Source organism: Crinia signifera, chromosome 5 (genome assembly GCF_055691185.1).
Source record: "Crinia signifera chromosome 5, ASM5569118v1, whole genome shotgun sequence".
NCBI lineage: Eukaryota > Metazoa > Chordata > Amphibia > Anura > Myobatrachidae > Crinia > Crinia signifera.
The window spans coordinates 285,481,661-285,753,275 of NC_139221.1; the positions used below are offsets into that span (position 1 = coordinate 285,481,661).

Consider the following 271,615-nt stretch of genomic DNA (forward strand, 5'->3'; position numbering starts at 1 on the left):
TGGGCGCAGTCCCTTACGACGGCGTGAATCACCTAGTATATATAGTATATGTGTATACTGTGATTACTTTTCTCTGAATATTATCAACTCAGGATAATATTCAGAGATACATATTTGCAAGCTGGAGCCACCAAGGGGAGGGGGCGCCATTTATGTTACCTCCAGGCATCTGGTTATGAACTTACACCCCTGAATTGACAGTTAGGAGCTGATTGTCCGGTAATAAAGTACCGGCCACTGTATCACCAAGCTTAAGTATCAGCCCCAATGTTTTCAATACAGCTGCAATGTACTGTACTCCAACTTTCATGTAACAAAATGTCACTTCTTGCATTTAATTGACCTTTGAAAGTTTAGAAAAATAACATACACCAGACACCTAACAGTCATTTGTTATTACTCAATGTAAAATAAATTACCCACTACTGTGAATTTAACAGTTCAATGACTTTTACTTCGTTATTACGGTGACTTAGTTTTACCAAAACAATTACATAAAATATTTATTTAAATGGCTAATTATAGTTCCAGGTACTTTTTAAACATTTTGGGATATTACCCACTTAATATAATGTATGCATCTATTTAGGTAAAAATAGGAGGTACTTGTGTATTATCACGGTGCCCAGTTTTGCTACCTACGGCACCGTAGGGGAATCGCATCGCATGAGCCATTTAAGGGTCATGTGATGTGATGCGATGTTTTACTGTAATTTATTCACTGCTCTCTCAGCCCGGGCATCGCATTGCATCGCATGTGTTTCACAAAATCTTTTTAGATTAGGCCCCACCCCCTATCAACGCCACGTGGCGAGTGCGGAACACGTCCTCTGACCTTTTAATTCCCCCACTATCCAGGTCGGCGTGGAGTTGATTTTATATAGTGTTGCAAGCGCAGCGTGGCGTGGCGAGCGGATGCAGATTACTTTACATGTATTCCGCGTCCCCTCGCGGGGTTCGCTGCGCTCGCCACGCTTCGGGCTCGGTGGTTTGCTATGCCTGCCACACTATATAATATCAACTCTACGCCGACGTGGATAGTGGGATAATGAAAATGTCGGCGGACGCGTTTTGCCGTCGCCCGCCACGCTTCGGTGTGCCGTTGATAGTGGGGGGGGGCCTAAAACATGTCATACAATCATTTTATGGTATAGGTAATGTCATGGCATCGCACACCCTATAAAATCGCATGCGATCACACCCGGGGGGGGGGGGGGTGTGAGCAGCCACTTCCTAGCTATAATTGGCCGGCCCATCGGAAAATACCCCGTTTTCCTGCCTGCAGCCTGGGAGGACTGGGGACTTCCCAAATAGTCCCACGGGGTTAAGGAATATGTTCGTGTATGTGTGTTTCTCTTCGCTGGATATCACATATATATCACATATATTTTTAAAAGTTAGACCAACAATGTATATTTTGTGGACTCTATTTGTAGCCAGAATATGAGGGTATCCAATTACCCTACAAAAAATTCCGGTTGAAAAAACATTGTAATGCAGCCGGATGACTGGATGGTCATTTGCAGACTAACCAATGTTTTTGCAAAAAAAGGGTCACTAGAGAGGCCTACACACGTAGAGATTTGTGCCAGCGAGTTAACATGGGAGATTAAGCCTGAGAGATTTCCCTTGAGCTTCCCGGAAACTAGTTCGCTCAGAAAGTTCCAGCGATGTGCACCAGCAATTATGCATAGCGATTAAGCATGGGAGATTTAAGTTAAAAATTCCAAATTCTTTCTGAAACTAACCCCCTACACACCATATATGTTGTTAGTCATTGTATGTTATTTTTAACCGCTTCATTTCGCCGTGTCTAAACGCACCATGACCCGGAGTTTCATGTAATAAAAGAAAAACGGAAGGATCATTTTTAAGAAAAATATCTATAAAAACCAAGTGATACTATACATTATAGTGTGCATCGACCCCAGCAACCTCTTTATTTCTTCTTCTTTTCCTGAGATTTAAGTTAAGCAAGTTAATGAATATCGCTGATCGTTATCGCTTGCTACAAAATACACAGGTGATGTGCAGTCTCCTGCTAAGCCATTTGACTAGATTTATGGTACATGCTCATTCTACATCTCCTGTCGATAACGCCACGTGGGGTCGCGCATCGCCATCGCTATGGGCCCTACACATGCATCGATGTGTGCTTAATTTATGAGCAATCCATTCAAATTAAGACAGATCTCTTTGAAAATGACTTCAAATTGCTACGTGTGTAGGCCTCATTGGGGCTGATTATCAAGGACTTTGTTTGCATGCCCGATTTAGTTTTATCCATCCCCAATAACTACCAGCATCCTAGCTAGTGAATGCTATGGCTAATTGGATACCGTCCACAGTTGGGTTCTAATGTTTTTTTTGTTTTTTTTCATATGATAATCAGTTATTGATGTTTACAAAAGATCAAGCAATGGGTTAATGAAATAAATGCATTTTATTGAATGAAATGATAAAGGCACATTTGTCTGCTGTGTTCATTCCTTCGCTTCCAGAAGCTAATATTATATGAGGACATATAGCAGATTGTATTTAAGGTATTAAGTCCCACTAGCAGCGTATTGTATAAATAAATAATGAGGAATTTAAAGCAAGTCTATTAAAAACCAGGTGTTGAATAGGCCCCTACGTTTGCTACATTTCCTTTTCGGCTCAGTTCTACTGACAGAAATATAATCCACGAGGTTACCTTGAACTGGAGGGTGTATGAAGATGAGCCCTGATTATTTATCTTGTATATGTAAATTACTACTGACTCATTATGAATGGGATATAAAATGTGCATTGAAAACATTAACTTAATAGTCGGACCTATCTAGCCAACTGTAATTGTAGACAAGAAGCACTTCAGAAGAAGCCATTCGTCAATATGAAAGCCTTTTAGTACCAAACACTACTGGAAATTTAAAGATCACAGTAATATCATGATTACAATAAACAAATTAATATTGCATGGGATTTAATGAGGATCTCAATTTCCTGAATAATAAACAAAGTGCTAAGCTAAGATGTGCATACGAAGAGTTTATAGGAATCAATCTATGGTAAATACAAGAAAAACAAGTCCATTTAAGAACTGTATCTGCAATGTAATTATAGTGGAACATAAGTTCTAGTAAAAGAAAACAAAACGGCTTTGTGAATGGAGCAATGACCTAATAATTATAGTTCATGACCAATACTTCCATTATTCAAATCCTGTGGCAGTATTTTGAAATGAATACACATTTCTCACGTTATATATAATGTATTAGTACATAAGAAATGTGCTAAAGTAACTGATAGTAGTGATCACTAATTTGATCTTTTGTCTCACGCACTAAAACAAGTCTTTTCAGCGTAACCACAACTGTATTACTGTTGGGAATTGCCTATCCAAGTCACTTCTGTGTGCACATTAACAATCTTTCATTTATCTAAGGTAATGTTTAATCATTTACTGTAGTCATTGCACAACCAGGTTAATATGGGTTTATGTCACAGAGTTGGTTACTGGGAGACACCGACACAAATACATCTAAAAGAATTTAAATCAACACTAGGGATGGCCATCGTTGCCATTGCCATTGATGGCAATTCTGCAACTGGCCATCGATAGTGCTAAACTATGTAATGGCTGACCATCGATATTTTTACATATCGATGGTCATCCATTGTGTTTGATTGATTGGCCTGTGGGCCAATCAAAGCACGGGGCGGGGCTTCACGGGTGTCGGGGCGGAACTATGCTCCGTGTCCCGGCACTTTAAAAAAAAAAAAGCAAAATATCGTTTTGCTGTACCATCGATGGAGGGAAACCATCTGGTTCTCCCCCATCGATGGCAAAAGTATTCAACATCAGCCATAAACCATCGATGATTCGAAATCATCGATGGTCGATGGCCACCCCTAATCAACACTAAAGGCCCCCATACATTAGTCTGACTTGTCCTAAGGACAAGTCGGAACTGATTGTCCCAGCAGCTCCCCGGGAGGGGTCACACGTGACTAGGCACTTCATGTGTTGCACAGGACCGTGCATCAGGTCGGACAGGATTTGTGATTTGGGACGATTTCATGGCCCGATTCTTCCGAATTGGGTGAAATTGCGCCCAAATAGCATAGTGTACGGAGGCCATAATGTGTTAATTAAACTTTTAAGAGTTCCAACCACTGCTGTTGCAATACAGGTTGTAGTGATAACAACTACAGCAATCCACATGGTCTCTGCTGTTACCATTGTGGGTTCCATGTACTATGCAGGCTAAGGGGAATATTCAATGCAGGGTCACAACTGTCGGGCTGGCATTTCTGACAGCATTGAAGGCACTTTCCGCCAAAAGAGATCCGACTTTAAAACAAGTCAGATCTGTTTAGTTGGAAACGGCCACGGATTGTTGAATTCACTGCCGTGTTTCGTCAATCCTCTGACTTTCTGACACTGGACAGTCGGAATGTTGAATTTCGACTGTCAAGTTGCAGTCGAGAGAAAGAAAAATCAAACTGGGATTCTGACTGTCGGGACGATTCGACTGTGGTAAGCGATCTGGAAGCAATGCTAGACCACTCAGCAAAATAGCTCAGCAAACAGCAATTTACAGCATTGTGTGCTGAGCGATCTGTCAGGGCCATCTGGCGATCTGACTAGTTTTATCCTGCATGCAGGATCTTAATCACCTGGTAATATCAATGCGCTTGGCTGTGCACCGCTATCGCTATGTCCCCTACACCGGAGCAATGTAGGGTCATTTTCTAAGCGATCTAGTCAGATCGCTTAGAAAACAGGCTAAAAAACACCCCATGTGTAGGCCCCAATAGATGCACATCTCCAATTGGTTGTGCAATTTTATCTTTATTTTTAATAATCAGATAAAACATTGCCATCATGAAGAAAGCTTGCCTCAGTATTTATCCGTCTTGGAAATGTTCTCATGCGTCACTAAAATATTTGCGAGGGATTCCTCAGTGGTTGCCTGGCAATGCAACATACTGTAGGTTTAGCAAATATAAACCACTGTGCCCCTAACTAAGCTTTCAAGGAATTCACTTAAATCTTACTTATTTTACCATTAGGTATAAATTCACAATCATATTTCTTATGTAGGCCTTAAGAACGTCTCTCTGTATATTTCTCTTCAGAAAAGAAAGACTAGTACAGCCTCACAAAAATATTCATTTGCTTCTAAGCTGTGGAGGAGCTTGTAGGTTGTGGGCTTAGGTGAAAAGATATCATTTGGGCCCCCCTCCTGCACCACAACCTAATTTCACAATATGCAACACGGCAATGGGTAACAGGGAGAGGCTGAGGGTGACAGAGAGAAACAGTGGGTAACAGAAAGAGGGTGACAGTGGCAGCAGTGGGCATTTGAGGCCTTCTTAAGTTAAATCTTAAAAAGGACACAAACTATTTTGCTCTGGGACCCCATTAGATAATAAAATGTATTACAGGACCCCAGCAAATGACTGCAGAAGGCCATCACATCACATGTGTAGTCAGCAGACAGCACATACATGGCAGCATTGTGGAGGCACAAAATAATGTGAATCTAAAATAACAGACAATTCAACAGATTTTTCAGACTCCTTGAATCACTGACTGAGATTGGAAAAATCATGATCCTGATGGTCAGCAACATGGAGTCGTGACCTCATGCTGAGAAGGTCAGGACCCACTTTGGGGTCAGGACCCACAGTTTAGGGACCGCTGCTGTAGGAGAAAGTACTACACAACAGGTGTATTATTTGATGTCACCTTAAGGGAGGATTAAGCATCAGTACACTTATAGATGCACGCATTGTGGCCTATAAATAGTTCATTTTTCTTATAGTCTCCTTTTATCTTGATTTTATTCAGTTTTCTGCACAAATTTGAACATTTTGGGTGAGGGTGGTAGACTCAGAAAGTGAGAGATTTGGTAAGAAATCACCAAGCAGCAATCATTTACACTGCAAAATCAAACTGCTTTTTCAGTGTAAATGATTGCCGCTTTTAAAAAAAATGGAGATCGGTACTTATGTAATATCTGGGCTCCCGTTTTTCTTATGAGACCGCGTCCCCTCGCGGGGCCGGCTACGCTCGCCACGCTTCAGTCACGGTGGCTCGCTGCGCTCGCCACACTATATAAAATCAACTCCATGCGTAGTTGGATAGTAGGGGTATGGAAAAAATGGGGTGCATTTAACATGGGAGCCCAGATAATACATAAGTACCTGGAGATCTCTTACCAAATCTCTCACTTTCTGATTCTCTCACCCTATTACATTTCACCCTTTGTGTCCCAAAAATAAACTTTTGAAGAAATGTTGCCTCTGATGCGGTCTGTTGTAGATGAAACGCATTTGGTTATCTCTGCTATGCACTCTTGGTTAAAGACATTTCTGCTGTATGATCTATGCCAGCCTCTGGAAGAATCTTTTTCAATAAAATAAGTTTTAGTCAGCACCTCTGCTTCACTGGATTTAGGACTTCAGTTAAGTTTACTCTGGTATTTATTGGTGCCACACCATTATTGTGTGTATATTCCGTTTTCTTTTTCCAGCCTTCAGGAAATCTCAGTGGTTAGGCATATATACATTTAGTGCATTCAGGAATGTTGCGGTTATATATATATATATATATATATATATATATATATATATATATATATATATATATATATAAAAGCAGGTATAAAGTGCGGCACTCAGGACAACTTGTAAGGAAAATTGTATTATAACAATTTTCGTCAGGATAACCTGTTATCCTGACGAAAATTGTTATAATACAATTGAAACGTTGATGAAAATGGAGCATCGTGTCCTGTAATTTTCTTGCTGCAATCGTATATCACCCAACTCCACAAGCACAGTAACAGCAGTGTTTGGGGAGGGGGGCAGCAAGGGGGAAGCTTGCGCCCGTAACATGCTGAGTGGAAGAGGGCAGCAGCGGGAACCCAAGCATCTCCTGTCCTTGCAGTGCCTGCTTTGCCTCTCCTTCCTCTGGCTCACACAAGGGGCTGGGAAACATACAGAGAAGGGAGTGGGCAGAGTGGGGGACATACAGTGAAGGAGGGTCAGGCTGGGGGACATACAGTGAATGGAGGCAGTGATGGCCATTCAGAGAAGGGGGAGCAGGGGCAGGCTGGGGGACATACAGTGAATGGGAGTCATACAGTGAAGGAGGGTCAGGCTTGGGGATATACAATGAATGGAGGCACTGATGGACATTAAGAGAAGGGGGCAGGCTGGGGTGGGTAGAGTGAATGGGTGCAGAGTGGGGAACATACAGTGAATGGGGGCAGGCTGGGGGAAATACAGTGAAGGGTCAGGCTGGGGGACATAGAGTGAATGGGGGCAGAGTGGGGGACCATTCTGATGTGACTAATGATTCAAAGAATGTCAGGCTGAATGGTCGGCCCCCACACATTTACACTTCACCAAATCTGGCCGTCGTCGCAAAAAGTTTGAACACCCCTGTATTAAGGGCTATATGAGGATGGCTCTATCTGTAAGTGTGACCTGCGGCAAGAATTTAAAGGATCTCCTACTAAGACTGAACAATGAATACTTGCCTAAAACCACCTGGCTGTCACAGCAGAAGGACTGTTTTAAGTCCATGTCGGGCTATGGTCACAGGACGGTCGTTTTGCCATCCGCATAATGGGACCAAGATAAACATTCGACACCCATTGAAGTGCACAACAGACCACGTTATTTATTACCTGATCTGCCCGTGTGGGCTCATGTATATTGGGAAGACCATTTGGACTTTCCGAGAATGTATGTCACAGCATCTGTCTTTAATCCAGTTAGCCTATAGCACAGGAGCCACTGACAACCCTGTGCAGGGCCACCGACAGGGGGGTGCCATGGGTACAGCTGCCCACAGTGGTACGGTCCCACCCCCACACCCACACAACACCTCCCCCACCTGGCGGCCACCCAACCAGGCACGCACAATACACAGTGCAGCCTGCAGAGCACCGAACCTAGGATACAGAAGGGCCCAACCCTCTTCCTATCCGCGAGTCACAGCACTGCAGTGCCCTGCTGCTGCTGGCCAGGTAGTGTTGGAGTGTGCAGGCTGGGGCAATATGTGCCCATCTCCAGACAGTGGAGATGGGAAAAATAAAGGACCAAGATTGGGAATGGGGGGTGAGAGAGAGTGAAGGGGTAGGGAAGGGGAGGGAGAGCAGGAGTTTGAAAGGGTGACAGGCATCACTTTTTACCACTCCTAATTCCCTCATTATAATGCTGGTTGCCTGCTCTCCCCCTTCCTCCAGGTAAACTGCTCCCCCCCCCCCCCCCGGCGCTGGTCTCCTCCCCACAAGCCTCTAGCCCCCTCGCTCCTACCCCCACTTCTATAATGTACCTGTTTGCGCCGTTCTCCTGCTCACAGCTGTGCCAGTGTCCTGCGTCCCCCGGCGCTGGTCCCCTCCTCCCACCAGCGCCGCCTTCCTGCTCCTGGCCGCGCCAATCTCCCACTCCTGACCTCCAGGCGCTGGTGCCCTTCTCCTGCCTGCACTGGTCCTCATGCTTTCCTTCTACAGCTGGTGGTCACTATTTAACTATAGAGGGTGCAGGGGATTGCCTTGGGGCCCATAGTAGGGTGCAGGGAATTGCCTAGGGCCCCATAGTAGCTGCATCCCCTGCACCCTCTATAGTTATGCCACTGGCCTGTGGGTGTGCTGAGGGTACAAATATTGGTGTCTGTGTTATTGTAAGATTGATATCGTGTAAAGCTGCCTATGTCATGATAAATGCTCTGGCATGAGCCGAAACGTTGACTGAGCATTAGATAAAATCTTTACGTATATACGTACACCATTCTCGCGGTAGACACTCAGTTTTTTGGATATTCTCCAGCATCCCAGAAGATTGGACACCCCTCCTGCATTCTGCCCACTGCTCCCAACTGCCCACTGGTCCCAGCGCCAAACAGTGTTTTTTAGACTATATACATAATTGGTCATTCACAATAACACATGTATTTAAAAACATTTTAAATTTTGCAAATATCAACTGGTTGAACAAAAGGACAGTACATTACAGGGTATTACTTGACATGCCCCAAGAGAGGGACTGATGCAGGAACCACTGGTGAGGGAGAGCTAAAGGAACATATCTGGAATTGGAAATCAACGAAATTTCAGAATTTAATTCACATGGAAACATCAGGGCCATCCAGATTAAATATGGGTACGGGGGAGACATGGATAAATCCGGTAGACTAGTGATTAGGTCTCCTTTCCCCAAAAATTGTAACAAAATAGTATATGCGGCAGAGGTAGGAAGTAAGGACACGAGTACTGGGGTTACCTGGTGGTACCAGGGAAACGTTCCTTCCTGGTGTGCATGGCAGGCAGGAGGGAGAGTGCTGCAGCTGGCACCAGGTAACCCCAGTTTTAGGTACATTTCAAAGTTGTCCATCAGCACCTGATCAGAGTGATCCATGCAGGACCTCAGGGTCCGTTTTTGCTTTTTTGTGTATCTCTTACACTTTTGGTGTAAAGTTTTTTTGGTGTCACTAGAGCTGTACCCCACAGGTGGTGCAATAAGGGAGTTTATAATTTCTTGTATACTCTAGTGATGCTGCCAATGTACAGCATGTTGAAACTGCTGGTTACAGCACCGCAAAGGGGGAGGAAGAACGTGTCCCTCAGCAACGACCCCTCCAACCTGGGCCTGGGTAAAGAGAACCCCCCACCAGTAGCGGTGACAATGGGGGGAGTGGCTGCTCTTTACCCACGCTTGGGCCTGTTGGGCATTTTATGCTTGCAACTAGATGCAAATGGCATTCAACTCAGCATAAATCCTGTTGTTTCTTTTGCATGGTGTCTAACAAAACAAAAGCAACTTTATTTAATTTAAACATTCCTGCATTTTTATTCCTGCAAACTTACCTAACCAGTTAAATACTGTACATAAAACACATAAGAAATTATCAAACAAGAGGTTCTCATAATATAGTATTCTCCATTTGTCTACAGTTCAATTAATGTTTGGAACAATTGCATTATGTGTGTGGTGTATACAGTATTGCTTACTGCAGCTAAACAGGTAAGTAAGTACTAAGTGGACACAGCGTCTTGATGACTGACCTTAAAACAAGACATAAGATACCTATTCCATGAGATTGCATTTCTCCATGCTGTTAATATGTGAAAGAAGGTTGCCACTTTCCATTGTGTTATTCAACACAGTTGTTCCAGTAACTCTACAGTGACGGTCCACAAGGTATTTGCACAGAGACATGAATTTCCAAGGGATTGTTACACCACTGAAAAGGAGTCAATTAAGGATACATGTGAGAACAAAGCATAACCATACATCACAGGTGAGTAATTCGTTGTACATGGAATGTTTTAGACTTATTTTCTTGTACTTTTTAATGTGGACTTGGACTGCTTGTCCAGATGCTAAGCTCAGTAACCAGAAAGAACAAGCATATGGTAGTATGGCCAGGGCCGGATTAAGGGGAGGCTCAGGGGTCAGTACCCCTGAGCCCCCTCTATCTAGGGGCCCCCTGTGGTTGGCATGTATTTAAAAAAAGTGTGTATATACTGTATATATATATATATTATTTTTTTTGTAGCAAAAGGATTTCTGCATGGGAGTGGGGTAGTGCTGCAGCTTCACCTATCTGCCAATGTAACAATGGTTGATGGTGCGGAGCATCGTGAGCCAAGGCGCACTGACTGCACAAGTGTGCAGTGCATTACTGGGAGTTGACTAAGTCCCAAGAGACTACACAACAAGTCAGAGGCTGAGAGGCTTGTGTTGAGCTCTGCTTGGTGGAGCTCATCATATGCTTCTCAGGCCCATGGAGCACAGCAGCAGCGGCCTCGTCATGGGAGGGTTTTTAATCAGAGGCAATGCTGAGCCTTTCAGGGTTTCTACAGATTAAGGTACAGAAGGACAAACACAGGCTTTTCATGTGGTATTGCTTGCCCTGATCTCTCTTTTACTATTAATTGTGATAAAATATCCATCATTTCCATATGGATTTATCAATTATATAACATGTATGTAATACACTCAAATACAGTGCTTTTAACCACAAAGAGTAATCCCTTCTACATAAATCTTACCCAGGGCCAGCGCCACCACTAGGCAAGGTTAGGTATTTGCCTAGGGCGCCGGCCACTGGAGGGCGGTAGTGAGCTGGCCTGGCCAGCAGCAGCAGGAGGAAGCTGCTACGCACGTCGACGCTACCGCAGAGGAGAAAGGAGGAACAAGAAGGCAGCGGCTGGACTCCACACAGGCTCAGCAACAACTGCACAGCTTGTAAGTATAATTTGGACGACCCCTGTCCCCTGCGTCCCCCCCGTCCCCCCCGCCCATGTACATGGCTGCCGCCGGCCTGCCGCCAGCGCTGACAGTCAGACAGTATTCAGTCAGACAGTCGCCCGGACGGTCATCAGGCCGTGGCGCCAGCAGCCAGCGGGAAACTTCGGCGGCGGGCGGCGGCAGCTCCTGCCCCTGCCCCCGCTGGCAACTTAGACAGCCGCAGCGTGACGGTGAATCCACTGCCCCCCCCACCCGGTGCCGTGCCCGTGCTGCGCTTAGACTGTGACACCGTGACCGACACAGGCTCAGCAGGCCTGCAAATCTCCGGCGGGTGGAGGAGCCGCCGCCCGCCCCCTCCTACCCACCCAGCTACTCAGTCAGTTTCACACAGTCTGATCTGCCACCCACTGCCAGTCATCTGGATGGTGGCGGGGTGGCAGTCATTATTTTACAAGGTGCGCAGCGCTTCCTATCTCTATGGGGGGAGGGAGGGGGGTCATCTCCTATAGGATGGTGCGTGGCAGTAATTTTTTTTTTTTAACAAGGTGTCGATTCCTCCCTCTATAGGGGGGGGGGGGGGGTGGTATCCTGTAGTTTTGCCTAGGGCGCCTAGATGCCTTGCACCGGCCCTGATCTTACCACTGCCAATATCATCCTGATTTCTTCAGTCTCCTCAAATCTCTTTCTCTTTGCTATAATCATTGACTCTTCCATCTGCTGTATTCCTCACATGTATTTAGGGGGTTATTCTGGTTGATTCGCAAGGCTGCTAATTTGCAGCCTTGTGAGTCCACCAAACCCGCCTTGCAAATGGTTGGCAGGGCCCATTCACAGGCCAGGGGGAACCTCCAACATGTTTAGATGGTCGCCAACCATCGATAGATGTGGAAGGTGTACGCATTTGTAAGGTTGCTCTGAGCAACCTTACATATGCGTATACCTTCAGGGAGAAGTGGGCTTGGCAGCTGACATCCAGATGATGTCAGCTGCCTGCCCCCCACCTGTCCGTCATGCCTGCATTAGCATGAGAACACCCACCATTCTCATGGGAATACCCATGAAGCGATGGGCGTTCACATATGCTAATGAGGCTGTCTGGTGCCCCAAGCCCCTCTCTGGCCCCCCCCCCCACCCGCTGTGTTGGGTGCGTGCACCCGGTAAACAGAATGTTCACGTGGTTGCACACACCCTGCGTATGTACGTGCGCAGGAATGTCCATGCACACTAACAAAACATGGGTCCCCATGCAAGCGCAGGCAAACTGCGAACGGACCTTAATCTCAGTGTTCTATTGAATCCCCCTTCAAAACATTATTTCAAAATACCATTTTCTTACCCTTGGTGCAAACAATGAGCGTATCTGTTCTTATCCTCTCTCACCTCAACTACTCATATCTGTGATAACTATCCCTTAAAGGGTGTACACACGGTCAGGCTGCTGAGTGCACTTTTGGCTTAGTGTTCTAAGCGATTTTAACTATGTGTGATTTGCCCATAGGCCAAATACACACAGACGCAAGACTTGCCTGCGCTGTCTATATCACCTGGCTAACCTATCAATTCAAAATCTCCTGGCCTAATTGCACCGTGTGTACATGGCTTAACTCTCATGCTGCTTTCATAAATATTTAACACCTGCAGACTAGTAACATAGAAACATAGAATTTGACTGCAGTTAAGAACCACCTCAAACCATATTTGATCCTTATTTCTTTGTAAGGATATCAATATGCCTATCCCAAGCATGTTTAAATTGTACTGCTGTATTTGCCTCTACCACCTCTGATGGGAGGCTATTCCACTTATCCACTACTCTTTCTGTGAAATAATTCTTCCTCAAATTTCCCCTGAATCTTCCTCCCTCTAGTTTCAGTGCATATCCTCGTGTTCTGCTGCTCCTCTTCCTGTGAAGAATATCTCCCACCTGTACCTGGTTAAAACCCTTGATATATTTGAAAGTTTATATCATATCCCCCCCTTTCCCTTCTCTGCTCTAAACTATACATATTAAGATCTTTTAGTGCAGAGAAGGGAAAGGGGGACATGATAGAAACTTTCAAACATATCAAGGGTTTTAACAAGGTACAGGTAGTACTTGGTAAAACCTCCACCTGCCATTATACAGCATGTCTGTTGGGCTAAATATCTACCAAGTTTGCATACTGTTTGGGAGTACTTGTTTCTGCCACTGCAGATTTGCATGAGTAATGCCGGTACTTATGTATTATCTGGGCTCCCATGCACCCCATTTTTCATACCCCTACTATCCAACTACGCATGGAGTTGATTTTATATAGTGTGGCGAGCACAGCGAGCCACCGTGCCTGAAGCGTGGCGAGCAGACGCGGTCTCATAAGAAAAACGGGAGCCCAGATATTACATAAGTACCGTAATGCCTAATGTTGGCCATACACTAGAGCAACATTCATCCAACTAGTTCAGTGGTACCCAGCCTGGGGGTACACTGCAGACCCATTGGGGAGTACTTGGTAATGGAAGAAGTCTCCTGTTGGTGGAAGAAGTCTCCCATTGCCATGGAGAAGAACCACGTTGCTACACTTACGGTTCTATCTGTCATCAGCATCTCCTCATGCTTTTGCCCGACCAGTCATCTACTGGGAGCTACCCATGCTGCCCTCAGACATCAGAGATCATCTGGCCCTCACTGACATGGGTGGAGGAAACAGTATCATTAATCCTACAAGCTTTAGCGGGAACCCTGGAGATAGTACACAGCCAGTAACCAGATACAGAGAGAACCGATTCCTGACCGCACTACTAAACCTAAGCAGGAGGACACGCATAAGGATACACATACCGCTCACTTCTACTCCACTCATAAGTACTGTGGATATTTCAAAATGAGAGGAGGGGGTACTCATACAGCTTTGCTTAATGATGATGAATCCGTCATGTTTTTTTTTTACATCATGCTTTTTTTTTAAAACACTCAATAACTTTCACATACAGTATCAGGGAAAAGAAACTGTTTTAGCAATTTAAAATATATCTGTGGCTTGAAATCGGTACCATAATGCATTTGTAGGGAGAGGTGTTTCTCTCGTACACTAAAAGCGTTTGTGTTAAATATAGTATTTTCGGCAATGTTCTGCTGTTCCTTTTATTTGAGCAAAGTATGAATCAATCTCAATTACTACGAAAATTTGAAAGTGCTTTTCTTTTTGTCTCCAAGGCAACTATGGATGCAGATATCTTTCTTAAAATCTGAGCTTCAATGCTAAAATATAGTAATTTGAGAATTTTATAGACCCTTTCGTATCTGACATATTAGAAATTGTTTTCAAGTGATTATCAAATAGGATTATTGAATTGACTCTAAAGTTTAAAAATATGCTGTCAATTGTAAAACTTTGGAACCGAGAGTCTGAAAAAATGAGCCAGTATTAGCTTAAATGGCCACATTGTAGATTTTTTTTTATTAATGTTCACATTGAACTTGAATTTCTTAATATTCATTGTTTGAAATAACGGAATATTGTATAGATAACCAAATATGGTACTCACTTCTGTTAGAATGAACCATTGACTTGCAAATTTCACCTACCATGTTTAATATAAGACACCCTCTCTGGTTCTCCCCTCTCTCTTACTCCTTTCTCCCACCTTCGCCAACATCCTTCTCTCTCTCTCTCTCTCTCTCTCTCTCTCTCTCTCTCTCTCTCTCTCTCTCTCTCTCTCTCTCTCACACATACACACACACACACACACACACACCACTCTCTCTCTCTCCTAAGGGGCATAGTAATGACAGAGGTGGTGGGCATTACAGAGTCATTGCCCAATGCCTTTGTTTCCCCAGGGTCCCACTAGCTTTAAATCATCCATGGAGAAGAGGATAATGATTTGTGGGATTACAGATAAGAAAAATCATATAAATGATAAAAAAGGTAGTTAAGTTACTATTTTAAGAAAACAAAAACCTTCTATGTGGGATTACTGCTTTCAAATATTAAAGCATGTTACTTTATGTTGGAACATGTAAAAATGTAATCATAATGGACAGTAATTCCCTGTCCACCTAAATCCCAGGTGTTTGAATATGGTCCCAACCCAGACCAGACCCTGTTCACACCACACCTTTCAAATGGGCAGTTTCATAGACACAAAGAACTGGACGGCAGATAAGAACCACTTGGCCCATCTAGTCTGCTTCTTTCTAAACATGTTACCTCAAAACATATTGTATCCTTATTTTTTTGTAAGGATATCAATATGCCTATCCCAAGTTTTTTAAAATACTGTATTTGACTCTACCACCTCTGATATGAGGCTATTCCACTTATCCACTACTCTTTCTGTGAAGTAATTCTTCCTCACATTTCCCCTGAATCTTCCTCCCTCTAGTTTTAGTGCATGTCCTCGTGTTCTGTTGCTCCACTTCCTGTGAAGAATGTCTCCCACCTGTACCTTGTTAAAGCCCTTGATATATTTGAAAGTTTCTATTATGCCCCCCCCCCCCTGCCCCCCCTTTCCCTTCTCTGCTCTAAACTATACATATTAAGATCTATTAGTCTTTCCTGGTACGTTTTGTGATGTAGGCCATGCACCATTTTAGTTGCCCTTCTTTGTACAGTCTCTAATGTATTTATATCCTTCTGGAGATATGGGGGGAGATTCTTTAACACAGAAATGCGGTAAAAACCCCGTTATCAGGGTTTTTACCGCATTTCTGCACGCTCTGTGCCCCCTTCGCAGTGTCACCGCAGACGCCATTCCCTGCAGAAGCCTATGGGCTTCTTATCGCAGAGATGTGTTGAGGGATCCGTCATAGCGCCGGCGCCGTGCTCTGCATTGTGTTAATGACCGCATATGTTAGAGCATATGCGGTCATTAAGAATGCTGTGGCCGGCGATTGGTGGTATTATAGGGTTAGGCTGTTGCAAAGGAGGGTTTGGGGAAAAAGATAGGGTACGTACGGAGCCCCTGTCAGGATTTTCCTATTTGGGATAGGTCAGTCTTTTGACTACTGCAATGATCCAGCATTCCAGCAAACACTGAACAGGTTGCCACAATCTCTCCTATATACACAGCTCATCCTCACTGTCTGGCAGTCTGGAACAACTAAATAAACCACCAGGATTCTGGTCTGAGCTTTCAATGTTCCAGGGGCCTTATTCAATACCCCTTTCATCAGGACAACATATAGTATATCTACATATATACATATATAATTCTATATATATTTATATATTTAACAAAACTTATCAAACACATGCAGGCAGAGTTGTGCAGCAGCTGTGTGTAAGCAGCACTAGTGTGGGCATTATGTGTGTAAAGAGCACTAGTGGGGGCATTATAATTGTAAGCGGGACTAGTGTGGGCATTATGTGTAAAAGCAGCACTAGTGGGGGCATTATGCCACTAGCAGCACTAGTAGGGGTATTATGTGTGTAAGTGGCATTACTTGTGAGCAGCACTACAGGGGCATTATCTGTGTGGCACTAGTCAAAGCATTATGTGTGTAAGGGGCATTATTGCGGGCATTATGTGTATAAGCAGCACTAGTGGTGGCATTATGTGTGTAAGCAGCTATACAGGGGGCATTACATATGCAAGCAGCAATAGTGGGGCATTATTTGTGTAAGTGGAACTAGTTGGGGCATTACGTGTGTTAGAGGCACTAGTAGCAACATTATATGTGTAAGCGGTACTAGTGGGGCATTTTGTGTGTAAGCGGCACTAGTGGGGGCATTATCTGTGTACACGGCCTTACAGGGGACATTATCTGTGGAAGCGACACTAATGTGGGCATTATGTGTGTAAGTGGCTTTAGTGGGGGCATTATGTGCGTAAGTGTCACTACACAGGGTATTATGCTATGTGGGTGATGCAAAATTTATAATTACACCATTGCGTGTATAGGTTTTCCGCAGTGGCGTAGCTACATATGTTGTAGACCCTGCGGCGGCTTGGGGGAGCTGCGCCAGTGAGGTCTGTGGTGGGCGCCGCTGGCTAAGCTGACAGGCAACCCAAGCAGCAGTGAGCGCTAAGCTGGTCCCGCCCTGTACATATCTAATGAGCGGTGACCCAGTGCAGTGCATATTGAATGAGCGGGTCCCCGCCCCTTGCATATGCAATGAGCAGGTCCCGCTCATTACATATGCATGGGGTGGGGACCCGCTCATTAAATATGCACTGCGCTGGGTCCCCGTTTATTAGATATGTACAGGGCGGGACCAGCTCAGCTGCTGCTTGGGTTGCCTGTCAGCTTAGCCAGCAGCGCCCGTAGTCCATCACCCCGCCGCTTCTTGGGGGGGGGGGGGGATTTTTTTTGGCAGGGGGGAGAAAAATTTCCAGCTACGCCACTTGTTTACCGGAAGTGCCAGGAATGCTGGCGCTACCAGGGGAAGATGCAGACAGCTGCAGAAACCCCTGGCAATGAGTAATTAGTAGCCTTACTGTGATCATTTGTAAGGTGTATTTTCGTGTGTGGGACATAAAAAAGTGTCAGCGACATAACTGTATGTGGCATAATATGTAATAGGCATTATGGTGTGTGGTATAATATGTAATATGTATTATAATGTGTGGTTTAATATGTAATCAGCATTACGGTGTGTAGCATATGTTATAGACATTACGGTGTGGTATAATATGTAATAGGCGTTACGATGTGTGGCATAAAGTTCAATAAGCATTACAGTGTGTTGCATAATATGTAATGGGCATTATGGTATATGGTATGATGTGTATGGGCATTAAAGTTTGTGTGGCATAATGTTTAAAGAGCAATATGGTGGGTGGCATGATGTGTAATGGGCATTACATTGTGGCATAATGTGTAATGTGCATTACAGTTTGTGTGGCATAATGTTTAAGGGGTATAACTATAACAAGGAAAAATTACTGTGGGAGCTAAACATACCCTTCTCTGGGCATCATATCAACTAGATACACCTCTGGTTGCAATGCAGGTGGGGCAAATGTAACATTTGCAGAGAGAGTTAGATTTGGGCGAGTTATTTATTTATTTATTTTTGTTTCTGTACAGGGTAAATACTGGCTGCTTGAATTTTTACACTGCAATTTAGATAAGACATCTCAACCAAATCTAACTCTCTCTGCACATGTTACATTTACCCCACCAGCAGTGCAACATCTGCTTGTCCATTAGAGAAAAAATGGGTACTTGTTTCCTAGCACGGTGCCCGTCGGGGTTGATTGCATACCTTAAGTTAAGGTACTTAAGGTATGCGATCGACGGGATGGATGAGATTTTCTGTCAATTACCAGGCTTAATTGCCGGCAATGAGAAAATCGCGTTGATCGCGTCCATCGCATGCCATTATAATGGCATGCAGTGACGAGCGACGCGATCAACGCGATTTTCCCATAGAGATCAATATTAAATTAGCTTTTAAAGTAAAAATCGCGTTGATCGCGTCGATCGCATGCCATTATAATGGCATGCGATGCGATCAACGCGATTTTACATGGAGAACTATGTAAAAAGGGCCAATGTGCCCTTTTTTTGATTGTATATGGCCCCTCATGGGTATTAAGTATGGTTAATGGGCCCCTATTGTTAACGCCACCCCACTATTGACGCCAACCCGAAGCGCGGCGAGCCCGCGAGGGGCGGCGGTACGCGTCCTCCGACCGTTTCATACCCCCACTATCCACGTCCTCGCCAACTCAAAATCAACTCTATGCCAACGCGTAGAGAGCGCGTATACCTGTGAAGTTATGCACGTCCCCTCGCTTCCGGCTCGGTGGCTCGCTGCGCTCGCCACACTTTGTAAAATCAACTCCAAGCCGACATGGATAGTGGGGGAATGAAAAGGTCGGAGGACGCGTACCGCCGGCCCTCGCGGGCTCGCTACGCTCGCCACGCTTCTGGTTGGCGTCAATAGTGGGGTGGCGTTAACAATGGGGAGGGGGGGGAATTTCAACCATGAGGGGGGTTTGCAATTAAAATTGGGGTTTTGGGGGCTTTTTACATTGTAATCAATGTAAAATGGGTCTCAGGGTCCATTTTACATTGATTCCAATGTAAAAATCGCTTTGACGCATGCAATATTTTTGTCCGCCATCAATGCAATCAAAATCACGGGCGCCATGCTAGGAAACAAGTACCAAAAAATGTGCTTTGTGATCCAGTCTGAATTAGGCCCCAGAACCTGTTGCTGGCCTGGGTTTCAGGAACAAGGACGAAATAGTTATGAGAGTGATGTCATGTACACCTGGATGTTAATATGTTTCATTGTATTACAAGAACACCAACATGTAATGTTACCACTCTACATGCCCATTAATCAGATTTACACATTTGGATTTATTGCTCCTTCATTTCATAAAATGTAAAATACTGTAGCTTTGCCTAGATGCAGAAAAAGACAAACTTGCTTTCTAGTGACCTTGAGAATCATCTGAATCCTCCTGAGATTCTTAGCTTCATAATCCGAGACACTGCGCACATACTGTAATACCCACGGTCATTAAATATATTGTGGAACAATTGCTAATAATTAGCTGGGCTTTTACATTACAATATATAATGTAACTATTAATACATTCAAAGTATAACCTTGAAAATAGAGACAGACAAAACTAAAATAACAATTAACCAAGTACTTTGCAAATTGCATTGAATTCTGATTAAGTTGCAGATTTTCCTGCAACGCATTAATTGCATGACATCAGAAATTGCAATGATATGTGATCTACAGTTCTTTTTTCACTTGCCAAACAAAACATAAAAGTCATAGTGAAACTGCAAAATTTGCTAAAAACAAAACAATGGACGAAATGTAATATTGTGCAATTTTTAAGTAACATAAAAAATTGCACAATATTGCACATATCACGTGCAATTTTTGGCCAAAATATATATGGAATAGGGTGTGTTTTTTTTTCCGAACAAACCAGAAGTCACTTCTGTTTTCTGGTGATTTTATAGTAACGGAAATGTGCAATTTTTTGGGGGGCAAAGGTATGATTTTTCATTAACGGGAGTGTGGTTATGCTCGGGGGAGGTGGTTATGCTCGAAGCACGTGTAATTTTCTCATGATTTTTGGTCATGTTTAGGTTGCGATTTGAAAAATCTCATCTTACTGTATATAATTTCAATGAGAGAACATCTAGATGCGATTTTTAAAGTGCAATTTTTTTGGACATGACAAAACAGTGCAATTTTAACTGCAAATTGACCGCTATTACATGTGCGACTTGAAGTACATAAATGTAAAAATGTGCAATTTTGGCTGTGCGTGACCAAAAAAATCACAGTCTAAAAAACGTACCCTGTTACATTTCACGCAATGGCCCTTTTTCTGATTAAGTCGGACGGTTGCGTATTTTGGACGGGCATGAGTGTTCTTAACCACGCCTATCGTATGGATCGCTCACGCCATCCGAATGAGGTAGGATGCCAAGCGAATGGACTGCAAGTGGATGTTTCATGTGAACACCCACTCGCTGGCCTGTGGGAACCTCCCCCATCCTCCGATGGTCACCGACCATCGAATGATGGACCGAGCGGTCAGGCAGCAACCAGAGCACTTTGACAGTTATCAGTATGAAAGCAGGGATATGGGCGGGCAGCTGACATCCACCTTTGTCAGCTGTCTGCCCCCCACATGTGCGTCACGGCTGGATTTCCATACACACGCCCAGTGTTTTCATGGGAACGCCCATAAAACACGGGGCATACGCATATGGTAATGAGCCCAAACAGCCCTTCACGCCCCTCTCGACCCCCTGCTCGGATGGTTCCGTACGATCGTTTTCCACACGGAATTCACGCCGTGTTTGGACGTGCGAGGCGTTCGCATATGCGCAGAAGCGCCTCTGCACATGCACAAACACAAAACATCGGCTGTCCGTCCGCACACGCAACCCTCCGACTCAATCAGAATAACCCCCAATGTGAGGATGGAAAACAAGCAGCGTTAATTTATTGGGTAATAGACTGGAAGAAAATCCTATTGGTGTGAGGGCTTGCACCCACAAGCATGGAAATGCACACAGAAAAACCATAGATATCAGTGGTGTATCGATAATGAGGGCAGACTGTGTGATTCTCATTGGTCCCTGGGGCGAGGAGACCCCACACACCCAGCAACCAGGCCCGTCAATAGGAGGTTGCTGTGGTAACAGCTGTCCCATGCCCGGCCTCTCTGAGAGAGAGGGAAGGGCCCGGGTAACTCATTTTGCCCACCGCACCCCCTGCCACTGCCTCCGCTGTGCTCTCAGTATATTGAACGAAGCCCTGCAGAGTCCCTGAGCCTTTTTCACCTTAAGGCGCCGGCAGGCAATCAGAGCTCATGTACCGCTGGCAGGCGTTCTGATTGGCTAACAGTACGCAAGCTCGGATTGGCTCACCAGCAGTGCCACATTTTAATTGGCTGTCGGCGTCCGGAGGCAAAGAAGCCGCGTATTACTTTACACGTATTCCGCGTCCCCTCGCGGGGCTCGCTGCACTATCCATGCTTCGGGCTCGGTGGTTCGCTGCGCTCACCACACTATATAAAATCAACTCGACGCCGACGTGGATAGTGGGGTGTGGAAAGGTCGGAGGACGCGTACCGCCACCCCTCGCGGGCTCGCTGCACTCGCCACGCTTCGGGTTCACATTCATAGTGGGGGTGGCAAGGGGGTGCATTTAACATTGTAAACCCCCATTAGGGTGCTTATACAATTTAAAATCACATCGCATCGCATTGTATGGCCATATACAATGCTATAAATTTTAACATTGTATGACATCGGGGGAAATCTCGTCGCATCGCATCGTATACCATCGCAGGCCTTATGGTCTGCGATGCGATGGGCGCCGTGATAGTACCATTTTCATCATGTCAAACATACAACACCGCTAATATAATGGAAGTCATCTCTTTAAAGTTGGACATAATTAGAGCTGTTTTGTTTGGGTGTCTTGTACTTGGCAATGTTTTGGCAATGTTTCCCTGTTAAATGCATCACTATGCTAATTGGATGCTAATTAAAATCATATGCAGCATGCCTATATTCTGTATGTAATAGCGACTATGGCCCTTATTTGAATTGAATGGATGCGTATTTCGGACGGGCACTGAGTGTTCTTAGCCACGCCTACCGTACGGATCGCTCACACCGTCCGAATGCGGTAAGACGCTGAGCGAATGGACCGCGAGTGGATGTTTCATGCGAACACCTCCCCCATCTGTGGGAACCTCCCCCATTCTCCGATGGTCCCCGACCATCGAATGATGGACCGAGTGGTCAGGCAGCACTGAGTGCTCCTGACCACTCGGAATTTTTCCGTGTGAAAGCAGGGATAGGGGCGGGCAGCTGGCATCCGGCTATAGCAGCTGTCCGCCCCCCACACGTGCGTCATGGCCGAGTTACCATACGTACGCCCAGAGGTTTCATGGGAAAGCCCATGAAACGCGGGGCGTACGCATATGGTAATGAGCCCAAACATCCCATCACGCCCCTCTCCACCCCCTGCTCGGATGGTTCCGACCAATCTTTTTCTGCACAGTACTCACGCCGTGTTCGGATGTGCGAGGCGTTCGCACATGCGCAAAAACGCCTCTGCACATGCGCAAACACCAAACATTGGCCGTCCGACCGCACACGCAGCCGTCAGACTTAATCAGAATAAGGGTCTATGGCCCTTACTCAGATCTGTTCGCAGTACAAATTTGTTCTCAAAATGGACAAAACCATGTACACTGCAGGTGGGGCCGATGCAATATGTGCAGAGTGAGTTAAATTTGGGCGGGGTGTGTTGAAACTGAAATCTAAATTTCAGTGTAAAAATAATGCAGCCAGTATTTACCCTGCACAGAAACCAAATAACTCTCACAAATCTAACTCACTCTACACATGTTACATCTGCCCCACCTGCAGTGCACATGGTTTTGCCCATTTTGAGAACAAATTTGTGCTGCGATCAGATCTGAAAAAGGGCCTATATCTGTATAAAAAAAGAGGAATTTGGTACTTACCGAAAATTCTCATTCTCCGAGTCAGCAGGGGACACTGCAGTCTGGTAGACTATTGGGGATAGAGCTGGTGTACTGAGGAGTCGGCACTTCTAAAGTTTTACAGTGGCTGGCTCCTCCCCCCTCTACCCCCCCCCCCCCCCCCCAGACCCCAATCTTAGAAAAACTGTGTCCGAGAGGAGAGAGACAGGCAGTAGTAGAGGGAGAGGGATAACACTTGGTTAGACACATGCATAACCTCAACATAAAACATCACACATAACTTGAACTTTTATGAACAACATGCAGGAGACCAGACGCTGGGCGGGCGTGCAGTGTCCCCTGCTGACTCGGAGAAAGAGAATTATCAAGTACCAAATTCCTCTTTTCCCCTTCGTCCAGCAAGGGACACTGCAGTCTGGTAGACTATTGGGGACTATACCAAAGCATTTACTCCCGGGGGGAGAGCGGAGGGACTCTTGCAAAACTGCCCTGCCAAACGAAGCGGCAGAGCTGGCAAACGTATCAAACTTATAAAACCTTTAAAAAGGTATTAGAGCCAGACCAAGTGGCCGCTCTACAAACTTGAGACATGGAAACACCTCTAGACATTGCCCAAGAGGTACTGACAGATCTGGTGGAATGAGCTGAAATTCCTGAAGGGGGACACTTCTGAGCATGAAAATATGCCTCATGAATAGTGAAACAGAGCCAACGCGCCAACGACTGTTTCGATGCTGGTTTTTTCGGCTCCATACAGGACAAACAAGCAGCCAGATTTCCGAATGGACTCCGTCCTGGAAACATAAATACGTAGTGCTCTAACCACATCCAAAGAGCTGTACCCTTCTGTGAAGGCCGGTACCACAATCGGTTGGTTGACATTCGTTTTGGTAACCACCTTGGGGAGAAAGTCTTTATTTGTCCTTAGCTCCGCCCTATCCACATGGAATATGAGAAAAGGGGCCCGACAGGACAGAGCAGCCAGTTCTGATACCCTGCGCGCAGAAGCCAGGGCCAAAAGCATTGAAGTCTTCCAGGTTAGAAACTTGAAATCCACGGACTGGAGAGGTTCGAACACGTCTGATTGAAGAAAACAGAGCACCAAAAGCAGGTCCCAAGGCTCCGCAGGAGGAACAATTAGAGGCTGCAGGCGCAAAACTCCTTTTAGGAACGTCTGGACCTCGGGGATTAATGCAAGCCTTCTGTGGAAGAAGACGGAAAGTGCAGACACTTGCACTTTAAGGGATCCCAATCGGAGACCAGCTGCAAGGCCAGCTTGCAAAAAACTCCAACAAACGGGAAAGATTGAAAACCGCCTTTGGACAATTCCTTGATTCGCACCACTTGACATATGCCCGCCAGAAGTGGTGATAATGTTTAGATGTAACCATCTTCCGAGCGCTCATCATCGTGGGAATCACTGCTGGTGGGATCCCCCGGCGCTTGAGGAGGTCGGCCTCAACAGCCAGGCCGTCAAACGCAACCGAGGCAAGTTTGGGTAAGCGAACGGACCATGTAGAAGGAGATCTGGACGGAGTGGAAGCCGGAATGGAGGAGCTGCCAGGAGAATGCGGAGATCCGAGAACCAGGCTCTCCTTGGCCAATCCGGGGCACTCAGGATCACTGAACCTGACCCTCTTTTTACTTGTTTGAGGACCTTCGGGATGAGAGGGAATGGTGGGAATAGGTAGGCCAGAGAAAAATCCCACCGAATGGGTAGGGCGTCCACTGTCACCGCTGCTGGATCTCTGGACCTGGAGCAATACAGAGGTACCTGGTTGTTCAGCCTGGATGCCATCAAGTCTATTTGGGGTTTCCCCCATCTGCGGACCAGCAATTGGAAAACCTCTGGGTGGAGAGCCCATTCCCCGGGGTGGAAGTCCTGTCGACTTAGAAAATCGGCCTCCCAATTGTTCACCCCTGGAATAAAGATGGCTGAAAAATCTTCCGAATGAGCCTCCGCCCACTCCAGAATAGGCCAGACTTCCCTCATCGCCGATCGGCTCCTGGTGCCCCCTTGGCGATTGATGTAGGAGATGGCCGTGGCATTGTCCGATTGGACACGCACAGCCTTTCCTGCTAAAAAGACTTGGGCCTGCAGTAGAGCAAGCCGAACCGCTCTCAACTCCAGTATATTTATGGGGAGATGATATTCCTGTGGGGACCACACTCCTTGAAAGACCTGACCTTCCGTCACTGCTCCCCAGCCTCGGAGGCTGGCGTCTGTCATCAATATCGTCCAAGTGTGCGTCTTGAAGCTCCTTCCCTGCGTGCACAGCCACCACTGATGGGAATGGCGAGCCCCTCTGGATAAGAAAATTTTCCTGTGTATGGTGTGGTGTGACCCAGGAGCGTGTATGGAAACGCCCGAAACGAATAGCCTCAAAAGCAGCTACCATGAGGCCTAGAAGCCGGGTGCAGAGGTGGGCAGAGACCCTGGACGGGGCTGCAGAACTTGCCGCACCACTCCCTGCAAGGTCACCACCTTGTCCAGAGGCAAGAAAATCCTTTCCTGCGTCGTGTCTATAACCAGCACGAGGAAGACCAGTCTTTGGGATGGGAGAAGCTGGGATTTTGGGTACTTGAGAATCCACCCCATCCGCAGCAGAAACTGGCAAGTCAAGAGGGCATCCCGCTGTAACTTTTCCCTGGATGTCGCCTTTAAGAGTAAGTCATCTAAATAGGGTACTATGATGACCCCTTGGAGGCGGAGAGCAGACACCATACAGGCCATGATTTTGGTAAAGATCCTCGGTGCTGAGGACAGGCCAAAGGGAAGGGCCCTGAATTGGAAGTGTTGTTGTCTTGTTGTCTTGCAAACCGGAGAAATCTCTGGTGGGACTCCCAAATCGGGACATGCAGGTAGGCGTCTTTTATATCTAAAGACAGGAGGAACTTGTTTGTCTCCAAGCCTGCGATCACTGTCCGAATGGATTCCATTTTGAATTTGTTGTAAACCATGTACTTGTTTAGGTACTTCAAATTCAAAATCCGCCTGACTGTTCCATCTGGTTTTGGAACGACAAAGAGGCTGGAGTAATTCCCCTGGCCTCTCTGTTCCACCGGAACTGGTAGAATGATCCCCGCCTCCAGGAGTTTTTGAATGGCCGCGCACAGAGCTGCCCTGGACTCTTGTTTTGGCAGAAGTCCTGTGGTAAAAATCTTTCTGGAGGAGAATGAGAAAACTCCAGTTGGTAACCCCTTCTGATGATTTGTAAGACCCATGAATCCTTGCACTCGCGGGCCCACTCTTCCGAGAACTTCAAAAGACGAGCGCCCACTTTGGGGTCCCCCAAGTGAGCCGGAAGACCGTCATGCCACCACCTTGTCAGTGGGCTTGGCGTCCTGCTTTCTGGTAATGGGTTGAGCAGAGGCGGCGGCTCTACCACCTCTGCCTCTGCGACCATGGAAGGAGGAGAAAGCTCCTTTTGATCTACCCCTATAAGTAAAGGCCCCTCGGAAGCAACGAAAGGAGGGGTCTGTGAACTGTCTTTTAGGGACTGGGGCGGACGAAGGCAAAAAGGTGGACTTGCCTCCTGTTGCTTGGGATATAAGCTTATGTAATTCTGCGCCAAACAGTATAGGGAAGGCCCTCCACAGCCTTCTTTATCTCGGCTTTGGCTTGCCACGAGCGCAACCACACCGTGCGCCTGGCCAAGACGGCGTAACGGAGGCTCTTGCCCCCAGTGGCGTAACTATATATTTTGCTCCCCCCCGCCAAACTTTTTCGGCGCCCCCCTCCCCCTCTCTCTCTCCCTCCCCTCGGCGCCCCTCCCCATGCCCATACCTGACAGAGCCGCATCTGCGGTCACTGTCCCATCCAGTCTCCCGGCGCCTGCTCCTGCTGATAATGAAAAGTGACTCTTAGAAAATGGCTGCCAAAACTGTCTGCAATACGGGGGCAGCCATTTTCTAAGTGTCAGTTTTTATTTATCAGCAGGAGCCAGCGCCGGGAGTGAGTGACGGGACAGTGGCCGCAGATGCGGCCGGGCAGCAGCGCAGCGGGTAACTATAGCACCGCAGCCCCCCCCCGGCACCCATAGTTACTCTGCGCCTCCCCGCCACGGCGGGGGCTGCGGAGGCATAGTTACGCCACTGCTTGCCCCCAGTTCAGAGATGTCAGCTGCTGCCTCACCCATATAGGATGCCGCTTCCTTAAGGGATTCCGCTAATGGAACCAATTCATCTCTAGGTGTGTTCTGCTGGAGGCCTATGGACAAGTCTTCCGCCCACTTTTCCATGGCCCTAGCTACCCATGAGGAAGCTAAAGCCGGCCTTAAAAGAACCCCCACTGTGCTGTAAATGCACTTAAGGGTGGACTCCAATCTCCTGTCTGGAGCTTCCTTAAGGGAGACAGCCCCCGGTACTGGAAGGGTGGTACATTTGGATAGGCGGGACACTGAAACATCTGGTGGAGGTGAGTTTTCCCATTTACTCCTGGACTCAGTTGCAAAGGCATGAAGTGTCTTCAGCCTATTTGACAATTGAAACTTTCTATCTGGAGTTTTCCATGCCGCCAATAACAGCCTATCCAACTCTTCAGAGTCAGGAAACACCAGAGGTTGTTTTTCAACTCTCCCAAAGATGGAGACCCGCTCCGGGACAATATCCTCTGCTATGTTCAATGTGGATTTGACCGCTCTTATCAAGCCATCAACCCCCTGAGACAGTGGCGTAACTAGAAATTTTGCTACCCCAGCCAAAAAAAATCTGGCACCCCCCTCCCATTTTTTGGAACCTATAGCATTCCATGAAGGGTGTGTGGCAATGCTTATTAGACAATATGCCACACACTGTAATGTCTATTACATATTATACTACACACCATAATGACCCTTACACATTATTCCCCTTACCATAAAGCCCATTACACATTATGCCACATATTGTAATGTTCAGAACACATTATGCCACACAAAGTTATGCCACATTATGCCACAACGTAATGCCCATTGCACATTATACCACACACCTTAAAGTCAATTACACATTATGCCACACACCGTAATGCCCATCTCTTATATATTTAGCCAGATCTGTCACTCAACCCCTGTGGAGAACGTTCCTGTGTAGAACAGTTTCACTTTCATGTGTCTGACGTTCCACCCCCTTGACATCACCTCCCCCCGCCCAGCCAGGGCTACAGTACACGCCCACCATCCACCATTACTCCACAGCCACCATCCACCATTACTCCTGCACATCCCTACCCTCTGCCAGGACCCCCGCGACCCCCCCTCCCACGATTCGCGGGACCCCCCGCGACCCCCCCCGCGATTTGCGGGACCCCCCCGCGACCCCCCCTCCCGCGATTCGCGGGACCCCCCGCGACCCCCCCTCCCGCGAATCGCGGGACCCCGCCCCCCCCGCGACCCCCCCTCCCGCGATTTGCGGAACCCCCGTGACCCCCCCTCCCACCATTCGCGGGAACCCCGCACCCCCCCTCCCGCGATTCGCGGGACCCCCGCTTTCCACCCTCCCGCGAGTCTCGGGACCCCCGCGACCCCCCCTCCCGTGATTCGCGGGACCCCCGTGAACCCCCCCTCCCGCGATTCGCGGGACCCCCGCGACCCCCCTCCCGCGATTCGCGGGACCCCCGCGACCACCCCGGTATCCGGACTATTGTTAGACAGCACTTACATGGACAGCCATTACATCGACACCATTAGTTCGACAGCTCAATAGGTCGACATGGTTTTAGGTCGACATACCATTAGGTCGACATGTCATTATGTCGACAGCTCATTAGGTCGACAGCTCATTAGGTCGACAGCTCATTAGGTCGACATGTTTTTAGGTCGACACTGCCATTAGGTCGACAGTGTCTATGTCGACAGTCAAAAGGTCGACATGGGTTTTTTCACTGTTTATTGAGCCGACATGTGCCGACAGGCGGTATTTCATGCCCTACTATCCACTAGGGCGTGGTGGGAGAATAAAATAGTGTGCCGAGCGCAGCGAGGCACCGTGCCCGAAGCATAGCGAGCGGCTGCGGTACACTTCAAACTGTGTCCATGTCGACTGTGTCGACATTTCGGCCAAAAAAACTAAAAACCCATGTCGACCTTTTGACTGTCGACATAGACTCTGTCGACCTAATGGCAGTGTCGACCTAAAAACATGTCGACCTAATGAGCTGTCGACCTAATGAGCTGTCGACCTAATGAGCTGTCGACCTAATGACATGTCGACCTAATGGTATGTCGACCTAAAACCATGTCGACCTATTGAGCTGTCGAACTAATGGTGTCGATGTAATGGCTGTCGATGTAAGTGCTGTCTAATATCCGTCCCAGACCCGACCACCCCCTCCCGCGGTTCGCTGGACCTCCGCGACCACCCCCTCCCGCGAAACGCGGGACCCCCGCGACCCTCCCGAAAATCGCGGGACCCCAGCGACCCCTCCCTCCCACGAGCCCCCTCCCGCGATTCGCAGGACCCCTGCATCCTCCCCTCCCGCGATTTGCGGGACCCCTGCGACCCCCCCTCCCGGCATTAAAAGGGCCCCCCACGACCCCCCCTCCCGCGATTCACGGCACCCCCCCCCCTACTGTGATTTGCGACCCCCCTCCCGCAATTCGCGCCACCCCCTCCCGCGATTCACGGAACCCCCCGTAGCGCCCCCCTCCCGCGATTTGCGGGCCCCCTCGGCACTTCTCGCGATTTGCGACCGCCCCCTAATTCACACATTCGGGGACCCCACCTCCCGCGATTCATGCCCCCCTCACGCAATTCACGGCACCCCCCACACCCCCCTTCCTGCGATTCGCAACCCCCCACGACCCCCCCTCCCGCGATTCACGAAACCCCCCGTAGCGCCCCCCCTCCCGCGATTTGCGGGCCCCCTCGGCACCTCTCGCGATTTGCGACCGCCCCGTAATTCACACATTCGGGGACCCCCCCTCCCGCGATTCATGCCCCCCTCACGCACCCCCCATACCCCCTTCCTGCGATTCGGAACCCCCCCACGACCCCCCCTCCCGCGATTCATGCCCCCTCCCGCGATTCACGGACCCCCGCACCACCCCCCTGCGCCCACCCTCCCTTGATTCACGCCCCCCTCATGCAATTCACGGCAACCCCCCACACCCCCCCTCCTGCGATTCGCAGCCCCCCCACGACCCCCCCCTCCTGCGATTCATGACCCTCCCGTGATTCACGGACCCCCACGCGCCCCTCCCGCAATTCACGGACCTCCGCAACCCCCCCTCCCGCAATTCACTAACCCCGACAACCCCCCTCCCGCAATTTGCGGACCCCCCTTCCCACGATTCAAGCCCCCCCGCGCCCCCGCCCACGATTTGCGGACCCCCCCCTCCCGCTAACCGCGGATCCCCACACACCACCCCCCCTCCCGCAATTTGCAGACCCCCCAGACCCCCTTCCGGCAATTCCACCCCCCAGCGGACCACCGTGGCCCCCGCTCCCGCATTTCACGTACCCCCGTGACAATGGGGGATCCTGTACCACCACAAGCAGGTACCGCCCCTAGGTGGGAAATCCGGCCCTGGCTGCCGCACTGCAGGTTTCCCCACTGCCCTCTGCACCAGCGCCACAACTTTTATCAATGTCTTGCCCACATACCACTATTATACAGCCTCCTGCTCTCATGCACGCTCACTCCCTCCCAGTGGGAGGAGACGCTCACCCACTGCCGGGAGCTGCATACTGTCCCCCACCCTCCTCCAGTTCTAGGGATGCCCATCGACCATCAATGATTTTCAAATAATCGATGGTTTATGGGCGATGTTGAATACTTTTGCCATCAATGTGGGAGGACACTGCCCTGCCTCCTGTTCTCCTGCCCCGTAACTTCCGCCAGTGGAGACCCGCTCACCCTGTGTTGCCCACATTCCCCTATCATGCTTTACCGCCCAGCCTCCTGCTCTCATGCACCCTAACTCCCACCCAGTCGGAGGAGACACTGACTCCTGTATTTCTGTGCTGCCACGCTGGACCCTCACCCACTGGCAGAAGCTGCACAGTGTCCACCACCCTCTTTAGTCCCCCGTATGCCCACACACCCCTATCACTACCCAGCTTCCTGCTCTCCTGAACCGTAACTTCCACCACTGGGTAATCGCTGACGCTGTGTTGCCCACATACCCCTATCATGCCTCATATCCCAGCCTCCTGCTCTCATGCACCCTAACTCCCACCCAGTAGGAGGAGACACTGACTCAGGGCCACCGTCCGGTACTCCTGTGCTGCCACGCTGGACCCTCACCCACTGCCAGAAGCTGCAATACAGGGCATCTTTCATACAATTCTAACCATATTTCTCACAATACAAATGTTCACAAATTAAGGGGCGTAGCCCCTTACGCCGGTGTGAAGAGCGCCCGTAGGGCGCGATAAATCACCTAGTTACAGAATATAACACATTATGCACACATGGTGAAACCCGATATATATTGAATGAGGTCAGCTTCCAGGCAATCAGGTTGCTGGTGTTCAGTATATCGACACTGGCATCCCAACTGCCATTAGAACACTGAAACTGGAACATTTAAGCGCATCAGGATGCCAACAACGGAATGTCAACAGCCAACAATTAGCCGTAAGTATGCTGTAACGGGTTAGGGAGAGGCCAAGGTGGATTAGGGATAGGCAGTACTGGGGGTAGGGAGGGGTATGGTTAAATATCAGCTGGAGCAGGGGCAAGAAGGAGGATAGGGGCAGGCAGTGCAGAAACTAGGGAAGGGGTATAGCAGCTACTAGGTTTAGAAGTGTACATACATTGCACTTTAAGCTGCCATATTGAAAGTTATTTCCAGTGCTGCTGCAGGCACCATTGACACCACCTCTATACCCCATGCACGGCCAGCAGCAGGAACCGGGGCAGCCTCTGGGAAGAGAGCACCATCCTGACACACAAACATATGAGGGTGCCCTAAATGAGCGCCAGTTACCCCATTTTCTGACCCGAAACCAAGCAAAACACATCTTACCAGATGCTAGAACTGAAGCCAGGAGAGGACACTGAAGCGCGGGGATGGCAGTGGGTCACAACCATTATCTTGAAGGTCACGACGGGTGCTTTTTGATGGCCGCTCCTCCTGGGCTTTGCGCGTGTGATAGCTTGGTTGGTCTCTAGGACAGGAAGGGTGGAGTCTGCACTGCAGCAGCAAGTTCTGCTGCCCAGGAGACACGCTGCTGCTGTGGGAGATGAAAAAGGATGATCATAGGTCAGGGTGCTTTGGTGCTGCTGCCAGCAACTCAGGGCAAACAATTGGGGTGCAGGAGCATAACTAGAACCTTGTGGGTCCCATTGCAAAATATATAAAGGGTCTGATTCTCTCTCTCTCTCTCTCTCTCTCTCTCTCTCTCTCTCTCTCTCTCTCTCTCTCTGACACTTTCTTTTTCTTTCCATCACTGTCTCTCTATTTCTCTCTCCTTCACACCCCCACTCTCTCCATAGCGTTTCGCTGTCTCGCTCCGCTCTTTCCTTCATACTCACCAATCAGGATTTTAGCTGTCAGTATTACGGCATTGGCATCCTAACTCATTTCAAGTTCAACGGCCGCTCTTCTAAAGGCATTAGGGATGCTAGTGACGCTATACTGAATGCTGGCATTCAGGGACCAGGGGCTAATAGATACCAGACACACAGGGCATACATACCATACACACATACCATATATACACATACCATACACGCACATACCATACATATATATACACAAACAGGACATACATGCACACATACCATATATACAGACACAAATCACAAACACACACATATACTATACAGACACACATCATATACACGCACATACCATACATATATACAAACAGAACATACATGCACACTACAGTAATCACACGCATGCCATACATACACACAGGACATGCCATACAGACACGCACACACACACGCACATACCATTCACACACAGGACATTAAAGCACACATACCATAGACACAAAGGACATACACGGACACACACATGGCATACTGGTACAGATACCATACATGCACACACACAGCATATTTACATATACACACACACACACATACAGCATACACACATGGCATACAACCACAGATACCATACAACATGCACACATACAGCATATTTATAAACATACACACGCTATAGACACACAGAGCATACACAAAAAGTATACAGACATACACACATACAGCATACTTACAAACACCAATACTAAAGCAAATAACCCCCACAAGCAATGGAGGGCACCCAGTTTCCATATACCCAGTCCTCCCCCTTCCCACTGCAGCTACCAAGACATAGTACTCACTGGGCCACCAGCTTACATTAATGGTGCCCACACTTTTCTTCCCCTGTCCATGCCCCTGCAACTGGCACCCACAACAAGGGACACAAACCTGTAAAATCAGCATGTCACCTATTTATAGCTCCGTGTATCAGGCAGCCCCATGGTAGTGTCTAGATCCCATGCAGTTTTGGTAATTTTCCCATCATGCCCTGGGTCCACGTATACCTGGAGGGGGAATATAAATCTGTGGCGAGCGAAGCGAGCCACCGTGCCCGAAGCGTGCGAGCGTAGCGAGCCCGCGAGGGTACAATGGTGCAAAAATAAAACAAAATAACCGACACCTACATGAATTACACATAAATTAAGAAACGTTGTGAGGGCATCTAACAACTTCCGCCCTCACTGAACGTCACATCCTGTAAGCTATACTGCATGGGAACTAGTCTCTACCGCAGCCCCATGTCCTGAGACAGAGAGAGGAGCTTCTTCCTGGCAGCCGAGGAGCTCAGCTGTGCGCTGCAGCGCCACCTACAGGCGGCTCAACAGTATATACCCAGCTTCCTCCCAGCAGCAGAGCGCTGAGCAGAGCTCGGCTTTGAGAGTGCCGTGACCCTGCTGCGCCCCAGTGGCACTGTTTCCCCCCCGCGACGGCTGGGGCTGCCTTACCATAGCTACGCCCCTGCCCTGAGAAATCTTTTCAGCAGTATCGTCTTCTTGCATAGCCTGTTGCAATGAAAGTACAAATTCCCCCTCCTCTAGGTGGGGGTCATCTAAGTCAGGGTCTGCAAGCAGCACTGAGGCAATGGGTCTCTTCATAGCAGATGGCTGTGAAGAGTTAGAAGGCCCTTTGACAGATTGAGCTAAGTCATTAACAGACTGTATGAGAGAAAGAGCCCATGGTGGCTCTGCTGCCAAACTAGAAACCTGCACCTGAAGTGCTTCCCTGTCTCTGCGAGATGCTGCCAGCTCCACTGCCATGCCCTCCAGGACAGCCTGCAAGGGGTCCCCCGCCCCAGTTGGTGTTTGGGGAGCAGGTGAATGTGTTTGAGTGTCCACAGGGAGAACATCCATTGGGGCTGGGTATATTGATTCTTGCACACGCAAACACACAATAGGGACAGCACACCAACTCCACACAGAGCCTACAGTATAGCGGGGCCCAGGCGGGAACAGAAGGGGGAGAAGCCACAGCCAAAATCCCCCAATTGGTTTAAGTGCAGCCCAAAAAAACCCTGCAACAACTCACAGTACACTGTAGTGTCGGAGGGTGCAGTGTAGAAGAAGAGCAGGAAGCTGGAGAATCCCAGGCCTGAACTTTGGATGGAGGGAGCTTCTGCAGATGTGTGTGTCAAGATGGCGCCTCAGCAGAGAAAGAGAGAGAGAGACTGACTCCGCCCCCCCCCAGTCGTCACCCCGCGCCACGCCTCAGCGCGAAGGACTTGAGTGAGGAAGGCCACACCCCTCTCCTCCGCCGCACTCAATGGCGGCGTTTGTGAACAGGCAGGCAGGCCGCAGGGACAGGCAGCAGCCAGCCCTGCCAGTGCTCCCTCCTTTGCTCCGGCTTGTTGTTGGCGTTGGCTCTGGAGTGCGGGATGACGCGCCGGTGGACCTGTTACGCTAGCCGCAAGCAGCTGCGGCGGGTCCCCGGAGTAACAATCCGGTGTCAAAGGTACTGGAGGTGCACCGCAAGCGGTGACGACCAGCCCTCTCCAGGCATCCTCGGCACAGGCAGACCTCTCTCACAGGACTTCCTGGTCACTATAAGTAATTCAATTAAAAGTGAAAGTAAAATAAAAAAAATAAAAACCTAAGCTATTGCCCAGGAGACCGACTCCTCGGGCACCTTTTCTAAGACTGGGGTCTGGGGGGGGGGGAGGAGCCAGCCACTGTAAAACTTTAGAAGTGCCGACTCCTCAGTACACCAGCTCTATCCCCAATAGTCTACCAGACTGCAGTGTCCCCTGCTGGACGAAGGGGAAAAGTTTTGCTACAGTATTTCTCAGTCAAACAGTGTAACATTATTTGATATGCACAAACTGTATGTGCATAGTAAATAATGTTACACTGGCCTGGAACTTTTATACTATACAACGCACTTCCTGCTCTAAAAATACTATCAGAAGTAGGGCCCAATTTACATTCATGTGTTAAAAACACACACGATTACATTGTCCAAGTTCCTGAAAAAGTTGGACATTCTAACTCCGACTTCGAGTGACTCTCTTCCGGCCGCTTTGAACTGGCTTTCGTTATATCCCAGCCATCATTCCTAGACCAGACTTGCCTACCCTCCCGCATTCAGCGGGAGGCTCCCGGTTTTTGCAGGAGCCTCCCGCTGCCCCGCAAACCTGCCCCCACCTCCCGGTTTTTGCGGGGCCTTCAGTACATTCCGGACTGCGCATGTGCGCGCACCACTTCCGAGGGACCTGCAATCCAGTACATGACAGCCGGCACCGCAGGGTTGAGGGAAGCCGATGCTGTGTATATTGGGCGGAAGTCCGTACAGCAGAAGGAACAGGAGAGTCCGTCAGTCAGGGCTTCCTTCAGATGCTGGCTCCGCCCACCCACTCACACAGAGTGAGCCCCGTGCAACGCTCTTCCTGGCCTGCTCCTGTCACCGGCTGCCATGTGCTGCATCCACCACACTGCCAGCTCCCTGCACCTCCCAGGAAGGGACAACACAGCCAGGCAAGGGCTGTGTACTGGGGGAGTGATGGGCTGTGTGTAATCTGGCACTTGTAGGATTTACTTTGGGGCTATGTGTACTAGTCTGGGGGAGAGGGGGCTGTCATATGCCTGTGGGTACTCTGTGTAATGTGTGTGTGGGGGGCTGTGTATAATGTCATATGGGGGGGCTGTGTATAATGTCATATGGGGGGGACTGTGTATAATGTCATATGGGGGGACTGTGTATAATGTCATATGGGGGGACTGTGTATAATGTCATATGGGGGGACTGTGTATAATGTCATATGGGGGACTGTGTATAATGTCATATGGGGGGGCTGTGTATAATGTAATAATGGGGGGCTGTGTATAATGTAATATGGGTGGGCTGTGTATAATGTAATATAGGTGGGCTGTGTATAATGTAATATGGTGCTGTGTGTTATATATGGGGGGCTGTGTATAATGTAATATGGTGCTTTGTGTACATAGTCTAATATGGGGTGGGTGGGTGTAATGTAGCTTGGTGCTGGGTGTACTGGGTGTAGTACTTGGAAGGGGTATGCTGTATTACCAATACAGACTTGACAATTTGCTTCATGAGCAATATTGTTAAGTTCACTATCAGGAGCGCTTGTCGTTCGTTGTGTACAGACAGGGCAATATTATGATACCGTTCATTATATTGCCATGTGTGTGCTCACCATAAAATGTAATACACCAGGTGCTGTGTGTGGATGAGGTACAATACTTCTATTCTTTTTTTTTTCTATATTTGCTGCTTTTAGTACTATAGCATACCTCACAATTGTCCCAATTACAGCAGGACAGTCCCGCTATTTGGAGACTGACCCGCTGTCCTTTCCACGTGGGTAATTGGGGGGAGCCGAAGTTCACCGCTGCTTTGCTCTGCAGAGCAGCTGGTGATCGCTGGAGTGATACCGTAAGCCTGCACATGGCATCTCTTCAGCGCAGGGATGGAGGGAGAGTAGGCAGGGAGCTGCCCAGCTGCTAGGAATGATGAAAATGGGGGTTGCGGTGCTTGCCCATGCCCTCTCCCCAAGGCCACACCCACCTGGTGTGTAGCTCTGCCCATTCTTGGGCCGGCCACGCCTTCGGCGCGACAGGTCGCAGTTTGAAGCGGCACAGCGCATTTTACTAGCACCTGGAATCTCCCTGAAACTAGTTTTCAAAAGTAGGCAAGTATGTCCTAGACTAGTAGCCCTGCATAATTACCTGCTCTTAATGGATGCAGAGGCTCCAGGTCCAGGTTGCTAATCCTTTGACTACATCCCAGATTTTTAACTACTGTACCCTTACGTCTTCCCTTTTTAATTTAACTTAGTTATGTTTACATTTAAAAAGTTATTGCTGTAATATATTTGGTTGTCATTAAGTTTCAAGAAAAACATAAAAAAAATTGTAATGCTTCATTAACTTAAGCCTTTGGTACTCGATTGTTTTCTATGCACTGTAAATAAAAAGCAGCATGAAGTAAATGTGAACATAAACCTTATTAAGGGAGAGGAAGTGGTTTTCATGCCTGTACTGTGTGTGACACAATGTTAGTTACTTGTCTACTTTAGTTATATGGATTAAACTGCCACCTAGTGTTCAATGTATAATTATATTGCCCAACTTTCTGCTTTTCAACATGTAATATGTAGTTTAAATGTCAACAATTGCATAATAAAGGCCCTTATTCTGGTTGGTGCGGATATGTCCGCGTGCGTTCGTTCCGCCGATGTTTTGTGTTTGCGCATGTGCAGAGGCATATCTGCGCATGTGCGAAAGGGACATCCAAATTCCGCATGAATTGTTTACACTACGAACAGGGGGAGGAGAGGGGCGTGAAGGGCTGTTTGGCCTCATTAACATATGTATACGCCCCGCGTTTCATGGGCGTTCCCATGAAAACGCTGGGCGTACGTATGGTAATGCGGCCGTGACGCACGTGTAGGGGGCGGACATATGACTAAGCCGGATGTCAGCTGCCCGCCCAGATCCCTGCTTTTGCACGGAGAAATGCCCGAGTGGTCTGAGCTCGCGGGAGCTGCCTGACCACTCGGTCCTGCATTCGATGGTCGCGGCCGAAAACGAGGGCGCGGCCTAATTTGCATATTCACAATTCGCCGAGTGAGTGTCCCTATTCCAAGCTTCAGAATGTTGGGAGGTATGATAGCCCTGACAAGAGAAGGTTGATAAATCACATGACCGTGGCTGCAGCTAGTCAATCGATATTTGGCCACTGTGCGAGTTCACACAAAAGCTTTCAGGTCTGAATAACCCCCTTAGGGCATATGTACAAGGTGCTAAGGGTGACTATACATGTATGTCTCCTTATACTCACAGATGTCTCCAACTATACCCTACTAACCTTTGTCTGTCCACAGATATCTCTCACTATAAAAATCTCTATACAAATAGATGACCATACCCTACTAACTTCCTTCTACCCAGAGATGCCTCCCACTATACCCTACTAACCTCCTTCTACCCACAGATGTATCAAACTATACTAACCTTTGTCTGTCCACAAATATCTCTCACTATAACCCTCTATATATGCAAATAGATGTCTTATACCATACTCTACTAACTTCCTTCTACCCAGAGATGCCTCCAACTACACCCTACTAACTTCCTTCTACCCAGAGATGCCTCCCACTATACTAACCTTTGTCTGTCCCAGATATCTCTCACTATAACCCTCTCTATAATCAATATATGTCTTCTATCACACTCTACTAACTTCCTTCGGTACTTATTTCCTAGCACGATGCCCGTCGCAGGTGATCGCATACCTTAACTTAAGGTATGCGATGTACGCGACCGACGCGATTTCAGGGCTATTTTTAGCCTTTTCCCCGACAATTAAAAAATCGCGTCCATCGCATGCCTTAAGTTAAAGCATGCGATGCGACCGATGCGACGGACGCAATTTTACATAGGGAACAATGTTAAATGGGCCAATGGACCCGATTTTTCATTGTATAGCCACCCTTATGGGTATTTGACATGACAAATGCCCTCCCCCATTGTTAACGCCACCCCACGATGAACGCCAACCCGAACCGTGGCGAGCACAGCGAGCCCGCGAGGAACGGCGGTACGCGTCCTCCGACCTTTTCATACCCCCACTATCCACGTCGGCGTGGAGTTGATTTTATATAGTGTGGCGAGCGCAGCGAGGCGAGCGGACGCTCAATACCTGTGAAGTAATGCGCGTGCGCTCGCCACGATTCGGGCTCGGTGGCTCGCTACGCTCGCCACACTATATAAGATCAACTCCACACCGACGTGGATAGTGGGGGTATGAAAAGGTCGGAGGACGAATACCGCCGCCCCTCGCGGGCTCACTGCGTTCCCCACGCTTCGGGTTGGCGTTGATCGTGGGGTCGCGTTAACAATGGGGAGGCATTTGAGCCATCAGGGTTGGGAAACTATAAGAATTGGGGTCGGCGGGCCATTTAACATTGGGGCCAATGTAAAATCGGGTCTAAGGGACCATTTCACATTGATTCCAATGTAAAAATCGCGTCGATCGCATGCGATTTGGTTGCATGCGATGCGATCGACGCAATTTTTTGGACCCGATGGATACAATCTTGATCGCAGGCGCCGTGCTAGGAAATAAGTACCCTTCCTTCTACTCAGAGATGCCTCCCACAATACCCTACTAACCTCCTACTACCCACAGATGTATCCAACTATACTAACTTTTGTCTGTCCATAGATACAGTATCTCTCACTATAACCCTCTCTATATGCAAATAGATGTCTTCTACCATACTCTACTAACTTCCTTCTACCCAGAGATGCCTCCCACTATACCCTACTAGCATAGGCGAATCTAGAATTATGGTAATGGGTGGTCCCAGATCTAGACATAATAGCAGGGGGACCTTTGTGCGGCAAAGCCGCGCTGCAAAAAGGGGCGTGGCCTCATGGGAAGGAGGCATGGCATCACAAAAAGGGGTGTGGTATTACACTTTAGACCATACACAGTAATGCCCATTACACATTTTAGCAAACTCCTTAATACCCATTACACATAAAGCCACACGTCGTAATGCCAATTACACATAAGGCCACATACCATAATGCCCATTACACATTGTCCCACACATCATGATGCCCATTACATACTATATAACAAACCGTAATGCCCATTACACATTTGCCACATAAGTGCTGCTTACCTACGTGCTCATTGCTAGGGGGTTCTTGCTTGATGGCACCATAGTACCCATTACACATGATGTCGCACACCATAGTACCCATTACACATGATGCCGCACACCATAGTACCCATTACACATGATGCCGCACACCATAGTACCCATTACACATGATGCCGCACACCATAGTACCCATTACACATGATGCCGCACACCCATAGTACCCATTACACATGATGCCGCACACCATAGTACCCATTACACATGATGCCGCGCACCATAGTACCCATTACACATGATGCCGCACACCATAGTACCCATTACACATGATGCCGCGCACCATAGTACCCATTACACATGATGCTGCACACATAATGTCCCTTACACATGCTGCTGCACACATAATGCCGCTTACACATGATGCTGCACACCATAATGCCCCTTACACATTAAGCCACACAGTATGCGTAATGCCCCCAAATACCGCCACTTGTAGCTTCCCTTAAGCAATGCCCCCAAAAGTGCCACTTACTGTTAAATTTTATATGAGCCTTCGCTGCTGCTGCAGGGAGAGATGGAGAGAGGTGCAGCTGCTTCTATGGGGAGAGGAGCAGAGCGCAGCGCAGAGCACGCTCCCACTCCCCTCTAGCCGAGTGGACATTTGAAATATTGTGCGCGCTGTTGTTGTGCGTGACGTCGGGGGAGCATGCCGGGCGCCGGCACCACATGATTAAAGAGGGGGCGGACTGAGGTGAAAGCGGGGAGAAGAATTGGATGAGAAGCTGCAGGGGTGACAGTCATTGACAGCTGGGCAGAGAGCAGGGGGCTGCCCGGCTGTATTCAGAGCACTGCAGGTCACAGCTGTTTGAAATAATACCCCTTTTACAACAGAAAATGCAGGGATTTACCCGGGAATATGGTCCCAGGATCATGCAGGGACATTCCCAGTCTGACCCCTTATACACCAGCCTAGTCTGCATTTTCTGGTGTGAGGGGGAGAGACAACCACTCCCCTCTCCCTACCCCCTTTAACCAACCAGCTACTGTATATCTTTGGAACCAACTGACCCATTTACATGAGACCAGTATCATATTGAAGAACTTTTGAGTTGGCTTCGAATGATTTTGGTCCCGTGAAACTGGGCTGTTTGGTTCCAGAGAAATCTGCCCTCAAAGAACATAAACAGTCATGAAATTACATTTAAGAAATGAAAAAAAAAAAGGTTTAACCTCAATATCCCTGGAACCAATTAACCCGTATGAATCCAGCCTGGTATCAGATTGAAGGCCCAGCGATTTGGGTTCGACTGAGATCAACCTCGAGCTTCAGTGATGCCGAAGGGGGAACTGGCAGCCGTTGAACTGGGTGGGGGTCGGAATAAGCGGGTCCCATGTTATCCTATAGGGAAAACGTTCCAGCTCTGCCTGACCGTATCTTCGATTCCCAGGGGGCTAGAGATACGGGACTGGGCTTGATGGAAAGCCCCATCCCTCAGCTACAAAATGGGTGGTCCTGTGCACCCCCGGACCACCCCCTAGATTCGCCTATGCCTACTAACCTCCTTTTACTGCCCACGTCGGCGTGGAGTTGATCCTATATAGTGTGGCGAGCGCAGCGAGCCACCGAGCCCGAAGCGTGGCGAGTGCAGCGAGCCCCGCGAGGGGACGCATAATTCCTGTGAAGTAATGCGCGTCCCCTCGCGGGGCTCGGTGGCTTGCTGCACTCGCCACATTATATAAAATCAACTCCACGCCGACGCTGCGCTCGCCACGCTTCGGGTTCACGTTTATAGTGGGGGGGTGGCGTGGGGGTGCATTTAACATTGTAAGCACCCATTAGGGTGCTTAACATTGTATAAGCACCCATTAGGGTGCTTATACAATGTTTAATCGCATCGCATCGTATGGCATTGTATGCCATGTACAATGGCATACAATTTGAAAATTGTATGCCATCGCACACTATGGCACGAAATCGCGTCGCATCGCATACCATCGCATGCTTTATGGTATGCGATGCGATGGGCGCCGCCAAAATACACAAGTACCTATCACTCTCCATGTTATCACTTTTGAAGCTTAGAGAATCTGGCCCTTTTTCAGACAGTGTCAGCTCTACTGAAGAGAGATGTATGTATTGGAAAAGCAAAATCTAGTGGGCAAAACCATGTGCACTGCAGGTCGAGTAATTGTAACATGTGCAGAGAGAGTTAGATTTGGGTATGTGACAAAAATAATTAAAGCAATTTTCGTTTGAACTAGAGATGTGCAGGTTCGGTTTTATGCAGATTTTTTGGGATGTCAAAGTGGAATCTTATTGGCTATTGCCTGTCATATGATTTGAGATCAGAGTAAATCCTGATAAATCCAAACCTACATACTTTGGAGCAATGGTTCTATTTTCAAATGATATTGTACACCCCCCCCCCCCCCCCCCCCTTCCCCCTATACAGTATATAGTTTTGCTCTGGTGCACATCCTCAAAGAGCCTCCACTCCCCAGTATAATGGCTGCACTCCCTGGATCAGATAGCATTAAAACATTCCCTTCTGAGGCCAATGTTTTTTTTACACCATTTGTCAAGGTTACATTAAAAACAGAGGGGTCTATTTACTAAGCCTTGGATGGAGATTAAAAGTACAGTTGATAAAGTACCAGCCAATGAGTTGCCATTTTTCAAACGCAGCCTGCAACATGGCATTTAAGAGCTGATTGGTTGATTCTTTATCTCCATCAACTTTTTGTCCATCCAAGGCTTAGTAGATAGACCACACAGCTAACTATATATGTAAAGTTAGCATATTATTGTTGAACATATTTTCCTATTTTCGTGGGACAGTCCTGTTTTTTCAGACTGCCTGAATCCCACCCGTGGGCAGTAGTGTCCTGGGGTGTGGCAGTTGGCAGACCCCCCTGTCACTGGTTGCTAACAGTGACTAGACGCTATGCACATGCACACAGCATCTAATTATGGAGACAGAGGGTTCTGGGGCAGGGCCAGCAACTCTCAGAGTGCTGGTGGCCATGTTCCCATTGTGAAAAAAAAATGGGAGTGGAAGCCACACCCCTTTCCCCAGAGGCCATGCCTCTTTTCAGGAGTCCTGCATCGTGTCTTCAAACTGTTGGGAGGTATGCATTAATTAATAATTGAATTACAGTAGTTGGCAGGGCATATTTGGATAGGAAAGAGAGCTTGGGTACTTACCCACAAGGACATAATATACTTTAGGACAGAGGAGGTTTCCAAACACTTTGAATAACGGTGACCTAGAGTATCAAAAAATTTTCGTGGCACCCCTAGACCAATACTTTCTTTTTGAGAAATTTTTAAATAAATTTTGAAAGAAGAAAATTGTATTTATATGTCATTGTTAGGGTCAGTTATCTGGTCAGGGACAGGATTCTCCATATATTTTATGATTGGAAGCCACAAGCACTGGTTTTGTCTAGAAAAACCGATGGCCGAATAAGCCAGAGGTCACATACTCCACCGAAGGGGTCCGGTGCTGCATTCTTGGTTAACAGTTGTGTAGGGGCTATGAAAGTGTAGTGATGATGACAGCCAATGGGCTGCAGGGGGAGGAGTAGACAAGCTAGGAGGGGTTAGAGAACTGGGTAGTCTGCCTTTTAGAGGACATTTCCCTGCCCTCCCATCCCTATTTCTGTCTCTATTTTTTCTTGGGAGCTGGTAAAGAATGGTCATTGTGCAGATTGAATAGCGTGTAGATAGTGGGTGCGCTCTCCCAACATGGATTGTCATGAGCCATACTTCTTGCACGGAAGATGGCTGCCACCACCAACCCGGGTGGTTGTGCATTGAGAGTTGATCACCAGCGGTGTGTGATTGCTATGGTGATCCTACCCCCCTTTTCTTTCCTCTTTGGTGCCGCCACCATTTTATAGTTTTAAATAAATTTGACAATCATTATTTGAAACGCCAGCACTTGTGTCCGTGTCGTTATTTTTGGTTAAGTTAGGTTAAGATTAAATGTTTAAAGCATAAGGATCCCTGATGGTGAGTTTAATTACACTGACTACAAATAATTTGAACAATCTAAGGCACCCCTGCAGGTGTCCTAAGGCACCCTTGGGTGTCAGAACACACATTTTGGGAACCACTGCTTTAGGATAAGAACCCCTGAAGATAGATTATGATCTTAAAAATAATAATGTAAAAACATTCCCCACCAGGGGGAGCTCAAACCATCATAGAAACACACACTTTTAGTGAATGAGCTCACAACTCTGTATCAGTGCAACTATTTTTTATTTTTATCCCCAGTATTGGAGGTCCCGATATGGGTTGTACAGGTCATTAGCAATCACCAGAGGTGTCGTGTGGAACCATGGCACCCAGAACAAGCTCATGTTACCCCCCAAACACACACTTTACGCGCACCCCCCCCCCCCCCCCTTGGCATCTTAGTGCCGCTTACACATAATTCCCCCAATAGTGCCATTTGCACACATTATGTCCCCAGTAGTGCCATTTACTCACATAATGCCCTCAGTAGTGCCGCTTACACGCATAATTGCCCTAGAAGTGCCACTGGCTCATAATGCCCCCAGAAGTGCCTCTCACTAATAATTACATCAGTGGTGCCGCTCGCTCATTATGCACCCAGTACAGTAGTGCAGGCATGTCCAAACTATGGCCCTCCAGCTGTTGTGAAACTACAAGTCCCATCATGCTTTGCCACAGTCTTGCTATAAGAGAATGCTAAAACTATGGCAAGGCATGCTGGGATATGTATTTTCACAACAGTTGGAGGGCCACAGTTTGGACATGCCTGCAGTAGTGCCTCACACATTATGCCCCAAGTAATACAAACCGCCCACTGGCCTGCCCGCTCTCGTCTCCACCTCTGCAGACCCCAACGCCATCAACAGTACTTGCACTACTTTTTTACATAATGCCCAACATAGTAGCACCCCTTATACATAATACTCATAGAAGTAATGGCAATTACACACATAGGGCCTTATTCTAGTTCACTCTTTGAGGCAAATTCCTTCTTAGCTGGACAAAACCATGTGCACTGCAGTAGGCAGATGTAACATGTGCAGAGAGATTGAGCTTTGGGTGAGTTATTTTGTTTCTGTGCAGGGAAAATACTGACTGCTTTATTTTTACACTGCAATATAGATCTCACTTTGATGAAAACCCACCCAAATCTAATTCTCTCTGCACATGTTACATCTGCCCCACCTGCAGTGCACATGGTTTTGTCCAGCTAAGAAGGAATTTGCCTGTAACAGTGAACTAGAATAAGGCCCATAATGCCCACTATAGTAGAGCAGCTTACACATAGTGTCCAGTTGCCAACAGTAGAAGCGCTGCTTATACAGAATGCCATCAGATGCTAACAGTACTAACACTGCTTATGCAAAACACCAACAGTTGCCAACAATAGCCCTGCTCCCCTGTAGCTCCTCGTCCCACCCTCCTTTCAGTCCTTGCTGCCGCTGATGTTTTCTCAGGGGGTTTGGAGCCAGGAGGAAGCTTCATGCTGCCGGATTCGCTGCATATCTTGCAGTGTGACAGGTGCAGTGGAAGCCGGAAGCCACAGAGGATAGGAAGCAGTAGGAATGCAGCAGCACCTGCTGCTGAGCTGCTAGCACCAGCACTGCATGGCGCCCTCTACAGAATTTGGCTTCTGGAGTTTGCGCTCCAGTGAAGACGCCCTCTCTTCTTCCCTGGAAATCACTTCAGTGTATTTGTTACCATATTTAAGCATTACACACCTAAATCAGCATGGAACGCAAAGCTACATCTTTCTACAATGGGCAAAACCATGTGCACTGCAGGTGAGACAAATGTAACATGTATAGAGAGAGTTAGATTTGAGTGGGGTATGTTCAAACTGAAATCTAAATTTGAAGCAGACAGTATTTACCCTGCACAGAAATAAAATAACTCACCCAAATCTAAATCACTGCACTGGAGCCTGCGAGTACCACCCGCTGCAGAAACGATTTGTTGACTTGCTCGGAGCCGGGCAGGCTTGGCTGGGATCGCATGCGATATATCAAATATCTCTCCTTGGAGAAGTCGCATGTAATCCCCCATGAGCCGCTCAGGACTTTCCCGGGTGGTTCATGGGGGGGATTGTGCATGATTTCTCCCAGAGGAGAAGTCACACATGTGTATGGAGGTCTTAAGACACAGCCTACTATTTCGCTTATGAGACAGGGTGACTTGTAATTGCAATGCATCAAAATGACTCTTGCCATTTATTGATTCCCAGTATCCAGCGCCACCATCATGAGGGGACTGCTGGTAATGGAGCGTTTTGTTTTAGTAATTTTTGGACCTGGCGCATGTGTGATGTCATGATGACGCAAAGTGAATCTGAAGGAGAAATTAGGGGCCGTGGTACACGAGGAGCAGCCTGAAGAAGCAGGTTAGTGTCATGCGGGGACTGGCAGAGGTTGGAGAGACAAAGCAGGGTCCTTGGCTGGAGAGACAAAAGGGTGTTGGCTGGGGCTAGAGAGACACACCACAGGGCTGGAGAGACATATTTCTATGTACATCTCCCTGCTGCAAATGCATGACATTACTAGCCAGAGCTCATTGGTAGACAGAGAATCTGGAGACACTGCAGGACTTTGGGTAGGCAGGACTACTGTACATCCTTAGATGGAGTTATGTTTTTTTCTGATAAACTGAAGAAATTTGCACAAGTGGCAGTCGCGGAATATTTTGTTACATTTTAAAAAGTTAAACCCCTCAAAGAGTTAAACATCACCAATTAGTACTTAAGTGATGTGCCAATGTTCAGGTACCACTACGTGCTTACATCCATCACCTTTTCTGAAGCCCACATAGAGATTATTCGGTACTTATGTAGTTTCTGGGCTGCCGATTTTCTGATTGTATGCCTTACCTTAAGGCATACAATCAGATGCGATTTGACGCGATTTTCGGCAAAATCGCATCGTATGGAAACAAGAGGTATAGAGAGCGCTTAATAGAACTTCCACCATTTACAGTCATGTACAGTACAATAACCCAATACAATGTGTAATCTTAAAACCAGAATGCTTTATTTCAAGAATCACATCTGGACATTGTATCCTTTTCGGAAATGCGATATCAATAACCCGACGCGTTTCGTCTTAACAAAGACTTCATCAAGAGTTTTACACTGTTGGTGGTAAAAACAATAATGGTACATTACATACTGATATTTAATAAAAATACAATTATATAAAAGTGGATAAAAATAAAGGAACCTATATTTTTACAAAATAGTTTTTGTTCTAAAAAACAGTATTTTATAAGCATTCGGACATATTTGTCCATAAAAAGTCAAAGAGGATGAGCACAAATGAAGATAATGAGTATGGATGATGTCATATCATACAGACAAAACATTGTTTAATGAATAATCGGACAAATTTGTCCACAAAAGAGCAAAAAAGAGCAAAAAAGATCAAAAAAGAGATGGGCACAAAAAAAATGTATATGGATGATGTAATAACAGAACAGAAATAATACAGAAGGGCTTCATTGAAACAATTGTACATAGGTAGAAGGGCATTTAGCACATACCTAGATTTGATTTCAAACGCTTAAAACATGCGTGTTAGGCCTTCAAAGTTTGCAGGCTGTAATAACCTTCCCCTCAGTAGAGCAGATTCCCAATATCTGAAGAGGAACCATGTGATAAATATAATCCTTACGCAGTAAATTTTGAAAGAAAAATATTTTTTAGGTCAATGGATTTTTTTATATATATAATAAATTTGTCACATACCCGAAGTTCCCCAAATGGGGTAAAAAGGTATACAGGGTGTCCACAACCTTCTTTGTGCACCTTTTAAGGGTGCAAGAGCTTGATGTTATAATTTAACGGGACCATCCCATCTATAGAGGACTGCCGGCAAGATCTGAGCAGTATAGTTGGCCTGATCCACAGTATCTAAAAGTGGACCACAGGTAGGCTGAGTCAAATATAATGGATACATCCCCCCCAAAAGTAAATATCCCTGATTTTAGCACTACAAAGATTACATAACCGATATTCAGTTGTAGAGTGGATATACCATACATGGGTATCAGCTAAAAACACCTCAATTTCTACAAATAATGTATATTATTAGTACATTGATATATTTTGATTTTTTTCAACATCACCTAAGTCTCCATAATGGGACCGATTTGGAATTTTAATGATGTTTGTTCCAGGTGAGGGTTAATTAGGGTCTAAACCGATCCCCTATGTTGTATTAATAGTGGGATTCGGCTGAAGAACACAATCATTTAGACAAAATTCATCAGTATACTGGCAGTAATCATCTGTACTGTTAACCTACATATGGGTTCAATGTTAACAAAATCTAGTGTCCCTGGTTAAACACCACACCACATCCTCTTACCTGATCCAAGTAAAAAATGCTGGACAACGCTGTCTGCAGATAATTAATGCTATTGCACTGGCTGCTTTATGTACCAGTGGGCAATGAGGTCACTTCCGGGTGTTCACAATACTGATTAGGCTGTTAACTCTCTTAAAGTACAGTGGACAACCTCCCTATTGGGGAGTTAACATGACCTTGCCACTGTCTATTCGGCGTCTTAGTGTGTGACCCACAACTAACAGATATAACCCATGTTTTTACCTAATAAGCCCGCGTGCGTTCCATTTGCGGGTCAGCCTTACTTCCTGGTCAGGACTTCACCAATCACTGACGTCTGTCAGCCTTCCGGCTAATCGGATCTCAGTGTGGGCTGGCCGGTTTCTATGGGGACGTGTGCACCGCTATCACCATCCCCAGAGTGCTCAGTGTGGAGGTCATGTGATCGACTCATGACCAGTGTTTAGTGGCTGGGCGGGTAGCTATCAAGGGGGGCGTGCCCCGACAACTATGGCTATAAAGTGACGGGACTGACGGTCATATGACCTCCCTCGTCACTGTATACGTCTCCAGGTAACCATGGAGACACTAACTTCCTATACGTATGAGTGGTGCGGTCACATGACTACCTATCCATGCGTTTCAAATGTAAACTGGACGTGGAACGCATGCTCCTAATCTCGCGACCACGTGGGATGACCCGTGATTCATATCAGCCTATTGGGATCCGCTATACCTATATATAGATGTATGTACACACAGACAGTATTAGTTAGAAATATATAGAGCACAAGCTCTCGTACCCCAGTACCTTTGGAAGACTGTATAGTGTATGGGGGCCTTAAGACTTTTTCCATATTGACGCTACATAACATCTACAGCAACTTATTTACTTCTGTGCATTAAGGACTTACAGTATACTACATTGGTATTACTGATTCTGTGTGCTACGATTGGGGCTACTCGACTGCTGAACTTTTAAGTCTGATACCAACTGCCGCTGTGCTAAACAATACCTGCATGCTTAATAAAAAGACTCACCTTTTACAAAACTCTATTCATTCTGGGCATGGCTTCGGGCGCATGCTCTATGGTTATCCTCCCAATTTCCCAATTTCTTGACAACTTCGCCGCCTGGCTTCCACACTTCCTCTCCTCTGACCTGCCATCTGTTATTCTTGGTGACTTTAACATCCCCTTGGATAACCCCGCTGATCCTGGCACCTCCAAACTCCTCTCTCTCTGCTCCTCTCTTGGCCTATCTCAGTGGACTACCTCTCCCACCCACATCCAAGGACACTCCCTCGATCTCGTCTTCTCTCGCTCTTGTTCCCTAACTGACTACACTATCTCGGCTTTTCCTCTTTCTGACCATCACCTCATCTCCTTCTCCCTCACTGCTTTCCCCTCTCCCACCCCCCCTCCCAAGCGCATTGTCTCACGGCATAACGTCAACACACTTGATCTTGCTGCCTTCTCAAACACGCTGTGTCCTCTTCTCGCCCCAATCACCCTCATGTCCTGCCCGAACCTCGCCGCCTCCCTCTATAATGACACCCTATCTTCGGCATTGGACTCTGCCTGCCCTCCCTCCTCTATCCCCCTTCGATGCTCCAACCCCCAACCGTGGCACTCGCCTATCACCCGATTCCTGAAAAAGTGCTCTCGCACTGCTGAGCGCTTCTGGAAGAAATCACGCTCCCTTGCGGATTATCTCCATTTCAAATTCATTCTTTCCTGCTTCAGCTCTGCCCTTGCTCTGGCCAAGGAATCCTACTTTAAGTCCCTCATCCAATCCCCGCAGGCTCTTCGCCACCTTCAACTCCTTGCTCTCTCCCCCTCCTCCAGCTCTTCCGTCCTCCATCGTAGCCGCTGATTTTGCTACCTACTTTTCAACCAAAATCTCCTCTCTCAGGACTGTCATCACTGCTGCCATGACCTCACCCTCTCCCTCCTCCCCTCCTACATCTCCACTCCCCTCCTTCCAACCCCTGTCCACATTTTACCCCACCACTGCTGCTGAAGTCCACTCTATCCTTCAATCCGCTTCTCCCTCCACCTGCCCGCTCGATCCTATCCCCTCCAATATTATCCGTCGTCTCAGTCCGTCAGTCTGCTCTCACCTGGCTCACCTCTTTAATCTTTCCCTATCCTCTGGGATCTTCCCTTCCTCCTTCAAACACGCTCTTGTCTCCCCAATTCTCAAAAAAACAAATCTGGACCCCAATTCTCCATCCAACTACAGGCCCATCTCCCTCCTCCCTTTTGCCTCCAAGCTCCTAGAACGTCTGACCTATAATCGTCTCCTAAGCCACCTTACTGCTAACTCCATTCTAGACCCCCTCCAGTCCGGGTTCCGCCCTTTACATTCCACTGAAACTGCCCTGACCAAAGTCACTAACGATCTACTATCGGCTAAATCCAAAGGCCTCTTCTCTATCCTCATCCAGCTTGATCTGTCGGCTGCCTTTGACACTGTTGACCACTGGCACGGTCTTCTCCTGGTTCACCTCATACCTCTCCGACCTCTCTTTCTCCGTCTCCACTCTGAGCTCCTCCTCTCCTACTACCGCGCAGCCAGTCGGTGTTCCCCAAGGATCAGTCCTTGGCCCTCTCCTCTTCTCCCTCTACACCACCTCTCTGGGCACCATCATCAGCTCCTATGGTTTTCATTACCACCTTTATGCTGATGATACCCTAATCTATCTTTCCTCCCCCAAATTATCCCCATCACTCCTGTCCAAGATCTCCGAATGCCTCACGGCCATCTCAGCCTGGATGACCCAATGGTTCCTGAAACGAAACATGGCTAAAACTGAACTTCTAATCTTCCATCCCCCGAACATCCCCTCTTCTCCCACTATCTCCATCAGCATTGGTGAAACCGAGATCACGTCCACCGACCAAACGCGCTGCCTCGGTGTCATCATTGACTCCTCCCTCTCTTTCACCTCCCACATTCGTGCTCTCTCACAGCCTTGCCGCTTTCACCTACGCAACATCTCACGCATCAGACCATTCCTCTCCACTGACGCGACCAAAATTCTCATTCACTCTCTTGTCATCTCCCGCCTTGACTACTGCAACATCCTTCTCTCTGGGCTACCTCTCACCCGCCTCGCACCTCTCCAATCCATTCTTAACACTGCTGCTAGGCTCATCTTCCTCTCCCGCCGCTCTACCTCCGCCTCCCCCCTCTGTCTATCTCTTCACTGGCTCCCCATTCCTTTCCGAGTTCTCTTTAAACTCCTCACCACCACCTACAAGGCTCTCTCCTCCTCCACCGCTCCTTACCTCTCTTCACTGATCTCTATCCACACTCCCTCCCGTCCTCTTCGCTCCATCGCTGACCGCCGACTGTCCTCTCACCTAATCACCTCCTCGCACTCCCGTGTCCAAGACTTCTCTCGCGCTGCCCCCCTGCACTGGAACAACCTCCCGCCACCCATCAGGCTTTCTGATTCCCTTACCTCCTTCAAGCGCTCCCTCAAAACCCACTTTTTTCGACTAGCCTATCCCTCCTCCTAACCTCTTTTGATCCTCCTATCCTGCCTCCGTTCCCCTCCGTTCCTACTTATCCTATTGTTTTTCGTTCGTCCACCCACCTATTTTTAGTATGTTAACTCTTATGAGTAGGGCCCTCCTTCCTCACGTACTCACCCTACCTCTTTACCTCACCAGTGCTCCTGCCCTGTTCTTCCCTTCCTCTACTTCATCTCCAGTCTCCTCGACAATTTTGACACCTACTTCAGAACTGATGCTGATTTTAGTTCTACCAGCTATACCCCTATTTATGCTGTATTTTATCAACACACCCTGTACGTGACCTTGTAATTTGTTTTTTGTTTGCTATGTACAGCGCTGCGGACACTTTGCGGTGCCTTATAAATAAATGTACTACTACTACTATCCTGCATGTCCAGTGACCCTATCCAGCCACCAAGGATTTTACTACACATCTGCCCCTACTCGTGAGGCTTCCGCAGGTCTACTAGTGTAATGGTAAATTTCTTTACCACTACACCCCGCCTTTCAGTTCAACATTCCTCAGAAACTCCGGCACCTATTTTACTCTGCGATTGTGGAGTCTGTTCTGTGCTCCTCGAGAATTGTCGGGTATGGCACCACCAGCGTTAGAGATAAACGGAGGCTCCAAAAAGTGATCAGCACCGCAGAGATCATCGGAGCAGAACTCCCCCCTGTCCATGAACTGTACCTGTCTAGATCTAAAAAGTGGGCAACTAAGATATTCAAGGACCAGCTACATCCTGGCCATGGCAGATGAAACAGAGCTGTTCCCACCAGGTCCAACAAAGGCCTCAAGAGCTTCTTTCCTCAAGTGGTCCACCTGCTGAACTCCTAAACACTTCATCATTTGGTCAATTGACTAGTCGTTCAAATCCTCCGCACGTACTGTAATTTACACTGTTTCAAATACGATATACCTATTTGAAATCTGTTAGTGCCCCCCCCCCCCCCACTTCTTTACTTATTACCTTCTTGGCTACTGCACTGTAGGGATGGCCATCGTCCACTGATGATTCTATATCATCGATGGTTTATGGCCACCAATGTCAAATACTTTTGCCGTTGATGGGGGAGAACCAGATGGTTTCCCTCCATCGATGGCACAGCAAAACTGATGTTTTGCTGTTGTTGTTTTTTTTTTTTTTCAAAGTGCCGGGACATGGAGCATAGCCTGACACCCGCAAAGCCCTGCCCCAGTGTTTTGATTGGCCAACAGGCCAATCAGTCAAACAAAATGGATGACCATCAATAGTTAAAAATATCAATGGTCATTCATTGCATATTTTAACACTATCGATGGCCAGAGGCATTATTGCCATCTATGGCAACTATCAATGGCAACGATGACCATCCCTACTGCACTGTAAACCCTTAATATGTAAATTCCTTAATACATGCAAGTTTACCTGGCCAAAAAAGCTGATTCTGAATTTCCACATCCAGAGGTTCCAGGAGAGTTTGACATCTTTCCAGATTTTTTAGTGTCTGGCTTATATCCAGCCATTTATCTAATTTGAAGGACTGCGGGCAGTTGTCGAGGTATCACATGCAAGGCTGCATGCGATACCACAGCATAGTGTATTAGGGCTTTGACAGGCAGGGCCTTTGTTCTTGTTTCTCCTCTTATCATTATCCATGTCACTAGTGACCCGCCCACTTGTCTTCTCTACTCCATCAGCCACTCATAACTCCCAACATTGATACTAGGTGGCTCGTGTGGTGGGGGGGGGGGGGGTGTGGGTGTTTGAGTGGCCTCAGCAGAAGGCATCGTAGGAATGCAGCGACTACGAGCCACTCCCCCATTTTCATCACTATGGAGGTATGATCCACATACCAGCTACCTCTGTGAGCTGCTGGCCTTGCCCCTAGTCCCTCTGTCTCCTGTGGATAGATGCTGTGCGCATGTTAGAACGCTATGGTAGGTGTGCTTGCTATGGGGCCCTAAGGTGTGGGGGCAAAATGAAGATTGACTGCATGCCTATGTGGTGTCGCCATGCAGGGCTGTCGCTTGTGGGGCCCTCTGTCATATCTTACTATAGGGCAGGGGTTCCCAAACTGTGCACCGCGGCTCCCTGGGGTGCTGCAGCGCTGTGACAGGGTGTGTGACAGTTGGTGCTGCAGCCAGTGGGGTGCCGTAGCGCTGTGACAGGGGGTGCCGTGGCCAGTGTGCCCAAAGGCAGAGGGTAGTGAGCGGTGTGCCGGGACAGAGACGAGGGGAGCGGAGTCAGCTGGCAGCAAGGGGAGAGGAAGAGGTATGAGGACAAGGGAGTCAGCCGCTGGCGAGTGTGGGAGTGCGCACAACATAAGACACAGAAAGTAATAGTGTCCTGGATTGGTGACGAGCGGGGAGTGAGTGTCGGGAGGGTGCGGAGAGGTAGCAAGCGGGGTGAGACCAGAGGCAGAGGAGGAGGGTTGAGAAGGGGGCTTAGGGGGTGATTCTGATAAGATCGGTAAACTGCGAAGCTTGCAGCTTACCAAGCGCCTGTAACGCCACCCTGCTGAATCCCCCGTGTTGTTTCTTTGCAAGCGCCGGGATGAAGACGCGGCAGGCAGGCGACGTCTTGTGATGTCCCCAGCAGACATTAAGCTGCCCGCATGGATTTCCCATGAATGATTCCCCCACTGAAGCCATTCACAAAGGATGCCTGCTCGTACGCATAATAGACCATGCGCAGACGCAGTCCTATAAACATCAGGACGGGGCCAAGCTCGCAGTACTGTGAGTCAATCAGAATCACCCTCTTAGTCAGCTGGTGGCTGTGGCAAACGCAGGATTTTCAGAAGGGGGTTTCCAGAGGGGCAGAGCAAAGCACGGAGATGGACACTTAGGTGACCCAGTATATGCTTTGATGTCCCGCGGGTGGTAGGGGGTATTATATCAACCGCTCAGCATGTAGGGCCTGGATCAGTAATTTCCACTAATTACCCCTTTACTGCACAGATGGTGGGAGATGAGGTGGGAGAAGGGGGCATTGGGCTGAATCAAGGGGCCCTGATACATATCTTCCGGGGTGGTAGAAGATGTTTAATACGCAGAGGAAGGGTGTATAGTGGAGTGGGCTTATTAATCATAATTTTCTGGTGGGAGGACAACTTGCTTGACTGCAGATATCTCCAGTTCCCGGAAATAGATTTCTTAGATTTTAATGTAATTAAAAACTAGACAATCCCACCTACCAAACTGGGGGACTAGGGGATCAGAGTTCAGGAGGCAGAGCAATCTGCCAACGAGTATATAAAACTACATACCAGGTGTGTGGAGCTGGAGCAGTAACCAGCTGCTGGAAGGCTGATATCTCTGATTCTGGGAACAGTAGAGACAAGCTTCTAGTGTACTTTAAAGGGGGAGAGTCCCAGCTTTTGGAATATACCCTCAGAAAAACTCTAAGTCAGACAGAACCTGAAATATCTGACTGGGAAGAGCAATTAAAAATGCTTGGATGGGGACCACTTCTTTGAAGTCAGATATCTCCGGTTCCCAAGGTCCGATTTTAAAAATTCTTGTACTCATGGAAAGAGGGGATCCTCAGCTTTCAGCTTAGGGCCCTTAGACTCCTGGGGGGGTTTCTGGGTACTCGGAAACCCCCCCTGCGTGCGCTACTGGGTGGCGAGTGCGCTAGAGTGCGCACCACTACACAGCAGACACTCAGTAAGCAAGTGTCCTGACGTTGATGAATGAGGTTGGTAGATCAGCGCTGACTGGCAGGCAATCTATGTGAGTATAAATGAGGTGCTGCATAGTAGGGATCTACAGGGGGGTGTGTGTGTGTGTGTGTGGGGGGGGGGGGTGCATGATATAAGTGATTTATACATAGAAAGGATCAAGCTGGCAAGGGGGGAGTGTCTTGGTGCTACATAGTAGGGAATTATAGGGCTGGGCTATAATAAGTGATTTATATGAGGAAAGGGTCAGGCTGGTAACTGGGGGTAGGTCTTGAGGCCCATTTCAGACCTGTTCTTTGTGCTGCGAATTCATATGAGCGATTATCGGACGACTGCGCATGTGCATGGTACTCTGTGCACATGCGCGAGCTGTACGTCCGAAGACCGACACACTGGCTTCTTGCAGGTTGATTGATACCTGCCTGCGTCCATAACTATGCATTCTCTGGAATTTCCCCAGAAACTGCAGGCGTTCCCCAGCCTTGGGAGGGAGGGCTGCTGACATCAGGTCAGTGGCCTCCTCCTGATGGCATACGGTCATTTGGTCTACAGCAAGTTGGTCGACAATCGTTAGGTCGACACCATTAGGTCGACAAGGTTCTAGGTCAACATGGTTCTAGGTCGACATGGCTTTAGGTCGACAGGTCATTAGGTTGACACAAGCATTATGTCGACATGGTCTAGATCGACAGTCAATAGGTCGCCATGAGGTTTTTGACTGTTTTTTTACCCATGTGCCAACAGGCAGTATTTCATGCCCTACCATCCACTAGGGTGTGGTGGGAGAATAAAATAGTGCCCGAAGCACGGCGAGCGCAGCGAGCCATGCGAGGGGATGCGGTGCACTTTAACCAGTGTCGACATTTGGGTCAAAAACCATGTCGACCTTTTGACTATCGACCTAGACTATGTCAACCTAATGCTTGTGTCGACCTAAAGTCATGTTAACCTAATGATTGGTTGCTATGGGCAATATCGTCTCCATTCATGTAATTTTACCCTATTGGACAATGACACTCAGATGACATTCTGTATGAGCTGCTGTATGAGTGAGTACATGATGTAGCCGGCATACAGTGAGTGCGAGATAAGAAGCGATGATGTGCCTGGAAGGAAGTCTGGGACGCAAAGACTCGGAGAGTGAGTGAGTGAGTTTGCACTCGTTCTCGGAGCAACCAGCCACGCCTACAACTGCATTCTCCTCCTCCTCCTCGGTGACTCCTGACTACACTACTGACTGACTGGATTGTAAATGAGAGAATAGCAGGGTGTGGCTTGATGATGTGTACCGTGGGAGGAAACTGGCCGCGCTAGCCACGCCCAGTCCGCAACTTTGCTCGTCCCTAATGTTAATGCTCCCATTGCCCACACATAATATGGCGGCTCTTCCGGAGGCGGCCGGAGGGTAGGGGTGGGTCAGACTGCAAAGCTACCGGAGGCCGCGGATATACGGGGCCAGGCGGGGTCCGGATCTGTAACAGGCGAGGGCCAGTGATTGCTCTTACCGGTATAATGCTGTGCGGATAAACGGGCAGCCCGGCTGGAGGTAACCATGATCCCCAAGGTAAGGTCCAACTTGGGAGCATGGAAGGCAGCTGGATGAGTGCAGTGCCGGGGTCCCGGGAAGACTGGAGGGTTGTGCTCTCCAGTGAAGCCTTGTAGCAGTAAGTGTGGAAAGAGACAACAGGGTGACAGGTGACAGCACTATGTGGCTGCAGGGTGACAGCACTATGTGGCTACAGAATGATATGTGACAGCAGTATGTGGCTACAGGTGACAGCAGTATGTGACTGCAGGGTGACGGGTGACAGCAGTATGTGGCTGCAGGGTGACAGCATTGGGTGGATGAAGGGTGACAGCAGTATGTGACTGCAGGGTGAGAGGTGACAGCAGTATGTGACTGCAGGGTGATAGGTGACAGCAGTATGTGGGCACAGAGTGACAGGTGACAGCAGCAGTATGTGACTGCTGGGTGACAGCAGTATGTGGCTACAGTACAGGGTGATGTGTGACAGCAGTATGTGGCTACAGGTGACAGCAGTATGTAGGCACAGAGTGACAGGAGTATGTGGCTGCAGGGTGACAGCATTGGGTGGATGAAGGGTGACAGCAGTATGTGACTGCAGGGTAATAGGGGACAGCAGTATGTGGGCACAGAGTGACAGGTGACAGCAGTATGTGGCTGCAGGGTGACAGCAATATGTGGGTGCAGAGTGACAAGTGACAGCTGTTTGTGGAGCAGACAGCCATTCAATGGACAGGAGACAAGTGACAGCTCTATGTGGACCAGACAGCCATTCAATGGACAGGAGACAAGTGACAGCTCTATGTGGACCAGACAGCCATTCAATGGACAGGAGACAAGTAAGTGACAGCTGTATGTGGACCAAACAGCCGTAGACTGGAGAGGAGACAAGTAAGTGACAGCTGTATGTGGACCAGACAACTGTAGACTGGACAGGAGACAAGTGACAGCTGTCTATGCGACAGACAGCCATAGACTGGACAGGAGACAAGTAACCGCTGTATGTGGATCAGACAGCCGTGGACTGGACAGGAGACAGGTGACAGCTGTATGTGGACCAGACAGCCATTCAATGGACAGGAGACAAGTGACAGCTCTATGTGGACCAGACAGCCATTCAATGGACAGGAGACAAGTGACAGCTGTATGTGGGACAGGCAGCCGTGGACTGGACAGGAGACAAGTGACAGCTGTATGTGGACCAGACAGCCGTGGACTGGACAGGAGACAAGTGACAGCTGTATGTGGACCAGACAGCCGTGGACTGAACAGGAGACAAGTAACCGCTGTATGTGGATCAGACAGACGTGGACTGAACAGGAGACAAGTGACAGCTGTATGTGGGACAGGCATCCGTGGACTGGACAGGAGACAAGTGACAGCTGTATGTGGGACAGGCAGCCGTCGAATGAACGGGAGGCAAGTGACCGCTGTATATGGGATAGGCAGCTGTCGAATGGACAGGAGGCAAGTGACCACTGCATATGGGACAGACTGCTGCAGGCTGATAGTTATAATAGGAAGCAGACAGCATTAAGCTGGACAGGTAACATGCATGGGGGTGGCAGTAGCAGTGTGAAAGCTTGTAATAAAGTTGGGAGACAGCAGTATATATGACAGGCAGTGATAAGTTGTGGGAAACTTAGGTAACAGGTGACTCACCGGAACACTACTTATCAGCACCTACAGTACCTACCAGGACAGGTGACAGCAAGGTGTGCATATGGGGAAGGCAGGGGAGGGTTTCTGTCATATGTATCTTGCATGTTTTTGGATTGCTTGTTATGCAGAGCTGTACCAATTTCAAGTGCATGTCCACTTGCGACTGGGGGGCCTTCTTGCATAATGCTTCATTAATCATGTGCCAATGGAACTATGAGCTATGTATAGTTGTACAGAAGCATGAATACTCAGCTTCCAGATACATCTTTTGAACCAAGTGTAGACTGTTACAAAGTGTATCCTAATGACAAGTAGTGAACCAGTCCTACAGATAAGGGTAGACCATCTGCCAAGATACATACATGTCTGCATATGAGCTAAGATCTGCATTTATGTCCATGCATTCAATATGGTGGCGTGTCCTCTTCATTCTAGCACCCGCTATCTTTGAAAAACCATGCAGTTCCTCTTCCCTGCCTGGGTTGTCGCTGTCTGCTGTAGTGCTTCTAGCACAGTGTGGTCTGTATATCAGCACTGATATGCAAACCAGACCTGTGCTAGAAACACCACAGCAGACAGCGACACCCCAGGCAGGGAAGAGGAACTGCATGAGTTTTCAAAGATAGCGGGTGCTAGAATGAACACTAGCGTGTATGACCAATCTGCATTCAACTGTACATTAGGCCTTTAGTCCCCACCGATGTGGGGTAAAAGTATGATAATACTAATCAACACTCATTTTATTGCCAATTAGATTAGAACAATTATGGGTTACCTTTGCTGATTGCTGATATGACATCGGTTGAATGAGAAATAAGACAGTAGTTGTAACACTATATCACGGCTAAAACGTTGTCCACCAAAATGTAAATGTGCCCCCTCACTACTCTGCACCCTGCACCTAAAGTGAGCACTAGAAGTCATCTGGGCTGTGCAGGTGATGGCCAGAAGTCAGCATACACTGGTGACACTGGGCTGGGTGTCTGACAACAAAGTGGCCAGAATTGTGTTCTGTATTTAAGACCGAGGGCAAAATATAACCGTCTGTGGGTTGAAGAGTGTGCCAGTGCTTTGGCCGCAAGGCATAAAACGTGCAATTTGTTTATTTAAATGCTGCTATGATTTTAATGATATGTCAGCACTTTTACCAAGCTGCAGGCTGTTCTGTCCGGCCTAGTGTGGATCAATCTGCTGAACTTGTGAATGGGAAGTGATGTCATTGAGCTGTGCAGAGGTTCTCCATTCTATTTGGTTATACTTGGGTTTGACATTTTCATCCAAATACTGTGTGTAGCATTTTGGGTTAGAGTATTTTATGACCTATAAAACTAGTAGTAAAAAGCTTCAGTGTATACAAGTTACTTTTTCCTATTTTATGTTCTCCCAAATTTTCTGCATTATATATTGAAGCAACAATTATTTCATGCACTCTATGGAAAAATTCAAATCTTCATTGGACTCACCATGGGATTTTAGCTTCTGGATTAAAAGCCCAGAGCTAGTCAGTTACTGCCCACGGTAAAGCCGTGTACACACGGCAGCGATATGGAGTCATATGGAGAGTATGGCTGTCAAAACAGCGAGGCTCGCGGCTATATGCCCCAGGCTCACTGCATTAGCGGCAAACCTTTCTATGGGATGCAGTTAATTTACAGACAGACGGTCATTATACCGACACGATCAATATACCAACATTTATTATTTCGAAATGTTAATTTGACTGACACGGTCAAAACACCGACACGATCAATATACCGACATTTATTATTACGACATGTTCAACTGACTGACGCGGTCAAAATCCCGACATTTAACATGCCATCAGGTCGACTGAGTTTTCAAGCAATTTTTGCTCTTAAACAGACTTTACCACCACAGCGAGGCACCGTGCCCAAAGCGTGGCAAGCACAGCGGTACACTTAGATGACGTAGGTCAACATAGACAAAAAAAAACCCCATAGAAACACGTTGACTTGTTAAATCTCGGTATTTTAATCGTGTCAGTCAGTTGACCATGTCTATATAATGAATGTTGTTATATTGACCGTGTCAGTATTTTGACTGTCTGTCAATGGGTGTCGGTATAATGATCGTCAGTGAATCATACTGAACCCCTTTCTATATCCATGGTGGAATTCAATGTTCTATTATTAGAAAGCTTTACTGCAGCTGTCCTTTGTGACATGAACTTGCGTTATAAAATGCCATTCGTATGAATGTAAATGATTTATAAACCAGCTCTCCCTTCTTTTGCATTTGTTCTATATAATATATATATATATAATATTTTTCCCTTGTTTATCACCTTTTAATAGAAAATTTAGAGCTGGGGTTTATTAGTCACCTGCTGTTGCTGTGGTCACTGATTTGCAGAATGATTTCGCTACCTGTCCCAGGTCTGATTGAACAGCGTTGTGTTGTAAAATAAGCTCAGTGGGTCCCGTGAGACATCTGTGTTTCTATTAGTTATGTCTGTGATCGATACAGCCAGACAGCGGCACATAGCCACTAAGCCTGACTGAAGGGCATGCACAGTTCTACTGTTGTCTTCTGCAGACTGATAAACCTAATGATCAGTGCAGTTCTGCTTGTGCTCAACCAGGAATAACTGTCCCTTTCCACAGACGGTCCAGTGGACGCCATCACGTTGACCATGTAGGTAGACTGCTTCCTAAGCTGGGAATAAACTATGATATGACATAGAGCCTGTTCCATAATACATTTATTTATAGAACTATTTATAGCAATAAATAAAACACAGACAGGTGTAAAATGACAACTCTGCCCATTTGTTATGTTGAGCTTTAGGAAATGTTACATACATTCTGATGATGCTTAGTACTGTATTTGGAAATAGCCATATTTGGGGATGTCAGAAACTGTACTTTGTTTTTTTTTTTAAACCAAGTGCTCCCTTATTTTTGTCAGTATTCATTGTCAAGAAACAATAATGGGTACTTGTGTATTATCACGGCGCCCATCGCATCGCATACCATAAGGCTTGATATGGTATGCAATGAGATGAGATGTGCTGCGATGGGACCCGATCTTTTACAATTTAAAATTGTATACCATTGTATATGGCATACAATGAGATGAGATGAGATAAGATTTTAAATTGTATAAGCACCCTAATGGGTGCTTACAATGGTAAATGCAGCCCAACGCCACCCCCACTATCAACGCCAACCCGAAGCGTGGCGAGCGCAGCGGTACGCGTCCTCCGACCTTTTTCATACTCCCACTATCCATATGGGCGTGGAGTTGATTTTATATAGTGTGGCGAGCGCAGCGAGGCGAGCGGACGCGCAATACATGTAAAGTAAAACGCGGCCGCTCGCCACGCTTCGGGTTGGCGTTGATAGTGGGGGTGCATTTAACATTGTAAGCACCCATTAGGGTGCTTATACAATTAAAAATCTTATAGGGGGGCCAATTAACATTAAAAGCACCCATTAGTGTGCTTATACAATCTAAAATCTCATCTCATCTCATTGTATGCCATATACAATGGTATACAATTTTAAATTGTATATGATGCCATAAGATGGAAATCGTGGGCACTGTGCTAATACACAAGTACCCAACAATGAATAGATTATGGCTAAGCAAACATCTCTAATTTATACCCCTTTCACACAGAAAATGAAATACGCGGGTGAAGCAGTTCCACCCGGGAATTTCATTGAATACACGGGTCCTTTTTCTGTGTGAAAGGGCACACCCGTGTCGTAAATCCCGTGTCTCCGACCCGGGAATTGACCAGGGTCGAGGACACGGGATTTATGACCCGTGTTGACCCTTTCACACAGAAGAATTACCCGTGTTATTCAGCAAATTACCAGGTAGAAATTTTCAACCCGGTAATTTTGTTCTTCTGTGTGAAGGGGGGTCAGGCTGCTCCCGGCAAATTGACACGGCATTTGAAATGCCGTGTATTTGCCGGGATTTTCAGACTTTTCTGTCTGAAAGGGGTATTACTCTCAGAATGATGCTTAGAATTAGAGATTTATCGTAATTTTTATCATAAGATTTCTTATGATAAAACATTTAAAAAAAAGTTAAACTTAGGCACGGGCTGCACGGAGTGTGGTTTGTTTTGTCGACATCCATAATGTCTGTTTGGTCGTAATGTCGATATGTTTAGCATGCCAACATTGACTGTGTTGACATTCATCATATCAACACTGATAAAATGTCATCATGATTAAAATGCAGACAATATTTAAATGGTGTACTAATAGTGATGGTGGTGGTCCCTGGTGGTCTTGTCTGGCAGCTCCAGCGCTGTGTCTTCCAGGTCCGACAGCCGATGACTTCTGGTGGTGTATATATATATATATATATATATATATATATATATATCGCTTATCCTGGTCCTAGACCTAACCTCCCCTCCCCTCCTGTTGCCTTTTATAAGGAACCTGCTCGCTAATAAACAGCACTGTAGTCTCTAGCTCAGGCTTTCCCAACCACGGTCCTCAAGGCACACCAACAGTGCAGGTTTTGTAGACATCCAGGCTTGAGCACAGGTGACTTAATTAGTACCGGAGTGATTCTGATTAAACCATCTGTGCTGAAGCCTGGATATCCCTAAAACCTGCACTGTTGGTGTGCCTTGAGGAACATGGTTGGGAAAGCCTGCTCTAGCTGGAAGCTACCCGTCCATGGTGCTGTCTTACACACCCTTTCATAGCACCCACTGATACCCCTTTCAGACAGAAAAGTCTGAAAATCCCAGCAAATACACGGCATTTCAAAAGCCGTGTCATTTTGCCGGGTGCAGCCTGACCCCCTTCACACAGAAGAACAAATTACCGGGTTGAAAATTTCTACCCGGTAATTTGCTGATTAACACAGGTATTTCTTCTGTGTGAAAGGGTCAACACGGGTCATAAATCCCGTGTCTTTGACCCTGGTCAATTTCAGGGTCGGAGACACAGGATTTACGACACGGGTGTGCCCTTTTCACACAGAAAAAGGAACCGTGTATTTAATGAAATTCCCGGGTGGAACTGCTTGTGTGAAAGGGGTATGACATTGGGTCCTGCACATAGTAAATGCTGTTTGAGTAGAACTCAGAACTGAGCACTGTCAGATACTGTGATTGTATGTTTCTGACAGGAAGTTTGGTACTTTTAGGTATAAAAAGTATCAAAACGCCCCCCTCATGCAATATTAAGTTGTAACAATAGTTAAACCTATTTATAGGTCACTGTTATTATCTCACACCACCGAAATACAGATGAAGGCATGTGACCCAGCATGCAGGGACGGATCCTGTGCTTCCTGATTCTCTACCTTGGTAAAAATGCAAATGAACTATTGGTGATCGAACATGCTGCCCTATGGAACTAGACATTTCAGCATGCCCTGCCCCAGTTTTGCTATTAGGGCATACTGAATCTGTGGTAGGGCATGCTGGGATATGTAGTTCAACAGCAGCTGTAGACTGAAAGTGTGTGTCCCCTTCTGAAATCACTACAAACTCATTTAGACTGTGCTAGTCGGAGCAATCTCATGTCATCACCCATTATCCTGTGTAAACTTGTAGTTTACACTATAAGAACACTCCATTACGCATACTAGGCATATGTAGAGCTCACTGACGTGTCAGCAGGCTGTAGGGCTGTTAATGCCTATCCTTGTGCATTTCATATTACAGGATAGGTCCATGTTCTCCGGTGATAGTTTTTGTAAGTATCAATTTAAAATATTAAAACTTTTTGTTATTAGTGAAAAAAGTTCATACAGTAATGAGTTGTTCCTGAGGGACTTAACACTATTACAGAAAGGTTTTATATTTCTTAATACCTGCGTGAATCCTACAGTATACCCCTTTCACACCTGCCACCTGGCAATTACCTGGCATTTTTAAGTTCCAGGTAATTTTGCCGGGTGTAGCTGGACCCCATTTACACCACCCGCAAATTACCGGGTTAAAGCTTTTTAACCCGGTAATTTGCTGGAAAACCCGGGTTTTTCAGTGGTGTGAATGGGTTAAGACCAATGTTGACCCTTTCAAACCACTCAAAAACCCAGGTTTTCCAGCGGTGTGAATGGGTTAAGACCCATGTTGACCCTTTCAAACCACTGAAAAACCCAGGTTTTCCAGCAAATTACCAGGTTGAAAAGCTTTAACCTGGTAATTTGCTTTGTGGTGTGATTGGGGTCCTTTGTCTAATCTATCTATCTATCTATCTATCTATCTATCTATCTATCTATCTGTGTATGTATATATGTGTGTGTGTATGTATGTGTGTATATATATGTGTATATATATATATATACTGTATCTTTCAGTAGGCACAATGTGCTGCTTTATGGTGGAGTGTTACCAAGCAGCTGACGATATTTCCGCTACGCCTCAATAAAGTGAGGTGCTCCTAACTGTTGGTTAGGGCCAGTAGTATTAGAGATTCAAATGATAGGAAACAGGTTGGTTTTAGCATTTCTTTTATTTATTTTTATTTTATGTATTTTTTTTAATTTAACAAAAGAACCCTTTTACCAGTAGATAATAACTAGACCACACAGATTTGGGCGAGGACATGATGCCAATATTTTTGCAGCCAGGCCTTCCTTTATTGTACTATGCATGCATGAGTCAGGATGGATTTAAGACCATGGTCATAGTGTGGGCTTGGATGCCGAATGATTGACAGTTATTGAGTGGGAGGTAACAAAGGGCAGTGGAGAGTTAAATGCTGGCATGTCAGTCCATTTATGAGGCACATTGAAACCAGTGACTGTATCATTCTACGCAGTGATACTGAACCGGAATTTTAGTTTTGATGAACATTCTAAAATTTGGTGGTGTGTCTTTGTATGTAAGCGGCGATTTAGAGAGGCTCATTATTAGTATCTCAGTCAGTGTGATTTAAAGTAAACTATATTGCTGATGTTTTATTGTATTTTGCTAATATCTACTAAAATCTTATTTGTGGTATAATAGGTAGATGGTGGAATACTGTTGAATAATCAAACTTTTGATCAGGGTGATTTGGGTAGTTTGGGTAGTTTCTGTTGTTGTTCTGATTTAAAAAGAGTAAACACAGTTGTTTGACAATAAATGGCTTCACCCAACCACTAACCATAAGTGAAAGAAAAGTTTGTGAGTTATCATTCATATTCTCTGACAGTGTCGGACTGGGGCACCAGGGGGCGTGGTCTTTTTGAAGGGGTGTGGTCACCTGACCAGAGAGGGGTGGCTTTACACTATGCAATTTTGGGCCAATTTCATCCGATTTCGGCACTTTGGGCTGATAATCGGGCAAAATCGGTGGCAAAATCGCAGGTGTGTGACATCCGATCCGTAAATCCCCCACCCTGATAATAAAGCACATAGGTCCCACATAGCCCCCCCAGATATTACAGCACATAGGTCCTCCACAAACAAATAATAGTACAGGACACAGGCCCCCCCATATAGTACATTACATAGATCCCCCACTCAGATAATAGTACAGCACATAGGCCCCCCCATATAGTACATTACATAGATCCCCCACTCAGATAATAGTACAGCACATAGGCCCCCCATAGGCGAATCTAGAATTACGGTAATGGGTGGTCCCAAATCCAAAGTTACAGGTAGGCGGTACCTTTGCGCGGCGAAAAGGGGCGTGGCCTCATGGGGCAGGGGCGTGGCATAACAAAATGGGGCATGGTATTTCACTTTAGACCACACTCCGTAATACCCATTACACATAAATCAACATGCCGTAATGCCAATTACACATGAGGCCACACACCATAATGCCCATTACATACCCTATAACAAAACGTTATGCCCATTACATATTTGACACATACAGTAAGTGCAGCTTACCTACGTGCTCATTGCTAGGGGGTTCATGCTCAATGCCAAGGGGGCTTCATGCTCGATGCCATATGGGAATACATGCTTGTTGCCAAGGGGGGGATGTCTCATGCCGCTGGACTCACTTACATAGGCGAATCTAGAATTATGGTAATGGGTGGTCCCAGATCTAGACATAACAGCAGGGGGACCTTTGCACGGCGCAGCCGTGCTGCAAAAAGGGGGCGTGGCCTCATGGGAATGGGGCGTGGCATCACAAAAAGGGCTGTGGTATTACACTTTAGATCATACACAGTAATACCCATTACACATAAAGCCACACGCCGTAATGCCAATTACACATTGTGCCACACACCATAATGCCCATTACACATTGTGCCACACATCATGATGCCCATTACATACTATATAACAAACTGTAATGCCCATTACATATTTGCCACATAAGTGCTGCTTACCTACGTGCTCATTGCTAGGGGGTTCTTGCTTGATGGCACCATAGTACCCATTACACATGATACCACACACCATAGTACCCATTACACATGATGCCGCACACCATAGTACCCATTACACATGATGCCGCGCACCATAGTACCCATTACTCATGATGCTGCACACATAATGTCCCTTACACATGATGCTGCTCACCGTAATGCCCCTTACACATTAAGCCACACATTATGCGTAATGCCCCCACATACCACCACTTGTAGTGTCCCTCAAGCAATGCCCCCAAAAGTGTCACTTACTGTAAATTTTTATATGAGCCTTCGCTGCTGCTGCAGGGAGAGATGGAGAGCGGTGCAGCTGCTTCTATGGGGAGAGGAGCAGAGCACAGCGCAGAGCACGCTCCCACTCCCCTCCTGGTGTCCCCTCTAGCCGAGTGGACATTTGAAATATTGTGCACGCTGTTGTTGTGTGTGATGTCGGGGGAGCACGCCGGGCGCTGGCACCACATGATTAAAGGGGGGGGGGGGGCGGGCTGAGGTGAAAGCGGGGAGAAGAATTGGAGCGGAAGCTGCAGGGGTGACAGTCATTGACAGCTGGGCAGAGAGCAGGGGGCTGCCCGGCTGTATTCAGAGCACTGCAGGTCATGGCTGTTTGAAATCATACCCCTTTCACAACAGAAAATGCAGGGATTTACCCGGGAATATGGTCCCAGGATCATGCAGGGACATTCCCAGGCTGAACCGTTATACACCAGCCTAGTCCCTGCATGTTCTGATGTGAGGGGGAGAGACAACCACTCCCCTCTCCCTACCCCCCTTTAACCAACCAGCTATATCTTCGGAACCAACTGACCCATTTACATGAGACCAGTATCATATTGAAGAACTTTTGAGTGGGCTTCGAATGATTTTGGTCCCGTGAAACTGGGCTGTTTGGTTCCAGAGAAAACGGTTTAACCTCAATATCCCTGGAACCAATTAACCCATATGGATCCAGCCTGGTATCAGATTGAAGGCCCAGCGATTTGGTTTCGACTGAGATCAACCTCGAGCTTTAGTGATGCCGAAGGGGGAACTGGCAGCTGTTGAACTGGGTGGGGGTCGGAATTAGCGGGTCCCATTTTATCCTATAGGGAAACCGTTCCTGCTTTGCCTGGCAGTATCTCCGGTTCCCAGGGGGCTAGAGAAACAGGGCTGGGCTCGTTGGAAAGCCCCATCCATCAGCTACAAGATGGGCTAATGGGTGGTCCTGTGCACCCCCGGACCACCCCCTAGATTCGCCTATGCTCACTTAATTGTAAGAAATGACAGCCAGGCAGAGAGCGCTGTGCTCGGCTGTTTAGTCTTAGGAATTGCTTATTGCCAAGGGGGATGTTACACGCTGCTGGACTCACCTAATTGAAATACATGACAGCTGGGAAGAGAGCGATGTGCGCTGCCCGGCTGTAGTCTCTGCAGGAGCATCAATATTTTCAGTTCTCGCGCTGGGGTCTGGCAGCCAATCAGGAGCAGCTACCAATACCACTCCCGATTGGCTGCCAGCAGTCCAAAGGGAAAATTGAAAATATCGATGCCACTGCTTAGACTACAGCTGGGCAGCGCACATCGCTCTCTGCCCGGCTGTCATTTCTTTCAATTAGGTGCGTCCAGCGGCGTGAGACATCCCCCTTGGCAACAAGCAATTCATTAGACTAAGCAGCCGGGCAGCACACAGCTCTTTCTGCCCGGCTAATGCTAATACATTACATAGGTCCCCCCACTCAAATAGTACAGCACATAGGCACCCCATATAGTACATTACATACATATAGGTCCCCCCACTCAGATAATAGTACAGCACAGCACATAGGCCCCCAATAAAATACATTACATAGGTTCCCCCACTCAAATAGTACAACACTTAGCCCCCCCATATAGCACATTACATACGTCCCCCACTCAAATACTGTAGTACAGCACATAGGCCCTCAATAAAATACATTACATAGGTCCCCCACTCAGATAAAAGTACAGCACATAGGCACCCCCATATAATACATTACATAGGTCCCCCCACTCATATAATACTACAGCACAGCATGTAGGCCCCCAATAAAATACACTACATAGGTCCCCCACTCAAATAGTACAACACATAGCCCCCCCCATATAGTACATTACATAGGTCCCCCACTCAAATAGTACAGCACATAGGCCCCCATATAGTACAGCACATAGGTCCCCCACTCAAATAGTACAGCACATAGGCCCCTCATATAGTACAGCACATAGGCCCCCCATATAGTACAGCACATAGGCCCCCCATATAGTACAGCACATAGGCCCCCCATATAGTACAGCACATAGGCCCCCCATATAGTACAGCACATAGGTCCTCCCTACCCAGATAATATAGCACATAGGTCACACACACACACCTAAAAAAAAAAAAGGGACTATAAAAAAGTTAATACAGCACCAACACATGGTTAGGTTAGTTGTGGTTTGTTGGGGGTACTCGGTCCTGCGCGCCTCCTTCGGCTGCCTAATGATTACCACTAAGGTCACCCTCAGACCTTGGGTTTTGGAATACTAGTGGAGTGGGTGTGGTAATCGTACTGGGCGCCAAAGTTAAAATATAACAGGGTTTATTGGTACAAAATGTAAAAACATATAAAATATAATGCAGTGTATGAACACATAAAACACAAGAGTAAAATTCTTCTTACCCCTAAGGGTATTTGGAGCCAGCAAGGATGGAAAGAAGGGGCAGGATGCAGTCCGGAATGTGCACCCTGCTCTGGGCTCCAAATACCTTAGCACTGGGTTGGTCCTGATGGATAATTGTGGATACCACTCACTGCCGACGCGTTTCGAGCATCAGGGTGCTCTTCACTGCGCCCAGGAAGAAGAGCACCCTGATGCTCGAAACGCGTCGGAAGTGACTGGTATCCACAATTATCCATCAGGACCAACCCAGTGCTAAGGTATTTGGAGCCCAGAGCAGGGTGCACATTCCGGACTGCATCCTGCCCCTTCTTTCCATCCTTGCTGGCTCCAAATACCCTTAGGGGTAAGAAGAATTTCACTCTTGTGTTTTATGTGTTCATACACTGCATTATATTTTATATGTTTTTACATTTTGTACCAATAAACCCTGTTATATTTTAACTTTGGCGCCCAGTACGATTACCACACCCACTCCACATGGTTAGGTTAGTTACCTACCATTTTGCAGAAGGGGTCCAAAAGCAGCAAGCAGCTCCCTTTTCACCAGCCGGGAGGTCTCGGGACATCTACCCCCGCAGTTCTTATCCTGCAGCTGGGGGAGGTGGTTACCATGCGGGCGGGGATCTTTGTTTGGGGCCATGATGGCAGTTGCTCCCGTCCCGTGCAGAGTCCTGTGCCGCGCCGGCGGGAGAACTGTGGCGTGTGGCTGCGGCGTCTGATGTCATGACGCACGACGCAGCGCAGCAGTCAGTGTGACAGGGTCCCAGGCAAGGCTGCTCCAAAGCTGCTGGGATATTGCTACTGTACTGTGGCGGCGGGGGGGAGGAATAAAGAGCAATAGCCCTGCCCCTAAACAAGTGGGCGGGGCTAGAAATCACCGGGGCCCACCGGGGCCCACCGGGGGATTCCCCGGTTCCCCGCCAGTCCGAGCCTGTTCTCTGACAAATGGCCAGAAAATCACAAATTATGCTAGGGTATGTAAACATCTAAAAATGAGTGGATTTACTTCACAATAAATGTAATAAAATCAAACACTGAACCAGATGCAGATCATAAATACACATTCAAGTAATGTAGGTGAACCCCTTAAAACATTGTGGTGAGAACTGTCCGTTCCTATCATGCCTCTATATGTCCCAAAAGGCAGTCCCTGGAAGCCTGTGAAGGTTAGAAAATGCAATTGTTACCGCCCTCCTTCCATGGGAGTGGGACTTGCTTACTCTGTTCCTCCAGCATGGAGGTATTAATCGCTGGCAATAGGGATGATATCCAGTGTGCCACTTGCGGATCACGGATGAACAGACTTTGCCTTTACTCCACCTGCAGTACGGTGTGTGGTATGCAGCTTTAAATGGCTTGTAATCCAGAGTTCTTAATTGAAGGATTTCCCAGGGCCAGTTCGGGCAGTCATCCACCTGAGGGGTCTCCGTACGGTGCAGTGAAAGCTCTCCTTGACGTATTTCACTGAATCAAGCAGCTTTATCAAAATCTCCATTCTCTTTTTATCATTCAGGACTAACTATCCTGTTTTGTGCAGCAGCTTTGTAAAGCAGCGAGTGTCAAAGCATCCCCACCGGCGGCCAATTTCCAAGGGCCACATTATTTTCTCATTACTATAGTTAATATTTCACTTTGGTGTTTTCAGCAGGAATAAAATAAATGTTTAATTCATAATAAACGGTCTGTGTATTTATCCTATTGTGCAACACAACTCAAGTAGGTAGTAGGTAGCCACTTTTCAGAAGTAGCGGCTTCATTATTTGGAGTTAGAAATTCATATTGATAAAATCTATATCATCGTAAAACATGAGACTGGGGTGGCATATATCATTTCCATGTAACAGCTGCTGAATCATGGACTGCACTCTGACTCTCATACTGCTTTCACATCGCAGAAATGGGTACTGACACGGTATTCTTAAATGGGACTTTAAAACGGGTCTGAGCCTTGAGACCTTTCACATTGCAGGTGAAAACCGTTTAAAAAATCATTTAATACTATTCAAACATTCAACCCGTTTAACCCCCAAGGGACACGTTTCAAGCCATTGAAATAGAGCCATTCAAACTGCCAAAAAAAACGGCTTTAAAACATGTAGGACTCTGCTTTTTAACCGTGTTGAAATACCGGTTAACTTTAACCGGTAAATCAACTTTGGCACTTTGACATTGCAGCCTTAAACGTTTTAAAATGGGGAAAAAAACGGCAATATACAGTTTTAAAAGTGCGATGTGAAAGGGGTATCACTGTACTCGAATCAACCTTAAAAAGTGTATTATACCTTTTATTTAAAATCGTCTATATCATTATAAGTGATAGTAATATCTGTCTATTGTAGCCTCATGCTTCATATTAGATGTTAAATTTACCTAAGGACCAATTTAATGTTTTAAATCTATTCTAAATTGCTGTTGTGTTTCATAGCACATTTACAAACAACAATGAAAATTATATGTAGAAAATGATCTGTTTTGTAGGTATACTGGCGTTAGGTCGACAGTATTAAGGTCTACATGCATTGGGTCGACCACTGAAGGTAGAAAGGCCTTAGATCGACAGGGTCATAAGGTCGACACACACATAGGGCGTGGGGGGAGAATATAATAGTGTGCTGACATAGCGGGGCACCGAGTCTGAAGCATGGTGAGCGGACACTGTTTCGTTGTCCATGTCGACTGTGTCAACATTCGGGACAAAAAAGTGAAACGCTTATGTTGACCTCAACCTTCCCTATGTCGACCTAATGTTTGTGTCAACCTTTTGAACTTGTTGAACGTAGCCATGTTTACCTTTTTTATGTGTTGACCTAAGGCTTGTCTACCTTCAGTGGTCGACCCAAAGCATGTCGACCGTACTTTGGTGGACCCAGTGACCCATACCCTGTTTTGTAAATGTGCATTTCGGTCTATGAAACCCAACGTGAGCTGTCTCGTGTCTGGTTCTCGCATAGGGCGTCTGATAGAATGACTCACCTCAAGCGGGAACCACTTTCTATACCTTGTGGAGAGTTTGGTTCCTCCGTGTGGTGTCTCGTAGAAAGTGGTTCCTGCGTGAGGTACCTCATGGAAAGTCTGGTTCTCGCATGGAAAGTAAAAGGGGACGACAATTGCGTGTTTGTAAATTTGAATGCTTCTAATTATGTCTATTCTATATATTCTAAATATTCATTGTGCATTTGGAGCTTTAACATAAATATTCTTGTAACAGCCTAACTATTATATTTTTCCTAATACGATAAGTCATATGGTATAATATTCCGGTGCACAACCCGTGTAAGCATGGATTTTTGTCAAATTAAAGCCTCGTGAGACCTTGGGAAATATCCTGTTTTGAACTTTCAGTTACAGCAACTTTTTTTTTCCCCTCTGTTTCAGCAGCTACTGACAGCATGTCCGCATGTGCTATCTGTGGATAGTTCCACTGAATTGTGCGGTTGATGAGTGTATCTGTTTAATGATACATTATATCCTTAATTAAGTTAGGCCATTATATCCTTGATTAATTTAGGCCATTATATCCTTGATTAATTTAGGCTACTACTCACAAGTGTGGGCGCTCCTGTTAAATACATAATGAGAGTCTTGTACTATGTTTTGTAGGATGTTCCTAAGGTCTTCCTGCCACATTGTGCGACATCACCGTAACCAGTGCATTGTTTTCATGTACAAAGAGCCAAGCAGGCGGAAAGTGTACATACATTTCAGTTTGCTTACATTAGTTTTTGGACTGTGCATTTAATAGGATAATGAATGTTTGTTTGAATAAAACACCTCAGTGTACAGGCCATTAAGTGAGATTGAGGGCCACATTTACAGACGTGCGCTAATACCCCTTTCACACAGCAAATGCCGGCTCGCACCCGGATATTTGGACATGGGTACTTCCCAAGAGTGAACTGGGTCCCTAACTTATTGCCGGGTCCCTAACATAAGACGGGGGCAGGGCAGAGTGGCAGCGCATCATGGGGGGGGGCAGCAGCGCTTGGAGTTGACTCTGGTCTCAACGTGCTGCCTCCTCTATAGTGTGAATAGGACCCGGGTCACAGCTATGTTCAACCCTGGTTGTGACTAATACCCCTTTTCCATCTGCAAGCCGGGTCGCACCCAGGATTTTGTACCCGGCCACAGCCTGGGTGCGACCCGGCCTGCAAACCCATTCACACTAGAGTCCCCACCCGGACTAATGGTGGACGGGTGACCTCATCGGGAGGTGGGGTCGGGAAGGCGTTGGGAGATGAAAGCATCTACCAGCGCCGGCTTTTGCACTGTAGTGAACGGTACCCGGGTCGCATTGACCCCGGTTAGCCCTTTACACTACACAGTGACCCAAGTTGAACCCATGCTCAACCCTGGTTGCTACCTGGGTAGAAATGCGGGTGTCACAACCTGGGTTATTTCTTTAGGGAGCGTTTCCACCAGCCTAAAATCCCAGGTTAACACAGCAATAACCAGGGTTGTTTTTGCAGTCTGAAAGGGGTATAAGTAGACCCCTTAATACCCAAAACCCACCAAAGGGGATAAAAACATCCATAAATGCATTGGCTATCATTTATAAAAGGCACATTTTTGGTATACTGTAGTTTTACCGGGTACCAGGTCTTTTCTGAAAGAGGAACCAGAGCTTTATAATGTCTGAACAAAAAAAAAATATCCAGTGAATTTATAGGCCAGAAATATAGATTTTGTTTGTCCTGGCCCCAGTCCTGCCTTCAGCACAGTAACCTGCGTGCATCGGGGTAGCAGAGCCGGAGGACCGTCTCTGTTCCTGCACAGAATATTTGTCAGATTTTTTCTTTCTTTCTGTATCTCATTAAATGAATTGAAGGCATTGTGCTAGTATATTCTGCTTTAGGACGCACCAATGAATGTTTGTGTAGATGTGTGTGAGTGGATGGGATGGGGCATAGTAAGTCGAACGCTTCTTTGATGTGTACATATAAGGTTGCTTTGTAGGAAAAACACATGGACCTTTCCAAACATGGTGCTGTCAAGCCTGTTCTACCTGTTTTCATGTGCAATGGCAAACAGTAATTACATTCGCAGTCTTTTTTTTTTTTTGCCTTTAAGCACCAGCCTGTGGCCCTCTAGCCATTGTGAAACTACAACTCCCAGCATTCCCTCCCAATGATCAGCTGGGAAGCATGCTGGGACTTGTAGTTTCACAACAGCTAGACAGCCACATGTTTGCCAGGCCTAAAATAGTTAATCTCGGTGATGTCACTGACTAGCGATATTGGTCATTGTATATGCCCTATGCGATTCTCCCGCAGCACATTTATTATAGTTATCAATATCGCCCATGACGTGGATCGCCCAATGTGTACTCAGCTTAAGACATATGCACCTCCATAATCTCCCAACTCGCCTAATTATAAAATGGGACAGAATAGCCCATGCCCCTGGTCTATGCAACTGTACCCCATTAAGATTGGCCTTGCCCCCAGTTTTAGAAGCCTTCCCTGATATGCTTATTTTTTTGCCCATGATTATATCCTGGACATATAAGAGATCTCTATGGATCTGCTGCCAAGTCGACTGATAATCGTTAAGGTGGGTACACACGGAACGATGTCGGAAGCGTTCTGACATCGTTAACGAGTGTATCAAATAGTTCATCGTGCGTACACACGGAACGATTGGATACACTTGACAAAAGATTTGTCTATGATCTTCCTGCATGCAGGAAAGATCATAGACCATCGTTAACGATTCACGGGTGCGCGCATCGTTAACGATGCACGGAACGATAGGTCATTCCCATCGATCGGGAACGCCCACATCGGGCTTCAAATCTATCCGTGTGTACCCAGCTTTAGAGATGAAGCCATTCTTTCAGCACTACTGGCATACAGTACTGTAATGCTTGCTGCGTTGTCCAGATGTCTGTCTAATGTATTATTAATCTTGTTTTATAACCTCTGCATATTGTTGATTCAGCATTTACAGCGTCTATTTTAATAACTCGGAGGAAACCACAACAGATTTTAGTTAGTAAACTGTTTTACTCTATTTTATCGTATGTATATTCTTAAGAAATCAAAAACACTGTACCCACGTGCACCTATACTCATATAGCGCCAAGGATCCTTATTAATTGCTTCACAGACTTGGCTGTACTAAGATACTTTGCCTGGTCGTCTAGTACACAATAAATGAACGTAAACGCAAACTTGCTGGAAAAGTACACAAAGTAGGTTAAATAGGAACATTTCCAAAACAAGTGACGGCCACTTTGCATTATTACAGTTAGTCTGGGACTCAGCAGTTCCTTTGCTACACAAAAGAAAGAAAAAATTTATGTATCCATCACATTATGGGGGTTATTCTAGTTGATTCGCAGCCTGTGGGTGAACACCCACGTCATTCGATGACCGCCGACCATCCAATGATGTGGAACGTGCACGCATATCTAAGTGACTCTCAGGTCACTTAGATCTGCGTGCACCCTCAGGAGGAAGTGGGCGGGCAGCTGACTTCCGGTGATGTCAGCTGCCCGCGCCACGCCCCCCGGCCGGAGCCTTGGGTGCTTCGCTGTTCCTGCACGCACCCGGCGTATGCACCTGCGCAGAATTGATCATGCACATACACCCGCCATTGGTGCCCGTGCGAATTGTCTGGTCCGTCCGAATGGACCGCAATAACCCCCTATATTTGAACTAAGATTTAACATCGAGGATAGCGTATGCAGCGGCGGAATTGCACCAGGCATCTTGTGCAAGAATTCTCAAAAAGTATAGTTGTAGAAGGGCAAACATCTGCAAATGATATTTTCTCATTAAAAGTGTACATTTTATCGCCTTCAAACCCCAAAATGATGAAAACGTGTACTTGTTTATACATGTTCCAAAGCATTGCGGCAGTGCAGTGAGGTGAAAGCGGCTGCTAACCTGCTACAGACAATGGGGCTATTCTAGAGTTTGGAGCAAAATAAAAAAGCAACTAAATATACACCTGGACAATTTACATGTAGGAAAGTCCGTATTTACCCTGCATGCAAAATAAAACACTCCATGTGTTTCAATATGGTTTATCCAGGGGCAAAATTAATCATTGCCCTTTCTGTGCTATTGTTGGGCAATCTGGGTTCTGGCTTATTGTGAAAGGGTCCACCCGGTTCCAAAACCTGGTCGCTAGCTGGGTTATTCCAAGGACTTACCCAGGTAGCCTGCGGTGTGAAAGGCATGACCCGGGCAAAGATGACTGGGGTCATCATGTTTAAAAGCAGTTGATTGCTGGGCACAATAGAGCTTGGAGGTGACATGATCTCCAAGTGTCCACTGTTAGCTGAGAAACCCAGCGTGACTGGAAGACCCAGGTCCAATGTTACCGTGAATAATATGGATCCATCTGCCATTATGAAAGTGCTGAATATACTAAAACCAGTTTTAAGGTTAAGCTGGGTTTTTAGTGTGAAAGTATTTATTACTTTTGTTTGCTTAGCTTAATTTTTGTTGCATAAATAATGACCGTAATATCCTGTTATTTTTACATGAGATTAGATTTTTAGAGATCCATTAACCCCTTCCTGCCGCAGCCTGTTTTTGCCTTCCTGACAGAGCCCTTTTTTTCAAATCTGACATGTATCACTTTATGTGGGGATAACTTTTTTTTGCTTTTACTTATCCCAGTGATTTTGAGATTGTTTTCTCGTGACACATTGTACTTCAAGTTAGTGGTAAATTTGGGTCGATACAGTCTGTGTTTTTTTGTGAAAAATACCAAAATGGCGTAAAAAAATGGAAAATTTAGCAATTTTCAAAATGTTAAATTTTCTGCTTGTGAGACAAATAATCATACCACTCAAAATAGTTAATAACTAACATAGACCATATGTCTACTTTATGTTTCCATCATTATTTCAACATCCTTTTAATTTTTTTGGACACTAGGAGGCTTAAAATATGAATAGCAAATTCTCAAATTTTCAAGAAAATCAGGGACAGCAGACATGTTTAAACTGTCACCGCGTCTATAGACGCGGGGACAGTTTAAAGTCATGACGTATATATACGTCAAATGTCGGGAAGGGGTTAAGGACCAGACGATTGTTAATCATACCCTCATATATAAATAATAATGGACATACTAATTAGGCACGGTGCAAGGGTTGTGGGAGCAATGTCTTTGTCGAGCCAAAGTGGTGGGGCCCCTCTACGTCACTGCTGGGGCTTGACCCTTTCGTCCTCCTCACTAAAGGGGGTGTACCCAGCTTGTGCGTTCGTGCTGAACTCCCCCCCCTTTAACCCCTTCGAACATCCCCGAGCCTGCCGACTGCTGCTGGACAGTGTGCTGCTATGATTGGCAGCAGCAGGGGTGCTACGCTAAAGACCGCTGGAGTGGAGGGGCTGGGGGGGGGGGGGGGTTCACAGGAGGGGAGGGGAGCGCTGGGACTCATTTACCCCATCAGTGGACAGTTTTTCTGGGACAGGAAAAACCTGTCCTATTTAGGTACTCCTGCCCCAGAAAAACCCACCACTGAAGGGGTTAATGTGAAAAGATGTGCGTGTGAAATCTATTGATGCGTAGTGTTCATTCTAGGACCCGCTATCTTTGAAAACCTATGCAGTTCCTCTTCCCTGCCTGGGGTGTCGCTGTCTGCTGTAATGATTCTAGCACAGTGTGGTCTGTATATCAGCACTAATATGCAAACCAGACCTGTGGTAGAAACAACACAGCAGACAGCAACACCCCAGACAGGGAACAGGAACTGCATAGGTTTTCAAAGATAGCGGGTGCTAGAATGAACACAAGATGCTGCACCAGCAAGGGAGGGGTATTACAGGGCTGCCGCTAAAGGGGCAAGAAGCAATTTGCCCTTTCATAGCAGACAGGGCATGTCGTCCTGCTAAAACAGCCTAGCATTAGCACTACTACTGGATCCGTGATGTTTTGGAATGCTAAAACAATGCTTACTTGCCTTTTAATCTACATTTTGACACCTCTGTGATGTTTGACCAGTAAGCACTTTGTAAGTGAAGAAAGATATTTTTGGAAGTCACTTGATTTCTCAAGTCACACAGTATACGTTTAGAAAGTGTGGCTCATCTAAGTGCTCCCACTGACACAGATAAAGAAAGTGCAAGCACTTGTTTTGTTTGGTGTTAATGTTCAGTTCCCTGTTTTTTTGTTTTTTTTTTGTGTTCGGAAAAGAATATAATGGGGCCTAAACACAGGGTGATTTCAGGACATTTTCTAAGTGATCTGAATTATCCAGACTAGATTGCTTCGAAATTGCCCCTACATCGCACTATGTGTAGGAGCAATAGCGATACGTGGCCCCACGCGTTGCTAGCCCTAGGCAATTGAGATCTAGCATCAGTGGCGTAACAATAGCCCCGCAGACCCCGCCTCTAACCGGGATGCAGATCTTTTCCTCTGCGGTGACTGGTCCCGGTGCTTCTACTTGCTCAGCTCCTTCTTTTATGAAAAATCTCTCTTCCAAAATGTCCGCCCCCTTATAGCAGACCATTTTTTGGGATGCTAGAGGAGGCCGCAACCGCCTCCGCTAGCATCCAAAAAAAGGTCTGCTGTAAGGCGGCGGACATTTTGGAAGGGAGATTTTTCATAAAAGAAGGAGCTGAGCAAGTAGAAGCGCCGGGACCGGTCTCCACTGCGTGTCCTGGTTTCTGAGGTAGCGGCGGTGGGGGGTAAGGAGGGGGGTGTTAACTTTTCTGGAGGGGGGCACCGAACATTCCCAGCTGGGGGGCGCTATATTTGTAGTTATGCCCCTGTCCAGCATGCTGGGTTAATCTAGTTCCATCACCCGGTCAGGGCCAGTGTTCTCAATGGAGAACACTGGCCTTGGCAGACTGCTCAGCACACATCAATGGCACATCACTGTGCAGTGCTGTCTGCTGAGCTACCTACATTGCTCAGATCACTCAGCAAAATCTGTAAATGTGTAGGCCCCATAAAAATACATTTTGCATACATGTTGTGTTGTGCAGTTCCATCTCCCCATCCTCAGAGTGCAAACCCAGGATTTTTAACCTGGCCTCAACCTGGGTTGGAACTTTTCACACTGTACCCAGGTTTAACCCATTATAAACTCTGCAATTACTGTATAACCCTTCTTTTAATATTAAAATGCCGCGTTATTCAGATGGGTGCTTTCACACTGCACCTAGACCTTGGTTAATCCAGGTTTTAGATGCGATCTAAAAAGGTTATTAAGGTTCTACCTTTACTCCTGACCCACAACTCTACCACACGGGCCAGTCTTCTAGTATTTCTTTATACCCACCTATGTATGTTATATGATCTATGTTTGTTTTCTGACACCTCTGCATTATGCAGTGAATCACAAACTTCTCAACTTTTTTTTTTCACTGCACCCCTGGCCTAGAGTACCTTAATGATATATCAAAAAACAAACAAGCTTTCCATATAGATTGTAAGCTTGCGAGCAGGGCCCTCCTACCATTTATACTGTCTGTAACCACCCAGTTTTATCCCTATTTCTAATTGTAAAGTGCAACGGAACCTTCTGCGCTGTATAAGAAACTGTGGTACTTGTTTCCTAGCACGGCGCCCACGATTTTAATCTTGTTACATCTTTTTGATCGCATCGCATGCGACCAGATCGCATGCGATGCGATCAAAACGATGATTTCATTGTACAATCACCCTGATGGGTGATTATTATGTTATATGCACCCCCATTGTTAACGCCACCGCCGCAAGCGGTACGCGTCCTCCGACCTTTTCATACCCTCACTATCCACGTCGGCGTGGAGTTGATTTTATATAGTGTGGCAAGCGCAGCGAGCCACCGACCCCGAAGTGTGGCGAGCAGACGTGGATAACTTCACATGTATTCCACGTCCCCTCGCTGCGCTCGCCACACTATAAAGTCAACTCCACATCGACGTGGATAGTGAGGTTAAGAAAAGGAGAGAGGACCCATGGTTCGGGTTGGCGTTAATAGTGGCGGTGGCGTTAACGATGGGGGTGCATATAACATACTAATCACCCATCAGGGTGCATGTAAAATTAAATCATCGTTTTGATCGCATCAATCGCATCGCATTTTAATGGCATGCGATGTGATGCGATTTTTAAAATTGTACAGTGCGGCTCTTAGGACCCAAAAATCGGGTCCCATCGCATACCACTAATTAAGGCATGGGTACTTGTTTCCTATCACGGCCACAATCGCGGGCATCGTGTACCTTAAAGTTAAGGTACACGATGCCCGCGATGGACCCGATTTCCTTTGAAATTAGGTCCATTTTGCCGGCAAAGGAAAAATCGCGGGCATCGCGTTGGTCGCGCCCATTAATATTGCCCCCGACGTGATGCCCGCGATTTTGCCATAGGCTTCAATGTTAAAATAATTTTTAACATTGAAATCGGGAGCATCGCGTCGGTCTTGTGCCATTATAATGGCACAAGATGAGATGGACTTGATTAAGTCCATCTCACATAGGAAACAATGTGAAATGGGCCAATATGACCCATTTCACATTGTATATGGCCCCGTCGTTACCCCACGATTGACGCAAACCCGAAGCGTGGCGCCCGCGAGGGGTGGCGGTGCGCGTCCTCCGACCTTTTCATTCCCCTACTATCCACGTCGGCGTGGAGTTGAGAATATAAAGTGTGGCGAGCCCCGCGAGGGGACGCGTATACCTGTGAAGTAATACGCGTCCCCTTTCGGGGCTCGCCACGCTTCGGGCTCGGAGGCTCACTGCGCTCGCCACACTTTATATTCTCAACTCCACGCCGACGTGGATAATAGGGGAATGAAAAGGTCGGAGGACGCGCACCGCCACCCCTCGCGGGCTCGCTGTGCTCGCCACGCTTTGGGTTCACGTAAATCGTGGAGTGGCGTTCAGGGTGTCAAATTGGGGGTGTAGGGAATATTTTACATTGAATCAAATGTAAAATCGGGTCCCAGGGACCCTATTCACATTTGATTCAATTAAAAAATCGGGTCGGTCGCATGCGATGCGACCGACGCGATTTTTCCGACATGACCACCCCAATAGAAAACGGTGTGGCCGTGCTAGGAAACAAGTACCAAGGCATGTGATGGTATGCGATAGGCGCCGTGCTAGGAAACAAGTACCGAAACTGTTAATAAATAAAATAAATAATAAATGAAATTAAATAACTAAATTAACTAAATTGTGCCTACCTGTTAACCCTAGGTGCTGTTAAGTGGTGGTAATTTAGCCTATAACAACCGGTCCTGGGCGACCAGCTGAAACCCCCCCCCCCCCCCCCAAGTGCCCTGCTACACCCAGTTTAGGGACCACTGGCCTAATGCAATTGATTTTTCCATTTGATGTCGGTTAGGTTGAGTTGTTAGGCAAAACTCAGTGAAAAACACCCCAGTTGTATATTGGTATGCTAATGGTTTCTAGGAGGGTAGTGTTTCCACTAAGTTGTTACACCTGACTTTATATTGAGACTGCAATGTATTGGGTGTGACTATTTTAGAAATAGCCACCCATTGTCATGCAGGTTCATACTATGATCGCTATTACTATTGTTTACTTGTATAATGTTGTGTGTCTCTGAGCTCATCCTAGTATTTAATAACTATGGTAACTCTGGAAACAGAATGTAAATCTAATGCATATAATAATGGGTCAGCGTAGAACGAATGTTATTTTGCAGTAAGTAACTTGAATTGTGCTATATTTTATTTATTTTTTATTTATTAACAGTTTCTTATATAGCGCAGCATATTCCGTTGCGCTTTACATAGGGGACAGTGATACAACAAAACAGGGTATTTACAGACAGTCAAAATGTAGGAGGGCCCTGCTCGCAAGCTTACAATCTATATGTTTCAGTACGAATGTTTGGGAAGGTCGTCTTTTGAATTCTGTTTGGATCACAACTTAGTACTATGAGACCGCAGCGCTAACGCATGTGGGAGTGGTTTATATTCCGCAAACAGATATTCAAAGTGGCTTTTTTCTCTCTTTACGCATTCTCTATGTAAGAATAATCACGTTGAGTTTTCCAGACCTTTTGACATGTTTGTATTCATGCAAGCTATTTTTAAGTCTTTATTATACATTTAAAAACCAAGCACATTATTATTATTTTTTTTTTTTTTTCACTGTCAGATGTCTGTAAAATCTGTGTAATATTTATGGAGGACTTTGGAACCTTTTAACTGTTTGATAAGTTTACCTACAGTGTGTTTGTGTGTGTGTGTGTGTGTGTGTGTGTGTTTCCAGTTGGTTTTTATTTCTTTGGTCATAGTAAGCTCCAAACTGGTATTTACAGTGGGCTGTAGGCTTTGTTTTTCTCCAGCTTCTTACTGCGTGTTTTACTACTTAGGGTGTAGAACTGTAATGATCTATGTTTAGGAATATGGAGCTGTAATTAGTATTACTGTAATTAGTGCATGAGTACATGAATTGTTTGTTTAGTTGGAACCTTTGTACCTTGGTTGGCCCTGTGTCACCTCTTCAGTCTATTCGCACATCCTGGCTTTACTTTCTTTTTGCACATATTAGTCACACATACACCATATGAAAAAAATAGGGGGGTATACACTGCGCTGTCACTGACTGGAATAAATTTGTAATGATATCTAATAGATGGGTTTTAATCACGTTGTGCACAATGATGGAGGACACGCTGTAAGTAGCAAAAATATTTTATATATATGAAGACACAAATAATAATAACAGGTAGGTAGGTAATAAACAGAGATTGGATGGTAAAAATACACAAAACATTAATATTATACTGATATCAGTGTTAAAAATATATATCACAGTGGATAAAAAGCAGACTTGTGGAGATTCCTTAATTGCTGGCGTCCCAGCTAAAAGTGGATAATGCAATGATGTTAATTCAGAGATGGCCGCTTAGCACACATATTGGATTAGTATCAATATGAAAACCCTGGAACATGTACCCCCCCCCCCCAGCAATAAATGTAAGGAGCTCACAGCAAAAAGCATTCATACAACACATGGGACACCCCCCCCCCCCCTCACACACATACATGCCTGTTGGCCCCATAGCATCTGCACTCTTGCACCTTTGGTAGTTTTGCATTTTTAACCACCAGCTGCCACTTTGACCTCTTACACCACAAGCCATTTGACCAAGACAATTGACTGATATACCTAGGTCGTGTGTTGGTGTGAAATGGTTAACCCAGGCTATGTGTGCCAGGCTCTTGACCTTGGTCATTCCCAGGACTGAACTGAATAACCTGAGTTACTCTACCCAGGGTTTTAATACCCCTTTCACACTGAGGTGTGAACCCAGGAAAAACCCTGGTCATGATCAGCGCCTACCTTTTGTAGAACCAATTCACAGGTCTCATGACCTGGATTTTTTACCCCCAGATCCCTGCCTCAGTGTGAAGGTGTGTCAACACTGGTTGGAACCATGTTCAGTATCTTGAGTCAACTCAAGATTTTGGTGTGAACGTGGTTATTCTTTTCTTACTCGACCTCTAATGCTTTGACAGTAGAAATATGAGCGATTTAGCCATGGCCATTCTCCTCGTAGTCTTGAAACCCATCATCTTCCTCCTTCTCTTCATATGATAATGTGTGGATTCTGCTAATAAATGTTGAGCTAGAGCTCCACTTATCGACTCCCATGCTGACTCATACTGATAATGCACCGAAATTGAAAGAAAAATGGCACTGAAAATGTAACTGCAATTTAAATGTGTTTTGCCAAGTACTACTCGGTAAGGGGGGTATGCAATCCGCCACCGCTTTTTCCGACAGGGGGAAATAGCGGCAGCTTCCTATTCAATGCTGTCTTTAGCGACAGCATTGATGCGGGATCACGACAGAACGGGCCCGATTTTAGAAGCTGTCGGGCCCGTTCTACAGATAACGGCCATGGATTGTCGCAATCCTGGCCGCAGATTGCTAATCCACGGCCGTTTTCGTGGCCACGCCCCATTTGCATAACTCGGCATGCGGGATACTGTTCACGCTACGCTGTATTAGCAGGGCGTCGCGCCCTGCCCAATTTTTCTTAAAGGGCAAAATGCGCCCTGCTAGAACAGCCTGCCAATGTGCTTGGGGGAAGCCCAACACCACTGTAGATGCTGGACGCGCCCCCAACAGTGACATCACCAACACTGATGTTGATGGGCCCAGTCCGCCCCCTTGGACTGCCCTCGTACCGCAGCGCCCTGCCCTGATTCTAGAAGGATCACTATAAAGTAACGAATGTTTCATTATTTACTGTAACTATGCTGACTAGGTGGGTGTGGATTAATTCAGACAATATCTAGGTAGAGAGTCAATCGGTTAACATGCCCTAGGTTTATGTTGAGAAAAGGTTGACATGCTCTAGGTCGACAGTGTCAAAAAGTTGACACAAGCAAAAGGTTGACTCATAAATCACATGCTCATGGTTTTTAAAGCCAGATAGTAAAGTTTCCAACACTACTCAGTTAAGTAGACCTTTTAATACTGACCTTGCATTTTACTCTGTATTTTTTGTATGGATTTTAACTAGCTGTAATATATAATAAGAGTTTAGATTCTTTTCTGTAAGATATTTTACAAGTTGTCTTTTACTGGCAGGTACATGGGTATTAAAGCCACTTATCCTCTTATACTTGCCATAAATCAAAGGCTGGAATCTGCTGTAAACATGGTGACTTTATGCTGAAATGACAGGTTCCACAATGTTGTAGCTGCGAGAACCATTACCAAAGGCTTTGTTGTATTTGACAATTAAAGAATAGTCTTCAAGCAAGGTTTGGAGACTGCATTATCCAGTTGGCCCATTGTATTGGTAGATTTAAGCTCCCATACACCAGGACAAGATTGGACCCAACCGTCCAATTTCAGCTGGTTTTGCGATGGATTGTGTGCACACGATCGCACGAGATTACTCCCGTGGGTCGAGTGGTTGGTCATCTGATCAGGCGTGCTGCTTGTCTGATCCGTCAGATAATATTACGGACGAACAAGCGGTTGTATGTGCTTTTATGCACATATGATCGCTCAGTCCACCGATCCATGACCGGAGCAATATCGGACAGAAAATAAAGATAATCTGATTTATTATAGAGAGATTGGCAGGGGCTTTGTGTGAACCAGCATTTAGGAGACGCTAGTAATTCAACTCACTGGGAACCGCTAGTGCTACCTTACCCCTTTCACACAGAAAACAAAATTTACTTGGTGACAAGTTCTGCCCGGTAATTTCATGACTAACACGGGTCCTTTTTCTGTGTGAAAAGGTCAACCCTGGTCTTAAATCCTGGTCTCTGACCCTGGAATTTACCAGGGTCGAGGACCCGGGATTTAAGACCCGGGTTGACCCTTTCACACAGTAGAAATACCCGTGTTATTCAGCAAATTACAGGGTAGAAATTTTCAACCCTGTAATTTGATCTGTTTGATGGAGGGTCAGGCTGCTCCCGGCACAATGACTCTGCATTTCAATTGGCGGGTCATTGCTGGGATTTTCAGACCTTTCTGTCTGAAAGTGGTATTAATAATTATTATGCTATAAGAATATTGGTTATGAAGTGACCTGGAATGTTTACTGTCTATTCCTATGCTGACCATGTTTCTCCAACACTGGCTATCTGACCTTAAGGTAGTGTGGCCAATGTCTCTAAGCACTGCTGCTTCAGCTCATTGTTACTGCAGGGCTGTCCTGCATGATCTGGGCAGTTTGGGTCACACGATTTTAGTTGGGTTAAAGGGTATTTCCACCATTTTCATGATCGGAATAGATGTCTGACCTCCCGTCCTCTCTGATTACTAGCTTGATAACACTGGGTACAGTATGCGGAGTTCGAGAGTAGTGTTCATTCTAGCACACTACACCTTTTCAAAACCCATGCAGTTCCTCTTTCTTGCCAGGGGTGTTGCTGTCTGCTGTGCTACTAGTACTGTCTGGTCTGTTTTGAAATACAAACCAGACTATACTAGAAGCATCACGGCAGAAAGCGACACACCCAGGCAGGAAAGAGGAACTGCACAGGTTTTGTAAGGTGCAGGGTGCTAGAATGAACACTAGAGAGGCTTCACCCACATTCTTTGGACTTTCTGCTACAGAATTATGTTCCAGAATTTGTTTTCTTTATTGTAAAGAACCACTTGGGGTACTTTTTTGTGTGGAAGTGCTGATCACAGTAATCGGACTGGTCTGGCAGCTCTGTGGAATTTCTTCAGCAATTATGACACTGTCCTGAAGGGGAACAATGACTTCAGAATTATGCAAACTGTCTAATACACCATTCTATGGGAATTCAGCCAGACGAGTTTTGTGCATGGTGAAGATCAGGATAGTCCCCACAAAAATGTTTTTGATTCTTTATTAAAAAATATAAATTAGAAAAAAATATGTAATTATTTATACATCTCGAGTAATGTTGTGTGCCTACATTACACATTTTAATGTGCTCATTTATTGGGGTGCGAGGTGAAACGGGCATTTTGTGACGTTAGAATTGCTCTCAAAGCCGCTTTGGAAATTGTCAACCATATTATCTCCTTTTAACCCTCTTTCCGAAGACCAATGTAGTGTGTTATAGGGAATATAAGGCTAATGTGAATCTGTATGTATTCTCTTTTAAAGTGCTCTGGAATATGTGCGCGCTTATTAAATTACTGGTAATAATAATAAATAATAATTTATTGCTGAAACAGTACATGAACCATGAGTCCGATCTACTGGGAGCTGCTGAATCACCTTAAAAAAAAAACAAGTGGCCAACATCTAGTACACATGTCATTGCAAAGTCCAAGGCAGTATGCTAGGGCTATGTAAGTAAAAATGTTAATAAATAATAATTTATTATTTATTTATTAACAGTTTCTTATATAGCGCACACAGATTCCGCTGCGCTTATGATGATCTAAGATGTAACACAAGTCAATGTACTGTACTGCATTAGTATCGTGTTCAGTCAAGGACCCTGCATCTTTCATAATCTGTGCCATTCCTCTTCCCTGCCTGGGGTGTCGTTCTCTGCTGTGGTGCTTCGGGTGGGGCACACCAACAGTCAGGATTCCGACAGTCATTATTCAAACATTGGAATTCTGATTGCCAGGTCTCAGACAGTGGGACGAGCTATGGGGGTCATAGACCCCACAAGAAAGAATAGCCGCTGTTGGTTGGGATTCCGATGTCTGTGTAATGACTGTCAGAATCCCCACTGTCGGGAGCTCACCCGGCACCCAGGGCTTCTAGCACATGTCAGTGCTGAAATACAGGCCACAATGTGCTATGAGTTTTGGAAGGTGCAGAGTGCTAGAATGAACACTATTAGTAAGCAGTGAGAACAAGAGGAAACTCAGAATTGTATTCCTAACTGTACCTGTGTGTTTGGTGTATTATGAAGCAAAACAATATTATAATATGGTTTTAGGAAACGCTCCGTTTCCATCACTAATATGGCGGTATTTAATGCCGTCATAGAGGGTGTTTATGCGGTGAAAGTGGCTTATTTTTGCCCTATTCTATGTTCTTGGGGAATCCTTGCCGTCCGAGGACGGTGAGGATTCCTGCTAATGCAGCGAGCCTTCTGCATATATAGCGGCAGCCCTTGCTGTTTTGACGACCGCACTCACTGAAGAGACCCAGCAAGGTGGAACCGGCAAGTGCAGGGGGGGGGGGTGGGCAGTTGAATACTGATCCGCGAGCTATGACTGAGAGCTATCGACACTGCTCACCATCATTGAATATACCCCATGTGTAGACACACCACGGGAGGAATTGTGGACATAGGTACATGATGTCATCCCCATATCCTGACTGCAGTTGCCCTTGTCCATCTCCTAGGACAGTGGTTCCCAACCCTGGTCCTCAAGTACCCCCAACAGTGCACGTTTTCCAGGTCACACGGCAGGTGCACTCATTATTCAGGCACATTTGAAAAGATCCACAGGTGGAGCTAATTATAGCACTTGTGATTCTGTGTGGAGACCTGCAAAACCTGCACTGTTTGGGGTACTTGAGGACCAGGGTTGGGAAACACTGTCCTAGGATGAGGATAAAGGCAGTTTGGTTCCAGGTCCCATGATGTATACAAACCTCTGTATTGCCACGGGAGATCCCAGTGACGCCATTATATCATGTCACTTGGCGTCCTGGTGCCAGGCATCTCTGAATCAGCCGCCCAGTGCAGGACATTGCTATGGGATCTATGCTGACATGGATCTAATAATAACTGCTCCTAGTGAATTACTTTAGAGAAGTAACACCAGTGATCTTAAAGGGGATAATCCGCCTTAAACTATAAATGGCTTTAGACAAATGTATGGCAAGATCTCTGAGCATTTGCTGATTGCTGCCCAGTGCGTATCATATGGTGGCAGACTGATCTGCTAGTTTGCTTTCCAAGAGGTATCGCCACAGAAAAGACGCCTTCTAGTTGAAACGAAATCCGTGTCCAGAGTTTCCTGAATGAAACCTGATTTGTAATAACTGAACGCCACTCGTTCTTATTCACGGTCTACTAATGACTGTAAGTGTGGCTCTTTAGCACTATTTTAGACATCACAAAACATGATCTAGCAGATACTGTATTTCTGCACAAAAAAAATAAATAACCCAAAATGAGTAACTTTTCCAGCGGCACAGATTACTGTGTACTTTACATGCACATGGCTTTTTTCTGCACAGTATTCAGTCGGGATACGGTCGTATTGTCGACCCGACTTAGGTCGACAGGGTTCTAGGGCAACATGGATAAAGGTCGACAAATGGGTTAGGTCGACAGTTCGCAAGGTCGACATTGGCTTTTCACTGTTTTTTGAGCCGACATGTGCCGTCAGGCGGTATTTCATGCCCTACCATCCACTAGGGTGTGGTGGTAGAATAAAATAGTGTGCCGAGTGCAGCGAGGCACCGCGCCCGAAGCATAGCGAGCGGCTGCGGTTGACTTCCAACTGTGTCCATGTCGACTGTGTCCAAATTCGGGTAAAAAAACTGTGAAAAAACCCATGACGACCTTGCGACCTGTCGACCTAACCCATATCGACCTAACGCTTTTGTCGACCTTGTCCCATGTTGACCTAGACACCTGTTGACCTTCACCCATGTCGACCTAGTTGTCTATCGACCCAACAGTGTCGACCTAAGTCGGGTCGACAATACGATCCACACCCATTCAGTCCCGGTAGCCAGATATAATGTGTGTAGCTGTTCTGTTCCGTGTCCCTTCTCTGTATACCTTGCTCTTTGTATGACATCCCTTGATTTAAGAAAAGAGTAGGGAGTAAGAAGAATCATATTATTGGTTCTCTCATCAATTTCCGCTTGATTCCAACCAGAAACCTGGTGGCGCTAACTCACCTAAAATCGGTGAGGGACATTCACATAAAGGTTTCTTTATTAGTTATACTCCTGTACAAATGGACACTGAACTTGGCTTCTATAGAAAGACACTTGCCAAGATTTTCAGTCACGCATTCCTCAAAATGTTTCTTTGTATGTGTACTCTCCGCTCATGGTCTCCAAATATCACAAACAATTCTTCAATAAAGCAGCTTTATTCCATAAAACATAATACTACAGGGTACATATCTGCAACATTAGCTTTTCTTTTATTTAACTCGTAAATGGGCATCACCTTCATAGTAAAGTTTAAAACTGTTGCAAGTATTTTTTTTTTTTTTTTTATATATTGGCATGTCATGATGTACCTGGTGTATCTGCAGGGACTAAGAAGCCCACATTAAGCACCTTCAGACCCCAAAATCCTGCTTTGGTGCCTCATTAGTCACAAACATCTGTTGCCTAATTGCTAAAGTTGCCTAATTCAATTGTCTGACATGAAATATCGCTGCCATTTATAAAAACACCATTAGGTAATTGTCCAAAGGGTTAAATGTGTACACTTTTTTAAAATTTATTTTAAAACCAATACAATTGCAAGCACTATAGATGCCCAGACATGGTGCAATTTGAATTTTTCAGTTCAAATTGCATTGCACCGTGTTTATGTTGCCTTGCAATGCAATGCTCGCTCCTGTGTACTACATTTTGCCTTGCAATATGGATGTGCAGGCAGGCATTTATGAACTAGACCGCATGTACCCTGTAATTGACTATTGTAGTGTATTCAAAAATCAGGTGTAGCTCACATCTTCTATGGAGAATGAGATTCCCCATCTGTTATCATGGCTCCTGTGTATTACTATTTCATGATATAGAAGACATCCAATCATGTGAAAGAATATGATCTGGTAAGATGATGTAAACTTGTATATGATGTATTTGCAGCACATCCTAAGGGGGTATTCAATTAAGTCAGATAAAAAAATATTTTTTTTTTACCGTTTTTAGGTTGAATTTATATTTAACCCATTCAAAGTATCGATTTTTCGACTAGTTGTAAAAACGGCACGGTCCCAAAAAAAATCAGGGAAATATTCACTGCTCCACATTTTTTCATTGAAATTCTGTGTGTTTTTGTGTGTATTTTTAATCCTTTTTCGCTGATGCTAATTCGATATAAAAAAAAAAAAGAATTGGCATTGGTGAAAAAAGATTAAAAACCCGGCGAAAGCCCCCGCAATTGAATACTAAAGTCTTTTTTTTTTTTTTTTTTTTTTGGCTACAGGAAAACAACAGACTTAATTGAATACCCCCCTTAGGCAAAGTTGACTGCAATGACTCTCCAAAGTCACAGCTGTAAATGGTGTTCTGTTTTAAATAAAATAAACAATTTAATTAAAGCTGCATTGGCAAAGTTGCAACAGTTAAGAGACCTGTTTGCCCAGGTACTGCCAGGCACACATCACAAACACTTATGTCCATGCTTGAAACATTTTAGTATCTTGTTTATTAACCCTTTTGAGTGCCATGTGAATTTGTCAAAATTGTTGTGAACATTGCCAAACAAACATTTGTGTTCATCATATTGACCTGTAATGTTTACCTTTTTATATAGAAAATAGAACCTTTTTTTTTTTACACAACATTTTTTATTTGAATTTATATAACAAATGTGAGTGACTCATTTTTAGCTGATATTTTGCAAATCTCTCAGATGTTGGCACTCAAAGGGTTAAACATTCAATTGCTATTATCCCTCAATACAGTAGGACTTGAAAACCTTTCTAATGCAACAGGTAAAAGCCTACTTTCCGTGTATATACCTTTTTTTCTTAAACAAATATATGTGCATTTTCAACCCAGGTACTTCACCACAATTCTCAATTTCTCTTGGATCTTGCAGTCCAATTAGAGTGAGATTATACACAGTTTTCGACCATTAGAAAGTAATTAAGATGACAATAAGTTGTACTGCCAGACAGTGTGCCATTTGTTACGCATTTATTAGATATGTGCTTATGATAACCAATATGGTTAATTGAAGACGTGCTTAGTCTGAAATAATCCTTTACAGGAATACGCTGATATTACAGCCATATTGAACAGAGGCATTTAGCCCATTTTCAGACCCAGATATCATATTTTCACGATCTTTTCTCAATTTTTTTCTATTCATGTTATCTGTATGTCCTCGTCTCATGTTCGTCTCTTGATCCATTAACAGGATCAATTTTAGTATTAATAAAGTTGATATTTTAGACTGATACGTTTATATTATAGAAGGCAGTGCCCCACCCGGGAGTTTCTTTCCTGATATTCTCCCTTGAATATCAACCCGTTTCCAATTGTACTTACCATACTCCCCGGGAGCACCTCCACAACGAGATTATAACATAATTTACTCACTCACATGTTGACTGGAGTTTAACCTTCTTACCTGCTAGCAAATTAGTCCTGTGCACCTGGCCCCCATCCCCTCCCCCTTTCCCCATTTTTACAAATATATGTGCGCAAGCAACAAAAAAAAACAATGTATCATTGTTAATATGTTGTGTAAACTAGGAGCTGGAATGTGATTAAGCATTTCTCGGTAAAGTATGCTGCAATACAGTGTTTTTAAAAATAAATGATGATTGTCTTGTGCAGAAAAGCTATTCTCAATGCACGAATAAATATCTTGTGTACGTCCTAAAGTTCGTGAATGCTTTACTTTCAGATATCCTTAGGCTGGTTTCACACACTCTGGCTCCTGCCGGACGGCGAAATCCCGCACGGCTTAAAAGCCGTGCCGTCCCTGCAGTGTGTAATGGACTGCTATGTGTCCATTCACACAGGACGGTCAGGGCACGGGTGCCGGGTAGCAGCCGGATCTTACCACTGCAGTGTCTGGCTGCCGTGCCGTGGCCATCCCGTACTCACAGGTCAGTGTGTGCTGAGGGCGATGGGGGCCTTTCACACACACCGGTCATTTGGTGTCCGGTTTTAGCTCTCCACCGCCACCAAACTGACGTCACTTCAGTTTCTACCCTCAAATTTACACAGCACTGGCTCACGGAGCCGGTGCATGCGAAAGAGACAACTGTCAGGCAAAAAGCCGGACAAAGTGTGTCCGGCTTTTTGCCGTCCGGTCAAAACCGGAGTGTGTGAAACTAGCCTTAAGGTCCATGGACACTGGGCGACTGATAGCGTTCATCACTGTGGGGAAAGCCGCTCAGTGCATACACACTGAGCGACTTTCCACCTGCCCGGCGCCGATGGAGGGGGGGGGGGGCAGCATTGCACAGCGAAGCGCTATGCAAAGCCATCTTGAAAGCCACTCATCTGCTGGTATGACCAGCAGATGAATGGCTTTCCCGGCGATGTTGCAGGAGCGTACAGCAGCGCTCATCGCCGGGGCATACACACTGGGCGGCTTTGAGCTGAAAGCCGCTCAAACCTGCTGTTTTGAGCGACTTTTAGCTCAGTCGCCCAGTGTGTATGGGCCTTTAGTCGTAACAAAATGCGATTTCGAAAAAAAACCATTAGGCAGCCCTAATGTTCTTCTAAATTAGCATTCTTGAATTCTAATGAATACGTTTAATGAGTTTGGTTTAGCTGCAAAGGCTGTAACATTTATAATTGGTGTGATCTTTGTGTAGGCCTAATTGATAGCAAATGTAAAACATTGATTTGAGGGTGTAACTTCTGAAGTGCAATTAGTTACATTTCGTTGCATCAAATGTCTCCTGAAATTCTGTAATCAGAAGAATCAAGCCGTATTTAGGAGATATAAGATATAATTGCCCAAGCTCTAGGACAGAGGCATGTTGGGATACTTATAGGGTCACTGAACACACATAGCTTGGCCTTTGTATATTTTTTACGATTGAAGTATACTTTTACTTATCCACAGGAGATATTAGAGACCATGGACAGAATGATTAGATAAGCATTATTTATTCTTTTACTGTATGTACATAACAAATAAATGTAAAATATAAATAAATGAATGTGTTTTTGTGTACCAATCATACTCCTTTCACATTGCACTTAATTACCCGGTTCATGCCGGTTTCTTGCCGGTTTGACCTGGTATTTGGTGCGATGTGAAAAGGGTTACTGTGTCTCGCAAACCTTTAGACAAACCGCAATATTAACCGGTAAAAAGAAGTTTTTTTACCGGTTTGTTGCCATGTTGCTTTGCGGTGTGAACGGTTTCATCTGGTCGAGTGACCTGTTACCTGTTCACACCAATGGAAAAGGCAACGCTTGGAGCAGCGCCAGCTCTAAGCGCTGCCTCCTCCCCCACCCCCGATGACACTCCGCCGCTCTGCCACGCCCCCGGATGTCGTCACCAAACCGACAGTATTGACAGTTCGCTGAGAAGGTCTGAACAGACCAAAATGCAGGGAACACACCGGGACTACACCGGTTCAAAGTCCCGGTGCAACCCTGCATTTACGGTCTGAAAGCGGTATCAGTCATACCATTAAAACCCCATTGTGCCTCCAAGCCCGTTCTGAGCCTTTGAAGCATGGACTCCACAAGACCTAGGAATGTGTACTGTGCTATCCGGCACCTAGATTTTGGCAACAAATCCTTTAAGTCCTTTAAGATTAGTGGTGGGACTTCTATGGGTTTTCTGACTCATCCCACAGATGATCAATTGAATTGAGATCTGGGGGAAGAGAGCAAATCTTGAGCTCATTGTTATGTTCTTACCATTCCTGAACAAAGGGTGCAGTGTGGCTATACGCATTACCGACTGAAAGAGGTCACTGTCGTCAGGGATTACTGTTACTATGAAGGTATCCGGACTGACTCATGATAGACAGTCATATGGTCGACCACTAATGGTCAACAGTCAAAAGGTCAACAGGGTTTAAAGGTGGACACACAATAGGTCGACAGGGTCTAAAGGTCGACCTCGAAAAGGTGGACATGCATTTATTTTACTAAATTTTCAGCCGACATGTGCCGACAGGTGGTATTTCATGCCCTACCATCCACTAGGGTGTGGCGGGAGAATAAAATAGTGTGCTGAGCGCAGCGGTACACTTACAGTGTCCATGTCAACCTATGTCGACATAGACACCCTAAAAACTTTAAAAACTCATGTCGACCTTTAGACCCTGTCGACCTTGTGACTGTCTACCATGTCTATAGTTTTATACCATTACCGCTATGAAGGGGTGTACTTTGACTGCAACAGGCTTAGGTAGGTAGTGTATGACAGGATCCATCAACTGCATCCAATACTGGGCCTTCTTCCCATAATGTGTCCTGGTGCGTCTTCTGCAGATAAATGAGGCACATGCACCCAGCCTTCCATGTGATAGAAAAGAACATTTGATTCATAATTCAAGGCTGCATTCTTCCATTTCTCATCTATCCAGTTTGAGCTTTCGGCACTGGACAGGGGTTTGCATGGGCAGTCTCAATCATACACCTAAAGCTGCGAAGCACTATTTGTGTTCTGACACCTTTCCAGCATAGCCAGCATTAGCTTCATCAGCAATATGTGCTACAGTAGCTATTCTATGGATAGAACCAGACGGTCTAGCCTCTGATCCGCACGCACATCAGTGAGCCTTGGTGACTCTGTCATCGGTTAGACGATTGTCTTCATTGGATCATGTTTGCTAGGTACTACCTACTGCACCGCACAAGACCTGCCATTTTGGAAATGCCTTGACCCAGTTATCTACCCATCACATTCTGACCCTTGACAAAGTTGCTCAGATCTTGACAGTGCCCATTTTTTCTGATTTTAACACAGTATCTTCAAGAACTGAGTGTTCGCTCGCTGCCTAATGTATCCCACCTGTTCACAGGTGCCATGGTAACAAGATAATCAATGTTATCCGCATCACATGTCAGTACTTTTAATGTTATGGCTGTGTGTGTATTTGTTGACTGAGGGGTAGATTTATTAAGCCTGGTGAAGTGATAAATCGTCTGTTTTTTTTATCACCGGCCAATCAGCTCCTACCTGGGAAGTTACAGGCTTGGTTTGAAACATGACAGGTAGGAGCTGATTGGCCGGTGATAAAAACCAGACACTTTATCACTTCACCGAGCTTAATAAATCTGCCCCTTAATGATTAGCTTTTTTACTCCATGAAAATGTATTTAGAAAGCAATATGAGGTTTGCTGGGGCTGATCGTTTTGTTGAATACAACGTTCTATCTCAATGCTGTAATATGTCTGGTGATCTGTAGTACAAGTTTGTCCCCAACCCCTCGAAGACAGAGGTTATTTGCCATTCCCGTGTTGTCTCTTACTGTGCTGGTGTACACAATATTCTGTGGCGTCTGCTCAGCAGAACACATTCACTAAACATACCAGATTGTTTATTTGTTGCATACAATTGTGTTAAGGCTAATTCTCTATATCCTTTCTCTCCAGGCCAGCCTTTCCATATGGGGATGGGGAAGTCTTGGTGGCGTTCTCTTCCTGATCACGTTTGGACCTTTCGCTATAATTTATTTAGCCTTTTACATCCTCTGCTTTGTGGGTGGGTAAGTACTGTAATGTGCACGTGCAAGCAGATAAAGATGAACATGAATGCCTGTCTGTGGAAGCCTGTACACACGGTGACTCTTGCTGGTTACATGTATTGTACCATGGTTATGTGTGAGCTGTACATATGCATCATTTTATTTACTCAACAGTTTGCTAAAAATTCACAGTTTAAAGGACTGGCCAACACAAAGTATATTTGTCACATTGATTTCTTTATTTAGAGAGGGGATTTGCATGTTCTCTGTATTGTCTGGTAATTGTAGCTACAAGGAGCACCGTACAACTGAAGTCTCATACACACTACTCAAACTTTTTAAAAAGTGATTGCCCCCAAGGGCCTTTGTGAGTGTTATATTTAAAAAAAAAAAAAAAAAAGGTACTTGTTTCCTAGCACGGCGCCCAAGATTTTCATCTTATGGCATCTTATGCCATCGCATCGCATGCCATATAGCCGCATGCGATGCGATACTATTTTAAATGTATAAGCACCCTAATGGGTGCTTACAATGTTAAATGCACCCCCACGCCACCCCCACTATCAACGCCAACCCGAAGCGTGGCGAGCGCAGCGAGCCCTCGAGGGGCGGCGGTACGCGTCCTCCGGCCTTTTCATACCCCCACTATCCACGTCGGTGTGGAGTTGATCTTAGATAGTATGGCGGACGCGTATTACTTTACATATATTCCGCGTCCCCTCGTGGGGCTCGCTGCGCTCACCACACTATCTAGAATGAACTACACGCCAACGTGGATAGTGGGGGTATGAAAAGGTCAGAGGACGCGTAACGCCGCCGCCCAGCGCGGGCTCGCTGCGCTCGCCACGCTTTGGGTTGGCGTTGACAATGGGGGGGGCATTTAACATTGTAAGGACCCATCAGGGTGATTGTACAATAAAAGATCATATACCATCGCATTGTATGACATATGATGCGATACGATATTTTATTGTACAATATTGCGTCGCATCACATCACATTGTATACCATATTTAGTCTTATGGTATACGATGCAATGGGCGCCGTGCTAGGAAACAAGTACCAAAAAAAAAAAAACGGGTAGCGTATATGCCCCTGGCTGAACATGCAGGTCAATTTTGTCCATGAAGCCAATGACCCGCAAGTTCGGCAAGGTCCCAGTGACGTCAATGAGTTAACGATATCGTCCAACCGAGGAACCGCCGATATCATCAGCATAATCAGCCATCCCACGGGTCATCTATGTATGGGGCTTAACTCCCACCAAAGTGTTCTTCTCCTGTGCTTTTATCTAATACACTACTGGGTCTATTCAATAGCAGGGAATAGCTATTCTAATTGGCACCCTGCTATCTCCGACTAGTGAATTTCCTACAAAACTGAGGTGGCGGCGCGGTTGTGTGCCCTAGCACGGAGCAAACAGCATCACGGGAGGCACTTAAGTTGGAAAATTTCGGTACACGGTGCGTTTTTTAGCTGCGAATTGGTGCCACTTCAATGCACAGCACATCACACAGCACAGCAAGTCTGTGCAGCTCATGCCTTTAGTACTAGATTGCATCGTATCTAGTACAAAACAACGGTGCTGTAGCACATTGTATGCTTTTTGTACTAGATACAATGCAATCTAGTAGTAAAAGCACGGAGTTCATCGCACTGTGTATGGCCACCTTAAACATTCTCTCACTTAGCAGCGCGTTGATTAGAATAGCTTTGGCGGTCTCCCAGCGATAATCACAGTGCACAAAATTGAATCGACCCCTACATACAGCAAATCCACTATTATAATAAACACTGTTAGGGATATTTTTTCTTTTACCCTAATTGCTTACCAGGTGGAATACACTGGATTATGCTCTCACTTTAACACACACACACACACACACACACACACACACACACACACACACACACACACACACACACACACTGTGTGATTTAGTTGCTTCGCCAGCGGTGCAAATTAATGGATGCCCAATGGAGAAACTCTGTTTTTGTTGCCGTCAATTCTGCATGCAGCCTCCTGTGATGGTGAGATCCCGGCTGTTGGTTTTTCGGCATCAGGATCCTGATATATTCAGAGTTCTGTCGCCGGTATTGTGGGGGGCAGCCCGGATATTGGCGTCTGTATACTGAACATCGGCATTATGACCGCCGGGATGTTACCTGCATCCCTTCCTGACAATAACTCGCAGACCCTTTTTCATTTGGGTATAGCAGAGATGGAAATGACAGCTATTTTCTTTAAAGTGAAAGAGTTAGATCACTACTGGGCTCATTTGGAAACAGGGTTTTTGCACACTCCTCCTTTCCCTGTTTCATGGAATTTTTTTTTTTTTCAGATTGGTAATGTATTACTGAAAAGAGACAAAATGTACAAAGGAATTGTTTCAAACCTATTACTTGCTGCTTAGTGCTTTAGCGAGGCTAATTACGTAAATAGGAAAAGGGCTGTGAGCAGTCTTACCCATAGCCATTTCTGTTACGCTGTTTACTCTAATTAAGAGGCATAGCTGTATCTCCAGCCTACATAATTGTAGACCATAAAGCTTCATTTATACAGCACTGAAGTCTCATGATTATCTTTGACTAATCTCATGTGGCTTTTTGATTACTTTTTTTTTACTACTTAGCCTTTTGCCATTTGAGTGGTCATCATGTAATGTTCTGTTATCTTAACCGTTTGCTGTTCTGCTTCCTGTCTCTTGTAAAATATAGTTGCCCATTTTTTGGGCAACCATAAGAGTACCTCCGTGTAGCCTGCAGGCATCGCTCTCTATATAATTGCCCATATACAGCAGTGGTCATTTGTACAACGGCGGCGCAGCTATGTTATCAAGTGGTTCTCCCCAACCACATTGAACGACGTCAAGTCAACATATGCTCCCGAATTAAGATACAACCAGTATCGTCCTTTGAAAGTACACAATAGTGTAGTAAATTTCCAAATCCAGTTTGATTGTTTCCAATTTCCCTAAAAAAAATTAGCAAAAGAAAACGTGTATAAGGTGACGGCAAATTAAGATGATGCCAAAGTGTCTGTCTGAAATATGCCTCGGTTATAACTGTGGTCAGTCTAGGGGTGGGGGGGGGATTATTTAGCATAAAAAATGTAACAGCTTTAAAAAACAGCCTAGCCAAGCTTTTTAGCAGTTTTTGCTGTAGGCTATTCAGTCACTGTTAGTTTTTTGCACCCTTAAACTGCTCACGTCGTGAAAACAGGGTACTTATTCAGGATTTATTTTCAGTGCCTGCTGAGCCGATTTGGTTCCCTGATAAGACCAAGTGGTTGGCTACATTTGGGGCTTATTAGATAGCCCTGGGGTGTCAATTAGCCTGTGGGAAAATTTCCCCAGCTTATTGAATTCCCCAAGTGAGACCAGTTTGACCTTGAGAGCCCCCGGCGGTTTCCCGGGAGGCTCAAATGCGATCTGGCACTTGATGTGCCATTTTTACATGCAATAAAACGCACGCGATTTATTGCTTGTAATTCTCCCTGGGTGCTGCTGCGGGGGATGGGCAGCAAGGTCCGGCCAGCTAATGATGGTGGCGGGGGGCTGGCAGCTTGTAGTGGCAGGCAGTGGGGTCTGTCAGAGCAGCAGTGGCTGGGAGCTTGTAGCCGCATTTTGGGGGAGGAGGGGTGGGATGTGGCTGCTGCATATTTTGAAATTACTGGCCAGACGTTGATTGACTAAGAGATTTCTCTCAGCCCATCAGATGGGAGGCCGCTGATTGCCTGAGAGAATTCTCTCAGCCAATCAACCGGACATTGATTGGCTGAGAGAATTCTCTCAGCGGATCAGGTCTGATGCGCATGAGGCCTGAGGGGACCTCAAACTGAGCCGATTTGGGCCAATTACATGGCCTGGTTTGTCTGAATCGTCCCAAATCACCCCCAATCGGCTCAGTGTATGGGCGTCTTAAGTCTTGATCTATACTTTCCCTTCAGCACTAGTTAAAAATTAGTATTTATTGGAAAAAACTTTGATATTAGTACACATTGGGGAGTATTCTGGTTGGTTTGAAGAAGCAAACTCCTTGTTTAATAGACAGTCATGTGCACTGCAGGTGGGGCAGATGTAATATGTGCAGAGAGAGTTAGATTTGGGTGAGGTGTGTTCAAACTGAAATCTAAATTCCAATGTAAGAATAAAGCAACCAGTATTTACTCTGCACGGAAACAAAATAACTCACCCAAATGTAACTCTCTCTGCACATGTTACATCTGCCCCACCTGCAGTGCACATGGTTTTGTCCATTAAAAATGGAGTTTTGTTTTTCCAACCAACCAGAGTCACCCCCATTGGTCCTAGAAAATTGCTGTCATTTTTCACAGTTCTTCTTTCTGCTTTGTATCTGTCGTTTTTTAATGTTGTCAGTAATTCTGGTTATCTTGCTTTGTGGGTTTTCTCTGTTTCCGTTACCCATAGTCACTATCTCTGCTACAGTAGCTTGTGTTCTCCAGATTGCCAACAACTAGGTCAGGGGTGGCCAAACCAATCCTCGAGATCTACCAACTGTCCATGTATTTCAGATCACCTAGCTGGTGCACAGGTGTAGTCATTACTAACTGTCACATTTTCAAACATGTGCTGCATTCATTCCTACTATAGATCCACAGGTTGCCTGAACACATGAATTGTTGGTAGAGCTTGAGGACCGGTTTGTGACTGCCTATCCTACAGTAGCCTGTATTCACCATGATAACGGTTTTGTAGTCCGTTCTATCCCCATTTGGTGGGTTTGACATTTGCCAACAAGTATTACATCTCACAAAATCTAATGAAACTGCTTCAGAATTGTTACTTCTATTGTTTTTTTTTTATTTTCTTAACAATGAGGTTAAAATTAGATTATTTATATTAGAATAATATGTTGGTAGGACAATGTGATATGTATTTCGCTATATAGAAGGAAACCAATTACAGTATATGAATTGAGTAGTTCTTAACTAATTCTGTAAGAGGATAACATATGTAGTTACCTTGAGTAGTATTGGCTGGTGCTATGAATGGCACATTAAACCACCATTAATTTAGCTCTTTAACAATCGCGAGGTACTGTATAATCATCATACGTAAATTTGTCTCTGTAGAATATCAAATATGTTTCTACCAGACTTGTTCATTTATTATACTATGTCCCTCATAATAAACTGAGAAACGTATTACTTTTAATAGTGATGATGACTATGCTATTTAAGATCACTGTTTGTTTAAATAATATGGTTTCTAATTTGTATTAACTTTAGGATAGGGGTGGCCCACGCATCATCCTCGAACAATCAACCAGTCAATCAACCAATTACGTGAACATTCAGCAGCAGTCAGCAGTAACCAATAAGAGTCAGAATGATTTTTATTGGCTGCTGCTAGCGGAACAGTGCATCCTCACTAGCCAATAAGAACTTGGATCATCCTTATTGGCTAACTGCTTCAATCACTGCTAGTTAAAGCCGCAGCTGGCTGGAATTGCTACTGTTGTGTATATACGTCAGCTATTATTTGCATCAGTGCCAGCCCTTGCTCTCATGGGATTGAGCTTGAGATAGCATGGGCGCAAGTGCTAGAGATTATTGTACGTAGTCCTGAAGGGGCAGTTCTGTGTATAGACGGCTACACTTTCCTAAAAAGTATGCCTCCCAATACCCCTACACAGAGCGATGTGGGGGCATTTTCTAAGCGATCTAGTGAGATCACAAAGAAAATGCCCCTAAATCGCTACGTGTGTAGGCCCCATTAGACTGTCCAGGAAATTGACGTTGTTGAAACCAGTTTCTACTGAGATGATTCAAGTATGTTCATCCTTGTTTTCTGCAATGCTGCCTGTTGATGCCCCCCAAACCCCAGCAGCAACTGAGTCATGCTGTGGCTTTGTCATCACTGTGAGTGACATTTCAGTCTCGGATCTTCACAAGAGTAGTTGTGTCTTCTGTGCATGCAAGATTAATGGGGTCTACAACCTCGCTCCTTGTGTAGGGGCGGACTGACTATTCTGTACAAGACAATGGGGCAGATGTATTAAGCTTTAACAAGAGATAAATGCAAGGGTGATAAAGAGAGCTAAACATCCAGCCAATCAGCTCCTTACTGACTTTTTTCAAACACAGCCTGTAACATGGCAGTTAGCAGGTGATTGGACATTTATCTCTCTTTGGCCCTTATTTTGGTTCATTCTTTCTGACAAAATCCTTCTTAGATGGACAAAACCATGTGCACTGCAGGGGGGGGGGGGCAGATGTAACATGTGCAGAGAGAATTAGATTTGGGTGAGTAATTTTGTTTCTGTGCAGGGAAAATACTGACTGCTTTATTTTTACACTGCAATATAGATCTCACTTTGAAGTAAAACCCCACCCAAATCTAATTCTCTCTGCACATGTTACATCTGCCCCACCTGCAGTGCACATGGTTTTGCCCATCTAAGAAGGATTTTGTCAGAAAGAATGAACCAAAATAAGGCCCTTTATCACCCGTGCATTTATCTCTTGATAAAGCTTAATATATCTGCCCCAATGAGTTAGTTTTCATCAAGCAGAAGATGAAGCACCCAGTGTTGACAGGTTTATACTTTCCACTTATTAAGTTATCAATGAGTTGAATGTAACATTCAACATATTGCAGTATATTAAAAATAATTAGCAATTTAGCTTTCAACACATTTAATAGGTGGCTGTTCAGTGTTGTGTTTGTTTTTGTATGGTATCTGTACATTATGTGGATAGTGAAGCAGTTTTTTTTATTTAATGAGGAAATGACTCACTGAAAGTCGTCTGGGGCAGGCTGGATGGGCCAAGTGGTTCTTATCTGCAATCAAATTCTTTATTTCTATCTTTAATAACCTCTCACTGGGAACCACCTCACTTGGGAGTCAGAACGGTATCCGGTCCCTGGGTCGACAATGGGTCAAACACTAATGGTTGACACCTAAGAATGGTCAACATACCCTAGGTCGGCAATGACAGAAGATTGACACAAGCTAAAGTGAGACTTGCACATGGTCAACAATGAAAAAGTTGACACCATTTTTTAACGTTTTTTTTTTTTAAACCGACTTGGTTTACACTTTACCAACCCAGTGGGCATAGAGATAGATTATATTAGTGCATGGTGAGCAGACCATGTGTCAACCTTTTGTTACTGTTGACCTACAGTATGTCTGCCATTCTTAGCTATCGACCATTAGTGGTGAACCTAGTGACTGTCGACCTAGACATTGTCTATCATGTATACCAGGCACGTCCAAACTGTGGCTCTCCAGCTGTGAGACTACACATCCCAGCATGCCTTGCCATAGTTTTAGTGTTCCTTAATAGCAAAAATGTGGCAAGGCATGATGGGACTTGTAGTTTCACAACAGCAGGAGGGCCATAGTTTGGACATGCCCGATCATACCATAACCGGTCGGAATGTAGGCACACATTCCCAATGGTAGTACCTTCACAAAACATACAGTATTAACCATTATAATTTAGTCTTGCATTCTTCCCATCTAAGACATCCGTTGGTCCACCTTTTATATGCTGATGTCCAGTGGCTAAAGCCATATGCTGTTATCTGCTTGTGAAGGCTGTATAATTGCCGGGTATTGAGCTACATATCCAGGTCACACGCATTGGGTTTATCAATGAATCAGACAGTTGTCTGCCATATATACAGATGCAGCCTCATACATCTATCCTCAATACACCATGCAATGCGAGATGCTTTCCACGAGTCAGCCACCAGATCCCATGCAACTCTGCTAGAGTCGGTCATCATTTTATGTGGAACATGCTTCTAGGGTACAACCCTCTGTAACTAGGAAGCACCAGAAAACTCTGCTGAATCATTTGATATGTGTATGACTGAGGCTGTATATGAATCACAACTTGGCTTGAATAAATCTGTGGCCGCTGCATTGCAGATTAAGAGACTCAGTTGGGCACAGAATATGTGTCACAAATCAAACTAATCTGTGCAGGTTTGTCCTAGTTGCATCGTGTTGTGCATTAGAGTTTGGGAGCATCTGATGCTCTTGGAGCTGCTAGCGCATCATAAAATGCAGGCATTGGAGTCAGTGTGTCAGTTTTGCTAGGTATGGCAACCATAGGCGCCGAAACCGTGGGTGCTCCGGGGCCCCAGCACCCACGGAAAGTGAGGAGCACCCACGGCACGGGCGACGGCAGCGTGGTCCCAGCAGCGGATATGCTATCAGCAGCGGGGGTCCCTGCGGCGGATGGGAACTAGTAGCGGTATTAAACATCCAGTGAGTACATTTTATTAGTTAAGAACAGTCATTCTCAAAGCCCATCCTCTAACAGTGCATGTTTTCCAGATCTCCTAGTTGGTTCACAAATCTTTAAAGTATCACCTGTAGAGTTCAAAGTTGTTTTTTCTGGAAATGTTCCTGATTGGAAATTGGTTCTATGACTTATTAGTTACTTCGGGCCAAGTATAATATGGTGTGAGAATCAGAAAGTGGCATATTTTGGGAGGGTTTTCCTATTTTTTTAAAGTGGCAATCAAATTACGTGGCAAAGTCAACCTGGCAAGCAGATGTGTTACATGAATTAGTGGTCCACGTGGTAAGTTGCCATTTGTCTGTGTTGACACTGTCGGCATTTTGAGTGCTGACCGTTATCCCTCTGGTTTCCTGCCACAATCTGCAAATGTATTTGCAGCTCCCAACAGAAAAGTTACCCAGGTGTGTACTGTATGTGTGTGTTTTACATATGGTACATATGGGATTGGTACTAAATCCCGGCGTTCAAAATCCCGACCGCCGAAATCCCGACAAGGGGTATGTGGATCGCCCCCCTTGCGTGCTCGCTGCACTCGCCACGCAGCAGGCCCGGTGCCTCGCTACGCTCGGCACACTCATTTATTCTTCCTCTATGGGTGTCGTGGACACCCAAAGAGAATCAGAATCATCTTTATTGGCCAGGTATACTTGCGTATGCTTGGAATTTTTTGTGGTAACAGTGCAGTATCAATCAGGGAACACAAGGTGGGTGGGAAGAGAGGAATAAACATACATCACTAGAACAGTTCGAGTTAGTATTTGGTACGTTCAATACGGTTTAGTTGGTGGACAGCTATTGGGAAGAAGCCTTTTATAGTTCTTGTCGTCTTGTCGTCTTTACTGGGATGGACCTAAAACGTCTGCCTGACAGAAGGGGTTTAAACAGGTTGTGACCAGGGTGTAGCTTGTCTGCCACGATATTTCCTGCACGCTTATTGACCCTGGCTAGGTATAGTTCTTGGATAGTGGGGAGCTCCGCCCCAATGATCTTTTCTGCCTTCCTCACCACTCTTTGCAACCTTCGACTGTCATTCTCGTTTGCTCCTCCGAACCAGATTGTGATCGAGGAGCAAAGGACAGACTCTACTATGGCAGTGTAGAAGATGAGCAGCAGCTCCTGCGGGATGTTAAATTTCTTGAGTTGACTCAGGAAGAACAACCGCTGCTGAGCCTTCTTGACAGTTGTAATGCTGTTGGGACCCCATTTGAGGTCGCAGGAAATCTTTGTTCCTAGGAATTGGAAGGAGTCGACCCTCGACACTACTCTGTCAGATATTATGAGTGGGTGCATGGCATTTGGTTTCCTTCTGAAGTCCACCACCATCTCCACCGTTTTGAGGGGGTTGATAGAGGGACAAAGTGTCAGGATTTCGGCCATTGGGATTTTGACTGCCGGGATTCCGACCACCAGGATTGTAACAGCATCCGTACATATGGTAGGGAGCATACATTGTAAGCTCCACTGGGGCAGGACCTAGTGTGACTGGACAATTATCCGCTGTGGTATATGTGTGTGCTATATAAATAACTAAATAAAATGTCAAATTAGCGTGCTGTTCTCTAGCTCTTATAGCTGCAGAGGTCCTATGCAATCATTTATTGACCATTCCTATGGGGCTGCCTTTTTGTTACTGGGAGGGCAGGGGGATATATATTTTTCACCATTTCTGCTTACATCATTATCCCTTTGGGTCCCAAGTGAATTTGGCAAAATAGTTGTGAAAATTGGCAAGAAAACATTTTTATTTATCATAATGACCTCTAATGTTTACCTTGTATACTAGGAAATATCATTTTTTTTTTTTTTTTTTACACATTTTTATATTTGAGTTTATATAACAAATGCGAGCGACGCTGGCATTTTTGGCGGACATTTTGCACATCTCACAGAGATGTTGGCACTCAAAGGGTTAATTGCAATAAATCTTTGTCAAAGATTAAAGCTGCCCATACACGCTGCTAAGCGTGCTGAGCCGATGTGTGGAGCGCGCACCTCATCGCACAGTACTTTTTGTACTTAGGTTTCATCACATTGCATTGCATGCACAACGGATGCACATGCAATGCAATGTGATGTGATCCCTGCTAGTACAGCACGGAAAGCACGCCCGTATCGCAGCGTGTATGGGCTGCTTTAGACTGATGTGCCTTTTATAGCACTCCTGTTGTTCTATCCTGCATCTTAAGCTGATGCACTCCCAGGCTCCGCAGGTGAGCTACAGAACAGCAGGTTTTTGCAGATAAAGCATTCAGATGTTTCTCATTGCTGACTATAGTTCTTACCCTAAGCTTGTGTGTATAATTCTGATTTCTGCTCTGGAGACACGGGCACATTGCGCTATATTTTTAGCCTGTTCAGTCTAACGTGAACCTGTGGTCTATTTGATCATTAAGTTTGGTCATAAGCCTGTCGCTGTGGTCTGAGTCCATTGATTAGGTGTGCGTGTGCTGTTCTATATAGTCATTTAATTGTTCTCCAGTACCACATAGGAGCACTCCAGTTACTTGGCTACTAATCATGTAGACTTGCATGTGCTGGCCGTTAATTAGCTTAGCTTGATCTAGTTTTGTGATTTAATACAATTTACCACTCATTTGCTTTGCATGCACTCTCTGTTGCTCCTATACTTTTCCTAGTTACACATAAACAGCTCTGTACATCTAAAAATATCACAATTCCTTGGGTGCTACAAATTTAAAGCAGGAGTACGTTAAAAGAGTGATTCGCCTCACTCACTAAAATATAATCAACAAACTAAAAATGACGGGTGTGGATCAAAGGGTTGACAGGAATGAGGTTTTCCTTAAAATGTCACAATGTTCAAGCTTGACATGGCAAAAAGTTCACAAGAAAAAGGTTGCCATGGAAATTGTCTGCATGATTTTTTACTGTTTTTTTTTTTTTGTGTTGAATTTGTAAATTGGAACACACGGACCCCAAATTTGTGGATCGCTTCACTTACCATGCTTCAGACCAGGTGCTTCGCTGCGCTAATCACACTTTACCATTCCCAATTGTAGTTCCTGTGGATAGTAAAAAATATGCAAAAGGGTAGTTGCGCTACACACTAAATACAGGTTATGCACTTTAAAAATACATTTATTTTACATAAAATGAAAAAGGTATCTTGAATAGCTTAAAAATAGCTGTATATAAAAAGAAAGTTTGGACAAGTAAAAAATTGCTGCAGTTACTAGTGCACGTTTTAGTAAGAGTCACCTTACATTCAGGTGTGTCCCGTTCCTTTTTGAGCCCAAAAGGTGTGGTGAGTCCTGATATCAGGTGGGGGTCAGGAATATGTGGTAGCCCTCCACTGTGCTTCCTCCAATCGGAGTGGTAAAGGTGGCTTTTCCTCCACAGGATTTGATTGCCAAGAACGGAGGACTGTAGTATCTTGTATCGGCAAATTAGAGAGGTGGTATTCCTCCAAAATAGATGGCTGTGCCTGTATAGTGATCCTGTAGTCCAAAGCTGCACAGTTTGGGAATTGTTGCAATGCCACTATGCACATGGCACCTGGAGACACACTCTGTCAATGTCACCTTGAAAAAGCTGCAGGAGCAGCGAAACGCGTTTGTAATTGGTACACCAGAATTACAGAGTGTGTCTCCAGGTGCCATAATAAACACGTGCAGGCAGAGATATTGCTGCTAGTAAGATTGCACCTCAATCAACCATTTATCATATAATGAAGAAGAAAAAGGTGGTACTTGTTTCCTAGCACGGCCACACCGATCAGAATCGCGTTCATCGGGGGTAAAATCGGGGCCATCGCGGCCTCTAAAAAAATCGGGTGCGATGGCCAGACGCGATGCCCGCGATTTCCCCATAGAGAACAATGTTAAATGCCTCAATTTACCCGCGATGACCACGATTTCCCATAGGAAACAATGTGAAATGGCTCAATTTAGCCAAATTATCATAGGGAACAATGGTAAATGGCCCAAAAACGCCCCTGAACATTGAAATGTCCCCCCAAAAGTTATTGACGCCACCCCGCCATCAACGTGAACCCGAAGCGTGGCGAGCGGCGGCGGTACGCCCATCCAAGCACCCAACCCGGTGCCACTGATTCCACTCGGTAACATGCGAGGAGATGTGTAATCCCACATCCCCTCACATGCCTCCGCTGCAGGAGAAATCATTCGATGGTTGGCGTCCATCAAATGATTTCTCCTGACTACGCAAATAGAAGTCAGAGAAAACTGACTTATTTGCATGCGCCTGGACGAAGACTGGGTGGGCGGCTGACATCCTGTGACATTAGCCACCTGCCCACAGCAAGTATCGGCCCGCCTGTGTACCCATGGGAATGCCCAGCGTTTTCATGGGGACGTCCATAAAACACTGAGCATTCCTATGGACAAGGCCCATCCCGTTCTCCGCCCACCCAGGTCCCCCCTCCCACCTCCTCCCACAACGAATGGCCCAGCAAGTGTGTAACTTGCTGAGGCTATTGGTTGCCAGGGTCTGCACTTTTGCATGCGCAGATGCGCAGAACGGGGCCAAATTCGCCTTGTTCCCAATGAATGTGAAATAAGCCCTCTGGCTGAACCAAAACAAAACCTGGCTTAGCTGCAAAATGCGTTAGTATGGAAAGTGTTATACTATTGATGTAAATGTGTCTGTAGTTTCAGACTGATCACTTTCGGACTGGTATCATTGCAACTGTCCCAATATATTGAACATTTTATGCCCCTGATGTTGAATCCTCTTCAGTTACTACAGTCTATATTTGAATTAATTTTGTTAATGTATTAAAGAAATATTAAAGTGCTTATCACAAAACTTCTCCTTTTGGAGAAACAGGTTGTACTTGTTCTTTCCTGGAACTATTTACTGTACTCGATAATGCTCTTGGCATTCACTTTTATTGCTAAGTCCACTGTGTTTATCTCTTCAACGCGTTTCTCCTCTGCACTTTTTTTTTTATAAGAAGTCAAACTCTCAGTTCCGTAAACCAAAATATTTACAAAAACTCAAGTCTGTTCCATTGTTCTTCTCTCTGATATAATGGTTGTAAGTAAATTGCTGTAAATGGTACCGAAACATTGAAATGATTTTCTAAAACTAGTCGATACTTGCTCAGCTAATCATCGTTACCAGTAATTAAATACCCCCTTTCTCTGTCTAACTATGGTGGAGAAGTATCAAGCCTTCTAAAGAGTAGAGTAGCAGCCCCTACCAACCAATCAGCTTTGAGGTAATATTTACCAAGTAAAGGCCCATACACACTAGACTATTTTGGTCACAATATCCATTAAAAAGGGCACATTGGACGATATTATGGACAATATCGCATAGTATGTAAGCACTCTGTCATTAATGATGCGAACGGCCATGTGCCGTTAACGCCCCCCTCCCTCGTCCAAGCATGTCCGGACGCGGGAAGTTATTGTTAACGACGCCCATGCTGCCACCGTAGCACCCTCCGCCGCCCTCCTGGCTTCACTCACCTCTGATGCCTGGGTCCCAGACACTGTGTGTAAGGGCCTTTTGTTTATAAAAGAATAGGTAAAGTAGAAGCTGATTTTTTGTTATTGACAGCTATTCCACTTGTCCACTTTTTTAGAAGCCATTTTGGTGTTCAGGTGGTTCCCTAGTAGCTCATGCATTCATAGGTTATGAGAACAATATTCAAAACACATTTTGTTTTCTAGTTTAACATCTTTGGCACGTTTTCAGCATTTATAGTGTTGTATCTAGCGGATGTAACGGTTTCATATCATCTTGACAATTCAGTTCTCTATTGAATGTTTTTCTCATGGGTAACGCTTTGTGTTTTCTCTCTCTCTCAGGGGTTTTATAGTCACACTTCTCTTTGGAAAGTTAAACTCGGAAAAGTACCTTGAGAGGTGTGAACACTCATTTCTTCCTTCAACGTCTGCTGGGATCCCAAAGGTAAGTGGCGGAACTAAAACAGTTATGTTGCCCAGTGCATGTACACTTGTTCTCTTATTTTATTTTTACTGTGAAATAAAAAAATAAATCCACCCAGAACTCCACTGTCAACCAGTTAAGTCGACTCATTATAACCGTCTGGTATCTGTATAATAAAAGTGTACTAATTTGGGTCTGTATAGAAATCTTTGCAAAATTGAAAATAATAGGCGCTAATTATGAACTATAAAGGCCATAGTTTTTTTTTATTTTTGTCATTCAGTCCATTCCAGCATCACTCAAAAACTTCTGGATGAATTTGGATTGCATTTGTACTACTGTATAGTGTAGTGTCCTAGAAGGGAACTGAGGTATGTATTATCTAGATATGATATCAGGGAGAGGAGCAGTAAAGAAAAAAGCCAATGCGTGACGCTCAGCCCGTTTTAGTTCCGTTAAGCGATTTATAGACAACCATGCCAATGCCACATACAGATGCACTTTTAAGTAGTGGCTGGCTTATCATATGTTTGCAAACTTGTACAGTAAGTAAGACTTCCGCATTGTATTTATAAATAGCGAGCCTCAATAAGTTAGTCTGTCTTACGGTCTGACAGCGGCGTGAAAGTTGGCTTTCTTTTCTCCCTTTTCAGCCCATGTTGCATTTACAATGTGAGCCACTTCCCCTTTGTGTATTATTTAACCCTTTGAGAACTTTTTATTGTGTCGCAATGTTTAACTAAACTTTAATTAATTGACTTCAGATCCTGTGCCAGCAATAACCAATGTGATTCATAGGCTACGGCCCTGGCATTTTTAGCAGATATTTTGCACATCTATCGCCACAGCGTTGGCACTCAAAGGGTTAACTATGATACAGTTTTGTAACGGGAGGAAAAAAAACGGAATGTTTCCTGTCTGCTTCCTTTCAGCTCTGCTCCCATAACCGACGCTGACTATTGGTTATAGTGGGTATATGTATGATAGAACTACAGTGTCTAGTACACAGTCAAGAGGTCGATGCTTGATTTACTTACAAGTTGTCTATGATTGTGAATAGTAACTTGCCTGAAGAGTGGCGGGTGCCGGATGGGGTCCCGACAGTCTGGATCCCGAAAGTCCTTTACCAGACGTCGGGATCCTGACTGTTAAAACACAGACAGACGGGTTCCTGACGGCCACCGGCTATTCTCCCTCGTGGGGGTCCACAACCCCCATAGAGGGAGAATAGAATAGGTGGCGAGCGTAGCGAGCCACCGTGCCACAGCGTGGCGAGCGCAGCAAGCCCGCAAGGAGCTTTGTTGCGCTCACCATGCTGTCTGAGTGCGGCCAGTCGGGATCCCGACATCGGGCTAATGACTGTCGGGATCCCGACTGTCAGAACCCTATACCGCACCCATAGTGTCAAGGGAAACGTTTCTACTGGTGGTGGTTACATATGCCAAATATACAAGATTTGACCCAAAAGACTGTAAAATAATTGACCATTTGACTCTGTCGAACCTGAAGCAGTGTCGACCATATGACTTTGACGAATTGACTAATTAGACACTGTAAATCTCCGTTTTGGGTTCAGTGAGTTTCATGGTTTAATTTTTAAACACCGTGCAATAAAATGTAGGCTTGGGGGAAAAAAACATAATCTAATGACACAGGTTTTAAGCAAATCAAGTACTATACAGTATATACTGTGTCCAGGGACCACATGTATGGACATTTCTTTTAATGTATACCTCACACATCTGAAAGCACTGATCATACAGACAAAATGCTTCACCATTTTGTATAATCAGTTGATGTCCTCCGGCAGCTCTGAGTCCAAGACTGCGGCTTGTTGAACGAGGCAGGAAGTGCTTTATTTTTGGCCTCCGATTATAGGGATATTCTGGGATTAAGCTTCGGAATTGTCACACCTGCAGCAACAAGATTGGTAAACAGAGGATGAAGAAGGAAGGTCAAGATGCAACCTTCTGCATTTACAGTATAAATAGGGTTGATGTAGCACAGGGTAACCTCTAATATCCTTCTAAAGTACAGCAGGTACACATAAGCCTATAACTAATGCATAGGTATACATTATATATAATGTGCTAGGTTTTTAATTAAAATATAGAATTCCTAGATTGTATGAAACAGAATAATAGTAATATATATATATATATATACAGTATATATATATATATATATATATATATATCCACACACGTCTTGTTGAATCAGCTTGCTGCAGATTATACAGTAATTCAGGGCTGTCGGGATGGTACATGCAGCTTTAGCAGTGGTTCCAGCGTCACACCAGCGGAGGTGTTCCAGCGACTTGGTCGCTGACATTCGTTTTCTTGCTGTTCATTGGTCAACTAGCTCAGGTTAGTTATCCCCCCACCAACAGAAGGCCAGTGGTGCCCGGAGGAGATACTTTACAACCCAATGCCCCCCTTCCCCATTGCAGGCAGGGGTGTGAGGACTTTTTCCCAACATAGAACAATTGTCTGCTGGGCTAGGAACCAGTGGGCAGCTGTTCGCCTCTCTCATGTACGCAGTGCGGAGGCAACCGCACCTGCCGCCCATCAAATTTTACTTAGATGTCCCAAACGCCCCCCCCCCATTATTTTGTTATCCGGGCCGCACCCCCTCCCATAACTAAGGCCTGACAGTTCTATCAGTGCCCCTGCAGAAATCAATATACTTATAACTCTTACCAGGCACTATAACTTAATACGTTATGTATGAGGTTTCAAGCTTTACAGGAAACGCATCATTAGCCCGGCGCATATTTTATTCTGCAGTCAATCACTGTGACTTCTGCACATAGTATTCTGATGGGTGTGCTCATTATATTGCACACCAGTGTATAGACCTGAGCGGTGCAGTGTACGGCTGACAGCAGACTGGTCTTAATCTAATGTACTCTAATCCATTTGAAGGCTTTATAATAAGGCCTATTATTAGACTAGCATGCTTATTAGCTCCCTATATACAGTATTCTGTTTGCGGATCTCCTCCTCCCCTCTCACTGCCACCAGCTCTCACCTCTTTCTCCTTCCAGTGGGCCATGCTGTGCTTTCTGCAGCTCCCTAATGACCTCAGAGGCCAGTCCCAGTTCCATGCCCTCCCAGCCAATCAAAGAGGCCCATCCTCACAACCAATCAGCCAGCACCTTGCGAGGTGAGCCAATCAGTGCCTAACAACAATGTGTAATAATCCCAAAAACCCAGTCACACCCTTTCAGACAGCCAGCAACCCTGGTTTTTGGAATTCAGATCCAGGAAAAACCTTGGTAAATTTGACCCCTTTTACACCAAAAATCCCCGATCCGACCCAGCATTTGGAGGAAGGATCCAAGCCGGGTCGTATCCGGGAATTACACAGTTTACACTGCGGTGCCCACCCACAGTGTAAACTGAGGCGGTGCTTGGAGATGACATCATCTCCAAGCGCCGGGACCGTGGTGATCCCGGCCGGAAACACTGATCGCCATGCTGGGGGCAGCCCACCACCAAGGTCAAATGCTTGGCTGCCCCCAGCCCCCGAGCACCCCCCCAGCCCCCGAGCACCCCCCCAGCCGTCACCCGGGAGGTGAATGGATGCCGCGCACAGGTATCCATTCACCTCCTACGCTGCCACCTCTGCTGTCTGCAGAGTATAGCCGACAGCAGTGCAGGCTGTCTGTGCCCCCCCGTCCAACCTGCGGACGCTGCGGTCCGCAGGTTGCACGTCCCCCATTGATGTAAATGGGAGCCGGGCAGCTGACCCGGGTCTGACCCGCCGAAGACCCGGGGTTTTGCGGCGATGTAAAAGGGGTATTACAGGGTTGAGGACTGGGTATTTTAGACCCGGGTTTACCCTTTCAGACAGAAAAAAATCTGTGTGTACTTTACTGGACCAGGGTAATTCCAGGGTCTGAAAGTGAAAAAAAAGTTTGTTGGAATATACTTGGAGGTGTAAAGCATTAGACTACACCGCAAATGAAGCGATGTTATCTTTCAGTGGCCACATCCAGGAGCATTCTGTTGTTGACAATGTAGTCAGGATTCTACTGCATGTATAGACAACAGAGGGGTCGCACACATGGTTTTGTCCATTAGAGAGATTTTGCTTTTGTGAGCCAACCTGAATTAGGCACGTACTGTGTACTCACTAGACAATATGTACGAAAACATTGTTTATGATATTGTTATTGTGCTTAAACCTTTTCAAAATGTACTCTGTGTATTCTTTAGAATGTAAGCTCTCACGAGCAGGGACCTCTTACCTCATGTGCTTATCCTTTCTTACTTCAGCAGTCTTCGACTGCACCAAAGCATGCTGTTTGCTGCCACCTGGATACTTATGTTGCAGCAATCGGCTGATATACCTATAACAGGCATTCCCAACCACGGTCCTCAAGGCACACCAACAGTGCAGGTTTTAGTGATTATCCAGGCTTCAGCACAGATGGTTTAATCAGAATCCCTCAGATACTAATTAAGTCACCTGTGCTCAAGCCTGGATATCTACAAAACCTGCACTGTTGGTGTGCCTTGAGGACCGTGGTTGGGAATGCCTGACCTATAATCTTTTACCCTATATTTGTCCTGTATTGTCTTCAACTGTAAGTTACGGTTTTTTTTCTTTTTTCCCCTGATGATTATGTGTACTCTGTAACTGGGCGCTGCGGAACCCTTGTGGCGCCATATAAATAAAGGATGATAATAATAAGAATACCCAGCTTGAGAGGCCTTCAGTTCCCGTCATTGCTGACATCATCATCCAGTGCATGTGCAATGTATCTCTAGTACTGAGCGACAGGGTCACTGTACAGTTCGACAAGCTAGTATTAAATAAGATGTGACCAATTTACACACAGGCCAAGTGATTAGAACTCTTCAAGCTTCATTTGGGCCTTGTAATGCTGGTGAAAAATGACCCCACAGACAGACGGAGAGCTGTCGCCTTCCAACAGCACTTCCACATCTGCTCCATAATATCATATGTGTCAGTTGGATTATTATCAGGCTCATCCTGGGGCCAAAATATTGGGGCAGTTGCATGATGCAGTGTGTATGTCCAGACAGCTGAAAAGCAGACTCAATTATTCTGTAAGTAATAGAAAATGTAGTGTAGTTGCCTCAAAAGAGGAACTCAAATTAAAGCCCCATACACACTAGCCAATAACTTCCCCCAGGTGAGCGATATTGTTTAGAGGGTTTGCGCAAAGCTCAAATTGTGTTAGCATGGATTGGGAGGCGCGATACAGACAACGCAAGCATACTTGGACTATTTTGGGACAGTTCATGATGGCTGCGTGACATTGCACAAAGCCGCTACCCTGGGATTGCCTTTTGCAGGCAGGGGCTACCCTAGAAATGCAATTGCATTGAAGGGGGGGGGGGGGGGACGACTTAGCATGCACCTTGCCCATGCAAGAGACAGCCATTGCAATTTTACTTATTTTTTTAGCAAAACTGCAATTGATAATGAATCGGGCACAGTTACGTCACCGGGTCCCCACTGCTCACATGCCTTGTTGACGATTTACTATACATTGGGCGCGAAGATCGCGCATCGTTAACGATATCGAGCATGCACACTGAATGATATTATAAACAATATAATGCTTAGAAGGGCCAAAATTGAGTGATATAGTTTATAATATTGCTTAGTGTGTATGGGGATTATGAGTTTGCCATTTCTTTGACATATGTGTCAGTATGTGGGAGTACCCTTCCAACTTTGACACCATGTTACCAGATGACAGCCGCAACCCTTTATGCAACAGAAAGTGTGCAGCACTCTGTAGCAAAAGTCCAACAAACCAAGTAATTGTGTTGCAATGGGGATTTGTTATGGGATATACGCAGTATGTTCTTTACACAAAACATTACCCATAGTACTTTGCAGTAACTGTTCTCTTGCAGTAGGAGTAGATGTTCATTCCTACTTATATCTGGATGCTGGGGTCTTAGAGGAATGTCAATGTATTTCTATCAAAAAAACATCACTTAGTTGTGTCATTTGTTCCTAATATCTATTTTATTTTATCAGGTCTTAGAGGAAATGAAACGTGAAGCCAGACCCATTAAGATTGACAGAAGAGTGACGGGCGCCAATATGATAGATGAGCCCTTGCAGCAAGTAGGTGTTTTGTAAAACTTACTACAGTATATTCCCCTTTCACATCGCAATGCCAGGTCAGATCTAGGATCTCGATCCCGGGTCCGACAAACCCGTCCATTCAACCCAGGTTGGTCTTTCACAATGCACCTCGACCTGGGTCGTACCGTGGCCAATCCGGCAATTACCTGGGTCCGAGGTGCGGTGTGAAAGGGGTAATAATATACTGCAACTGGAGTAGAGGTATTTGGGTACTGGTGTAGAGGATGTTGGTGGCTTGCCCATAGGGGGTTAGTCTTTAGGCATAGCATATCCTCTCTGGAATACTACTTTAAGATTGCAAAACCTGGTCGGATCCAGCATTTGAACCCTAGTCTGAAGAGGCAGTCTTTCCAGGGTTATTCCTAGGTTAGTGCCTTTCACACTGAACCGGAGGTGAAACACTCGATCCTTAACCCTTCTTTTAACCTGTTTCGGACCCGGTATTTTAAAAAGGCCGTTTCACACCGGAGGTCAATCCGGGACAACCAGGCAATACCCAAAGTTATTTGTGCAGTGTGAAAGGTATTATTTATGCGATGTGAAAGGGGTACTAGTCTCCCCTAAACATCATTAGGTCATTTTTTTTATATATTTTTTAATTATTTTTGAATCCATTTATTAAGGATAGTGTTTGCTTCATTTGTTTTTATTAAGGTTTGTGTTTTTTTGTTTAGGATTCTGTCTTTTTATTTATTTACTATTTAACTCAAGTCTACAAATTGCTCTCGATGCTAAATATGTATTTGCTAAAAAAAAAATACTATGCTGTATTTTTTTTGTGGGGGGTGGGGTGGTGCTCGGATATTTTAAATGGATTTTCTGCTACATTTGAAGGAACAATTTTTCACCTAGGCAAAAAAATTTGGGAGTGGCGGAAATACACAGGGATTGGCAAATTAGCCGATGATCCACATGTTTTCAATTATTCAATTGCGCACGGTTTCAACGCTTTTTGAGCATTTTTCACAAATTCCTTTTTTGTTTTTTTAAACTAAGGTAGAAGGTGAAAAATATCTTAAGTAGCAGCGAAAACGCTGCAAATAAATACCTGGGTATCAATCAGTTCCGGGTTTTTTTTTCGGCTTCGAAAAAACTGAGCTAATTGACAATCCCCCATAGCGCTTTCCCTAAATAACAAAGTCTTGGTGGTTCCGTAGCCATTTCGATGTTAGAAATCGAGGATGCTGTGGCCCATGTTGTTCCAGGGCATCCCGATATCAGTGCAGGGTTTTCTATTATCGTTCATATTTAAATTTATTGCAGGAGAAATGTAATGCTCTTTAATGCAGAATAATTCTGTCTGTCTAGAAAAGTAAGGTTGAGGTTGAATGAAAGCAGATTCTTGTATTTCTAGGCTGAAGATATGTAATCTGTGGTGGAGCAGCTCCGTACACAGCAGGACTCCTTGTTTAATAAGTGTAGACGGCAGCCTGGAGTATTATAAGTCTGGTGTGTGTGAGACTACAGCTAGATAAGAACATAGCTGGGAGCTGGTCCTATTGTTATATATATCTGAACTTTACAACAAGCTTACATTGAATTATTTAGTGATTCAGGCTCTATACGGCCTTAGCTTGCTGTGTGTGTGTTCTTTCACTAGAAAATAAACCTTCTCCCCTGATGCCCTGTTAATCAGAGGAGGAAAACATTGCTCCATAGACAATGGGGAAAGGGGAATAGCAGTAAGTGTACTGAGTACACAAAAAGAACTATGCGTTATCAGCACTCGACTGCTCTGGCCTGGACTGCTCTGATTTCTCTCTGTGCAAGTTGCCCTATATAATAGAGACAGAAATAACTTTCACAAATATATACATAAACGTTTCAGGTGCTTAACGGAACCGAGAATATTCCAGATATAGGTTTGCTTGTGATGGGAAAGCTTATTCCTCTGCACAAGAGAATTTTTGTCTTAATTAGTTCCCAAGTACAGCGACAGTAGGACTCTCTGAAAATCCTTGTGAGATCAAGAGCTTGCACTCCGCATCTCTTTCATATCAAATGAATTCTGTTTTAGCACCCAAAGGGGGCATTTGTGCCTCAGCGATTTGTAGAATTATCTGCTTCTTCATGATCATTCAGTTCATATACTTTCTGTTATCACGGAGTGCAAGCACTGATTATTTCTAAAGGGGCCTACGCACATATAGATTTTTAGCCATTTTCTAAGTGATCTGACTAGATCGCTTAGAATATGACCCTACATCACCGGTAGAATAAGAATGAGCAGGGACCATAAATCTAGTCATCGCCAATGTTCTCTCACCGGAGAACACTGGTGCTAACAGGTCGCTCAGCACACTCTCGCTATGTGTGTAGGCACATTAGGCAGTTTATTGTGCTAAATGTATTTTTAGTTTTCTTTCTTTTTTGGGTAAAATGTAAAAAATGGAAGCTGAGATCTAACAGGTCGATTTTATAAAAAACAGCAAAGTTCTGGTGTGAAGAATTTAAATTTGTACTAATTTCTTAGAATAAGTGTGCAGAGGTCTGAATAATTCCCTGTCCCAATTACCTGATGCCGAGAGCTGGCCTATACTGTAATCCATTTGTTACTCAAGCCTCGGCTTCTCTGCCTGTTGAAGCTATGATTAGTACTGCCTTTTTAAATTCCCTTTTTAATCACTCCAGAAGCGTTGGCTTTTGCGAGTAAATTTAGCCCTTACAGCTGGAAAGACTCCATTCTTCTATTGATTTACAGCAGAGCTTATAGATCCTCTTCTATCTTGAAGAGAGATGAATTCTAATACACCAATCTTATGGAATACAAGCACAATTCAGTGGTAATTGGTTTCAAGTTAACAAAAGAGGACAAACTCTTTAAGAAGGTGAAAGATACTGTCTGTACTTCTTGCTCCTTTTTCACTCGTGTTCAAGGAACACTTCATACAGACCTGGGAACGAGACCTGAGGTTGTGTTTAGAAGTGTGTGGCTGAATCCTCAATTGATAGCAATTTGGAAGAAAATTTGCTTAAGGCAGGTACAGTAGGCACCTATATTCACATCGGGTAGGACTGCCCCTGATATCCAAATATGGGGACGAGGTGTTTTATTTATCAATATTTTGCATGCACCCTCCTGTCTTTCCTCTGTAGAAGCACATGCACTCCTTTTATGGTCCCTGTAAACGCAAGTCCCCTCTCGTCACACACCTCAGCAGAGGAACAACCCCTCACACATATTGCCCCTGAAGAAGCACAACCCCTTGCCTCACACCACTGGAGAGTCACATCCCCCTCCTGCATCCACATATCTACTCTGGAGAGGCACATCCTCATATGTTTATATATTCTGGAGAGGCACCTTCCCTTCCCGCATCCTCATATATATTCTGGAAAGGCATGTCCCCTCCTGTATCCACATATCTAGTCTGGAGAGGCAAGTCCCCCTCCCATATCCACATATCTACTTTGAAGAAGCACCCCCCCCCCCCCCCCTCAATCCACATATCTACTCTAGAGATGCACGTTTCCCTTCCTGCATCCACATATCTACTCGGTAGAGGCATGTTCTTCTCCCGTATACACATATCTACTCTGAAGAAGCACACCCCCTCATGCATCCACATATCTACTCTGGAGAGGCATGTTCTTCTACCATATACACATATCTAGTCTGGAGAGGCATGTTCTTCTCCCATATACACAGATCTACTCTGAAGAAGCACACCCCCCTCCTGCATCCACATATCTACTCTAGAGTTGCACGTTTCCCTTCCTGCATCCACATATCTACTCTGGAGAGGCCTGTTCTTCTCCCGTATACACATATCTACTCTGAAGAGGCACGTTCCCCTCCTGCATCCACATATCCACTCTTAAGAGGCACTTTCCCCTCCTGTATCCTCTCTGTAGAGGCATGTCCCCTTCCCGCATCCACATATCTATTCTGGAGAGGCATGTCCCCTTCCTGTATCCACATATCTACTCGGTAGAAGAATATCCCCTCCTGTTTTGCCTCTGTAGTATCATTTTAAATCCCATATCAGCCTTGTAGTAATGCAACTCCCACCTGCGTGACATCTACATTGTTTGCGTTTGTTGTTGCTATCATACTCTCAACTGCAACTGTGGAATGCTTTGTATATCTGGAAGTAGCATATATAATTAATATTGTGGTATAGAACACATATTTTTTGTCTTTATTCAAATTTACTCTGGACATGTGCAAGACATGGTAATGCACATGGTGAAGTAGATGCTCATTACTCCAGGTCCTTGTGATCATTATACCATGAGGTTTTAAGTCCTTGCAGGGGTAGACTTGCAATTTATTGTGTTACTGTATCTTCTTTTAATGTCAGACTATTATATGTCCATGATCACCATTACAAACAGGTGCTGGACTCCCCCGAAGCAGCTGCAGTTCAAGTTTTATTTCTAGTGGGAGGAGTGAAAGGTAAATCCTTTTAATTCGCCTCCAGGCTCACTCCACTGGTTTAAGGGTGGGTCTCCTTGTGTGGGCAGACTTCTCACAGCACCAGTGTGACCCAATACAGAGACCCTCATTCTGGGGTTGAGGTACAGCACAAAGAAAAAAGTAACTTCAATTGGGCAAAGCTGGGCTGCACTGCAGATGGGTCAGAGAGATTAGGTGTGAGCCCAAATTCTAGATTGTAACGTAAAAATAAAGCTGTCCAGCATTAGTAGGCTGCATGTAAAAACAGCCCTTATTTGCCCTACATGCAAAACCAATAAATGTAAAGTATTTGTTCTCTTTGTATTGCCGCATGGTTTGCCCAGGTTTAACATTATTTTGCAACGTTAACTATTATTCCACGCCCTCATCAGAATCACACACACACACACACACACTGTGGAACAGACACAGATGTACACTACTAATATTGTAGCATTTCTGCCCCTGCGTCTATCCTGTTCCACTACCATGTATAGCGTACAGGCTGCATGTTAATGTCTACATTATATTGCATTTATTGTGTGTTTGCATCGTGTGTATTGCGCGTGCTATTTATCACAGTCATATAGAATTATATATTTGTATGGATTTTAGGTAATACAGTTTTCCCTGAGGGACTACGTCCAGTACTGGTATTACACGCTCAGTGAGGATGAATCATTTCTTCTTCAAATCAGGCAGACAGTTCAAAATGCACTTGTTCAGTTTTCCACCCGGTAAGTAAATACGGTCTTATGTCCTGTCCATGAAAACAACCTGTTGTTTCAGAGCTCTGTTATCCTGATGTACAGTATAGGTTTGTTCATATTGTAAAAACTTAAGAGTCTTTTTTTTTCTTTTTCGCTCCTATCGTTTTTCGAACACGTGAAACGGATTGGCTGATACGTTCTCATTTTTATCTCTCTCCAATCTTAGTAAATACACTTCATACTGTAGTTATTATTAATCCTCTACATTTCAGAATGTGAATCGATTCTTCGTACCCATGACTACCATCGATGGTGGGAAATCATTTAGTTATGTGCCTTTGATGGGTAAAAAAAAAAAAAAAAAAGCAAAACAAAAAAAAATCGAGTTGACCATCGGTGGATGTGGTTTAAAAAAAAAAAAAAAAAAACAGTATGAAAAGTGAATCTTTCACACAATTATCCCATGACGTTCTACTGTAGCTGGATTAAACCGTAAGGTTAACAGGATTTTTCATCCTATCACCTGCAGATGAAGGGTTGCTAGCTACTGCCATGACTTTTATATAGATTTATCGTGCAGTGGGTTTATCAGTTGTATTACTGTACTCAATCACAGAGTGTATACCAAATACTGGTGTTTACTTTTAACACCTAGAGTGCAATATGACATTGTACTTGCTCAGTCATCTAATACTTCTCAGGTGTATGGAAGGGAGAGATTATGCTAAAAAAAACACTGCATGATAATAGAAAATGCAGAGATTTAATGGGCCCTACACACTTATCGGCCCTTTAGTTGGATATATTTGCAAAGATGATGCTCAGCCACCAGGCCGCTTCAGGGCTTCTCCGATACTGGTGGTCCATAAGACGACATGATAATAGCACCCACTCTGGCCATATAATTGCTCATTATTATGCCACAAGATAATGGCAAATACAATAATATATCTACATAGAGCTCTAACTCGCATGTTGTCATGTCTACATCCTCCAAATGGCACTACAGGGACCAGCATGCCCTTCAAATGCTGATCCCATCTATGAACAGTAATATACAATGGTAGCTGCTCAATTCATATAGTGATAGTTCTCAGGTGCAAGACAGGGAGGGGGTATTCTAATTAAAAAAAATTCCCTCAGCACTCTCATAAGTATCGGCAATAAGACTTGTACAACACATGCTAATGAGTTGCATATATTTGCAACTATAACTTGGTAATTATATGTAATTAATCTGCTACCATTGTGGGAGCTAGTTGGCTGGTCTTGAGTGTCCTCACACAGCCAAGACTGCGCGGCCAAGTTATTGTATACCGCTCATATGCTATCATGTGATTACCATTATTACGTGTATAGTAATGTTTTCCCAAGTAGAATCTCCGTAATGCTTCAGGGCAGGGTTACTCTTCATGTGGCCCTTCAATTGCTGTGGCACTACACAGCCCAGCATTCCCTGACGCAGTTTTAGCATGCAATGATAGTAAAGCTGTGTCCTGGCATGCTGGGATGTGTAGTCTGAGGGCTGCTGCATATTGAGCACCTTGTTTTAGAGATTTAAAACTACTTTACATCATCTATTATGGGTGTGATATTAGAAGCATTGTTTCATACATGTGCTTTGTATGAACATGTGTAAGTTTTTTGTTATAATATTTGTGTATCTATGTTCTGTCATTGCTGTATAGAAATGTGTCTTATTAGGTGCCACAATATCAGAATGGGAATTCTTTTTGAAAACTTGTTTATTGAAATAAAGAATAATCAAACCCATAATTATTGGTATCTTTCCATTTGTGTTCATTTGTACTTTGAAGATCCTAATGGAACAGTATTATGTCTTTTTCAAGGTCGAAAGAAATCGACTGGCAGCCTTATTTTACCACCCGGTTAGTAGATGACTTTGCCACTCACCTCCGAGCGTTTAGGAAAGCTCAGCAGAGGATGGCAGAGAAAGAAGAGCAAAAGAAAGGTAACGCTTGGAGGGGGAGCAAGTGTGACTGACTACACTGCTGTGTTTAATGCAGTGACAGAGGCCCGCCCTATTTCGGCTTGTTAAACCTACCGTAGTTAGTTGGCTGAGGTTTAGGGGAATGAGTAAGACTACTTAAATCTTTTCTTGAATGCCCAGCTTGTACACCAGGCGCTGTTTTAGGGTGGGTACACACTAGAACAACAGCCAGTCGTCCTGATGGTCAGGCCTAGGCCCTGCAAGATTAGCCGCACACACTGGCTAATGTAATGAACTATTGAACTCCATCCTTCATTACACTGTAGCGGATCACCCAGGATATCTTCTGGTGAGCTGTACAGCATGGCCGCCCGGAAGATGTGGCATGTGACCGAAGCAGGGAGACCATAATACATACACATTAGCCGATGTACACAATGTTTACGGATACAGCATATTGTACCTATATTGTAGCATATTGTACCTAATGCAGGGGTAGCCAACTCCAGTCCTCGAGAGCTACCAACAGTGCACGTTTTCCAGGTCTCCTCACAGAGAGCCAGATGTATCAAGTTTCAAAAAGCTTATAATGTGGAGAGTAATAAACAGCCAGCCAATCAGCTCCTACCTGTTATTTTTCAAACCCAGCCTGTGACATGGCAGGCAGGAGCTAATTGGCTGGCTGTTTATCACACTCCATTTTATCACTTTTGAAGCTTGATCCATCTGGCCCAGAATCATAAGTGAAGTAATTCGCTCCACCTGAGGATTATTTATAATGTGTCAGTCAGTAATGAGTGCACCTGTGCCCCAGCTATAAAACGTAAACAGTTGGTAGCTCTCAAGGACTGGAGTTGGCTAGCACTGGTCTAATGTGTGTTCACCACACAGCCCTAGTGTCATGACTTAAGGTGCCCATACACTAGTAAGATTTATCTTCAGATCTGGCTGGTTGGAACAAAAACATGGTTATGGATGAGTGACAGTTTGTCAGTTTTCCAGCATTTCCAAGCAAATGGTCAACTGTCATTTGCTTTCATCCATAACCATGTTTTTGTTCCAACCAGAGAGATCTGCAGATAAATCTGCGTGTGTATGGCCACCTTTAGTCTCCACTTGTTAATACAGGTCGGGTATCCAGATATCCAAAAACCCAAATATTCCAAAATAAACATAGGTTTTCGGAATATCCCAGGTTTTTGTATTGTTTAACCCCCGCACCTAGATTGTTTTTCATACTCACCTGGTCCCCCTGCGTCCATGCCGTCCATCTTCAGTACTAATGATGCTTTGCACTTATGCGGCGCCGGTGACGTCATGACGTCACCTGCGCAATGCATCTTTTGGACTGTTGATGCCTCAAAAGATGGATGCAGTGGACACCTGAGGACCAGGTGAGTATTAAAAAAAACCAAGATATTCCGAAATCCAGATTAATCCCCTATCCAAAATCCTCCTGGTCCCGAGCATTTCGGATAAGGGATACTCAACCTGTATGCTGCTGCGGTCAGCAGGCAAATTAAATTTTTATTAGCTTGGGAAGAGCGATTTCCAGTATGGAATGTAGGGCTAGCTGTCCTGGGCATCCATGGAAAGTTCCCTGGTCTCCACCCAGTAAAAACTGGAGATGGCCACATTCACATTCGCCGCATCAGATTTAGAGGACAAGTCATCAGTTAAGATTTACGTGTTCTTTGCATTGATCTTTTTCAGCCTTTTCATTTCTTTTACCGTCATCTTTTATATAGCCTTACAGATTACTGTGTATTTGAGGCTGAGAAAAGTTTTTACATACGATCCTGAACATTATTTATGACCGAAGGCAGTGTATAAAGTACAATAACTGCTGACATCACTTTGTTACCTCTGCCCCAGTCAGTCTGCTAACTGCTCTGGTTTCCCTTCCCCTTTCACGTGTCAGGTGCAGACACAGCAGAAGATTTTGTAGATACTTTTTTTGAGGTTGAAATTGAAATGGAGAAAATTGTCTGCCGTGACCTCGTGTGCACTTCTTCCAAAGATGAGGAAGGTTCGTTATAATTTATTTATAAATTAGCAATATTCTGTGAGTGTTTCACAGAAAACAGATTTATGTGGCATCACTGATAGATCACGCTTATCATTTAAGTGTATTTTTAATCAGCTATTAAATGTCATTTGCCTGTTAAAGGGCCAGATTCTCAAAAGTGATAAAATGGAGAGTGATAAACAGCCAGCCAATCAGCTCCTGCCTGACACTTTTCAAACACAGTCTGTGACATGGCAGGTAGGAGCTGATTGGCTGGCTGTTTATCACTCTACATTTTATCACTTTTGAAGCTTAGAGAATCTAGCCCCCAGTCTTTAAACTAGACTTACAGCCTTAAAATATTATCATATGATCTAGGTGTAACATGGAACATTTGTTATGTATCTTTGCCTGGGCATCATCTGATGGGGTTGATGAAATGCAACAGGTGTGGACAAGAGTAATGGGAAACTATTTGTAGTATTGTCTATAGATAGTGGAAGAGCTCTCATTTCTGTCTGTACCGTCTATGGAGGTGCACTGTGACATAGCACGTCAGATGTTATTACATGCTGTGCAGGTACAGACAATGCGCACTGTGCTGCAACCTTCTGGAACAATACAAATGAGCCCTACCTGCAGTGCACATGATTCTGCCCATTTTGAGAACAACTTTTCCCTGCGATCAGGTCTGAATGAGGCTCATAGCCATAGACATAGACATAGCCGAGCACAGATGTACAAGTGTCACACATCAGATTAATTAGGGGAGTTGTGCTAACTGGTCTTGTTGCATCGCATTGCTGCTAACTTACATTCGAGTGAAGGAGATGGTATACCACTCAACTTGGCTCACTTGTGCCATGTGTCTCATGCCATATAGTGTATTAGTGCTAGGTGTGTGAGTACACACACACACACACATACATACTGTATATATATTGTGTTTGTGTTATAGTAATTAGGGGGACAAAAGAAAAACATAAAATGCAGCGCCTAAAAACTAAATGTAAAAAATGACTATAACCAATTGGATTGACTTTACATCTATTTTATATTGTGAAGATAATAATCATACAGTTAATAGACCAGTTGGTCAAGGGTAAATTCAAACAAATAAAAAAGGCATTTGCACATTCCAAAACCGTTTAACAGCTCATTCCATTGCTCCCTCTTTTTCTTGTATCCTCATTGGGAAACAAGGATAAAATTTGCTAGTAGTTAGGGGGACCTGTTTTCTGCATATTATCGTGAGAGAAGTTAATGCGTTTGATTGCCCAGTACACTTTGTAGAATGTTCGTATCCAGCTTGCCCCTACTTCTGCAGATCATTACAGAGCTGAGTAACGCTCCCTGGGGGGATAATCAGTGTAGAGCAGTGGTTCCCAACCTGGGGTACTAGTACCCCTGGGGGTACTCTGCAGACCAGTTGGGGGTACTTGAAAATAATATTGGTAATGGTGGAATATGAAAAAAAGTATTTTGATGACAGAAGAGACCCATTGCTATGGAGAAGAACCATGTTGTGTCACTTATGGTTCTGTTTTCAGCGTCATCAGTGTCTCATTGTGCTTTTGCCTGACCAGCAATCCAATGGGAGCTACCCCTGCTGCCCTCAGACATCAGCAATTATCTGCCCTGTGCTGACACGGGTGGAAGAAGCAGCGGCATTAATCCTACAGGTGTTAGTGGGAACCCCAGAGACAATACACAACCAGCAGCCAGAGACGGAAGGGCACGATTCCTGTCCGCTACTCCTTAATATAAGGACATGCATAAGGATACGCATACCGCTCACTTCCACTCCACTCGTAAATACTGTCTATATTTTAAATTTAGAGGAGGGGTACTCATCAATGAAAAGCCTAATCAAGGGGTACGGGAGAGAAAAAAGGTTGAGAACCACTGGTGTAGAGGAATCATACCTTTGTATATAAAAGTTCATGTGATGTTATAAAAGGGAATCGGATATCTCCTAAGGGGGCAGATGTATTAAGCCTGGAGAAGAGATAAACTGGAGATAAATTGATAGGAGATAAAGCACCAGCCAATCAACTCCCAACTGTCATTTTCAAACACAGTTCATTGGCTGGTGCTTTTTCGCTTTTCACTTTATCTCCACTTTATCTTTGCTCCAGGCTTAATATATCTGCCCCAATGTGTAGTCTCTCCCATGATTACTGATGTAGAGCGGTGAAGGCACTGTATGTTGTATACTCCTTGCAGTAACAGTAATGATGTGATTTATGTCTGATTCCAGGGTTCCTGAAGGATTTGTGTGAAGTTTTACTGTATTTATTGCTACCTCCTGGAGACTTCCAGAATAAGATCATGCGATACTTTGTGAGGGTAAGAGGGTGCCACTTCTCTATGTAACATCACAATTAAATTGCAGAGTGATATCCTTTTAAATCGCTTTGCCGTGTCGGACCCTTTATTATTAATCCCGAGTCGCCCATTATACAGAGGGCAGCCCAGGTTTAACCCTTCTTATAACCTGGGTCAAATTGCTGGGTTGGTTGACCAGGGTTATTAGGGGAGGTGCTTTCACACCACACCTTGACCTGGGTCGACGTGTCAGCAACTGGCAACTTCCTGGGTAATTTTGGTAATGTGAAAAGGGTATTAGAGACAGAACTAGTAAGATAACTGCAATGTATGTTCATATTATTATATTACTTCTTCCAGGAAATTCTTTCACGAGGAATTATTCTTCCTTTAATAAACCAGCTCAGTGATCCTGATTATATTAATCAATATATCATTTGGATGGTGAGTTTAAAATTGACTTTTTTTTTTTAAATATATATACCTCGGGGGGGGGGGGGGGGATGGGTACAAGGCATGTGAAGTTGGTTTGTTGACCAAAGGGTTAATTGCACATGGATGTTTGTGGATTTATTTTTTACCTGTGTGTTTACCTGGCATTTAAGACAATTAAAGGGCCTTTTTTGGGTACCAGGGAAGAGCACTGAAGTGCATTATGTTTTACTTTGGCAAATCGCCGCTAGAAAATTCATTGATTTCTGCAGTTGGCGATAAACAAGTAACATGATGAACTATAGAACTACTCTGCGAGGCTTTCAGCTTAAGTGCTTGAATGTCAGCAGCCGCCCTGACTGTGAATCCCCAGTGCTCTCCTAGCTGTTATAGAGGCTGGTAATAGGCATTGTTACTTTGGAGCAGGATTGCCCTGAATACTTTCTTTTCTCTGTTTCAGATTCGTGATTCCAATTGCAATTATGAGGCCTTCATGAATGTTATTAAGTTAAGTGACAATGTCGGAGAGCTGGAAGCTGTGAGGGACGAAGCTGTAGAAGAATTACAGTACCTTCGTTCATTAGATACCGTAGGAGATGGTATGTACAATAGCAGTGTAATGGGTATTTCACTGTGCTGATTGCTGCATGCTCTCTTTTCTGCTGTACAGTTTGTGCTGCAGTTGTGTTGCCTTTTGCAGTCCAATTTTTCTGGTTTCACAGCCTCCAGATCACAAGATATGCTCCTTTTTAGTTGCTGCTCTAAATTTGCAATTTACAAAAGGTTCACATAGGAATCGGTTAGGACTAGGGATGCCAATCCTGGAATTCAGGATTGAAAAATGCCTAATCCCGGGATTGGCTTTCCTAATAGAAAGACCTGCCTTGGCCGCTCCGCATATTTACTTACATGTGCGGTGCAGCCGGGAGCTATGTGGGGGGCGATGGAGCCGGGTGGATGGGCGGGCGATGGAGCTGGGAGCCACAATGATGTCGGAAGCTGGGTGGGCGAGCTATTGTCCTGAAGCTGGACAGGATGCAATAGATGCGGCGGGAGGGCAGTGCGCGCATGACTAGGTAGGCTGTGTGACTGTGTAGCCTGCGCAGCGTGACCTCTGCCTTTGTCATGCTGTGCAGAGCAGCACTGCCGGGGACGGCAGAAGCCGGTCAGCGTCTGAGCGGGTGCTCAAACGCTGCCCGGCATTAAACTGACTCCAATCCTGGTATTCAAATCCTGGCATTTTGGGGGCCAAACCCCAGGATCCCGCCAATCCGGGATTGGCCATCCTAGTTAGGACAGTAAAGGTGAGTGCGTCCTGCTTTGGAAAGACGTCCCCTCCCAGGAAAATTGCTAAAACGGTAGAAAATCGCTCAGTGTGTATGGACTGAGCGATTCTTCAACCCAGCTATTTTTATTTTTTCCCCCCATCGTTGCTCTCCATACACACTGGGCACAATTGCCCAGTGTGTATGGACCTTAAAACCGTTTTACCCACTTTGTTATTTACTTGACATCATAGGGGTTTCATTAACAATGGCCTATGCAGTTATTGAGTTTAGTGCATGAAACAACACAGCCATTAAAGTTGGCCATAACCTGAATGATAATCAGTTTAGGTTGTTACTTCTTCAGGACCTCAAGCAGTTCATGTTTTCCAGGTCTCTTCAGTGAACCACAGGTTAAAACATTTGTTCGACCTGTGGATCTTTTAAAACAGGGGTGGCCAAACCGGTCCTCGAGATCTACCAATGGTCCACTTTTTCCAGGTCACCAAGCTGGTGCACAGCTGTAGTCATTACTAACTGTCACATTTCCAAACATGCTGCATTTATTCCTACTATAGATCCACAGGTTGCCTGACAAACAGGAACTGTTGGTAGATCTTGAGGATAGGTTTAGCCACCCCTGTTTTAACATGAGTTAGTGAGTAATAACTACACCTGTGCTGCTGCTAGGTGACTTGGAAAACCTGAGCTGTTTGGGGTCCTGAGGACTGAGTTTGAGAACCACTGATTTAGTACAGTTGATGAAATGTTTTGAATGATTATCGCTCAGTGGACAGAAGGAGTTAAAATCGATCACAGCCTTTGAGTGGTTGGATTGTTTGGTTCCTTTGAGTGGTTGGATTGTTTGGTTAATCAAACCTGTCGGATCCTCCCAACTTTGGTTCATCCGATTCCACTTTATGAAGATGTTGCAATACAGTGAAGGAGGAGCATCCTTAACTCACGCCTCTGCTGGAGACTGTTATTAATTATTGGAGGTAGCGCAAGCCTTTATTTTGCCCTCTCTTTGTCACTAGGTTGTACACTAGTGATCAAAAAATGATCCGCACTCTGGCTGTAGAATTTATTGTAATCAACTTTCAGTATAGACAAATACATTATTTTCGACATAATCTTACTTTTCATTACACTTCGTACATCGGTCAACAAGCTTTCGTCTTCCCTCATTAAAACATGTTTTAGGCTGAGTTGCGGGCCACGAATGCACCCAAGTCTGTTGTGGATTATTAGTGTCCTTGTCAACCGTGGATGGGCGTCCAACTCCTTCTTCATAGCTGACACTTGTGCGACCTTCTTTGAACTTCTCTATTCATACACGCTTCTTCATGACAAAACATCTTCTCCATGATGTGCACAAAATCTTTGATAAATATCAACACCCTCAGTCCATGAAAAAAATCACTACACGCTGTTCTTCTTTCGTGCAAATTACAAGTGGTGCGGCCATTTTGTTTTGCACTGCAGTCAAATGAACTGACGTAAGAGCAGTGACTGGGGTGACAGTGACCTAGTATGGAAAGCGTTGATAGGCCAGTGTGGTCAAAAGATTTCAATATAAGTGGAGTGCGGTTATTTTTTCACTAACCCCTGTATATATCCTTCACCCATGCTCTAAGGCAGGTATGTCCAAACTGTGGCCCTCCAGCTATTGTGAAACTACACATCCCAGCATGCCTAGCCATAGTTTTAGCATTCCCTAATAGCAAAACTGTGGCAAGGCATGATGGGACTTGTAGTTTCACAACAGCTGGAGGGCCACAGTTTGGACATGCCTGGCCTAAGGTGTAGTTATAACTGTTGTAAATGTCCTTTTTGCATCTCACAGGCACACGATTTGCTGGGACTCGCGTTTCTCTTGACTGCATTCCAAGTTAATTTATTGCAACCTGTAAACTGTAAAAAGCTCCATTGCTCCCCATAATACCTCAGTTGTATGCATCCTTTATACTAAGGATATTTAATAGTTTAATGTTCCATCTTAATAGGATGAAGATGGCTTACATTACACTCATAATTTATATACTGTATGCTTATTGGATTCCACCCAGCTGTCTAGTTTCACTTGTACACTTTGTTGTGTTCTATAGTCCGTGACGATGTCGGTGTTTTCTGCTTTTTTGTCTTTTTATTAGATATCAACACTATAAAGAACCAGATAAACAGTTTACTGTTTGTGAAGAAAGTATGTGAAACAAGAATACAGAGATTGCAGTCTGGAAAAGTAAGTTGTTATGTGCATTGTTTTATTGCAGTAAGTGTAATATTATGAATATTTTATAATGGGCATGCTAAAGAGAAATGGAACAGATGTTTTTAATTTTAACATGTTTGGGGAATGCCGACCATCATCCAGATGTGTCTACATACAGAAAGCCCCCTCACACTTTAAACCTCCCTTATAGTCACACACCTTGCAGTGGAGTGACTCGGTATCGATGAGACTCTTTAGTGTGACCTTTTCCATTATTGAGTCTTACTTACATATTCTCCTAGCAATGCGAAAAAGACCTAATTCCATGGAAAGAGTCGGCACTCCTGGTGGAGTTGCACAAGACCTGTTAGCGCACTCACGTCAGACACCCCCCACTGCATAGTGTTTTGAGTGTTTTTAGCATCAATCATTTTGATTAAAGAATAAAGATAAATTTATATATACAGATGTGTCCTCAAACACCACCAGGACTTGTTAATCTCTGCATGTAGGGCACAGTTTTACTAAAAAAATGTCATAATGATATGCCTATATGTAGCACAACAAAACTCCTATTGAGCACTCTCAGCCAATCAGAGGCCGGCCAGTCTTTTGAAAGTTTTTTTCTAAATTCTGCTGGCCGCTGCTGCAGCTCCCAGGCAGTCTTTAGGCCCCCATACACTACGCGATTTGGCCCCGATTTCACCCAATTCTGGAGGATTGGCCCGAGAAATCGGGTGAAATTGGCCAAATTGCGTAGGGTATGACATCTGATCTGATGTGTGGTCCCGTGCGCATCGGATCAGACCCGGATGTCAGACGGTCTGCACATAAGATAAATCATGTGCAGCCATCTAGGGGAACAGGCTGGGAGTGGGGACCATCCGGGGGAGCGGCACGAGATGTAGCGGCAGGCAGGGAGCGGGGACCGCAGATGCAGATCAGAGACCGGTGGCGCGGCGGGAGAATAGAAAGAAATCCTATTAAAAATACTGGACGGTCGCTGATTGGCTGGGCCGCTGATTGGCTGGGACCTTAGCATGATTGACCTTCTACACCAGGGGTGGCCAACCGGTCCGAGGTAAAGAGCCGAAAAATATTGGCATTCAAGTCAAAGAGCCGACATCATGCGCGCGCCTTCGGCGCACGCGGCAAAAATAGGTGTGGTCAGGGGAGTGGTCATATGACACAAGGGGGAGTGGCTACATGACAAAACTTTATGCCCCCAGTGCCAGATATGCCCCCCCACAGTGCTAGGTATGCCCCCAGTGCTACACATATATGCCCCACGGTGCCAGATATGCCCCCAGTGCCACACATATATGCCCCACGGTGCCAGATATGCCCCCAGTGCCACACATATATGCCCCAAAATGTCACACATATGCCCCCACAGTGCTAGTTATGTGCCCAGTGCCAGATATGTTACCACAATGCCACACATATGCCCCCACAGTGCTAGTTATGCCCCCCGTGATAATTTCACAGCAGCAGCACTCACCGTTGTTGCTGCCGGGCGGGGAGAGGACTGTCTGGCCGGGCGTCCCCCTGCAGTCCGACTCCTGCATGTCATGGAGGGGAGGAGAGCACAGCACAGCGCACGTCTCCTCCCCCCCCCCCCCCCCTCACTTCCCTGTGACTGGTCCATCCACGAATCAAAGCTCGCGGGCTGGCTCCTGATTGGCTGCCGGCCCGCGAGCTCTGATTGGCGGACGGCCCAATCACAATGATGCACACTAAGGGGTAGGAGAGATGTGCAATGCGTGCTCTCCTCCCCTCAAGGAGATGGATTCGTGCCGGGGAACCGGCAGCGGGGGGACGGGGACGGAGGGCAGCAGGAGCCGCACTTAGCAAGGGGGAGAGCCACATGCGGCTCGAGAGCCGCGGGTTGGCCACCCCTTGTCTACACCATACCTGCTATTATACATGCGCGAAGAGAAAAGCTGCAGTTAAGGTCAGACAAAATTATATTTTTTAGCGGGAAAGAGAAGACAGTCCCAAACCTGCATAGCATTGTCTCTTAATACCTCTTGCACACTAGAGCAGACCTGTCCAAACTGTGGCCCTCCAGCTGTTGTGAAACTACACATCCCAGCATGCCTTGCCATAGTTTTAGCATTCCGGAATAGAAAAACTGTAGCGAGGCATGATGGGACCTGTAATTTCACAACAGCTGGAGGGCCATAGTTTGGACATGCATGTGCACAGTATGTCGACATACACTATGGTCAATATTAATGCTGTCAACATTACTAAATGTCTGTGGCAGCATTGTGAACTTTGATAGTACTTCCGTGAACGTTAACACAGGGGGATTTGGGGGCACGGCATAGGGGCTTGTGCTGGGGTGTGTTTGCATCATCATAAGCTCCCTTCCCCCACGATGCAATGCTGAGATCACCGGCATTGTACAGTGGGGCATGGGGCTAGGATGATGCAATTCAACCTGAATCATGTAATCTGCAATCCAAACCACTGACTTTACTCTACAGACTTCACTTACCAAAACTACACCCATTGCGGCCATTCATATTCCGTATGCTTGCCTTCGGTGCACGCGTGAAAAGGGGGAGTGGCTTTGTGTTCTAACCCCGATATTCAACACTCCAGGGGTCCTTGAGATGCAGGCTGCCTCTGGAGACTGCTGTGTCTGAGCAAGAGCCACCATTTTGGTGTCCCCCTTTGGCGTGTAACACCCTGGTGCGGACTGCACCCCAGTAATAGTAATTTCCACTGTTTCATACCATGCTGAAGATTTCTTGCTGTTTTGTCCTCCTAGAATGCATAGATAGAGATTGAATTGCAGCAAAAGTCCAGTTGGAATGCAAGTTACTTGTGGTCCCAATGAAAATGTAGGCCTGATTGTGTTTTATCTGTGCTGCAGCAGTTATTATGATACCTTTTCAAATAAGTCCTATAAAGCTGATCTCACGTTTTACCTCTCCTGCAGGAAATTGATACTGTGAAGTTGGCTGCAAACTTTGGAAAACTTTGCACAGTCCCCCTGGACAAAATTCTTGTACACAATGTTGCACTACAGTTTTTTATGGGTGAGTAGAGATCAATAAAATCCCATGAATAGTGTCAGAAACCTGCAGTGTGTCCGTTGCCCGCACCTCTGTTTGCTTTACATAAGCTCAGCATTGTCTCCTCTTGTCTGTTTCCTACCAATACAACACAGTTGCTCCCTGCATATTGTACACAACGACCAGTGCAAAGTTGTTTTGATGCAACAAGTAAAGCACAGATAGCAGATAGGTGAGGTCTAATAATGTATGTAGTAAAGTCCATAAAGAAACATCAAAGCTTTTGGAAAGGTGCACAACCCCTATCTGTAGTAATACAAAAGACACTTGTAGTATCTCAGTGCTTGTATACAAATACTGTATCTACTTAGAAAACTATTTTTGTTGTATAACAATACAGTTAGAGATACTGTACATACGGACTCACCTTATTGAAACGTTTATCACATGAATTATTATTCCTTTCTCTTTCAATGGTCCTGGTGACACAGCTTCACATTGGGATGTAGGAGGGTCCGCAGGAGCCAGGCACCTATCCTAAAGCTTTTGGAGGGTAGGCTCCTCCCCTACTGCATCCCAGATTCCCCAGTTCGTGTTAGGTGCCCACTGGAGTGGGTGCTATTCTAAAGGGCTGCTGGAGCAGCCGAAGGAGTAGAGTTAGTTAGGGTTTTTATTATTTTATTAACTTCTACACTAGCTAGGTAGGCACAGTGTGAGGATTCTCATTAGTGAATCCTCACACTGCTAGCGCAGCAGGAGCTGACAGAAACGAGTCCTGTCAGCTCACTGTGCACGAGGGAGACGCTGTCTGGCCTCCCTGTGCAGCGCTTACAGCTTCTTTTAAGAAGCTGCCTGGGCTCCGGAGCGCTCTGAAACCGGCTTCACGCTAGGTGGGGATCATGGGGGACAGGCGCTCCGTGATGGCGGCGGCCATTTTCTGCGGAGCTTACACACTGAGCTCCTATACTGAGAGGACAGCAGTGTTGTTACAGGCATGTTCCGAGTGGTCCCCAGCTGAGGGGGAGATACTGGAACGAGGAGATCCTACAATGGGAGCGGCTGTCTGGGGGTAGTTGGCGCCAAAAGTCACAGACCCCGCAGCAGCAGGGACTTGGTCCCTTCCCTCACTCTGTTTTTGGCGCCATTCAGAACGCTTGCAGCGGAGCTGAGCTGGCTTACTGATCCTGACAGAGTGATTGGATTTCCTGGGCTTCGCTTTCCCCATTCTGAAGACTACAGAAAGCTAAGTGGCTGAGTACACTGTATATAATGTATGTACATTTAATGCTGTGACTGTGTTATTGAGAACATCATGTCTGAGCAACAGTCTGTGGTTTTGGGGGAGGGAGCCTTTAATGCAATGAGCGCTTGCAGTGGTTGTACACTGAAATTTGTCCCTAAGGGGGGCTTTTGTATTTTATGCGCTGCTGTGAAACCCATGGGGAGTGAACCCCAGAGGGTAGTGCATCGGACCTTGCGAGGGTTAAGTCCCTGAGACAGGTCGGAAAATGCTTTGGTGCATTACTGGACAGGCAGAGTGATGGCTGGTAATTTCCCTAGACCAGGGCCATTCTCTCAGCAGTCCGGCCAGCTCTTTGCCTCGGACCCAGACAGATCCTGACTTATACAAGTCATGCAGGATACTGCTATGGGAATCAGCAGGTTTAAATTACTTGTTTGACAAGCTTTATGGTTACTCTGGGGGGACCCCTAAAAGGTCTGATTCAGTGCCATTATTAGCTGCTGATGAGGAGGGAGAGTACACAGACATACCCTGGGTTCAGGGTGATGTTTCTGAAGAGTCCTCACCCTCAGGGGTGGAGGATTTGATTACTGCTGTAAACAGGCATTGAATTTGTCTGTGAAGTAAAAAACTCCTGCTAAGGTTGTTTTTAAGAGACAGCGTGAGGGAAATGATATCTCTCTGCAGACAAGGGTTTACAAGATTTATTGGAAGACCCCTGATATCTCTCTGCAGACAAGGGTTTACAAGATTTATTGGAAAACCCCTGACAAAAGGCTTTAGATGCCAAAATAGATGGTTAAGCCTGTATCCCATGCCTGAGGATCATGCAGACCTCTGGGAGAAAGTTCCAGTGGTAGAGGCTTCTGTGGTATACTTGTCAAAAACCAACTGTGCTACCAGTGCAAGCCTTCAAGCAAGCAAGTCCTCTGATTGGCTTCAGTCTGGGTCTCTAAGGCCAGGATTGGTGGTTCAGTGACCTGTGCTCTAGTTGACATACTGTCTTTTGTGTGTTGTTACTAGGCAGAGAAGTATAATGCTGCTGCAGAAATGTGATGCAGGCTGAGCAGGAAGCTCTCAAAATGGCTGCCAGAGTTTCCTCAGTGTTTGGAATGCCAGGAGAGTGCTCTGGCTTATAGCTTGGAAGGCAGATAACAAGTCTAAAAAGGCTTAGAGGCATTTGCTTTTAAAGGAAAGCTGTTATTGGTTTACAACTGGAAGAGATTAATAAGCAGGCCACAGGTGGAAAAAAGCACTTTCCTGCCTACCCCTGCAGCCAAAGCAGACATCAAGGTTTTCTGCTTTCAGGCCATCCTTTCGGCCCTCCCCTAGAGGAGGTGCGTCCTTTTGAGGACAGTCTTTTAAGGGATAGTCTCAGTCCTCCAGGGGCAAGGCCCCAAAGTCAAAATTTGGTTCTTGTTATAAGAAACCATAGGAGAGGAAAAATCCTCCGCATACTGCCAGGGGTTTTGCCCGGCGGTGTTTAAGGAGGGGGGACGTCTGTCACTGTTCAGAGACGCAGGGGCACTGTTAAGACCGGAACGCTTGGGTTAGAAATATAACCCAGGGTTAAAAGATTCCCTTCAAAGTTCTTCCACCGAGAAGGTTCATTCCTACACCACTGCCAAAGGAGGCTCAGCTCCGTACAGCTCTCTTGGGAGCGGCTCATTCTCTTTTAGAGAAGGGTGTGGTAGTCCCGGTCCCCAGAGCGGAGGGAAAAAAGGCTTTTATTTCACTCTGTTTTTGGTGCCCAAACCAGACGGGTCTTTCAGCTGATCCTAAACTTAAAGGCATTAATAGCTTTTTGTGGGTAGACCATTTCAAAATAGAGTCTCTACGGTCTGTGCTGCTAAGCCGGGACCAGGGAGAATTTTTAGCGTCCATGAAGGTCCAGGACGCATACTTGCAGGTTCCTATCCACCCGGAACTATTGGGGTGTGCAATAGGAGACCTTCTCCTGTAATTACAGGCGTTGCCTTTTGGTCTGGCCACAGCGTCAAGGGTATTCACCAAATAATGTCAGAAATGGCGGATGTGCTTCGACTGACGGAAATCATGGTTATTCCATTTTTGGACGACCTGCGGTTTAAAGCGGAGTCAGCAGACAAGTGAAGAGTCACTTGGCAGAAACCATCAGGTTTTGCAGATTCACGGCTGGCTTTTAAATTTACAAAAAATCTCAATCGGTGCCGTCACAGAGACTCCAATTCTTGGGGATTGGTCTGGATACCCAGTTGCATTGGGTGTTTCTACCAGAGGCATAGGCCAGGGATCTGGCTGCCTTGGTACAGGAGATCCTAGGGTCTCAGAGCACAGCAGTATGGGGGTGACTCAAACTGCTGGGGAAGATGATGGCGTCTTTCGAGACGTTACAGTTCACCAGGTTCCACTCTAGAGTGTCCCAGCGGACAGGGAACTCTCAGACCATGAGGTCAGAACAAATGGTGTTGTTTTCAGAAACTCGATCCTTCCTAAAATGGTGGATGGAGGTGGATTCCCTTCGGGGGAGTCGGTCCCTGCAGTCCTGGAGCTGGGTGGTAGTCACTACCGACGCCAGTCTCAGAGGCTGAGGGGCAGTTGTCGTGGACCTGCGTCTGCAGGGCTTGTGGACTTTAGAGCAGAAAGACTGATACTTTACAGTCTGCCTTACTGATCAACATCTTGGAACTGAGGGCTGTGTGGAAGAGGTTTTCTCTGGCGGGAGAAAAGATTACAAGAGCTCCCTTTTAGGCATTCAGACCGACAACGTCACAGCTGTGGCGTATCTGAATCACCAGGGAGGCACACACAGCAATCTGGCCATGTGGGAAGTGTCCCGAATCTTCTTGTGGGCGGAACAGAATGTTCTAGCATTATCAGCAATCTTCATACCAGGAGTGGAGAATATAGAGGCCGACTTCCTGAGCAGGGAGAAACTGATGGAAGGAAAATGGAGGCTGAATACACAAGTATTCCACTAGATTACAATAAGGGGGAAACCCCGGATAGGGACCTGAAGGCATACAGGTTCATCCATCAGGTACCCAGGTTGTATGACAGGACGTGGGATCCACTGGCAGAAGCAGTGGATGCCATGACTATCCCCTGGGAGGGGAATCTTCTTTATGATTTAACGCCAGTTCCAATGCTGGCAAGAGAGTTGAAAACAATACAGGCCCAGACAATTCCAGTAATTTTAGTGGCCCCAGATTGGCCAGGGAGATCCTGGTACTCGAGGCTTCAGAGATTCTCTGTGGACTCGTGGCGTCTACATCTGAGGTCAGACCTTCTAAAACAAGGACCGTTCAACCAGCTGGATTCAGCTCGATTAATTTTGACGGTCTGGCTGTTGAAAACGCCATTTTGAGGAATATAGGATTCTCAAAGGCGGTGGTTAACGCAATGAGGAAAGCCAGAAAGTCAGTGTCTTCTGTAAATTATTTTGGGGCCTGGAAGACCTATATTTGGTGGTGTGTAAGACAGAGGTCACGCACATCGAGATTTAAAATGGCTAAATTGTTGGAGTTTTTTACAGGAGGGCCTTTCCTCTGGGTTAGGCCTTCAGTCACTCAGAGTACATATCTCGACCGTGTCAATTTTTCTTTCCAAAGAAGGATTGCGTTAGAACCAGAAGTACAGACCTTCCTGCAGGGGGTTTATCTATTGAAACCTCCCTACAATCAACCAGTAGCGCCAGGGGAATTATCTCTGGTTCTGGAGTACCTTAAAGAGGCGCCTTTTGAGCCGTTAAGGTCGGTTGACCTTAGTTTCCTTTCAGGGAAGCTGGTATTTTTGTTGGCGGTGGCGTCAAGAAAAAAAAAAAAAAAAATATATCGGAGTTGATTGCTTTGTTCTTCAAGTCTTCCTCCCTTATATGTCACGATGATAGGGCTGCCTTTCGGACAGTACCCCTAGATTTTTACCAAAAGTAGTCTCTGCTTTTCATCTAAATCAGGAGATTGTTCTGCCTGTGTTTCAACCCTCAGAGGGTTGTTAGGAAAAGGGACAAATTAAGGAATTTGGATGTTGTGCGCGTCTTGCGCGTTTATGTGGACAGAGTTAAGAGTGTCAGAAAGACTGATACTTTACTGGTTTGTATGACATACACAAACTTAGTTGGCCTGCTTCTAAGCAGACCATTGCTAGGTGGTTGCGCTCTGTTATTGCGTTTGCATATACTAAAGTTGGTAGGCCTGTACCGGCCAGGATTAATGCGCATACCACCAGGTCGGTTGCCACCTCTTGGGCGGTTCGACATGGGGCAACAGCTGAGCAGGTTTGCAGGGCTGCCACTTGGTCTTCTGTTCATACTTTTGCCAAATTCGATAGGTTCCGTGAGTTCGCGTCGGTGGACGCATCATTCGGGCAAGCAGTGATGAAAACTGCAGACCTGAGCGTACCCACCCAAAAGGACCGGCTCTGGAACGTCCCAATGTGAAGCTGTGTCACCAGGACCATTGAAAGAGAAAAAGGGATTTTTGTAAGAACTTACCGTTCGAATCCCTTTCTCTGATATGGTCCTGGTGACACAGCGATCCCTCCCTTACGCTCAGTAAGTATGCCAGTGTTCATGATGTTTCATGTTATAATTGGTTGAAAAGTTAAATTTAAAATTGTGCATATAATATGTGCAGGTGTTTGTACTGAGTTAATGTATTCCAGTGGCTTTGAAAGATTGAACTGAGGAATCTGGGATGCAGTAGGGGAGGAGCCTACCCTCCAAAAGCTTTAGGATAGGTGCCTGGCTCCTGCGGACCCTCCTACATCCCAATGTGAAGCTGTGTCACCAGGACCATATCAGAGAAAGGGATTCGAACGGTAAGTTCTTACAAAAATCCCTTTTTTGTGTAGTTGCTAGCTGAGAAAATGCATGTTGTTCGATGTACAATTTGCGCCTAATTAATTTAAAATACTTGAAATAACGAGCAAGTTTGAGGGATATCATTTGGAATTTTAACTTGTATATAAACAAAAAGGTCCTGCTGTAATTTTCTGTTCCCTGTTCCCGCTGAGGTGACCTTTCATGTGGATTTATGTGACCTGTATGATGGACAGGGGTTAAAGTGAGGGGGAGTGGGTTCCACCACCATTAAAGGTAGGAGGAACTGAGTTCCACCTCTTATCACCACCATGAACAGTAATTCCAACAGAAAAGCCTGTACCAGCGGCTTCTTCTGGCACATCGTATGTGATGTCATGACATCACCATCGCCTAAGTGGAGAGGGTTCTGTGTTTGCTAAAGAAAGGGTGAGAGGGAGCTGGAGGAACTCAGGGGTGGAGAACCTGCTGGAGGAACACAGGGCATGGAGATGCTTAGGGACTTGGACAATGAACTGCCGGATTGACAGATTGGCAGCACAACTGTGGGCATTATGTGTATAAGGGGCACTACTGTGTGATTTAATATGAATCAACAGCCCTATTGTACATGCGGTGTAATGTGTATATGATTGTTCTACTCAGTGTTGTAATTTTAAATGGTCTTACTATTATTTGACCACACCCCTACTTGTGGGATCATTATCCCTTAATGGGAGGGCACAAATTCCCTGGTACTGGTCTAAGGGAGGGGGGGGGGGGGGGGGAAGAGTTGTTTTTTAAGGGAAATGAGTTCCACCACCTCTCCAGGGCCACTTGTTGATGGAAGTTTACTGTATGATAAATTGTAAATTGTTTGCCAGCAATACATTATTAATCTAATTTGGGCATCTTAGCCTTTCTATGCAACTCATTGCCGTATTGCAGGTTATGTAGCCTCTCTTGGGAGTACCTTTACCACGGTCACTTCTTGGCGTGTTTAATCTGGGGATTTAAAGGGCAATGATTTTAAAGCAAAACACACTGCATTCTTTTTAGTTTTTTGTTGATCGTGCATGGCAAATTGTGAATTTGTTTTTAGATTTATTTAGAAAATCATGCCCCCAAAATATGTGTCAGCTAGTGCTGAAGATGCTTTTGTAAAATATTATCATATCGACAATAATTACTTGATTGGAGTCATGCTTAGATCAACAAGTTAAACTTTCTTGAATGTTTTAGAAAGTTTATTTGGTACTTGTTTCCTATCTGGGCGCCCACGATTTTAATCGCGGGCATCGGGGGTAAAATCGGGGCCATCGCGGGCATCGCGGCCGATAAAAAATCGGGTGCGATGGGCCAGACGCGATTCCCGCGATTTTCCCATAGAGAACAAAGTTAAATGCCTCAATTTACCCGCGATGACCACGATTTACCATAGGAAACAATGTTAAATGGATCAATTTACCCAAAAAATGTCCCCCCAAAAGTAGTTGACGCCACCCCGCCATCAACGTGAACCCGAAGCGTGGCTAGGGTACGCGGTCTCTGACCTTTTCATGCCCTACTATCCACTAGGGCGTGGAGTGAGAATAGAATAGTGTGGCGAGCGTAGCGAGCCACCGAGCCCGAAGCGTGGCGAGAGGACGCGGATACCTTCACAGGTAAACGCGTCCCTTCGCGGGCTTCCCAGGTGTCCGCGTCGCCATGGACACCTGGGAAGCCCGCGAGGGGACGCGTATAACTGTGAAGGTATCCGCGTCCCCTCGCGGGGCTCGCCACGCTTCGGGCTCGGTGGCTCGCTGCGCTCGCCACACTATTCTATTCTCACTCCACGCCCTAGTGGATAGTAGGGCATGAAAAGGTCGGAGGACGCGGGCTCGCCACGCTTCGGGTTCACGTTGATGGCGGGGTGGCGTCAACTACTTTTGGGGGGACATTTTTATGTTCAGGGGTGTTTTTGCCCCATTTCCCATTGTTCCCTATGATAATTTGGGGAAATTGATCCATTTAACATTGTTTCCTATGGTAAATCGTGGTCATCGCGGGTCAATTGGGACATTTAACATTGGTCCCTATGTAAAATCGCGGTAATCGCGTCGGTCGCATCGCATGTCATTATAATGGCATGCGATGTACACGCGATGCCCACGATGGGCGCCCAGATAGGAAACAAGTACCGTTTATTTCAATATGTAGACCACACACTATTTTTTGCGAAAGCTTGCCAACCCTGCAAATGAATTAATCTGATTAATAAAGCAGTTTTTTGTTGCTAATGTTATTTTTTTTTTTGTACTTTATGTCCATTACTTAACTAATATAGGGTTTGATTCAGACATGATCGCTCAAGTCTACAAATCTGCTTGTGAATTGTGAATGAAGGCACATTGCCTTGCTGTGCTCAGCACCCTATTTTATTCTCCCACCAGGCCCTAGTGGATGGTAGGGCATGAAATACCGCCTGTCGGCACATGTCGACTCAAAAAAACTGTAAAAAACCCCATGTTGACCTTTTGACTGTCGACCTAATGACCCTGCCGACCATATGCTATTTTTGTCACTACTTAGGTTTGCGCATGTGTGCTACCATCCGTACACATGTGCAGTCATTTGATAATCGAACTTTCACAACCGAGATCATCTCAGAATCACAACAGCTGGAGACCCGCAAAAACTTTTTGACTATTTTAGATTCCTATTGAACTTTTGAGGAAAAGCAAACAAAAAATGTATTTGTCAAGGGTTTATGTCATACAACATTCGTATGTAGAGAAGTGTTCTGCTTCCTAGTATTCCTCGTGGTCTTGTGCCTGCTTACTGTATGACCATCTTTGTAATCCCTTCTCACACTGTTCCTGTGCAGATTTTATGCAGCAGACCGGAGGTCAGGCACACCTCTTCTTCTGGCTTACGGTGGAGGGATACCGGGTGACCGCTCAGCAACAGCTCGAGGTGTTACATAGCCGCCAAAGGGATGGGAAACAACAAACCAACCAAACTATGGGCCTTTTAAGAGCCGCTGCTGTTGGAGTATTTGACCAGTACTTATCAGAAAAGGTATGGCTGTGTATAGTCATTTATATCGGCAAGCAGGTTTAAAAATCCCAATTGACGTATTGTTAGTATATTATATTTGTAATGCAGCCAAAAGTGTATATACCCACCATTCATGGAAAAGAACTAAAAACAAGTAATCTAGACAACATAAATGTGATGCGCAACAGTGAATAGTCACATAAGCATAAAGTACAAATTCAATTATAGCATGCAATCCAACACATACTGTTCAAGGTCGACATAAATTGGGTTGACCACTGAAGGTCGACACAGGAAATAGGTAGACATGGCTTGGGTCGGCATGGTTGGAAGGTTGACACAAGCATTAGGTTGACAGTCTAAAAATTTTATGCTGAACCGACATGTGCCGACAGGCGATATTTCATGCCCTACCATCCACTAGGGGGTGGAGGAAGAATGGAATAGTGTGCCGAGCGTAGCGAAGCATCATGCCCGAAGCATGGCACTGTAAACTGATACAGTGTCCATGTTGACGTTTGGGACAAAGAAAACCCCCTCATGTCGACCTTTTGACCTAGCCATTGTCGACCTAATGCTTGTGTTAACCTTCCATCTATGTCGACCTTAGCCATGTCGGCCTGCAGTGGTCGACCTTGTATTGGTCAACCAATAACCCATACCCATATAAACTAGGCATTGCCAACATGTGGCGTTGCTGGGTAAAGATAAGCATAGTAACTTTCTGGCACATTTCACTGAGAAACTAGACTTGTGTTAAAGTCTATATTATATGATCACATGTAACAATATAAAAACCTATAACAGCAGATCTCATAAGTATTTCATTCTCCTCAATGTATAGAACAGCGACTGCATGTCTCTCTGCATGAATAATGCCTGCAGGTATTTATCTCTCTTGCAGGCATCGCCTAGAGTACAGATTGATGACAACTTGCTGGAAAAGTTAGATTACGTGGTGACCAATGAGGAGCCAACTCCTGAGATCTTTGATGAGGTCCAGCGGAAGGTGGGAGCCTCTGTCTGTGTGTTACATTCCGCCCATCTATAATCCTATGTACATTTTTGTTTCTGTCGTTTTCTTTTTCACATTACCCCAAAATCCACATTGCAGAATGTGTTTAATGAGTGCAAGGGTGCAGTAACCTGTAGTTTCTTATTATTGGACTATGGGTTCCTACTATGGCCGGGTCATACATGTGGATACATAGTCTTCCACACAGGGGCCAGCGGGCTCTTACAGATGCAGACTTCCTCAAAACCATTATTTTATGTTGAAACAAATGGGGATTTGGAACCAGTATGTTGCTTAAGGTCCCATGTGGTGTTATTCCGGCTCTGGTTCCTGTACACCTGGCATATGTTAGTAAATACGCTACTAATATCTCATAGGATTGATGTGCCATATGGACCCCATGCTGTTTTCTGTACGAATGCCGGAATACTTTGTCTTCTCCATGGATAGACTGAAATAAGCACAGTGCTTTGCAGTTTCTTTACTGCCTGCCACACATTAGGCCGCAATATGCCGTTTAATCACTTCAGACATATTTACCCCTTATGCATTTTATACCGGTGGCACTTTATTATTTTACTCATAAAAATGTTTTCTTTATTTATTGTTTGCACCTGGGATGGGTCTCTGCCTGTATTCTTACTTACATTATTTGTGTGCTCAGGTGTACGACATCATGCTGCGGGAGGAGCGGTTTTATCCCTCTTTCCGCCACAATACGCTGTATGTGCGGATGCTGGCAGAGCTGGACATGCTGAAAGAGCCCAGCTTTAAAGGGTCCGATGATGGCGATGGAGGTAATGCGCTTAATACGTTAGTTATTATGCTGTTTTTTTACGTCGATTCATTTGTTGCTCTACGTTTTGGATATTTTTTTTTAAGCTAATAAACCTATACCTTCAACTTTCCTCTTTAAATGATTTATCACGGTGTATATATATTATTCATAACGCCGTTAATGTTGTTGTATTGATCACCATGCATAGTTCTTCCAGTAACAAATGTTATTCTTGTCACTGGACCGGACTGCCTGTCTGGATGTATGCTTACTGCACCTAGACCACCCAAAGCCTCCTAGGAGTCGGCCCAGACTTGGACGTGTGCCTCCTCTGACATTCCTGTTGGAGCACACATCTATGTGTATGGGATGATGTAAATCAGGCATATCAAAACTATGGCTTACCAGGTATTGTGAAACTACAAGTCCCATCATGCCTTGCCATAGTTTTGCTTTTAGGGAATGCTAAAACTATAGCAAGGCATGCTGGGAGGTGTAGTTTCACAACAGCTGGACATGCCTGATGTAGGTCCTGCTGTAAGCCATCAGGGTATATTAATCACCAGGAAATGCTTCAAAATACCGATGTTTGGTACTCTGCACGGGATGCAGTTAATTTGCCGGCGGTCGGGATCCCGGCGGTCGGAATCCCGACACTGGAATCCCGACCGCCGAAATCCCGAAACTTTCTCCCTCTGTGGGTGTCCACGACACCCATAGAGGGAGAATAAAATAGCGTGCCGAGCGTAGCGAGGCACCGGGCCCGCTGCGTGGCGAGCGCAGCGAGCCCGCAAGGGGGGGCGATCCATGTCCCCCCCTTGTCGGGATTTCGGCGGTCGGGATTCCAGTGTCGGGATTCCGACCGCCGGGATCCCGACCGCCGGCAAATCGTATCGGATCCCTCTGCACATACAGCAGACATGTACTGTGCATGTGCAGGATGTCTCTGATACGAAGGACACAGTACGGCATCAGATTGACGATCTGATGCCATTTTGCGGCAGGGAGAGGATCACAATTGAAATCGTTACCCAAAATGGAAGCCACCATTTTTGGGGATTGATTGATGAGTCCAGGATTTTTATCAGAAGGCATCTTCGTTGCATCTGCGGCGTGCGGCTTGCATGACCCATGGGTCACACAGTCCGCCGGCTGATGGTACCGCATGTGATCTAATAGGAACCAGGGCAAGGGGTCTACAGCAAAAAAATGAAAAACCCCATGTCGACCTTTTGACTGTCGACCTAATGACCCTGTCGACCTAACCCATGTGGACCTTCCGTCATGTCGACCTAGTTGCTATGATCCATACCCCTTATTTTATTGGTTTTATTAGTGTATAATGTACAGTATTAGACCGGGATCCGGACAAGGGGTCTACAGCAAAAAGGTTGACACCATTAGGTCAACATTCAAAAAGGTCGACACACGCATTAGGCCAACAGTGAACTATCAAAATGTCGACATGGGTTTTGTCGCTGTTTTTTTATCCCGAATGTCGACACAGTGGACATGGACACAGTTTTAGGTGCACCGCACTGCCCTACCATCCACTAGGGCAGGGCTGGGCAACACCGGCCCTCCAGATGTTGATGAACTACACATCCCAGCATGCCTTGCATCAGTTTCAGCATGGCCACATAGCAAAACTAATGCAAAGCATCCTGGGATGTGTAGTTCATTAACATCTGGAGGGCCGGTGTTGCCCAGCCCTGCACTAGGGCATGGTGGGAGAATAAAATAGTGCCCGAAGGGGGGATGCGGTGCACTTTAAACTGTGTCTATGTTAACTGTGTTGATATTCCGGTAAAAAACAGTGAAAAACCCCATGTTGATCTTTTGACTGTCAACTTAGATAATTTCGAACTAATGACCTGTCGAACTAATGACTTTTCAACCTAGAACCATGTAGACCTAGACCCATGTCGACCTAATGGTGTCGACCCAATGACTGTCGACCATCATGCTATAGACCAAATGATCCCAACCCTTCATAAACTGGCAGAGTGAGCCTGTATAGTCTACCAAAGTTCCCGTTCAGTATATGTAATGTAATCTTGTTTGCTCTTGGATAAATGTCCACTGACCATTATGGTGTGCTGTAAGCGATGGAACACGCATCATTTAAAAGAAAAACAACTGAGCTATTGATTTTTATTCACGTAGATAGTTGAAAACCTCATCACTGCTACAGCAACTATAACATGTTGTTATCCTGTAATTCAGGGGTTCCCAATCTTTTGATTCACGGCACCCTAGAGAATCAGAATTTTTTTCACGGCACCCCTAGGTCCCCAAAAAATTAAGTAGATTGGGTTTATATGCGATTCTTAGCGACAGTTATGTGGTAAAGGGCATGATTTGCTTCTGTTTGTACACATTCTATGATTGGCAGCCACCAGCACTGGTTTTGCTCATAAATAATGAACCATTAATAATTTGAGTTGGTCCTGGACCACCAACCCGCGGCACCCCTGCATGTGTCCTGAGGCACCCCAGGGAGCCACGGCACACAGTTTGGGAACCACTGCTGTAATTAGTTTCTCACTACGGGAAATGCAGACTAGCTATAGCCACATTGGGACTATCTCCGATATCTCAGGTTGTGTGGTTTTAGATCTCCAGGACAGCAATGTTGCCTGGCAAACTTCAATCTCCTAATGAATTTCTCCAAAGTCATTCCCATTGGCTAAATCCCTCCTTGGTAACCCAGAGGTTATCATGTCACCTCCCACTGACGACCCCTCACCCCCTGTTCTCTCCCTACAAACTCCTTCTCCACATGGCTGCACCTGTAGAGGTGTGAAATAACTTTGTGCACGATACAGAGCACCAAACGGGAAAATCTGCTGGATCTGGTCACCCTGCCAACGGAATTTACTTTCTAACCTCAGGTTTGGCCTGAAGATCGAATTATGTTTTGTTTTGTTCTGAGAAACGTTTGTTAGATGACTTCAGTTTTCCTTTAAGGTCTGTTACATTCATTTATGAATTATATTAGGGCTATTTTCTACTTTTTTTTCTAATTTTATTTTACTTTTCATTGAGTTATAACTTATGCTGGGTACACGCCAGAACGATCTGGGCTCAATTCCCCCAATTTCAATGCAATTTCGACCGATTGTATGTAAAAAAGGCAGAATTGGGCATGTTTTCAATGCGGTTCCGATCCGATCTGATGCGGGTCCCCGCTGGTCGTTTGGTCGCCTTGGAGATTTTACTTGCTACAGTAAGAATTTGACAATCTCCTATTGACTGGGTGCAGATCATGTGCTTCAACAGACCGTGCAACCATCGTACAATTTCAAGGAAATGGTCACACGATCATGGTCATTCTGGTGTGTACCCAGCATATGTTTCTTACTGTGCCCACACACGCACCGATTTCAGTGCTATGCGTTTTTGGCTGTACAATGGTTCTTTACAATTTTTCTGCCAGAATTAAGCATGACCCGATGTGATGGTTATTTTGCTGTCTGCGATGCGATGCTGTGCGATTTAAGCACATTTTTTTCACTGGCTTTTTCTGACCTTTATTTTGTTCGTGTTCACATGTTTTAAACCTGCAATAAAGTTGTTGATAACAATTTGTATGTAATTATTTCCCAAAAAAAAAAAAAAAACCCGTCGTATAGCATCGGCTCGTATGCCTGTATAATGCTGAGCCCGATGCTATGCGATAATGTCCAAAAAAGTACCTGCTGCACATCCTTTTTTGGACATCTAAAATCGGCCCCCGGGAACGCGCATAGCACAGCATCGCGTCGCACACGCCGCACTAATACACCCCGATAATTGTACGCACGATGCGTTTTGTACTTTAAAAGTACAAAACGCATTCTAAAATCGATGCGTGTGTGGGCTGCATTAGTAATCTTTTACCTTATACTTGTTTTTATTTTTAATCTTGTCTACTTTCAGCTTTTATTCCCCAACCTCTGAACCTCTTGTGTGCTCTATCGAACACTTTTGATTGCCTATAATGGTGTATGCAGCCGACTACATCAAAACTAATAATCAAAAACATCATTATAGATCTTTTCATTTTAGTTTCCTTTTGTGCAAATTTCACATGTAAAAACTTTTTAACCTGTCTCTGTAAGCTTAAAGCATTATTTAAGCTTTAGAAGTTAATGCACATATCTTTATACTAATAAGGAAATGTGTAGCTACGTGTGTGTACTGGACATACAGAACACAAAGCTAGCCTTTGGATGTTTTTAACTTGTGTTGTAGCGCCATCTAGTGGTCTTTAGCTTGTTGTTGTAGGAGGTTATTTTTAAAAATCAAGGATCTCTGTAGATATATCATTCTTGTTTTTTGATGGCTGTGTTCTTTTAGTTCTCGTTTTAGGAAGTCACTTGTTTGCTGTGTTTGTATGCATTTTGATTCTTTAATAAAAACAAAATCCCCTCCCCCCCCCCCCAAAAAAAAATCACTCCTATCATGCATTTAAAGGATAAAATGATAAAGCAAATGTGCAGTTTAAAATATGCAATCACTGTGCTAGAGTGAGTCCTCATTCATTTATCATTAGAAAACAACCGTGCTGATTACTACTGACCTAGTAGGTTTAGTTTAGGACAGTGGTTTTCAACTTCGGTCCTCAAGTACCACCAACAGTTCACGTTTTCCAATTCCCCCGGCAGGTGCACTCATTCACTGGCACATTTGAAAAGATCCACAGGTGGAGCTAATTATTTAACCTGTGATTCTGTGAGGAGACCTGGAAATCGTGTACTGTTGGGGACTTGAGTACCGAGGTTGGTAACCACTGCTTTTGGAGAACAACAATTTCAAAATAATTTTTAAGGCCTGGTACACACTATCAATAGGATTTGCCATATGGGAATGACAATTATGTTTTTACCTATGATTGTGCGCTCTTGGGAGTCGCATGCGGCACGGCCAACCAGAAGATAACGTTTGCTGCACTGTGCATGGTAATGAAGAATAAGTTAACGTTCATTACATAATACGGTGTACCGGAAATCTTGCATGGCGTAAGACGTAGGGAATTTGTCCCGACCATCGGCAAGATTGCTAATTGGCCTGATGTGTACCCGGCTTAAGTTGTATTGTAATAAACGAGACCAATAACGGAAACTCATAAACCATTATCTGAAGGGCTCATTGCTCTGTGATCTCCCCGGCATGAGGGTCACCTGTAAGACGCAGGTCTGACCAGAATGTTGGTAAATGGCATCCAGCTGGCGAGCACCATGACTGCAGTATTGTCTGAGCACATTTGCGCAATGACTTGTACAGCTACAAGCTGTTAATAGTTTTCACATTTGCAGAAATTATTTTTTAACAATGATTTATAAGCAACATCCAGGTCATCATAGAAAAATCCACAACTAAAGTCCAACCGATAATGTGGGTGTCCGAGGGATTATATAGACTGCTGCCTCTGAAATGCTGATCTGCCTGTATGAGGAACAGATAATGGGTATTATTTATAGTAGGGAAACAATATGTACAGCTCACCCTCTGGGGTTCTATTTATGGAGTGTTCTGCAGACACCGGGTGTCTGTACGTGTTGCAGGTGAGGCTCTCCTGTGCCATATACATGATGTATATCCTCCATTATAGCCTGGCTCAGCATATAGGCCCTTATTCAGATTCGAGCGGTACGGCCCGCGTGCGGCCGTACCGCCGATGTTTTCCGTCTGCACATGCGCAGAGGTCAATCTGCGCATGTGCAGGCGAATTCGCCGCACATAAATTTACTACGCCGCAAAGGGGGCGTATAGGGGAGTGAGGGGCTTCATGCCCTCATTTCCCTATGTATACGCCCCGCGTTTCATGGGCGTTCCCATGCAAACGCGGGGCGTACGCATGCTAATGAGGGCATGACGCAACTCATGGGGGCGGAAAGCTGACGTCGCCGGATGTCAGCTTTCAGCCCCCATACAAGCTACCACACGGACGATTGTCCGTGTGGTCTCAGCTTGCGGGAGCTGCCGCGGCGTGCGGACCTGCCTTCGATGGTCGACGACCATCGAATGCAGGGGGCAGCTCCCACCATGGTGGAGGCGTAGCCTCCACCATTTTTATGCGGATCGCCAGCCGTCCGTGTACGGACGGCCGTGGCGATCCGTAGGGTGGGCGGGGATTCGTCTGGTGCGGTCGGAGCCGCATATGCGGCTCGACCGCACCAACCAGAATAAGGGCCATAGTGATGTGACCGCTCCATTAATAGCTTTAGAACACTGTTTATCAAACCTACATCATCAACTTGATTTACTGCGATCCCAAATAAAGAGCGTAAGAATCCCTGAGTGGGGTATAGGTCATAGGCTCGATACACTATTGGTCGACAGGCAAAAGGTCGACACATTAAAAAGGTCGACATGCATTATTCGACATGGTCAAAAGGTCGACATGTGTTTTTCACGTTGTTTTGGTGTCTGTTGACATAGGTCGACATGGACACCATATGCGTATACCGCTTCCGCTTGTGCACACTCTTATGTTCCCCCTCCATGTCCACTGGGATGGTAAAGTATGAACAGGTCCTTTTTTTTTTTACGCCCCTTAAATTTGTGACCTAATGCATGTCAACTTTAGTGTTCATTCTAGCACCCGCCATATTTGAACACCCATGCAGTTCCTCTTCCCTACCTGGGGTGTCGCTGTCTGCTGTGGTGTTTCTAGCACATGTCTGGTTTGCATATCAGTGCTGATATACAGACCACACTGTGCTAGAACCTCTACAGCAGACAGCAACACCCCAGGCAGGGAAGAGGAACTGCATGGGTGTTCAAATATAGCGGGTGCTAGAATGAACACTAGGTCAACCTTTTTTTATGTGGTGACCTTTTGACTGTCGACTTAAAGACCGCGTCGTCCCAGAGCCAAAGAATTTAATAACTCACTTGGCGAAGCATGTGAAAATGGCGGCATGTTTTATTGGTGTGTTTATTCTCTCCCCCTGCATTATACTGTACATTTAATATTGCATGTCATTGTACTGGCAATGTGCGTTAACACGTGAGGTCCTAAGAGCTTCTCTACTGCACACTTACGGGATCAAGTCCACTAGAAAGTCTGTATTGAACCCAGGAGCGCACCAGGTCTTCTGTATTTTACACCGGTGGTCACTAGATGGGACCTGCTAGAGCATCATATATGTATATTTTCCTAAAAAAAATGAGCTTGTTGCATAATAAAATGTAATTCTAATGTGACATGTTAAGATGTGCATTCTGCTTGCTGCGAGTGCCCTGCTCTATGCTTCTTGCAGGTGCGCACACACTTATATTTCAGATGTTTTGGTTGGAGACCTCTGGGAGTTAGAGATTCGGATGTTGGGTGTGTGCCAGAAGTTCTTATTTGTGTTATTTTGTCGTGTTCCATCTGACGTGATCTGATTCCTAGTGCGTGAGCCCTAGTTACAGTTGCTATTTGGAAAGCTTCCTCCACATTCCAGCTAATATTTTTCCCCTCTTTATCTACAGAATCTTTTAACGGATCGCCAACGGGCAGCTTAAATTTGGTATGTTATTCTTCTAGAAGTGGTGGGTGGTAAATCATTGTCATTATTGAATTGATCATGAATATCTACCCAAAAGCTGCTACTAAGTGGCCACAAAAAGCCGCTCAGCCAGCAGGAGATGGAAAAATAAGTCTTACATCTGTGATTTGTATATTTTTGAGAAGTGAATCATCTGAGCTACAGAATTACCATACATTAGTCCCCTTCATTATTTGCAAATTCCTGTCATCTTTGTCACTTAATTGCAGTATATAACAATTCAAGAATTTGAATGGAAAGTGTAGAGACATAGGGTATCATCAAAGTCCTGTACATAAGGTGAGGGGGCATAATTAGTGTGGACACATACAAACTGATTCCAATTTAAACCGTTTCACAAGTGGTCAGTTTACCATTTAATATGGAAGACCAAGCAAGAGACTGAACACTGCTTATGGCAATAAAGGGGTGTACACATGGTGCGACTGCCTTGCCATTCGTTCCAGAGACATATCACTATCAAAACGTCTCCAAATCACAGTCTTGGACCAATATTCAATAAATGTAAATCCAGTACTTGAATTGATTGTTCCCAAAACAAGTTATCTCACCCCTTGTCATCCACCTTGCAAGAATATTCAGGTGCAGGCATTAATGTATTTGTAGTTCCACGCAACAGATTGCTCCGTGAGTCAGCTTGCACTGTTTTAAGGTAATCTCAAACCCGGAGCTTAAGTTGATTCAGGCGCTGTCTGCAATACGCGGTCTTTGGCAACCGTCGGGCAACTGATGTGTGGTTGCCGAAGACCGCGTATTGCAGACGGCGCCTGAATCAACTTACTGCCGGACGGACATTGCCAGGACCTGGTAAGCTCCGGGTCTGAGATCTCGGTACTTGTGTATTTTGGCAGCGCCCATCGCATCGCATACCATAACGCATACGATGGTACGATACGATAGTGTACGCTGGCATACAATTTTCAAATTGTATGCCATTGTACATGGCATACAATGCCATACGATGCGATGCGATTTAACATTGTATAAGCACCTTAATGGGTGCTTACAATGTTAAATGCACCCCCCACGCCACCCCCCCCCCCCCCCCCCCCCACTATAAACGTGAACCCGAAGCGTGGCGAGCGAAGCGAGCCCGCGAGGGGCGGCGGTATGCGTCCTATGATCTTTTCATACCCCCACTATCCACGTCAGCGTGGAGTTGAGAATAGAATAGTGTGGCGAGCCACCGAGCCCGAAGCGTGGCGAGCGCACGCGGATACCTGTGAAGCCCGCGAAGGGACGCCTTTACCTGTGAAGGTATCCGCGTCCCCTCGCGGGGCGCGCTGCGCTCGCCACGCTTCGGTGGCTTGCTGCGCTCGCCACACTATTCTATTCTCAACTCCACGCCGACGTGGATAGTGGGGGTATGAAAAGGTCGTAGGATGCGTACCGCCGCCCCTCGCGGGCTCGCTGCGCTCGCCACGCTTCGGGTTCACGTTTATAGTGGGGGAGTGGCGTGGGGGTGCATTTAACATTGTAAGCACCCATTGGGGTGCTCAAAAGCACCCTTTAGGGTGCTTATACAATTTTTCATCGTATAGGGGGTCAAAATCACGTCGCATCGCATGCCATCGGGTACATGGCATGCGATGCGATGCGATACGTTCATCGTACGATGGACATCGGGGGCGCCGCTATAATACACAAGTACCGAGATCTCCTTAAAACAGTGCAAGCTGACTCACTGAGCAATCTGTTGCGTGGAACTACAAATACATTAATGCCGGCACCTGAATATTCTTGCAAGGTGGATGACAAGTGGTGAGATACCTTGTTTTGGGAACAATCAATTCAAGTACTGGATTTACATTTATTGAATATTGGTCCAAGACTGTGATTTGGAGACGTTTTGATATTGATATGTTTCTGGACTTTGCCAATTAAAAGTCTACATAAAGGGATTGTTCCCAAGGGGCACATAATACCTAATATAGTTTTAGGGTAACTATTATTAAATGTATTTTTAATTAATGACGCTTTTTTAATAAAATCATACCTATTGGTATACATGCGCTCTCTTTAATTAGATTTATATTTTGATTTGATTTCGATGCCGCGTATCGGGATCGAATCGAAATTGAATGCGTTTGATTTTGATTCGAAGTTACTTATATAAGCAAAATTGAATAGAAAAATATACTACATGGAACCGTGTGTACAGGGCATTAGTGTGTGCAGTGGAGAGATTAGATCGATATGGATTTAAGGAGTAGAATAAGCATTTAGGAAGAGTAGGGTATTAAAGGATATTTAATGGTTGGAAAGATGTCCGTGTCTGATGGGGAGAGATAGACCGTAAAACAAATACTGAAGTCTATATTTGATGGGCAAGATGTAAGTTATAAGGATTCCAGATGGTTGACAAATAATGTATAGGTAAACATTGTCAGAAAGTCAACACAAGCAATGGCTCACCAGGTCTATGGTCGCCACCAGAAAATGTCAACATGCATTTTGGGGGATTTCTTTTTATTCTTTTTTACTTTTTCATGTAAACTCATGTTGACCTCTCGCCTTGTTGACCTTGTGCATCTTGAACTTTTGAGATCGACCTAGGCATTGTTGACTTGCCATACCATACCCATGTGTAATGTGCAGGATATTACTGTTGCTTCACAAACCTCATTTTTTTTATGGCAAGATTATGGAACATGTGTGGTTTTGTTGTGTTGGCCGATAATTTTAAAGCGGCAATCACTTCCTTATCATCTGATCGCCACTTTGCATTTAGTCATGAAGTCGCAAAAATTCATGCCGGGTGATTAAACTCGGAAACTGTTAGATTACCCCATTATGCTTCTATGAGGCAAATACAACTCCTTGAGCCCTATCCAAAAGAGGTATTAAACCTCTATTTTTAGTTCACAGATTAGTCTCTTGTCCTTTTTTTCAAAAATAAAAATGTCCGCCATTCGTCGTCACCTGACCCCTGTAGTGTAGTCTGGCTGCCGCAGTGAATGGCATTCTCGCGTTTATTGATGAGGAAAGGAGCAGTTCTCTGAATGAGGAGGAAACGTTGGTGTTGGTATGAGGTCCGGGAAACAATAGTGTGTATGTGAAGGAATCTTTTCCTTTCTCTGGGTTTGCAATGTTTAGTGCTATTCTGGGACAGCCGTGCTTGTGCAGGTGTTTGAACACTAGCAGATTAGTTGTTTCTGGCCTGGCTCCATGTCTGGAGTAAATGCCTACTCAAATAATACAGCTCCCCTGTGTCACTCAGTTACAATAAACAGACCAGGCAATGAATTGGGGGGAAAGGTCATTCCTAAGGTCACAGAGTTGCAAGATTTTTTGTTTGCTTAAAGGGAAAGTAGCACAAAATAGAAGAAAATGTCTTCAGTCAATGTCTGCGTGTTTTTCTTCTTTTCATGATGTAGTGTTATTTCTTTAAATGTGTTATTTACCCAATTTGTAATAAGACATCTTTTTTCTTCCCCCTTTCAGTCTCTTGACGACCTGTCGAACGTCAGCACTGATGAGATGGTACAAATTCACGCTTATATTTCTGACACTGGTGAGAGCCATTTCCGATACTTCCCTCACAGAAACCCCCTATCCTCACATTTGACGCATCACCCGTTCCATGTGTGCACATCTCTGTCACTCCATCAAAGCTATCGCGACATCCACACGTCCGCATTACCCTCATGTTGTGTAATAAGGACCCTTTTCTTCCACGGTAGCCATTTTGTCTGCCCTGTCACTGCTCATTGAGCGCCATTCAAGTAGCAGCGGTACCGAAAGGACTTAGCATGCATGATGAACATCTCATATTCAGTTTTCTGTTGTGACACATCTATATATTTAATAATTGGAATATTATTAATGTACTTGATTTGCTAGGGGCCAAAAGTGTAGAAAAATAGGGCACGCACAATTCGGCTACATACAGGGTGCACAATATACAGATATAAAGCACAGGATTGGTGTTTGCAGCCTTTAAGCATAATCCTGACCGTTTTCTATCAGTGGTCCCGACACTGGGAAATACCATTTCTCCCATGTAACAGGAGCGTACCACCTGTCACCATAATCCTACCTACTCATCCGTCACTTGGTCTGCTTTCCCTTTAGTGGGGAATGTAAATTTGAGAGTACAAGTTGTTTAGGAGACATTATTGTAGATCTAATTTAAACGCATTCGTTACTGACACGTTTCTTTGCTGGTTACTTATTTTTGCATGATTTGCTTTTAATATACTTCACATATATAACTACATACATCGGGAAAGGCTAACCGGTCAGGCCAGACCGCAATATGTGGGATCAGTGACCATTCCTACAATCGATATTCTGTGATGTCACTCTAGATATTGATTAAAGCCGGGTACACACTAGACCAGTGATGGCTAACCTTGACACTCCAGCTTTTGTTGAACTACACATCCCAGCATGCCCTGTTACAGTTTTACTATTTGGCCATGCTAAAACTGATGTCGGACATGCTGGGATGTGTAGTTTAACAACAGCTGGAGTGTCAAGGTTAGCCATCACTGCACTAGATTGAAGTATTGGCTGATATTTTGCCTCATTCTGTGCGGAGCGATATATCAGCCATATTGTCATGCCCCCGCCATCACTAGCTTTGTCTTCATGTCAGCCCTGCTGTACAAGACATCAGTAGCGATGCCACGCCACCCTTTGCAGCATCTTATCCCCCGTCACTCCCTTGTCCACCTGCATTGACTAGTTTGCATGCACTTTCCCTTACAGGGTCTCGATATCGGACGAGTACACACACTGTACACAAGTGCGTGCCCAGATTTAGAGGCTACACATTTAAATGGTTCAGACACTTTTTTAAGTTTGCTTTAAAAAGTTTCAACAATTGACTTTTGAGGACCCGGCGCACATGTAACTTATGTATTTTCCTTTACCGGCGTCATGGGTGAGTGTCAGCATGTACACACATTACACATGTACTGTACGTATAAAATGCTTTCTATTCACATGACGCATTCCACAATTCCCTCTCTGTATAGATGCGTTTCCTGCTGGGCGATAGCAGATATATATATATATATATATATATATATATATACACATCATGTTGCTTGAAGTACACAGCGATTTCTTGACAGTGTTAAATGTTTCCCTGAGCCATAAATCTTTTAATAGGCGTGACAAATACCATATGAAAGATGAAACCAGCAGGCTGGAAATGAAATATGTGCTCACTGTCTGAGCAGATGAAAAGCCAACACATTCTTCAGGTTCACTTAAATATCATTATTGTTTTACTAATATTTTCTAGAGGAGAAATGTGAATTACTGGAACAATCCAATCCCAATGCCACCCTGATGGTACGTTACCTCGTCACCTGCTGTGACTCTGGGGCCCATTCAGATTCGGGTCAAAATTCTGCCCTGTGTCCATGCACGCGCAATCCCCGGAGCGAACGGATTCGGCGAGTTACACACTCGCCGTGCCGTTCATTTCAGGAGGGGCGGAATGGGTGCGGGCAGGGGGGGCGGTAGCAAGGGAACTCTGAGCGTTTTATGGGCGTTCCCCTGGAAATGCAGGCGGGTTGATGCCTGCTCAGGGTTGGCTGCTGACGTCACATGACGTCAGCTCCCCGCCCCCTTTTCAGCAATCTGCGGTGTAAATAGAAATTGGTTTAGACTGACTTTTATTACCAAAGGAGGGAGAAATCATTTGATGGTCGGCGACCATCGGATGAATTCTCTCCCCTTCAGCCGCATGCAAGGGGATGCGTTCTCGTACACATCCTCTCGCATTCTAGCGAGGGGATGCGGGTGGTGCAGGTATACGCAGCCTAGCAAACAGGTCTGAATCAGGCCCTTTGTATGTAGAAGTGCTCTTTAGAACATTGGGGTATCGGACCCATATGCATATACAATATAGGACCTGACGTAATCATCAGGTCCCTAGTGCACAGTGTGATGATGTCCATGTGCGGTGAGACCTCATTCAGATAAGTGTCTGCACTGAGAACTCATGTCTAGAACTGGGTCCATAGATCTGCCTGTTGTGTCTGTTATACCTTATGAAAAGCACACATGGATAAATAGGCGTCGGGTTCTGGACCAAAGTCGCCACCATGGCTAATGTATAGAATGACCACTAACTGACCTGATTTGTATATGTTAATGAGCAATAGGCTAAATCACATCCACATTATATAGGTACCATTTAAGCTAATGTTTAGCACAGTATCCAGATGTGGTTATTTCTATAGGGAAAGTCTGATTTTCCTAAAATCGTTATTTTTTTTTAAGGAAAATCAGCATGATATGATTTGCTCTGGCACCCCCTCCCCCATAGATTAATTAAGCAATTAGAAGTTTCAAATTATCTTAATTAATCAGTAAATAAGCCATGTACACACAGGGCGATTCATCGAAGAGATTTTGACTACATAGCCCCACACAGTGCTTACAAGTGATGCGCGGCCCCGCAGCGTCAATATCACCCATCCTAATAGACACTGCAGGCAAGAATATTCTTGCTAGATGCTGCATTGTCTATTAGGCTGTACCCATGGGCTGCTGCTGGACATGGGCTCCAGCAGCGACATGGAGATTTTGACTAAGCAAAAATAGCTTAGTCAAAATTTCCCCGCTGCAGCCTGTGTGTGCACTCCTTTACTCAACTTCTGAAGCAATGTCTTCTTCAACCAGTATCAGGAGCCAGGTCTTCTGCAGCAGCGATGTGTAGTGTGCATGAGTACATCCCCCACACACACACACACACACACACACACACCATGGGTGGTACCACCGGGAGAACTACATTTCCCAGCAGCCCTCACATGCCGCTGAGTTTTCAGAGCTTACTAACCTGCCACCTCGAAAACCTTGCATCCAAATAATTCTCTCAATAGTTGTACTCAAACCCACATACAGTTACAATCATGGGAAGACAGAGCATGCGCCCCACCCATTCTGTGCATGTGCAGAACAGGCCCTGCGTTCTCACACAAAGTGCCCCCTAAGCTTGCAACCTGATTGGCAGGCTATGGCTGATAGGGGGAGGCGCTGAGCAGCATGTGGTGTAGCAGATTTACTGGGAGTGGTGAGGCAGATTACTGGCCCCAGAAACCTAAACAGCCTGGTCATCCCAAGTAACTCAGATGGGCAATGTTCACACAAGTGATCAGATGCTGCATCACACAAACTTGCATCTACAACACGCGTCCTGCATCTCCGAATCAGGCCCTTAGCCAAGATCCGCATATTGTTTATATTATTAATAATCTGCTTCCTGTTCATTGTGAAAATATTATTTAACTATAGATCTAGAACAACATTGTTAATTGAATGTAACTCCAGTATGTCCACACCTATTAATAACATGCAAATCATGAGAACAAATATAAAACATAACTTAAATTTAAAAAAACAAAAACAAAAAAAAACCCAATGAATTCTTATGCCGATCCTTCATAAATGGTATCCGGATGATAGACCATCAATATGTCGACATCAAAAGGTTAACATGTACAACATCTACATTAACAGAGTCTATGTGCGCTAAGTCGGCGTTGACACAAGTAAAATGTCGACTTGAGTTTTTCCTGATTTACATTTTTTGCGTTTTTTCATACTTTATCATCCATGTGGGCACCAATTGGGAACAGTTAAGTTTGCTGAGCCAGCGAGGCAACTGCCTCGAAGCAAGGCGAGCCATGCAAGGGTACATGCTACACTTATTGGGAGTCCACAATTTCAGGCGTCAACATTGACACACAAAAAAAGAAAAACATTTAACTTTTTATGTGTTGACCATTTCCCATGTCGACCTTTTGCTTGTGTTAAACTTCAGTCACTGCTGACCTTGTGCATGTTGGCAGTCTGATATTGGCAGTGATACATTAAATACTTTTTTGTTTGTGCCACATTTTGTATCTATGCATCATTTATGACAGAATGTTTGCTGTTTATGTTCCTTTGACTTGATTTTTTAAGGTCAAATTGTAGTTACAGTATATAGTATAACATTTTGTTAAATATTCATCCTTTAATATGTGTTGCACACTCCTCTTTGTCACAGAGGAGGCAGCCATTTTGTGAGATGAACCTCAACTAATATACGCTGGGATGCAACTTATGGGTTCACCGTATTATCGCTAGAACAACTCAAATGAGGCATTGATCGTTCTGAGCACAAAATGGTAGCCTCCGCTGTACTTGGCAACGGGTACATTTTTATTGTTTTTATTTATGGAAACATTTAGTTTTTTTTTTCTATTCATTCTCTGCTCATTCCTCCTGCCATTTCATACTTTCTGCTTCTATCCCTTTGTTGTTGTTTTTTGTGTTTTGTATTTGGTCCTGTACATTGTACTTAAACTACCAGTTCATGTTGACTGTGACCCATATGCTGTGGCAGGAGTTTGTAACGAACATGGCAAAACCTATGCACTGTATGCCATCACCGTCCATCGGCGAGGCTTAGATGGCATTGAAGAAACGTGGAAAACCTATCGCCGTTACAGTGACTTCCATGACTTCCACATGAGGATCACTGAGCAGGTACGGGGGGCACACCCAAGCTGGGGATTTACTGAAATCAGGGCCTTGAGTAATCAAAAATTGTATTTCAATACTGTAAGCTACATTATGTAAGTGGAAATGGGAATTAACTGGACATTGCTGCCAATGCATTATAAGTTGAAAGAATAGGGCAGAGGGGGGTATTCAATTTAGGGTCATGACTGTTGGGCTGGCCTAACAGCCATGACCCTGTCCCATTCTCAGCCAGCTCAACTGTGATTTTGCAGACTGGATTCAATGTCCCGCCTGCCGAGCACCGAGAAGAGGGCGTGGCCATGAGAAGCGTCCGGAAATCAGTGGGCTGCGGCTGGGAGCTCGACAATTCCTGGCCGTTATCGACACACTGTGCATGACTGCTTGTGAAGTTGGGCACGTTTGTCCGAGATCCCTGTTCAATGCTGTCAGCTGCCATGTCCTCCATCGGAAATGGCGGCGGGAGATTGAATACCCTCCAGAGACAGTATACTTTGGGGTATCCTATTTGTTGCAATCTTTTTTTATAATGAATAACAAGCTATTTTGCTTCATGGTCATTATATGGTTATTCTTAGCAAAAAAGATTGCCCCGTTTTCGTCTGATACAAATAGCATCTGGGATAAGCTACCATACCAATATGTTATGGTGACTTTAAGGGCTGGTTAGCCGGTATTATGTGTTGTGTGCTTGAGGCTTGCAGAGCATAATTCTGATAAGTGCCGGCTATCGGGGCTAACGTGAAAGCCCCGGACGAATATTAGTCATGTTGAATTACTGCGGCTAACTTCATGCCGCCCTTGGTGCACCTATCTGTTACATACGGTGCAGGGGTCCTTCCCCAGGGTGAAGCAGTAATTATAACAATACAGGCTGAGTTCCATAGCCAAAATTCTAAAATACAGAATACCTGTATTTCAAAATACATCATTTTTTAAGCGAGAGAGTGACACCTTTGCTTTCTGATGGTTCAATGTATACAACATTGTTTGATGCACACAATTATTAAATATTGTATACAATTAGCTTTAGGCTGTGTGTATAAGGTGTATATGGAACATAAATACATTTTGTATCCACAAGATATCCCATTATGGTATGCAAATATTGCAAAATAAGAAAATATTCAAGATACCTCTGGTCCCAAGCATTTCTCATATACTGTAGTCCCAACCTTTATAACCTATAAATTCACTAAGACCTCACTGGCACAAGAGTTCTCATACACCCCCTGATACCTCGTCATATGTGTTGGTGTATTGTATAAAGGTTATGGTACAGCGTAAAGTGTGTTTCCCTATTGTGTGTCTGTAACATCTATCTTACAATATATGGGGAGATAGTTAACAAATCTAAAAAAGACAAGTGCATATACAAGCTTTCATTTATCTGCTACTTTCTAAAAAAAACTAGAATGTTATTGATTGCCATAGGCAACAACACCACCTCTTGAGAAGGTTTGATAATTATCCCCCTTGGTCTTTATTACCTTCTTCCTCAATAGTAAGATTGTGGGTAGAACTATGTAGAACAGAGGGGTCCTTATACACTGTTGCTGCAGTCGGACCAAACTCTGCATTAAAGGTCCCTTGCGACTCTGCTAGCGTCTTGTTGACTTGCCCGAAAATGCGTCTTAGTTGCAAATAGAACACTTCAGGAGACTGCGCTGATTCATTTGAAATGTGACGCTTGTGTATCTTTCTGCGAGTCTCTGAATCGGTATACAGCTTTTTCCCCATGCCAAAATCCATTTCTTTCGTATACAGACTGCATGCACACAGGAATAAAAGTATTGCATATTAAATAAATCAGTGTGTCCTAGCTGCATCACTTAGCAACTGTTACCCCTTTTACACCGCACAAATAACCCGGGTCCGACCCAGGTCTCTGTACAGTGTGAAAGCTCCAAAAGGGAAAAAGTAGGGTTTTACACAGGTCGGACCCTGGGCAATGTAAATGGATAACCTAAGTCAAATGACCTGGGTCCTGTTTACACTATAGGGAGGAGGCAGCATCAGCTTTGAGTGCTGCCTCTTCCCCCGCCCCCCGATGATGCGCCCCTGCTCCACCCACCCCTGTGCAACACCAGCAACCAGGCTTATTGCCTGGTCGCTGAAGGGAGCATCACCTAGCAAATGCCGGGTCGCTCACAAGAAGAACCCATGTCCAAATCCCTGTGTGACCTGGTATTTGCGATGTGAAAGGGGTATAAGTGGGGTATTCAATGTTGATTCCGACTGTCCGACGTCAATTTGACAGTTGGGATTCAATCTTCCGAATGGCGGAAACGTTTGGATTGTTGAATATGCGTGTATTTTAAAAAAAAAACTGATGCGGATCCAGCACCCATTTTCGACAATGCAGATTCAACTTTTTAGAAAGTCGAATCTGTACGGGCTTCAGTGCAGTCAGAAACAGCCGCATTGAATAGATGTGTGCCGGTATTTACGACTGTCGGAAATACCTGCACACATTGAGTACCCCCCAATGATGCTTTTTCAGGTAAAAGAAGCCTGGTGTTAGCAGAGGCGCAAGCAACTATCTCGCTGCTTGCCGTTTTGAGGCTAGGTATATGAGGACACATCTGAATTGTGGCGTAGGCTTCATTTCTGTTTGTAACTGTTATACTTGTGGAATATCGCTTATGAGATTTGGCAATAATGTATCACAGAGCTCTTTAGTGATGAGGGAAATCCTATTTATCTTGTAACAGAACCCTGGCTCATTTCTAGAGAAGCGTTTGGAACAGCAGAAGGATGGGTGTGGAACAGTGGCTTAAATCATTCGTAGTATTTGTCACAGGGCTTACGTAGGAAAAACCGAGCTTGGGAATTGAACGTATAGGCTTTAGGTGAAAGCTTATGGATCTGTGAGGTCTGAGCTGGGGACAGCTGGAGACATTTCCATGTGCCACCAGAAAAGTGCCTTTTATTGTCTCGCTCATATTGTTATATAAAGTTCTTGTAAAACGTCAGTTAAGTTCCCAGATGGTGCCGAGGAAATTTTGAGTTATTAACTGCATTTGTTTGTGTTTACAAATGACTGTAAAATGTGTTTATCGATTACTCGTAAGTGTTGGTGGTCTCCTTCGGGTCCTTAGTAGATCGAGCCTCATTTCATTTAGTAATAAGGGGCGTTTTGGCGCAGTGCAAGGGAATATTCTAGTTTCACATTCAGTTAAGAGCCTACTTTATATTGCTCTTTAAGGTCTGAAATTTAGGTGACAAATTTTAATCGTATTTTGAACCTACATTGACCTCTCTCAGGGCCATTGTTAAAGTAGATGAGGCAATGTGAATATATATTCCACTTCCAGCTGTCCATAAACTCCTGATCCCGAGGCTTAGCAGTCGCTCCCACCCACTGAATTCAGTAATTGTTCTAAAACAAAAACTAAAAAAAAATTCCTGCCCGTGTAACACTTTTTTTTTTTCCAGTGACTTACAGTATACAGCAGCATTTTATGGCCATGATCATCTGTCTGAAGATATAAAATACCTGTTTTACTGTCCCGGGGGAAGTGGGATGATATAATTTGTCAGCGGTTTGCATTTTTGTCTCTTAGACAGTGACCAGAGTATTTTTCATTGCGCTCAGACATTGTTAGGCTGATTTGAGAATTGGGACTAAAGCAAAAAAAAAAAAAAAAGGAACAAGTTTATAGCTTGACAAAACCAGGTTGCATTGAAAGTTGGGCGGATTTACTATGAGCAGATAGATTTAGCGGTATATTTAGTAAGGTAGGAGTTCTGTTGAAGAACTTTATTTATTTAGCACCTTCTAGGACAACGGTTCCCAACCCTGGTCCACAAGTGCCCCCAACTGTTCACATTTTCCAGGTCTGCTCCTCTTTATGTTTTTATACCATCATTTTTTTTGTTTGTTTTTTTAATTCGATTTTCAGTTTGAAAACCTCGCCAACATCCTGAAGCTCCCGGGCAAAAAGACCTTCAACAACATGGACAAAGAATTTTTAGAAAAAAGAAAAACAGATCTGAATGCTTACTTACAGGTATCCATCTCCCATTCTGTACCTGGAAATGACTGTGTCTCAGCTTTATTCACTGCTTTAAGTGAATGTTAGTTGACAAGTGTTTTAAAGGTGGATCTTTGTTTTTTATGTTCTAGTTGTTAATGACATCTGAGTTGCTGAAGGCCTGTCCATCTCTTGCCCATTACGTGTTTGACTTTCTGGAGAACAAAGCCTACAATAAAGGAAAGGGGGACTTTGCACGTAAGGTATGGCGTTGGTCTCTTAATTTGTGGCTTATCGGGAGCGTTTAACCTGATCAGCCAAGTATCAAGTACATATGTGTAGCCATCTTTACTCTGCTGCAAATGGAAAACTTCTTTAGGACAATTGGTTACAGATCTTTTGTATCTAAAACAATAAGATTAGTAGATGGCAAATCACATGAGCTATTAAAACACAATGTGGCTACTTCAGATGTAGTTGGAGTTGCTATGGCTGCTGCTTATGTAGAAGCAGCAGTGATTGCACCAATTTTTGTAATACAGTAGGAGATGCCACACCTCCTGCATGCATCACTGATCCTAGGAGGCAATTTCAGATCTTTCCTGGTACCTTCATCAGCCATCTTTATGACCCATGTGGCTGCCACACCTAGAGACCAGACAATCTCCACCCTCTGACAGCGACCCTGGCCTCCTCCCTCACCTGCAGTGATGGCAACTCGCCTCCATTTCAAGAAACGGACACAAACGCCACGCTAGAATGGCAGCAGACTGTCAATCGTTGGTAACGATCAGTGTCGGACGTTTTTTAGGATTCGTTTGTTAATACACACAATGGGTACTGCACAAGCGCAAAGCATCGATAATTGGTACTTTGCTGCATGTGAAACAAATATTACCACATCTGAATTACCACCAATTTCATACATACTGTACAATTGGTTTTTCCATAGTAAGGTAAAACTGCTTTTCTTGTGATGATGGAATATTTTTCCCTTGTTTAATATTGGGATATGAAATATATCCAAACAGAAAAACTAATAAAACTGCCACATTTACATTTAGCAATCGTTTGCTGGCCATAAACTAGTCTGAATTTGTCCACTATTCACCTGATTCTGAGTGATCAGGCCGAGAAATTGGGTGAAAAAGTTTGCTTGCATGTCCCACCTCCATCTTGGACAGCCCCCCGGCAGTGTGGAATGGGATTACATGTGAATTATTGCACGCAATCTTGCTGCCCTGTAAGCTCCCAAGTGGCTCAAGGGGGGTTGGCTGCGACTTCTCCATAGAGTAAGGCGCAGTAATGTATGCGGGGCTTTACTTTATCTACCTTAATTTTTATGTAATGACATGCTTTTTTGTTTTGTTTTTATGTTTCTCATTATGGATATACTTCCCTTTACCATGTGCTATGTATTATAGATGGATACGTTTGTAAATCCACTGCGCAATTCAATGAGAAACGTTTCCAATGCTGTGAAGTCCATACCGGATAGCTTGGCTGAAGGGATGAATAACATGGGTAGAATGTCCGAAAGATTTGGGCAAGATCTAAAACAATCTTTGTTTAAGGTTTGTTTCTTTTTGAATAAACATGTAATGTATTCTATCAGCACAACTGCCATATAGATCACATATATGTCCTACCATTTGTAGCACAGTAACATATAAGCATTGCAATGCGGTCGCTGCAATCCTACATTGTATGTGTTTTATTTATCTGCAGAGGGTACAGTAAAGGTGCCCATACACGGTGCGTTTTGCAGGTGCGATGCACGCTCCCGCACACATCCCATAGCACAGTTCAAAAAGTCTTTATGTGCTGCACATACTTTTTGAACTAGCTTCAGATTGCATTGCACGCAAATCACATGCAATGCGATGTAGTCCAAAACGCATCCAATTATTGTACCGTGTAGGGTCACTTTAAGTGCTTTAATCTGCCACCTTGGTTCCACTGTCTACTTCTTATGAAATAAACCCATTTTCTTCCTAGGTGGCTTATCTGGTATCCATCCATTCCAATGCCAATGAGCCACTTTAGATTAAATAACCAACATGGGGCAGATGTATTAAGCCTGGAGAAGAGATAAACTGGAGATAGAGTGCAAGGAGATAAAGCACCAGCCAATGTGTTTGAAAATGACAGTTAGGAGTTGATTGGCTGGTGCGTTATCTCCTTTCACTTTATCTCAAGTTTATCTCTTCTCCAGGCTTAATATACAGTGGGGATCGAAAGTTTAGGTACCCTAGGCAAAAATTTATTTTAATGTGCAAAAAGAAGCCAAGGAAAGATTAAAAAAAAACTTTCAAAAGGCATCAAATTACAGATTAGACATTCTTAGAACATGTTAAAAAAGTTTGATTTTATTTCCATCATTTACACATAACAGAAAACCAAAAATGGCGTCTGCAAAAGATTGGGCACCCTGCAGAGTTTATAGCATGCACCGCCCCCTTTGGACAGCTGAGATCTGAAAGTGTCATGGATTGTTCTCAATCATCGTCTATAAAGACCAGGTGATGTCAATCTCAAAAGGTTTTAAAAGTCCAGACTCATCTGACCTTGCCCTCAGCACCATGGTTTCCTCTAAGCAGTTGTGTAGAACATGGGTCCTCAAACTGCGGCCCTTCAGATGTTGTGAAACTACAAATCCCAGCATGCCTTGCCACAGTTTTGCTATAAGGGAGTGTTAAAACTGTGTCAAGGCATGCTGGGATTTGTAGTTTCACAACATCTGGAGGGCCGCAGTTTGAGGACCCATGATGTAGAACACTGAAACTGAGAATAGTTGACGCTCACAAAGCAGGAGAAGGCTATAAGAAGATAGCAAAGCGTTATCAGATGCCCATATCCTCTGTTCGGAATGTAATTAAGAAATGGCAGTCATCAGGAACAGTGGAAGTTAAAGCAAGATTTGGAAGACCAAGAAAAATATCACAGAACAGCTCGCAGGATTGTGAGAAAAGCAAGTCAAAATCCACCTTTGACTGCATGATCCCTCCAGGATACTTATACAAATATGGCAGTGGTTCCCAAACTGTGTGCCGTGGCTCCCTGGGGTGCCTCAAGACACTTGCAGGGGTGCCTTGGGTTGGTGATCCAGGACCAATTAAAATGATTTATGGTCAATGTAAAGGGCAAAAACATTGCTGGTGGGTTGTCAGTAATAAAATATGTGTACAAACAGAAGCTAATCCTGTCCCTCATTCATAATTAAACCTTTGTACTGTATGACATATAAAACCATTTTTACTTCTTTTTTTTTCAAAATTTCCGAATAAAACTTTTGGCCTAGGGGTGCCGTGAAATAAATTCTGATGCTCTAGGGTGCCGTGATTTGAAAAAGTTTGGGAACCACTGCAATATGGTCTTCATGGAAGAGTCATCAGAAGAAACCTCTTCGATGTCCTCACCACAAAAATCAGCGTTTGAAGTTTGCAAGTGAACATATAGACAAGCCTGATGCATTTTGGAATCAAGTTCTGTGGACCGATGAGGTTAAAATATAACTTTTTGGCTGGAATGAGCAAAGGTACGTTTGGAGAAGGAAGGGCACAGAAGTTAATGAAAAGAACCTCTGTCCAACTGTTAAGCATGGGGGTGGATCAATCATGCTTTGGGGTTGTTTTGCAGCCAGTAGACGGAAAAATGGATTCAATGAGATTTGATGTCATCTGTGAAAAAGCTGAAGTTAAAGAGATGCTAGCTTCTACAAATGGATAATGATACTAAACACCTCAAAATCCACGGTGGCCATGGCCTTCACAATCTCCTGACTTCAACATAATTGAAAATCTATGGATAGACCTTAAAAGAGTAGTGCGTTACAGACAGCCCAGGAATCTCAAAGAACTGGAAGACGTTTGTAAGGAAGAATGGGCGAATATACCTCAAAAAAGAATTGAAAGACTCTTGGCTGGCTACAAAAAGTGTTTACAAGCTGTTATATTTGCTAAAGGGGCAGTACAAGGTATTAACTCTGCAGGGTGCCCAAACTTTTGCAGATGCCAATTTTTGTTTTCTGTTATTTTGAAAGTGTAATGATGGAAATAAAATCAAACTTTTTTTGACCTGTTATAAGAATGTCTACTCTGTAATTTGATGCCTTTGGAGGTTTTTCCATCTTTCCTTGGCTTCTTTTTGCACATTAAAATGAATTTTTGCCTGGGGTGCCCAAACTTTCGATCCCCACTTGTATCTTCCCCACTGTTTACTAAATCTCTGAAATAAAATCCCCGGCCAACAAACATCAGCATTGTAATTTTTAATTAACGAACGCAGATTTAAATGTATGCATAATAAAAGAAGTATACATATCATAAGCACATCACTAAACCATGTACACTGCATCAGACTACACAGAGGGCGAGATGTATCAAGCTTCAAAAAGTGACAAAACATCCAGCCAATCATCTCCAGCCATCTTAAGCCTGTAACATGACAGGTAAGAACTGATTGGCTGGCTGTAGAGTACTAAATTGTGTACATTGAAGTTACTCTACATAACAGGTATCCGCACACAGTCACACCGTATACAATGCAATTTGGAATCAGTTCTACTCCTATGGACCTCACTGTGTGTGTTGTGACACTTCAGTATATTAGTGTATTACATTATTATTAATATATTTTTTTATTTGTTAAGGCTCCAATTCTTGTACCAAAACCTGGTTCAGATCCAGAACACTGTCGAGTGTCGGCCCAATTGGATGACAATGTGAGTCATTTACCAGTGGTTTTAAATATTTCTAGTGTGTTTCAGATGTATACACAGCATCTTATGCTCCAAAACAAGAAGTACGTGATATACTGTACAGTAGTGAAACTAAAGATGTATTTCACAGACTTTGGCTGGTATTTAATTAGCTCAAGGAAACATCGGATACAAAAAAAACGGTGATTTTTTTTCGGATGTTTCAACAATATTTTTTTTAGGGATATCCAATTTGGTTGGATAATTTGGGAAAAAAAAAATTTGCACCCAACAACACACAGGTTTCACTAGAAACAGTTCCCTGTTAAGGTAGGTGTAACAAAATCTCTGCTAAGCCACACCTCACTAACAGAAGAGCCCCATCCTCCCACCGGCTAGACATTTACCCACAATCAATTGTAATTGAAAACCGTCCATTGTATTTATTGCAATTGTTACCAGTTACTTTTCACTATGAGGAAATGGGCTGTCGTGATTAATCAGTTGATCAGAGGTTTGCTGTGATGATAATACAGGTTGAGTATCCCTTATCCGAACAGCATAGTCTCCAAAATGTACTTTTATTTTTTTATTATTTGCTAAAAAAAAAACTGCTGGGTACATCTGTAACTGCACTACTGGGGAAAGAACTTGTAACTGGCACTAAAAATGTGCAAGGACGTGATTGCTTGGCATTCAAATTTAGTGCCTGAGCTTGTATACAAACTTTGTTTCATGTTTTTTAAAACCTTGTTTCATGCACAAATAAAATATATTTGTGTATTTTATGTGTTTTATTTACAACATAAATTCAAGATACCTCATTGCAATATAAAAATATTTCAAAATATGGAATAATCCAAAATACTTTTGGTCCTGAGGATTTTGGATAAGGGATACTCAACCTGTACAAATCTTCTTTTATACAATGCTATGGGGTGGTCTGAAAATAAAACACAACATTCTATGCAGCCAAACCATTATCTATTTCAGTTATTGTTTATTTAAGTTGATTATTCAGTTCTCGCATATAAATAGATGACTTGCTATATTCCAAACTGCCTACTTATGTATACAGACAAGGGTATATATAGATGTTCATGATCTCTTGACAAGTTTGTGAATGCTATTTGCCAAGGCCATCACCTTCATTTGGGTGGGTAATGAATGCATTTTTTACACCTTTTAGTAAATATAATTTATGTCCGCCAAGGGGCTCAGCTGCTGCTGATAGTTACTAAAGATGTGGTATTTTTCCCAGTATTTGGGGGGAGGGGTGGAGGAGAGGGGTGCTGAGTGGAAATCACTACATACTGTAGTTCACAGAATGGAATAGAAAATCTTTTATGTTTGGTTAGAACTTCCAGCGGAAACATTATTGGTGATTATATGGGTATTGGTCATCCTCATAAATCTGCACCTGTCCTTCACTGGGAATTTTTATATGTCACATCAAAGCATTCCATATTATCTCGCTGCACATCCTCACATTGCTGTCACTTTGATAAATTCCTTTGTATTCAAGTACTCTGGATGTTTGGTCATGGCTGTAAAGCGATCAGGTGCTGCGTTCAGCATTGCTAACATTTCTCATCTTGCCCTTAAATATTGTTTTGCGAAAAGTTTCATCAACGCAGCGTCCTTCAGTTGCTTTGTAAAACATTTCATTTACAATTGTAATACGCATTGACCATTGAATTCGGCCAAAATGGTTCCAGCCTATGAAAATTATTTGTTTACTATTAGTGTGATCTTATTTTATGGGATCATCTTATGTGAAACGCTGTCTTGTGAGATATGTATGTGTGTGCATGGGAAGGTCTGCAATCAATAGGTGGACAGTCAATAGGCCCACGTGCATTATGTCGGCATTGGCAAAAGGTTGACGTGCACAAGGTGGGCATTAACAAAATAGTCATCATTGACAAAAGGTCAACTCAAGCCAAAGGTCGCCGTGGTAAATGTAGACAAATGAACATGTCGACACGATTTAAAAAAAAAAAAAAAAACTAGTGTCATTGTCGAGATTTGTCAATTAGTGTCCCGCATACCTCCTCATGGCTCACTTTGCGGAATTTAAAAAAAAAAAAAAACAGGAAAACCGCATGTCGGCCTTTTCATGTGTAAATAATTGCCATGTCAACCTTTTGCCTGTGTTTGCTTTTGTCGGTGTCAACCTGGTGCATGTCAACCTTTTGGTGTCGACCAAGACACTGTAGATCTAACAGACAGAACCAATGTTGCCACCCACAAATGCCAGCAGTCAATCGTGCTGCAGTTTTGGGGCAATGCGTAATACAGCGCAGGACCTGGCGGTGTGGGGTTGGGATCGTTTGGTCTACAGCGAGTTGGTCGACGCTGTTAGGTCAACATGGTTCTAGGTCGATATGGGACAAGGTCAACATGGGTCTAGGTCGACAGGTCAATAGAGCAACACAAGCGTTAGGTCGACATTGACACAGTTTCCAGTGCACAGCATCACTCACAATGCTTCGGGCCCTAGTGGATGGTAGAGCATGAAATACCTTTTGACTGTCGGCCTAATGCTTGTGTCGACCTAATGACCTGTTGCCCTAGACCCATGTTGACATAGACCCATGTCGACCTAACGGTGTCATGTGAAAGCCGCTCATTTTTCTCGTCTGCCCAGTGTGTACAGGGCTGCTGCGCGCTGCCGCATCATCTTTGCCTGCCGCCACTAATCTGCTGGTACAACCGGTGGCTTTGTGGACGGCTTTGCATAGCGCTGCCCTTTGGAAAGTCCTCCACCCCCTGCTGACAGTGCCGGGCAGGGGGGAAAGCCACTCAGTGTGTATGCACTGAGTGGCTTTCCCCCCAGTGATGACAATGATCATCGCTGTCCATACACGCTGGGCAAATTCGGCCATTGTGTATGGGCCTTAAGAAATAGGCTTTCTGGAATTCACCCCACCCACCCAAGTCTGTATCTCTAAGTATATACCACCCCAGCGTTACATTGTCTCTATTGAAGCCGGTGGAATACTACTGTTTCCCAACACCTTATACTGTACATTACAAATTAGATGGCGATTCCTATTAAAAGATCTAGCAAACAGCGATGTATCGTTAATGAAAGCTAAATGCAAATCTCTATTCCACATGTTTTATTTAATCTCTAGAAGGGACAAAGATTGAGTAAAGTACTGTACAGTTAACCACTGAACATCTCAACAGAGACGTCCCATCAATCTTGTTTCGTTAGGTTGATGACAATATTCCGCTACGAGTGATGCTGCTACTCATGGACGAAGTCTTTGACCTAAAAGAAAGAAATCAATGGTTAAGAAGACAAATCACCAGCCTCCTTCAGCAGCTCATTAGAGCAACATATGGAGACACAATTAACAGGTGAAAATGCTTTGGCAGAGTGTAATGTTAAGCACGCGGTTTGGCAATGTGTTTCACAGAGTTCACTAGACCAGAATGTATTCCACTAAGAGCCGTGTCGCTCAACCTTATTTTTTTTTTCAACAGGAAAATTGTTGATCACGTGGAGTCAATGACGTCTCCTGACCAAGTAGCAGATTATGTAAAACATTTCAGGTAAATCACGTTCACAAAAATGGAATTAATATGGAAATGTTGGCTTGGGATTCTGTGTTTTGAACAGCGTACCTAAATTGTATTACCCTGTTCTGCACACTGCTCCTAGGTCCACAAAATGCCTTGTGTGTTTTTTTACAGTACATGTCATAAGCAGAGGAATGGTGTAGAAAATGGCACAGATAAATAGTAACAAACATAGGAAGGATTCAGCACAGACATTATTATTTGATATTTCTTGATTGGTTTGAAAAAGATCCAACATATGTAGATATTACCATTAATAACAGGGCAATGTTGACTCGGTTGTTGGTGCTTCCAAGAGTCATATGTACAATGCTACACAATTAAAAGGGAAAGGAAACCCTTTTTTGCTGGGGCGCGCTTTCATTTTATTGTGTGTGTATGTATTCAGTCATATCTTTTAATAATGGCCAATTAAAATTGAGTATCTCACATAGGGGTTATGTACTATACCTTGGAGAGAGATAAAGTACCAACCAATCTGCTTCTAACTTTTTTTAAACGCAACATGGCAGTTAGGAGCGGATTGGCTGGTGCAGTGTCACTTTCCACTTCATATCTCACCAAGGTTTAGTAAATACTGTAGATCTCCTAATCTTACGGCCTCCATACACTAGTATGATATTGCCCTAAGCACCAATGGGCAAGCTGCCTACAAACAACTTAAAGTATCTGCCCATAGGTAAAGTGTGCAGTACACTGTCTGCAGTACATGTATTAATACATATGTCACTTGGTTTATTGGTTACAGAGACTCATTTTGGCCAAATGGAATCTTAGCAGAGACTGCTCCACGTAGGGACCGCAGTATGCGGATGCGTACAAGAGTCGCAGCAAAGACCAAGCTGCTGGAAGTTATGCCAGGTAATGTCAATGTTTTCTCATTTACCTTTAACCACAAATTCAATTATTCCAAATGACTAGAAAAAAAGTTGTCCTCATTACATACCGATGAAAAGTGCCTTTGTGGGGCAGATGAATGAAGCAGCGATCCAGTGTAGAAGATGCCCATCAGCTGCTCTGTATACTTTTATAGTATGCAAATTATAGACGAAACTTCCCTGTTGATTGGTTGCCATTGGCAACTTCTTGACTTGCTCACTTCTCCTCCCTTATAACTTCTTCTTATACAGTATCTGCCCCATAGGCTGGTAGTTAGCTCTGCGGTAAACCGGTCACTTCCAATCTATTTCACAATCCCGAAATGGCAGTTGGGTGAAATCCCGCCCAGACAGACCTAAGAATTGCTTGGCTTGTGAAAAGGAGCTGGATTGGTGATTTTGCGGCTAATCCAAAGACCTAATGAGTTTTCCCAGTGTGTGCAGTCTGTGCAGTCTGTGTGTAGCCCAGGACATACTCGGTGGGTGCAATAGAAACAGGCTGTCCGGAGCCGGAAGAGGACAACGTCACACAACTTCCCTTCAAATGCCTGGGCGCTCTTCCTCCCGGCATGGGTCATTGGGACGACAAGTCTTAGGTCGACACCTGAAATAGGTCGACATGGCTAAAGTCGACCGGGTCAGAATGTCGACACAAGCATTAGGTCAACTATGGGAAGGACAACAGTCAAAAGGACGGCATAAGTTTTTCAAGTTTTTTTGTCCCAAATGTCGACATAGTTCAGAAGTGTACATTGAGTGTACCACAAGGGGCATGGCTCGCTGCGCTAGCCTATTTCTGGTGTCCATCTAAGCCCTGTCGGCCTTCAGTGGTCAACTCAATGCATGTCGTCCTAAATAGGTTAGACCTAATGACCCTTCCGCCCAACCTCGCTCTCTTGCTCATCCGCCCAACCACACTTCCTCTCTCTCCTCCTTCCTCCCATCTTCATCTGTTTTCTTCCTCCCATGTCGCCCTCCTTCCTCCCATCTCTCGCACCTTTTCTTCCTGACAACTTTTTCTCCCACTGTATTTCTCCCATGTCTCTCGCTGGAGAGGCAAAAGAGCTGATATGTCTGTGAGCCCCCAGCCAGCGAGAGCTTTGAGAAGTAGGGGATGGGGACGGGTGTGGATCATTTGGTCACCAACAAGTTGTTAGACAGTCATTAGGTCGACAAACATTTCGGTCGACGTGCAGGAAGGTCGACAGGATCATAAGGTCAACTGGGTCATTAGGGAGACACGGGGTAAGGTCGACTGGGTCATTCGGTCGACATGGGTAAGGTCGACAGTGAAAAAGTCTACATTTATTTCTTTTTTACCCTTATATCCTAGTGGATGGTAGGGCATGAAATACTCCTGTCGGCACATGTTGTATCGACATGGACACTGAAATGTCGAAGCTTCAAGCACGGTTTCTTACTATCCATAGTGAATGGTAGGGCATGAAATACCGGCTTTCGGCACATGTCGGCTCCAAAAAAAATGTCGACCTAATGACCCGGTCGACCTAAAGTCTTGTCAACCTTACTGCAAGTTGACCTAACATCATGTCGAACTATCTGCATGTCGACCTAGTGGTGTCGACCTAATGCTTGTCGACCTACGTGGTAGTGACCCAATAACTGTATCCCATGGGGACTCATTGCGCTTTCTCTCTCCCCCTCCTTCCATCTCTGCATATTCCTCTCGTCTTGTTTTTATCCACTAAACCCTGTTCTATAATAAATATTTTTTGGCCAGTTGGTGTCAGCATATTTCTTTGGTTAATGCAGAATTGCTTTAAAATACTCAAATTTTTGCGTGATAAATAAACAAAACTCCCGTTTCTTCCTTTAGATGAACTGAAGCACATAATCGGTGCAGAAACGACACGGAAGGGCATCCTCCGAGTCTTTGAAATGTTTCAGCAGACCCAACTGAACAGGAGACTTGTCTATGTTTTTTTAGAGGGTTTTCTGGAAACCTTATTTTCACAGTGTAAGTTCCACGAGCTTTTTAATAAACTACACTCCAAATCAGAACGAATGCGGAAATACAAGCAGAGACCGCAATCTTCTCATGCACCTGCCTTACAGAAAAGGTGACACTCCAACCCGCCATGTTGTTGAACCTAAAAGACGCCGCTGTGTTTTATCCAGGAATTACCGAACAACGCTTTGGGGCATACTTTCTGGGACACCATAACACCTGCTGGTGTTTCTGCACCTTCCACATTGTGTCATATAGAATAACGATGCATTCATAGGCTGCGTGGCTCTATTCATTCTACCTATTGTACAACCATTCATCGTTTGGGATCGAATATGTCTTCACTCGGTGCATCCACAACAACACCTAAACGAAAGCAGGACCCAAGTAGATAACGTTTTTGGATATGGATAGAGAAAAGCATCATGGGAGCAAAAAGATCCAAAAGTTGCATTGACAGATTGTATTTTTCTACTTAAAGTTCAAGCACAAATGCATTGCTATGCTGGAGGATGGAGCTGGGGGAGGAACGGATTGCGGTGTGAGCAAAGGCTGGATAGGTCAGGATAAAAATTCCCATGTAGCAGGTGACCTATAGGGTGATATTTCAGTGGTTAATAAAGGAAAATGTCTGAAAGCTCATTGGTTCAGCAGGCTCTGCCTGTCCGTTATCACGGAACTAACAAATGATCAATAGTGTGAATATTTTATGGGACAGACTCCGTGGTTTATACTTTCACGTTTTCCTTTTTGTGTGCGTTTCTTTTAAGGGTTGCATTTGTTTTTTATTCATTCACAATCGGATGTTGACAATGTCTGTGTGACGCTATATTGCCAGTTTGATGTAGACTTTAAGTGACCATCTACTGAAATAATTTATTTAGCCTGAAATCATTGCACAGTATACATGCAGGCCCTTTTGTGTAATGCTGAACGAGGTCACAAGGTGAAATCCACCCTGCGATCCACAGTTTTAACGTATGCTCTTTGCCAATACATCAGTGTAACTAAGGGGCGGGGGTTGTGGTCGCTGTGTGAGCACAATGGCAAGGCCAATCAGAGCCGCACCTTATTATTAAGAGTTATTACTCTGTATTGAAAGTCAAGAGGAGACGGTCGCCTTTTCATTTTTAATGGTAGTTAACAGATTTCTAGATCATCATTGCATCTGGAAATGCCTGTCATATCAATTTAAACATAAAAAGAATAAATATTTTAATTTTTCATACATTATCTTTATATGATATAAAAATGGGACGGTTAGTTGTATTTAGCAACGGGCTGGAGTAGCCATGTGCTGCCTGTTGGTAACCACAGTAGGCGTGCGCAATTTAAAAAGTTATTTATAGACCACAACAAAATATGATTTTTGAGAGACTGCATAAGATAATGCCACACAAGTCCTCACAAACGAAAGCACTTATAGGGAGAGGCTTATCAAATCTTAGAGAGAGATAGTGTATTACTCATGCCATCTAATTCGCTTCTGTCATTTTACAGGCTGTACTAGAAATATGACCAGTAAGCTGGGCCCATACTTAACAAGGGGATGGCCGATGTAATGATACATCAGCCGTCCCATACATGCTGAACAATATATCCTACAACATCATGATATATTATACTTGGCCACATTCCAGTGCAGCACACCCAACATGCCAACCCAGCAAATGACCCGCAGGAGCGCAGAGTAGTGTGCACACAGTAGACAGATATGTCAGTCCGATCCACCGGATCAGGCAGAATATTTCTAAGCAACTGCTCTACTTCAAAGCCGTCATGACGGGGAGTGCAAGCCGCATCCGGGTGTCACCTGATGACGAGTAACCTCAAAATGCCAGATCCTACTCCATGACAGGAGCCATGTTCTCCGCTGTAACATTGTGCAGCACCTGGCTCCTGACACTGTGTAGAAGCCAGCACTGCAGCCGACACAGTCAACGGGAGCTGCCCAGGCCCCCCGGAGTGACGAAACTAGCAGTTCATGGCCACACCACTCCCATGAAGCCACACCTCTTTTTTCCTAAAGCAGGATACACATTAGGCAACATTTTAAATGATATTGCCGATAACGACCATAGGTAGCAACAAATTCTTAAAAGCGTTCAGTGTGTATATTGTTAATGATGAGCGCCCTGCGGGTCTTTGGCAACGTCCACTGTACATACAGCTCAATCGGAGGATATTGTCAATGACGGCATACTACTGGATCTGGATAGTGATGATATCTTTTGTAAAATCGCTCAGTGTGTATGCACAATATCCTTTGGGAGTTCAGGGGAAATCATTAACGACATCATATTGCTTGCATGTCGTCTAGTGTGTACCCACACGTATAGCCATATATGCACTGCACTCGGTGATATGGGGCAAGGGACGCCCTGCTCACATTTTCCAAGATTTCATATATCTCCTTTTTAATTTCAATAAAATATTTTAGAAACCGCCATATTTTAGTTTTAACGAGTGCATCTTAAGGCCCATACACACTGGGCGATTTTGAGCTGAAAACAGCTCAATTTGACCATTTCAGCTGCTTCCAGCTCAAAAGCCGCTCATTGTGTATGGCCCGGAGCTGAGCCCTGATGTGCAACACCAACCGCCGTTTAGTTACGGTGTGGACGGCTTTCCAAATCGTCCTTCTATGAAAAGCCGGCCGGCCACCCCCACAAAAATCGCTTGGACAGGCAAAAATCGCTCAGCGTGTATGCACCTTAAGACTTTCAGAACACTTTTTTGGTTAGGGCACGCTCACTTATTAAAGCATTTTATGGTTGAAATGCACAATGTGTAGCAGTCTTTGGTATGTACTAGGGATCCGCTGCGGTCTCCTGCAGCTGTTATGCCAGCCGTCGAGCAATCCTTTCATTACACTCCATCCACTGGTTTTATATTTATATTATTTATCGGACTCCATAGATAAATCATGATCACGTTTGTGTATGTGAATGGCCATTACACATTAATTAGCACAGTGGCATTCTATGTTTTACATGTGTAAGATGTTCTGCTAAGAATTTTTAGTACAATATATATATATATTTTTTTAGCCCTTAATTAGGTTATTGATTATTTTGCAGAGCGCTGCTCAATATCTGCTGTATCAGACTGTGAAGTGGTTCATAATCTAAATCTGCAATGTTTCCATTGTTTCTGCATAAAATCTTGCAAATTGATTGTACAATATGGTATAGAAAGGCGAGACTTCTACGTCTGCATAGTACCATTCAGCATACGGGTGCTTTGTTATATTGTGCCATTTTCCAGAACAAATGCACTTGTTTTAGCCTTAACAGTTTTTTTTGTTTTGTTTTTGTTTTGTTTAACCGAAATTAACTTTTACGTTTTTTGTTGGACTCGTTTTCAAGTGTTAAGCTGATGGTGTTAGAGAAAATTTAACATTTATGATGCTGTTAGAATATGTACAGTCATTTACAGTTATTTTTTTTTCTTTGTGTGTGCAATATTTTTATTCATATCTGTGGTTTCACTTCCCAAGCTCGAGAACGGATTCATCAACTGTTAATATTAAGAGGGTTTGCTTACCTTAAATACTGTACACTCCCACTCCCCCAGAAGCATTCTGTGATACCTGTTCTAAACAGTATCCAAATAAGCCCTTAATAGTGAACGTTTTGGTGAACTACTTCTACCCCTGTTCCATTACCAAAAATAACCCGGGATTTTGTGCGAGGAACGCAGATTTTTTTGTAATACCCCGTTCTTACTGCAGCCAAATTCCCGGGTCTAGCATGTAGACCCGGGAATTTTCCTTTTAACACAGGATTTTTGGCAGTGTGAACGGGTTGCATATCCGGATTTCATACACGGGTAAAACCCTTCTTTTTACCCGTGTCTGAGATCCGGATATGCAGACACGGGTACACTGCCGAAAAACCCGTGTTTAAAGGCAAATTCCCGGGTAGAACTTCTTCACCCGGGAATTTGCCTTGCAGTGAGAACGGGGGTCCAGCGCGTCAGTCCCCGGCATTTTAATGCCGGGTAAAAGCCGTGTCTTTCTCACTCGCAGTGAGAACACAGCATTAGTGGAAACGCAAATCTGAAACAGACCCAGGTGATACAAAATCCTGGTGTGACCCGGCTTGTATAGTGGAAAAGGGGTATACAGTAAATGAAGTTTGGCAGTTCCCAATAGTCCAATCATGTCAGGACCTAAGGTATGTGTTAAAGCCTGCAGGTGGGGGCAGCTGTGTGATTTGGGTTATAGAGGCACTATATTAGAAGCAAATGTTTTTTTTTTCTTTCTTTTAAAGGCAAAATAAACCCAGTTTTTCCCTTTAAAAGAAAATAGCTGCCTTTTAAATATGGCGGCTAACTTGTCAAAATCACATGGCGTGATGTAACTCGCACTATTACATATACCACCATGTACATCCTGCCGATGCCTATCTTTACATATTCTCAGTAGATACACACCTGTGATTACTTATTTATACCTCCATCTATGCACAGTGAAAGGAGCCCGCTCATTGCATATGGTTTGTAATATCTGAGGGTAATCGTACCAATCATGAGTTCAACTCGAAATCCTGTATGATAGGAAAACTCCCGTGGTCCATGGAAAGTGGCGTGATAAGCAATCTTCAACAAAAACTGCTGCTTTGATGCATGCATGACTGCAAAATGTATTCATATTTTAGGGTGGAAATAGAGATCTGGTTATGTTCTCAAAATACATTCCTTTTGTAGCTGTATCTATATAAAGTGTTCCTACACAGATGCAGTGCTTGCAGCCATTTTGTAAGCTGAACCAGTATTGTTCACTAGGAACTCAATGATGTTAACAGGGAACTGATAGCATGAATTTTTGTGAATATTGGTCCAGGTCACAAAATGGCTGCCTCCATGGTGCGTAGGTGAGGGGACACTTTTAGGACTTGTTTTATAAGTCCTATCCTTCACTTAAGTTCTCTTGCAGAGTGGTTCTAATGTCCCCTGCAAATATTTATAAGCAGTTTGTTATGGACTGGTCGGATATGAATTGTGCATATCATTGTACAGTAAATAGTTTTATGTGCCTACTTGTTTTATCAATGCTGTTTTCACTCTTTTTTTTTTATTATTTTTTTTTTAAGTTTGAGCAGAGAGCAAAATAGCAATTTTTATTGAGTCGAAAGTAACATTTTTATTCCATGTTCATTATGTTTTGTCCAACTGAGAAGCTGAAATACTGATAACACTAATAAAGTATTAACATAAAAGGTGTCTTTTCCCCAAAATCTGTATCTTTTGTGCTGAAAGTGTGGAGAGTACTGTTGGTTGGAAGAATAAATTCCTTAGCTCGAAGTCATTAAATTGAATATAAATTATTATATCATTATTATTATATTATTATTATTATTCAGTAGCTTCTTCTCATCCTAGATTTCTAAGGTGCCACTTCTGCAGCACTGCACAGCAGCAATAACGAGACCTAAAGGGAAATCAAAATGGAGGCTCAGAGGGCATCTACTTCTGAACTTACATTCTAATTGGAAGAGGGCGCAGCTGAAACATTGAAAGAGTGACTCCTATTCCCTGCTTTATACCCCACTGTTCAGAAATGTTTAGTACTAGTGGGGAAATTATGAGTAAAATTGTGGAGTAGGTGGGCTTCTAAACTGCTCAATGGGATGTGAGTGAGCTTTGTAAGTTCAATCTCGGGTATTTTTTATGTAGTGGGGGTTGGTTGACTGAGGGCATTAGTCCAACAGTGTACACACCATAATTGAATGCAATATTGTAATGTGTTACTGAGTGTAAGGGTAATGCATGGTCTTTACTAAAGGTGTGTGAGGCTGCCAGTGACTGATTTATATTCAACTGAGCTGATTTTGATCCTGTGAATTCTGTGAAATTCTAGTATAGTTCTAGTTTAGTGAAGCGAATGACTGTAATAAATGGGGAGGGGAGGAATGTAAAAGCAGTTATGGTGCACGATGAGGGGTTTGGAGCAGGTAGTGGGGGTCAGAGCAATCAATTATTCGGCACATATTCATTAGATTTGTTTGCTAAACACCATTTATTCAGTGTAAATAAATTACATTTAAAAATGTTGTTTACATATTAAAACAATGTAGAGGTACAGTACTACTGAACCGGGAACACAAAGTTAGTGCTTGCCAGGATACCATTTAGTGTATCATCCACCCTAAATAGAAATGTGTAATTGTGTAATATATTGAACAATATTCATCAGCAGAGATAGTAGCACTTTTATTAAAAGTAAAAAACCACACTGTTTAATTACAATGCATGCATAGAGGGAACAGAACGTCAAAATGTTGCGTTCTGTATGTCAATCGCTAAATACTGTTTCTAGTAAGCCCGCTCAAAGCAACAGCTTTGAAAACTAGTCTGCTACCGTCTGTTTGTGCATGTGTAAGAGATTAGAGATGTAGTTTCACTTCCTGCCAACAGATGGCAGTGTTTCCTAGGCACATGGACACTAGACATATATATAGATGATTGGGCCCAGACAGGGTCAGGGTGGTCTGCCAGCTTAAAGGTAAAATCCCCGGTGGACCCCACTGTCTGATTGCCCTACAATCTAATTTCAGAACTTGCACTAATATTATACATTGATACTCTATTAGATGGTCAGTTACTTGGTCTCTAATGGCTGTCTCAGTCTATATGGGGTCTGACCATACCCTCTTGTGGTAACTGGCCATACCCGTTAACCATGGGTCTCTGCATTCCGCTGATGGGCTTTTCATGGCCCAGTCCAGCACTTGGCCCAGGCTGCTGAAATTATTAGTTTTCATACTCTCAAGGTGTATACACACTGTGTGATTTTGCCGGGTGTGTATGCCGGGCGATCATGTGAAAATCACTGGGCGGAAAAATCACTGGTGCATACACACAGCGCTTTTCACTCGGCCCAGTGATTTTCATGGGTGGTGAACCACTTTCCACAGTCTCCTACTGTGGAAAGTGGTTCTCTCGGCCGATAAATCTGACTGCGGTGGCCGGTGATGATGCGGCAGTGCGCAATCCCGCTTATCGTCTGCCCATGCAGACTAGGCTCAAAACACCAAGCATGAGCTACTTTGAGCTCACAATCGCCCAGGGTGTATGGGCCTTTAATGTTATCAAGACATCGGTCCTGTATTCTCAGCCAGAGCTTGGCATGTAGGAATGTTTACAAGACCCTTTTGTAATCTTTATTTTTGTGTAAAATTTTGGGCTCCCCAGTAGGTGGATGTACGCTAGATGTCTGTGGACACAGGATTAATACATCATGAATGAGCTTGGCTGGTACGAGATGGGTGATTATTGGGAGTGTTAAAACAGTAAATCCACCCTAATTCACACTCACACCAGATCCATGCAAATTATATTGACATTCATTGTGGATCAGGTTTACCCTCTTTTGTGCCCTGCTCTGCTTTGGGCAATGACACCATACCTCCCAACTTTCTTCCGAAAAGGGGGCGTGGTCTATGCAAATGAGGGCGCGGCTTATGTTAATTAAGCCGCGCCCCCCGTTTTCGGCCGCGAATAGATGCACAGCGTCTATTCGGTCAGATTGGGGGGAACTCCCAACTGCCCCATCCCCCCCCCTCCCGCAGCGGGACACCGACGGCCGCCGGAGGGATGCGGGAACGTCCCCAAATATCGGGACGTTTCCACGTTTAGCGGGACAGTTGGGAGGTATGATGACACCACCGCAGTAGCATCACAGTGCCCAGGTTTTTGGGATCCAGTGAGAAAGGTAGCAGAGGGTCATTTTTTTTGCCAAGATTGTTTATTTCACAAAACACTTTTATTACAGTTGTATCTCAAATGGTGTGTACACACGGTCAGATGTGCCTTCAGATACTATCCACGATCAGATCGGATCGTGGATAGTATCTGAAGGCACATCCGATTTGCATACAATCTTGAGTATATAGTGCAGATCTGCACTATATAGTCAAGGCAGACAAGACTTTCTGCCTTGCGATACGTGAACGCGCATCGGAATCGGATCGAGATCTGAAGGGTTAAAACCCTTGCGATCTGCATCCGATTCCGATCCGATGTTGACTATATCGTCAACATCGGAAGGCAAAAAGTACCGTGTGTACACACCATTAGACAAATATGACCTTATTTACCAATAAAGTGTAAATATTGATAAAACTCCTAGCAATTACAGCTTGGCCCATCCTCCTCTAGCCCTGTAATAGGATTAAGTGAGCCAGAGCTATCGGATTTAGGGGTAGATTTTAGAGCCGGGTAAAACGGATCATTAAGCTGAGTCGGGATCCTGGGGATCTCTCAGTGAAAAGATAGGGATCTTTACGACGGGTCCTCGGTTCGCTTTAAGAAAAAAAGGGGGGAATATACATGGCAGAGTAAAAACACTGATCGATGGCTGGGTGCAGAATCACCATCGATGGCGTCTGCACCGATGGCCATCCCTGCACCGATGGCAGCTAATCTTTCCATCACTTGTAGTCACAGCACTGTATTCAGTCTACAGAGGTAGTACATCTCAGCTGCCACAGGTGGCAGCACTGAGATCAGGAAAATGCATTGCAAACTGAAACGGATCACCTTTTTTGGGATCGGCGGCTCATCCGTCCTTGCGTGGGATCCGTTCAAAAGATCCGGTTCATTCGCGAACGTCCCATCTCTAGTAGATTTATTAAGCTCGGTGAAGTGATAAACTGTTTGGGTTTTTATCACCGGCCAATCAGCTCCGACCTGTGAAGTTACAGGCTTGGTTTGAAGAATGACAGGTAGGAGCTGATTGGCCGGTGATAAAAACCAGACACTTTATCACTTCACAGAGCTTAATAAATCTACCCCTGAATCCTCTGCTAATCCCCTACTGTATTGTTCTATGTGTTTGTATTGCAGCTGAGAATAATATGGCGCACCATGGCTATCCAGAGAAGGCTAGCTGAAGAAGGCTCCATCTGTAATTGGATATTTACATTTCTTTTCTAATGTGTACAATTTTAATGTTGAATGCTCATTGGCTGCCATCATATACTGTATTTTGTACTTTTACACTTTATGGAGGGCAATCACCTCAATTTGGTATCCGGTCCATGATGGCATGGCATTGATTCCATATGAAATGCTAAGCGCCCCAAACAGATGTACATCATGCAAGGCCAACCTGTGGCTCTTCAGCTGTTGTAAAACTACATAACCCAGCATGCCTTGCCACCATTTTAGCATTCCCTAATAGCAAAATTTGGCAGAACATGTGTGGACTCGTACTGTAGTTCTACACCAGCTGGAGAGCAACAGGTTGCAGGGCTTGTCATAACAAGAATAACTTTATTCAGGCAACTCTTAATAGTTACATTCGACAAACCCAAATGGAAAGCAAAAAAATAAAAAATATGTCTTTACATGACCTGAGCAGCCACAGAGTGTTTATCATAATTGCCTACCCTCCAGCATTCTGCAGGAGACTCCCAATCACCTCCTACCTACCATGTCACAGGCTGTGTTTGAAAAATGACAGGCAGAAGCTGATTGGTGGTTGTTTATCACTCTCCATATTATCATTTTTGAAGCTTAAGGTGGCCATACACATCCCGATGCGGGCTGTGCGATGTGTGCTTTGAGGTGCGCGCTCCCGCGGCACCTCATTGCACAGTACAAAAAGTATGTGCTGCACATACTTTTTGTACTTAGTTTTCATCACATTGCATTGCATTGCATGCACAACGCATGCAATGCGATGTGATGGATGCTAGTTAAGCAGAGAACGAACGCCGGGATCGGGACGTGTATGGGCGGCATTAGCGAATCTAGCTCCTGAATCCCTAAAGAGTCTTGAAATCTCCAATTGCACCTTACCCACATGCTTTAGCGGTTACATTTATTGTGGAAAAAAAATGATTTGTACATTAAATTGGTATAATAACTGCGATTTCCATGCTTAGGTTATAAGGCACAGTGATCCCTATGTGAAGGTGCCCATACACTCTGCGATATGTGCTGTGTGCGTTTTGTACTAGATTGCATTGCATCTAGTTCAAATCTCATGTTGTACGTTACAACAGTGTGCAATTTGAACTAGATGCGAATCGATCTAGTACAAAAAGTACTGCCTGCACATAGCTTTTTTGACTTTGATGGAAACTGTGAGGGAGTTTGCATCATAAGCCAAAAGAAACAGTGTGATTTGAACTACAAGCGATGCATTTGGAACTAAAAAGTTGAAAATGTATCCGATAATGGCACCGTGTATGGGCACCATCCGTCATTTTATGCCACGCCAGAGGTAGCAGAACACACCCACATTATAGGTGTCGCCTTCACGGTCTCTCTGAAATACTTTTTCAAAAGTAGACCAGTACAGTATCACTCAATTTGATTGTTCTTCTTTTGGATTAATATGTAATTGTTCATGTTTATGGTTTGTTTTTGCTGGTACATAACTTGCATTGCACTAAATGTCCATTATTTACTTGTAAATGCTTTATTTCAGTGGCATTTTTTTTCTTTTAGACCAATAAATCCTTCCTTTTATAGTGCTATGTATGTAGGTGTGATGTGTTTCCAGTGTAGTTCCTGGTGGTAATCTCCTATGCAGACACTTAGCCATTCTATTATATAGCACAGGTTATTGCCTATTGGCAGGTGTGGGGCCGTGTTCCCTTTAAACGTGCCCTTTGTACTTTCATTATTACCAGACTTAACACGTTTTGTAAGAACACTGGTGTTGAATATTCCCGGTGGAGAAATATTTTTGAAATCTTTTTATTCCCCACAAACAATGCCTCATACTACATACTTAGTTTTTGCACCTGCATTAAATAAATTAACAAAGGGACCACTTTTTGTAGATGCTATCACCTTGAGTCCCCAGATCAGAAGATGACTTCCTTTTGTACACTATCCAAAGATATGTTGTCAGAACAGCTGTGTCTATGACCGATTCCTACTCTTTCCATCTGTCTGTACTAGACATGTTAATAGACACTGAAATCTGTTATATTCTTTTGTTTTGGATAAACATCCCTTGCAGTATATCCGTACAGTATGTAGAAGATCTCCTCATATTTTACAAAAGGAGGTTATTAGGTGTTATATTTTGAAACTACAGAGAAAGCGGTGATTATGCAATAAAAAAAAAAAGTATTATTTAAAAGGAGACTCCTAGTAAATGTAATTAATGGATTTTAGGGCAAGTTGTAAGCTGTGAGACAGGTAGAAGGAGAGTGTTCCAGTGGTGGGGGTGCTGCAGGACACGAGAGGAAGTGACCATAGTCTAGGTGCGGCCAAGGTCAGAGGAGGAACACGGAGAGTGAACATAGATGAGGTAGGGCAAGGGTGGGCTGTTATGGCTTAATATTGAAGCACCCTTTTTCTTTTTGATTGTAAGAGGGTGTAGTAAAATGTTTATTAAACGTGCTTTTGCGTGTGAGGTTGTAGGAATAGAATGATACTGTAATTTATAATCTACTATATTCTAAAATGCATCTGGAACTGACTAATCTGGTACCTGGGAAAATATTCTACTTCTAGCTACTTTGGGAATATCTGAAACAAGTAGCAAAGCCGAGGTGGTGGCACCATTGCTGTTGTGCTACCTGGAGAGCTGCCCAAATGCATAATTATGCTGGACACACCCTAGACTAACTTTTATCCATCCATCCGGTTGATTGGACTGAAAACCTGGTCCTGTATTGGGCAAATGCCAATAAGCAATTTGCTTACAAACCCAGGAAAATGGGCAAAAGCATTAAGTCAAGTTTTTTAAGTCAAACCGATCCAACTACAGCACTTTGGCCCTTGTTGTAGTAGAATCGGACGGATGCGTATTTTCAGACAGGAACCGAGTGTTCTTAGCCCCGCCTTCCGTACGGATTGCTCACACCGTCCGAATGCGGTAAGACGCTGACCGAACGGACCGCAAGTGGATTTTTCATGTGAACACCTCCTCCATCTGTGGGAACCTCCCCCATCATTCGATGGTCGCCGACCATTGAGTGCTGGACCGAGTGGTCAGGCAGCACCGAGTGCTTCAGACCACTCGGGCATTTCTCCGTGCAAAAGCAGGGATATGGGCGGGCAGCTGGCATCCGGCTATGTTGTATGTCTGCCCCCCCACACGTGCATCACGGCCGGATTACCATACACACGCCCAGCATTTTCATGGGAACGCCCATGAAACGCAGGGCGTACGCATATGCTAATTAGTAGAGACAGGATTATATATATTTGCATATGCATTTGCATATTTTGCCCATTCTCACTGGTTAATGCATATTTTACCTAAAATATAGTGATGGTGCATAGGGAGGAAGCCTTCCACTGCGCCGCCCTCACATGCTATGCTGACATTTGATCCATCGGCGCTGGAGATGAGGGTCTGTCTAGTTGATGCAAGAAGAGCTTTGGATGCTGCAGTATGCTGTAGCAGCCAGGAAGAAAAAAAATCCTGTGTACAGCACTAGACATCTGCAGATGCTGTGGGCCTATTTTTGAGGTTTATTTGCAATTAATTGTATGCTGATTTTTAAATAAATAAGTTAAAAATTACTTTTTTTGGTACTTATGTAGTATCTGGACGCCCGATTTTTCATAGGATTCATTGTAAAAATGGTCTTGTTCATTTCCCTACTATCCAAGTGGGCACGGAGCTGGATATAAACCTGTGGCGAGCGAAGCAAGCCACCGAGCCCGAAGCGTGGCGAGCGGACGCGGATTATTTTGGTGACATGGAATACATTTTAAATAATCTGCGTCCGCTCGCCACGCTTCGGGCTCGGTGGCTCGCTTCGCTCGCCACAGGTTTATGTCCAACTCCATGCCCACTTGGATAGTAGGGAAATGAGCAAGACCATTTTTACAATGAATCCTATGGAAAATCGGGTCCATCGCATCGCATCTGATTGTATGCCTTAAGTTAAGGCATACAATCAAAAAATCGGGCGTCCAGATACTACATAAGTACCCTTTTTTTTATTATTGACTGTAGCATATTTTAACACTTTTCATGCATATTTTAAGTATTTTTCCACCCCCTGCTTGGATGGTTCCGTATGATCATTTTCTACACGGACCTCACGCCGTGTTCGGACATGTGAGGCGTTCGCACATGTGCAGATACGCCTCTGCACATGTGCAAACACCAACCATCGGCCGGCCGGCCGCATTCGGAGCCATCCGACTCAATCAGAAAACTGAGCAACAGTTTTTGTCCGTTTTCAGATTTTGGGAGCAAATGACTGAATTACAAATTACATTCTCTCCCATCCAGTACCAGATTTTTATGGTATCCGATCGATGATGTTATAGTCGACCATGCTTAGTCGAACGCATCTAATTAGACACCTAAAGATAGTTGACCACGTCTAGAGCAATGGTAACGTGGCCAACAGTCACAATGGGTTTTTCATGTTTCTTGGTGCAGATCGACTTGGCTCATACTTTACTATCCAAGTGGACATAGAGTTGGATTATAATAATGTGCCCAAAGCATGGGGAGCCATACAAGGTGACACTATGCACTTATACAGTGTCCACATTGACCCATGTCGACAGAGCCACCAAAAAAAGGGAAAAACTCATGTCGACCATGCTCCTGTTGACCTAACGGTTGCATTTAACTTTCATTACCGTCGATTTAGATGCGATTGACTATCTTTAGGCATCTAACTAGATGGGTTTGACTAAGAGTGGTCAACCATAACATGGTCGAAGTAGACACCGAACCCAGCCACTGGAGGGCGGCAGTTTGCAGCAGGTCACCCCCCCCCGGATGGTGGTGAATGGCACCGGCCGCAACTACCCCGCCCCTCCGGAGCGACTAGCAACCCGATCCCCCTCCCTACCCCTGGAGTTACTTAGCGGCACCGGACACCCACCCCCCCCGTGGAATGGTGCGGCGGATCACTCGGCACACTTAGCGGCACTGGCACCCGCTGCCAGAGCCGGACGCACAACCCCCCCTTAGAGCGCAGCAGCAGCCTGCCACCGCAATTACTAGCACCCCCCCCCCCGTGTAGAGCGGATGGCCGAATCGGAGCACCCTCTACCTCCCCCCTCCTGGGACGCTCCGGTGCCTTGCACTGATCAAACCGCTATACCATAACCCTGATTTACGGCCAGCATTAGTATGTCACTAGCAGATATTGTGCACCAGTGGCGGTTTTTACCTATGGGCTGCAGCCCCCCCCAGGTAAACTCCGCCACTGTAGTGAAGCCAGGTGCAGTCTGTGACTGGCTTTAATGTGACTGTGGTTTTCGTCTTTCTGTGGGCTGCCGTGCAAATTCGGCAAATGCGCATGTGCAATACCTATATCGGTACTGCACACGCGCTGGTCCCGGTGCCTGTCATTTATATTGTACAGGCGCCGGGACAACGATTCCTTCTATGGGCTGTTGCCGAAGCAGCCCATGGATGCTTGCCACATGCGCAGTACATATGTTTGTACTGCGCATGCGCCAATCCCAGCGCCTGACATCATAGGACAGGCGCCGGGGACAGGAGGAGAGCGGCGGCGGGGACAGGGGGAGGTGGGTGCCTGCTGCCAGAGGCAGCCCCCCTCCCCCAAAAAGGTAGGAGCCACCACTGTTGTGCACACACTGATTCATATAGGCTGCCAATATCATTCAGTGATGTCACCAGGGCCCCCTGAACAGGTGTGGTACGCCGGGCCCACCGTCACTTTTACATTTGCCTTTGCATCACCTGCAGTGCAGCATGGTTTTGTCCATCTGCAAAAATTGCAGCCTAGCTGCTGTGCCTGAATCCGGCCTCTTGTGTATGTCCCAGAGTGCCTCAGGTAGCGACTGCAGCATATTTGTAAAACTGTAACTGTAGTATATTTCTAAAACCCTCTTTGTCCTTGTTACTTCTAATGAATATACTCTATATGAAGTGTGAAAAGGCCCACCAGCCACTGCAATCATAAACACCGCATAGGTGACCACAGTGCGGGATCGCTAACTGTATAACATGTGACAGTATACACTAGCTTTCTTTTCTTTTTTTCTTTTTTTTTGTGAAATATAGATTTTATGGTTACAACAGGTTTTCTAAGAATTGTTTGAAGAGCTTTAATTTGAAACCACTGCTCATAAACCTTTCTGGGTGATTTATGACCGGTAATTTTTCCCCCAGTGCTGAAATTAAAACACCTTGTTAAGTGTTTTGTTGGTATTGGCACAGATAAGTATCTTTTGTATTTAAGATTAATTAAAATAGTAAGCAATTCTGTTGCCATGCCATGATTTTATATGCTCATTGTTATACATTCATTTTTAAATTCATATAGGAATCCCCATTATATTTGTATTTATGAAAAATAGTATAGCTCAGCTTACTGTGCTACTTGCTCATTAAACATATTCTTGCATATATCATATATATATATATATATATGTGTGTGTGTATGTATGTATGTATGTATGTATGTATGTATATGCATGTATGTATGTATGTATATATATATATATATATATATATATATATATATATATATATATATATATATATAAAATCATATACCACCCAACATTCTTGTTGGGGAAATCGGGCCACTCGCTCTAGTGCCAAAAAGGGTGTGTGGACTCACCAGAAGGAGGCGTGCCCTCACAGAAATGCCACAGCTGCAAACCCCGCCCCATTCACATCTCTATGGGGCATGCTCAGTGCTCTGAGAGCTGCAAGCATGCCCCTAGGCCCTCTGTTTTATGTGAATAGACACTGTGTGAATGTGAGTGTCTACTTTTGAAAACTAGTTTCAGGGAGATTATAGTTGGCAGCAATGGCGCTGAGAGAGAGGGGGGGGGGGGTACTTTTTACCCCGGCCCTCTTTTCCCACTGCAGCTATCCGGGCAGTCGAGAGGACGGGCTGCTGCAGCACATTCTCTCTACCTAGCCCAGCTCATGCTGCTCAGTGCCATGTGCTGAGCAGGGGAGAGAGGCAGCTGCAGCGGCAGCCTGCCCCCTCTCTCCCTGAGCAGGTTTTCAACCCAGCTAGTCAGCCGCCCACACCCATCCTAAGGTAATATGTACTGTATATTGACAGCAGCTGATTGGCTGGGGCATTATCACCTTGCACATAACGTTCTTTATGGGGATCGATATCACTTCTCCAAGCTTCATACATTTACCCCTGAGTGTAAAATGGGCGTACCCCACTCACAGTTATAGGAATGAGTTAAAACATGTAAAGGTTTCTTTATTTTTTGTGGAGATAAAATATGTGCCCTTCACCCTATTGGTAGGAGAAGCTGATTCGAGCCCTGAATCACATTCAATTAATCTGTGATAAGTGTATCATGGAATCTATATATATTTGAAGATTTAAGAATTGCGTACCTTACTGATGGTAAATACAATGTGTATAATCACGTAATGGTTTCTTTTTTTGCATTGGTCGCAATCTTTCCCCTTCCACAATCCCTGAGAGGGTTTCTTTAAATCCTCACTGTGTAGATAAATGAGTCACCCATATGTGAAAAATATTTTTCGTACCCCCAATTCACATCTATCATCTTAGGGACATGTACATCAAGGTATGAAAATGTATCAATGAAATTGGGTATCAACACATAGAGTACAGCTCCATGCAACGGAACTCTCATGCCAGATGGTGCGACCAGCCAAGACTCCAATGGGCCTGCAGCTGATTGTTTTTGTTTTACACAGGAACATTAAAATGGACCAGATAGCAGAAGCTAATATTACCATAACTACATAATAATAAGAAGTATAATAATAATATGTTGTTGTTTTTTTTACTGGCCTTACATTACTTTTTTGTTATTTTTTTGGAACGTGCATTGCTTTATGCATAAGTGTTTAAAAGAAAAATCCATAGGAAATAAACAGTATATTTCTTTACTATAGGAAATGCTTTGGTGACATGAGAAACTGCTTTTTTGTGTTTTAGTCTCCCCTTGTACAATACTCCCATCTACTGGGCAGTATTATATTGTCACAAACATATAACATGTACATGTTTGTTTCATGTTTGACATTCGCTGTCACTGTTGTTTTGAAATGTATGTTTTATATGAGGATATGGAGCAAATGGAAAAAGTATTTTATAATAAGGGTTGTATAGAAATGGGCCTGCACGTCAAATACATTATGAGTAAGAAATTATACTTAATCCATAGAAAAGAACTAGCCAATCAGCTGCCATGTACAGACTGTGTTTGATTGGTTGGTACTTTATCTAGGTGCCCTTAGAAGCTTTAGAAAATTTACCCCTGCATGAATTTTTTAAGAATTCCTAAAATGGTTTTTAACCCTTTGAGTGCCAACGATGCTGCGAGAGATGTGCAAAAAAAATCTGCTAAAAATCATTGCTCAAATCGGAAATATTTAACTAAAATCCAAAAATACACAAAATGGTGAATACACTTGCGATGTCCTTAAGCTGATCACTAATATCTCAGGTGGGTAGAAATATGTCGCCTCCCCCAAGAAAGACCAGAAATAGGGCTACAGAAAGAGTCAGATTGACGATATAAACCATCGGGGGTATTGCCCCCTGCAACTGACCTCTCTGTTGTGCCCTATAGGCATATAAAGGTTTCTTTTAATCCAACACGTCTGGTTATTTCAATCGGATCAGAGCTCACCTTAAGTAGGTGCCCTATGGGCACGTAGCAGTGTCTTTTTACGTCCCTCGGGTCCGTCAGTATGTCAATCACCACCAATCCAGGGTTGATGAAAAAGGTTTTATTCAAATCACAGATGATCCATACACGAAATAACAATCAAAAATGGCAATAAAAAATGGCTAAAAAAGTTTAAAAAAGGTACTGATGGGGTCCAGCACGGGAAAAAAAAACTTCCGACCACCTCTACCTCACCCGGGAATTTAGAGGAGAAGGTGGGTGTCTTGTAGATGGAACAAAGACACAGGAACACCCAGCAGATACCTTATGTGGTCCTCCTACCAACGCGTTTCGGGCCTCACCTGGGGCCCTTTGTCAAGGTATGGAGGATGTACAATGGGAACAGGTATATATACCTGTCCCTATTAACATGAAACATGGTACACAATAAAACATGAAACGGATTTCATCATCAATAAAATCTAAGTAATACAATACGCCAGTGCTAATTGCTATCACATATACATAAATTACCTTGATGATAACAGGCAAATATATACATCTAATAAACATCAATTTGTGCACACAATCATATGCTGTAAGACTCCCCCGAGTGGATGTATCGCTCCGTTTCTTTCTCAATGCCGCATATCTCGTTACTCTGTCATTTTTCCGTGCCGGAAGTGACGTATCGGCAGTGTTTGGCTTCTGTTGGAAACAGGATGTGACGTTCCGCTATCGCTGGAACGCAACCAGGAAGTTGGTATACCAGTATTTCCGTGCTTTTGGAGCGCAAGCTGAATCGGGTTGCCATGGTTAGATCTCCGTGTGCATTTTTCCATTGTATTGGTTTAATAGAACACAAAAACGAAAGAAAAAAGGCATATTAATACTCCAAAAGTAACGGGTAAGCACACAAATATAAAGGAATAATTTATCAAACATGTTTTGAGAACGACAGAGGTTTATAAAAAAGTTTATAAAAAGCACTTAAGTTCGAAGTCTACATTGATTCCCCTGGGCTCAAGGGTTTTCAATTCATATATAGACTTCATCTCAAGCTGTGACAATCTCTGGTCTCTATTATTAATGCGCCAGTGGGTTTTAACTGTTCGTATCCCACAGAAAGATTTTAAATGTGCAATGTCGCAACCATGAGTGTGCTTAAAATGTGCTGACACATTATGGGAGTCCAGGCCCTTTTTTATGTTACGGACGTGTTCAGCCATCCTTACTTTTAACACCCGCTTTGTCTTGCCTATGTATTGTTTAGAGCAGTTGCATTCCAATAGATAAACACAATAATTACTATTACAAGAAATAAATTCATCTATGGTGTACATTTTGCCCGTTGTTCTTGAATAATATTCATGGATCACAGATGTTGCACTTTTACAGAGACGGCACAGGCTACAAGTGCCACACCGATAGAATCCCTTCGATTTGATGGGATTATATGGGATGGGGGTATTTATGGCACTACTGACTATTTTATCCTTTATGTTGCTTGCTCTCCTGTACACAAATTTAGGGTTACTGGCAATATGTTTTTTCAAAAGAGGATCCTTAGCTAGGATTTGCCAATGTTTCCCAATTATGTTTTCCAGCTGTTTGTGCTGGGTTGTATACTGGGTGATAAAATCACTAAAATCATTTATTTAATTATTTATTATATTCACACTATAATTCCAGGTCACAATGCCAAATTATGTGTGTGATGAATAAAATTAAATAAATGTACGATTTGTGTGTGTGTGGGGGGGGGAGGGGGAGGGGGGGGGGGGTGGGGGTGGTATAGTGTGATGTCCAAAATACGTTCCCAAGGGGGCTGTTGATAGTCGGGGGTATAGACTGTCCGTTAGTCACAGTGGTGGTGCACCGGGGTCTGCTTGTCCAGACACAGTCACTGATATGCAAAAGCACAGGGTGGTGGTGCAGGGGGCTGGTGTCCCATCCCCCTGCAGTGCCCCTTTCACCTGTGTCCAGTGTCATCCTGTGGAGCGTCCTGCGATGTCCTGGTCTGTCCTCTTCCCTCCAGCCACGGTTCGGTCAGCATGGCAGCTGCACAACGAGCCCGGCTCTATAGTGTACGGCGGGATGCAACTTCCAGGTAGCGGCACCGTGAGAGCACCATCTCCCTGCGTCACAAACTCAGCCTGCTGCTGTAGGCTCTACTCCCGGCCGGGAGGAAACTTGATGGTGATGTGGGTATGCTGGGTGCAGGTTTATTCATTACACACATAATTTGGCATTGTGACTTGGAATTATAGTGTGAATATAATAAATATAAAAAATAATATAATATTTAAATAAATTATTTTTGTATACTTTTGTAAGCCCTATAAAAGAGATACAGCACTTTTTAACCTGACGGTGACATGCCCCCCGGTACAAAATGTTTGCACAGTCCTATTAATTATGTAATGTGCCACATGGGGGGGGAACCTATTCATAACCGTGCCATTAATCTAAAATGGATTAAACCAGACCCTGACATAAAAAATAAGTATTTTAACATAAGGAAAATGAGCACAGCCCTGAAGACCACTCACACTGGCTGTGATGGTGGCATCTGTTTATTATTCACACCTTTTCAGATTACACTAAACACACTATGGCATATTTCTGTAGCCATCAACCTGCCTGAATAGACACCACATTCACTGGCTATGTGTAAGCATGAGCCGATCCTCGTGTCCTAAAATGATTTATGATCCTTGGAAGACAACGCTTTGAAAGTTCTCCTTGGCAGCTATCGGTCTTGAGTTGAAATCCACGCCAGCGAGATAATCGTGGCCCTTTGGGAAATGTTTTCCCTGCAGGTGTTTTCTCTTTCTTCCCCTACAAAGCCACAGAGAGGTCACAAAAGCATGACATGCATCCTAATTCACCCTAACTACTAACCACATCCAGGATTGGAAGAAAGTGTGACCAAGTATTCCGCAAAATCAACCAGCACCTGTTTTCGCCATCTCAATTTGTTTTTCTTCCCAGTGCATTTTACACCTTTTAATTTAATTTGTCACTGGCCCCCTCTTCCCCCAGCTGTCTACATCCACAGAGCATGCATTCCAGCTGGTGTTATCAATGGCTTAGTCTTGCTGGCTCTCTGAGCCAAAAGAATTAGCGAGGTCCTGTAGGTTGCTGAGTCCCAGTGCTATCGCTGCCTTATCTCAGTCTCTTTGCCGTAACCTGACTCCGCACTCCAGAACAACTCGAGCATTTTAGTATTATTGCCAGAAAGTCTTGCCTATTCCCTAATGATGTTGTTTTTGGATTAGAAAAGATTTTTATCCAAAGAAGGGATTCACTTAAAAGCTTCGTACAGAACAGAATGTAAACACATTTTATTTTACGCTTTGCCGTTACGTGAACAGAACGCCATTGTATTGTATATGAAATACGCCGTTGCAATACACAATCTTTTTTTTTTGTTGGTATGTTTACATTCTTATATTTAAACTTGTTTATCAAGAAAAATACATTTAGTACAATGTGTAGCACAACACGATGGCTGCAGTGTGCGGGAGGTCTCGGACCCATTGGCGATTTACTCTACTATGTAGCGCTATAAAAGGCACATCAAATGCAGATGACTGTTATGGCTTTTTATTACTTGTTCAGTCAGTGGCATAACTATAAATTTTGCTCCTCCCGGTGCTCAGCCAGTGGGCAGCGACAGGCAGCAGCATATCCGTGCGTTGAGTGGGTGCCGGCACCCACACAGACCCCGCTGCCACTTGCTCCCCCAAGCGGCAGCTGGGGCTGCCTTACAGTAGTTACGCCACTGCTTTCAGTAGAGATTTAGGGGTCGGTAAATGCAAATCCCATTAAATATAGCAGAATGAAAATGTCAATGTATAGGTTGGCTCTATAAACATAAGTTTCTAGTGTCTGGTCCATTAACATGTAAAAAGTAATGTATTAATTGTATTTAAAAAATAATTAAATAACCGTAGGTGTGAGCTCATAATGATGGGGTACCTTGTAGTCTGTAGACCAGGGGTGGTCAAACCGGTCATCTAGACCTAACACCAGTTTTCTGGACTAGCTGTGTATCTGTAGAATGTGTCGGTTAGGAAAGAATGTCGTACATGCCTGAGAATGTGACCGGTAGTAATGGCTACACCTGTGCACCAGCTACATGCTCTGGGAAACATGGGGGCTGATTTTGGATCAATCACAATGTACAGAAATCAGCCCCTACCCTGATGGTCAGAGGTTGCCCATTCGCATTTGCGCACATGTGCGAACCCTGACTGCGAGCGGCCTCAGCGATTTACATTGTCCCCGTTTCGTTCTCAGTGGGGAGGGAGGCATGACGGGGCGGTAGCGGCGCGCCCAGTGTTTCATGGGCATCCCCATGAAAATGCAGGCGGGACGAAGTGTGCCCTGTCTTCATCCCAGCACCCGCACATATAACTCCGTCTCCACTGGCTTATACTTGTGAAGGCAGGGGAAATCATTTGATGGTTGCTGGCCATCGAATGATTTCTCCTTCTGCGGGCACATGCGAGGGGATGAGTCTTCATACCACATCCCCTCACATGGCTGCGCGAGGAAATGGCGGTATGAGGGCGCGTACTCGCCGGGGCGGCTTCACAAGGACTCAGTAAGGTGTGAGCTTCATAGCCTACCGATTCAATTAGAATCAGGCCCATGCTCTGTTAGTAGATCTCAAGGACCGGTTTGGCTAGCACTGCTCTAGAGCAGTGGTTCTCAACCTCGGTCCTCAGGACCCCCCCAACAGTGCAGGTTTTCCTGGTCTCCACAAAGATTCACAGGTGAAATAATTAGCTCCACCTGTGATCTTTCAAAATGTGTCAGTGAATAATGAGTGCACCTGTGCACCTGCTGAGTGACCTGGAAATGTGAACTGTTGGGGGTCCTGAGCCAGTATTTACTTTGCACAGAAACAAAATAACACCCAAACCTAATTTTCTCTGCATGTTACATCTGCCCCACCTGCAGGGCACATGGTTTTGTCCATTAGAGAGTGACTTTGCTTTTGCAAGTGATCCACTGGTCTGAGAAGGTTGCTGCCACTAATAAGCGGCAGTCTTCTCTCACTCATGGGCTGCATGTTGTGCAGGGGGGGTGGCGTTCATACTCTACATCATGGGTCTTCAACCTGTGGCCCTCCAGATGTTGTGAAACTACATATTCCAACATGCATTGCCACATTTTTTCCTTTAAGAGCATGCCAAAACTGTCAGGGCATGCTGGGACATGTAGTTCCACAACATCTGGAGGGCCACAGGTTGAAGACCTGTGCTCTACATATACCACCACCACCACAATCTGCCCCCCTCAGTACCCAGCCTGATCCTGCTCTCAGCCCTGGTCATGTCTACAAAGGTATTGATATAAACAAGAACTCGGAGTGGAAATGCACGTGAGCTGTAGAGTAGTCAAACATAAGGCATTACAATTGGTGCTGTCAGGGGTGCTGTCCGCATCATGCTCACATTGGGGCAGATGTATTAAGGCTTATCAAGAGATAAATGCAAGGGTGTTAAGGAGAGATAAACGTCCAGCCAATCACTTGCTAACTGCCATGTTACAGCCTGTGTTTGAAAGGGGATGCGGTCATTTGGTCTACTGCATTATGGTCGACAGTCATTAGGTCGAATCCATTAGGTCGACATGCTAAAAGGTCGACATGACTCTAGGTCGACATGGGAAAAGGTCGACATGATTCTAGTTCGAAAGGTCATTAGTTCGACAGGTCATTAGTTCGACAAGGTCATTAGTTCGACATTGTCTATGTCGACATTCACAAGGTCGACATGGAGTTTTTCACTGTTTTTTGAGCCAACATGTGCCGACAGGCGGTATTTCATGCCCTACCATCCACTAGGGCGTGGTGGGAGAATAAAATAGTGTGCCGAGCGTAGCGAGGCACCGTGCCCGACGCATTGCGAGCGCAGCGAGCGATGCGAGGGGATGCAGTGCACTTTAAACTGTGTCCATGTCGACTGTGTTGACATTCAGGTAAAAAAACAGTGAAAAACCCCATGTCGACCTTGTGAATGTCGACATAGACAATGTCGAACTAATGACCTTGTCGAACTAATGACCTGTCGAACTAATGACCTTTCGACCTAGAATCATGTCGACCTTTTCCCATGTCGACATAGAGTCATGTCGACCTTTTAGCATGTCGACCTAATGGATTCGACCTAATGACTTTCGACCATAATGCAATAGACCAAATGATCCCAACCCGTTTGAAAGAAGTCAGTAAGGAGCTGATTGGCTGGACGTTTATCTCTCTTTATCACCCTTGCATTTATGTCTTGTTAACGCTTAATACATCTGCCCCATTGGGCCTTATTCTGAGTCAGATGGAAGTGGAGATGGAGTGGGAAATTTACTAAAGGAAATTTGTAAAAAAATAGGTGTATTTGTATCCAGAAATACACTTATTTTTGACATTTACTATGCCGAAACTATGGCAATTCTTATTCGTAATGATGTGCTATCAATACAAATACGAATTGCCGTATTTTCGGGATAGTTAAGGTAAAAAATAAGTGAATTTCTGAATACAAATACACCTATTTTTTACAAATTTCCTTTAGTAAATTTTCCCCGGAATGTCTGTTTCATACAGAGCTTTTTCACCCAGCACATTCAGATTCCAATGACAAACTTTACTGTGCCGCCTGCTGGCTGCACTCTGCCTCTGCCTGTGCTCTGCAGCATCAGGCATGAAAATGGGACAAAAAAAGTACAGCATATCTATGAGGATTGTCTCCATTGGAATGCCAGGGTCAAACATTTGTATACATCTCATACACATGTTTTTTGTGACTGTCCCGCTGTCCCACCTGTGGGCACCAGTGCTGTGTTGAAGAAGCAGTTTGGAGACCCTCTGTCCCTTGCTGCCTTGCTCATTCACACAGCGTCTATTCCCTGGATCAGAGGGGCCGGGTGCATGCCAGCAGTGGTAAAAAACATGAAATCACGCCCCAAAACCACTAGATCAAACCCCCTAATTTCAGGTGTGCACTGTTGATGCATGGATTTACCCATCTTGCCCGTGAGGGAAAATATGGGAGGTTTGGTACAGTGTATGGGATTTATATAGATGACTGACGCTGACATTCCGATTGAGGAAATCCTAAAAGGGGTTGAGTAAGTGTACTTCCCCTCCCCCTGCTCCCCGTTAATCCCCACCACAGCCTAAACCTAACAATGTCTTGCCACCTAACCCTCCCCCATGCAGCATAACCCTAACCCTCTCTGCCCTGCCGCCTTACCCTAAGTACCCCCTAGTGCCTAAACCTAAGCTCCCTCCCCCCACTTCCCTAGCATACTTGCTGTTCGGTCGGGATTTCATTGCAGGCATCCTAATTGTTGTTGGGATTCCAATTCTTGTCTTCTGGCGGTAGTTGGGTTGCTGGCGTTGTTATAGTGAACTTTGGGGTGCTGAACGCATCCCTAGTGTACCAGCTACTAATTTCTTAATGGTATTCTGATTCCAGAAGTTGCAGCATTGCCCTTCACTTGTTCTACAGTATGTGCCTCTTCAGCCATTTGTTCAACAAGACTGCAGCTGGTAAAGACATACTTCTGCAGATCTCCAGACCACATCCATAACTCTTTTTAGGGGCGCCCAGATGCTGGCAAGCATTTGATATCATCTTTCAGAAATAATTAGTCGGTGGTAGGAAACATTTTTATTCTGAAATGTAATTTTGCACCATTGATGGGGTGTGTAGAACTGAACCTTTTTTTGCGACATAAGCAGGTTATGTTATTCTTGTTTACGAGGGAACAGAATGAGAATTTTTATATTGGGAGGGTGAAATACACTGAACACCTTACGGAACAGAGGCACCAAAGAAGTCTTCATGCCGTGTCAAGATGCAAGGAATCCTGTAACCACCCTGGACTGCTAAGAGTTACAAGCTGTCAGTGCTTTAAGTGAAGATAATATAGTCATTATGACATTATACTTCCAACATCAGGTAATTCTGAGTCTGATGCAGAAGCTACTGGAACTTATGAAACATGTCTATGTGTTTTAGGACCAGGGGGGTATTCAATTCTGTGTTGGATTTTTCAACAGTCGAAAAATCTGCACTTTTCAACATTTTTAGGTTGAATTTATATTGGATCTATTCAATTAAAGTGCAGATTTTTCTCCTGGAAAAAAAAAAATGCCATGATCAAAATAAACACGTGGATTGGCGAATTGCTCTCGGATCCACTGTTTTTTAGTCATGTCTCACTGATTCAGTTTAGACTTTTAAAAACAGTGAAACTTCGTCTGTGAAACATGTCTAAAAAATTGTTGAAAATGTTGAAAATGCCCCCCCCCCCCCCCCCCAGAAAACCGGAGTTAATTGAATACCCCCCTCAGTCTGTTCTTACAGCTCATACATTAATTTGCCATACAGAAATGAGGAGCTGATCAGTTTTGCAACAAGTAAATGCTTTATCTGGCATTCATTAAAGGGCGGCCTTTATTCTGGTACTATGGGGCCGATTCAGACCTGATTGCTGGGCTGCAAATTTTCCGAGCACAGCGATCAGGTAGACTTCATCCCACACGCAAATTCCCTACCATGTGTACATGAGGGGAAAACCATTCAGAATTACCGACCATCCAATAGTTGTTCGCCTAGGCGAGTAAGCCACGGTGCTGCCATTGTCGTGGGGAGAAGGAGGCCGCTGCTGACGTCAGCGGGTGTCCCTCTCAATGGTTGGGAAACGCCTGTGTTTTTGGGGCACTCCCAGAAAACGCTGGGTTAATGCCCCCAAATGGTCGCAGGGTGTCATTGCACTGACGGCTTGTACATGCACATAGCGTACCTTGCGCATGCACGGTCGTCCGATAATTGGAAAGGATCCAAATGCCGTGCATGCAGATCTGAATCGGGCCCTATTACAGAAAGTTGATCACTTTCTATATATCACTTTCCCATATAAAAATGAATAACATACAGTAATTCACTCACACATGTTACTGATGCACAGAGGATGGTAGAGACTTTCTCAGGGCCGGCGCCACCACTAGGCAGGTCTAGGCATTTGCCTAGGGCGCCGGCCACTGGAGGGCAGCAGTTCGCCCCCCGTGCAAAGGGGGTACCTGCTGCGCCGTCTGGGGAGCGGGCAGGGGGGTCCATGCCGGCTTCTGACAGGAGCCTGCAGTGGTGTCCTTGCCGCACGGGTAACTGCGGCGCTGTGTATAAAGCTGGCGGTGGTGGGGGGTCCCTGCAGTGAATAAGAAATAACTAGCGATATCCGCCGGGCTATGCGGCGGCGCGGGAAGCGCTGCCAGGTTTGAAAACACTGGCCGCACGCTGATTGGTTGAGATTCAGCCAATCAGCTTGCGGCCAGTGTTTTCAAAACAGAAGCTCTTCCCGTGCCACCGCATAGTGCTAGTTATTTCTTATTCACTGCAGGGACCCCCCGCCGCCACCAGCTTTATACACAGCGCCGCAGGTACCCGCGCGGCAAGAACAACACTGCAGGCGCATGTCAGACGCCAGCATGGACCCCCCTGCCCGCTCCCCAGATGGCACAGCAGGTACCCCACCCCACGGCACCGGGGCGCCCCCACCCCGACTCGCCTGGGGTGCTCCGGTGCCTTGCACCGGCCCTGGACTTTCTGTACATTACAAAGCCATTACAAGGAAAAACAACCCAGAGGTCCCTAAATGTATCGCCGTGTTATAGCAGTAATAGTAAAAACACCACCTGCATGGAGGAGATATATGCAACGCGTAATACACATAGCAAGACAGCAGTGCAAGGGTGGCGGCTCGCAGCACGTCTTTGGAAGGAATCCTCGCACAAGTAGGAATGCATACTTGGAGATGTTGTTTTCAGTTTGTTCAATTAAGTTCTTAGCAAAGGAGTATCCAAAATAGAGATTATACTGCTCTCAGTGGGCCAGAGGTAATTTAAGTAATTTAATTATTCTGAGAAGCACGCAAGGCTGGAATGCTGTCAAATGAAAAATAGCTTCACAAGGAAGTATTAACTTCTACCCTTATTTGCCCTTTCATGACAATCAGTTTAGCGGACAGGGACACAACGGACGGCTTTCTACCAGTTGCGTAGGGGTATACTATAAACCTGCAGCTAGGTCTGAGCAAACTGTGCATGATGCGTCTGAAGTATTGAGCATAGGTTGCATCTTGTGCAGATGAAGCTAACGTGCAGATTTAGCGACTGGATGGAGACATGGAGTAACTAGGGGCATTAATTGGGATGCATGTGCTATAAGATAAAAATTGACACACCCAAAACCTAAAACTCCTCATGTCGAACTTTTCATGTGTTGACCATTTTCATTTAATCTTTTACATGTGTTGACATTTTTCCAGATCAACTTTTTGGGGTTCACCTAGACACTGTTGAACTTTATACTGTCGATCTAATGAACCATACTTGGCCTATATATGATGAGATGTTTCAAAACTTCTAAGCAGAATGAGTGGAGCCAATTCCACACTCTCCCTTCCCCATTATATTGTCGGAGCTGGCAGGCCAATAGAATGGGGACACAAACAGAGGCAGAACTACCATTGGTGCAGCAGGTGCAGTGCTGCAGGGCCCCTGAGGACTAAGGGGCCAATTGCTCTTCCTGTCAGCCACAGTTTTTCCCTGTCACACTCTGCCTTCCCCTGTCACCCACTGCCACATTGCATACTGTGAACTCAGATTGGGGTGGTGAAGAAGGGCCCAATTTATATTTTTGCACCTGGGCCCACAACCCACAAGTTCCGCCACTGGACACAAAGGTTCCTTCCTAATGTCAGTGAAATTAACAACTGTTCCTGAAATCAGGGACCCCTGGATCACTGAGACCACCTGCTACTGTCTTCTATAACTATTCATTCTGTGCAGGGACTAATACCCTCCCGGCCCCCCTGGAAGCCCCTCCCCCTGCATCTCCCCCCGCAGAAGCGTTAATTTCCTATATTTGAGGCTTTCCGGGGGAGGGTGCGGGGCTAAAGATACGGTACTTATGTAGTATCTGGGCTGCCGATTTTTTGATTGTATGCCTTAAGTTAAGGCATACAATCAGATGCGATGCGATATCGCATCGCATCGCATACGACCATATCGCATGCGATGCGATGACCCTATTTTTCCATAGGATTCAATGTTAAAATGGACTGAGTCCATTTTAACATGGAATTCAATGGGAAAAAGGGGTCCTTTTCATACCCCTACTATCCAAGTGGGCATGGAGTTGGATATAAACCTGTGGCGAGCGTAGCGAGCCACCGAGCCCGAAGCGTGGCGAGCGGACGGTATTCTGTGTCCCCTCGCGGGGCTCGCTACGCTCGCCAAGCTTCGGGCTGGGTGGCTCGCTACGCTCGCCACAGGTTTATATCCAACTCCATGCCCACTTGGATAGTAGGGGTATGAAAAGGACCCCTTTTCCCATTGAATTCCATGTTAAAATGAACTCAGTCCATTTTAACATTGAATCCTATGGAAAAATCGGGTCCATCGCATCGCATCGCATGCGATATGGTCGGGTGCGATGCGATGGACCCGATTTCAAAATCGGCAGCCCAGTTACTACATATGTACCAAAGATACAAATAGCTTAATTGAGCCCTGCCCCATCCCCAAAGTCCCACGAATTGTAGGATTTGCAGTACTGGGGGCTGGGCTTGATGACATCTACATTAGGCCTCGCCCCCCAGAAGCTTGTCCCGGAGAGGAGACTTTAAAAGTAGGCAACGCTGGAATTACTCCACAAGGCTGGTAGCATACTGTAGTACATTGAACTGTGCAGATATATTTTTTTTTTACTTCCACTTGGCAATAATGCCAATAATCATCTAACACAGTTCCCAATCAGGGATCACGCCACAACTTGGGAGCACATCATAAGAATGAGCTAAGTGTTAGAGCCATTATGGTCCACAGCTGCTCTGCCCGCTCTTTGTCACTTGCCTTCCATTTCACTCTGTCACCCTCCGCTACTTAGTTCACAAAACAATTCCTTGTTAAAGTACAGAGCACCAAGAAGGTATCCTTTGAACTCTGGTTCAAGTATGCAACAAGAAGTGCAGCCACATAAATTTAGGCAAGTAAATGTTTTAGCACCTCACGGAAAACCTCAAGAAGCAGACAGACTCTTGGACTTCTGCTTATAGTTCTATTTTTCATAGCCTTACATTATATTCTTTTGGGTCACTATCTGCACTCTGTGTTACTGCAGCTCAATTGTATCCAGTGACCCTTCCTTGTGCATGGAAATACTGGGACATACTTGTGTGTGCGGTACTTGTGTATTAGCACGGCGCCCGATTTTACTACGTTAGCAAACATAGTGAAATCGCATCGCATGCCGTTATGGTAATGCATGCGATATCGATGCGATTTTGACGCTTAGAATGGCATTTAATGTTCTATAGCATTAAATTACATATAGGGGGAAATTTACTAATATGAAAATCCTAGTTTTTCGTATAAGTATTTCTCCTACGACGGCATACGACTGTTTCAGTCGTATGCACAGTCGTGTTCCGGAGGGGAATTTACAAAGCAGTCATATACTTAATTATTTATTTATTTTTCTATTTCTTTTACACTAAAGCCAAATACGACAGGACAATCAAGGTGTATTTTCCTGTTGTATTTTCGTGCCTGTTTTACACCAATTAGCAGCCGTATTATCAATACGGCTGCTTAGTAAATCAGGAACCACCATTCTTTAGAATGGTGATTCCTGTCGTAGTCTATCGATGGTGTAGACCAGGGCTGGGCAATTGCGGCCCTCCAGATGTTGATGAACTACACATCCCAGGATGCTTTGCATTAGTTTTGCTATGTGGCCATGCTGAAACTGATGCAAGGCATGCTGGGATGTGTAGTTCATCAACATTTGGAGGGCCGCAATTGCCCAGCCCTGGTGTAGACATTCGTTTTTGTAAATACAAATACGAATGTCCCATCATTAGGAATACGAATTGTTGTATTTCTGGGATAGTAAATCCCGAAAATACAAATGAGTAAAAAATAGGTGTATTTCTGCCTACGAATACACCTATTTTTTACGAATCCATATTAGTAAATTTCCCCCATAATGTCATTTATTAAGCCCCCCCAGTATCGACGTGATCCCGAAGCGTGGCGAGTAATACATTATGGGGGAAATTTACTAAAGGAAATTTGTAAAAAAATAGGTGTATTTGTATCCAGAAATACACTTATTTTTTACATTTACTATCCCAAAAATACAGCAATTCGTAGTCGTATAGATGTGCTATCAATACTAATACAAATTGCCGTATTTTCGGGATAGTAAATGTCAAAAATAAGTGTATTTCTGCATACAAATACACCTATTTTTTACAAATTTCCTTTAGTAAATTTCCCCCTATGTTACATGTATTACGCATGCACTCGCCACGCTTCGGGCTCGCCAAACTATATAAGATCGACTCCACGCCGACATGGATAGTGGGGGTATGAAAAGGTCAGTCGGACGCGTACCGCCGCCGCTCGCCACACTTCGGGATGACGTGGAAAGTGGGGGTGGGGGGCCAAAATACATGACATGATGGGGGAAATTTACCCCCGCCTCCCGAATGCCGCTATTGGCCGCCTTGCGGCCTAGCGGCCAATCAGGAGCCGCTAGGCCGCAAGGCGGCCAATAGCGGCATTCGGGAGGCGGAGCCGCACGATGTAAACAAACACCGTGCGGCTCCCTCAGTCCGGTCTGGTTTCGGGGTGTTCGGTTTGTTTTTTTGCCAAGACACTTACCTGGACTACGTCGTGCTGGGACAGGTGAGTATGGTTTTCTTCCACAGCTTCCTCCATGGATTTCGTCGGATCCGGACGCCATCGCCGACAGCGACGTCGACTTGAAGAAGGACGTCGACATGGATCCAGAAGACCGCCGAGACAGGACCAGAAGACGACACAGGACCAGGGCTACCTATGGAAAGAAGATAGGTAAGTATTAGTATGTGTGGGCTTTGTATGTATTAAAGTTTTATTTTAAAAGTGTGTCAGTGTATTTTGTGTACTATTTTTTTAACTGTGGAACTACAAGTGCCAGCGGGCCCTTTAATGCCCAGCAGGCTGGGACTTGTGGTTCTCCAAGTCCCAGCTTGCTGGGGAGGCTTGCTGGCACTTGTAGTGCCACAGTAAAAAACAATAGTTTAATCTTTTTTTTTACACCATAATCAGCCCGATGCCCACCGCCCAGGGGCATCGGGGACAGTACCAGGCTTCAGCCTGGTCAGGTAAGTCCTGGAGGGGGGGACCCCTTCATTGGGGGGGTCCCCACTCCCCCAGGGCCCCTGGCCAGGCTGACTGGTCGGTAGGGTTAATGTTTTGGCCGCGGGACCTTATATCATAATTGTCCCCCGGCTGTGACATTACCCTGCTGGCTGGTTGTGCCTGGGACTGGTTCTTGAAATACGGGGGACCCCTAGTCATTTTGTCCCCCGTATTTTGGGAACCAGCCCCGGACCTGGAGCCTGGGGCTGGTTGTTAAAAATCGGGGAAACCCTATTTGTCGGGTTCCCTGATTTTTAATTACCGGCCCCGGCTCCTTCAGCCTGGTGCTGGTTTCGTTTTTTTTTTTTTAAATTTATTAAATTTTTCTATTTTTTTACACTGAAGCCTGCACGGATCTGACTGATCCGTGCAGGCTAAAACGCAAATAGAACAGGAAAATGGTGTTCTATTTTTCTGTCGTATTTGCGTGACTGTTTCACACCACTTAGCAGCCGTATTATCAGTACGGCTGCTTAGTACATCAGGAACCACCATTCTTTTGAATGGTGATTTCTGTCGCATTCTATCGATGGTGTAGGACATTCGTATTTGTAAATACAAATACGAATGTTCCATCTTTAGGAATACGAATTGTTGTATTTTTGGGATTGTAAATCCCGAAAATACAAATTCGTAAAAAAAAGGTGTATTTCTCCCTACGAATACACCTTTTTTCTACGAATCCATTTTGATAAATGTCCCCCGATATGTCATTTAATGGTATAGATAATTAAATGGCATTATTCTATGTTCCATCAGAACCGATATCTCATCGTTGCATGCCATACAATAATGGCATGCGATGAGATGCAATTTTTGATCGCACACCATCGCATCGCATGCCATACAATAATGGGATGCGATGCAATGAGATTTTTTATTGCACCCTATCTTTTTAATGGATTCACTGACACAGAGCAGTGAATACATTATATAGGAAAATCGCATCGCATTGCATGCCATACACTACGCAAATGGCGTAGTGGGCGCCGTGATAATACACAAGTACCGTGTGTGCGAACAGTTCGTTTGAAAGCAAAACATTTTAACTAGAGATGTGCGGTTTGTTTCCCCAGAAATCATAATCCATTTGAGTTCTGTGGATCCAGAACAAAACCCAGTCTGGATTGTCAGGGGAGAACCAATGCATGGTTTGCTAATTACAGAATTTGCATTGCAAAATGCATCTACGAATGCATCGCTATTGCCGATGAATTGTGATTTTTTTTTTTCTGGGCAGCAATTTTTAGATCGCAAGAACCAAAACACAATGATAATTCAGAACCAAAACACAATGATAATTCAGAACCAAAACACAATGATAATTCAGAACCAAAACACAATGATCATTCAGAACCAAGACACAGGAGTCTGTGCAGAACTTTTTGGCACCTATTCAGAATGGCTAACACATAGCCCATGACGGGTGTAGTATGAAGGCCCGACAGTCAGGATTCCACGGTCAGTATACCGACATCAGAATCCCGGCCACCGGTACTCCGACAGGATGGCCAGCGCAAAAGAAGCCCCTTGTGCTTTTATTTTCCCTCTATGGGAACCGTGGACCCCCACCAGGGAGAATAGCCCGTCAGTCAGGACCCTGACTATTGGGCATTTGGACAGTTGAGATACCGGTGTTGGTATAATGACCATCGGGATCCTGACTGTCGGGCTGTCATCCGGCACCCGGCCATGACACAAATCATTTGTGAGTGCCATTAGCATTGAAGAAGACATTCTCGATAATGCCAATAGAAATATAGGGTGACATTCTATGGACTGCGATTTGCGTTTTTTGGCGTTAATTAGACCAGAAAATGGCGATATCGCATTTTTCCATTAAATCGCTAATTTAATGGGATGCGCTAAGGGACTGAAATCGCATATTATGTGCGTTAAGGTATGCTGAGTAAAAGTGCGAGATTAATTCGCATTTTTATCGCATCCAGATGTTTTCGTATAGAAAAGTATACAAGTCGCTTATTTAATGCAATGCGCATTTGCACATCGCACTTTTTTGGTGCCTAATTATCGCACTTATTTCAGACCAGGGTCTGTTTGGCGAATTAGCCCGAACCCTGCACAGATCGCAATGTTCTGTGCAGGGTTCTGCTGTAAAAAATAAAACAAAGGGTTAAAAAAAAAACGAGCGCGGGGTCCCCCGCCAGAGTATAACCAGCCCCGGGCTCACTGAGCCGGTGCTGGTGACATAAAATCAGGGTCCCCGACAAATAGGGGTCCCCTTGATTTCATGAAACCAGCACCAGGCTCAAGGTCCGGCGCTGGTTCCCAAAATACGGGGGACAAAATGACTAGGGGTCCCCCGTATTTTAAGAACCAGCACCGGACACAACCAGCCAGCAGGGTAATGCCACAGCCGGGGGAAACTTATTATATAAGCTCCTGCGGGCAAAGCATTAACCCCCTGGCTGGTCAGCATGGGCAGGGGTCCTGGGGAAGTGGGGACCCCCCCCAAATGAAGGGGTCCCCCCCCTCCAGGACTTACCAGCCCATGCTGATAGTCCGGGGCTGTCCCCGATGCCCCTGGGCAGTGGGCATCGGGCTGATGGCTTGTGTAAAAAAAAGAATAAAAACTATTGTTTTGTACTGGCGAACTATGAGTCCCAGCAAGCCTACCCCGCATGCTGGGACTTGGAGAACCACAAGTCCCAGCATGCGGGGCATTAAAGGGCCCGCTGGCACTTGTAGTTCTGCAGTACAAAAAATAGTTAACAAAAACACACTGACACACTGTAAAATAAAAGTTTAATACACACAAAACACACACACACTGATACTTACCTACCTTGAGCCCGTAGGTCGGTCCCTGGATCCTGGGTCCGTCCTCCGGGGCTCCAGGGCAGAAGAGTCCGGTTCCGGGGCCTTGGTCCTGGTTCCGGGGCTGGTCCTGGGGTTCCGGGGCTCCTGGGCTGCAGAATCCGGGGTCCGGGATCCGAGGTAGTCCCCAGGGGTACCTAAGGAAGGAAATCCAACTCACCTGGTCCCCGGCGACGACCTCGGCATCCTCTCCGGTGACAGCGCTGCTCCCATCTGGTACCCGGCTCGCAGGACTTTGACAGGCGCAGAGATGTTTCCTCCTCGGCGTCTCTGCACAGAATGATTTCTGGCCAATCAGGAGCCGAGAAAGTCGGCTCCTGATTGGCCAGAAATCATTCTGAATACAGACGCCGAGGAAGTAACATCTCTGCGCATCTAGAGCAGAGATGTTTCCTACTCGGCGTCTCTAGTTAGAATGATTTCTGGCCAATCAGGAGCCGACTTTCTCGGCTCCTGATTGGCCAGAAATTATTCTGTGCAGAGACGCCGAGGAGGAAACATCTCTGCGCCTGTCAAAGTCCTGCGAGCCGGGTACCAGATGGGAGCAGCGCTGTCACCGGAGAGGATGCCGAGGTCGTCGCCGGGGACCAGGTGAGTTGGATTTCCTTCCTTAGGTACCCCTGGGGACTACCTCGGATCCCGGACCCCGGATTCTGCAGCCCAGGAGCCCCGGAACCCCAGGACCAGCCCCGGAACCAGGACCAAGGCCCCGGAACCGGACTCTTCTGTCCTGGAGCCCCGGAGGACGGACCCAGGATCCAGGGACCGACCTACGGGCTCAAGGTAGGTAAGTATCAGTGTGTGTGTGTTTTGTGTGTATTAAACTTTTATTTTACAGTGTGTCAGTGTGTTTTTGTTAACTATTTTTTGTACTGCAGAACTACAAGTGCCAGCGGGCCCTTTAATGCCCAGCATGCTGGGACTTGTGGTTCTCCAAGTCCCAGCATGCGGGGTAGGCTTGCTGGGACTCATAGTTCGCCAGTACAAAACAATAGTTTTTATTCTTTTTTTTACACAAGCCATCAGCCCGATGCCCACCGCCCAGGGGCATCGGAGACAGCCCCGGACTATCAGCATGGGCTGGTAAGTCCTGGAGGGGGGGACCCCTTCATTTGGGGGGGGTCCCCACTTCCCCAGGACCCCTGCCCATGCTGACCAGCCAGGGGGTTAATGCTTTGGCCGCGGGAGCTTATATAATAAGTTTCCCCCGGCTGTGGCATTACCCTGCTGGCTGGTTGTGTCCGGTGCTGGTTCTTAAAATACGGGGGACCCCTAGTCATTTTGTCCCCCGTATTTTGGGAACCAGCGCCGGACCTTGAGCCTGGTGCTGGTTTCATGAAATCAAGGGGACCCCTATTTGTCGGGGACCCTGATTTTATGTCACCAGCACCGGCTCAATGAGTCCGGGGCTGGTTATGCTCGGGCGGGGGACCCCGCGCTCGTTTTTTTTTTTTAACTTTGCGCTGTCCTGCAAACGTGCGATTTTCAGACATGAAAATCGCACATTTTCAGGACTAAAGACAGCGCACCACTTCGCCGCAAATCGCCCCTCTTCGCACTTTTCAGCCTCCAATGCGCATCACATTAAATAAGCGAATTTTGACTGAAAAGTGCGAATTGAAAAAAGGCGATTTGCGGCGATGTGGTGCGCGAAAAAAACATGCGCATTTAGCGCAAAGCATAGAATGTCACCCATAATGCCAAATGTAATAGGGTGTGAGAATCAGAAAGTGAGAGATTATGGGAGAATTTTCTCATTTTTTTTAAAGCGGCAATCATTTACATGGCAAAATAAGTTCTTCCCTTTTCCAAATAGTCGATGAAGATTATGCCTTTCGAATCCCAGAAAACAGTGGCCATGACCTTTCCGGGCGATGGAACCATCTTCACCTTCTTTGGTGCACGTTCGCTGGGTAAAGTCCACTGTTGTGACTGTTCCTTCATTTATGGCATGTAGTGATGGATCAATGTTTCATCAACAGTCATGTAATGGCACAGAATCTCCTTTGGATTGCGCATAAACTGGTCCAAACACTGCTTTGAAGTTGCCATTCGATTACGCTTGTTGTCCACAGTGAGCAAACGTGGCACCCGTTTTTTATACAAAAATGGAGAGGGGGCCTCTGGCTCTTTCCACAAAACTAATAATAGACCATGTGAATGAATCGCTCTGCAAATGATAATAGTGAGATCAGAAACAAACACCTCCTACAATATCTGTCTGTCCCTCTTGGTGCAAGACTGACCTTAAATAAAGACTCTATGTTCATAAGACCCTATGTTTAACCAGTACACAGTTCCTTTCATCAACATCAAGGTCCTACGTTCCATTCCCCCTCTCAATGGATGCTGACCTCATATAAAAGCCCTATATACACATAGGGGTTTCTTTTCATCAAATGGGTTAACAATCGTCACTCTACCTATATGCCACAAAAGGTATCTTTATGGCCGCCTAGAATGCCTCTCCACCAACCAACAAGGGGCTCAGCAGCCCCTTTTCACCTTGACCATGCTCGACCATGCCCCCTATGCACTAGGACATGCCCATCTGTCTCCTGAGGACACGGACAGAGCACCACACGGCACCTTGCCTCTAGTCCCCTCACAAGTACAGCACTCCGGTTAGGAGTAAGGAGTTTAGCACCTTATCTTGCTTATTTCAGCATTGTATTTTACAACACTGCACAAAGTTTAGGAGTAAGGAGTACAGCACTCTCTTCCCGCTTAATATAGCATTTTGACATTATCATTCTACAAAACTTAAACCCTATTAAGGTTTTTTATATGTAACATGTGAGTACGTATATGTTTGTCTAAAGTGTATACCGGGATTAGGCCGCACCTCCCCCCGTTTTTCCTTATACGAATTTTTATGAGTGTACAAGTATATACGCTTCTTTGTTTTTTATGATATCATTTTAATAAATTTATATTCCAACGTAGAAACAATTTCCGTGTCTTTCTACTGTTCATGGTGTAGGATTGCGCAGGTGTGTCCTTTTTTTCCCTTTTTTGTCCATGCCCCTTTTACCTGAGACTCTGCCCCTTTTCTGGGAGTGCGACATGGTTATGGTATAGAAGATCGGCGATTTCTAGATCACCATGACCACTAATGGCCGACCGCGACTAGTTAGATGCCTAAAAATAGACAGCAAATCGACCGTAACAGAAAAACAACACAAGCAAAAGGTCAACAGGAACAGTCGACAGTGAAAAGATTGACACACGTTTTTTTGTGTCTATGGGGTCTATATTGACATAGCTCGACATAGATGCCGTATAAGAGTACTGCGTCCCCTCGAATGGTTTGTTGCGCCCGGCACACTATTATATTCTCCATCTACGTCCACATGGTAAATTATGAACAAGTCAACCTTTTTCTTGTGTCGACCTGTCAATGACGATCTAGTGTATGCCGGTCATTTTTAGCCATCTACGTAGATAGTCGATCAAATCACTGTCAATCTAGACATCATCAATCAATCTGTCAACCGGATAGGATTCAGCATTAGTTGCACCTGCAAATCTCAATTTTTTTTATTCCATTAAATTAAATGCTTTTGTAAGATATGAAGAGATTTTTATCAAAAAAAGGCAAAAAATCTTACAAAAATATGCATTGCAGTAGTTAATCGAAGTGAAATAAACTCCTACACAAGTGTTGGTTTGAAATATTAAAGTGGGACATTACTGCCATCTGCTGGTGTCAAATTGGACCTTGTACAGTTTATTCTGAGCATGCAAGCTGAAAACTTCCTGTGCGTCTGTGCTCTATTGGTGCATTTGTCTTTGTAGGCTGCTAACACGACTATTAGACATTGCTACGGACTATCACTAAGCATTGTCAATTCATTCTTCCCCATGTTGTGGATGGGATATAATGAGGTAGAAGTTTAGCATTGCACTATTATAGGGCCTTATTCTAGTTTACTCTTTCTGACAAAATCCTTCTTAGATGGACAAAACCATGTGCACTGCAGGTGGGGACAGATGTTACTTGTGCAGAGAGAATTAGATTTGGGTGACTTATTTTGTTTCTGTGCAGGGTAAATACTGGCTGCTTTATATTTACACTGCAATATAGATCTCACTTTGAAGTAAAACCCCAACCAAATCTAATTTTCTCTGCACAAGTTACATCTGCCCCACCTGCAATGTATATGGTTTTGTCCATCTAAGAAGGATTTTATCAGAAAGAGTGAGCTAGAATAAGGCCCATAATGTCATACTACATAGCCATATAGGAAGGCAGCTCTAGACTGCACACCTTAACTTCTTGTAATGAGGGAAGGTGCTACCCTGCTGAGATTGTTAGTTCCATACAAAAAAAGGGGGATGCAGGTGCAATCATTACTGCTAACATTATATATATATATATATATATATATATATATATATATATATATATACATACTGTATGTATATAGGTTGGTGGATTAGGTGACAGTCACAGGTTTAATAAATAAGGGATACAGGAGACTCCTAATACGGTTCAGCGTTTCAATTTATTCAGTCATCATCAGGATGACGATTGAATAAATCAAAATGTTGAAGTCTCCTGTATCCCTAATTTATTAAACCCGTGACTGCCGCCTAATCCACCAACCTACAAATCCTTGAAGGAGGGTACCTGGTCTTATTTACACGGAAAATGGAGTGCTGAGCATATAAGCATCTATCTATCTATCTATATAGACACAGACTTCTTTCAATAAGAAATGTGCACCGGACACTTTTCGGGGGTTGTGTTTTGGTTTTGGATCTGAATCTCCTTATGTGTATTGGAACTGGATTGGTTTTGCCCAAACCACCCTTTCGGGTTTTGGTTCTGTATTTTTGTTCAAAAACCATAATAACAGCTAAAATCACAGATTTGGGTGGGTTTTTTTTGGGAAAGGGGGGGGGGGGGGCTCCTAAAGTAATATCAATAGCATTAATTTCCACTAATTTCTATTTTATTCTGAACACCTCACACCTCACAATATTGGTAGCTGGATGATTAAGCTGAATGCTTAAGCTAAGCGACAGTGGGTGGCACAAACACCTGGCACATCTAGGAGTGGCACTGCAGTGTCAGACAAGATGGCCATTTTAAAAACTAGGCCCCAAAGAGGACATAGAGCAAAGAAAAGAGGTGCAAGATGGAACTGTCCTTGGGATTTCCAACCCACAACTATAAACAGGAAATGCACACTTTAACAAACCAATCATTTCAGCAACAGGGTCTGCCACAGGACTGTGGCTGAAATAATTGGTTTGTTTAGGCCCCCCCAAAACAAACTGCCAATGCTCCAATGAGCACATAATGCACAGAAAAGAGGTGCAAGATGGAATTGTCCTTCTGAAAAAAGATGTTGGCAGAGATTGAAGGCGCTAGGCAGGAGATAATGTCACTACGTCTATGTAGGAGCTCGCAAAGAAGAGGAGGAGGAGCTGAGTAAAAACATGGTTGCTCAATGTAGCTGACAAAGACATCCTGGAGAATGCTGAGCTGATGAAGATATACTGGAGTATGATACGGGCAGGTGTGGGATAATGTCACTGGGTCTTTGTAGGAGCTGGCAAAGATGAGAAGGAGGAGTTGAAGAAAATATGGATGCTCATATTAGGCTGGGCTGATGATGACATCTTGGAGTATGATACAGGCAGGTGTGAGATTAGGTCACAGCATAGTATCTGGCAATGCTACACAGAGCATAAAATGCAAAGAAAGAGGTACTGTACAATATGGAATAGTCCTTGGGCCCTTCTGCCCACCCTTATATTGTATGAAAAGAACACGAACACTTTAACAAACTAAATCAGAGACAGGATCTGCCACACCACAACTGTGGCTGAAATGCAGTTGAACTATATATGTCAGTGCATAATTACAGTCCGTCCTGGTGGTGGTGGCTGTCCCTGTTTAGGGGGGGGGGAGCATATATTACCTCTTGGCAAGGAGCATTTATTTATTCCTACATTGTAACGACCATGTAACCCGCATGGCAATGACCATGTAACCCACATGGCAACGAGCATGTATTCCCCCTTGGCAACAAGCATAGAACCCCTAGCAACAAGCATGTAATGGCTTGCCAACAAGCATGTAATGGCTGTCCCTGTTTAGGGGGGGGGGGGGGAGCATATATTACCTCTTGGCAACGAACATGTAATCCCACCTGGCAAGGAGCATGGAACCCCTGGCAATGAGCATTTAATCCCAGATGGCAATGAACACGTAATCCCACATGGCAACGAACATGGAACCCCTGGCAACGAGCATGTAGGTAAGAAGCATTTATGTTGCATAATTTGTCATAGGCATTATGGTGTGTGGCATAATACATAATGGACATTATGGTGTTTGACATAATACGTAATGGACATTATGGTTTGTGGCTTGACGTGTAAAGGGCATTATGGTGTAAATTTGTGCCACGCCACTTCAGAGCGCAATGTCTCTGTTTGTGGAATTTATTGTGCATTTTGTCTCAATCTGTGTGGCATTATGTGAATTTTGGCTCAATCCATGTGGAATTATGTGAATTTGGGCTCATTCTGTTTGGCATCATGTGTAAGGGGCAAGTATAATGGGGTCATAATTTGTTGCATAATGTGTAGAAGTGGTATATGGTGTGGTACAGTAAACTTAAGGACACTCCCCTTTTACATGGCCACACCCCCTTTTCCAGAGCGCGCGCACTACTGCATCCTTCACTTTTGACGCCAAGGTGGGCCTGTGTACTTTAAAGGTCAGGGTCTATATACTGTATACTACCATTCCCCCTCTCTCTGCTCTCCTCCACTCTCTCTCTCTCTCTCTCTCTTTCTCTCTTTCTCTCTCTCTCTCTCTCTCTGAGCAGGCTCACTGGCACCCCCAATCCCCTCCCTCTCATGGTGTCCCCCCTGTCATTTTCTCCTGGGTCCGCCCCGGGGATTTATGTAGGATCCATACAAACCCTGTGAGAATCTGACAGTGAGATGATGAAGTTTTGACTTATTCTGAGATCCGCGTCTGGTGGGAAAACCTGAGCCAAGCTCGGATTGTGAAGTTTGGGGGGTGGGGTTACTCAGTTCTCAGAGATCCAAACCGACTCATCCCTACTTTTTATATTGGGCCAAAAATATGATCCTGGCCACCAACGTTGAGGTCACTACTGTAGAAACAGACTGCTGGACAATGGACAAAAATGATTGTTCAGATACATTTTTATATCAAAGTAAATGGTTTATTTTCATTTGCTCCCATAAAGATGGAGCGCCTCTCATTCAGCGTCAGGGATCTGCAGAATGTCCCCGCTGGCGATCACCAGCGGAGAGGCTCTCCACCTGACGGATGCACGAGCATCTCTCCACACATACGCGGGGGACAGAAACCCTGCCGTCTCCACTTCAGGGAGACAGGCAGGGTTAGGGGGGTGTGGGGAGATGGCTGGACTGACGAGGACCGCCGGGGAGCTCCATCGGAAGGGGACATGAGAGCGTCTCGTGCACGCGCGTCCCCTTCCAGCAGCTGTTCCCTGATTTGACAGATAATTCTTTAGGTGTGTACCCACCTTAACAGAAGCCCTGTCCTCTGGGGAGACAATCCGGAGGCGTACCTGCTGTCCAGCCGGAGCGGTCCATCTGGCCATTTGCCCTTCAGGTATTTTCCAGAACTCCTAGATGGTCAGTGCTGCCATGGCCACTGCTCAAAATGTGGGTTCAAACAGAAGCCACAACTTGTGACTGTAAACAGAAGCCACAACTTGTGACTGTAATGATAATAAAAAGCAACTTTTAGCCTTAATTATAAATAGTCTCTGAATCCAAAATAAGTTATTTACTGCAAGCTTCATGGTTTTATTCACAAAGAAGCAATATTAACCAGACATCTAGTTAAATCTCTGGCAAGAGCTCTCTAATTAAAAAAGAGACACAACTCATTTGCGGAATAGAAGGGAAAACAAAGGCACAAACAGAAACAATTCAGAGCAAAGTAGTTGGAAATGAATTCTCTCTGGAAACAGTCTAAGGGCTGTTTCACACAGTACGGTTCCTGCCGCACGGTGAAATCCCGTACGGTCAGGGAGCCGCGCCGCACTCAGAATTTTATAATGGCAGGGATGGCCACAGCCCGGCAGCCGTCCCTTCCAGTGGGGGGATCCGGCTGCAGCCGTGCGGCCGGGCCGTGGCCGTCCCGTGTGAATGGACACAATAGTGTCCATTCACAACTGCTGAGTGCGGCACGGCTCCCTGGCCGTACGGGATTTCACCGTGCGGCAGGAACCGTACTGTGTGAAACAGCCCTAATTTGTCCTAGCTGACCCGGACAAGTTCTAATTAGAGAAAAAACATCAGGTAGTCAGATTTCATAGGTGGTCAGGATCAGTGGCGTGGCTAGAAATTATTCACCCCCCTGCCAAAAAAAATCCCCCCCCCCCCCCCAAAGAAGGGGCGAGGCGATGTACTACGGGCTCTACTGGCTGAACTGACAGATGAACTTGGTGAGCAGGACTTCATGATCCTCTCTGTTCTCTGCGTCCGCGTATATGAATGCCTCTGATTTATCCACGGCGTCTGTGCCTGCGAGGTTTAGCAGCATGTATGCTTGTACCTTCTTTGACTTGTCTGATAAGCCCACGATGCAGTACACGTGCCATTCTCTCTTGAATCCGAGCCAGTTGTCAGCGATGTGTTCGTCGAAGACCAGCGGGTCAATCTTCCTCAGCCCATGTGCCATGTTGATCCCGCTTCTGACACCATGTAGATGTGTGTGTATCAAATGAACTCATGGACACCTGTGCAGCTTGAATCAGGTGCGTCTTTATTCAGCTCCGGCTAACACTGACTGACTGTCCGGCCGCCTGACCGGAAGTGAGTCACACCTGGAGACTACAAGTACCAAGATGCACTGCATGAATCTACACTAGGTGTGCCATATCAGACTAGTGGTGATGCTAAGTCTGTCATGTCAGTCCAGGGGTGATGCTAAGTGTGCCATATCAGTCCAGTTTTTGTGACACCCACTTGAGTCGCTTTGCATAGGCATCCAGCTACCTGGGTTTAACCTTTTGGCCTAAAAACTATATTGTGAGGTGTGAGGTGTTCAGGATAGAAATTAGTGGAAATTAATGATATTGAGGTTAATAATAGCGTAGGAGCAAAAAAAAAAAAAAAAAAAAGTTCTGCGATTTTAGTGATTTTTATGTTTTTTGGCAAAAAAAAATAAAGATCCAAAATACGAAACATGAAAATGGTGGTGTTTTGGAACAGATCCAGATCCAAAACACTGCCCGAGATACAGACCCAAAATGCATTTCACGAAACACAAAAAGTGCCCGATGCACATCCCTAATGCTGACATATGCTGACACACACTGCTGCTGCAGACCAGTCCACCGGGGTCTGGACACTGCTAAGTAATTAAGGACTAATTAAGCTAATTGGAAACGTCCAGGGATTCCAGAGTAAGTCCCAATAATTTTACCTAAAAAGTACAATGTTAGTAAAAATCAGACTTGCACTGGTGCTGCGCAAAAATCCTTAAACTTCTTATATTGAGTCCATTGACCCTGAATCTGGGGACAGAAAATGTAGGAAATATACTGGCTGCACTAAGTAGCCAACGCCAAGTCATTAAATGTACACTCTGTAATGAGATCAAATACAAATTGACTTTGAAGGGGGAAAATCTGAAAGGAAACAATCTCCCTGATGGTCTGCTAGTTATTGTGGTCTTATATAATCACTCCACTTCCAAAACTTGCAATCAATAGCGTATTGTTTCCATGGCTGTATTTCTAACCTTTAAGGCCTAGCATTATATACTGTTAAAATAATTGCCCTTATTTAATTGCATGGCTGTGTTTTCTTTTCTAATTGACTCATTAACTAACAAAGCCAAAGACATCATTACTTCTATTTAAGATCAAAAACATTGGGAAAGCCCTCTATACTGATCTTTTTTTCCAGAGCAATTACTGAGCATTTACACAAACAGGAACAGTTATAAACTTTCGTTTGATAATATTTAAAATATCCAGATCAGAAAAGCAAGCTTACTTTGGGGCTTTTCTTGGGTTAGGAGGAATTGTAGAGGCAGAAGGTGCTTACATTGCTGGGAGATACAAACATCTACAATGTCTACAAGAAATACTAAACCCATATGAAGAACATCTGCTAATGTGATGAAATGCCTACAGTATGTATGGAACACAACATATACAATCAAACAAAAGATTATATATAAAGATTTTCGATAAGAGCTCATCTGCTCTAAAATGAGAAACATTGTCAACTTGGCAAAGTACATGTAGATGTGTGCGTATCAAGAAACTCACGGACACCTGTGCAGCTTCAAACAGGTGCGTCTTTATTCCAGCTCCGGCTAACACTGACTGCCCGGCCAGTCATGTGACCGGCAGTGATGTCACAACCCGGGTACTACAAATACCAAGATGCATCCGATGCATCTACACCCCCCTTTTAAACTGAGAGGACACAACATGCCTGTTAGGAACCAGTCTGTTTTTTTGTCAGTTTCTGTTTGGCATTTTGACTCACTGGTGGCCTCCAGTGGCAGGTCTGTTGCCATTACAGCTTTGTGTTCTGGGAGCTTAATTTATTCACTAGGCTGTGAGATAATTAAGCTAATCAAGCACTAGCCTGGGAGCTCCCTGAATCTTCAGGTGTAATTAATCACCTGAGCCCTTTATAGGGCAGGCTCACCTGCAGTACTCTGCCAGTGATAGCTTCATGTTAACCTATGTTTAGGTCCTGCCTCCTGTAGAGAGAACTCTCTGTCAGCTCTCAGCTTCGCTATCTGGTTCCCTGTTCCGTCTGCTGTTTGGATCTCAGGATTTATCCTCTGCAGCTCATTGCTCACTGTAGCATCAGCCTGCATACCCGGACCCCGGAGCTTTCTGGTTCCTGCTGTTCTCCTTTGGAAATTCCAGTGCTCTCCTGGTTTCCTGCTTCCGAGTCTGTTTGGTGTGTCATCCAGTCCTGGGCCAGAGCCTGCGCCTGATCCACTTCCCTCTTCTCCCTGTGGGTCACGTAAGTGCTCCTTTGGAGCCCGGTGGTTCTATCTTTTATTATTCATTTGCCCGCCGGGGCTGTTCCCCGCTGTGGGTCCGTCATTATTCCTTTGTGTCATTTTTCCAGCTGTTCCTCCTGTTTTGTTATTGTCTGTCGCCCTAGCTTCCATCAGGCAGGGGTGTTTCCCTTTCCATCTGCAACCGGTTTTGGGGAATCACTTGCCTTGGTGTGCCCCTGTTCCGAGATTCCCTATTGTATCTCTTGTGTCTGCAACTGGGTCGCAACTCCCGTCCTTGGCCTGGTGCCGGTAGTCAGGGGTCTTTTTCCAGCTAGGTCCTTTAGCCAGATCATCCTTTTGAGCTACCCCCTGGCGATTGCTCACCCCTTGTCATTACCTAACACCTGGCTGCATCGGGGTCAGAGCCGGCCTAACTGGCTCTGTCGAACGCGGCGGCTACAGGCGAAGCCTAGCACTTGCAGGGGTATTCCATCTGCCCGGGGGACTCAACAGAGTCAGTGTAGGTTTCGCTGTGGCCGTTCTAAACAGCGGTCCCAGCTGCGGGCTCACGCCTGACCTTTTTCCTCCTGCCAGCTGTCGTATCACCCAGAGCCCAGGCGAAAACCATAACATTATCACTGGCCATACCGATATATGCATGTGTTCACAGTAGTCATAGGTATACATGCATATATAAAATTTTGTTTCAAGGTGATTTGGGTGTTTTTGATTGGTTGCGGGACTTATAGATTTGTCCATATTAAGATTTTTTTTTTCTTCCCGCATTTTGCCCGTTACAGGGTTTTGCTTTATTCAGCTTGCCCAGGTGGTCTGGTGTTTGTTTCATTGCTGTACTTAACTATGCAGGCCTTGCAAGCTTCCTTGATAGCCTTAAATACTGCCTTTTCAGCTTTAAAACCTGAGCGGGTTAAGGGTCTGCAGCAGTCATTTCGGCGATTGCAAGATCTGTTAACCCAAATTTTCCTGGACCTGTCTGAGGTTGTTGGGGCTCAACCAGCTCCTAAGGAGACCCTGGCTAAAGGGTTAGTCAATCAAACTTCAGATCAGGAGATTCAGAAGGGACATAGAAGTTTTTTACGGCCAAGGCTCACACCAGAAGAGCGGCGACGGCGTAAAGACTTTAACCTATGTCTGTATTGTGGGGAATCAGGCCACTTTCTCCAGTATTGTGAATTGCGCAGACCTGGTGGTGGTACTGGGAAGGATTTTCCTCAATCCAAGTGGTATCAGGAGATTACATCTATGTCTGTCTCCTCTAAGCAGGAGGAGCCTGACCACACACCCCACATACGTAACACTCCGACTTACAACTGGGGTCCTAAGACTAGAGCGCCCCATGTTGAGGTACGGAATCAGACGGGAATGTGGAATTCATCCACAAAGTTTCCAGACAGAAAGACGTTGGATACTAATCTTCCAGTCAGGGAGATCAACGTTCTTTCAACATTGGAACTGTTAAGTCCCGTAGAGGAGTATCAGGTTTTTCCCTCAAAAGGGGCTTCAAGCGGCATAATCTCAGAGGGGGTCCTTGAAGCCATCACCCCTAAGAGGGGCTTGGGGAACTTAACCCCACATGGAGTTATGGAGGTCATTGCTCCTGATGAGGCCTTGGGAGGCATAACTCCGAAAAAAAGAATCCCTGACATCAGTCTCAGCCGGGATTTCTAGTGACATCTTCCCCGATCTTGGGGTTATCGGAGTTGCCTCTGAGGTTGTGGATACAGGAGTCCCGGTCTCCTTAGGCGAGTCCGATGCCGGGGGCTCATCTAGCGGCAAGGGTGCTTGGGGCTCATTGAACGTTTGTGGTGCTCGAGGTCAGTCGAGCCAATTTGATGCCCAAGGCCCGCTGAGCATGTCTAATGATACTCCTAACACTCCATACTTCGATGGAGATTTGGCCCAGCTCCGACCAATTGCTCAGCAATTCCTCGCTAAAATGGACTTCTCACATAATACGAAGATAACTCCTACTTTTGCTGTCCGTTATCTCTTATCATGCTTTAGAGGAAGAGCTTTGGAGTGGGTTAAACCTCTCATAGAGGCTGACGATCCCATCCTAAGGGATCTTCCGGGTTTCCTAAAAACCGTGCGGAAAGTGTTCAGCCCAAAGGCCGTAGCCCCGAGTGGGGGCCCAAAGGCCGTAGCCCCGAGTGGGGGCCCAAAAGTTTGTTTCACCCCGGAAGGGGGTCAAGTTTGTTTTGCCCCGGAAAGGGGTCAAGTCTGTGTCGCCCCAGAAGGTGGGCAAGTCTGTGTCGCCCCAGAAGGGGACTCTGTCTGTCCGGTCCCAGAAGGGGACTCTGTCTGTCCGGTCCCAGAAGGGGACTCTGTCTGTCCGGTCCTAGAAGGGGACTCTGTCTGTCCGGTCCCAGAAGGGGACTCTGTCTGTCCAGTCCCAGAAGGGGACTCTGTTAGTCCGGTCCCTGAGGGGGGCTCAGTCCATCTAGCCTCAAGTGATATCATTGAAGCTGTGTCCCCGGAAAGGGTGGCCATATCCTTGTCTGAGGTCCCAAAGACCACAGCCTCAGCAAAGGACTTGAGAGCCATAAACCAAGTTGGGGTCTCGGTCATGCCAGCTTCTAGGGAGACTTCTGGAGTTTTAACTTCTAGTGGGGTCGTTCCCATAGAGAATACCAGTTCTGAGGTCCCAGAGATGGATGTCCCTACGTCCATCGTATTTGATGGAGATCTTGCCCATTTTATTGCCCTGGTTAAACACTATACTTCCCTTTTTGAATCAGGACCATCTTCAGGGGTCACTTGGACTAATATTATATACCTCCTCATTTCGGCCTTTAGGGGTAGACCTCAGACATGGGCCTACGAGCGGATCAATTCTGGTGACCCTTGTATTCGAGATCTATCTTCTTTCTGTGATGCAGTTATTAAGAAGTTCAGTCCCAAAAAGGATAGGGTTCCACCAGCTCCTGGAAATGTGGTGCCCAGCATAAGCCAGGGGCTTAAGGACCTGGCTTCTGGAGACTCACAGTCTCTGTTTGTTCATTCTTCTGCCTCATCGCTTGGTCCGGAATCCAGGAGTTTGGCTATTGGTTTTGTCTCACTGACTCCTGACAAAAATTTTTTGGACACATCTGGTACCTGTAATTCTGGGTCTGGGAAATCCAATAAGAGTTCTGCCTATGGCCAATTAAAACATTCATCCCTTTCTGAGATTCCATCTGTTAAAAAGACTCTCATGATCTCCTCAGATCGAGACTTCAACTCTGTTTCTGATTTGGTAACCCATAGCTGTGATTTGATAGAAGGTACCATCAGATCTGATAATGTGTGGGGCCTTAAACTGCTGATTCCATCAAAATCTAGGAAAAAGAAAAAGAAGCATTAATCCTTTTCCGCTTTCATGGATCATCTTGTTTTCTTTTTGGTTGTGCCCTGTGGTCACCCTCTAGGGGGGGCACTGAGACAAGCCGTGGTTTTAGCTTGTGTTCACCTTTCTGTTGCCTTTGCCCCGTTATCCAGAATCCAGATACATTTAATTTTTGGGTGTTGACCCCTCCTCAAGGGGGGGGGGGGGGGTACTGTTAGGAACCAGTCTGTTTTTCTGTCAGTTTCTGTTTGGCATTTTGACTCACTGGTGGCCTCCAGTGGCAGGTCTGTTGCCATTACAGCTTTGTGTTCTGGGAGCTTAATTTATTCACTAGGCTGTGAGATAATTAAGCTAATCAAGCACTAGCCTGGGAGCTCCCTGAATCTTCAGGTGTAATTAATCACCTGAGCCCTTTATAGGGCAGGCTCACCTGCAGTACTCTGCCAGTGATAGCTTCATGTTAACCTATGTTTAGGTCCTGCCTCCTGTAGAGAGAACTCTCTGTCAGCTCTCAGCTTCGCTACCTGGTTCCCTGTTCCGTCTGCTGTTTGGATTTCAGGATTTATCCTCTGCAGCTCATTGCTCACTGTAGCATCAGCCTGCATACCCGGACCCCGGCGCTTTCTGGTTCCTGCTGTTCTCCTTTGGAAATTCCAGTGCTCTCCTGGTTTCCTGCTTCCGAGTCTGTTTGGTGTGTCATCCAGTCCTGGGCCAGAGCCTGCGCCTGATCCACTTCCCTCTTCTCCCTGTGGGTCACGTAAGTGCTCCTTTGGAGCCCGGTGGTTCTATCTTTTATTATTCATTTGCCCGCCGGGGCTGTTCCCCGCTGTGGGTCCGTCATTATTCCTTTGTGTCATTTTTCCAGCTGTTCCTCCTGTTTTGTTATTGTCTGTCGCCCTAGCTTCCATCAGGCAGGGGTGTTTCCCTTTCCATCTGCAACCGGTTTTGGGGAATCACTTGCCTTGGTGTGCCCCTGTTCCGAGATTCCCTATTGTATCTCTTGTGTCTGCAACTGGGTCGCAACTCCCGTCCTTGGCCTGGTGCCGGTAGTCAGGGGTCTTTTTCCAGCTAGGTCCTTTAGCCAGATCATCCTTTTGAGCTACCCCCTGGCGATTGCTCACCCCTTGTCATTACCTAACACCTGGCTGCATCGGGGTCAGAGCCGGCCTAACTGGCTCTGTCGAACGCGGCGGCTACAGGCGAAGCCTAGCACTTGCAGGGGTATTCCATCTGCCCGGGGGACTCAACAGAGTCAGTGTAGGTTTCACTGTGGCCGTTCTAAACAGCGGTCCCAGCTGCGGGCTCACGCCTGACCTTTTTCCTCCTGCCAGCTGTCGTATCACCCAGAGCCCAGGCGAAAACCATAACAATGCATGGTTATAACAAATCTAGAATAACAATGAAGATAAGGATGAAAGAGAAAGACTGCATAGCAAAGTCTTGGAACTTGGGATTGGGCTTGGACACCCGCCCGGACCTGGTGATGGTGTGCTGTGAGCCCATGGGATTGTTCTGGACAGTTTGGGAAGGCTCTGCCACTGGTAAGGTCTCTGGGATGGGATCGTCCAAATGATGTGAACCATTAGTAGCATTGGTTGCAGCAGTGGCAGTAACTGATGGACCCGGCTGTGCAGAGTCCTCTTCAGCTGTACTCAGCAGGTGCCGGCGGTTGCGCTCATACAAGGCATCATCAGACTGCACCACATAACTATTGGGACATCCTGCTGGACGCTGTACCACTGCTGTTCTATCAAAGCCTTGCTCGGTCTGTATGCGAACAGGTTGGCCTGGAGAAAGTGGTGGCAGGCGATGTGCAGATCTGTCATAGGATGCCTTGGAGCCTGCTCTGCGTCTGTTGATGCAATCACTCAGTTGGGATTCGACTCTGGGCCGTAGGAGCTGCTTTGCAATGGGGAGCACTGTACGGGTGCCCCGTGCCAACAAACACTGTGCAGGGGAGGGTAACCCGTCTACTGGGTGTATTTCTCAGGTTTAGCAGGGCTAGGTATATGTCTGAGCCATCTCGTGCACACTTCTCCATCAAGTGCTTTGCTGAGCACACTGCTCGCTCCGCCAACCCATTGTTTGCGGATAGTGAGGTCTACTGGTGATGTCCTGAAAGTCCCAAGTGTTGGCAAACTCTGCAAACTCTCTGCTTTTGAATTGCATGGCATTATCGGTGATGAGCTGCTGCGGAGTGCCATGTGCTGCAAAGTGCCTTTTTTGTTTTGATATTACCATCAGGCTTGTGGGGGTGAGGTGGTTAATTTCGAACCAGCCTGAGTAAGAGTCCACAAGCACCATGTACTCCTTCCCCCTCCATTCAAATAGGTCAGCCGCCAGGATGGACCAAGGAAGGTCCGGAATGTCATGAAGCAGCATGGGCTCCCGTGGCTAATGTGGACGCAGGGCATTGCAGGGAGCACAAAGAGACACGGCTCGTTCAATGTCACCATGCATAGAGGGCCAGAATGCAGTTTCTCGGGCCCTGTGTTTGGTGGCTTCCAGGCCTGCATGGCCCTGATGCAACTGCTGGGTGTATAAGGACTGTACAGCGGCTGGAATCACAAAGCGGTGACCTCGCATAATGACACCATCAACTATGGTGAGTTCATCCCTCATGCAGAAGAAGGGACATAAACAGTGAGGTCTGGATGAAGGTGGCCAGCCATTGAGGATGACGTCAGCGAGACACTGGGAGAGCTCATCCATGCTGGTGGCTGCACGCAGCTCCTCCATCCATTTGGTGGGAAGGACTTCTACAGCCATGACCTCGAACTAGTCCTCAAGGCTGCCCAAGTCAGTGGAAGGCAGGAATGCCTTGGACAATGAGTCAGCAACACACATTTCTTTACCTGGCTTGTAAATAATGTCCAAATTGTACCTTTGGAGCTTAAGCATCATGCTTTGTATGCGGGAAGAGGCAGAGTGTATAGGTTTCTTCAGGATGGTGATTAGAGGCTGATGATCTGTTTCAATCACGACAGGACGGCCATAGATGCAGTCATGAAAGCGTGTGCAAGCAAAGACAAGTGCCAACAGTTCTTTTTCTATTTGTGCATATCTCGTCTCCATGTCAGTGAGGGCCCTGGATGCAAATGCCACCGGCTTGCGGAGTTGAAGACAAACAGCCCCAAGGCCATTTTGTGAAGCATCAGCAGCAAGGACAACAGGATCATGCACGTTGAAATGCTGCAAAACTGGCGGTTTTGTGAGCATAGTCTTTAGTCGGTTGACAGCAGTTGTGTGTGTGTCCAACCAACATCATTCAGAGTCCTGATGCAGTAGCTGCCGCAAAGGTGCAGTGGTGGTGCTGTACTGTGGCAGAAACTTGGATAGGTAGTCGGTCATCCCCAGGAAGCGCTGGAGTGCCAATTTGTCTGCTGGGAGGGGCATCTGCAGGACGGCAGAGACCTTGTTGGGGTCTGGCAGGATGCCCTAGTCGGGGAGGAGGTGGCCCATGTATGCCACCTCCATGACCTGAACCTGCATTTGTCAAGGTTGAGCTTGGGGTTGAGGGCGTGAGCCCGTTGGAGTACCAGTACCTGGTGGAGGCGTTGATCATGCTCCTCTCTGGTGCGGCCCCAGACGAGGATGTTGTTAGCGATGATGTTACAGGGAGAGCCAGCGAACAGTTGCTCCATGCATCGCTGGAAGACTTCGCTGCCCGTGGTAATGATAGGGCATGCGGAGAAAGACGTAGTGCCCAATAGGGGTCATGAAGGCAGTAAGCAAGGAGGAGGCTCTGTCCAGAGGGATCTGCCAAAACCCACACTTGGCATTCAGGGTGCTAAAGATGGTTGCACCTGGCATGTCGGCGATCACCTGCTCGATAGTGCGGAGTGGGTGGTAGGGGCGTAACAGGGCCTTGTTTAGGTGTACTGGGTCGATGCATAAGCGTACAGTCTCATCTCTTTTAGCAGCTGCTACCATTGCAGACACCCATTGTGTTGCTTCTTCAATTGGTGCAATGACACCTAGCTGCGTTATTTTGTGTAGCTCTTGAGTGATTTTGTCCTTCATTGCAATGGGGACTCTGCGGTGAGCACAAACAGTGGGGGCAATAGAGTCATCCAGCCTTATATGATACGTGATGGGTAGCTTTCCTAGTGTGCTGTTGTCAAATAAGTCTTGGAAATCTTTCATTTCTGGGACAGTCATTTGAATAGAGTGTACATCAGGCCCCAGTGTCAACAGGCCCAGTTTCATGCTGTCCGGGAGGCCAAGCAATGCTTTAACTTGTTGGTCCACGATGTGGAATAGCAGTTCAGCACGGTTGAACTGTATTTTTGTGGTGCCAAGTGTGGTGATGACCTGGATTCCATATGCTATTAGGTTGATTTTGTCCTGTGGATTGATCTGTGCAGCAGGGTCTAGCTCGTGTAGTTGTCTGCGTGACATGACGTTGCACTTGGCCTCTGAGTCTATCTTGATTGTGGCCACTCTGTTGGTGTGTTTGGTCTTGAGCTTTATAAATATTTCACCCCTCTCATCATTGTGGTCGACACTGTCACAGACTGTTGTCCGGGCTGTGCTGTGCACCAGGTCTGTGTCTACCCGGCTGACCTGCCTGGGTGAGCGGCTGTATCGGGGTTCTGGCTGCTGCTTTGGGGGTATCTGGTCTTTAGAGTGACAGCACCTGGCAAAGTGGTTCCATTTGCCACATGCATTGCAGCGCTTATTATATGCGGGGCAGTTCTGCTTGCCTGGGGGGGTGCTATGCTGCACAGTTCCCACATGAGGGTGTGTGGGGTGCGGTGGCCGCCATGACACATACTTCAGAGTCCCTCTTTAACTCCCTTGTGCCCTTCTCTGCCTGCTCATGGAGCATGCATATGCTTATGGCCGTTTCTAGCGTGAGGCCCTTCTCCCTTAGCAGCTGTGCACGTACCTTGTCATTTCTAATGCCCCACACAATTCTGTCACGTATGAGTTTGTCTGTGAGTGTCCCAAAGTTGCACCTCTTGGCCAGTAGTTTTAGCGTGGAGGCGTATGACTGCACTGTATCGTTGCCCTTTTGGCTTGTACTGTTGAAGATATGCCTGTCCATGATGACGTTCTTTACCGGCATACAAATCTCCTCAAACTTGGCAAGCAGGACCTCAGGATCCTCTCTGCTCTCTGTATCCGCGTAGATAAATACCTCTGATTTGTCCAGGGCGTCTGTGCCTGCCAGGTTCAGCAGCGTGTATTCCTGTACCGTCTTTGACTTGTCTGATAAGCGCGCAATGCAGTACACGTGCCACTCTCTTTTGAAGCGGAGCCAGTTGTCAGCGATATGTTCGTCAAAAACCAACGGGTCAATCTTCCTCAGCCCATGTGCCATGTTGATCCCGCTTCTGACACCATGTAGATGTGTGCGTATCAAGAAACTCACGGACACCTGTGCAGCTTCAAACAGGTGCGTCTTTATTCCAGCTCCGGCTAACACTGACTGCCCGGACAGTCATGTGACTGGAAGTGATGTCACAACCCGGGTACTACAAATACCAAGATGCATCTACAGTACAGAAAAATATATATATACACATACCTCTCAACATTCATCATCCTGCATCCTTTCTGAAAAAGGATACATGGGTGGAGGGGCGGGGCCTCAGGTGGAGGTGATCACTGTCCTCCTCCACCTCCTCTAGCATCCTCAAAAACTGTCTGCAGTATGGGGGCAGCCATTTTCTGAGTGTCAGATTTTTTATTGGCAGCAGGAGCCGGGAGAGCAGGGAGAGCCGGGACCGCAGACTGATTTGCCGGCATCTGGTCCCGGGCAGACGGCAGCGGGTAACAATAGCCCTGCAGCCCCTCCCGGCGCCCTCCCTTTCTAAGCGCTTCCCCGCCACCGCAGGGGCTGCGGGGCTATAGTTACACCACTGAGGTCTACCATAAACATATATTATTCTTAATGAATAAACAATGGTACTATGGTCTCCACTGCACCTAGGAGCTGCTATAAAGCTACTAACTAGTATGAGAAGCCCTTTCACACAAAAACTATATAGAAACAAACAAAGGGCCTTATTCTGGTTGATTTGTTCGCTTACACATTTGTACACAGCTAAGAGAACGGTCCACACATGGGGAGCGAAGACAAGCCTCTAAGGCCAGAGAAGCCGTTCATTCGGATCCACACACAAAGGGGAGTGGCGTGCTAATGCACGTACGCTACCGTGTACTTACGGATCTTACCCTGTCCGCTCGGACTTCCAGTATGCGGACAGGCGGATGGCTGAGCGAACAGACTCTGCTGGTGTTTAACAGGCCACAGCAAGAATCCACTCGGAAGTAATGTTCAAACCATTACCCAATTACAGAAAGTGTAAAATGGCGTAAATCTTGTATTCTGAGTGATTTCCTCACATATAAGTATCTACCACTCCTACTGCAATGCTTTGGACACTGACAAACATACTTCCAATCTCTCAGCTCTTCTCATGCAACCAACCCTAAGCGACTTTTTAACACGTTTAAGTCTCTTCTGTACGGAGGGTACAGAAGAGACTTAAACTTGTTAAAAAGTCGCTCCTCCCTCCACCAGCTACCATAAGTGCACAAGAACTTGCCTCCTACTTTAAGGACAAGATTGATAGCATCCAATATGAAATGATATGCTCTAACCTACTTACTCCTTCACCTGTACCCTCTGGCACTTTCTCTTCATTTGAGCCCACAACTGAAAAACAATTATCCCCACTCTTCTTATTCTCCTACTCCACTACCTCTCCTCTTGATCCAATACCTGTTTAAGTCATTAAAATGGTACTTGTGTACTTTCACGGCTCCCATCGCATGCCAAATGTAGTGGCATGCGATGGGATGCGATTTTTGCAGTTTTAGGCATTTTTGAAAAATCGCATGCGATTTTTAACAGAAATGCATCCAAATGCATTGAAATTAGTATCAAACATGTTCAATGGCCCTCAAATGTCATTTTTGAGGCTGTACCACCCCCACTATCAATGCGAACCCGAAGGGGCGGCGGTACGCGTCCTACGACCTTTTCATACCCCCACTATCCACGTCGGCGTGGAGTTGAGAATAGAAAGTGTGGCGAGCCCGAAGCGTGGCGAGCGCAGCGAGCCCCACAAGGGGACGCGGATACCTGTGAATCCCGCGAGGGGACGCGTATACCTGTGAACGTATCCATGTCCCCTCGCGAGGCTCGCTGCGCTCGCCACGCTTCGGGCTTGGCGGCTCGCTGCGCTCGCCACACTTTCTATTCTCAACTCCACGCCGACGTGGATATTGGGGGTATGAAAAGGTCGTAGGACGCGTACCGCCGCCCCTCGCGGGCGGTCTGCGCTCGCCACGCTTCGGGTTCGCGTTGATAGTGGGGGTGGTACAGCCTCAAAAATGACATTTGGGGGCCATTGAACATGTTTGATACTAATTTCAATGCATTTGGATGCATTTCTGTTTAAAATCGCATGCGATCGAATCGCATGCGATCGAATCGCATGCGATCGCATGCGATTTTTTACTATACGATGGACATCGTGGGAGCCGTGATTGTACACAAGTACCATTAAAACTCTATCTCCTGTGCTTATCCCAACCTTAACTAGAATCTGCAATCTCTCTCTTGCTACTGGTACTTTTTCCTTCTCTCTTCAAACATGCAGTGATTACTACCATTTTGAAAAACACAATTTTGACCATAACTCTCTCCCTAACTATTCCTATCTCTCAGCTCCCATGCCTCTCCAAGCTACTCAAGAAACTTGTCTACTCTCACCTCACACACTTTCTTAACTCTCACACCCTATGAGACCCACTTCAGTAAGGCTTTCTTTCCCAACAATCCACTTAGACAGCACTGACTAAAGTGGTAAATGATCTGGTCACTGCTAAGTCCAAATGCCATTATTCACTACTCATTCTTCTAAATCTTTCTGCTGCTGCAAACACTACACTCCCTAGGTCTTAATGATACAGCCCTTTCCTGGTTCACATCTTACCTATTGTCCTCTGCTTTTTTCAATCTATACCTCATCTCTTGGGAAACTAATCAGCTCTTTTGAATTTCAGTATCACTCAGATCTATTTATCAACCCCAGAGTTGTCCCCAGTGGTTTTGGGGCAAGTCTCTGAATACAGTACCTCTCTGCCATCTCATCTTGGTTTTCTTCCTGCCACCTCAAACTCAATATTTACAAAATGGAATTAATTATATTCCCACCAGCCAAGAACAGTTAACATCCTGATTTCTCAAAAACTGTTGACAACTCAACAATATACCCTACCCGACAAGCTCATTGCCTAGGAGTCATCCTGGACTCTGAACTGTCCTTTGTTCCGTCTGTCTCCAAATCATGTTACATGCATTTAAAAAACATATACAAAATCCGACCCTATCTTACACAAGACACTACTAAATCCCGTATCCATGCACTTATTATATACCGCATTAACTATTGCAATAGTCTCCTGATTGGTCTGCCCAAGAACAGACTCTCGCCACTGCAATTCATTATAGATGCTGCCACTAGGCTGATCTTCCTAGCAAGACGCTCATCATCTGCTGATCTGCTCTGCCAGTCCCTCCATTGGTTGCCTGTATTTTACCATATTTAGAAAGAAAGAGCGCTAATAAATTAACTATTTGTATATAATTATAGGAAATGAGTGGTACCTGTAAAATAAATGGTTAGTTAAAAACAATGATTACACCCTTTTGGGGAAAGATTGATTTTTAAAATGCAGATGAATGTGTCCGGTAAAACTGACCCTATCTTACCCTGCTGAAACTCCATACTGGGACTTCCGGGTGGCCGTAGATGTAATAGTTGATGCTTTACGATGTTCAATGTGGGCAAGATTGGGAACTCCGTTGCAGGGAGTTCTTCAGCGCAGAGATTGCCAACCCTCCCAGATACTGCCGGACCCCCAAAAGTCCCCATCGGCAGCGATAAATTACCGCAATTTGCAGCTGTATGAAGACCCGCGAATTGCGGGATTTGCTATACTGGGGGTGGGGCTTGATGATGTCTTGATGGTGGGGCTTGATGACTGGCTTCTCCCAGAGAGGAGACTTTAATAGTAGGCAAGTATGCTTATATGTTTAACACCTGCTGTTTGCATTAAGTTCAACAAGAATAGCTCCCTCAGAGTCAACCTTCATTTTGTGATAGTCAGACTCAGGGGCACCCCCTAGATTTGTGTAAAGTTCTTCATTTTGGTGCACTTGTGGAACTTCAGCACATTTTTGTGTTCTTTAGAAAACACTAGTTTTGAATATATACCACTTCCAGTCTGTAGAGGGCAGCAGTGAGTTACAGTGGACAAGTGAAGTCTGTTATTGCTGCTGAAAAGGAGGGGGAGGTAGAGATATATCTAATCCATCTGCTGAAGGGACAATGCTGAACAATGCTACAGACAGTTCTGGCTTAGTGCAAGGGTTTATGTACATCATATTCAACTGTGTACAGATGCTGTGGACTTTATAATCCAACAATAAGTGACAGTAACAAACAATATGTAAATCAATCAGTATGGTGTACCACAAATAACAAATTAAAGGACTTAATTATTGCACTGTTTTTATTTTTCTGTTTCCATGACAGTGCTGTTACAGTGAGCATGTGTGCCCTGCACCTCTGCCCTCAGCCCACATGCTGCCTTGCTGTCACAAAGCAAGGACTTGGGAGTGGCAGAGGAGCAGGAAGTGATTGAAGAGAACAAAGGTGAGAGAGTGCCTGCTGGGTTGTAACCATGCTATGCCAACACATACTGTAGGTGCCGATTCTGTGGGTGCTCAAGGGCCCGAGCACCCATGGAAATTGATGAGCACCCACGGGCCTGAGTCCCGCTTGAAGGGCCGCCATATTAACTTGCTAATTTGCGGCTGCAGCACCCACATCACCGGACCCGCCCCCTGGGAAACAGTATTCTGTCCGCGGAGTACCTGCACTGTACGGGCATTTATGTACAGTACCTGTGCTGTTGTGGCATTTATGTACCTGCACTGTGGAGGCATTCATGTATGCGGAACTGTTGCCGTAATTTGAATATTGGAGACATCTGTGCTCCATAATATAAATTGGTATTATTTTGTGGCCACACCCCTTCCCCATGAAGCCACTCCTCTATATTTTTGGCATGAGCACCTACCAGCAAAAACTCATACTTACCTACTCTCCTAGGATTGTATGAGAGACTCCCAAATCTTGGATGTTCTGCTGGACAAATGTCTCCCTATATAACACATACCTCCCAACTTTCAAAGTTGGGAGGCCGGGACGTTCGCGCGGCGAAGCCGCGCGCGCTCCCAAAAAGGGGACGTGGCCTCGAGAAAAGGGGCGTGGCCTCACGGGGGGGGTGACGCGAACCCCAGCCACGCCCCGTTTTCGCCGCTGAATAGACGCTGTGCGCATGCGCACAGCGTCTATTCTCGGCAAGCTGGGGGGCTCCCAACTGTCGCCCCCACCGTGGGACAATGGCGGCCCCGGGCGGGACGCGGGAACGTCCCCGAATATCGGGACTTTCCCGCGGAAATCGTGACAGTTGGGAGGTATGTCACACCTTGAACGGACCCCGTCTCTGCAATGTGTAAACAGTGAAATGATGACTAGTGTGATCACTTAATTGCTCTTTTGGGACCTAGCAGTGGTACTGGGCCAAACTTTTGCTAAATCAGTAGAAACTTATGGAGGCTCCTTCTGCTGCCAGAAATAGAGGGACATTAGGGAGATATTTGAGGATTCCAGCCTTCAAAAACTGGCATTTTTAGAGGATATCCCTGAAATATTGGGGGTTATTCAGAGCTGATCGCTATTATGCGAATTCCCCAGCAAATTGATTATGGAAAGACTGCACATGTGTACGGATCGCAGTACGCATGCGAGAGGCCAATCAGGTACAAAAATCAGCGATTATGTTTTTTGCAATCCCCTTACAACTTGACGGACAGAAGCTGGTGTTTGGGTGTGGTAACCGGATATTTTCTGAGAGTGACACAAAAAATTCAGATGCCCAGGCCTTTTCAAGGAGGGTGTGTGAAATCCGCTCCAGCCTGTCTCTGTCACACCGTTGTGGAAGGGTCAGAGATATGCACACTTGCATGGGCTGGGAAAATCATCCATGGGTGAGTGGGTTGGGTATAGATTTTCAGCTGGCACCGGTCGGGTTTTTACTCTTTTTTTATCTGGGCGGTGGCTATTTGATCACAGGGCTCTGCAATTTCGCATAGCAGCATCAGGTCTGATAAAGGCCCGTTATTTGATAAATAGGCCCCTATTCTATGTACAGGCTATATTAGTAGAAGCATGGAAGATCTGAGGTGCTGGCACATAAATGTATACTGTACTTACCTACTTTCTGGCTGCCAGCTCAGGGTAGGGGGGGGGGGTGCACGGAGCCGTCGGGAGTGAAAAGGGGTGGGGCAGAGCCTCAGGAGTGGCTACTTGTTTGGGAGTGTACCCAGAGCTACCGTGCCATTTTATCCACGCCCCCGACATGTAATTCTGTTTTTCAGGCATTGCACTGTGGAGGGTGGGGCTAAAATGACATGATTTGTGTAATTTGACCCATGGATCCCCCCACTGAGGAGGGGGCGCGAGAGCCGGGCGGCTCTCCGGGAGGGTTGCCCCTCTCTCCGGCTGGCCAGGAGGGGGACCCGAATTCTGGGACCTTCCCGGCCATTTCGGGAGGGTAGGCAACCCTGCATAAATGTCAGCTAGATTGTTCTCATATTAAAGGGAATGTTACTTGTTCACACTGTAAATGGAGTGCACCGCAGGTCAATCAGAGATCGCAGGGATTATTTCACAATATATAACTCAATTTTTGGGATTACAATTTATGTATAAACTAGTAAAGGGGATGGATTGTTAAAATGAGCACCATCTAGCCCTTGGGTGATACAACCAACATCCAATCTGTTTTACTTCACTACATTATCAAATGTTATATTCCCTGACAAATATGCTCTCTATGTTTTTAATTTGAATCAAGTTAGAATGGTTATTGAACCTATCAAGGAACAATGTATTCTGTTCAAGTGCTACATATTCCACAATCTGATAACATTTCAATTATTTTAAGACAAGTATCATGTGTGCAAACCATGGTGACTATTTGAATTAATCTGCAATCTCATTGGCCTAGCAAAGCCAAGCAAACTATTCTATAATGTAAAAGGTAGGGCGGTGTTGTAGGGCGGTGGGCTGTCATACCACTCATGGGAACACCCAATGTTTCATGTGTGTTCCCATGAAAGCGCTGGGCTTTCCCATGGAAATACGCCTGTGCCACATGTGCGGGGGGCGGACAGCTGACATCAGCAGAGAGGCGTCTTACATCTGCGAGTGCTTGCAAAATCATTTCTAAATATTAAATAATCAGGCCTGAGTTATAAAGCACTTTAACACTTGTTTCTGTATTTGTGCTTTTTCCCTGTAGACTGTAAGATTGTGAGCAGGGCCCTCTTGCCTTTTAGTCTGTCTGGTACTACCCAGACTTGTTTTATTACAGTTTAGTTCCAAATTGTAAAATGCAATAATAATTATAATAATCATAATATTTTGACTTGCTTTTGAACAGTTTTTCTTATACTATTATTTCAAGTGAAATACTGTCATTTCTTTTTAGGTTGCAGTGACGGGGATTGCTTCCACTGTTGAAGACTTGGTGCATTTGGAAAGACAGAAGTGTGAGGAACAAAATGTAGCCAACCAGTTTTCAAAATACTAATAGGATCATTTTTAAACTTAGGGGGCATACACACAGGACAATTTCTGGAATAACATCCTATGGACAGATGAGACAAAGTACCAACTTGTACCAGAGTAATGGGAAGAGGAGAGTATGGAAAAGGAAAGGAACCCAAGAACAAGCAGAAGTAGGCTAAAAAGGTAATCAGATGTGCAAAATCACAGGCTGAGGAGAAAATGGCCCAGTCAGTGGGCAAAGGGGGGAAATCTTTTTTAGATATATAAAGGAGAAAAACAAAAAGTGGAGTAATAAAACTAAAGACAGAGAGTGGAAGTCTTCTTGAGGGTGACAATGTAATAGCAGATCATATTAATAATTATTTCTGCTCAGTATTCACCGCTGGAATAGAGGGGAAGGGGCCACAGTTAAGTAAAGTCAGAAAAATGAGGGACAAACAAGTACATTTACAGAGGAGAACATCCTACCAGAACTCCCAAATTGAAAGTGGATAATTCAATGTGGACAGATAGGATACATCCAAGGATACTAAATTAGCTTAAAGAGGAGCTGGTAATACCATTAACAGAATGATTGAACCAGTCACTAGCTACTGGAGTAATCCCAGAGGACTGGAAAATAGTGAACGTAGTCCCACTGCACAAAAGTGGAAGCAAGGAAGAGGCAAGCAACTATAGACCAGTGAGCCTTACATCAGTAGTAGGGAAATTGACGGTAATACTCTTAAAACAAAGAGTTGTAGAATATCTCAAAACCAACAACTTACAGGATCCGAAACAACATGGGGGAAGATCGTGTCAAACAAATCTTAATTACTTTTTTGACTGGGTGACTAAAGCAATAGATCAAGGTGGGGCTGAAGATGTAGCTTATCTAGACTTTAGTAAGGCTCTTGACACTGCCCCACATTGCAGACTGTTAAATAAACTTGAAAGCTTGGGATTGGATTCTAATATGGTTGATTGGATACGATCTTGGTTGCAGGATAGTAAACAGGGAGTTGTAGTAAAAAAGGAGTACAGTCAACGGAGGGAAAGGTTACAAGTGGAGTACCCCAGGGATCTGTACTTGGACCAGTGCTTTTTAATATATTTATTGGTGATATTGCAAATGGAATTGAGGGTAAAATGTGCCTTTTTGCAGATGACACAAAGGTATGCAACATGGTAGACACACCAGGAGGGGTAAAACAAATGATTAATGATCTAGGTAGATTACAGGAATGGTCAAGAGCATGGCAACTTCAGTTTAATGCCGCCAAAAAATGCAAAATCATGCACTTGGCTCTCAAAAAGCCAAAGACTAAATATAGTATAAATGGCACTATTATGGAAACTACTGAGGAAGAGACTATTTCAGGGGACTTAAAGGCAGGTAGGCAATGTAGCAAAGCAATGAAGAGTAGTGGATAAGTGGAATAGCCTACCATCAGAGGTGATAGAGTTAAATACAGTAGAGCAATTTAAACATGCTTGGGATAGGCATATTGAAATCCTTACAAAAAAAAATAAGGATCAAATATGGTTTGAGGTATTTGGATAAAAATAAGGATCAAATATGGTTTGAGGTTTAAAAAAGGCAGACTAGGTGGGCCAAGTGGTTCTTATCTGCCATCAAATTCTATGTTTCTATGTTTCTAGCACCTGAAGACATTTGCAGTAGAGGCCTGGCAAAGCATCACCATGGATGAAACCCAGCGTCTGGTGGTGTTCCAGACTTCAGGCTGTAATTATAAGAACAGAAGATAAAGAAGCAGTAATTAGCGCAAATGAGAGCAGCCAATGTGTTTACAGTATATTCAAGGTACCTAAAGTCTTTACCAAACACTATGGATTACATATGAAAGAGATATTGATTTAAAATAGTGAAGTACGTTCACAACATTTAATATACAAATAACACACACAATAAAATGCATTAAAATCTTGCTGGTGCCATATCAAAGAAAGCAGAGATGAGTAATTACCAGTCAACTTAGAACTGGGTTTTAAGCAGTTATAAATAAAGCAAAGGTGTCCAATATTGGTGGTCAATTGGACAAGTCCTGGAATGCCCTCTCCGGTTCTAGGTACAGCTTATCCTGCAAGACCACTCCCCTTGCTGCAAGGCATTGAGGCCACACCCTATTTCCTTTAAAAACTGAAATTTGGAACTGGGACCACCCATTCCAAACTTTTTTATTTAGCCCGTGCATATAGCTCTGTGCTACACTTAGTACACTGCGCATGTCTAAGCTCAGACCAGGGTATGCACAATGACTATCGGTAAAGGAGGGTGACTTATGGTGTGTACACACGGGTACAATCAGCATGAGATTTTGACTATATAGTCAAAATCTCATCGGGATCACATGCAGATCCCATGGGTTTTTAACCCTTGCGATCCCGATGCGCGTTCACATATCGCAAGCAGAAAGTCTTGGCTACATTGACTATATAGTGGAGATCTGCACTATATAGTCAAAGTTATATGCAGATTGCATTCATGCTGTGCGATGCGATACCGATGTGATCTGATCGAGACGGATCGCATTTCACGTTACTCGCACTGTGTGTACACACCATGACACAAATGTGAAAAGCACAGTTCATCATGACATAGTGTACTGGGACAATGTTGTTCTGGCTGCAAATTTGAAATACTGTACATACGGTCAAAATATACTTTAGTGACTAAAGGGCAGACAATTCATACATCAGCCCCTAGAACTCTAGGCTCTGAGAATGAAAAATACACCTAGAACTTGTAACTTTATAGCAATAGATCTATTATCATTATTAACCCCTTCAGTGGCAATCCAGAGAATTTTCCGGGCTGTGCCTCAGTGCCCAGTCTGGCAAGCCCGGAAAATTCTAGGGATTGCCACTGTTTACAATAACTGAACTCAGGCAGCTTCAGTGCTGCCCGGCTCCCTCCCCTCTGTGGCGCCGCCTCCTCCCTCCTCCTCCCCCTCCCCTCCGGGTTTTGTATTGAAGTCCCTGGCAGTCTGGAGATTAGAGTAGTCTACGGATCATTATCTTTTTAACTAGGTGATGCCCCAACATGCACGGACCCCAACGGCTCCCATTCCAAGTAGTCAAAACAGACCTTGCGCTATAGAATAGGAGAACACAGCTGGCCAGCGGGAACAGCAAAATGGACTATGTAAGCAGGGGGTTGGAAGAGGGCGAGGAATGGGATGGGAGGTGGGGCTGGGAGTGGAAGATGAGCTCTTGGACAGTAAGAGTAAAGAGGGGGCAGGGACAAATTGGGCACAGGCGGAAGATACCCAGCATATGCTGGATCCCTTTACTAGTATAAAGGGGTGGCTCCAGAGGTGGGGCCACAGTGCCTTCCCAAATTCAAATAAGAGAGCCACACCCACCTTAAGTGAGTCCCAGCTGGTGTTTGCGGTGGCAGTTGGTGCGGCTCCACTATTTGAATTTTGGAATGTGCTGCAGCCCCACCTCTGCTAGCAGGGCTGTCATTAGGGGGTGCTATGGGGACAACTGTCCTTAGCCCCGCCACTCTGACAGAGGGTAGGACCCGGGCAGCTCTATCCCTAGCACTCCCTTCACTACACAGCACAGCCGCACAGCTGTTGAGCCGCTGCACCCCCGCCCCCTCATTCAACAGTGGCTGCGGGCCGTGGTTAGTATGTAGCTCGCCCCACCACACATATACAGAGTCCCATGGTGGCTGGAGCGCAACCGCTACAAATTCATTATCATCAGCACTGCAGCCTGCTGGAGCCGGGAACTCTCCACAGGAAGCCCACACCACGCAGCGTGATGTAGAATGACGAGCTGGTGCCGCCGCCTGTCTCACTGTCACAAGCCTGGGGACTGGACAGAGTAGCGGTGCTGCACAGTGACAGCACACATGCAGCCCAACCGCCCCGGCCCGCCCTTGCACTGTTAATTAAAAAGTTAATAAAATAAATAATTATCATACATCGAGAGGAGGGGGGGGGGGGGGGGGGGGGAATTGTCAGTCCAGGGCCCTACAAATTTCTGATGGCAGCCCTGTCTGCTAGTATAGTATATTTGCCCCCTCCAGATGTACTACACAAAATACACCATCCAGGTATTTTTGTATTAATATGAATTGGGGCACTATGTGGATTAATATGATATAAAGGGGAGTAGGGGAAACATTGGGGGACATGATGATGACAGCAGGTATTGATGACATGAAAACATTGGTAGACATTTCCATTTGACTTCCCTGGATGCACGTCCTAAGGAAATGTACTGCACACACCAATGTACACATCATGTAGATTATATGCAAATAAATACATCCAGGGGTAGAATAGACTTTTTAAATGCCTATAACGACTGCTTGTTTTCAAATGTAAGATGTATGAAAGGTTCTAATTCCGGTATACTGTAGGCTGATTTAATTATAATTTACAGTCTATACAAGGCTAGGTCTGTGGCTTTGGGTTGTGTTTTTCCACCCTTGAACTTGACGCCAACATTACCAAAGAACGATGCCACATCGGGAGGGAGGTATTTACACAATCCTCAGATGTTAAAATGTCAGGTCTTATTCATCCTCTTTGTTAGCAGTTCCTGCCCTGCCAGTCTTTTGTAATTGAAACATTCGGAAGCGTATCGCTGGTTCACATTAATGGATGGCAAATCCTATTTACTGGTGTTTTGTCCTTTTTGTTCAAGCGATGACTGATTTTCCATTTTAGATTTTATTTTTCCTTTGTACGCAGGATGGCAATTATTTATGTATTGCAAACAGCAATTGAAATTGAATCAAAAGAAATGTGTGTGTGTTTATTTTACACACAAAGCCACAAATGAATAAAGATCCAAAATGTGCTAATAAAACAATAATGAAATATTGTAGTTATTGCTGGCTGGAATGACAGCGCTGTGTGTACTGTGCAGCAGCAGTGTGCCGCATTGTTTGACTCGCCAGAGCATACCTCCCAACAATCCCGATTTCAGCGGGACAGTCCCGATTACCAGGTCCTGTCCCACTGTCCCACCCACGGCCGGAGGTGTCCCGCTGCGGGGGGGGCAGTTCAGAGCCCCCCCGATTTGACAGAATAGACGCTGTGCGCATGCGCACAGCGTCTATTCGTGGCCGAAAACGGGGATGCGGCTCATTTGCATAAGCTTCACCCCTCATTTGCATAAGCCGCGACCCTTTTTGGACGCTCGCTCGAGTGTCCCTATTTCTGCAGCCTGAAAGTTGGGAGGTATGCCAGAGACTCACCTCTGGCGAGCGCCGGCGGACAGGGGCTACACTGAACTGGGACGCGAGTGCGTTCCAGTCTCTCGATGGCAGCGCTGCGGGTCCCTGCCCATCTCCGCTTCAGAGAGATGGGCAGGGTTGGGGGGGCGTGGCAGCGAGCAGGACCGGCGGCGGGGGAGGCGGCGGGGACCCGGGGCAAGCTCCGTTGCCACGGGGTGCGCAAGCGTCTAGTGCGCGCGCCCCCTTGCGGGAGCCGGCCGCTGGCAGGGGCTGGCGATACTTTCGCCAGCCCCTGCAATGAAGAGGCCGGCTCCATCTGTAGGTCTACCCTATTTAAATTGACATGCATTGGGTCGACCACTGAAGACCGACAGGGCTTAGGTCAACACCTGAAATAGGTCGACATGGCTAAGGTCGTCAGGGTCGGAAGGTGGACACAAGCATTAGGTTGACAATGGCAAGGTCGACAGTCAAAAGGTCAACATAAGTTGTTTTTGAGCCGACATGTGCGGACAGGTAGTTTTTCATGCCCTACCATCCACTACTGCTTGGTGGGGGAATAATATAAAACTGTGTCAAAAGTATGGCGAGTGCAACGAGCCATGGGAGGGGACTCAGTACACTTAGACAGTGTCCATGTCGACATTGAGTTTGTGACAAACTCATGTTGACATTATGACCTTGCCAGTGTTGACCTAATGCTTGTGTCTATACAAAAAATTTGTCTCGACCTTGCTACTGTCAACCAGGTTTCCCTCAAAATGTGTGCCTCCCATTGAACCGACATCACTGTCTATGTAAAGCTGGTCAACCAAGTATTGACGTCCATCATCCTGCCGTCTGCATGTACACCTGACTCCCCCCTCGCTGGCTGAGTTCCCCCGCATGGCTGCGAATGGATGTTTAGCATAAAACATCCATTCACAGCCTTGAGTCTGGGGGATATATCATTCAATGGTTGCCAACCATCAAATGATTTGGAAGGTGCACGCAAATCTAAGACACTCTCTGGTGTCTTAAAAATGCGTGCTCCTTGTACGGGAAGAGGACGGGCAGCTGACATCCGGTGACATCAGCTGCCCCCCCCCCCCCCCGCAACCCCATTCACTGTTGCATTCGCATTGGAATGCCCAACGTGAATTCCCATGGGTGCAGCCCATCGCCGCTGCCCCCACCCACACTGCTAAGGGGTGAACAGGATGGCAAACTAGCAGTTCGCCATGCCCGTTTGCACCCAGCATTTGTACATGCGCAGATGCAAAACACTGTGCCCCGTGCAAACATGCGGGGGAGCGATGGACGCAGAATAAGGCCCTGTGTGTATAGGTATACACTCATATATTTAAGCTTTATACAGCTGCCTAGGGACAAAATGAAGGATGACTCTGAGAGAGGCATCCTTGTTGAGCTTAATGCATACGGCAGGTGTTGAACTACTTTGACGCCACCTCCATGCTTTTTTACCTAAAGGTCCAGGAAAGTCAATATTGGTGTGTGTGTGCAGGGCAGCCGAGAGGGGGAGGGGAGCGGGTACTAAGTACCCGGGCCCAGGCTGGAGGGGCCCTGCAGGGGCCCTGGTCTGACCCCTCCCATCCCCCTACGTCCCTACCAGGTAGCAACAGCAGCACACACTTCTACAGCATGGGCTGTGCTGATAGCAGGCTCAGCATGAGCATCTCACTGACAGCGTGTGAGCTCATGCTGAGCCTACTGTCAGCACAGCACATGCTGTAGGTGTGTGCTGCTGCTGCTGAGTTTAGAGGTTTCTGTCATTTTGGGGGTGTGGCCTAAGTGTGGGAGGTGGCCACAGCTCCCACACTTAGGCCACGCCCCAACATTTTACTGGGGCCTGGCATTCCTCTCGGCTGCCCTGTGTGTGATGGGTGTGTGGTTAGTCAAAGGAGCAATAAGCTAAGTTTTTGCATAGGGTGCTAAAAACCTTGCACCAGCACTGGGTGAGAGCAGTAGTACTGTGAGCAGCTGACTCTGGCCTGTCTCCCAGCAGTGCTAGTGTCAGCACTGTGCATAGGCTTCCCATCTTTGATATCTTCATCCTTATATTTATTTCCATGCTACTACCTGTGCCCCTTATTCTTATCCTACCTCCACCCTGTGAACCCTGCTTTTTTCTAACATGGCTGTACCCCATTACTGTTACTCGCTGGTGGTACCCCTTACTATTACTCAGCTTTTACCTTGTACCCCATGTTTCTCTCCTACCACCTGCTGGCTGTCCCCTGATAACTGTGCCACCTCCCTTTCCTGTACCCCCCTGATTCTCCCAGGGTCTGGGTCACAGTAGTCTGTAATTATGCATAGTTACTGGTAGCACACTGTACAGAATAAGCCAGTTATACTGTACCTCATTAATGGCACATGGTGCAAGCCAAGATTGCAGGTCCTTCCTGACATGTTCCTTTTCTCCAGGTAATTTCATCAGAGAAATGATCACAATTCGTGTTGCTCCAATATACTATACCTAGTACACAAAAAACAGCACCATTCTCTCAATCATTATTTATAGCAGAGACCATAAAATATATTATTTACATATCAAATGTCTCACTCAGCGATATCCTACTCAATATAACCATACAGGGTCCAGGAAAAATGCCCTCTAACTAAGATAATATAAACATCTCATATTTATGTGTCAAATTGACAAAATATTTGGCAGAGACAGCATCTCTCCACATTAGTGTAATGTGGAGGATCACAACCAGGTTTTGGAGCAATAGCAGGAGCCAGGTGTGTAATCAGCAGCACCTGTGATTTCCTGATATAAGTGTTTCCAGGGCAGAGTGCAATGCTCTTGATGGTGGAATCGCTGCCCAAGCAATAGGTCGGGGTGTGGGCTATGGTAGGAAGCACTAGAGCATTTGCAAGAGTCTGTTTATATTGTGATTACCTGTATGCTGCTGCCTGTATCTACGCTTGCCTATGGAATTCATCTGGTATGCTGTGAGCTGCTTTGTAAAATAAAAGTCTTCATTTGAATCCCCTTGTATTTGATCCTTGTCACAATATCTTGGTAGAAATATCCTCCAGATCCCAAAGTATACACGTCGCTTTTTGTGTCTATACTTTTCCAACACTGGCAAACAGTAACTTTAGCAGCGCAATAACAGCAGTTGATCATTTCATAATATAGCAGTTCTAAAATGATTGACCATTCACCAGAGGATAGTCAGGAAAGGAAAGGTGGCATCAGGGGTAAATTGTTTATTACAGAATCAAGCTAAATGGATCCATAATTTGTATACCATTTCCCCAAATGGATTAAATACTGTTGTTGAATTGTTTATTATAATGTTACTGTGTTTCTTTGAACTGTTCGAAAAAGTCTGCTGGTGGTTTAAATTAGAGTATTGTGACTTTAGTTAAATATTTTTTGTAGTTTCCATGGTGACAGGCAGTTGTTGCGGGAAGCTGATATCTCTTTGGTAGAGTGGTCTGCTGCAGATGAGGTCAGCGAATATCTGGTTATCGATATGCACATGCCCTTTGCATGAGATGATTCTTATATAAAGTAACTACTTTCATTTATTTTTTGAAAAAATATTTGTCAGTTCATGTATGAGATATATATATATATATATATTTCATGTTTTAATAAATAAACAATAAAATATAGTGTCCCGTAAAGTGAGTCTTCTTTTCTTTCTCCTCTGGTCTCTGTACTATTGATAGCAATGTAGATTTTTTTAGTTGGATTTTAGGATTCCACGTAAATACTTCCAAGATCTAGACATCATTGTCTAGTAGTCATAATAAATCTGGATTTGAGAATGTCCTGCCAGAAGAATAAAAGCTCATAAAAATAAATTGTTTCTTTTCCAAAATGTTTTCTCCCTGATCTAGGAGTAATACTAAATAGACTGAGAGAAGCAAAGAAAGAGAATTATCCAAGTTTACTTAAATACTAAAAAAAACATTGTAGTTTTTTTATGGTGAGATACTCTGGGATAATAGGAAAGAAATGAGATGGTGCTACTGTAGTTCAACACTAATCTAATCTACAACATATTATAACAGCACAATAAGCATACCTCCCAACTGTCCTGTTTACCGCAGGAACGCCACGTTTTTTGAGGACGTTCCCACATACCTCCCGGGGCCAGCAGTGTCCCCTGGCTGGCCCCGGGAGGTACGTGGGAATGTCCCCAAAAACCGTGATGTTCCTGCGGTAAACAGGACAGTTGGGAGGTATGCTTATTGTGCTGTTATAATATGTTGCCACTGCTGTCCCCGCAGGCAGAGGGGCAGCAGCGGCAAAATGGGGCCATGGCCTCTCATGCGTGATGCGATTTGGAGGCCACGCCCCTCACCACAAGGCCACGCCCTCAAAAGGTCCTGATTGACCACCAATGAAAGTTGGGATGTATGCAATAAGTGTTGGACTGGTTCACAGGACTACTGGGAAACCCCAGGTGGGTCTCACTGCCCAGAGGCCTAACTCCTTCTCTAGGAATCACACTCCACTGTATACTTATTATCTATTATTAATGTTACTTTATATAGTAAAAGGAAGCTTGTATTTTGTACATTGCTGTTATTTTCTGTACATTGCATGCCCGGTTAGCCAAACCTCTATGGTGGCTGGTCACACCACCCCTGTAGACTGGTCACACCCCTAAACATGGAGATGCCTACCACTTTATTCCCCTTCATGCCCCAGTCCTACGCGGAGCACAATATACATGATATGCGGTACATATATAAATTACACAGCCAACATGTGTTTTGGGTGCTGAGGATTTTTGATTTCTGATTTTAAGTATATTTGGTGTGCTGATTTCAAGTATAACATTCATTGTCACCTATCAGCACTAATTTTTGAGAGATAAACATTGTCTGAAAAGCGTTAAAAACCGTCTAAAAATATTTTCTAGAATATTTTAGTGACATGAATAAAACATACTAACATTACAGTGACACTATAGTGCCTCAAATAACACTTACTTCAAAATGAAACCATTTTAGGAAGCTTCTTTTATGGGTCTTTATTGAATGGACTTTGGGGGAGATTCTGGTTACTTTTGCAAAAGCAAACTACTTCTTTAATGGACAAAACCATGTGCACTGCAGGTGGGGCAGATGTAACAGGTGCTTAGAGAGTTAGGCCTTAGAATATTCACAATATGGCTTAGCATGCTTTGTGTCGTTGGTGGCACCAGACGATGGGAATAATAGGCCATAATATAATTATGAAAAGGTTAAATGAGAATATCAACTATATAAAAACACAAAAAGGAAATCATGCTAACAATGTGGACCACCACAACCTACTATAGAAGAAGAGAACCGAGAGGGGCAACAGAATATTTTAGACATAGTATGCATATCATCACTAGCAAGGTGTAACTACTATAGGTGCAGGAAATGCAGCTGCTATGGTGCCCAGTGCTGAAAGGGGCCCACTGTCCCTGTCAAAGTAATGCTACAATATAACATTTTCACCATTGGTGGTACATAGTGGCCCTTACAAACTTTAACTATGGGGCCTACTAAAATCTAGCTACCCCACTGATCACTCCTACCTTTATTGCACATGTTGAATAGTCCCGATGCCTTTATTGCACATGTTGGACTGTTCCATTACAAACTTGCGCCATATACAATAGGACTTCCTTTTATTTCAGTGGATGATGTTTGCTATTCTGAATAACCAGTAGTGGTGGCTCCAGCGGAAGGACTGCAGCACACTTCAAAATTCAAATAGAGGAGCCTGCAAGTAAGTCAGCTTGGAATGGCAGTTGGTGACAGTTGCTGTGTCTCCCCTATTTAAATTTTTAACTGTGCTGCAGTCCCTCCTCTGTAGCCTACAATGATAACCAACCACCTGTAGGGCAGTATTTTGTGTTCTGGACACATCCCTGAGACACACAAGCACACTTTCCGCTGTAATACACTGTAAGTATATACAGGGCTGAAACTGTACTTTCCTAAATGTCATTTCAGAAAAACAGAATTGTCATTTCTCTAATTGTCATTTCACTAATGTACTTGAGACCAGATTCTTACCACATACCTCCCAACTTTCACTGTGCTTGAAGAGGGACACTCGTATGCACACAGAAGGGGAGTGGCCTAACAAAAAGGGACATGGCCTATAACCGCTGGTCCCCCCATGAGGCCACGCCTCCATTTTTGCCGCTGTGGGGGCATGCCTAGCAGCTCTGTGAGCTGCTGGCTATGCCCCCAGCCCCTCCGGCTGCGCACAGCGTCTATTCAGGGTGACAGGAGGGACTCCTAACTACCCTCCCGCCGCGGGACAATGCTGGCCGTGGGAGGGACGCGGGACAGTTGGAAGGTATGTTACCATGTGGTGCTGAGACGCAGCTGACCACAGAACTACAGAGAATACAGCCTTTACTGGGATTCACCATCTGTATTCAAAAGTTATTCTAAATGATGCATTAGTCTTGAAGTAAACAGTTGCAGGCTAGATGAGCTTTGTGACCTCACCCACAAAAAGGCCAAAAATGACCTCACATCTGGCCCAACACCACTCTGCTTCTGGAGCCACCTGTGGAAAGGATCATTACTCCCTTGCTCAACGGATACAAATAGTTATTGATCTGTTATCTGGAAATTGAGGCTGGGTTTCATCTAGAACACTACTTTTGTCGAACCTGTACTACACCCAAGCATATCCCAATCCGTATCCATGTTATGACACTACCTTAGCCACTGCAGGTCCCTTTCATCACACTACCTTACCCACTGCAGGTCCCTTCCATCACACTACCTTAGCCACTGCAGGTCCCTTTCATCACACTACCATGGCCCTTAGAGGCCCAATTCACCACATAGACATTAACAACAAGACTCTACCTCAACTGGACCTAGTCCATCCCAGAGTAGGCACTAGCTTTGCCCCTGGCTCATGCAGAACCCCACAGCACTTTGGCTTTTACAACATACAGGCCTCTATGACACTCCATCTGGGCCCTACAGGATCTAGGCCTCAGATCATGACTTGGCCTTCTTCTCTTCAGTCTCCCACATGGGCCACTGAGTTAACTACATCACCTTCCCCTAACATCTCCAGTCTCTTTCTAGAATGTAACCTCTCACAGGCAGGATCATCTAGCCCACTGGTAGCCAATTCCAGTCCTGGAGAGCTACCAACAGTTTTCCAGCTCATCTCGCAGGTGCACAGGTGCACTCATTACTCACTGACACATTATAAATGATCCACGGGTGGAGCTAATTATTTCACTGTTGATTCTGTGAGGAGACCTGGAACACGTGCACTGTTGGTAGCTCTCGAGGACTGGAGTTCGCCACCCCTGATTGAGCCCCATTGTCTCATACATGTCTTTGCATGTCTTGTTACATTTTATTCTGAATTCTCTGTTTGCCATGCAATTTTGTTGAAATTGCAGTCATTTGTTTATTCTGCATACCTGCAATGCTCCTGACTGCCATTATAGTCTTCTAAGGTTTATGCCAAATTCTGATTGTCATGTGATTTGGTTGAAATTGCATCCATTCATATTTAATCAAAGTAACTGTAAATTTCATATTTGTGATTATGTGATCTTGTCTACGTGCCTTCGGGTTTGGCCATTACTTACATCTATGTACTTATTATTCTTTTCCTGTCTTTCATTTTTTAACTGTGTACTAACCTTGGTAGTGCCAAGTCGCATCAGTCTGCCCTAAAGCTCTACCCTGGTCTCCAATGTGTCTGGACCCACCCCTCTCTTTCTTCTAGGGATGGCCATTGACCATCGATTATTCAAAATCATCAATGGTTTATGGCCGATGTCGAATACTTTACCCATCGATGGGGGAGAACCAGATGGTTTGCCTCCATCGATGGAACAGCAAAACAATGTTTTGCTTTTTTTTTAAGTGCCGGGACACGGAGCATAGATTCGCCCCCCGACACCTGTGAAGCCCCGCCCCCGTGTTTTGATTGGCCCACAGGACAATCAAACAAACACAATGGATGACCATCGATATGTAAAAATATCGATGGTCATCCATAGCATAGTTTAGCACTATCGATGGCCAGTTGCAGAATTGCCATCGATGGCAACCATCGATGGCAATGGCAACGATGACCATCCCTACTTTCTGCTTCTCTGTCCCCTCATCTGTCTGATGCTCTGTCTTTATCCCCTCCCCCCTTTGCTGCTCTGTTCCCCCACATTACTCTTGTTCCTTCCTGTTCCAACAAACCCCATCCACTCCCCAGCTTGTTACCCCATTCCTGATGGCCTTTCTCTCTGGCTAGGTTTCTCCCATCTCCTTAGCAGTGTATGCTGTGGGATGTTGCTATGGGCAACCAATCAGAATGTACTTCTTATTAATTTAGCACCTTCTAGAAGATAATAGATATAATCTGATTGGTTGCCCAGAGCAACATCCCATCTGAAATAGAACTTCCATCATAGTAAATAAACCCCTTGTAGTGCATTATCTTGTGTTGTAACAGTATATACTTGTGTCCATATGTGATTGTGCACTATAATGTTAGAGTGTGACCCTGGCACCCACTCACCAGTATCATGCCTTTTTATACTAATATAATAAAAGAAAGTGTATGTATAGCTTCCACTATCTGGTTGATAGGTCAAGATCTAGGTTGACAGTCAATAGGTCAACACCAAAAAGTTGACATGACGGATGTCGACATAGACAAAAGGTCAATGGCATGATTTTTTTCCCCCAGAATTTGGACTTTTTCATGTTTTATATGTCTTACGATCAACGTGGACTCCGGTTGGGTATAATAATTTTGGGATTATGTGCTCAGATGTTGATAGTGACACCAAAAACGTGAATAAAATCTCCTGTCAACCTTTTACATGTCGACCTTTTGATTGTGTCAATCTTTTGTCAATTTCAACATGAATTATAACTGTCCTTGCACAGACGTAAGTAAAGGACTCCCTATGAATCCAACAAACTAAAGGGCTGATTCAGGATCGCTCACAGCCCAGATGGTCGGGGTTTGGGCATGTGCAAACCCCGGCACCAAATGGCTTTGTTGAGTTACACACTGGCCGGGCTGTTTGTTGCAGGGAGGGCGGGTGGGGGCGTAAACGGGGTTGGAGTAGGGGAACCCCCAGCATTTAATGATTGTCCCCATAAAAATGCTGGTAACGCAGGCGGGCCGATGCCTGATGGGGGCGGATGGCTGATGTCACATGATGTCAGCGCTCCCCCCCTCTTTGGTGGATTCCGACGGAAATAGAAGTCAGCTTAGACTGATTTCCATTTCCAAAGAGCAGAGAAATCATATGATGGCCATCGAATGATTTCTCTCCCCTTCGGCAGCATGCGGATGTGTTCGTGTACATCCCCTCGCATGTTATCGAGGGGATTCACCAGGGGAGGTGGCATTCAGCCAGGCGGCGTGCGGCGTTAATGTAATAAACTGGAATTTTATTCTAATGTTTCTCTGCCTTTCTATTTTGCAGGATACTTCTTCTTTCCTCTTCCACTTCCAGGATTATTCCATTGTCGGTAAGTATAAACAGGTTTTTAGTTTATAATGAAGTATTTATTTATGAATAAATTTATATATTTGCGAAGTATATAATAATTCCACTTCAACAGGTTATGCAACAAGAAATTGCAACATAAAACAAATTAAATTAAATTTACCATTTTCTAGCAATACATTAGAATTTTTATGCATCAAATAGCTAATAACAATAGTTAACCCACAGTGAATATGACAAAAATTCACTTGCATACATCTAACGTCTCAATTACAATACACATTTACAACTAATATACTGTAGTCGGCATTGCCACTTTAAAACGCATATTTCACTCTTCTGCTTACAGCATAAATTGAGTCCCAAAAGATTTTGTAACAGTCTATCCTATTAACTCGCAAAGTTCTGAGTATACACTGTGCACTGCTCCTCACAACGATTCTCTCCTTAAGGTAGAACTACACTTGCAACAATGGATTATCTTATCCTATAATATGTTGAGTTCCTAGTCTTTGTTGGTTACAACAGAAAGAATATTAACTCATTGTTTCCAGCTTGTAATCCCACACTTTGAACAAAAATTTGCTTTACTTTGTCTGACTTTTATTTGCAGAAGCTGAGAAGACCCTGAAGTATAAAACCCTTTCCTTGCAGGCAAGTGTTTTGTCAATCATCACTAAATGCTTTCCTTTTTAGGTAGAATAAATATCTAACTGTATAACATCCTTAGCAAAGTTCTTCTTTCTTTATTCCACTGCTTCATCACTTTATCTCTATCTATTTCGCCTTTTTGCAATATTTATGGAACTGTGAACTGTATAAAGGTGCTCCTCTCTAGGACTCCAGCCTCTCAACTGTTTAGTGTGACACTTGTAGTTCTGCGACTGGCAATTTATACTTTGCTATCTCCTTATGCAGGGTCTCAAGACTATACGTTTTGCACTATAAATCTTTGGCTACTTTATTTGGAACAGTACTTATACTCCGACTCTTCTTATGCTGGGCAAATCTCACTAACACCTCACTGTACTGCAATTGCTAACTTCTATAGACAGCTCACTAGCCAGGGGGATGGAGGCAGGGGTAGGGGTACAACTGCTCACCGCTGGGTTAACTGATGCTGCTATTCGTCAGCACACCTCCTGTTGTAATGTTTACTCTTGCGCCCCTCAGTGTCACTCCTTACTTTAATGATTATGGCCGCGATTCCGGGTCCGCTCAGCGAGCGGTGTCACGCCTCCTGGCGGACCAGAGTGCGATAGGCTCCGGCACCCGGTCACCGGATTTCGGGCAGACACCCGGTCACCGGATTTCGGGCAGATAAGTATCACCTCTCCAAGTTCTCCCCGGCCTTCCTGTCCCAGCAGCCGCTCTCCGCTTCCTCTATACTGCGTTACTCTGCTTTACACAGCAGCTCTCCATTTCAGCTATATTGTGCCGCTCTGCAGTCTCTCTCCTCTCTAACTGGACAACTGTCACCTCCAAACGGCCCCCTGCCTTTTTTTTTATGCCTCTGCATGCGGATTTGTGGCATGAGCTCCCCAACTTTATTAGTACTTCACAGTGGCTGTTCTCAGAGATTTTCTCCCCTATGTGGCAGGAGAAATAGTTCAGTCCGTGATTCCTTCGCATGGACTAAGCAAACAGACTAGTCCAATATGCCTAAAGTGAGGGGCATTTCAGTTCACCTAACAGTCTCTGATGACACTCACATACTTTTCTGTAAAAAAGGTCTCTGGTTTCTAATATTTTATTCCCTCTATGAGGGACCATAGTTCAATAACTTACGGTATTTACTATATATACATGTATAACATTACCACATGTGCTGGTTATTACATACAACCCCCCTAGAAATTTGCGTGTCCCCACGCACTCTTACATAAAATATTTCAACTTATCAAACAGATACATATCAATTTTATACAAAGCTACTCTCTATATCGTGAAGGTAAATTACCCTTACTACTTCTCTCTGACCTTCTTAACTCTGGTACAGACATGTCTATCTTTGACAAAGCAGTGCTATTCATATCATCAATTACAATTTCATGATGACCATAACATGAACTTTGTAAGCTTGGGCAACTAGTCCCCGTAATAACGGGCCCAGTCATAAGCATTAACATTGCCATGGGGTCAGTAAGAGGATCACCCCTCAACATAAAAATTGTTTTATTACAATATTTACATTTTCATCTTCACAATTTCCGCTAAACTAATATTCTGGACCAACAATATATCAGATAACAAATGATATACTACATCATGGCTAATATCTACGCTGCCTACGTGAGGTACTTTGGTTATATACCTTAGACCTCTTCAAAGCCTGCTGGCACATCAGTTTTATCTCCTCAGAGGTTATAGTGGTGAACTCGAGGTCTGAGTGATAAAAGTCTGGAAGAAAATTTTTCTCTGAATCTTTAGCTATGCCAAGGGATTCTTCAGAAACCTTAGATTTAGAGTTTGACCCAACAGAATCTGGGGAATTTGGTCTAAGGGTTCCCAATCCCCCAGCCTCAGCCACACAAATCACTTCTGTGTCTTTTGCTTGATCAGATGTGCTTGAATCTGCTCGACTTGGGTTGACCATACTGAAATCGATGTCTTCAACTTTTAATTTACTGTCACAAACCATCTCTGGAGGCGGTTGCTGTTTGACCACATTCTGCAGACTTTGCTGCACTGTCTCATTCTGTTTCTCCACAGTTTGTTTGTCCGTTCGTTCCACCAATTCACTTTGCTCAGGAAAATCATGTTGTTGCTGTCCAGATTCTTCTGTTCTCATGTGGCAATAAGGACGATGAGGATTAGTACTTTCAACCGCACTGTTACCTTCTCCTGGTTCCTCTCCACCTCCATTGTGTCGAATATCCTGTTGACAGGTGCGTGGAGAATCTCTACAGCGTGGACAGGGCCAGTATTGGCTGCGATTTGTGACATATTTGTTGCCTTGCACCGGAACACCATTAGGACCTGTTACATTAATCGCTTTGATGCCCTTCTTTCCATTTGCCAAATCAAACTCAACTATTTCTCCAGTTACCAGACTCTTGAAGCACTCTTCAGGGTTGGTCTTTTCAATGGCAGTGTAATGCACATAGACTCTTCTTTTGGTGTCAGTTCGCTTTATAAATCCAAACCCCCGTGGTACACTAAACCACACAACATGACCTGAAATCTTTCTTGGGCTGAATTGCTGAATATTGCTTACAGATGTTGCCCCAGATATGCTAATCTGGTTCTGAACTACTGTATTTGAGCCTATATCTCTGGGTCCTCTCTGGGTCCCCTGCCTCGGGACCTCCGTGTTTAAAGCTTCCTGTTGACAGTTGCGAGCAATATGTCCACTCCTCTGGCACTTCCTGCAAATGGGCCTACCTTGAGAGTCAAACTGATCCGTAGGTAGCCTTCCTGTAAATCTTGGAACTTCCCATCTTCGAGGCGGCATTCTTCGATCTGAACGCCACTCTTGCGGTTTGTTAGGCATCTGGTGTTGCTTAAGTTCTCTCAATTCTTGACAGACCAGGTCAAGGCTCCTGGTAAGCTGTGTCATCTGTCCCTCTAAGACCCCTACTCTGTCGGGTTGAACAGGGGCTTGCACTTGTTGGAGGACAGGAAACTCTTTGGCCTTTGGCAAGTCGGTTGTATATACGGAGTGTTTTTTGTGTGGAACATCTGGCTCACTCATATCGTCTGACTCGGAACTCTCATCCTCATCTGGCTGTTCGTCCTCCAAAATTTTCAGTACCGCCTCCTTAAACTCCAAAAATGAAGCATCTGGATTCTGTGATCGATACATCCGAAGCTGTTTTCTCACATCTTTACACCTGGCCCCCTCTACAAACACATTTATCAGTGTCTCGTTCTCTTGTTGCTTTTCACGAGGGTCCAAAGCCTGTAACGTCTTGAGCGACTCTTGGAGACTCAAAGCAAAATCTCTTAGTGTCTCATTGGGTAGTTGCTGTCTTGCATAAAGTCGTTTCTTCAATGCCGCCACGGTTCGGGATTCAAACATGGCGACTAATTTTTCGAAGATCCTATCGACGGTCTTGATTTGTTGGTCTGGCCATGACTTGACCTCCCTCTTGGCCGCACCCCTTAACTGTCCAATAAGCATTTGGACCTTCTGCTCCTCCTTCAATGGGTGGATGGTAAACATCGCTTGTAGTTGGGATTTGAAGTCCTTAAAGGTGGTGGTGCCAGATAGTCGCACTTTGCCTGAATATGTGGGCATCCACGGAGCTCCATAATAGTAGGGCATTGTGATGGGTGAAGTTATCATCGTCGGGCCAGCAACATTTTCGTTAGGTACGCCTTCTCCTTGTGCTCCAGAAGCTGACGCTTGTTCCTGAGACATTTTTTTTTTTTTTTTTTTGTTTTCCCCTTGCGCACAATTAACTATTCGAATCCTGTTCGTGACGCCACGAAAATTCCTTGTAATAAACTGGAATTTTATTCTAATGTTTCTCTGCCTTTCTATTTTGCAGGATACTTCTTCTTTCCTCTTCCACTTCCAGGATTATTCCATTGTCGGTAAGTATAAACAGGTTTTTAGTTTATAATGAAGTATTTATTTATGAATAAATTTATATATTTGCGAAGTATATAATAATTCCACTTCAACAGGTTATGCAACAAGAAATTGCAACATAAAACAAATTAAATTAAATTTACCATTTTCTAGCAATACATTAGAATTTTTATGCATCAAATAGCTAATAACAATAGTTAACCCACAGTGAATATGACAAAAATTCACTTGCATACATCTAACGTCTCAATTACAATACACATTTACAACTAATATACTGTAGTCGGCATTGCCACTTTAAAACGCATATTTCACTCTTCTGCTTACAGCATAAATTGAGTCCCAAAAGATTTTGTAACAGTCTATCCTATTAACTCGCAAAGTTCTGAGTATACACTGTGCACTGCTCCTCACAACGATTCTCTCCTTAAGGTAGAACTACACTTGCAACAATGGATTATCTTATCCTATAATATGTTGAGTTCCTAGTCTTTGTTGGTTACAACAGAAAGAATATTAACTCATTGTTTCCAGCTTGTAATCCCACACTTTGAACAAAAATTTGCTTTACTTTGTCTGACTTTTATTTGCAGAAGCTGAGAAGACCCTGAAGTATAAAACCCTTTCCTTGCAGGCAAGTGTTTTGTCAATCATCACTAAATGCTTTCCTTTTTAGGTAGAATAAATATCTAACTGTATAACATCCTTAGCAAAGTTCTTCTTTCTTTATTCCACTGCTTCATCACTTTATCTCTATCTATTTCGCCTTTTTGCAATATTTATGGAACTGTGAACTGTATAAAGGTGCTCCTCTCTAGGACTCCAGCCTCTCAACTGTTTAGTGTGACACTTGTAGTTCTGCGACTGGCAATTTATACTTTGCTATCTCCTTATGCAGGGTCTCAAGACTATACGTTTTGCACTATAAATCTTTGGCTACTTTATTTGGAACAGTACTTATACTCCGACTCTTCTTATGCTGGGCAAATCTCACTAACACCTCACTGTACTGCAATTGCTAACTTCTATAGACAGCTCACTAGCCAGGGGGATGGAGGCAGGGGTAGGGGTACAACTGCTCACCGCTGGGTTAACTGATGCTGCTATTCGTCAGCACACCTCCTGTTGTAATGTTTACTCTTGCGCCCCTCAGTGTCACTCCTTACTTTAATGATTATGGCCGCGATTCCGGGTCCGCTCAGCGAGCGGTGTCACGCCTCCTGGCGGACCAGAGTGCGATAGGCTCCGGCACCCGGTCACCGGATTTCGGGCAGACACCCGGTCACCGGATTTCGGGCAGATAAGTATCACCTCTCCAAGTTCTCCCCGGCCTTCCTGTCCCAGCAGCCGCTCTCCGCTTCCTCTATACTGCGTTACTCTGCTTTACACAGCAGCTCTCCATTTCAGCTATATTGTGCCGCTCTGCAGTCTCTCTCCTCTCTAACTGGACAACTGTCACCTCCAAACGGCCCCCTGCCTTTTTTTTTATGCCTCTGCATGCGGATTTGTGGCATGAGCTCCCCAACTTTATTAGTACTTCACAGTGGCTGTTCTCAGAGATTTTCTCCCCTATGTGGCAGGAGAAATAGTTCAGTCCGTGATTCCTTCGCATGGACTAAGCAAACAGACTAGTCCAATATGCCTAAAGTGAGGGGCATTTCAGTTCACCTAACAGTCTCTGATGACACTCACATACTTTTCTGTAAAAAAGGTCTCTGGTTTCTAATATTTTATTCCCTCTATGAGGGACCATAGTTCAATAACTTACGGTATTTACTATATATACATGTATAACATTACCACATGTGCTGGTTATTACATTAAGACCACTGCTTAGCAAGTGGTACTGACTTAGGCCCATTTGGTCAACAGTAAATCCCTAAAAGAGTATATATTTATATATATATATATATATATATATATATATATATATATATATATAACATTGCCCAATGTAGAAAACAAACACAGTTTGGCGAGCATAAGATCGAAGATAATAGATCAAGTCCCAGCCACGGCCAGAGGAGGCAACAGGAAGAAAAAGCTTTTACAAGCAGAAGCCAGGTGGATTCACCTGTTAGACACACTGGCCCCCAGAGGCCTGAATGAGCAACACGGGTTACAACACTTCATTTAAAGAGTTAGAAGTTTAAAAATATTTTGTATATATCACAAATGTTGAGTGTTGCTCGGGAAAGGTCCAGCTCTTTGAAGATTAGTATACTATGATAAAGCTGACCTGCCATACACCTGCTGTGCTATTTTTAAATGTATGTTATATGTATGTAATTTTTACATTTTTAAAAAAAACACTGCTGCATTAAGTTGCAGCCAATATATGATGCCAGATTGGCATCTCTTAAATTGACCTGCAAGGGTCTCTTATGTCACGTTTTTATTCACAAATACTTGTTTTTGTTTTTTCACAGAAGCGCCCGGTTGCCTTAGCAACATATCCCTGAAGCGGCACCCAGAGCGAGGCTTGGACTCCCTGTGCGTTCCATATGACGCGCGGCGCGGGCAGATGACATCAGAGGGAGAAGCCGGAAGCCTGCGTGGTAACAGAGCTCTAACTAAGGTGTCTGAGCCAGCGAAGCGTGGTAATGGCGGACGGGTGAGACAGTCTGCAGGGGAGCCCACAGGTGAGTGTTGTAGGGAACTAATGAGGCGGGGGCGGGTTTTCCTGTACAGCGTTGTTGTATTTATTTGAGCACATTGCACAGTGTGAGTTGTTCCCTGAGGACGGGCTGTGCCCGAAACATGTTGGAGTCACCACAATAAATTTGATTGCTATTGAAAATCCGAGAGTGCCGCCTACCTCCATCCTAGAATCTATATATATATATATATATATATATATATATATATATATATATATATATATATATATCTATATCTATATAGATATAGATATATATATGGATATATATATATATATATATCCATGTAAACGCAGATAAAGATTTTACTATAAAGAAAAGGAAATGGTTTACTTTTTATTTAATTTATGTTTTTATGTGTCATGTGATTGCCGTTTTAGCATTCCCAATAACTCTGTTGCATACTGTGCTGTAGCAATGATTACTATTTAACACAGGGGTCGCAGGGAGATAGATATTATATACAAATACGGTCCTCAGAAATGCAGACAACCTTGGCAGAGTGGGACAACGACGGGTTTGTGAGACGGTTTCAAATTGTATGTTTTATGTAAGTTGTAGCAACTGAGATTGGTGCCTGGTAAGCATTAAACTTGATTGCTTTGTGTTTTGGAAGGTTTAATGGAGGCCAGATGTAATAAAGTGGTAAAAACACTAACGTACAAGAAGAGAGCATATTTTTAACAGAAAGGAGGACTGATAAAATCTAAAATGCATCGGAAAACAAATCCACACAGCTACTCAAGCAAATAATAGCTATCTGATGGACAGAGGGAAACAAATATTTCAACTGAACATTTATACTGTACCATTTCTGTGCTGTCCCGTTTATTATCACAGAAGTATAGATACGGTGGTGCATTTTACTGTGGAATCTGTAAGCAAGGTCTGGGCTACACAGGGGGAGATGTATCAAAACTTCAAGTTGTCATAGCAACCAATCGCAGCGGACTTGACAATACTTATCCCTTAGGGGTGCAGATGTAGTGAGCATTTGAAAGAGATAAAGTACTAAGGGGTAGATTTATTATTCACCGATCAGGGGAATATACACTATCCCCGTGCATTATGACAGGGGATATCGCATCCCCTGATCTATGACACCCGCAATGGGACCCCTGACAGCAGCGATACGGGGCATGTGTCACATCGGCACAGGTATTATTTAAATTGTACCTCTAATGTATGAACCGCCGATGTGCACGCCCGTATCGCCGTTATTCTACGCCATCGAATTTTATTCCTCAGCTGTCACCAGCAAGGTGCCCCCCCCTCCCCCAGTCCTGGAGCCTATTGGTTAGTTAGACACTGTCCTGTCAACTAGCATTTCCTGCAGGAAGTTCATGGCAAGCTTGGCCCATCTGATCTCCAGAGACATCTTCCTCTTTACCTAATATGAATAATTGAACGAACAGCTGGGGAGAGTTTATGACATTCTGGTATTTAATCTTTTGCTGTTTTAATTTGACCCTATTTTGTTTGTAACACTTACAGTAAAACATTACGCTTAGTATTCAGAAACCGATAGAAGAAAACAGCTAATAAGTTGGCTATTTTCTTTAGATTCACTTTCCTTATTGCTGCCCATTATCCAATTTCAAGTATATTGCTGTCATCAATACTATAACATATACTGAAACATAGAAACATAGAACCACTGGCCTACAGTATCTAGTCTGCCCCTTTTTTAACAATATTGTTACCGCAAACCCAATATGATTCTTAATGTCATTGTAAGGATATACTTATATCTATCCCATGCATGTTTAAATTGCTGTAGTGTCTTAGAGTCTACCACCTTTTATGCATACCTCCCAAATGTCACGATTTTCGCAGGAGAGTCACGGTTTTTGGGACAGTCCTGCTTCCCGCAATGGGGAGGGGACAGTTCTGACTCCCCCCTGCCCGTCGCTGCTCTGCAGTAAATAGACACTGGCCCTTATTCTGGTTCACTCGTAAAGGCAAATTCCTTCTCAAATGGACAAAACCATGTGCACAGCAGATGTAACTTGCAGAGAGAATTAGATTATTTAAGATTGTTGTTTCTATAAATGTAGGTGAAATCCTCCTCCCCCTCTGTGTCAGGGAGCCAGCTGCAGTCAGTGATAGTGCACTTGCTTCACTGAGACTGGCAGTGACTTCCTATGGAAAGTCCTGCCTGCCAGTAAGACACTTAAGGCAGTCCCTCCGGGACAGCCAGTCCAGGCTGTGAGAAGCAGAGAGCTGACTTCCTGTACAAAGCCACTCCCTGCCTTATTGTGCATCCCAATCTGGCTGCTATTGGCTGCCTTCGGTGCAGTCCATAGAACCAAATACTAATTGTGAATGGACCGAACCATTCCAGGTGTAAAGCATTGATTCCACTACTTGTTTAACTGAGTGTTATACAGTATATGCACATCAGTACAAGATATTATAAGACTTGAGATACAACTAAAAGGAATTTAAGAGAGCTTAAATAGTGCTGGGAATAAAGGGGATTATTCAGAAATACTAATTTGCATGCAGTGCGATAATTGATTGACTGTGCATGCATGCGGCTCGCAGAACACATGCGCAAGGCCATGGATTTGCAGTATCGCAGTCCTGTGGTATTTTTTCAAACCTTTCGCAGACTTGTACAGGCGGGGGTTGGGATCATTCGTCAGAATGATTCTAGGTCTACAGTCATTAGGTCGACCCCACTAGGTCGACTGGCAGGAAGGTCGACCTGACTTAAGGTCGACATGGGCCAAGGTCGACATGACTTAAGGTCGAATTTGCATAAAGGTCGACATGAGGAAGGTCGACTGGTCATAAGGTCGACATGGGTTTTTTACTGTTTTTTGATCCGAATGTCGACACAGTCGACATGGACACAGTTGGCAATGAGAATCGGACCCTCGCATCGCTCGCTTCGCTCGCTATGCTTCGGGCACGGTGCCTCGCTGCGCTCGGCACACTATTTTATTCTCCCACCACGCCCTAGTGGATGGTAGGGCATGAAATACCGCCTGTCGGCACATGTCGGCTCAAAAAACAGTGAAAAACCCATGTCGACCTTATGACCAGTCGACCTTCCTCATGTCGACCTTTATGCAAATTCGACCTTAAGTCATGTCGACCTTGGCCCATGTCGACCTTAAGTCAGGTCGACCTTCCTGCCAGTCGACCTAGTGGGGTCGACCTAATGACTGTAGACCTAAATGCATTCTGACGAATGACCGCATCCCACAGGCGGGATTTCACTCTGGCTGGGCGACGATTACCTGATCACAGGGTTCTGCAAATTAGCAGCCGCGCGATCAGGTCTGAATAAGAGAAAAGTACATTTATTTAGCTGAATTGAGTGTATTTTCAAACTAAAGTATAAATCCCTTTTCTTTCGGATTTAATATAATTTTATCATAAACATATATACCTTATATTTCCTATTCCTTGAGAGTTTTACGGATTATTATTAGGCTTGGCTTCCCTCCCGGAATGGCTGGGTCGGGTCAGCCTCCCGGCCCACTGGGCCCACGGTTGGTTCCACACAACAGAAAACATGTAAATATTTATAAAAAAATCATTTTTATTATGTTATTTCATTTCTAAGTTAGATCCTCGTCTGACAGAGCTGAGTTACCTTGTCACTGCTCATGGCGTGAACCCAGTGGTGTCCAAACTACCTTACGACATGCAGGAAAAATGGGCAGATCAGGGTTCCAGGTACAAAAGAGAACAAAGTGTCCTTTCCCCCTTACTCTTACTTTTCCAGATTCATCAGTGACCAAGCTCGCAAGAAGAATGATCCCAGCTTCGACTTCACTGAACCTATTCCAGCAGCTTCATCACATCCTCAAGGTATGATAACACTGCTACCAAACATAGAGCCTTAAGGAGAACAGTTAGAAAGATTAACATCAAACTTACTGCATCCTCCACCACCAAGCAGGATGCTCCTGCTCTTAAAGAAAGGGACTACGGTTGTATGTTCCCTATCCACAAAAGGCCTCATCCAATAAAGGAATGTCGTGGGCTTAGGGCTAAGACTTTGCAAGAGCACAGAGATACTCTAAGAGAGCTTGGCGTGTGTTACAAGTGTTGTGCCTCTTCAGTCCACATTGCAAAAGACTGTAAAGCTATCATCAAGCTCACTGAATGCAATAGCGACAGACACATTACAGCCATGCATCCTACTCTACCTCTAGAGAACTCACAACTTTCAACCGCGCCTAAACCCGTTGCAAAACATGGTGGGGAGCTAAAAGCTCAAGACTCAGCTCAAGCCACCATTTCCTCATCGTGCATGGAAGTATGCGGGAAAGAGAACAATCCCAAATGCTGTGCCAAGGTTTTTCTGGTCCAGGTCTACCCAAAAGGGCAATCTGAGAAAGCCACCAGAATGTACGCTATTATAGATGAACAGAGCAACAGATCTCTAGCAAAACATAAATTATTTGAGATCTTCGGTATAAAGGGACAAGCAATGCCATATTCCCTCGACACCTGCTCCAGTCATACAGAGACTTTCGGCAGAAGGGCCACTGGCTACGATATCTCCTCAATCAAGGGGAATACTCACATACCCTTACCAACATGACTTGAATGTGACCAGATACCTGATGAAGAAGAAGAAATTCCTACTCCAGAAGCTGCACATCATCATCCCCACCTAAAACACCTTGCTAAAGAAATTCCTCCTATGGACATGAACGCTGACATTCTACTATTACTGGGAAGAGATATTCAGAGGGTCCATAAGGTATTCCAGCATTTATTAAGATAATGGACAGTGGATTCTCCAAGGGAGAATCTAACCACTGGGTTGCACCCTTACCCTTTCAGAATGTAAGAACAAGACTGCCAAACAACCGAGAACAGGCTTTATCCAGATTCATGTCATTGCAACGTGCATTAAAAAGCAATAACAGACACAAGACCACCCTAGGGCGGTCAGATGGGCACTGCCGTGGGGTGTGAGGTCAAAAATGGAGCTGCTACTTGAGGGACTGAGTAGGTCCCTAGGTAAAGAATAAAAAAAGGAAAAAGAAAAGTAGTGCTCACCAATGAGGAATTAAAGTAAAAAACATTTATTGTACATATAAATCACGATAAAAATACAAAGACATATACTGAATATAAAATCTCTCATACTCGGCCCTTTATAAGCCACTGTGTGGGTAATTGGTTAGGATCCGCTCCTATAATACCGCCTAAGTAGTGTACCAATTTGGGGGTACAGTTCTTGTAGGGGAGTAATGGGTTAGCTTTCCACTGGATTCAAAAATATATTTTTTGGAGGTACAGATGGGTCAGGTCCCATCTTTGCAGGGGATGGCGCTGGCGTCGCCAGCCGCCATCCTCCGCCAGCGCCATGGCGATGGTGAGAAGGGGACGCGCGCGCACGAGAGGCGTGCGCGTCCCCTTCCGACGGCGCTTCCATCCGTTCCCCGGGTCCCCGCCGGCTTGCCGGCGGTAACCCGGGGTCCCCGCCGCCTGCCCGCACCCCCCCCTAACCCCCCCCTAACCCTGTCCGTCTCCCTGAGGCGGAGACGGACAGGGTTTCCGTCGCGCTAGCGACGGAGACTGAGACGCGCGTGCGCGTGAGACGCACGCGCGTCTCAGTCTCCTCGCTGGCGTGGCTGCTGGCGGGTCGCCACCGCGTACGTTCTGGCGACCCGCCAGCAAGGATGACAATGATAACATACTGTAGATATAGTTACCACTGCGGGTCACCTGGGAGTCTTGTATCTGTTTAGGATTGCATGTATAGCTGTGATCTCCGTTGGGTGAGGTAGATGAATCTTTTCTCCGCTTTAAGAATCATGATGGTTTGTGGAAAGAGATGGAATTTGCCCAATAAGCAATTCTCCAATGTTAGGAAGATGAAGGCGGCTGGTTGGATCCAGAAAGTGCACTTTGCAATAATGACAGTTAGGGACCTTGAGAGTAGTAGCTTCCAACGCGTTTCACTGCCTCTAGGGTCAGTTTTCTCAAGGATATTACTCCCCTACAAGAACTGTACCCCCAAATTGGTACACTCCTTAGGCGGTATTATAGGAGCGGATCCTAACCAATTATCCACACAGTGGCTTATAAAGGGCCGTATATGAGAGATTTTATATTCAGTATATGTCTTTGTATTTTTATTGTGATTTATATGTACATTAAATGTTTTTTACTTTAATTCCTCATTGGTCAGCGCTACTTTTCTTTTTCCTTTTTTTATACATTAAAAAGCAAGCCTGAAATGAAGGATCACTTTGTGGCCTTTATGAATAGAATACTTCAAAATGACCATGGGGAGCTAGCTCCACCCTTGCAAGAGCATGAAGAATGCTGGTATTTTCCCTCCTTTGGAGTATATCACCCACGCAAACCCAAGCAGATCAGGGTGGTATTCGACTCAAGTGCCAAGCATTGTGGTGTATCTCTGAATGACGTTCTCCTCACTGGTCCAAACATAACCAACAATCTGGTAGGAGTGCTTATGAGATTTAGAAAGGAGACAGTTGCCATTACCGCAGACATTGAACAAATGTTCTCTTGTTTTATTGTATGACAAGATCACAGGAATTACCTTAGGTTTCTATCGCACTGAGACAATGATACCAGCCAGGAAACAGTCCTTCACCCACAGTTGCTACATATGGCCTATGTAGGACTGCCTCTGATGGCAAATCAGAGTTTGGAAAAGATGCCCGACACTTCATTGAAAGAGACTTCTAGGTGGATGATGCACTAAAATCCTTACCTACGGCAGGGGAAGCTATATATCTGCTCAAAAGATTGCAAGGTACAGTATGCTTTCTAAGGCTCATCTGAGGTTACATAAAATTGCTTCCAATAGTGCTGCTGTCATGAAAGTTTTTTAACCCAGCGATTATGCCACAGAACTTAGAGACTTGAATCTAGGCCAAGACAATCCACCAGTATAGAGAAGTCTGGGTTTGCAGTGGGACTTGTTGCATGAATCCTTCGGATTTCAAGTAAGTTGTGCAGATAAACCATTTACCAAGCGGGGAGTCCTCTCTGTGGTAAATAGCCTCTATTATCCACTGGGATTTGTAGCACCCTTAAATGTGCAAGGAAATTTCTGTTAAGATAGCTCTAAGAGTCTATTGAGGACTGGGATGCTCCACTGCCTACAGACAAACAGCGAAGGTGGGAGCCTTGGAAGGAATCTCTACAAGCCTTAGATGCGATTCATGTACCCCGATGTTACACTCCAGCATCTCTTGCCGCAAGTCAGAGAAAGGAAATCCACATATTCTCAGATACATCTACTGAAGCCATAGCACCTATTTGAAGGTAATAGACTCTTGTAATGAAACTCATGTTGGATTTATATTTGCGAAGGCTAAATTAGCCCCTAGGCTTGAACTTTGTGAAACTGTACTGGCTGTAGAAATTGCGGACTTTATACAGTATGAGTTGGATATTCACATAGATGACGTTCAGTTTTACACAGAAAGCAACATCGTTCTGGGTTATATAAGCAACCAGACAAAACGCTTCTATGTTTATGTCAGTAACTGCATTGAAAGGATCAGGAAATTCTCTAAACCTGAACAATGGCATTATGTTCCATCCCCTCTCAATCCTGCAGATTGTGCCACCAGACCAGTGCCTTATAGTGCCTTTAAAAATTCTTCTTGGTTGACGGGTCCAGAGTTCTTGTGGAACCAGCCTGAAGAAACTTCCATACAAGATGTCTTCGGTCTCCAAGACCCTGACAACGACGCAGAGATTCATCATGAAATAAGTACCCTTATCACAATGTCCAAAGAGAAGTTTGGCTTGGTCTGTCATCCAGAGACCCCTGTTATTCTCACTTCAGCAACTCTTCTCACTCAAAAACTTGGAACTGTTCCTAGTCCACCTGAAAACCTTACATCTGGTAACCTATATCAGAAGAGGTGGAAACATGTTCAACATCTTGCCAACTGTTTCTGGATCAGAAGGAAATGGAAATACCTTACTCTTCTTCAAGGATGAAGAAAATGGCAGCAGGTAAAGCCGAACCTACAAGTAGGAGATCTTGTTCTCATGAAGGACCAGAAAGTAGAAAGAAATGCTTGGCCTATGGGACTCAACTCTAAAGTCTTTCTCAGCGAGGATGGCAAGGTTCGTAAGGTGGGAGTGACTATCTCAAGGCAAGGTGACTCCAAATCTTTTATCAGGCATATATCTGAGGTTGTCTTGCTTTTACCTGTTGACAAGTAATTTGCTGTCAGGCTTAAAGGAACCTTCAAGAACTTTGCTAAATTTATTTCATCACTGGATGTGTGCTTGAAAGACTTGGCTATTGGACTACTCCATCTACACATGCCAGTATTGTTGTGTTTTGCATTTGTGTATTTTGTCTTTCAGGTCAGAACCTTCGTTGATTATCTCATGGACATTAATCCAACCCAGTCCAATGGTGCTGCAATGTCTGCCATATATGTCCACGGGTGCTTCCCTGTCTGCCATATAAGTCCAGGGGTGCTGGTAAGTCTGCAGTATCATTCCAGGAGCTGCTGCTAAGTCTGCTGTAGCAGTCCAGGGGTGCTACCAAGTCTGCCCTATCAGTCTGGGGCAGTGACTGATACGAATATTTCAAAAAATGTTGTAAAGCGCTGCGGAATATATGTACACTATAAATAACTGGTAATAAATTAAAATAAATAAATCAAATCCCAGGGGAGTCCAAATGGGGTAATCCATTATGCAATGATATCCCTTTTTCTAAGAGATTCTCAGCGGTATGCCCCTTACTGAAATGAGTAGTTTAAGATATGCTGCTGGCACTGTTAGTGGGCTGTCACAGTCATGTAGTCCTTAGTTTGCCCTGTTCCACTTGGACAACATTTCTGAGGAAATTAATTACACTTATTTTAATGTACATGAACAGTCTGGGAATAGCTTGTCTAGTGAAGTGGAAACTAGAGTGGGGACACAGTAGGTAAATCAACTGTGTAAATCCCACTGCACTTATGGAGGACACACATCTAACACCAGCATAGTTATTATGGCCTCAGTAATCTGCTTTGCAACTGGGTTGTTGTTGGCATACTTCATCTTTCTTGTTCCTTGCAAAGGACTGTTTTACAGTCAATTGTTTTTTTAAAGTACTACAGCAGCAGCAGCAGCAGCAGCAGCAGCAGCAGCAGCAGCAGCAGTAGGCGTAGCACTCAAGGATCCTCCAGAGGAATACTGGATAGGAAGACAGTAGATTTCATACACAGGGAAGGAAATGATTCTTCACAGTTAAGACAGTTAAGATTTGGAATTCTGTGCCAGAATAGGTTATGATGACTGATTCAATTAATACATTTGAGAAAGGGTTAGACAAATCAGAAAGACATCCAGGGATACAACTGCTAATTAGAATGTATAATGGGAGATCCATTAAGGTAAATATAAGCTGTAGAGCAAAGGGAATGCTGGCGAATTTTATAGTGTAATTTTAACCCCTTCCTGACACAGCCAGTTTTTGCCTTCCTGACAGAGCCCTTTTTTCAAATCTGACATGTATCACTTAAGTGGGGATAACTTTTTTTTGCTTTTACTTATCCCAGTGATTTTGAGATTGTTTTCTCGTGACACATTGTACTTCAAATTAGTGGTAAATTTGGGTCGATACAGTCTGTGTTTTTTTGTGAAAAATACCAAAATGTCGTAAAAAAATGGAAAATTTTGCAATTTGCAAAATGTTAAATTTTCTGCTTGTGAGACAAATAATCATACCACTCAAAATAGTTAATAACTAACATAGACCATGGGTGAAATGTAATAGGATGAGAGATTCAGAAAGTGAGAGATTTGGTAAGAAAGCTCCAGTTTTTTTAAAGCAGCAGTCATTTACACTGCAAAGGCAAACTGGTTTTGCTGTGTAAATGACTGCCGCTTTAAAAAAACTGGAGCTTTCTTACCAAATCTCTCACTTTCTGAATCTCTCATCCTATTACATTTCACCCAATATGTCTACTTTATGTTTCCATCATTATTTCAACTTCCTTTTAATTTTTTTGGACACTAGGAGGCTTACAATATAAATAGCAAATTCTCAAATTTTCAAGAAAATTTCAAACACTGATTTTTTTAGGGACCAGTTCAGTTCTGATGTGACTTTGAGGGACTTGTATGTGAGACACCCCCATAAATGATGCCATTTCAAAAACTGCACCCCTCACAGTATTCAAAACAGCATTTTGGAAGTTTGTTAACCCTTTAGGTGTTTCACAGGAATTAAAACAAAGTGTAGGTGAAATTTCAAAATTTCATTTTTTTTGCAGATTTGCAATTTTAATACATTTTTCTAAGGAGCACAGTAGATTTTACTAGAGAAATGTGACTAAAAATTGATTCCCCCAATTCTTTTGTTTTCATAAATATCCTATATGTGGCCCTAGTGTGCACGTTGACCAAACCACAGGCTTCATAATAGAAGGAGCACCTACTTGATTTTGGAGCCTCCTTTTTATGAGATTATTTTTTAGGCACCATGTAGGTTTCTAGGCACCATAAGATGCTAAAATTTAGGAACCCCCCCACAAGTGACCCCATTTTGCAAACTACACCCCTCAGAAAATTCATCTAGGGGTATAGTGTACATTTCAAACCCTCAGGGGTTTCACCAATTGTGGTACAACTGGGCAGTGAAAATGAAAAATTACATTTTTTACACAAAAATGCAGTTCTGGCTCAAAATTTTTCATTTTCACAAGGAATGAAGGAGACAAAGCACCCCAAAATCTGTGCCCCAATTTCTCCCGAGTACGGCAATGTCTCACA

At 45.0% G+C, this 271,615-nt stretch overlaps 1 protein-coding gene across 1 annotated transcript; it reads left to right on the forward strand.

The window, feature by feature from the left end:
* Window positions 1-57,183: 57,183 nt before the first annotated feature.
* On the forward strand, window positions 57,184-182,588 carry SNX13 (sorting nexin 13). Its single transcript, XM_083189150.1, has 26 exons — window positions 57,184-57,399; window positions 96,644-96,756; window positions 110,818-110,920; window positions 116,924-117,013; window positions 122,049-122,170; window positions 123,994-124,115; window positions 126,016-126,123; window positions 128,363-128,451; window positions 128,791-128,874; window positions 129,323-129,461; window positions 132,281-132,369; window positions 135,290-135,389; window positions 144,252-144,445; window positions 145,329-145,433; window positions 146,104-146,236; window positions 153,682-153,719; window positions 157,203-157,272; window positions 162,112-162,254; window positions 166,154-166,261; window positions 166,378-166,488; window positions 167,650-167,799; window positions 170,877-170,948; window positions 174,148-174,293; window positions 174,420-174,488; window positions 175,264-175,376; window positions 177,231-182,588. Exons 1-26 carry the CDS (start codon window positions 57,388-57,390, stop codon window positions 177,476-177,478), a joined length of 2,871 nt encoding a protein of 956 aa, XP_083045276.1. The 5' UTR covers window positions 57,184-57,387; the 3' UTR covers window positions 177,479-182,588.
* The last annotated feature ends 89,027 nt before the right edge of the window (window positions 182,589-271,615 follow it).

Excerpts from the sequence above, each read along its gene's own strand:
- SNX13 (XM_083189150.1), top strand. Across the intron at positions 128,875-129,322 it reads ATCAATATATCATTTGGATG|ATTCGTGATTCCAATTGCAA; the intron begins GTGAGTTTAAAA and ends TCTCTGTTTCAG. Across the intron at positions 170,949-174,147 it reads CGGCCCAATTGGATGACAAT|GTTGATGACAATATTCCGCT; the intron begins GTGAGTCATTTA and ends TTGTTTCGTTAG.